At 51.8% G+C, this 227,562-nt stretch overlaps 16 protein-coding genes, 2 long non-coding RNA genes and 2 other non-coding genes across 34 annotated transcripts; 6 read left to right on the top strand and 14 right to left on the bottom strand.

The window, feature by feature from the left end:
- Nucleotides 1–18,509: 18,509 nt before the first annotated feature.
- Nucleotides 18,510–52,227, top strand: LPCAT3 (lysophosphatidylcholine acyltransferase 3). Its single transcript, XM_040235046.1, has 13 exons — nucleotides 18,510–18,755; nucleotides 46,176–46,283; nucleotides 47,047–47,153; nucleotides 47,839–47,932; nucleotides 48,051–48,088; nucleotides 48,464–48,642; nucleotides 49,450–49,558; nucleotides 50,109–50,195; nucleotides 50,359–50,525; nucleotides 50,946–51,093; nucleotides 51,171–51,329; nucleotides 51,461–51,583; nucleotides 51,824–52,227. Exons 1-12 carry the CDS (start codon nucleotides 18,611–18,613, stop codon nucleotides 51,575–51,577), a joined length of 1,458 nt encoding a protein of 485 aa, XP_040090980.1. The 5' UTR covers nucleotides 18,510–18,610; the 3' UTR covers nucleotides 51,578–51,583; nucleotides 51,824–52,227.
- Nucleotides 52,228–52,415: 188 nt separating this feature from the next.
- Nucleotides 52,416–58,205, bottom strand: EMG1 (EMG1 N1-specific pseudouridine methyltransferase). 5 transcript variants are annotated; one of them, XM_040235049.1, is made up of 6 exons: nucleotides 57,890–58,205; nucleotides 53,881–53,982; nucleotides 53,627–53,768; nucleotides 53,235–53,293; nucleotides 53,003–53,152; nucleotides 52,416–52,687 (listed from the first exon to the last, which is right to left on the bottom strand). In XM_040235049.1, exons 1-6 carry the CDS (start codon nucleotides 58,055–58,057, stop codon nucleotides 52,574–52,576), a joined length of 735 nt encoding a protein of 244 aa, XP_040090983.1. In that variant the 5' UTR covers nucleotides 58,058–58,205; the 3' UTR covers nucleotides 52,416–52,573. The 5 variants fall into 5 exon arrangements, with proteins under 5 accessions (XP_040090983.1, XP_040090982.1, XP_040090985.1 ...); XM_040235048.1 differs by having other exon boundaries at nucleotides 52,416–52,683; XM_040235051.1 differs by lacking the exon at nucleotides 53,627–53,768 and having other exon boundaries at nucleotides 53,835–53,982; nucleotides 57,890–58,157.
- On the top strand, nucleotides 58,138–62,927 carry PHB2 (prohibitin 2). Its single transcript, XM_040235047.1, has 10 exons — nucleotides 58,138–58,569; nucleotides 58,747–58,831; nucleotides 59,138–59,217; nucleotides 60,097–60,281; nucleotides 60,701–60,830; nucleotides 60,924–61,027; nucleotides 61,407–61,484; nucleotides 61,798–61,874; nucleotides 62,391–62,396; nucleotides 62,582–62,927. The coding sequence occupies exons 1-10, from the start codon at nucleotides 58,443–58,445 to the stop codon at nucleotides 62,607–62,609; spliced, it is 900 nt and encodes a 299-aa protein (XP_040090981.1). The 5' UTR covers nucleotides 58,138–58,442; the 3' UTR covers nucleotides 62,610–62,927.
- On the top strand, nucleotides 61,074–61,316 carry LOC120858987. The gene has a single exon (XR_005720009.1). It is a non-coding gene; the product is annotated as a small nucleolar RNA U89 (small nucleolar RNA).
- On the bottom strand, nucleotides 62,838–64,944 carry LOC120858753. The gene is made up of 3 exons (XR_005719940.1): nucleotides 64,809–64,944; nucleotides 63,218–63,324; nucleotides 62,838–63,098 (listed from the first exon to the last, which is right to left on the bottom strand). It is a non-coding gene; the product is annotated as an uncharacterized LOC120858753 (long non-coding RNA).
- A 2,718-nt stretch (nucleotides 64,945–67,662) lies between these two features.
- PTPN6 (protein tyrosine phosphatase non-receptor type 6) lies at nucleotides 67,663–83,256 on the bottom strand. Of its 2 annotated transcripts, none has more exons than XM_040235044.1 (16): nucleotides 82,977–83,256; nucleotides 76,824–76,946; nucleotides 76,452–76,646; nucleotides 73,750–73,939; nucleotides 73,484–73,600; nucleotides 73,285–73,398; nucleotides 73,038–73,134; nucleotides 72,596–72,675; nucleotides 72,282–72,431; nucleotides 71,161–71,292; nucleotides 70,887–71,041; nucleotides 68,926–68,993; nucleotides 68,676–68,827; nucleotides 68,482–68,573; nucleotides 68,024–68,163; nucleotides 67,663–67,855 (listed from the first exon to the last, which is right to left on the bottom strand). In XM_040235044.1, the coding sequence occupies exons 1-15, from the start codon at nucleotides 82,988–82,990 to the stop codon at nucleotides 68,049–68,051; spliced, it is 1,794 nt and encodes a 597-aa protein (XP_040090978.1). In that variant the 5' UTR covers nucleotides 82,991–83,256; the 3' UTR covers nucleotides 67,663–67,855; nucleotides 68,024–68,048. The 2 variants fall into 2 exon arrangements, with proteins under 2 accessions (XP_040090978.1, XP_040090979.1); XM_040235045.1 differs by lacking the exon at nucleotides 82,977–83,256 and adding an exon at nucleotides 77,031–77,206.
- A 427-nt stretch (nucleotides 83,257–83,683) lies between these two features.
- Nucleotides 83,684–85,525, bottom strand: CUNH12orf57 (chromosome unknown C12orf57 homolog). The gene is made up of 3 exons (XM_040235043.1): nucleotides 85,147–85,525; nucleotides 84,707–84,883; nucleotides 83,684–83,915 (listed from the first exon to the last, which is right to left on the bottom strand). The coding sequence occupies exons 1-3, from the start codon at nucleotides 85,196–85,198 to the stop codon at nucleotides 83,764–83,766; spliced, it is 381 nt and encodes a 126-aa protein (XP_040090977.1). The 5' UTR covers nucleotides 85,199–85,525; the 3' UTR covers nucleotides 83,684–83,763.
- LOC120858957 lies at nucleotides 85,461–85,522 on the bottom strand. Its single transcript, XR_005719983.1, has one exon. It is a non-coding gene; the product is annotated as a U7 small nuclear RNA (small nuclear RNA).
- An 811-nt stretch (nucleotides 85,526–86,336) lies between the features above and the next one.
- ATN1 (atrophin 1) lies at nucleotides 86,337–98,696 on the bottom strand. Of its 3 annotated transcripts, none has more exons than XM_040235042.1 (10): nucleotides 98,397–98,696; nucleotides 93,377–93,564; nucleotides 92,988–93,125; nucleotides 92,741–92,854; nucleotides 90,047–92,028; nucleotides 89,673–89,895; nucleotides 88,614–89,310; nucleotides 87,580–87,723; nucleotides 87,080–87,260; nucleotides 86,337–86,902 (listed from the first exon to the last, which is right to left on the bottom strand). In XM_040235042.1, exons 2-10 carry the CDS (start codon nucleotides 93,401–93,403, stop codon nucleotides 86,869–86,871), a joined length of 3,540 nt encoding a protein of 1,179 aa, XP_040090976.1. In that variant the 5' UTR covers nucleotides 93,404–93,564; nucleotides 98,397–98,696; the 3' UTR covers nucleotides 86,337–86,868. The 3 variants fall into 3 exon arrangements, with proteins under 3 accessions (XP_040090976.1, XP_040090974.1, XP_040090975.1); XM_040235040.1 differs by having other exon boundaries at nucleotides 90,047–92,031; nucleotides 98,397–98,540; XM_040235041.1 differs by lacking the exon at nucleotides 98,397–98,696 and adding an exon at nucleotides 94,790–94,977 and having other exon boundaries at nucleotides 90,047–92,031.
- On the top strand, nucleotides 89,659–92,399 carry LOC120858746. Its single transcript, XR_005719938.1, has 2 exons — nucleotides 89,659–89,910; nucleotides 91,899–92,399. It is a non-coding gene; the product is annotated as an uncharacterized LOC120858746 (long non-coding RNA).
- Nucleotides 98,697–103,235: 4,539 nt separating the features above from the next.
- ENO2 (enolase 2) lies at nucleotides 103,236–111,366 on the bottom strand. Its single transcript, XM_040235039.1, has 12 exons — nucleotides 111,258–111,366; nucleotides 110,017–110,116; nucleotides 109,391–109,486; nucleotides 109,204–109,262; nucleotides 108,840–108,909; nucleotides 108,244–108,377; nucleotides 107,797–108,019; nucleotides 106,754–106,951; nucleotides 104,966–105,167; nucleotides 104,593–104,701; nucleotides 104,373–104,431; nucleotides 103,236–104,087 (listed from the first exon to the last, which is right to left on the bottom strand). Exons 2-12 carry the CDS (start codon nucleotides 110,099–110,101, stop codon nucleotides 104,018–104,020), a joined length of 1,305 nt encoding a protein of 434 aa, XP_040090973.1. The 5' UTR covers nucleotides 110,102–110,116; nucleotides 111,258–111,366; the 3' UTR covers nucleotides 103,236–104,017.
- A 354-nt stretch (nucleotides 111,367–111,720) lies between these two features.
- LRRC23 (leucine rich repeat containing 23) lies at nucleotides 111,721–131,985 on the bottom strand. 2 transcript variants are annotated; one of them, XM_040235038.1, is made up of 8 exons: nucleotides 131,859–131,985; nucleotides 118,350–118,522; nucleotides 118,156–118,265; nucleotides 117,496–117,749; nucleotides 116,543–116,673; nucleotides 114,830–114,966; nucleotides 112,574–112,871; nucleotides 111,721–112,020 (listed from the first exon to the last, which is right to left on the bottom strand). In XM_040235038.1, exons 2-7 carry the CDS (start codon nucleotides 118,470–118,472, stop codon nucleotides 112,598–112,600), a joined length of 1,029 nt encoding a protein of 342 aa, XP_040090972.1. In that variant the 5' UTR covers nucleotides 118,473–118,522; nucleotides 131,859–131,985; the 3' UTR covers nucleotides 111,721–112,020; nucleotides 112,574–112,597. The 2 variants fall into 2 exon arrangements, with proteins under 2 accessions (XP_040090972.1, XP_040090971.1); XM_040235037.1 differs by lacking the exon at nucleotides 131,859–131,985 and adding an exon at nucleotides 119,015–119,210.
- A 7,154-nt stretch (nucleotides 131,986–139,139) lies between these two features.
- SPSB2 (splA/ryanodine receptor domain and SOCS box containing 2) lies at nucleotides 139,140–141,609 on the top strand. Of its 2 annotated transcripts, XM_040235035.1 has the most exons (3): nucleotides 139,140–139,351; nucleotides 139,517–140,255; nucleotides 141,215–141,609. In XM_040235035.1, the coding sequence occupies exons 2-3, from the start codon at nucleotides 139,601–139,603 to the stop codon at nucleotides 141,340–141,342; spliced, it is 783 nt and encodes a 260-aa protein (XP_040090969.1). In that variant the 5' UTR covers nucleotides 139,140–139,351; nucleotides 139,517–139,600; the 3' UTR covers nucleotides 141,343–141,609. The 2 variants fall into 2 exon arrangements, with proteins under 2 accessions (XP_040090969.1, XP_040090968.1); XM_040235034.1 differs by lacking the exon at nucleotides 141,215–141,609 and having other exon boundaries at nucleotides 139,172–139,351; nucleotides 139,517–141,208.
- A 104-nt stretch (nucleotides 141,610–141,713) lies between these two features.
- Nucleotides 141,714–145,145, bottom strand: TPI1 (triosephosphate isomerase 1). Its single transcript, XM_040235033.1, has 7 exons — nucleotides 144,920–145,145; nucleotides 143,671–143,794; nucleotides 143,471–143,555; nucleotides 143,259–143,391; nucleotides 142,903–142,988; nucleotides 142,431–142,518; nucleotides 141,714–142,300 (listed from the first exon to the last, which is right to left on the bottom strand). The coding sequence occupies exons 1-7, from the start codon at nucleotides 145,143–145,145 to the stop codon at nucleotides 142,182–142,184; spliced, it is 861 nt and encodes a 286-aa protein (XP_040090967.1). The 3' UTR covers nucleotides 141,714–142,181.
- Nucleotides 145,146–146,088: 943 nt separating this feature from the next.
- Nucleotides 146,089–159,788, bottom strand: USP5 (ubiquitin specific peptidase 5). 4 transcript variants are annotated; one of them, XM_040235029.1, is made up of 20 exons: nucleotides 159,519–159,732; nucleotides 156,676–156,801; nucleotides 156,351–156,417; nucleotides 155,989–156,122; nucleotides 155,696–155,841; nucleotides 155,239–155,423; nucleotides 154,678–154,772; nucleotides 153,719–153,912; nucleotides 152,945–153,016; nucleotides 152,592–152,679; nucleotides 152,336–152,461; nucleotides 151,300–151,453; nucleotides 150,823–150,997; nucleotides 150,111–150,199; nucleotides 148,982–149,173; nucleotides 148,332–148,475; nucleotides 148,096–148,241; nucleotides 147,728–147,881; nucleotides 147,390–147,474; nucleotides 146,089–146,767 (listed from the first exon to the last, which is right to left on the bottom strand). In XM_040235029.1, the coding sequence occupies exons 1-20, from the start codon at nucleotides 159,627–159,629 to the stop codon at nucleotides 146,674–146,676; spliced, it is 2,577 nt and encodes an 858-aa protein (XP_040090963.1). In that variant the 5' UTR covers nucleotides 159,630–159,732; the 3' UTR covers nucleotides 146,089–146,673. The 4 variants fall into 4 exon arrangements, with proteins under 4 accessions (XP_040090963.1, XP_040090966.1, XP_040090965.1 ...); XM_040235032.1 differs by having other exon boundaries at nucleotides 149,051–149,173; nucleotides 152,607–152,679; XM_040235031.1 differs by having other exon boundaries at nucleotides 149,051–149,173; nucleotides 159,519–159,716.
- Nucleotides 159,789–159,899: 111 nt separating this feature from the next.
- CDCA3 (cell division cycle associated 3) lies at nucleotides 159,900–163,479 on the top strand. 3 transcript variants are annotated; one of them, XM_040235028.1, is made up of 7 exons: nucleotides 160,488–160,576; nucleotides 160,791–160,964; nucleotides 161,499–161,625; nucleotides 161,830–162,123; nucleotides 162,469–162,572; nucleotides 162,701–162,902; nucleotides 163,339–163,479. In XM_040235028.1, exons 2-6 carry the CDS (start codon nucleotides 160,845–160,847, stop codon nucleotides 162,851–162,853), a joined length of 798 nt encoding a protein of 265 aa, XP_040090962.1. In that variant the 5' UTR covers nucleotides 160,488–160,576; nucleotides 160,791–160,844; the 3' UTR covers nucleotides 162,854–162,902; nucleotides 163,339–163,479. The 3 variants fall into 3 exon arrangements, with proteins under 3 accessions (XP_040090961.1, XP_040090962.1, XP_040090959.1); XM_040235027.1 differs by lacking the exons at nucleotides 160,488–160,576; nucleotides 163,339–163,479 and adding an exon at nucleotides 159,900–160,052 and having other exon boundaries at nucleotides 162,701–163,050; XM_040235025.1 differs by lacking the exon at nucleotides 163,339–163,479 and having other exon boundaries at nucleotides 162,701–163,050.
- A 1,307-nt stretch (nucleotides 163,480–164,786) lies between these two features.
- Nucleotides 164,787–172,019, bottom strand: GNB3 (G protein subunit beta 3). The gene is made up of 11 exons (XM_040235024.1): nucleotides 171,659–172,019; nucleotides 171,095–171,217; nucleotides 170,784–170,873; nucleotides 170,484–170,522; nucleotides 168,584–168,690; nucleotides 168,424–168,487; nucleotides 168,146–168,308; nucleotides 168,002–168,068; nucleotides 167,712–167,913; nucleotides 166,155–166,371; nucleotides 164,787–165,376 (listed from the first exon to the last, which is right to left on the bottom strand). The coding sequence occupies exons 3-11, from the start codon at nucleotides 170,838–170,840 to the stop codon at nucleotides 165,270–165,272; spliced, it is 1,023 nt and encodes a 340-aa protein (XP_040090958.1). The 5' UTR covers nucleotides 170,841–170,873; nucleotides 171,095–171,217; nucleotides 171,659–172,019; the 3' UTR covers nucleotides 164,787–165,269.
- Nucleotides 172,020–172,274: 255 nt separating this feature from the next.
- P3H3 (prolyl 3-hydroxylase 3) lies at nucleotides 172,275–185,694 on the bottom strand. The gene is made up of 15 exons (XM_040235023.1): nucleotides 185,158–185,694; nucleotides 184,177–184,329; nucleotides 183,619–183,820; nucleotides 183,393–183,524; nucleotides 182,790–182,926; nucleotides 180,928–181,017; nucleotides 179,674–179,726; nucleotides 179,477–179,544; nucleotides 179,258–179,382; nucleotides 175,085–175,186; nucleotides 174,661–174,811; nucleotides 174,368–174,485; nucleotides 174,215–174,290; nucleotides 172,947–173,087; nucleotides 172,275–172,820 (listed from the first exon to the last, which is right to left on the bottom strand). Exons 1-15 carry the CDS (start codon nucleotides 185,629–185,631, stop codon nucleotides 172,668–172,670), a joined length of 2,175 nt encoding a protein of 724 aa, XP_040090957.1. The 5' UTR covers nucleotides 185,632–185,694; the 3' UTR covers nucleotides 172,275–172,667.
- Nucleotides 185,695–186,672: 978 nt separating this feature from the next.
- Nucleotides 186,673–192,555, bottom strand: GPR162 (G protein-coupled receptor 162). The gene is made up of 5 exons (XM_040235022.1): nucleotides 192,454–192,555; nucleotides 189,602–190,900; nucleotides 188,456–188,645; nucleotides 187,715–187,872; nucleotides 186,673–187,418 (listed from the first exon to the last, which is right to left on the bottom strand). Exons 2-5 carry the CDS (start codon nucleotides 190,466–190,468, stop codon nucleotides 186,873–186,875), a joined length of 1,761 nt encoding a protein of 586 aa, XP_040090956.1. The 5' UTR covers nucleotides 190,469–190,900; nucleotides 192,454–192,555; the 3' UTR covers nucleotides 186,673–186,872.
- A 2,023-nt stretch (nucleotides 192,556–194,578) lies between these two features.
- CD4 (CD4 molecule) lies at nucleotides 194,579–217,579 on the bottom strand. The gene is made up of 10 exons (XM_040235021.1): nucleotides 217,453–217,579; nucleotides 210,252–210,340; nucleotides 209,964–210,128; nucleotides 200,397–200,555; nucleotides 199,524–199,754; nucleotides 198,214–198,552; nucleotides 196,826–197,026; nucleotides 195,992–196,113; nucleotides 195,586–195,653; nucleotides 194,579–195,295 (listed from the first exon to the last, which is right to left on the bottom strand). The coding sequence occupies exons 2-10, from the start codon at nucleotides 210,298–210,300 to the stop codon at nucleotides 195,265–195,267; spliced, it is 1,365 nt and encodes a 454-aa protein (XP_040090955.1). The 5' UTR covers nucleotides 210,301–210,340; nucleotides 217,453–217,579; the 3' UTR covers nucleotides 194,579–195,264.
- Between the last annotated feature and the right edge of the window lie 9,983 nt (nucleotides 217,580–227,562).

Genomic DNA, 227,562 nt, shown 5'->3' with positions numbered 1-227,562 from the left:
TGTCAGTCAGTTGTGTCCGACTATTTGCACCTCCATGGACTGTAGCCCACCAGGCTCCTCTGTCCATGGGGTTCTCCAGGCAAGAATACTGGAGTGGGTTGTCATTCTCTTCTCCAGGGGATCTTCCTGACCCAGGGACCGAACTTGGGTCTCCAGCATTGCAGGTGGATTTTTTTTTTTCCTGCTGAGCCACCAGCAAAGCCCTCTCTGGAGCTGAGACACATAGTTTTTTCAAGGCAGAACCTCACTGTGTCTCTCTTTGCCCAGCAAAGTAATTTTGTTGTTGAATCACTCAGTCGTGTCTAACTCTTTGCAACCTTGTTAACTGCAGCACACCAGGCTTCCCTACCTCCCAGAGTTTGCTCAAACGCATGTCCGTTAAGTCAGTGATGCCAAGCAATAAGGATATCCTTTTCTACTTCATACAAAACACTGTCTCCAGGATTTGATTCGACACCGGGATACAGAGAGGCCAAGCTTCTAGGAACATCCAGGAACTCACTTCACAGTGAAAGAAGTGGAGGAACGAGTCCCTGTTCATGGAATTCACTGGTTGCATCATGTTCCTGATCACCCTGAAGCAGCTGGCTTGATAGCTTTTGTGGACTTCTGAAGACTCAATTACCATGATGACAGGGTTCAGGACAGGCCACCCCAAGATGTGCCATGCTGGCATGCAGATTACTTTGAGCCGGAAAATAGGCAAGGCCTGAAAGACTCAGAAAGAACCTTTGAACAACATCCCCACTAATTGCCCATCCCAGGAAGGACTTATCAGGATAGATAACTATAGCAAAGAGTAAATTAGGTGTGGTGGGTAGGGAGGAACCTAGCAAGGCCCGCTTGATCAAAGTCCTATTTGTGACCCATTGTCTTTGGATTTATTTACCAAATATTAACTCTTTTTAATCTTCCTGTGAATTACCTTACATTCCTTTGAAGTATCATGCTCCTACCTCCTTCTCCTTACTGTACTGATGTACTCAGTCGTGGCCAACTCTTTGTGACTCCATGGACTGTAGCCTGCCAGGCTTCTCTATCCATGGCATTTTCCAGAAAGGAATACTGGAGTGAGTCACCATTTCCTTCTCCAGGGCTCCTTTTCCTTACCAATACCAATACCAAGAGTCGCTCAGTTGTGTCCGACTCTTTGTGACCCGTGGACTGTAGCCCACCAGGCCCCTCTGTCCATGGGATTCTCCAGGCAAGAATACTGAGAGTGGGTTGCCATTTCCTTCTCCAGGGAATCCTCCCAACCCAGGGATCAAACCCAGTTCTCCCACATTGCAGGCAGACGCTTTAACCTCTGAGCCACCAAGGAAGCCTTCTCCTTAGTCCAAGATAATAAATATTCTCTCTCTCTTTTTTTTTCTGGCTGTGTTGGATTTTCCTCCCTGCTTCCAGGCTTTTTCCAGTTGCAGCAAGGGGGTTATTTTTCTTTGAGGTACTCGGGCTTCTTACTCTGATGGCTTCTCTTGTGCAAGCTTCAGTAGTTACAACTTAGTTATTCCAAGGCACATGGAATCTTCCCGAACCTGGGATTGAATCCGTGTCCCCTGCATTGGCAGGCAGACTCTTAACCATTGGACTGCCAGGAAAGTGTAAGGATAATATATATTCTCTGTCTTGCCTTGCTGTCTTTGGACTTCTTTATGCTTATATGGATTCCTCACAGCATGTAATAAATTTTATTTTCTCCTGTTCATCTGACTTATGCCACTTAAATTTGTCAACCAAAAAGAACTATGAGGAGGAAGAGGAAATTTCCCTCTCCCACAGTGTTTTTGAGGAGGAAGAAATTGTCCTCTACCCTTATAGATTCTTCTGGCTAGTCTAAAAATTAAATTGATGTGAGACAGAATAGCAGGAGAAAATCAAATAAAAGTTAGTAACTTGTCTACGTAAGAGAGACCCAGGAAAACTGAGCAACAAAACGGACAAAATCTTAATCTTTAATAGCATCTTCAGCTAAAGACAAAAGAGAATGGTGGGGAGACTTCCCTGGCAGTCCAGTGGTTAAGAATTTACCTTCCAATGCAGGGAGTTTGGGCTCAATCCCTGGTCAAAGAGCTAAGATTCCACAGGTCTCATGGACAAAATACCCAAACGTAAAACAGAAACAGTATTGTAACAAATTCAATAAAGACTATAAAAATGGTCCACATCAGGAAAAAAAAAAACTAAAAAAAAAAGAGAAAATGATAGGAAAATGAGTTTGGAACCTCAAAAGGGAGGAAGGCAATACATATGGAGGTGAAAAAGTGTTTGGTGGGCTTCCCTGGTGGCTCAGTGGTAAAGAATCTGCCTGTCAATGGGCTTGATCCCTGATCCAGGAAGATCCCACATGCCACACAGCAATGAGGCCGGTGCATCACAACTATTGAGTCTGTGCTCTGGAGCCCAGGGACTGCAACTACTGAAGCCCTCGCACCCTAGAGCCTGAAGAGAAGCCACTGCAATGAGAAGCCTGAGCATCGCAACTAGGGAAAGCCTGCGCAGCAAGGAAGACCCAGCACAGCCAAAAATCATAAAGAAAAACATATTTTTTAAAAAGCAGGTGTTTGGTTAACAAATGTTTGCTGGGATATGGAGATACACTGGACACAAAGCAGACCCTGATCTTAGGTCCTGCCTGGAGCTTCCCCAACCCCTGCCCCACTCAACTCATACCCTTTGCAGATATCTCTGGTGATAGGTCTATCCTAGGAACAAGACCTCTGCCTGACTTCTTTTAGGCAGTTAGGAAGAAGGTCAAAGGTTCTTCCTGAGTTCTTCATGCCTTATTTTCAGCTCAAAATAATCCACATACCAAAGAGACATTTTAGGATATCAATAACCTCAGATATGCAGATGACACCACCCTTACGGCAGAAAGTGAAGAGGGACTAAAAAGCCTCTTGATGAAAGTAAAAGAGGAGAGTGAATAAGTTGGCTTAAAGCTCAACATTCAGAAAACGAAGATCATGGCATCCGGGCCCATCACTTCATGGGAAATAGATGGGGAAACAGTGGAAACAGTGTCAGACTTTATTTTTGGGGCTCCAAAATCACTGCAGATGGTGACTGCAGCCATGAAATTAAAAGACGCTTACTCCTTGGAAGAAAAGTTATGACCAACCTAAATAGTATATTCAAAAGCAGAGACATTACTTTGCCGACTAAGGTCCGTCTAGTCAAGGCTACGGTTTTTCCTGTGGTCATGTATGGATGTGAGAGTTGGACTGTGAAGAAGGCTGAGCACCGAAGAATTGATGCTTTTGAACTGTGGTGTTGGAGAAGACTCTTGAGAGTCCCTTGGACTGCAAGGAGCTCCAACCTGTCCATTCTGAAGGAGATCAGCCCTGGGATTTCTTTGGAAGGAATGATGCTAAAGGTGAAACTCCAGTACTTTGGCCACCTCATGTGAAGAGTTGACTCATTGGAAAAGTCTTTGATGCTGGGAGGGATTGGGGGCAGGAGAAGGGGACAACAGAGGATGAGATGGCTGAATGGCATCACTGACTCGATGGACGCGAGTCTGAGTGAACTCTGGGAGTTGGTGATGGACAGGGAGGCATGGCGTGCTGTGATTCATGGGGTCACAAAGAGTCTGACACGACTGAGCAACTGAACTGAACTGAACTGAACACTGATCATACCTTGCAGGGCTGGGACAAGTTTCTCTAGAAGGCCATGTATACTCTGAATCAGCATCTAACATATGGCGCTATTCCTCCCATAGCCAAGATTCATGGATCCAGGTATCTAGGAGTAGAAATAGGTGATCACTACTAACCCTAGAAACCACAAGTGAAATTTTTGCTTCCTGTCCCCATGTCCTTATGCTCTGCTGGCCTGGAGGTCTTAGTTCAGAGGAAGGAATGCTTCCACCAGGAGACATAACAATGATTCCATTGAACTGCAAGTTAAGACTGCTGCCCAGCCACTTTGCCTGTTGATTTAGACGCGTGAGAGACTCAAAGAAGGGGGTTACTGTGCTGGCTGGATTGAGTGACCCTGACTTCCTAGGGGAAACTGGACTGCTTCTCCACACTGGGCCTAAGGGAGAGTAAGCCCACCACACCAAAGAGCCCTTAGGGCTTCTCTTCCCATTAACATGCCCTGGGATAAAGGTCAGTGAAAACTGGCAGTCCAGTCCAGGCAGGACCATTAATGACTCAGACCTCTCGGGAATGAAGGTTCAAGTCACTCCACCAAGAAAAGAACCACAACCAACTGAGGTGCTTGCAAAGGGATTATATCAATAGAATGAGTAATAAGGACTTCCCTGATGGTCCAGTGGTTAAGAGTCCAACTTCCAAACCAGGAGACATGAGTTCAATCCCTAGTCGGGGAACTAAGATCCCATATGCTGTGGGGCACCTAAGCCCACCCACTACAACTAGAAGCTAATGATAATTACCAGCTACGACCATGTGACCAGTTATATAAACACTGTAATTATCATAAGTATTCCTTCTCATTTTGTTATGTGAAACACACACCCACACATATATGGTTTCAAGTTTTCCCTCCTGGCTCAAATGGTAAAGAATCCACCTGCAATGCAGGAGACCTGGGTTTGATCCCTGAGTGGGGAATATGGCCTGGAGAAGGGAATGGCAACCTACTCCAGTATTTTTGCCTGGAGAATCTCATGGACAGAGGAGCATGGTGGGTTACAGTCCACATGGTCACAAAGAGTTGGACATGACTAAGCTACTAACACTTTCATTTTTACTTTCGTATATATATAAAATCTTTGGGTTTTTTCCCCCTTATTCCTTTTCATGTACCATAATATACATTGATTTTCTTTCATACAAGTTATGTGTTTGGGTTTTTTTGGTGGGGAGAGGTTAGGGTTGTTTGTTTGTTTTTGCCATGCCATGCTGCTTGTGGGATCTTGATTCCCCAATCAGGGATGGAAACTGGGTCATTGTCAAAGTGTGGAGTCATAACCGGGGAATTCCCAGTTATGTTTTTTATTTTACATCATAGTATTTAAGTTAAGGGGCTTCCCTGGTGGCTCAGCTGGTAAAGAATCCACCTGCAATGTGGGAGATCTGGGTTCGATCCCTGGGTTGGGAAGATCCCCTGAAGAAAAGAACAGCCATCCACTCCAGTATTCTGGCCTGGAAAATTCCATGGACTATACAGTCACAGAGTCAGATATGATTGAGTGACTTTCACCTTCACTTTCACTTTCATTTAAGTTAAGAAAGACCAAGGAGAAGAGCAAACATCACTCAAGGACTTTACCTTGTTGTTATTTTTATTTGGAGAATAAGAATGGCTTCAGGAGATGCAAAAGAGTGCAAGTTGACAGGGGGTAGGCCCATGATGCTCAATTTTATGTGTCAATTACCTGGGGCTCGTGTGAGCCCAGATAGTTGGCTAAACATTATTCTGGTTGTGTGTCTGAAGAGTTTATCTGGATGAGATAAATGTTGGAATATTAAGACTAAGAAAAGCAGATCACCCTCCCCAAAGTGAGTGGGCTTCATCCAATCCTTTGAAGGCCTGAACGGAATAAAAGGTTGAGTAAGGGAGAATTTGTTCTCTGCCTGCCTTTGAGCAAGAACCTTGGTCCCCTACCTTTGGACTGGGACTTAGATTATTAATAAAAATCACTCCATTGGCTTGCCTGGTTGTCGGGCCTTCAGAATTAAACTGGAACTCAACTATTTTCTCTCCTGGGCTTCCAGTTTACCAAGTACGAATATTGGGACTTCTCAGCCTCCATATTCACAAGGGCCAGTGCTTTAATATATATAATATATAGTTGACCCTTGGATAACATGGGGGTTAGGGGCATCCAACCTTTTAGGTGGTTGAAAATCTGTGTGTAACTATATAGTCAATGTTCCCTATTGGTGATTCTGCATCTACTAGTTCAACCAACTGTGGATAGTGTGGCACTACAGTATGTATATAGTAAAACAAAATCTTTATAGCCATGAACCCACACAGTTCAAACATCTGTTGTTCCAGGGTTAACTGTTCTATTAGCTCTGTTTCTATTAGCTCTGTTTCTCAGCAGAACCCAGACTAATACAGAAGCTTAAGCATGTTCTTTAAAGACATAAAAGTCTTCCAAAAAATAGATTATGTAAAAGTTTTTTTGTTTGTTTTTGGTCATGCAGCTTATGGGATATGGTATCTTAGTTCTCCAATCAAGGATTGAACCCTGGGCCCTTGGCAGTGAGAGCACAGAGTCCTAACCAGCGGACCAACATGGAATTCCCTAAAAGTAATTTTTCTAAGTAGACCATTAGAAGAATACTTTTAAAACAAAGAGGGGACTTCCCTGGTGGTGCAGTGGATAACAATCTGCCAGCCAATGCAGGTTCAGTCCCTCATCTGGGAAGATTCCACATGCTATGGGGGCAACTAATTCTGAGCACCATAACTACTGAGCCTGTGCTCTAGAGCCCAAGAGTAACAACTCCTGAGCCCGTGACTAGAGCCTGTGCTCCACAGTAAGAGAAGTCACCACAATGAGAAGCCTGCACACATCAAGGAAGAGAAGCCCTCCCTCACTGAAACTAGAGAAAGACCCAGCACAGCCCAAAATTTCAAAACTAATAAATAATTATTTTTAAAAAAGAAAAAAACTTTTTAAGAAAAGAGGAAAATTTCTCATAAAGATGGCAGATTAACTTGCCTTTTGTGCCTAAAATCCCACTAAAACATGGTAACAGTAAAGTGAAGTTGCTCAGTCATATCCAACTCTTTGCAACCCCATGGAGCCTACCAGTCTCCTCCATCCATGGGATTTTCCAGGCAAGAATACTGGAGTGGGTTGCCATTTCCTTCTATGGAAGGTATAAATCTATAGGAACAAAGTGAATAGAAGAAAAGCAGATGAAACATTTAAATGTAGTTTTGGAAAATGGAAAGAAGATGGGGGAGTAGTGATGACACAGCCCAGGGGAGGCAACTGACCAAGAGCCCAACAGGAGGACTGGCCTGAAAGCCTAGACGCCAAAAAGTTGGATCCCTCAGCAGTTAAGACTCCATGCTTCCACCTCAGAGGGCATGGGTTCAAAACCTGGTCAGGGAGCTAAGACCCCATATGCCAGAGGTACAGCCAAAAAAAGAAACAAAAAGTTATACTCTCAAGCCCCCTCCCCACCACCAAGGTCAGGTAAGTACCCAACCCCACCACTACCAGGCAGAGAATTATATTCATCCAGAAAATGGACAGGAAAAACTCCAGACCTAAAAACATTAGGCAGTGCAAGGAACAAAGTATTCTTGCCTGGAAAATCCCATGGAGAGAGGAGCCTGGTGTGTTGCAGTCCATGCGGTCACAAAGAGTCAGACACAACTGAGCAACTAACACTATTGCAAGGAACAAGGGAAAGATGTGGACTCAAAAACTGGACGTACATCCTCCAGGCAGGAGACTAGCAGCTTCCTCTCAGTTCAGTTAAGTTCAGTTCAGTCACTCAGTTGTGTCTGACTCTGCGACCCCATGGACTGTAGCACACCAGTCCTCCCTGTCCATTACCAAATCACAGAGTTTACTCAAACTCATGTCCATGGATTCGATGATGCCATCCAACTATCTCATCCTCTGCCATCCCCTTCTTCTCCCGCCTTCCGTCTTTCCCAGCATCATGGTATTTTCCAATAAGTCAGCTCTTCACATCAGGTGAACAAAGTATTGGAGTTTCAGCTTCAACATCAGTCCTTCCAATGAACACTCAGGACTGATCTCCTTTAGGATGGACTGGTTGGATCTCCTTGCAGTCCAAAGGACTCTCAAGAGTCTTCTCCAACACCACAGTTCAAAAGCATCAATTCTTTGGTGCTCAGCTTTCTTTATAGTCCACCTCTCACATCCACACATGACTACTGGAGAAACCATAGCCTTGACTAGACAGACCTTTGATGGCAAAGTAATGTCTCTGCTTTTCAATATGCTGTCTAGGTTGGTCATAACTTTCCTGCCAAGGAGTAAGCGTCTTTTAATTTCATGGCTGCAGTCACCATCTGCAGTGATTTTGGAGCCCAAAAAACTAAAGTCAGTCACTGTTTCCACTGTTTCTCCATCTATTTGCCATAAGTGATGAGACTGGATGCCATGATCTTAGTTTTCTGAATGTTGAGCTTTAAGCCAACTTCTGCACTCTCCTCTTTCACTTTCATCAAGAGGCTCTTTAGTTCTTCTTCACTTTCTGCCATAAGGGTGGTGTCATCTGCATATCTGAGGTAATTGATATTTCTCCCAACAATCTTGATTCCAACTTGTGCTTCATCCAGCCCAGCGTTTCTCATGATGTACTCTGCATATAAGTTAAATAAGCAGGGTGACAGTATAAAGAATTGATGTACTCCTTTTCCTATTTGGAACCAGTCTGTTGTTCCATGTCCAGTTCTAGCTGTTGCTTCCTGACCTGCATATAGGTTTCTCAAGAGGCAGGTCAGGTGGTCTGATATTCCCATATCTTTCAGAATTTTCCAGTTTCTTGTGATCCACACAGTCAAAGGCTTTGGCATAGTCAATAAAGCAGAAATAGATGTTTTTCTGGAACTTTCTTGCTTTTTAGATGATCCAGCAGATGTTGGTAATTTGATCTCTGGTTCCTCTGCCTTTTCTAAATCCAGCTTGAACATCTGGAAGTTCATGGTTCACGTATTGTTGAAGTCTGGCTTGGAGAATTTTGAGCATTACTTTACTAGTGTGTGAAATGAGTGCAGTTTTGTGGTAGTCTGAGCATTCTTTGGCATTGCCTTTCTTAGGGATTGGAATGAAAACTGAACTTTTCCAGTCCTGTGGCCACTGCTGAGTTTTCCAAATTTGCTGACATATTGAAGGCAGCACTTTCACAGCATCATCTTTCAGGATTTGAAATAGCTCAACTGGAATTCCATCACCTCCACTAGTTTAGTTCATAGTGATGCTTCCTAAGGCCCACTTGACTTCACATTCCGGGATGTCTGGCTCTACATGAGTGATCACACCATTGTGATTATCTGGGTCATGAAGATCTTTTTTGTACAGTTCTGTGTATTCTTGCCACCTCTTCTTAGTATCTTCTGCTTCTGTTAGGTCTATACCATTTCTGTCCTTTATTGAGCCCATCTTTGCATGAAATGTTCCCTTGGTAGCTCTAATTTTCTTGAGGAGATCTCTAGTCTTTCCCATTCTATTGTTTTCCTCTATTTCTTTGCACTGATCACAGACGAAGGCTTTCTTATCTCTCCTTGCTATTCTTTGGAATCCTGCATTCAAATAGGTATATATTTCTTTTCTCCTTTGCTTTTTGCTTCTCTTCTTTTCACAGCTATTTGTAAGGCCTCCTCAGACAGCCATTTTGCTTTTTTGCATTTTTTTTTCTTGGGGATGATCCTGATCCCTGTCTCCTATACAATGTCATGAACCTCTGTCCATAGTTCATCAGGCACTCTATCAGATCTAGTCCCTTAAATCTATTTCTCACTTCCACTGTATAATCATAAGGGATTTGATTTAGGTCATACCTGAATGGTCGAGTGGTTTTCCCTACTTTCTTCAATTTAAGTCTGAATTTGGCAATAAGGAGTTCATGATCTGAGCCAGAGTCAGCTCCCGGTCTTGTTTTCGCAGACTGTATAGAGCTTCTTCATCTTTGGCGGCAAAGATTATCTGATTTCAGTGTTGACCATCTGGTGATGTCCATATGTAGAGTCTTCTCTTGTGTTGTTGGAAGAGAGTGTTTGCTATGACCAGTGTGTTCTCTTGGCAAAACTCTATTAGCCTTTGCCCTACTTCATTCTGTACTCCAAGGCCAAATTTGCCTGTTACCGCAGGTGTTTCTTGACTTCCTACTTTTGCATTCCAGTCCCCTATAATGAAAAGGACATTTTTTGAGGTGTTAGTTCTAAAAAGGTCTTGTAGGTCTTCATAAAGCTGTCCAACTTCAGCTTCTTCAGCATTACTGGTTGGGGCATAGCCTTGGATTACTGTGATATTGAATGGTTTGCCTTGGAAATGAACAGAGATCATTCTGTCATTTTTGAGATTGCATCCTAGTACTGCATTTTGGACTCTTGTTGACTATGATGGCTACTCCATTTCTTCTAAAGGATTCTTGCCCACAGTAGTAGATATAATGGTCATCTCAGTTAAATTCACCCATTCCAGTCCATTTTAGTTCGCTGATTCCTAAAATATCGACATTCACTCTTGCCATCTCCTGTTTGACCACTTCCAATTTGCCTTGATTCATGGACCTAACATTCCAGGTTCCTATGCAATACTGCTCTATACAGCATAAGACCTTGCTTCCATCACCAGTCACATCCACAACTGGGTGTTGTTTTTGTTTCGGTTCCACCTCTTCATTCTTTCTGGAGTTATTTCTCCACTGATCTCCAGTAGCATATTGGGCACCTACAGACCTGGACAGTTCATCTTTCACTGTCCTATCTTTTTGCCTCTTCATACTGTTCATGGGGTTCTCAAGGCAAGAATACTGAAGTGGTTTGCCATTCCCTTCTCCAGCAGACCACCTTTTGTCAGAACTCTTCACTGTGACCCATCCATCTTGGGTGGCCCTACATGGCATGGCTCATAGTTTCACTGAGTTAGACAAGGCTGTGGTCCATGTGACTATATTGCTTAGTTCTCTGTGACTGTGGTTTTCAGTCTATTTGCCCTCTGATGGAGAAGGATAAGAGGCTTATGGGAGCTTCCTGATGGGAGAGACTGACTGAGGGGGAAACTGGGTCTTGTTCTGATGGGCGGGGCCATGCGCAGTAAATCTTTAATCCAATTTTCTATTGATGGGTGGAGCTGTGTTCGCTCCCTGCTATTTCAGTTCAGTTCAGTTCAGTTCAGTCGCTCAGTCGTGTCCGACTCTTTGGGACCCCATGAATTGCAGGCCTCCCTGTTCATCACCATCTCCCGGAGATCACTCAGACTCGTCCATTGAGTCCGTGATGCCATCCAGCCATCTCATCCTCGGTCGTCCCCTTCTCCTCCTGCCCCCAATCCCTCCCAGCATCAGAGTCTTTTCCAATGAGTCAACTCTTCACATGAGGTGGCCAAAGTACTGGAGTTTCAGCTTTAGCATCATTCCTTCCAAAGAAATCCCAAGGTTGATCCCCTTCAGAATGGACTGGTTGGATCTCCTTGCAGTCCAAGGGACTCTCAAGAGTCTTCTCCAACACCACAGTTCAAAAGCATCAATTCTTCGGCGCTCAGCCTTCTTCACAGTCCAACTCTCACATCCATACAGGACCACAGGAAAAACCATAGCCTTGACTAGACGGACCTTAGTCGGCAAAGTAATGTCTCGGCTTTTGAATATACTATCTGGGTTGCTCATAACTTTTCTTCCAAGGAGTAAGCGTCTTTTAATTTCGTGGCTGCAATTACCATCTGCAGTGATTTTGGAGCCCCCAAAAATAAAGTCTGACACTGTTTCCACTGTTTCCCCATCTATTTCCCAAGAAGTGATGGGACCAGATGCCATGATCTTCGTTTTCTGAATGTTGAGCTTTAAACCAACTTTTTCACTCTCCACTTTCACTTTCATCAAGAGGCTTTTTAGCTCTTCTTCACTTTCTGCCATAAGGGTGGTGTCATCTGCATATCTGAGGTGATTGATATTTCTCCTGGCAATCTTGATTCCAGCTTGTGCTTCTTCCAGTCCAGCGTTTCTCATGATGTACTCTGCATATAAGTTAAATAAGCAGGGTGACAATATACAGCCTTGACGTACTCCTTTTCCTATTTGGAACCAGTCTGTTATTCCATGTCCAGTTCTAACTGTTGCTTCCTGGCCTGCATACAGATTTCTCAAGAGGCAGGTCAGGTGGTCTGGTATTCCCATCTCTTTCAGAATTTTCCTCAGTTTATTATAATCCACACAGTCAAAGGCTTTGACATAGTCAATAAAGCAGAAATAGATATTTTTCTGGAACTCTCTTGCCTTTTCGATGATCCAGCGGATGTTGGTAATTTGATCTCTGGTTCCTCTGCCTTTTCCAAATCCAGCTTGAACATCAGGGAGTTCATGGTTTACATATTGCTGAAGCCTAGCTTGGAGAATTTTGAGTATCACTTTACTAGCATGTGAGATGAGTGCATTGTGCAGTAGTTTGAGCATTCTGTTGCATTTCCTTTCTTTGGAATTGGAATGAAAACTGAACTTTTCCAGTCCTGTGGCCACTGCTGAGTTTTCCGAATTTGCTGGCATATTGAGTGCAGCACTTTCACAGCATCATCTTTCAGGATTTGAAATAGCTCAACTGGAATTCCATCACCTCCACTAGCTTTGTTCGTAGTGATGCTTTCTAAGGCCCACTTGACTTCACTTTCCAAGATGTCTGGCTCTAGCTTAGTGATCACATCATCATGATTATCTGGGTCGTGAAGATCTTTTTTGTACAGTTATTCCATGTATTCTTGCCACCTCTTCTTAATATCTTCTGCTTCTGTTAGGTCCATACCATTTCTGTCCCTGCCATTTACCTGGGGCCAAAGGAAATGGCAATCCACTCCAGTACTATTGCCTGGAAAATCCCATGGACAGAGGAGCCTGGTAGGCTACAGTCCATGGGGTCACAAAGAGTCGAACACGACTGAGTGACTTCACTTTCACTTTAAACTATTGTGGAGGTAATGAAGATAAAGGTGACCTCCTTCAAAAGATCCCATCCATGTACTGCTACACTCAGTGCCAACCCTGCAGCAGGCCACCACCCACCCACGCCTCCACTGAAGACTTCTGGACACTCACAGGCCACTCTGGGTCAGTCTCTTGTGGGGTCACTGCTCCTTTCTCTTGAGTCCTGGTGCACAAGGTTCTGTTTGTGCCCTCCAAGAGTCTATGTCCCAGTCCTGTGTAAGTTCTGGCAGCTCTGTGGTGGGGTTAATGACGACCTTCTCCAAGAGGGCTTATGCCATAACCAAGTTCCTCTCAGAAGAGGCTGAATAATCCTAGAAAATAAACCCTCCACCTACTGACATTTGGAAGTTTCTCAGTCAAAAGGGGAACTCCCAGCCCAATCAATTTCAGGGAAATTCACCAGGCAACAAGCCCTATTCATAGCCCATACAGCTTCCCTGGTGGCTCAGAGGTTAAAGCGTCTGCCTGCAATGTGGGAGACCCGGGTTCGATCCCTGGGTCGGGAAGATCCCCTGGAGAAGGAAATGGCAACCCACTCCAGTACTCTTGCCTGGAGAATCCCATGGAGAGAGGAGTCTGGTAGGCTACAGTCCATGGGGTCACAAAGAGTCGGACACGACTGAGCGACAAACTACTACTACATCCAAACAACTTTGTAATGCCTTGTTTGTATATGAAAGGATGACCAGCATCTTAAAACAGATAAAGTGAAAGAAAGTGAAAGTCACTCAGTCCTGTCGGGCTCTTGGACTCGTTTCGATCCCATGGACTATACAGTCCTTGGAATTCTCCAGGCCAGAATATTCGAGTGGGTAGCCTTTCCCTTCTCCAGGGGATCTTCCCAAGCCAGGGATCGAATCCAGGTCTCCCGCATTGCAGGCAGATTCTTTACCAGCTGAGCCACAAGGGAAGCCCTAAAAGAGATAAACAGTAAAAACCCAGAGGGAAAAGGAAAAATACTGAGAATAAAAGAAGAAATATAAACAACAACTTTAAAAATCCCCCCAAATCCCTAATTCATGTTCTCAGAAGGTTAATATAGCAGAGTTCATCCATGAAATCAAGAATGCTGTTGGGGGGTAAAAAGAATATGAGACAGGGAATTCCCAAGCAGTAAAATGGTTAGGACTCAGCTTTCACTGCCAAGGCCATGGGTTCAGTCCCTGGTCAGGATTCTGAGATTACACATGATGTATGGCAAGGTCAAAAAATTAAAAAGTTATTTAAAAAATATGAGACAGAGAAGCTCGGCCTCTCTGTACATTGGTGCCAAATCAATCCTGGAGGCAGAGGTTTGGGTGAAATAGAAAAGGATAGCTTTATTGTTTGTCAGGCAAAGGGAGATACACTGGGGTTCTGCCCTGAAAAACCATGTGTCTCAACTCCAGAGAACCTGAGGAGGCTTTTTATGAAAGTGAGTCAAAGGTGGGGTGTCTGATAAGATTAGAATGTGAGCAGAGCTTTCACTCCCTTAATCTCACCTCAGGTGGTTGATCTCCTAAGCTTGATGAGTTTCTCTGATCCCTTTGATCTGGCCTCAGGTGGTTGCCTTAGTTGCTTCTCCCTCAATCAAGAAACTGTTTGAATCCACCTTCTGGAACTCAGAGAAGGTCATGGAGGCTAGAGTCTTGCCTCCAAGAGACGGGGGACAGAGCTTCTTTGGTGGCTCAGTGGGAAAGAATCTGCCTGCCACTGCGGAAGACCTTGGATTCGATCCCTGATCCAGCAGGATCCCACATACAGCGGAGCAACTAAGCCCACGTGCCACAATTCTTGAGCCTGTGCTCTAGAGCCCGGGAGCCAACAACTATTGAGCCCATATGCCCTATAGCCTGTGCTCCACAGCAAAAGAAGCCACCGCTATGAGAAGCACGCACACTGCAGCTGGAGAGTAGCCTCCGCTTGCCGCAACTAGAGAAAAGTCCTGAAAACAACAAAGACCCTGCACAACTGAAAATAAATAAATAAAATTATGTTTAAAAAAAGAAATGGGGGACAGAAAGGCCGCCACACCATGCCCGGGAGCCCCACAACGTCCAGCTCGGTTTCAGGGGGAATGTGCACGTAAATACTAAGGAAGAGTTGGTCTTTGAGTGAATAGTTTCATAAACGAACACCAAGTTCTAATGAGGATAAAGACTGGTGTATTAGTTCCATGTATTAGTCCAGGCAAGTTAAAGCAATAACTTTAAATCTTCGGGCTTCACAGATATTTATTTTTCATTCAAGCTAAACGTTGGGCAAGAAGCAGGTTGAGTGGCTTCTTCCATCTTGGAACACTTGTCCTCCATATGTGTTACTATCAAAAGAGAGAAATTTCGGAGTCATCCTGATCCTTCACCTCCCTGACCAGGAAATGACACTTCATTTCCGCATACTGTCCGTCAGCCATAACTAGTCACAGGGTCCCAAGCTTACTGCCAAGGTTTGAGAGGTTGTAAATCCATACCTGGATATTGAGTGAACTCCAAAAAGACAGGTTCTCCACAAGTAGATAGGGAGAGAAAGGAAAAGAGGGCAGGCACCTCAGGGAAAAGGAGAGTGTTTTAAGGTGGGAGGGCTTCCCTGGTAGCTAGAGGGTAAAGAATCTGCCTGCAATGTGGGAGACCCCAGTTTGATCCCTGGGTTGAGATGATCCCCTGGAGGAGGAAATGGCAACCCACTCCAGTAATCTTGCCTGGAGAATCCCATGGACAGAGGAGCCTGGTAGGCTACAGTCCACGGGGTTGTAAGAGTGGGACACGACTTAGCGAGTAAACCACCACCAGTATTCTTGCCTGGAGAATCCCATGGACGGAGAAGCCTGGCAGGCTGTATGTATTCCATAGGGTTGCAAAGAGTCAGACACGACGGAGCCTGAGCAGCTAACTTTAAGATGGGAAGCCTTGCAGATAGTAATAGATAATAGAGGTCAAGGAGCCAGAGGAAAGGGAATAGAGAAATATTGAAATTGATAAAGGAAAAAAGGAAGGGGGGCGGCGCAGGGAAAAGCAGTCATAAGCAACGAGGGATTTCACTAACACATTGCTTATTTCTACACAAACACTTCCACTCTGGTTTCTAATTCATCTTTCCATGTCTCGACACGGAACTTCCTGTCTCAGCCATCTTTGCATCGAGGGATCAGCACAGAACCTGACTTAGGAAGACTCCCACGAATGTGCTTAATTATAAAGTAAGAGGTCATAAAATCCCAATCTTCTCCCAATCAGCAGCTCATCAGCCAATGTAACTGGAGGAACAGGTGCTTCCTTGGAACAGTAGGAAGAATGAAGGGAACGCGGCCAATCAAGTACCTGAGGGGGAAGGTAAACAGGCACCTGTTGTGTCAAAGGAGACACCGCCTCCTGCCACCCCGACCCTTGGCTCGGAACACCAGAGGTGTGAGAAGGAGCAGACATATTACTGAGTTGGATATAAGGAAGAAACTGACTCCTGTTTTTACACAGGGTCTAGCTGACTGGATGCTTTAACAAATATCTTTTACTTATTCAGAAAATCAAAGGTTTTAAGGGTCTTAACATTTAGCCAAACACTTCAAATAGGCAAAATCTAGTAAAATTGAAGGTGAGCAAACCTTACCACTCATGGTTCCTCTCCTGGTTATAAACCCTAGAGGGGTGTTTCTAACACTGAGAATCATGAACTACTAGCAAGTAGTGATATCAAGTTAGTGGATCTTGATTATTTTATTAATGAATTAGAACAGAAAGTATCAGAGAACATATGTATAGCATGGCAGTGTGTGATGTGTGCATATAGTGTGAGTATTATACCTATATGTTATGTAGTGTATGAACAGTGTGTATACTGGATAGAAACATTTTTCCTACAGTAGCTGTTGTTTAGTTGCTAAGTTGTGTCCAACTCTTATGTGATCCCATGCACTGTAGCATACCAGGTTCCTCTGTCCATGGGATGTCCCAGGCAAGAATACTGTGAGTATACTCCTTCTCCAGGAGATCTTCCCCAGCCCAGGATCAAACCCACATCTCCTGCATTAGCAGGTGGATTCTTTACCACTGAGCAATAGACCCCAGTTAATTAAAAAAAAAAAAACAAAAACTTTGGAGTTACACTCCGAGAGAAATTTTCACTGTTGCTTAAAGGAGAATGTCCACAGCAGCAATGTTTGTAATAAAAGAATACATCAATAGGAAACAATCCAAGCATTCCTCAACTTGATAAAGAAAAAGTGGCACAATTATACAGGGCAATGTTACATCACAATTAAAATGACTGTATTACAGCTACCTAAAAAACATGAATCTGCCTCAATAAAGATGTTAATCATAAAAACAAGTTGCAAAAGGATACATTCTGCTGTAATTATAAAGTTTAAAAGCATGCAAAACTATATTACAATTGTTTCTGGATATATACATTGTATAAAGTATAAAAATAGGCATGGGATTGGTAAGTACCAAAGGAGACAACCTCTGAAGGACAGGAAGGAATACACCAGGCTCAGCTGTGCACACGTTTCAGATTTTTTTTTACTGCACTCGGTCTTTTTTGCTCGCAGAATCTTTCATTCTCGTTGGGACACATGGGACCTTTTAGTTGTGGCAGCCAGGATCTACCTCCCTGACTGGGGATAGAACCTGGGTCCTCTGCATTGGGAGGGCAGCATCTTAGCCACTGGACCACCAGGGAAGTCCCTCTAAGGGGGAAATTATATTATTCTTGACTCCTCCGATTTTTTTCTTTCATTTTGTCTCCCCCTGAAGAGGAGAGAGGTGAACTTTAACACACCTACGTTTCCATTCTGTCTTTGCCACTTACTGGGGAAGGAACTTAGCAGATTGCTTAATTTCTCCAAGCCTCTGTGTCTGTAAATAACCTGTTTCATAGTCAGTTAGGTGAAACAATATGACTATTTGTGCTGCACAAAGTGCAAAGTGCTATAGAAGTATAAGCTGCACTTGTGCAAGAATGCTCCACGAATTCCAGTGATCACTGAAAACTTGGTGTAACTCCTTTGTTACATATTCTCACGGAACATTCTTCTTTTCCTTCAGAGCACTTGCCTTCCCTTGCAATTAATTACACGGTCATTAACACCTTATATGTCCGTGCACCATCTCCACTCCTGTGGCTCACAGCCCAGCACAGGACCTAGCACATTTTTGTTAGTCTGATACGAACATTGGAAGTAAGAATGCGAAGCAAGGTGGGACGAAAGGACTTTTGTTTCTATCCTCTTTGCACTTTGATCCTGAACCTGTATTACTTAGTGACAAACTAGTTTAATTTTTAATGAAAAGCCTAACGGTTAAATCAGCGTAGCTTAATTTTATCACCTCTCGTAGGAAGGCAACGTTTTAATACAGGAAGTTACAGGAAATCAAAGGAGCAGGTAGAGAGTGCTGGGGGCGCCGGGGTGGTCCTCTAGGTCTGGGAGGGAAGGCGGCGTGTCTAACGGTTCAAGAACAGCCGCGGCGCCGTTAGGGGGCGCTCGCGAGGCCGCCGCAGGAATTCGCGCCCTCCCGTTACATGCCCCAGTAACCCCGGCGCGCCTGCGACCGAGAGTAACCTCGCGGTCGGGTGACAGCCCCCCCCGCCCCGACTCTCGCCTGCTCCGTCTCAGCCAATAGGGAGGCAGCGCACGAGCTGGCAGGACTCTCGCCCGCCCCGACTCCTCCCCCGAGCTGTTAGAACTGAGTTGTACAGTCCTCCGCCGCCGGCTTCTTACTTTTCCAATCGCGGATCTGGTTCCCTGTTCCAAGCCCCGCCCCCGGCCTGCCCCGCGTTCTTTCTCGGGCCGAGTCACCTTTGCCTTACAAATATGAGGCCCCGCCCCCGGCCTACCTTGCCGCGTGAGGCCCCGCCCCCGGCCCGAGCCGACCAATGACCGACTGAGCCCGGAGCCTTTGGGCGGGTCCGCAGCCAATGCGCACGCCGTGGGCGGGCTCCCGGCCGGAATTGGGGGTGAAGCTCCAGCGCGGTGCCCACATTCGGGGCGCGCGGAGCAGAGGGGTCCCTGGGGGACGCCCGGAGCTAAGATGGCGTCCGCAGCCGAGGGGGACATGGAAGCGGAGCTGACGAGGGGGCTGCAGTGGGGTTTCCAAGACCTGAGCCTTAACAAGTTGGCGACGTCCCTGGGCGCGTCAGAACAGGCGCTGCGGCTCATCATCTCCATCTTCTTAGGTAAGGACCCCTCTCGGAGTCCCCGGGAGACGGGGACGTGACCTCGCCCTCTTCCCGGAGCCACCGGGAGGGCTTTTTGGGGTGCGGGTGTCAATCCTTAAATATACCAACCAGCTGTGGAGAGGAAGATGACACTATTCTGGAGTCCGGGGGCACTGTACCTTCTGAACCTCTTCACCTTTCCCTTCGACCCTTCTTGTACCCTTCTGGCCCCTCATTGGGCGCCACCACCCTCATCCTGCCATGCTCTGCCCTGTGTCCCTACGACCTGTCCTTATTTGTCTCTCTCTTGAGTTCTACTCTCTCTCCATGTGTACTGCTGTTATTAATATCAACCCTCAGACACGCGCGCTTCTCATTGGCAGGTATAGGCTCCCTAACTTAGATATTTTAGTCCTATGGACCCGCTCAGCCCCATACTCCATGCTTGCATATTCTGTGTCTCTTGTGTGCGTTGCCAGCTTGTATTACACTCTCATCTTTTTGTCCCGTTTCTAATTTCTTCTTTTAACCATACTGGTTTTTCTTGTCCTTAGCCACCCACCTGTCATTTACCGTGGAATATTATTTTAGTACTGGGCTTGGAAAACAGGGCTGGCAACCCCTTAAAAACTATTCACGCTACCCCAAGCGTGTTTTACACATGTAGTTCAAAGGATGTGGTGTATTTGCATTTATGTCACAACAAACCGCATTGTAACTGGTTTATGGGCTTTTTTAATGCATCCTTCCTCTATGGTTTTTTTTTAATAGATGGAGCAGCATGGCACAGTAAGGAAAAAAAAAGTGTGTGGACTTGGAGGGCAAACAAATCAGTCCTGCTGCTCACAAACTAGGATGCTGGGTGAACCACTTAACTTCTCTGGGCTTTTAGTTTCCTTACTTATGAAATGAGCATAATAATGCCTATCTGATAGAAGTGCTATAAAGTCTGGTAGGAATTCAAAGGTCATAAGCTGATATTAAATATTTGAGTAGTTGGAAGGCTTTATGAAGGTTATGGGACTTCAGCTAGGAGAGTAGGGGTGGTGAAGAATTAAACAAGACTTGTTGGGGAGGGTGGGTGCAGGAGCAGGTCTGAACCACAAGAAATTTGAGATAAAGTTGGGCAGATGTGGAAAGCCTTAAATACTGGTAAGAAATTTGGAATTTATGGAGTAGTCGGTAGAGACACTGACATGTAATATCACCTAAAGGGTGCTAATCTGATCTAGATAATGGGAAAGGCATTAATTCATGTTTAAACAACCTTGGGTAATATTGTCATTTGCCCATCACACATCAAGCCAAGATACTCTCTGTTTCTTCCAGATAAAGATCACCTTTACCCTCCCATGTAGAATTACAAAATTTTAGAGGTGGCAGGAACCTTAGGTTGTGGAACTTACTTGCTGCCACGCAGATCTAACCCAAATTTATCAGTGCTTCAATCTAGGGTTCTTTGCACCACACCAGCTTTGAACTTCCTACTTCTTCGCCCTTTTTTCCAGGCCCAGTTATTTGTTGGGATTATAATTGACAATTAAGAGTGTTTACATTTCATTCATTAGGAAGCCAGCTGTTGATGTCTCAACTATAAATGGAGATTGTAACACAGGGAGCAACAAATTATAAGGGACAACCTGTTAAATGGAGCTGCGGCTAGAATTAGGCTTGGAATCTGTCTTTTTAGTGATGACATAATCAAATACAGCCTATGCACTTGTAGTGGACTACTGTGTACTATCATGAAGCATACACCTGTCTAGACAGTTGTTTTCTCCATAGCTTACTCCTCCAACCTCATCCTCTCATTACCACCAAGCATCAAGGTAATAAAAACGTGGTATAATACATCCATCACATTCCTGAGCCCCCTTGCCCATCCTGCTGTAGCCCACATCCCCTCTTCCTAGCCCACATGTGTCGTTGCCTTCAGTAACTCATAGTATATCTCATTTTTAGGTCATTTTGATTTCACATTGACCCCTAAATTGATAAGGCCTAAGTTTCACATGTGGATATATAGGATTGTATTTTCTAGGTTTAGGTTACATACATACACAGAAACATACATTGATAAGCTTGTTGACAGTGCATGGAAGAAAGGGTGAATTTTTCTGGTTGTAAATATGCTTCTACAAAAGTATCATCACTTCTGTGTATTGTAACCTAGAAACCAGTAGCCTTTCAGCAATGGAGCTCCTGAACCACCTCTCCTGGGGAAGTGGGATACGGGAGGAAATCCTTGCCTGACGTACCAAAAGGCCTGTAGTTGGAAACAATTTCTGACTCGCTTTCTACTAACGAGATTAATTTTGGTTAAAAGCTCTGAAATGCAGGTCCCCTGAAGAGTTGGGTATATCAGACATTCACATTTTAAGGGGATAAAATATGAATGTCTCACTGTTTTAGTTAGATAGTCTCATTACTGGTTCCCTAACATCTTTCCCTGTTTGAGTTGTGTGCTGGTCTTGGTCTACCCAGAAGTAGCCTTCAAACCTTTTGAACTGGGGCCCAAAGTGAGAAATAACATTTTACATCATGACCCAGTAAACACACAGATGTATACTTGTATTGGAAACAGAAGTTTCAGGAAACATTACTCATTCTGAATATAGGTAGTGTGCTTAGCTATTTTCTATTTTATTTTTTAGTATCATTTACAACCTACTAAATTGATTTCAAGACCCACTAATGGGTTACAGCAAGCAGTTTTAAAGCTCCTGAGTTAGAGGCTGTAATTTTTGATATTAGGTGCTGCAAGGAAAGGGTAAGTTCAAGAGCACTTACTGCACTGGAGAATTTCAAACAGGCAGAGGACGCTGTCAAGAGGGGCATGTGTGTGTCTGTCTTGCATCTGATTGCTAGGAGTTCGGTGGAAGATAAAGTTTGCTGTGAGCTCTGGTGCTGGCAGATGCCACTGGAAAACATCTCCGATTCAACGACTCAGGTCTCCTCGTTCCTTAGCATAATTAGCAACACGAATTGTTCCAAATAAATTCAGCAAAATGTACCTGTTGTGGGTGAAGCACTGTGCTTGCCCCTGCAAAGGAAAGGGCAGTGGTACAGGATGAGGAATGGGGCTGGGCACCCGAAGGTATGACCTATGGTCTGTTGGGGGCAGGGAACAGGCAGGCGATAAGTACTCTCGTAACCACAATAACAGGTGGCACTCTAAGTGCTGGCAGAGATTCCCAGAGCTTTATGAGGTTTAATGACTGGACCTTTGATGAACTTTGAACGTTGAATAGGGTTTCAGCAGACTGAGATGGTGAGGAATAGGGACCAAGGCAAGGACATGTGGTCACACATCCAGGAACAGGAAGTGGTCCAGTTGGACTGAAGCAGGACCTAAGTAGAGAAGTAGTAGAAAATAGGACTGGAAGGGACTTCCCTGTTGGCCTAGTGGCTAAGACTCTGCACTTCCAGTGCAAGAGGTGCGGGCTCAATCCCTGGTCAGCAAACTAAGATCCCACATGACCCATGGCACGGCCAAGAAAATTAAAAAAAAAAAAAGACTGGAAATGTAGGTGGTGGATCCTTGAAAGCCAAGGGAAGAAGTGTGCGCTTACTGAAGCAGGTGATCAGGAGCCATCGCAGATACTTGAAAGGAGAGCGATGGGCCAGCACTGTCCTGGGAGCAGATCCAGGAGTACAGAGTAGTTTGGAAGATAGATTCCGTGACTACTTTTCATCTACACAGCTGCATGTGCCAGAAACCCAGGAACCAGCCTTATTACCTCCCCCTCTCACTCTGCCCTCACCCCAGTCACCGAGTTCTATCAGCACCACCTCCATTGTGCCTCAGATACACTCCATCCCTCCATCATCACAGCCACTGACCATCTGTCACCAGAACTGCCCGAATAGCCCCTGGACAGGTCTCTATAGTTTCTTCCTGTCCACTCAGTCCGTTCTCCCTGGCACAGCCAGGGTGACCCTACCCCATCCCTCTCTTGGCTCAGCCCCCACCAGGGGTTCCATACACCCCTGGGAATCTCCCACTCCAGCCTCAACCTGAGCAAGTTCACAGCCTTGTGGCCACGTGGCCTTGCCCGAGCTCCTCAGAAAAGGCATCAGGCCCTTCCCACCTGAGCCATGGTACCTGCTGATCCGGCTACCAAGAGCACTCTGTGCTCATTACCCACCTCACCGAGCCTTTCCCTCTTTCAGGCCTCGGTTCAGATTGTTACTTCCTCGCAGAGTCCTTTCCTGCCTCTTATTTTAAGTTATGTGCCCTGTTGTACTTTCTCCTCTGGACTGAAATCCCCTTCCGAGTGAGTACACATGCTAACGTGTGATTATATATGGGCAGATGAGGGCAACAATCATTTAAGTTCTGTTCAACAGTACCTGGCTTGTGGAAAGGGCCCAATAAATATTTGCTGAATAAGTGAAAGTGTGGGTGAATGACTTGGGAACTGATTGCCTGAGAGAGAGAAAGAAGTATAATAGTTGGGGGGGGGGGGGAAACAAGCTCAGGCCTTCTGCTAGGAGAGCTGAAAAGGTGACGGTGACTTTCACAAATGTGGAGAGGTCAAGTGAGGGTTAGATGTTGTTCAGTGCCAGGGAATGATCTAGTTTGGGGACTGGCTTTAGGTTCCAAGGGCACCTCCAGCTTGTCTTGTGAAGCCTAGTCTTGAGCTTGAAAACAGTTGATAACGATTGATAACAGTTGATAAAGATAATGGTTTTAGAAGTCAATACTGGAGAAGGGAATGGATACCCACTCCAGCATCCTTGCCTGGAGAATCCCATGGACAGAGGAGCCTAGGGGGCTACAGTCCATGGGGTCACAAAGAGTCAGACACAACCCTGCTAACATTTTCACTTTTCAGTGGTATCATAATTGAATCAGGGAGGGACTGAAATGCCACGGAGAGACGCTTACAGAGACGGAAGAGAATCTAGAGTGTGTTGATAATGGCATTGGTAGCTGACATTTATAAAGCACTCAACAATACCCCGCCTGGCCTGCCAATTACCCCTAAGTTATATACAGTCCTCTTATTGGCTTCCTTGTGCAGATAGGAAGCTGAGACCTCCAGTTCATACCCGTTTCTGCCCACCTCTGAAATCCCTGCTCTTTACCACCTTGGGACTGGGAGGAGCTTGTGGGATGGGAAAGACAAAGGCCCTTGGTATCCTCTACTCTTTTCTTTCTACATGATTGAACCAAGATGTAATCAGCATGTTAGGTACCTCTCAGCAGCCAAAAATGGCATCAGCCAAATGGAGCAGATGGTCACCCCACCTAGCACAAGCTCCTCCTTCAGGCTTGGCCATGACTGCAGCTTGGCTGGTAGACTCATCTAAAGTGGCACTTGGGGGTGAGGACTCATTCCTTGGAGCTTCAGAATCAGCACCACTATGGTTAGCAACCTTTAAAATCAAAGGAGGTCCCACAGTTCAGCTCCCTTTGGACCAGAGTCAGGCCTGGCCCTTCACAACTAAATCCATCATTCAGGGCAAAAAGTTTTTTCTTTTTCAAGTAGCAAAATGAAGAGACCTCAGCTAGGCACGGGGGCAACTGAGCAGCATTAATGAGACAAATGAGACTTCTGACCATAATACAAAGCATGGTCCAAAAATGCTATGACTGTGAAGTGAGGAGATTGTCCTAAAGACTTTCAAGGCCTCATCTCATCCCAAAAGGCTAGGTCCATTCTTCATTTTAGACTTTTATCTTTATTCTAATTCATAGCCACAAACTTCATCATAACCTAAAGCTTCCTGTTGGGGATTTCTTTTAAATATATTTTTCCAACTTGTTAATCTACACTCCAATATCTTACGTTGCACAGAACTTCATGTTTGAATGCCAGTCTAACTTTAATATCAAACAGAACCATTTCTTTGCAGTGTGCCTGGGTGCTCAGTCACTCAGTCATGTCCAACTCTTTGTGACCCCACAGACTGTAGCCCCCAGGCTCCTCCGTCCATAGAATTTTCCAGGCAAGAATATTGAAGTCGGTTGCCATTTCCAACTCCAGGGAATCTTTCTGACCCAGGGACTGAACCTGCGTCTCTTGTGTCTCCTGCACTGGCAGGTAGATTCTTTACTCCTCCGCCACCTGGGAAGCCCATTTCTTTTCAGAGACGTGTAAAACAGGGCCCGTGAGATTCTATGCACAGGGTAATTTAACAAAGCAATTACATGCCCACTGATATGAAATCTGTCTGGGCAGCCATGGGAATTCACTGAAGGAGTTCCATCCGGCAGCCTTTTAAAAATGGGGTTCAATCTTGAAAAAGGAAATGGCATCTCAGCTAGACTTTAAAAGGTATGGAAGATTCTAGTCAGGTGGAGATGGAAAGGGGAACTTTTCAACAACAAAGGATAGTGAGCATGTATGTGGAGAGCAGGAAAAGTGAGGAAGACCTGAGGAACAGCAGGCAGTCCAGCTTGGCTGGGACACCAGAGGTTCCATAAAGGAGCTGCAGAGGAAAGCATGATTGAGTCTTCATAGGGGGGGGGAATGGGGGCGGTGTGACAGAGTGAGCTGGCAGGACAAGCATCTGTACAGACCTGCAGGCCTAGGTGCATGTTTCTAAAATTAAGATTAAATTGGGGGATTTCCCTGGCCATCCAGTAATTAAACACATATGCACAAAAGTAATTGCAGCCACAAAATAATTATAATAAGATTAAATATGTGCCAACTCTTTCACCATCAACCAGTTACTAAGCTTCAGCCATCCTTTTCCTCATGTTCCCAAAGGCCAATTTGACTAAAGAATTGAGGTTAAAAGTTAAGTGCTATATCTGATACATATTTTTAAATTATATTTAATTAATAACAAGCAGCAATATTTTGAAACAATGCGAAATTGACCTGCATTTTTAAAAATGATATAGTCATCGAAGAGCTTGCCTATTTCTAGAAAACTGCCTAGGCAGGCCCTTTGCTCTCATTCTGCTCTGGCCAAGTGTGAGAAAGAAGCATTGTTCTGGAGAAGCTCTGAGGACCAGGTGAGATAGACTGTATCGATCCTTGCCCAAGCCTGACCCAGGATAGTTTTAAATAATTGTTCTCTCCCTTCCCTCAATAGATATTCATCTCCTTCCTTTCTAAGGAGACTCCAAGTGTGGTCTTGGGACCAGCACCATCAGACCTGCTAGGAACTTGTTAGGCAATCAGATTCTTAGTGGGGACTAAACGAGAGACTCTCGGGATGAGGCCCAGTGATCCGTGTTTTAACAGCTCTCCATGTTATACGCTTCCTCACATGTCTGAGGGCTACGGGCTTAATGTGTGGCTTCAAGTCCCTTTTTTGTAACAGTTGATGTCAAACTTGTATCCTGTGATCTTTGGGATAAACAGAATGCTCTCAGATTCTTTATAGCTTTCAGTTAAGTTCAGTTCAGTTCAGTTCAGTCGCTCAGTCGTGTCTCTTTGCAACCCCATAAACCCACACCAGGCCTCCCTGTCCACCCAAACCCATGTCCATTGTGTCAGTAATGCCATCCAACCATCTCATCCTCTGTCGTCCCCTTCTCCTCTGGCCCTCAATCTTTCCCAGCACCAGGGTCTTTTCAAATGAGTCAGCTCTCCGCATCAGGTGGCCAAAGTATTGGAGTTTCAGCTTCAACATCAGTCCTTCCAATGAACACCCGGGACTCATCTGCTTTAGGATAGACTGTTTGGATCTCCTTGCAGTCCAAGGGACTCTCAAGAGTCCTCTCCAGCACCACAGTTCAAAAGCATCAATTCTTCAGCACTCAGCTTTCTTTATAGTCTAACTCTCACATCCATACATGACTACTGGAAAAACCATAGCCTTGACTAGATGGACCTTTGTTGGCTTAGGTTTCCCCATTTGCTAAATTTTCAAATATTATATTATTACTGAATCATAGGGTTAATGTACTAATGACATTATTATATCATTATCATCTCTTGTCAGATAAGCTCTGATTTCTTATCAAATAAGAAAGCTCTTTGATGACTATATTATTTTTTAAAATGCAAGTAAATTTTGTATTCTGTTTCAAACTATTGCCGCTTGTTATGAGTTAAATATAATTTTAAAATTTATGAGATACAGTGCTTAACTCGTTACCTCATCTTTAGTAAAATTGGTCTTTGGGAACATGAGATATATGATAATCTGTCTATTATCAGATAGATAATAGAGATGATCTTCTCTCCAGGCCTTCAGTTGTGACCTGTAGCTCTAACAAAAATTAGATGCCCTCATGGAATTCTAGGTGAATTGTCCTTCTCAAGCAGAGAGTTATTAAGGTGGGGGCTGAAGGGTGTTGACATTTTCCCTGCAGTTACTGAAGACAAGGGCAAGGAGATTTAGGGCCCACCTGAAGTTCTCTTGGTGAAGCAATAGCTTCCTAGAGACCTCAAAGCTTAAGATTTGTGTATCCCAAAAGATGCTGTATATATCTTTACTTCTCCGTGTTTTCAAAGCTAGAATGGGGAAGGTGGCAAGTAAGACACTAAAATTAAAGATGAGTGATTTCTGGATAAGGATTTCCTTTTGGCTTAAAATGGATGGCTTTTTATTTTATTTATTTTTTAGCTGTATTATGTGGCATGTGGGGCATGTGGGATCTTAGTTACCCAACCAGGGATTGAATCCACATCCCCTACATTGGGAGCATGGAGTCTTAACCACTGGACCACCAGGGAAGTCCCTGGATTGCTTTTTAAATCTGAGTTCCTCCCTGTTCAAGCAGTGGCTTTGAACATAAGTGAGATTTGTGAAACTCTGGACACCCTGAACAAAGGATTCCATTTGAGAACTTCATATACCATAATTGTTAGCGATAGAGACTTCTGATGGAAATGTCATTGCATTCTAACTGTAGGGACCGTTTGTCAGAAAGCAGAGAGAAGTTCAGCCAAAAGTGGTAAGACTCAGGTTTTGTTCTTGATTCGCATGAAGTCGAGTGGACAGTTTAAATACCCCACACTAACCACAGGCTAAGTTTAAATTAAAAATAAAAAGCTTTTGTCAATTAAAGATGCTTTTCAGTATCAAGTATCTATCATATTGCTATGGCATTTAGATAAGAAAAGCATACATGGTCATACCTGCTACACAAAATTATAAGTGGTGAGAGAGTAATTTTGTAGGCAACTGAAAGCTGACTATAAAAAGAAAGAACTCATGTGAGTATGTTGTGTGCTAATCTGAGGAGGATATGAGATCCCAGAAGGCTGAGCCTGGTCGCTGTGTATTTGTATGTGCTGTAATGAGAAATGGCTTCCATGTGGACGTGCTCAGTGGCTTACAGCCCTTGAGGTTTCCAGTTTCTGCTGTGATAGCGATTCTAAACTCAGATGGGCTTGGACACCGTTCTGGATTACTGTCCACGAATATAATACTTCTATTTGCCAGCCAGCAAGCAGAGGCCAGCTGGAACAGTGCCCTTTAAGGCTCCCATGGTGTATACCTCAGACTCTGGTGGAAAAGACTGATTATAGTTGGAATACAATATACATGGCCCCAATTAAAAATATTGAACCAGAAGGGCTACTAGAAACCCTCATTCTTCAGCTAAAGAATAATTTGACCCCATGTTTTAGTTCTTCTTTAGTTATTCTGAAAGAAAGAAACAAAAGCAAAACCTAGGAATCCCTACATAGCATGTGTGCTAAGTCGCTTCAGTGTCCGACTCCCTGCGACCTTATGGACTGTAGCTCCTCAGGCTCCTCTGCCAGTGGAGCTTCTCCAAGCAAGAATACTGGAGTGAGTATACCGTGCCCTCCTCTGGGAGACCTTTCTGACCCAAGGACCGAAGCTGCATCTCCTGTGTTTCCAGCATTGGAGGCAGATTCTTTACTGCTGAGCCACCTCGGAAGACCCCCTAGATAGCATGCGTTTCTATTATTTATACGAAGAGCCTAATAGTAATTATCAGTAGCCAGGTCATCGTCTCACCAGAAGCTTCAAACTTCTTCAAGTCTTAATCTCGGTTTATATTTTTAAGGTATATGTGCTTTTATTATATTCTAAAATACCTAACTTGGGGACTTTCCCTTGGTGGTCCAGGGTTAAGACTGCATACGTCCAATGCAGGGAGTGTGGGTTTGATCCCTGGTTGGGGAACTAAGATCCTGGCATGCCGCAGAGTGCAGCCAGAATAAATAAATAAAACACAAAATTTTAAATAGTTTTTAAAGTTCTTCCCAAATCTTCAAGTAATATTGAGATGCTGATAAAGAAATTGGATTTTTTTCAGCATGGATGGTCAGGGATAATGTGAACATCAGAATCTTAAACTTTTTTGCATCAAAGGATACTATAAAGCAAGTGAAAAGAAATGAGAAACAAAAAAGAGAGAGAGAGAAAATACTTGTAAATCATTTATCTGGTAAGGGTCTAGTATCCAGAATATATCAAGAATTCTTATAACTAAACAATAAAAAGACAACTCAGTTTAAAAATGGGCAAAGAATATGAATAGACATTTGTCTAAAGATATGCAAATGGCCAATAAGCACATGGAAAGATGTTCAGCATCTTTAGTCTTTGGAAATGCAGATCAAAGTCATAATGACATACCACTTCACACTCACCAGGATGGCTGTAACCAAAAAAAGGAGTAAACAACTGTTGGTGAAGATGTGGGGAAATTGGAATCCTCATGCGTGGTTAGTGGGAACATCAAACAGCGCAGCCCCTGAAGAAAGCAGTTTGGCAGTTTCTCATAGTTAAGCAGTTATTATAGTAGGACCCAGCAGTTCTACCCCTAATTATGTACTGAAAAGAGTTGATGTATATGTTCACACAAAAACCTGTACACACATATTCATCACATTATTATCATTGACAAACAGTGGATGACCCAACTGACAAATGGATAAATAAAATATTAATATTCATAAAGTGAAATATTCAGCCATAAAAAGAAATGACATACTGATACTTCCTACAGCGTGGATGAACTTTGAAAACGTGGTGCTGAGCGAAAGAAGCCAGACACAAATGGCCACGTAATGTCTGCTTCCATTTATGTGAGATGCCCAGAAGAGGCAAATCCATAAAGACAAAAGTAGATTGGTGGTTAGTGGGGATGAGAGGAGGGTTGAATTGGGGGTGACGGCTGAGAGGTGTGGGGTTTCTGGTTAGCATGATGGAGGTATTAGGGCATTAGTAGTGGGCGTGGTTGCACAACATTGCGAGTGTACTAAAATTCACCAAATCCACAGACTTGAATAAAGAGTGAGTAGGTATGCTCACAAAGTTAGAGAAACAGAACCCAATAAATACCCACACCCGCTCGGATTCATAGGTTCAGTTAGAGGGTGTGATGCCATTGTCTTTTCTCTTGTTAGAATCCCAGCTGGTTCAGGAAGAGTTTATTGTTTCACTTGCTGGAATACTTGCTGCGAAAAAGAAGTCTCACCTACTTTGTACTTAAAGCCTAGATTTGGCAACTCTTCACAAGAGGGAGAAAAATTACCAAGACAAGTTATTTGAGAGGGTTGTATAAAGCTAATTTGCCACTTGGCAGCCTTGGGGCAACCCCTGGCCAGATCAAGTCACAACAGGAATGAAGAACTCCAATTTCTTCACTTTGGTTCCTGGCACAACCAGTGCCAGGAATCAAAAGGGGGAAAAAAACTCAGGCTGCCACATACTAGTTCAAAATTTTTGAGAGAGAACCATGAAGTGTAAAAGCTGAGAAGCAGGAAATAGAAGACTTTAGGCGGTTATAACAGGGAAAGAAGAGGAGGAAGCAGTAACACAAGACACAAAAGAAAGGTAAGAAGTAAGAGGAGGGGAAGCCTGGAGAGAGCAGAGATGAGGCTGGGGGCTCTGCAGGCCTGGCCAGCCGTCCGCCTCTCTCCCTGACCTGTGCTGAGCCTGTGCTCCCAGCTGATAGAGCTCTCTGGTAGGTGACTTCCGCACTCCTTCCCTTCCTGGACTTAAACAGGCATCCCAGGTCTGAAATACTGAGTTGGCCCAAATGTTCGTTCAGGATTTTTTGTAAGATCTTATGGCAGAGGATGAGATATCGGACGGCATCACAGACTCAATGGGCATGAATTTGAACAAACTCCAGGAGATGGTGAAGGACAGGGAACCCTGGCGTGCTGCAGCCCATGGGGTTGCAAAGACTCGGACACCACTTAGCAACTGAATGACAATGACAACAAATGCCTAGTTTTGTTGTAGTGCTTGATTTTTTTTTTAATAACCTAGGATTTGTGGGACCTGAAAATTCTTAATCTTGGTGACCTTCTTTAAGAAAAAGAATTCAAAAATATCTTACACGTTTTATAACAACGTATGATCACGTGAGCACGTTGCTAAATGTATGACCATGTGAGCATGTTGCTAGTTCCCACCTCCACCCCTACACACACACACACACACACACCCAGGCCTCAAACAGACCCTTGCAGAGGAAGAGCCTCAGACTAAATGAAGCTGGGTGAACTTCGTGGCAAATCGCCTTCTTCCTGGGAGTACTGGGGGCAACTCAGAGCTTTATTTTTGAAACTTGCTATAGACTTAATTTAGTTAAAATCTGATCAAGATGGGCGAAGGCCAAAATTTCCCACCCCTAGCTCAAGGCTAGAGGCTTGAGCCTGAGAGTGTATGTCTTAAAACTGGTTAAAAGATATTACTCAGATTTTAAGAAGTTAGGTATAGATAGGCTTGTATAAAATATTTGCTCATATGTAAATATTTCTTAAGTGGCCTCAAGGAAGTACATGTTTGATGCTTTTTTAAGGATATTTTCTCTTATAATCTGCGCAACAGCCTGCAAAATGGCTAGTATTTTGCCTCTTGACTGAAAGAAAAACACACAACCTAAAAATGGCAAATGCAGTTTTAATTCAGGGCCTTTACTGAGGAACATAGCCTGGAAGACCGCCTCTTGGGTTGCTCTGAGGAAGGCTCCAAAGAGATCAGGGACATATTAATATGTGAATGTTTCTTGCTTGGAAAAAAGCATGTAGTTGAGCTTCAGAGAGGCTTCCTGGGTGGCTCAGACAGTAAAGAACCTGCCTGCAGTGCAGGAGACCGGATTCAACCCCTAGGTCAGGAAGCTTCCTCTGGAGAATGCCACAGGCAGAGCACCCTGTAGGCTACAGTCCGTAGGGTCGCAAAGAGGTGAACACAACTGAGTAGGTAACACACACTTTGAGCATCAAAAGATTACTGCCAGTCACAAAGAGCAGACGTCTCAAGTGAATGATTTTAGTGCCTTTCTGTGTATGTGAAGACGCAAGAATCTGGACTCGTTGCAACTGTCCCTTATATATACATCTGAACTATCTAGGCCAGTATCCAAAGCACAGAATCCTTGCAGTTTTTCTCCATCCTGAATTCCCCCCTAGGTGCACCGTTGGTGGGCAGCTGCAGTGGCTGCTGGCATGGTCCTTGAAGAACTAGAATGTGGGAGGGGCCACATTCTTTTCTTTACATCCCTACCTTAGACGTAAAGAAATCAAGGTAGGAAGAATCTAAGTGATTTGCCCAAGCGGCAAAGCTGAATTTCTCAACCAGATTACTCTTCATTCCTGAGTCTAGCTCGAATCAGATAATCTGGCTAGAAGTTGCCACCATGTGGTTCGATAATTTACAAAGATTTACAATGTGATTAAAAAAAAAACAAAAACACTCTCTGAATGTAAGCCTCAGGCTGCTATCTTTGCTAGGAAAGGCATTTCTGTGTGTTCAAGTGCCTGAGGGTCGGTCAACATCTGCTGTCCTGTTCCACTGCAAGTCAACAGCCTTAACATTCTTTCAGTCTATAAATTTTGTCATAACAAAAAACTATGTGACCATTTGCACAATCTGTAATAGTACGGAAAAGACTGTAATTGTGCAGACAAACATTCACAAATCGTTCCGAGCATCTGATAAGGCTTGAGGTAGTCCTGAGGGCTGGCCCCTGACCCAGGGTGGTGGGGGTAGGGTGATGGGGTGCTGACTTTTCCTAGGCTCAGAAGCCAGTGAGTACCTCTTCCCGATGGGGTCATACAAGGGAATGTGGCTTCAGGGTCGGTCTATTGTCTCATCATAACATCATAACTTCTCAGCCTCAACACCAGTTTGCACACATGATTGCCAGCTTGTATCGTTGGCGCTAATCTTAACATGGCCTTGCCTGTTAACTGCTAAGAGCCCCTGGCTTGAGTGGAACAATAAAAAACTGACTTTTGATGGAACTTTGGGTGCAGTTCATGTTTAGGTTGCTTGGGTTAAATGACTAAAAAAACTAATATTTCCTTTTTATATTTTTTTGGTCACACCATTCCACTCAGCTTATGAGAGTTTAGTTCCCCAGCCAGGGTTTGAACTTAGGTCTCAGCATTGAGAGCACCAAGTCCTAACCACTGGACCTCCAGGGAATTCCATTAAAAAAAAAAAAAAACAACTTTGTAACCTTCATAAGAGCCTTTTTCCTTTCTCACAGATAACAGCCATTTACTAGTTTACCCTTAACACACCCCCTCTGTTCTTATTCTGAGGACATTTTCATCATTTATCCCTGAATTCTGTTCTACAGTCATCAAAACGTTTAAGATACTGAGCCGGAGGTCCCTTTCAGAAATGAATTGCACCCTAAGAAGATAGGCAGGGGGCGTCCCCAAGAACTGATGAAGAAAGAAAGAACAAGGAGTACCTAAATTTAGCAGAGATGAAGTTTTCAAATGGTTTTGGATAGGATGATAAGCAGATGTGGGCGTGCGTGTGTCTAACAGATAATCAGAGAATAACATAGCCGTAGCTTTAAACGTGCACAGCTAGTGACTGGTGAGCCTTCCCTGGTGGCTCAGTGGTAACAAATCCACCCACAATGCAGGAGATGCAGGTTCAGTCCCTGGGTCGGGCAGATCCCCTGGAGAAGGAAATGGCAACCCACTCCAGTGTTCTTGCCTGGAGAATTCCGTGGACAGAAGGGCCTGGCGGGCTACAGCCCATGGAGTCGAAACAAGTCAAACATGGCTGAGTGACTGAACGACAACAGTGACTAGTGATGTATTTGCTGGCCTCTGCCAGGTGCCAAGGCCTGTGACAGGAGTATCAGCATAGAAATCGAGTGATATGGGTTCTAACTGGGGCTCTGCTCTATTAACCTGAGGCAAGCCAGTTAGCCCCTTTGGGCTTTGCTTTCTTCTCTCTCTAATGAAGGGTTTGGAGTCAGTGATTTATAAGGTTTCATGGGTTCCAAGAATCTGAATCCTATGAATAACCATTCAGCATGTGACTCAGCCTGAACCACAGAGGACTGTTGGAGTGGGGCAGCTGTGTTGTCTCCTTGGCCATACCATCAACAAGGCTTAATCTGCTGAACAGAGACAGGACCATTGTGAACAAATTCCAGAGGTGAGCGTCACCCCACCTCCAGGTCCATAATGTCCCAGTGTTCCCCCGGCTGACAGTGTGGTCAGTAACCAATCAGTCACCTATCACCACAAAGAGCCAGAGTCGCACAGGGCTTTAGTCTCTTTCCTGTCTCCATTCGCCTTCCTTTCCTCTGTGTAGCCCTTCAGTATGAGGAATTTCCACTTTGGTGAAAGAAATGTGAATGGCAGTTCTTCACAGCAGAAATAATCATGATAAAGCTAGCATGGTGGAAATATGTGATAAAAAATAAACTGTCAATGCCAATAAGCCATTAGACGGCCACCTCCCTGGCCATCTAGTGGTTAAGACTCTGCACTTCCAATTAAGGGAGCGTCCCTGGTTGGGGAGGTAAGATCCCACATGCCACGTGGCCAAAGATAAATAAATAATACAAATAAGCCATGTTCAAAAGCAGTCCTGTTTTATATTCTAGTCTGTGATTCTTAGGAAAACTGAACTGAAACTTGATCCTGAAAGTGGCCTTCCATTGTCCAAAGCAAAATACCCATTATCTGTGGGAATGGTTTTCTCATAGTTTAGAAAAATTTCAGCATCCAGATGATATAAGGCTGAAACAGGTTTTTCCGTCCATCTTTTTTAGCTAGAAATTCCAGAGTTGCCATAATTTTGTCAGTGAACTATCCCTAAGAGCAGTGATGGACGGACGTAGCCTTTTGGGGGGGATCCGCTGTCTCCCATCCCTTTACCTCTGACGATAAGTATGAATTTTGAGTTTGAGATCAGTTTCAGTTGTTTTACTGTAAGGAGCCCGTTGACCCTGTGAACCAGATCTTTTCACAAGAGGTGAGGGTGAGTTGGCCTGGGCTGGAGGTATGTTAGCCCATTGCTGAGGGGCCAAGGCAGAAGTGGGTAGACCGGAAGCAGGTGATGAGCTCAGGTTATTTTTGGCTGCACTGGGTCTTCACTGCTGCACGGGCATTTCTCTCGATGCAGGGAGCGGGGACTACTCTCCAGTTGCATTTCTCGGCTTCTCATTGCAGTGGCTTCTTCTGTGCAGAGCATGGGTTCTGGGGCTTTCAGGCTTCAGTGGTTGTGACACATAGGCTCTAGAGCACAGGCTCAGTAGTTGTGGCACCTGGGCTTAGTTGCTCCACAGCATGTGGGATCTTCCTCGTCCAGGAATCAAACCCATATTTCCTGCACTGGCACAGGCAGATTCTTTACCTCTGAGCCACCAGAGAAGTCCAATCCTCTTGATTTTTCCCCCTATTATTTCCCCAAATTCTGACTCTGGTTTTCCAAACCGTCCTGCCCTGTCTTGTAGTCAGCCCGGTCTAGTGACATGACTGCTCCATGCCCTCTCCTGCCTCTGGGTCTTTAGTACATAATTCTCCCTTGGAACTCTCTTCCCTTGTTTCTTCTCTGCTCATCCTGACTGCTCTGTTCATTATTGACCTCTTGTCTTCTCCAACCTCTACAACATTGGCATTTCCATCACTTAGCATTTACACAACATCATTGCTTGGTATTCTTTTCTCTCTAAAATGCTCCTTCAGAGTCTGAAAGCATCTCTTACAACTCTACCGTAGTCTCCTTTCGCCTAATGCATTGCTGACCACATAATGGATGCTCAATACATATTTTATTCACTCCCTAGGATACCGAGTATTTGTTCTTTCATTCTTTTATTCTCTCATCCATTCAACAAATATTTTTGAGAACTTTTGTGTACCAGGAACTCTGCAAGGCACTTGCGGTATAGTGTGGGGGAAAAGAGACAAAAATCTTGCCTTCAAAGACCAGTAAGTAGAATATACAGCATGTTGAAGGGTAGTAAGTGCCAAGAGAAAATAGGAAAGATGAAGCAGGAAAGAAAAACAGGAAGTGTGTGTTGGTGGCATACAGGGTGGGGCAACGTGTGCAATCTCAAGATACCATGGTCAGGGAAGGCCCCACCGATAAGGTGACATTTCAGTAAAAACCTGAAGCCCTGGAGGTACTTGAGCTCATCGGTGAAACAGCATCCCAGGCCAAGAACGTATTAATGTGAAGGCTCTAAGGTTTGCACAAGCCTGCCATTCCAGGAAGGGCGGCCCAGAGTCAGAGATGAGTCAGAGAGCGGTGGGGGAGGGGCGAGCAGCTCAGTCTGGCATTCTGGTTGGACTTCAGCTCCTGCAGAGCAGAGCGTGACTGAAGGCCCTGGGGGAGATGAGTCAGGAGACGACAGTAATAGCACAGGCCAGGGATGGCGCCAACATGGACCAAGGGCAGAAGTGGTCAGATTCTGGGTTCACTTTGCAGGTAGAACAGACAGGGTTTGCTGACAGATGGGGTTGCCTGGGGGAGGGGAGGGGCTCAGGAGCAGGGGAAGGTGGCAGGGCCTCAGCCTTGTGTGAGCAGAAGGGCTGAGCAGAAAGCTTTGCTGAAATGAGGAAGCCAGGGGAGGAGCAGGCTCGCTGAGAGAAGGACATCAGCAGATGAGTTTGGGGCCTGTTAGGTCTGAGGTGTCCCGTTAGGCGGGTGCCCACTCCACATTGCACACGAGTGTGGAGTTCTGGGGAGAGCCTCGACGGGAGGTGGGCATGCAGGCACTCACTGTGTCTGAGGCCGGTCGGTTGAGGTTGCTGGGCAGGCCTCTGTCAAAGGAGAGGTTGATGCCATCTCATGCTCACTGAGCATCTGATATGGACCAGGGTGAAATATGAGCCAGGACCTAGATACTCTACTAGTAAAACTGAGGACCAAAAGCAGTAACTCATTAACCAGCCTAAGGGGACAGCTAGTAAGTAGCAGAACTGGGACTCAGGCTGTCAAATCTCATCTTAACCTCAGAGTTGGTCTTCTAACCATCCAGTGCCTTAATTTAACCGTATGTTGCATTTTAGTGAAAGTGCTCTTGGCAAGCCAGAGTCAGTATCTTTCTAAAATAAATACACAGTGACTCTTCTTTTAAAGTAAAGATGGCAAGAAAATCCCTCAGTCATTTGATTGTCACATGGAAAGAAGATTAGATTTGGAACCCCTGATACCACTTTCATCAGAATTTCTCAGATAAGACCTAGTTTACAGACTCCCTCTATGTGAATCTGCATGTGTGTGTGAGCCTTTGTGACTGCTTACAATATTTTAGGCTGTGCTGACTACTTTATATGCAATATCCCCTTTAGCCCTTACATAATCAATGGAGCAGGTCCTGTCCCCATTTTACAGATGAGGAAACTGACACTCAAACCGCTGTTAAGTGCCAGTTACTGTAGATCAACCCATCAGAAAATGAAGTAAGCAGGATAGCATGCTATGGGAGATCCAAAGACACAGAAGGACTTTGGGAAAAGAGATTGTGAATTTGTGATAGTTTTAATACGGAACACTAGTGTAAGGAATGGCAACTTGTATTACATAATGATTTTGCCAAATGAGACTTTGTCCTAAGCGCCATGCATTTAAGGCATGAGTCCATAATGCGCAGGGTCATGAATTAATTGTGGTCTACAGTAACCCTAAAGAAGGAGACACTTGAACTGAGTGTTTTTCAAGAATGGGTAGGGCTTCACTTGGTTAGGAGGGTAGTTGAAGAAGGTGTCCCACCCAAAGGGACTGGCATGAGTGAAGGTCTAGAGATTAAAGACATAAGACATGTTTGTTTGTTTGTTTGTTTTGGGGGGTGGTGTTGTGGTTTGTGTGTTTGGTGGGTTTTTCTTTTTTTGGCCACACCACATTCCATGTGGGATCTTAATTCCCTGACCAGGGATTGAACCCTGAAGGGCCCTCAGCAGTGAGAGTGCAGTCCTAACCTGTGGACCACCATGGAATTCCCGACACAAGGCATGTTTGAGCAGAAACTAGCATATCAGTTAGCTGGAGGAGGAGGGTGGGGGCTTTGCCCAGAAATGTAGTTTAGAAGGTAGACCTTGAATCTTGGACTTGGGAGCTAATGCTGTGTGGAATGGTCAGGTAGAATCGCTGATGGCTTCTGAGCAGGAGTGGCAGGGAGAGCCCCCTGGTGGAGGATGTCAGAGGAAGCAGCTACAGGCAGAGATGAGGTCGTGGCAAGACTTGAAGGGGGAGCACTTGAGGGCCTTCCCTGCAGATGTAGCATGGGAAAGAAGGGGATGCGATGGTGGCGAGAGACATTGGAAAGGAGGAATCGGCAGGACTTGGGGGAAATCCATGGTGGTCCTTATGGCTGAGAACTCTGGACTTCCACTTCAGGGAGCATGGGTTCAATCCCTGGTTGGGGAACGAAGATCCTGCAAGCCTTGTGGTGCACAAACCAGGATTTGGTGACTAGATATGGGCACTGAGGAGAAAGGGAAGAGGCAGAGATAACTTCAAGCCTCTGAGTGTCACTGTGTGGCCCGGAGAGCAGCAACATCATTAATCAACAAAAGACGCTGCGAGAAGCCTGATTCAGGGAAAAGCCCATGTCTTATTTACACAGAGTTAGAGATGGTGCAAGATATCAAACTGAAAATGCCCCGCCAGGAAGTGGAAACGTGGAACTGAAACCTGAGAGGTCAGGATTAAAGATGTGAGGTTGTCTTTGGCATAAAGATCACGTTAAATTACACGAGAGTAGATGGGGTTTCCAATGAGACAGTGTAGAGAGCATAGCAGAGCATTGGGACTGACTCTGGAGGTCAGCCATGTTTAGGAGTCAGAAGAAAAAGCCTTCAGTGAAAGAGGCAAAGGAGAGGTTGGTGCAATTTGTAGCCACCCTTTGCCAAGTCAAAGCTCAAAGCAAGCGGAGAGTAAGAGTGAACATTTAGGGATTTTCACAGGAGTTCAATAGTGCCACATCATCCAAGCCCATGACTTTGTACTTTACTGAAGTATTGGTCCATAGCAGATGGGAAATTTTAAAAACTGATCTGCACCACCAACTGAGAAGTGCTGCTCAGCGGGTAAATGAGCCAAACAGTGTGCTCCTAGGTACATACCCAAGAGAACAGAAAACATACACCACAGGAATGTTCACAGCAGCCTTCTTAATACCCGCAAAATAGAAACAACCAAGATGTCCATCAACTGCTGGTTGGATAAATGAAGTATGATCTGTCCAAACAAAGGAATATTATTCAGCCATAAAAAAATAATGGAGTGCTGCTACATGGTACAAATGAATCTCAGAAACATGACACTGAGTGAAAGAAGCTAGACACAGAAGTCCACATCTGGTATGGCTCCGTTTTTATGAAATACCCAGAACAGGCAAATCTGTAGAGTCAGAAAGTGACTTTGTCACCAGGGCCTGGAGAGTGACCACTAACATGGATGGGGTTTCTTGGGGTGGGGAGGGGGCAGGGGATGAAAACATGCTGGAATTTAGACATTCCAGTGGGGACATTATACAACCTTATGAATGCACTGAAAACCACCGCATCCTACACTCTGATGAATTTGATGGTATGTGAAATACATCTCAATAGAATAAGAAAAAAAAGAGGAAAACTGATATCTCAAAACCAAGGACAGAGAAACTTTCCCCCACCAAAAAAAAGACAATACAGAAGGAGGGACTTTTCCCTAGTGGTCCAGTGGCTAAGACTCTGCCCTTCTTATCAGGGGGCCTGGGTTCAGTCCCTTGTCAGGGAACTAGATCCCACATGTTGAAACTGAGACTCAGTGCTGCCAGATAAATAAATTAAAAAAAAAAAAAAAACAGAAGGAGCAGTTGAGGAAAGGAGGGAAGAAGAAAAGCCTGTTGATTTAGGGTGCTTTAACCAGGAAGATTAAGCCAAAACACCATTCCGTGTCAGCATTTCTCCAAGTGTAGTTCATGAGCTCCTTAGGGTCCCTGAGAACTTTAAAGTTATTTTCAGAATAAAATTAAAATGTTATTTGCTTTTGTCATTGGCACTTGACAGTGCAGAAGTGATGGTGGGTAAAACTCTGCTGGTCCCTAAGCACGAGTGGATGTGCGGATACCAAACTGAACCAGCATACCCTACATTCTTCACCACCACGCTGTCCGTCAAGAAAGGGCAGATCCAGGACTTCCCTGGCAATGCAGTGGTTAAGAATCCACCTTCCAGTGCAGGGCACATGGGCTTGATCTCTGGTCCGGAAACTGAGATCCCACATGCCTGGGGGCAGTTAAGCCCACGTGCTGCAAGTAGAGAAGAACTCGAGCCCCAACTACTAAGTCCGAGTGCCACAGCAAAGATCCAACGCTGCCAGAAAATAAATGCTAAAAAAAAACAAGGCGGGGGGTGCGCAAATCCATCCACTGTCCACTCATTGGAAAAGACCCTGATGCTGGGAAAGATTGAAGGCAGGAGGAGAAGGGGGGGCAACAGAGGATGAGATGGTTGGATGGCATCACTGGCTCAATGGACGTGAATCTGAACAAACTCCAGGAGATAGTGAAGGACAGGGAAGCCTGGTGTGCTGCAGTCCATGGGGTCACAAAGAGATACGACTGAGCAGCTGAACAACCACCAAAGAGTGTCCTGCATGAAGCATAAAATCTCAACCCTGAGTACATGTCTTTTTAACATTCTGTTTGAAGAAATGAGACACGTGCATGGAACACCCTCTGTCCCAAAGCAGAAGTGTCTCAAGGCAAAGCACCTGTGCACTTGCTCAAACTGCACGTGGAACTGACAGCTTCTCTTTCACAGACACCATTTTCAGGTGAAGGGATGACTGATAGACATACTGGTTGTTTAGACTGGGCATTTGGCAGATAGTTTCTTGGAAATGTGCAAAGTGAGCCTGTCACTTCGAGGAACATAACTGACAGTGTTTGTAATCAATGATAAATTTCAAGTGAAAATTTGAATTTTGCAAAACTTGTATTTGCTACCATGAGCTAGATAATTTCCCATTTTATAAAGACTTTTCTGCTGAAAATCAATGGTAATACTAAGAAATGTGATTTTTGGTGGGGGGGTGGATATTGCATTATAAGGATGTCTCAAGATTGAAAGATCTCCCTAACTCAGTGAACCAATATTTTACCAATGACCAATGCACACTGTTAAAAAACCAGACCTGGCTAAAAGATCTATTTATAGCTCCTGAGAGACCTGTGGTTTTTAATGTAACAGTGTGAAAAGCTCATTGATACGATTTCAAATTCCATGTTACAACTAACCTTTAAGAATCTACTCATTTGCTGAATTTTGATTTTCTGTATGCTATCAAAGACAGAATACCCAAAATTATCTGAAAAGGTTATTAAGATTCTCTTTCCAGCTGTATATCTTTGTGAAGCCAGATTTTTTTTTTTTCATATATTTTGGCCTAAATGACATATTACAACAAACTGAATTCAGAAGCAGTTTTGAGCATCCAGCCGCCTTCTATTTAGCAAAGGCCAGATATCTGTTAAAAAAAAAAAAAAAATTCTTTTCATAAAATGGTTTTGTTTTTGTTTAAATGGTTAACTTAGAAAATATAGCTGTTTTCATTGAGTACATTATTTGTATTAATGTGTAATAGGTTTATTATTTTTTTCATGAATTAATAATTTTAAAACTTTTAATTTTCTTTTCTTTTGCCTGTGCCGCATGGCATATGGGATCTTAGTTCCCCAAAGAGGGATCAAACCTATGGCCCCTGCAGTGGAAGGCTTTCAAGAGTGTAAAGTGATGCTAATTAACAAGGACCTCCTGTATAGCACAGGGAGATATATTTAATATCTTACATTAATAATAACCTATAATGGGAAAGAATCTAAAAAAGAATACATATATACACACACACATATATATATAACTGAATCAGTTTGTGTATACCTGAAGCTAACACAGCATTATAAATTAACTCTATTTCATTTTTTGTTTTTCATGATTCTTAAAACAGCAGTGCTGAGACCAAAACGTTTGACAGCGGCTACTGTATATATGCTGAGGGTGTTCTCGGAACTCTTGGTGTGGTGTTGGAGGTGGCTGTCTTCTTTTTGGTAAAACCAGTGTCAATACCTGGCTAAGACAACACATAGCAGTTCTAGTTCTGTCTTCTTCCTCACACCTGCCAAAACATGCTCTGTTTTCACTTCATCAAGGTCACATGAACCATTGCCTGATCAAACAGGGTCGTATCCTATTCCCAGAGAGCCCAGAAATAGCAATACAGGATGAGAGGCAAAGAAATTCATCAGACTTGAATGAAAGCAGTCCATTTCTGTTTCTTCACATGGAACTTCAGGGCCTTTTAGGATTAATGAGTAATTTCACAACCTTTAGATCCCAGAGAGGGAGGAACTCCACTAGCGATCTCAGTTAATAGATCCGAGTTTCTGACTCAGACGGCAGTGGAGCCTGAGGAGACGTCCAGCCACAAGCTGGGGAGACCAGCTGGGTACCTGCATTCCATGTACCGGGATCCTTGAAGCCAACGGTCCCCAACTTTTTTGACACCAGGGAGCAGTTTTGTGGAAGACAGTTTTCTCCAAAGACCAAGGCAGTGAGGGGTAGAGGGTGGTTTCAGGCTGACTCAAGCACATTACATTTATTGTGTGTTTTATTTCTATTAATATTATTATTACATCAGCTACACCTCAGATCATTGGATCCCGGAGGTTGCGTACCCCCTGCCTGTAGGGGCCAAGTTCAGTGCCTCCCAGCAGTCTGCTGTAGGGTAACAGCATAGTGAGTGCCTTCCAGTCTGCTCTTGGCATACCCATTCTAGTTTGGGAATCCCGAGTTTAGGGTGCAGATTTGATCTTCAACCTTTGTCCGCTAATAAGTTTCTGCAGGGTCCTCCTTTATTATTTTTTTTATATTTATTTCTTTATTTGGCTGTGCCAGGTTTTAGTTGTGGCATGCAATCTCTTAGTTGCTGCTTGTGGAATCTAGTTCCCTAACCAGGGATCAAACCCGGGCCCCCTGAATTGGGAGCACAGAGTCTTAGCCACTGGACCACCAGGGAAGTCCCCAGGGTCCCCCTTCAAAAAAACAATCAAATAGAAGAAACTGTTCCAGTGTGGCGGCCACATAAGCTCTAAAAAGCCTCCATACCGGGTTTAGAGAGCAAACCTCTGCCTGTTGGGTGCCATTCAGGGAAAACAGCAGCCCCCAGTCATCGAGCTCAGGGTTTTCTCCCCAGAACCTGCCCTGCACGAGGGTTTAGGAAGGCACAGCTTCTCAGCCCTGGCTGCCCATTAGGGCCACCCAGACCTACTGCATCAGACTGGCGGATGGGTGGGTGAGAGCTGCTTCTGTTGGTTTCTTTTAGCGATTCTTCAGGTGACTGTAGCCACTGTGTCAATCATCGGCTCTCACACAGCAGCACTGAGACTCAGAAGCAGCTTGTAGGATGACACCCTCCCCCCAAACAGCACATCCCCGATGGAATGAATGGCAGCCAGGCTCTGAAGCTTGCCGAGCTGAGCAGCAGCGGGGAGCAGGGTACCGTGTTGACAACCAGCTCCAGGTTGTCACAGCAACTCGCCCAGCACAGCTCCTTCCTCCCCTTGGCAGCTTCCAGAGCCTGGAGGCTCCACTGTTCTCTCTGATTATCTTCCTGTCCTTGGTAACCTGGCCTGCTGCACTCGTTTTCTTTTTCTCCCAATTAACCCATCTCCTTATCAGTGCATTTCCTGGTGTGCAGTCAGACTTCACCTGCATGGAATTCCTCACCCAACTCAACGCCCCCCCAAATACACCCAAAAATAGGAGACAGCGAAAGGGCCTTGAATGCCAGAACAGCTATTACGAGGGCTGGGCACTGAGTCTGCAAGGAAGACACCAAGGCCTTTGTTCTTGTCTTAGATCTCGTCTGTCTGTTTGTTTTGCACCTTTAAAACAAAAAGACTTCTAAGGCCTGCTGTAAATTAGAAGTAGGAAGAGCGACTATTCTTGGCACTGAAAGATCAAGAAGTGACTATAGATCCCTGAATAGCAAAGAAGGGGGCAGATAAGCATGGAAAATGGATATAAGGACTCAGAATGTAGGACAGTATGGGCACACCCCAGTAGGTCCTAAAGCCATCGTGCCTTTAGAACAGTTATGACCCAGATCACCAAGAAAATGCCCAGTTACATTCAATTTAAGGAGGCAGAGTAATGTGTGTTGTGTTTTTTAACTTCAAGCATCCCAGATGATGAAGGGTTTCAGTGATTTCAATTGGTTAAAGGTTTTTAACCCTTTAAATGCTTTAAAGGGTAAACTCTTAGCTGTCTGGAACTTTTTTATGAATACTCTAGGTAATTAAGATCCACCCTATTTGTTGTTTTTGTTCATTTATGCCCCTATTCCTAAAACATTAAAAATAAAAGACAAAAGATGTAAGGCATTTGGGTGTTTATATATACTTTCTAGTACCTGGGTCTGGTTCTTAGCAAATCTTGCTGGTAGTCCCACAAGATTTCTGCCCACGTGGTACATATGAGGCTTGTCGTATTCCTTTACTCATTCATCTGACTGTGAAAGGGTCACAGTTGCCTCCCTCCCCTCGACTAGCAGCCCTACATCACTTCACCTTAGGTGGCTAGAACATAAACCATTCCATGCCACCCCCTCCCTCGTTCTGTGCTCCATAAACAGAACGCTTGACATGTAGTGGGCACATAATAAACATCTGTCAGATGAATGAATGAGCGAATGAGCCAGTCATCCACAGAATTATCTACAGAATCAACCGTTTGCATGAAGCTATATATTTGATGAAGAGCCTAGCCCATTATGAGAGCAGCATTGCAAGGACACCAGTAGATCCTGCCACCGCGAAGAAGATAAATGTCTAATGCACTGTTGTGTGAAAAAACTAGGATACATAGTATACAGGTTGTGATCAGAAGTTGTTTTTTTTTTTAATTATTTATTTATTTGGCTGTGCTGGATCTTAATTCCAGCACATAGCATCTTTAGTTGCAGCATGTGGGATCTAGTTCCTTGACCAGGGATCGAACCTGGGCCCCCTTCATTTGGAACACAGAGACTTAGCCACAGGACCTCCAGAGAAGTCCCTGTGGTCATAAGTATAAAAAAAAAAAAAAAAGGTTATGGGAAAAATAATTAGGAGAACATCAGCTAACGTATAACATGATTATCCATTTACTCATTCACTTAATTCAGCACTTTATCTATGACGCTCATCTAAGCCTTGCAGTTAAGCAAACTCACAACTATATTACCAGTGATAAACTACCTGCAACTTAACAATTGAAAAGTTAAGAATTGCAGGGACTTCCCTGGCAGTCCAGTGGTTAGGACTCCAAGCTTCCACTGCTTGGTGCCTGGGTTCAGCCTCTCATCTGGGAACTAAGATCCCACAAGCCCCGAGATACAGCCCAAAATGCAAGAATTGCAGCAGCTATAAACCATGACTAACTCAAGAACACTAATTATGCAATGATAGACTGGGTTCCAAACAACAGGAGGGACCCCAACTCTCTACTCATGCACTACAGGAGGAAGGTTGCCAAGCCCATCAGCCAGATTTCATGATGGCTGATGTGAGGAACACTGGCTGTGAGTCTGCAGTAAAACAAGGCAACGTGTTAATTTTAGTTTAGGAACACCCAGTGTTGTTGACCCTGTTCGGTAAGCAGCCCTTGGCTGTGCATCCTCACGACCATCAAGAGATCCCCTGTAGTTCATTCTTAACCCTGGGACCATACCTTGAATCATGGCTTCAGAAGATATTTTTCCAGTATACCTAAATGGATTTATTAGCTTGGGCAGTGCCCAGACCTCAAGTGAGTGAGGAGTACCCACCTACTAACTGCTGTGCAACTGTGTATGCCAACAGCAACCCTGTCTGTAGCCAGGGATCATTTGTATTTATTCTCTTAATAATGTGACTGACAATACTCTGCTAGTGATGGAATTATAATAGATCATCAATGTGTAAAACGGCATTTCTGGGCACAGTTGGGCACTCTCAGTCCCTTATATCATCCAAGAAAAATGCAAGAGAAAGTTCCTAGCAATATTTAATAAGCGGTAAAGGAAACGTGGTCATAGGACCCAGTTTGTATTGCCTCAATATAAAACTAATATCTCCCGTGTTAAATTTGTATTTACAAAGAGGCTTCTTTTGATAATTAGGGGTGCTGTTGCTGTCTCTGTAGACATCCTTAGTATGCATGTTTTCGTTCCTCTCTGGGCTGGGTGTTATGCCAGATCAACTTCCAGAACAAACCCGGGAGGGCACCAGGCACGAGTAACCCTCTATTGCTCTTTCTCCCCATCCAGGTTACCCCTTGGCTTTATTTTATCGGCGTTACCTTTTCTACAAGGACAGCTACCTCATCCACCTTTTCCACACCTTTACGGGCCTCTCAATCGCTTATTATAACTTTGGTGAGTGAACCGAGTTAGCACCACAATTATAGGGAGCCTGAGAAGGAACAGACTTGAACAAAACGTCCTGGAGGGAATCTGATGGAGAGGGAAGTTGTGATGCTCTGGGAGCAAAGAGAGGGTTTTATGGGCAGGAACACAGCCTAGCTTCTCCCTTCATGTACATTTCTCTCCCAGATAAAAGCATTTTGAGAATGGTTACCCTTACCAGAGGGACTTCCCTGGTGGCTTAGCAGTAAAGAACCCACCTGCCAGTGCAGGGGACGAGGGTTCCATCCCTGAGTCGGGAAGATCCCCTGGAGGAGGAAATGGCAACCCACTCCAGTATTCTTGCCTGAGAAGTCCCATGGACAGAGCCTGGCGGGCTACACTCCATAGGGTTGGTCACAAAAGAGTCGGACATGACTTAGTGCCAAAAACAACAAAGCAACCCTTACAGATGCCATTCACAGAGAGGCACCGGTCTGTCTCTGCTGGGGCTGGAACTGGCCGACAGACCCAAGCAGTCCCGCCAGGAGCATCCCTTAGGCCCAACATCCAGAAATACAGGAGCTCCCTGGCAGTCCTGTATTTTTATACAGTTAATTTTCTTCCCTTCCTCCAAATCAGGAGGCTCCTTAAAAAGAAGAAAGATCCAAATACCAAAGTTTTTTTTTTTTTTTTTTCTGTATATATTCTTGTGTTCAGAAGTGTCAGGAAGTGTGGGAATGCAAGGGGGGTGGGGGAGAAACAGGCAACAAGGTGCTGTATGCTCCACACCCAGGAACCCAGCTCCACCACTCCCTGTGCTGCATCGTGCTGCAGTTCCTCATCCTCCGGCTGATGGGCCGAACCATCACCGCCGTGCTCACCACCTTCTTCGTCCAGATGGTAAACATGTCTCTCCCAGGGCAGCTCGGCTCATAGCCAGCCGGGCTCTGTCCATGGGACTTCTCAGGGGGCTCTCAGGGGAGGACGGGGGCTGGGGTGGAGAAGAAGCCATGGACCGGGAGATGCACAGCGACCCTCAGCAGGAGGCTCTGGGTCAGTGTCCAAAGGCCCCCGGGAGCATCCCTTGCAGGCCGCCCACCTTGCCGAGGGGCGGCCGCTGGCCCTCTGCCCTGGACCCCGCCATCGGGACTCTTGAGCCTGCCGGGATTAGCGCAGCCATTTGTGCACGAGGGGAGTCCCTGAAAGTCAAGGCAGGAGACCCACTTGGAGTGAGCTGCAGGATGTGAGCGTCTACGTTGTCAGTTTGGGAAAGTCCCCGGCAGTCCCATGGTTGGGGCTCTGAGTTCTCACTGCCGAGGGCCCAATCCCGGGGCAGGGAGCTGGGATCCCACAGGCCATGCAGTGAAGCAAAAGAAACAAAAATTTAAAAAAAAATTTTTTTAATCCTTTAAATACTCAGTTTAGCTCTCACTTTGCTGAGAAACCTTGAAGACATCCCTTCGCCTTTACAGGTTCAGTTTCTAGAACAAGAGAAAGGAAAAATGAAAGAATACCTTGGATTTCAGAGCAGGGGGTGATGCACTGTAGTGCTGGTGGGATAAATAAATACTTGCCCCTCTCCTAGGGCTACCTTCTGGCCGGATATTACAACACAGCCACCGGCACCTACGACATCAAGTGGACGATGCCACACTGTGTCCTGACCTTGAAGCTGATCGGTGAGTGGTGGGTCCCCTCTGACACCCATGCCCCTCCCATTCTCCTACCCACCCTCAGTCCACTGGCCACATCCTGTGCCCCCTCCCGCCGCTCCACCCACACCTTCTCTCTCTGCAGGTCTGGCTATCGACTACTATGATGGAGGGAAGGATCAGGTAAGCACCCTCCCTCCGCAGAGAGGTGGAGTTGTTTAACCCAAAGGGAGGACGATGGCTGTTATCATCAGGGGCGGGGCCTCCCCTCCCGCCCTCGGGCCAGGTGGTGTGATCATCATTTCTGACTGCCTGGGTCCAGCTCTTGTTCCCAGCCCAGATATCTGGCCAGGGAGGCCCTCAGAAGAGGGCAGCAGTTGGCCGTGGCTGAACTTACCCCACACACACCTACTTCCCCCTGAAGTACCGACTCCTCTCCATATTGTCATCCCCTCGAAGAGGTTCTGTTTGAAGAACCCAGTTCAGTGGGGCCCCAGGGCGGGGAGCCCTCACACTGGCTCTCGGGGTCCTGAACTCTTCGTTCTCTTCTCGGCACAGGACTCCCTGACCTCCGAGCAGCAGATGTATGCCGTACGGGGGGTCCCCTCCCTGCTGGAAGTCGCTGGCTTCTCCTACTTTTATGGAGCCTTCCTGGTTGGGCCCCAGTTCTCCATGAACCACTACATGAAGCTGGTGCGGGGAGAGCTGACCGATGTCCCAGGGAAGATACCAAACAGGTAATCACTCCCTTCATCAAGACCTCCGTCCAGGCCTCTCACCCGACACAAAGCCACTTCTGAGGTGACCTCCCAAAGGCCGGCCGCATTCTCTGCCCTGGGCCAGGCTCTCGCCCTGTGACCGGCGGCGCTCCGTGCCTGCTCACTGCAGGGAGTGGGCACTTTTCAGCTTGGGTCACTTCCCACCATTCCTCCCAACCCTGTGGTACAAACGTCAAAATACACTTTTATGCCACAGGATTTTGCCTGAAGCAGTCATGTCCCTGCCTTTAAAACCCACCTTCCCAGTTTAAAAAATGTTGATAAATACATCAAAATCTATGTATTTCACAGTCCCATGGACTGTAGCTGGCCAGCCTCCTCGGTCCATGGGATTCTCCAGGCAGGAATACGGGAGTGGGTTGCATTTCCTTCTCCAGGGGATCTTCCCCACCTAGAGATCGAACCTGGGTCTCCCACGTTTCAAGCAGATTCTTTACCATCTGAGCTATCAGGAATCAGGAAACTAATCAAGTTACCAGGCAGATCCCTTTGCTGAGAACTTTGGCCAGCCTGTGTCTGAGCATCGATCCAGCCAGGAGAGAAGGGAGCAGATCCAAAGCTGGGCTCTGTATCGGGCTTTCAGTCCCCACGTAGCCTGAGCACACCAGGGAGACCCAGAGGTCCGTTGGACCTGAGGGGAAGCACCCAGACTCAGGGTTTGCATGCTCCATCCTCCTGCCCAGCCGAGGCAGCGCTCGCCCTCGAGAAGGCCAGAGGGAGGGGCCTCTGCCATCACCCACCATGACCCCACTTGTCCCTTTCCAGCACCATACCTGCTCTCCGGCGCCTGGCCCTGGGCCTGGTCTACCTAGTGGGCTACACCCTGCTTAGCCCCCACATCACCGAAGACTATCTCCTCAGCGACGACTACGAAGTGAGTGCTTTGTCAGCAGCAGCGGCACAACAGCACCAGAGATACTCAGTGGCCAGGCCAGGACCCCCATAGATAGCTGAGAGGTGGGAGCACCACCCCCAGTTGCCTGCTGGGTTTGCTCTAGACCTAAGAGTTGGCATCCATCAGCCAGCACTGCACAGCCTCGCGGGCACAGGGCCATGCCGGGTGTGTATCAGCACCTTGACCTCCCCCTGCAGCTCAGCTTGGGCTCATTCTCTTTAACAGCCAGGCGACCCGGCCAAGCCCCTCCGGCCCTGGGCAGACGGGCACTAGGAGCTCAGGACCTGGGGAGAGATGCTGGCTCGTCTCCATCTCCTTCACTGACGATGAACGTGGACGTAAAAGCCCCCAGCGCCTGTGGCCTGAGTGCCCCCGCTCTAGGAAAGGAGGTGAGGCCCCGCTGTCTCGGGGCCTCTCCAAGGGGGTTCCCCTTGGCCTATTGCAGAGTAGTCAGCCACACGTGTGAGGGGGAGCAAGGCAGGGCTCCTGGCCTGGCGTTCCTAACCCACCCACGTTCTCTTCTCTCAAGAATGGCAGCTTCTGGTTCCGCTGCATGTACATGCTGCTCTGGGGCAAGTTCGTGCTGTACAAATATGTCACCTGTTGGCTGGTCACGGTGAGGAGAGAGGGGTGGAGTCACAGGAGACCAGCTTGGGGGGTAGAGAGGGGTGGGATCACAGGGGATGAGCCTGTTGGGGGGTAGAGGGGCGGGACCACAGACCACCTGCCAGGAGAGGGAGCTGGGTGGCGGTGGGACTCTGATGGCCTGGCTCCCTCAGGAAGGCGTGTGCATCCTGACTGGGCTGGGCTTCAATGGCTTCGACGAATATGGGACCGCCAAGTGGGATGCCTGCGCCAACATGAAGGTGTGGCTCTTTGAAACCAACCCCCGCTTCACGGGCACCATTGCTTCTTTCAACATCAACACCAACGCCTGGGTGTCCCGGTAAGTGCCCAGGGCAGGGATGTGTCATCATTTCTTCACCTTTCCCCACTTCAGGCAGACCCCTCCAGGCACTCTCACACCCCCAGCCATGCCCACTCTTGTCCCAACTCAAAGCCCCCCAAAACATTCCTATTATGTTTCAAAAACAGAAACAAGGTAGTTAGCGGCCTGGGTACAGGGCTGGCCCACCCCAATCTCCGCTGCAGCCTCGGCACTAGGCAGGCCATCCGTCATCATCCATTGTACCAAGCGGGGCCCCAGCTGAGCGTTCGTTCAGTCTGTTCTCTGTTTAAACCGTGACTCATCAGCTTGGCTGCCTTTCATTCTAAAGTGACCAGAGCACACTACCTTCCCGCCCCACTGGGGGCGCCAGGAGGCAGGATGGATCTGAGGCTCATCCTCTCTCACCCTTCTCTCCAGCTACTTCTTCAAGCGACTCAAGTTCCTCGGAAATAAAGTTCTATCCCAGGGCCTGTCGTTGCTATTCTTGGCGCTCTGGCATGGCCTCCACTCAGGGTACCTGGTCTGCTTCCAGATGGAGTTCCTCATTGTTATTGTGGAGAGACAGGTGAGCCTTCAGGATGGCGGGCAGAGGGGGCCTGAGCAGAGGAGCAAGTTTGAGTGAGCTTGTTCATTCCTCCCCAGGCTGCCAGCTTGATTCGAGACAGCCCGGTCCTGAGCAGGTTGGCCTCCATCACCGTCCTGCAGCCCCTCTACTATCTGGTGCAGCAGACCATCCACTGGCTCTTCATGGGTTACTCGATGACCGCTTTCTGCCTCTTCACGTGGGACAAGTGGATGAAGGTAGCCAGGGGCCTGCCCGCCGGGAGGGGAAGGGACTACTGAGGTCAAAGGGACTACTGAGGTCAAGCGGGCAACGGGGAGGGGGACAGTTCCAGGCTGTCATCTACCGCGGAGGCTGCGTGTCCCCACAGGTGTACAAGTCCATCTATTTCCTTGGCCACGTCTTCTTCTTGAGTCTACTATTTATATTGCCTTATGTCCGTAAAGTGATGGTGCCGAGGAAAGAGAAGTTAAAGAAAGTGGAGTAATTCCTGGTAAGTACACCTCCCTACAACTGAGCATCAACCATCAGGTCACAGAAGACAGCCATAGACTGGGATGGGGTGGGGGACGGGTAGTCCTGGGAAGATGGGGTGAACCTCACAGGGCCTGGCTTCTAGAAACACAGTATGGGACACGGACTGCTCTGAGGGGTGCCCAGAGGGAGCTGGAAGGGCTGAGGCCCGGGCACCAGGAAGTGATGCCAACTGGCCTCCCGCTTTCTCCCTTCGCAGGTGGCCCACAGCAGGACTGGCACACGAACGGCCCACCTCCCTTTGCAGCACTCCTCCTCCCTGGAGCACAGAGAACCAGAAACCAGGGTTTGGGAAGACGGGGCTCCCCAGCTGTGCCTGTGCCGCCGGCCACGTCTCCATTTGGGGCCAAAGGGGAAACTCTCGTGGGAGGAGCAGAGGGGCCCACGTCCCTCCTCTGGGCTCCCCCATGCACGTTGCCTTATCTCTTCCCCCTCTAGCCAGGAACTTGTGTTTTTCTTCTGCCAATTTACTATGATTGTATCTGTGCTGCTGCCTCCGCCCCCCCCATGGGGGGGAGGGAGGGGCAAGGCGCCGCCTGCTCCACTTTTCTACCTTGGACTGACTGTACCACATAAAATCACTTCAGTTCGTTTGGTTTTTCACGGCTGGCGCCCCGGCTGCTTTCTTTCAAACGCCCTCCACGTGTGCCATGGCTGAAACAATCAGGGCTCCCTCGTTTAGGGCACCAGACTGCAAACACCGTAACCTCATGGGGCTTCCTGAGGTCTGAGGGATTACACCAGGTCACAGCATTGCTGCTGAGTTTAGGAACTCTCAGAGGACAACCAGATTTACAAGAACAACGTTTATAAAACAAACAGATAGCAGGCATACAGCCTGGACTTCCGCAGACCCCAGTTTGGGTGCGGGGGTGGGGGTCTTCCAGCAGTCAACTAAGGACGGGCAGGAAGCAACGTTCGCAGTGTCTGTTGGGACCGGGCTCTGCTATCAGACGACCCCCCACGCTTCTTCAAAGGCAGTGGTGACTTTTGCACAGGTGAGGGCGGCAGAGAGCGGGTAGTTGCTGATGGACACCATCTTCTCTGTGTACTCCACGTCCACCTGAGGAAAGAGCATCCGTCAGCGCCTCAGTCGCTCCATCACAGGTTCAGCCCTGCTTTAGGGCAGAAAAACTGCCATCTCATAGCACTGTTTACCACCAGTGTGGGCAAAGGATGGAGAGGACTACTTCCAACCATGATGCACACCCCAGCGTTCCTCACAGGATGTGCCAGGGGCAGGAGGTGGAGCCCCCTCAGCTTTCTCCTTACTCTCTACCTCCCAACTCTTAAGGATCATCAAAATGCTGAATGCTCTCGGGATTCTGTGCTAAGCTTCAGCTCCGTGAAGGATCTGAGAGTTGAGCCCAGGCCTTACCTTTCCATGGGCAAAGGCCCCCACCACAAAGACAATGGGGTCACTGCTGGGCGCCAGCTCTCGCACATCACTGACGACCGGGACAGAAAAAGAAGTGCCAATTTTCATACACCCAACTGGGAAGTGGTCTGACACTGGATTCTTAATCACCTAAAGAAAAAAAATAAATAAAAATCAGCCCCAGAAACATTCCCAGAACACCACCTCCAACCAGTAGGTAACAACACCTCACCTTCAAGAGCTTCTGGGGGCCATCAGCCGCTCGAACGCTGAGTTTGTGTAAAAGCTGAACTAGGACAGAAAAACAGAGTTCAGAGCTAGGTGGAGACCCAGCTCATGCCCAGTGATTCAACCAGAAAACCCTTAGGTGAGCTGGGTTCCACGTGTTCCATGCATCCACACACCTGAGAAGTTCCCAACAAGTAGCTGCCAAGCACGAGGCTGGCTATGCAGTGACAGGCCCTTCTCCCTTCTCTGCAGCCGGGAACCCACGCACATGGGAAGAAAGCGCAGACCCCTGGTTCTGGAATCAAGTCACCTGACCCCTCCCCCACCTAAAAAACTGCACACTTTATTCCCCTTCCTCTTCCTCCCTCCATCAATTCTGCCAAGTTTCTCTCTCACCCATGAGGCCACAAAAGCGGTCGAAGGTTCTGGGAATTCGAGTCTGGGGGTTCACTTCAATCAGCACATTCTTCCGCGTGTGGATGTAAACCTGGAGCAAGCCCGCCCGGTTCAGGGGACTGTCCATCAGCATCAGTAAACTCTGAGGGAGGTGAGATGGAGACCAGGGCACAGTCAGGACAGAAAAGAAGCCCCACAGCTGCCTTACCTTCTGTCCAGAGGCCCCAGGGCCTGAGCTCCGCCCCTGGAGTTACCTGGTGAGCTATGTCCGGCCTCACTTCCCCAGGGTCCCGGCCATTCTTCAACAAGATGGACTTGTGCTTGTCACAGTTGAGCAGCTCATACGTCTTCCCCACCTGAGAACAGGGAACAAGAGCTACATAAGCTGCTTTTCCCTGGAATGCCGGTTCTCAAAAAGGGGTCCCCAAACCAGCATCATCTGAAAACTTGCTGAACAGTCAGATTCTCAGGCCCACCCCAGATCTATACATCAGATACTTGGGGTGGGGTGCCCAAATCCTGCAGGGGATCCTCTGTGCCCACATCTTCCCCACCCCCACCCCCATCACTGATCTTGGAGGAAAGAGGGAGGAAGAGAGCAGCCTATGATTCCACACACTTTAAACTGGATCTAATTTTAAAACCTATGGTTATCAAGCAAAGCCAGTGAGGGGTTCTGGAACTAGGCAAAAGTTAGGTTAGTGAGCAAGGCTGAATGCTTGTTTACCACAAAAGCATTACATGCACACTGGGCAAAACATACATGGTCACTACCCTCAGTCTGCTTAAAACAAGCATGCACAATGTGAAGAGCTGCAAATCTGAACAGGAAGAAGTGTGAAAACTCTAATGAGGCCAGAGGTAGTGGAACCAAGGAACATTCTCAGAAGTAAAAGAAAAGGGGGTGGTTCCAGGTTTAAGGTGTGTGAGCAACAGCTAAAAGAAACAGTTGCAAACTGGAGCCCTGAGGAGCATTAGGGTGGTTGGTAAAAAGTTTTAAGTACAAATACAGTTTTGAAAGGCTAAGTTTTTATGTATCAATACAACATTTCTATGTCTGGCAACATTTTGAGTTATGACTCCAAAAAGTTGAGGGGAAGAGGCATATAGATTTTGAGATTAACTAAGTGACATAAAAATGTCACAGAGAACAAAAACAAAGGGCCAAGAGCTAAGTCCACGGAACACTCTTGAATGTATCTGCATGCTCAGTTGTGTCCAATCTGTGACCCCATGGACTGCAACCCACCAGGCTCCTCTGTCCATGGGACTTCCTAGGCAAGAATGTTGGTGTGGGTTGCCATTTCCTATTCCAAGGACTTTCTTAATTATAGAAAAAAAAAAAAAAGAACCTCTTGAATAGATGAATCTAGTTTTGACTCATTAGTAAGTTATAACCAAGGTTTCGTTCTTTTAATGGAATAGAACAGAAAACATCAGAGTAATTCAAATGCAGTCATGGTAGATAAAGGACTATGAAACTTTCTCTTTCATATAGCTGAGTGTGCACACTGGCTCACCATGCAATTTTTTTCTTTTTATTGTGGGCTGTGGTTAATAAGCTTGAAAACCACTAATTAGAATAATCAAAGAATGAATACCATGTGTATTCTGTAGTAGGTACTGGAGATATAAGAATTTTTAAAACCTTATTCTCTGTCCTTATTATAGCCTTCTAGTGGAAAAGACAACCAACCACATGAATATTTAATTCAAATTGTGATAAACATGAAGGAAAACTAAATAGTTCACTAAAGGATTATGAGGACCTGATTTATACCAGGAAGGGAATCATTTCTATGAGAGAGTAACATTTAATAATTGAAGAATGAGTAACATAATAGAATCAATAATTGTCCAATGAATAAACATTAAGTAGGAATTAATGAGCCAAAGAGCTGAGTAAAGGGTGCTTGCAGTTACACAACATTATCTGCAATCGCCTTAAGGTATAAGAGAACTTAGTGTTTTCAAAGAGCTTAGAGGAGGCCAGTGAGGCTGGAGTACAAAGAATAAATGGAGAGGGGACTTCCCTGGTGGTCCAGTGACTAAGACTCTACACTCCCAATGCAGGCAGCCCAGATTAGATCCCTGGTGGGGGAACTAGATCCGGCATGCCACAATGAAGATCTCATGTGTCACAACTATGACCAAGCATGGCCAAATAAATTAAAAAAAAAAAAAGAAATAGAGCAGGCTGATGAGGCTGGCAGAAGCAAGAGGTACCAGCACAAGGAAGGCAAAAGCTAACTGTACAGAAGACTTCAACTTCAGCTTCAACGTCAGCAATGGATTTTATCACCGTTGGAGTATCATTAATGACAACTGGCCTAATTTACTCTGGAGTATGTTCTAGAAACTTTTAATTTAGCTACAACCTTTTCAGCTTCTTAATAAGTAACCTGAATCAGTAACAACTAATTCCAAGTGACAAAGATTATTCTAAATCCTTTACACACATTAACTCCTTTAATCCTCCCAACAATCCAGTAAAATAGGTACAAATACTATCATCCCCAAAGAACACACCAGGAAACGAAGTGGTTAAGTGAATCTGAGAACAGGCTGGAGGAATGAATATGTGAACCTATAATTAGGTTAGAAATATCAATTATAGAAGAAAATTAAAGGAAACCTGATTAGCTGGTCATTTAAAAAGTTTTCTAACTGCAAGCTTAATAAAGTGCCATAGTAGCTGAGGAAAGAAAGGTGGAAAAAAATTGCACTAGATTACTATGGAAATGTACTACTTTTAAAGCAATTTCATTACAATACCCCTGCAAAGTATTAACTGAGTTCTACAAACTGACTACAAACTTCTCAAGAATAAGACGCTTAAAGTAAGTGTAAGACCCTGGGTTAAAATTCAGGTCTGACTTCTCAACTTGTGCTGTTTCTTCTGGCTCTACTCAGTGAACAAGTTTAGCTCTAAAGGGCAAGAGAAAAAATGTCAAAAGGAATGAGAACACTGCATAAAGTTTTAAGAGAAGGAACTTCCGGATTTATTTAGGAGAAGAGCCAAATGATAGGTAAAAATAAAGACACGAACGTATTGATAACCTGATCCACGCAGTGTTTTGAAATGTATAGTAGTAATAAAGAATAACAGACACATTTCAACGAATCAAAACACTAAGTCCTTACAAATAAAAGGGTGGGCCGACTGAGCTAAAGGGCCTCTTGATGAAAGTGAAAGAGGAGAGTGAAAAAGTTGGCTTGAAGCTCAACATTCAGAAAATGAAGATCATGGCATCTGGTCCCATCACTTCAAGGCAAATACATGCGGAAACAGTGGAAACAGCAGCTGACTTTATTTTTCTGGGCTCCAAAATCACTGCAGATGGTGACTGCAGCCATGAAATTAAAAGATGCTTGCTCCTTGGAAAGAAAGTTATGACCAACCTAGAAACCTAGACAGCATATTGAAAAGCAGAGACATTACTTTGTCAACAAAGGTCCGTCCAGTCAAGGCTATGGTTTTTCCAGTAGTCATGTATGGATGTGAAAGGTGGACTATAAAGAAAGCTGAGCACCAAAGAATTGATGCTTTTGAACTGTGGTGCTGGAGAAGACTCTTGAGAGTCCCTTGGACTGCAAGGAGATCCAACCAGTCCATCCCGAAGGAGATCAGTCCTGGGTGTTCACTGGAGGGACTGATGTTGAAGCTGAAACTCCAATACTCTGGCCACCTGATGCGAAGAGCTGACTCATTGGAAAAGACCCTGATGTTGGGAAAGATTGAGGGCAGGAGGGGAAGGGGACGACAGAGGATGAGATGGTTGGATGACATCACCGACACAATGGACATGGGTTTGGGTGGACTCCATGAGTTGGTGATGGACAGGGAGGCCTGACTTGCTGCGGCTCATGGGGTCGCAAAGAGTCGGACACGACTGAGCGACTGAACTGACTGAGCTACAGTAATTACCTTTGCCCAGTAAACTTGTCTTGGGATGAACCGAGGAACGACGCGAAGTACGAAACCTCTCCCCTAAGACGACTTTGGGGTTAGGGTTATCACAGAATCCTGGTAAATCAATCGGAAGCAAGGATGTGAGCGGCACAGAGATTCAAGAGCAAAGAAAACGAGTACTACCAACCTAGGATGTTAAACGAAGAGGCAGTCGATTAGGCCACTCCTCCAAAAGCATGTTTCACCCGTCTCTGCTTTCTCCATCCATCACACCCTGAGCCCACCACCCTCACCACACCGGATCCCATCCCATCGATCCACTAGCTCTCCATCTCCTAGTCCAAGTCTACCTTGACTGTCTCCAGACTGGCTCCTTCCAGCACCACAATGAGCCTACGGCCTCCGATCTTGCTTCCCGCCCCAAGTCGGGGCCGCTTGGGCGCCACAGCATCCCAGTCCTCTTCCTGCTCCGCAGCCCGGCGCTCACGAGGTTGGAATGCACCACTGGGCGCAGCCATCTTGCATCCGGATCGGAAATTGTGTAACGTCCTTAAATTGGCCTCGAGCTCGCCCCAATCTCCAGCTTCCTTCCGTCTGCCATTTCGAAAGTGGGCGCTCGGAAATGGCGACAGCTCCGGGTCTAGCGTTCGCGAAGCCTCTCTGGGAGGGCAGGGTTCCAGAAAGGGGCTGGACTTCCGTATGCGTACTTCCTGTGCGCCCAGCTCCGGTCCGCTGTTGGCTGCGGGGAGGGTTTAGAAAGGAGCGCACTTCCGGTGCCCTTTCTCCCGCGAGCACCTGGGGCCCGGACCCTCGTGTGAAGGGTGCCATCAATAAGCGGGAGCGCGGTAGAGACGGGCCGGCTCCCCCTTCTTACCGCTGGTGCCGCCGGCCTCAAGACCGAACATGGCCCAGAACTTGAAGGACTTAGCGGGCCGGCTGCCCTCCGGGCCCCGGGGCATGGGCACGGCGCTGAAGCTACTGCTGGGGGCCGGCGCCGTGGCCTACGGCATCCGCGAATCGGTGTTCACCGGTGAGCAACCTGCGCCCGCTCTCCGGACTCCCGCCAACCTTCCCTGGACCCCTTCCCAGGACCCCTTCCCAGCCCCACCGAGGCCCCGCGCTCATCCAGCCCCTCACCCCGCCCCACCAGAAGCTGGCACGTACTCTTGAGCCCGGCCTGGACTGACCCCCACCCCTCTCCCTGCAGTGGAAGGAGGGCACAGAGCCATTTTCTTTAATCGGATCGGAGGCGTGCAGCAGGACACCATTCTGGCCGAGGGCCTTCACTTCAGGTAATGGCGGGCAGAGCTGACTGACCCTGACCCATCACCCTTGAACGTCGACCCACCAGTACCTGTAGTAAGACTGACAGCGAGATTCAGCGCTGCCTTTTCCCCTTCTCACCCCATCTCCCCGAACAGTGGTGCTGCCCAAATCTCCAGCAGCACATACTGTTATTTTCCGAAGGGAGAAGACAATTTCTCCTTGACCCGTGGTCATTAAGAGGAGTAGGTCAAGAAGAACGTGGTGAAGGAAAACCGGGCAGAACTAGTGAAATCGCAGCTTCCTAACCCCTCTCCCTGTTCCCTTCCCTCCAGGATCCCCTGGTTCCAGTACCCCATCATCTACGACATTCGGGCCAGACCCCGAAAAATTTCCTCCCCCACAGGCTCCAAAGGTAGGTCTGGGCACTGGGACGTCCCTGACAGTAAACACGGGAGCCTGGTCAGAGACTGGGGAAGATGGTAGTGTCAGATCCCTTGGGCTTTGGCTTCCACTTCGGCAAACAAGGTGTAATAAAAGCACCTGCTCCAGGGAGTAAAGCAGTACATTCTGAACATGCTGTGCATTTGCTCGTTTTCAACTGTTCCTCCCCCTAGTGTAAACTCAGTAAGAGCATTGTTTGTCTTTTGTCTTATTCACTACCTAGGTCAAAGCCTCGCTTTAAAACCTTTCTTTAACTGTTTGATTTATAATCTACTGGTACATTCTGTTCTGGGGAAACTTGGTCTCACCTATTCCCCAGGGCACCTATTCCCTCCTAGACCATTCACAGATGTGCCTTTGAGATTCCCCAGATCAACCCTTACACAGACACACACACACACACAATGAGGCAAGTAGCTCACCTATAATGTACTTTTTTGCATTATCTTCAGTGAAGGTTTCTTAAATTCCCAAAACCCTAGGCCTTAAAAATAAAGTATTCACAAAACAGTCTTTGTCCTCAAGTCCTTACTGTCTAGTTCAGGAGACCCGTGGTAATGATACAATGTAACAACTTTCAGTGAAGCGTCAAAAAAAAAAAAGCTTTTCTGGAGGAGAGGCCATGGGTAGAGAAGATTTGACCATGGACAAGTATGCACTTGGCCTGTGCTGAGTCACGTCTCGTCAGCCTCCTCACTCTCCTCCGCCCAAGGCCGTTCTGGGCCACGGGGCATTGCCCTACGTAGCCAGGGAAGCGCGCACAGGAGAAAATGCTTAGGCAGGGCGGCTTTGCCGAGAGGCCAGGTGAGCCCCCGTAGCCTCGCCCAGCCACTGCTGACCTCTTTCTTAGACCTGCAGATGGTGAACATCTCCCTGCGGGTGCTGTCCCGACCCAATGCCATGGAGCTGCCCAGCATGTACCAGCGCCTGGGGCTGGACTACGAGGAGCGAGTGTTGCCGTCCATTGTCAACGAGGTGCTCAAGAGCGTGGTGGCCAAGTTCAACGCCTCCCAGCTGATCACCCAGCGGGCCCAGGTCTGACTCCAGCTCCCCTTCCTTCCCACAGCATCAGCATTTCCTTCCAAAGCCGCGTGGACGGGCTTTTAGGAAAGGCAGCCCATTAGGAAAGGACTGTAACCTGAGGTCCCATACACCCAAAAAGCCGTGCTGATGGCCAGTGTGGGGAACGAGGGCCAGGCCTGGTTAGTGTCAGGCAGGGAGAGAGAACCGTGGTCTAGATCCGCACACACGGTTTTGGAAAGAGTGGAGCTTAGAAGTCCGTGTGACCGAGGCCTCTCCAGCTCTGCGGGCTCATTGAGGAAGTCGGAGAGCCTGTGTGCCCCTGCGGTGTTCCGGAGATCTGGGATTCCCGTGGTCATGGCAGCACGCCTTCCTTTCAGTTCTCCGGCCCCCTCAATGCCCCTCTCCCGTCCGCCCCCGCCCCCGCCCCCCAGGTGTCCTTGCTGATCCGACGGGAGCTGACCGAGAGGGCCAAGGACTTCAGCCTCATCTTAGACGACGTAGCCATCACCGAGCTGAGCTTCAGCCGCGAGTACACGGCCGCTGTGGAAGCCAAACAAGTGGGTGAGTCAGGCGAGGGCGTCCGAGGAAGCAGACAGGTGCGACGGGGTTCCCGCTGCCTCGCATCCCCGTGACCCTGATTCTCTCCCGCCACAGCCCAGCAGGAGGCCCAGCGCGCACAGTTCCTGGTGGAGAAGGCAAAGCAGGAACAGCGGCAGAAGATCGTGCAGGCGGAGGGTGAGGCCGAGGCGGCGCGGATGATATCCTTCAGCAGAAGCGCTCCCAGCGCAGCCCCTCCCCTGTAGGCTGGCTGATGAGACTTAAGGCGAATGCGACCGGTGCCCTTCGACCCCTGGGGGCGGGGGTTCCGAGTGGGATCTGAGCTTGGTGGGGCACCCGAGGGCTGGCTCCCCGCCACGAGGCAGATCAACAGCACGGCTGGCCTGGCCTCCACGTCCGCTGCTGCCTCCAGTTCCTGGCAGCTGCCTGCAGGGAGGCCGACAGGTGGGGCTGGGCACGAGCCACGTGAGCGCAACCTTGGATCTGACAGCCCAGCGGAGGGCCGAGGGGAGGAAGTAGGCAGGACCGGACCCGATTGAGATCTGGCCTCTTAGGGCCCCTTAACTGCATCCTGCTCACTTGGGAGAGGCCCTGAGCAAGAACCCAGGTTATATCAAGCTGCGCAAGATCCGGGCAGCCCAGAACATCTCCAAGACGGTGAGTGTGCACACATTGAAGGGAGGGAAGTAGAATCTTCCTTGTTCAGATTTCTGTTCAAATTGGCTTGTCTGACACACTTCCTCTCATCAAAAATTACTCCCCTGACCTTCTGTTCATGCCTCTTGTGGACCTAACCCGTCACCGTTGCTTGTTGCTTTGGATCCCTGAAAGAGCACAGAAACCAGGGCGCTCATCCCGGCATCCCTGTTCTAAACCCCAGGTGTTCCGTCAGTGGTTATTGAATTGCAGGGGTAGGAATCAAGGTCTTTTTTGCCTGGTGCAAACATTTGTCTCGTTTCCTGCCCTGTAGATCGCCACCTCACAGAACCGTATCTATCTCACTGCTGACAACCTCGTGCTCAATCTACAGGATGAAAGTTTTACCCGGTGAGAGACAGGGCCTTCACCTGGGTCGTCCACACAGATCAGGGGCCGGAGTCTGGCTGCTCGGGTTCTAGAACCTGTTACTAGCCTATTCATATGACCCTGGAAAACACCATTTCTCTGGATCAAAGTTAGAAAAGGGTGGTTGATAATTCCAACCTTGAGTCTCACAGGATTGATTTTATGAGATCAAATAGGATTGTTTGTGTAAAAAGCACTTTAATTGTAAAAAGTTCCCTTTCACCAAAAAGCAGTGAAAGATGGTTTCAGTCCTTGTCCTAGGGTGCTGCTCTAGGGCACCGAAGCATGCTAGGAAGACAGAGATGAGACCTGGCAGTGGCTGAGGGAGCAAGTCTCTTCCTTCCCAGAGCCTGAAACTCCGGCTTCCAGCAGGCTTGCCTTTTTCTCTTGGGAGGGAAGAGGGGTTAGAGCTGGATGGGGCCTGAAACTTGTCAATCACATGTAACTTTCTTTTGTCTTTCTGTGTTTCCTGTTTGTGTGGTGACCTGGTGTCCACAGGGGAAGGTAAGTAGTGGACAAAACCTTGTTGCTGTGGGGTTTATCTCACAGTACCTGCCTTTCCCCCACCAGCTCCTCTTTCTCACCTTCCTACCCACACACCCGTGGCCGGGGAGGTGGGGGTGGCCTGAGATGCTCTGCCTCTCACAGCATGTTCCCTAATCATGTCACCATCTGTCTCATTTCCACAGTGACAGCCTCATCAAGGGTAAGAAATGAGCCTGGTGACCAAGAACTCTGCCTCCAGGGAGGGAGTGGAACTGTTTCTGCCCTGGTGTTTGAGGAGGAACCTTGGGGCCCACCCCACCCCCACCCTGCTATCATGAGATGGTCCCTCTGCATCGCTCCTCCCAACCCTTCTGATGAGCAAAGACTGACCGCTTCTGGGGCAATGACTTTCCTCCCTGTGTTGGCCAGGGGTTTTGGGACAGTGTGATTTCTCAGTGATTTGCTACGGTGTTGATTCTTCCCTCGTGGTCCGGAGGTGATAACCACCACCCCAGGAATTCTCAATAAATTTTTATTACTGAAGCTGAAGTCAAAGCTTCCCGGTGTTTGAATGAGGTCTGAGGTCGGGAAGGCACTCATGGGGTAGCAAACATGCGCACGCGCACACCGCGCACTCCCGGGTCCTTCTCCGTCTCTGCCAGCAGGGGGCGCGAGGACGCCGGCGGGGGCAGGTCGGGAGAGCCAGGCCAGCTGCTCACCCTGTAAGCCCGCAGAGCAGGATCCAAAATAGGACCAGGGTGGGAACCACGGGCCTTGGGGTCCGGGCCCAGCTGCACTCCCCGCCCCGCCCTCCTAAACCGCATCTCCCCTTTGTTTACCAACATCTCCTTTTCTAAGGCCGGAGCAGCTGTGTCTTTGCTGAGCTAGACCAAAAATCTGACGATCCCAACAGGAGCTGCTTCCTTGGTAACAAGGGTCCACGCAACTACGGGGAGACTACTTGAGCTCACCAGAGGGCTTATGTGCTCAAACCCCCGCCCTGCGGATCATGTCACCTGCCCAGGCTGCCCGCACTTCTCAGCCAGGGCTTGCCCTCTGGAGGTGGGCTTCACTCCCACAGCCCTGCCCCCACCCCCACCCTCCAACCCGCAGACCAGGCGCCTCCTTCCTCGATGCTGCCCCCTTCCTCGATGCTGCCCTCACTGAGTGGGAAGAGAAAGGAGCCCACTGACTGTGCCCACGTGCCACCTCACCCATGTCCCATCCCTTGTATTAAGGGAGACAGGGAAGAGAACCAGAGATGGCTGGCACCTGGGCTGGAAGTGTGTGCACAAGTCAGGGAGGTCCCGGGGCTCACCTTCAGCTGCTTCGTGGCTTCTGAAGAAAGTAGATTAACTGCCCCCTGCTCACTGTCATGAAAGGGAGCTGGGAGCTCCAGGGGAGAGGTGAATGAGCCAGAGTCCAGTCCACGCTTTCATTTCCCTCACATCCCCGAGGCAGGAAGGGGATGGAGGTGCCCAGAGAACCAGCGATGTGTCCAGATCCCCTGGGGCTCTGAGGCAGCCATTTTGATTCCTCCTATTGTTTCCCTTTCCTAGTGACTTCCCCCATCTCCCCAAGGGTAAAGGTCAGAGGTTGCTGGTCCAGAGGCCTCCGTAGTCTTCAGGCCTCCCTGAAGGTCATTGCCGAGGGCACCAGCCGGGGGCCATCTTTACCAGACAGTGTTAGGAGCTTCACCATTAGACCATCCAACACTGTGCTGGAAGATGGACCCAGAGCCGGTCACAGACATCCAGGCTAGAGCTGGCCAGTCTCTCCAGGGACCCTGACCGCAGGCCAGCTGAGGTCTCTTGAAGGTCTACGAGCCAATCCTAAACTCCAGGTCAGCTGTGGGTCCTAGATCTTCCAGATGACAAATCTCACTGGGTTGGGGGAGGGGCTGGGGCCACTGTGTCCCTTCTGTGGGCAGCCAGCCAGCCAAGAGCCACCTCTCTCGAGGCACCCTCCGCTCAAGAAGAGGCTGGGGGGGTTTGGGAGTGGGGACGCCAGCAGCTGTGCGCAGGGAGCCCCAGAGGCGGTGGACGTCGCTGGCACTGAGACAGGGGCCTCCATCATTACCCGGCAGTATTAGAGACTCCCATCCAGCACCCAAACACTGCTGGGTAAGACGAGGGCCCCCACCCCGCCACCCATCCAGAGCCAGTCCTAGGCCCAGGCCCCCATCCCCCACCACCCGCGTCCCTGGGGACACTTCCGGGTGAGCCTGCAGCGGCCACCAGCCCCATCCTGGGTTGTTGATCCACTGAGGCCCGAGCGGAACTCCTGAAGCTTCCTGACCATCTCTTCACCCGGAGCCCCTTCCCCACCACCCCCAAAGCCAATCTCTGCCCCAACACATCAGCTCCCTGCCCTCAAACCCCCTCAGCAGTCCCTAGCCTGGCCCCAGGACCCCCTCCCAGTGGGCTTTACCTGTCACCAGGCCGCCTGGCCCCCAGAGAGCATGGGCCACGGAAAGCAAGGGGAATCAAGGCCTAGGATTCAAGGCCTCGGAGCCGCCCTGGCTCCACTCTTCCTTCTTCCTTCTCTCCTGCCGGGCAGCGCAGGCTCCTCACCTGGGCCCCGCCCGCCGCCCCTGCGCACAGGTGTGTCCGCCCGCCATAGGCTGCACCCCACTGCCTTAACCCCTTCCTTCCCAGTGCCAGCCACAGGCACCTCCTCCGAGGCCTAGTCACCCCACCGGAGGCCCCCAGCCTTTGCCACAGTCTCTCCTCTGCTACCTGCCTCCTTGGATCCGGGGCCCAGGCCAGGGAGGCCTTGTTGCCAGAGGAACAAAGGACAGGGCTGCCTTTGAGCCCCTTCTTCCTCCTTGGGCCTCACCCCACAGCCGCTCCTGCCCCCCCCCCCCCCCCAGTCCTTTCCCGTGAGTTCTCTGCCAGAGATCCTGAGGTCAGAGGGGACTCAGCTCTGCAGGGACTAGGTTCAACCCCCACCCAGAACATCCCCGCCTGCGGAGGGAGAGGGGTCTCTGAGGGGCACCTCCCTGTCCTCACCCCTAGTGTTGGGGCCTCTGCTGAGAGTCCCGAGTTCCTGGCCAGAAACCTCTGCACTGACCCAATTGGAGTTCTGTAGCCCTGGCCACAGTCCTCCACTCCACTCTTCAGAAGGACCAGGCACCTCCCCAGGCAGAGCCACCCCTGGACCCACCTCGAAGCCCAGGAGAAGACAAGTCCCAGCCTCCGGCAATTAGCCTAGGGCGGTTCGAGGGGTGGGACCCGCCTTTCTTTTGTGCAGCTCAGCTGGGATGAAAGGGTTGCTGGGAGAGGGGCCCTGAGGCCCACAGGTGATGCTCCACCCTCGCACCCCCTGGAGGGTGATGGCTCCAGGGAGCTGAGCTGCCTGCCGAGTTGCCCAATCCCAGCTCTCGGCCTCCACCCTTGTTTGTGTGCCTGCTAAGGTGCTTCAGTGGTGTCCCACTCTTTTGTTGCCTGCCAGGCCCCTCTTTCCATGAGATTCTCCAGGCAGGAATACTGGAGTGGGTTGCCATGCCCTCCTCCAGGGCATCTTCCTGACCCAAGGATCGAACCCAAGTCTCTTATGTCTCCTGCACTGGCAGCTTGGGTTCTTTACCACCTGGGAATCCCACCTTTGTTTGCTTCCTTCTTAATTCTTGTCTACTTATATTCTGTTTGTGGACTGTTTCTGGGTCTGCCTTTCCCACCAGTCTCCTCAATTCCACAATGACAGGAACAATTGGATCCACCATCTCGCCCCACCACTGCTCCAGTGCTGGGGACGGGGGGACACTCAATACAGAAAGTGTCTACTGAGCAAATGCCCACACAGTCTCAGCCGGCCCAGCAGCAGGGAACCGGGCATTACCGAGTGGGGCTCTCTCAGGCTCAACTCCCCAGGACACCAGCACTTTCAATCAACATAAAGCCTTAACATGAAGCAGGACTCATTGTTGTCTACTGTGGACACACAGAAAGTGATCAAAAATAAAACTAGGGAAGCCTGGTGGCTCAGTGGTGAAGAATCCACCTGCCAATGCAATGGACACAGGTTTGATCCCTGGACCAGGAAAATCCTACATGCCACGGGGCAACTAAGCCCATGTGCCACAACTACTGAGCCTGTGCGCTAGAGCCCAGGAGCTGAAGTTACTGCACTCACATGGTGCAAACGCTTTAGGGCCCATGCCCCACAACAAGACTGTCACAGTGAGAAGCCTGCACACTGCAACTAGAGAGTAACTCCCGCTCGCCACAACTAGAGAAAACCCCTAGCAGCGCTGAAGACCCAGCACAACCAGATATCAAATACATTATTTTAAAAACTAAGACTGTGACCAAGAGCCTAAAGGTAGCAGTGGCCCCAGGAAGGGAGGAGCCAGGCAGTCCTGAGAGCACCAGGCATCCAGAGGGCTGGGACAGCAGGCAGGTTGGCTCTGGGCCTGTGCTAAATGGCCTTGATCCATCTTCTTAGTGCTTGGACCCAGAAGTCCCGCCAGAGAATGTGGTTGTATACCCCTCGGCGTGATCCTGGCTGCGTTTCCAGGAATGCAGGCTCTGGGGCCCAACGGCCTGAGTTAAAATCTTAGTTTCACTGTTCAACAGTCCTGTGGCCTCGAGCAAGTTATTTAATCTCTCTGTGTCTCAGTTTGTCCAACTGTAAAATTGGAATGATACAGGTACCTTGGTTCTATACTTTTAGTCTTGGTTTTGTTCTTTTTTTTGGGGGGGGGGGGTCTTGTTTTTTACATTTTTTTTGGCCACACCACATGAACTTGTAGGATCTTAGTTCCCTGATCAGGGATCTAACCTGTACCTCTTGCACTGGAAGCTCGGAGTCTTAACCATTGGACCACCAGGGAAGTCCACAATGCTTTTAGTCTCTTAAACCATACCCGCCACATGCCAAGAGTGTAATGAATTGGGATTTCCCTGGTGGTTCAGTGGTTAAGACTTCATACTTCCATGGCACGGGGGCCCAGGTTCTATCCCTGGTCGAGGATGTAGACCTCACTTGCTGCAATTAAGAGTTCACCTCTTGCAACTAAAGATTTGTCATGCTCCAACTAAGACCCAGTGCAATCCAATAAATACAATGTGTAAAAAAAAAAGTGTGATGAGTTATTGTTGCCAGTTATATCATCATCCCTGATCTCAGTGATCTTCACACCCACCCTGGCAGGATCACCCTCCGCTTTAAAGAAAGGGAAGAGGCAGCCAGACCTGGCCCGTGCTCACACTCGCCTGTTAAACTGTGAAGTCTCCCTGCCTGCCTCCCCCTCCCACCAGGCACTCAGAGTTAGAGACCCACACACAGTGACCTAGAGGCTTTATTTACAAGAGGAGACCAGCCTGCCCCACCTGGGGCCTTGCTGGGCTATATACAGGATCCCAGGAGAGGGAGGTGGGGACACGACCATTTAAATTACAATAAAATGGGGGGGTTGCTCCAAGGTTCAGGCTGTGGGTCATCCACTGGAGGCCTCTGCAGAGACGGGGCTGAGGCTGCAGAGGGAAGGGAGGAAAGGATAAGGTGGGGCTGGACCTGGAGTGGGGGACAAGACGCAGGTCTGGTGTGGTTGGTAAGACAGGGTGAGGCCACAGCCGCCCCCTCCATCCAGGGCAGAAAGACCAGCTGGGAAGCCCCAGGGACAGGCCAGGGAAGGGCCGTACCATGGCCGCCCCAGGACGGGCTGGCTCACTTCCTCTTCAGGGAGCCCTTGTTCTTCTCTTTGTCCGCTGACCGCTGTTTCTTCACCTTCTCCTCCTTCTTGTTCTTACTGTGCACATTCTCATACACGTCCTCCTTGTGTCTGCAGGGCGGGGCCAGCGGGTCAGGAGATAGGGGCAGGGTTCCCCAGCACCAGCCTGGGGTGACATGGGGTCACCCCATCTCACAGGTGAGCAAACTGAGGCCAGGAAAGCGAGGACGCCAGCCCTGACAGCGTCCTGACACTAGACTAGAAGCTCCTCAGGGCAAAGGCTCCATCTCACACATCAGTATACTCAGCTCAGGCCCCAGGTGGAAGGGCACTCAGGAGATACTTGTGAATACAGGTTGTAAGAACCAAGCTTATACTTGAACCCGAACCTCCCTGGAAAGGAGGTCGGGCTAGGCAGGGGCCACTCACTTAGAGGAGGTGCGGGAGGCCTTGGCGTGGGCATTCTTCATGGCGGGAGGGTAGGTGATGTTCCCGTATTCCGATTCCCGGCCCTTCTGGGACTGTGGGGAGAGGTGTGGTGGGAGGCCAGTGGTCCCAGCAGCACCCCATGCAGCCCGCTGCCCACCCCCCCTAGCCCAGCCAGGCCCCTGCTCTGCCCGCACCTGCATGACCTCCAACTTCTTCTTGGTGGTTTCGATGAACTGGGCGATGGCCACGTAGATGAACTTGTACTGTGCCTCCGTCTGCACCATGCCCGAGCGCTGGGCCCGCACCATCTGGATGGTCTTCTGGATGTCGATATCACAGTCCAGGCCTGGCGGAGAGGGCAGCCGGATGTCAGGTCCCGAGCAGAGGTGGAGGCGGGGGGCTGCTCGCCCACCAGACCCAGCGACCCCCACCGGTCACCCTCACCCTTGGTGGAGATGCTCTCCATGAGCATGTCGATGACAATGATGGTGCCCGTGCGGCCGATGCCGGCGCTGGGGAGAGAAGGGGCGCGTGAGAGGCCCAGCCCGCCTTGGTCGGGAACCAGAGGCTCAAACGGTGCCAGCAGGGGCGGGGCTTAGGGAAAGGGCAGTGATACAAGCTGCAGGAACCTGGCTGGGTCAGTGCGATGGGGGTGGGGCAGGCAGGGCAGGGGTTTGCCCAACTCTGCACCCATACTCATCCCTCCAGCCAAGGGATTTGGGGGGAGAGCCTTGCACACAAGTGCTAAGACACTGCTCCTCGATGCCCATCCCAGTACTTCCCAGCCCCACCGCCTGCTTCCACTTCTCGCTCTCCCCCTCACTACCCCAGGAGACCTGGGACTCCATCCCACCTGTCCTGCCTATTACCCTGGCACCCTGGCCTCCCAGGCCCTCTCCCACAGCTTTGGCCCGAGCCAGGCTGCCCTCCTCGCATGAGGACCATCATTCTGTAAGGCTGCATCTCCCTTTTTCTTCAGATTCTGACAGCAGGGTGAGAACAGTTCTTCTGCCTGCGGGCCACGAGGTAATTGGGCTCAGGAGACTTGGGGGAGCAGCTAACAGGAGGTCTCCCCTCCTCCCCACCCTCTGCCGCCACCCCCTGGGCACACAGACCCCAGCAGCCTCAAGACCCCACAGAGACCTCAGTTTCACCTCCACCACTAGGCCAGTCAGGCCGATGCCCCAAGTCGCACTGTCTAATTTCAAACCCAGATTGTTAAAAATAACACCCTCTCACCCACTTCCTTCCTGTAACGTCTAAATTAAGGCCATGGGGATTTCAAGAAAGTGGGGGGGGGGGGCGGGCACGGGCAGCTGGGTCATTCTTGGCGATGGGCCTGTCCCTGGAGGTAGAGTCCCTGAGACAGCACGTCGGGGGTACATCCAGGCTCAGCCCACACAGCCCTGCCCCAGGACACACAACAGCTGGTGGGCAGAAGGAGGAAGTCCTGGTCCTCAAAGCCTGGGTCACATGGAGGGAGCAGGAAGGGAAGGGAAGGAGACAGACCCTCATCCCCCCACAGGAGATATCAAAACATAAACGACCCCCCTCTGGAGCATTTACTGTACTCCAGACACAGTGAGAGGGTCTCACGTTCACCACAGCCCCATGAAACATTGACTTTACAGATAAGGAACCTGAGGATCAGAGACGTGAAGTCATTTGTCTGAGATCACACGGCCAGGGAGTGGAGGAGCTGGAATTTACAGAAGCTACATCTGTCCAGCAACCCCTGCCTACCCCCTCCCGTCCACCCAGGCCAGGCGACCTGCCGGGACCCCTGCTGCTCACTGCTCCCTCAGCTCCCCAGCTTAGCAGGGTCTCCCAAACATGAACATGGGGAGCTCCAGTGGGCCTAGTGGTGCATGAGCCGAGGGGCTGAGCTGGGGACACTGGCAGGAAGGGAGAAATAGGAGCGGCATGAAGAGGCCTCAGCACCCCTCCCCCTCATGGCTGCAGATGGTAAAGAGAAGAGTTGGGGAGCCACCGTGGGTAGGAGAAACACCGTGGGTAGGCGTGTGTGAAGAAACAGTAGTGACCTAGACCTGGGTCTACCGTGAGCCCTGCTCCAGGTTCCCCCCATGGACCAGCAGTGACCTGACAAGAGGCTTGACCCATTTCCTCATTCTCACATGGCAGGTTGAACTAGACTGGACTGGACGCTACATCTCTATGGAGACTCCCCATGCCAGGCATGGGCTCAAGCCATGGGCTTGGTTCAAGCTAAGTTCCACCCGTAGGTCTGGAAGCTATCAGGGAACCCAGAAGAGGTGGAGGGCCCGGGAGGCTTTAAATGCATTCACGTGTAACTTGCTTACAACAGTGCAGGGCGCTTGGCAGTACTCACTTGCCAGCTACTACTTGGATTATTATCACCGATATCATATCATTGTCACTCTCACCTGCAATGCACGATGATGGGCCCTGCATGAGGCAGACTCTCTTGCCGCTGGTTGATCTGGTCCAGGAAGCTGAGAACACCCCCAGGCTCGCTGGGGACCCCGTGATCAGGCCAGCTCAGGTACTGGTAGTGCCAAATCTCCCGAATCAGGTTCCCCTGGGTGGAGGACATAGGGTCAATGTGCCCTGCTCCCCCATGTGGCTTCATTCTACCCAACCCAGGAGAACGAGCGTGAGCAGGGCCCCCAGCATGGGGCAGGAGCACGGGACACTCACATTTTCCAGCGGGGAGACCTGTAAGTTTCGGAGTTTGTACTCAGCTGTGTCGTGTTCTCCGCAATTGGTTACAGTGTAGGGTCCATAAACACGCTGACTGCCCACTTCTGGCCAGTATGGAACACATTTGTTCTGAAAAGAGAGGGTGGGGAGGGATGTAAGACACAGAGGCAGGGCCTGAGTGCCCAGTGCTGGCCCCGCAGCATCTGATGGATGAATGGGTGAACTGGCCGAGAGTCAGAGGCTTAGGTCTTGGCTCAGCATGCTCCAGGTGGTGAGACCTGACCAGCCGCTCAACAAGTCATTCCGCACATGCTGGCCGGTATAGGCCTCGCCCCTGAAGCTGCGCCAACCAGGCTGGAGTGCCAGACACAAGTAAGACACAGCCCAGTGCGCCAGTGCCTCCAGGAGCTCACAGAGAGAAGGGTGAGCCAGGGAACTGAGCCGCTGAGGAGCCCGGGGTAAGGGGGTGCAGGCAGAGACTAATTCTCCCTCTAGGTAATGGAGGAAATCAGGGATGCATTCACAGAGAAGGGAACATGTGAGCTGGGTCTTTAAAAAAAAGAGGAGTCTGTCGAGCAGAGATAGGGAGGAGAGAGGAAGTCACTTCCTAGGAGAAATGAGCTCCTGCAGAGGCACAGAAACCTGAAGGAGCCTGGCAGATCGGAGGTGAGGGCTGGAGGGCAGCCACCAGGTCTGAGTACCAGGGTCCTTGAGGGGACAGCCTGACGCAGAGGTCACACACCTCTTCACAGGTCACAGCCACTCCAGGGCAGAGGGTGCCATGCAAGGGTGCAGCCTGTCCATGGGGTGAGGGTTTGGGGCCAACTTCAGAGACAATAATGAGGCTGAGTGGAGAGGAGGGGTTACTACCCCAAGGGGGATGGTAGGCCCGGGGCGGGGGGACACTTAAGGGATGGAGGCCTCTGGAAATCTGGGTCTGGTGGTCAGGGGAGTCCCAGATAGGAAGCAGAGACCCAGGAGTCATCATGTACTCAAGTTTCTGCCTCAGGTCCCCAAGGAGGTCAGGCCCTTGCCCTCTGAGGTGGCCCTAAGTGTCTCTCCAGCTTAATGGTGGTGGAGCAGCCCTGGGGGTGGGGGCGGCGCGGGGCTCAGCCTACCCGGCCCTTCTCCACCTCCCGGGTGGTCATAACAATGACGCAGGTGTTCTCCTGCCACACCATCTGCCAGAAGTCGTTGACCGTGGCCTCCAGGCAGCCCTGGCTGGCGATGTAGGTCTTAGCGTTCTCATCAGGGCCTAGCAGCTGGTTCTGGACAGAGTGCAGAGACGAGGAGGGCTGTGAGCCCCTCATCCACCCACCCACTCACCCATGGCAACAGCTCTGGCTTCACCCGATGTCTCTGGACCCAACATCCCCAGGAGCCGGGGTCCATTTCCTGCCCCCACCCCACCATGACCGGCAAGCACACCGACCTTCACGTAGTTGGCATTAATGTAGTCAGACCCAGGGATGTTACTGTCGCGTCCCTGCAGGACCACTCGACTGTGGTCAACTGGGAGTGGGCAGAAAAGAAGCAAGAAGGGCCTGGGTCAGAAACCCTTCTTGAGCTCCCAGGCCATCCTTGCCTAGAAGCCCTGTGGGCAGGCCAGGGTGGGGCACACACATGGGTTGAGGGATCTCAACCTGTGTGGGCTGGAGATTTCAGAGGAAGAACAAACGTGGTGGGGTGGGGTATGAGGGGATCCTCTGGGAGCCTGGAGGGAGGGGGGACGCCCTTGTGGGTGGGGTCCCTCATAGAAGCTGGGGAAGGAGACCGTCTGCAATGGGGGGAGGTCAGCTAGGGGAGAGGCACCTCCTGGGCGGGTGGACGCTGCCTGAGCTGGGGGCGGGCTGGAGGCTGCCCAGGGTGCTCACACGGAAGGATGTTCTTGTAACGGTTCTTGCTCTTGTTTTCTGGCCGCTGCCCTTCCAGCCGCTGGTGCAAGTTTTTCACCTCCTGCTTCTGCAGACTCTGTGGGAGGAGTCAGGGAAATGGAGCCTCAGGCCCAGGAGCGGGGCATCCATGGGTGGAGAGGTCATGGGGAAGATGAGGATGGGGAGTGAGGGGGCGGGGTCTGTCTGGGACCCCAACGCCTTTCACCCTGCTGGTCCCATCACAAACCTCAAACTCCTCCCAGAAGCCGGCCTTGGCTGTCTCCTCTGACTCCTGCTTTTTGTTCAGTTCCAAGACCCGGTTCTCAATGTCAGCCGCGTTCACCCTCGTGGCGTAGTATGGCTGGGATGGGGGAGGCCAGAAGTCAGCTGCTTCTAGAGCTCAGAGGCTCAGGGAATGGGAGGAGGCAGCCAGGCCCACCCCTCACCTGCCGCAGGTAGACGAAAGCGCCGGAGGCCTCCTCGATCCCCGTCCTCTTGAAATGCTCCACCAGGTCAGTGAGGCTGTCGAAGGTCTCCGAACCCCCCACTGTGTAGCGTCCACCCTGAGGGGCGCCAAGTCAGGCCACCTCAGTCTCCCTGCCTGGATCCCCCAGCCTCAGACCAAAGCCCAGGTTGCCCCTCCCCACAGGCAAGGCTGTGGGCACAGAGGGGACCCCCAGCGGGGTGCCTCCCTGGTGCCCAGAGGCCTTACCTCACACATGACTTTGATATGGGTGACTCTGAGCGGGGAGCCAGGGCCAGCCTTGGGCTGGTCGCTGAGCACAGACAGCACAAAATCTCCAGGCTGGCTGAGGCTCTCACGCACAAGGAAGGTCCAAGGCTCCCCCTTGGCCTGCAGCAAAGTCTCTGCCTGCCCTCCAGACATGTGGCCATGGTACCACCTAGGGAAGACAGCATCCAGGGAGGTGAGACTGAAGCCGGGGGCGGGCGCTGGGCAGATGCTCAGGGAGGGGGCAGGGAACTTGGGCCCCTGCCATGTGCTGAACTGAGCTGTGCTACACGCTCTCAAATCCGCCACTATGAGTACGTCCGTCACCCTCACAGAAACCTGAGAGGTAGGTACTACCCATTCTGCAGATGAGGAGACTGAGGCTGGGTGGTGGAACACTGGCCCAAGCCCTGGCCGATAAGTGGCAAGCCTCAGGACTTCTAAGCAAGCCCACCTCCGCAAGTTTAAGACACAGGCAGAAAGGCAGCCACATCCAGAATGTTCAGAGGGGAGAAACTCAGAAAGGGTCTCCATGAAAGACAGGGCTAGGCAAGGGAAGCAGAAATGCAGATGGAGGCCAAACCACAGACAACAATGGGGTTGGGAGACGGAAGTCACAAGGGAGGGGAGATGGGGAGAAGTCCCCCTGGGGGTCGGGAAGGTGGACAAGCCTGCAGGGTGAATAGTGGTTTGGGGGCTTTGGGATGCCCCAGGTGATGTCACTGAAGGGGCTGCTGGGGTTGGGTGTTGGGGGGGAGGCTCAAGGGGCTCAGAGGGGCAGAAAGCAGAACTAGGACCTTTCCCCAAAACACACCCCCTTCCCAGGAGGAAACTGTAGCCCCACAATGCCCAGCCCCACAGGAAACCACGTGATGGAAAAAACACAAAACTCCTTCTGGGGAGAGAGTGAGAAGTGAGGTTGTGAGGTTTCCTCAGCCCAGGGACAGGGGAAGGGGGGCATTTTCCAACCGCAGGAATGGGGGGAAGGAGGGAGGGGGCCAGTCTGTCCCACCCCATCGTACTGCAGCCCGGAGGAGACTGCAGCTCGGAGACTTCCAGAGTCCCCAGCCCAGTGCAGGACCCCCGGGCCACCATATCCCACCACTCAGGGATAGGCCAGGGCCCCCAAGCAGTGGGGAGGGGGCTAACCCTCTTCCCCCAGGCCCCACAGGATGAGGAAGTCTCCATGCAAATGTCAGGCTGACCACAGGCAAAGAGCTAGCCATTGAGGGGACAAATGCAAATTCTCCCCAGAGGAGGAGGGGGAGCTGCCAAGGCCAAGAGCCAGAGCAAACCAGAGCAGAGGTTGGGAGAAAGAGCCTTCCCCACAGGCTCCCAGGGTCAAGGGTGAATCCAGACCTCCTGGCGTGGGGAACCAAAAGCCCCTCTTTAAGTCAGCTGCCCTCATCTTGAGTCCCTCTGTCCCTGACCTCTTCCAGCCACAATTTGAACCCTGACCTCAGGCCCCAGGGGGTCCTCTCAGCTCCATCCCTCTTGCAGCTCCATCCTCAACCACCCCTGCATCCACCCATCCTTTGGCAGCAATCAGTAGGCCGGACCCTGGCTATGGACAAGGAGGAGGCCAGGTCATTAAGAGCCCAAGAGGATCTGGGCAGAAAATCCCCATGAATGTGGCAGGTGGGGTGCAGGAAGAGGGTGAGAGGCAGTGGACACCAGGGAAGGACAGACACGAGCAAGGGCATCCAAGTGCTTCCCTCCTGGGGGAGGTGGCTTCACCAGAAATGGGCCCTGGCTGCATGTTCATGGGAAAAAGGGTCTCCAGGGGTGGGTCTGGGGCCTTTACCCCAGCCTCATCCAGTTCTCAGTCTCAACCAGTGACTTGAACAAAATACGGATGCAAGCTGGGAGGCATGCCTCTCAGAAAGACCGAAAGCTGAGAGAATCCAGGTTCAGAATCATTTCGACAATCGATGCACAAACACAGGACAAGAACAAGTTGGCTTGGCCCTAGGAGTGTGCCCAAAAAAGCCCCCATAACAACCCAGAGTTGTTCAGCTGCCCTTCCCCTAATTATAGGAGCTATCATGGAGACACAGCTGGAAAATGAGACACCCCCCAACCCGTCCATAAAATGCAGAGTCTTTGGGTCTGCCCATACTTTGGGGAGACCAGCTGGGGAATAGCCAGCCCAGTTCTGGGGACCATATCTTTGAAACAAGAAAGATGGGCGGGAAATGCTTAGAGTATTGTCCTGTGCCCAGCTACAAGGCCCTTGCACCCCTATGACAGTTTTCAACGATGTGGGTCTGGTCAAGGGACTAGTCCAGCACTAGCCAGCCCCAGAGGGCAGACCCATTATCAGGGGATGCTGAGATGAGCCTCTGTGTCCTCATACACACTGACCCCTACACTCCTCCTCAACCATAGGAATCAGTGCTGGGGAGGGAACAGTCACAAGAGGTCAGATTCTGTCCCAGCAAGAAGAGCTTTCTAACAACAGAGCCGGCCATTTGGGAGAGACAGCCACGAGGAGAGGTCTCTCTGGCACTGGTAGGGCCTGGGGCGCAGGTGGACAGGGACCCTGGAGAAGGGCCAGGCAACCTTCTCTTGCTTCCTAGGGGTTGATGGAAAGGGGGGCCACAGATCACACGGAGGGAAGAGGCCCAAGGTAGGGAGGACAGCCCACTTCTCGGTGGGGCGGGCCAGGGAGCGAAGACCCTCACCTCTCACTGGTGGGGTCTGAGCAGTTCAGCGGGTACTTGAGGTGGATGATGGTGCCATCTCGGTCCTGCAGAACTCCCTGCTGCTGCGTGTAGTATTCCACGAGCTCCGTCAGCGTCGCGAACTTCTCCCCTCCATACAGATCGTAGAAGTCCCCAGAGTTCTGGATCCGAATATGAGTCACCTGGTCTCCGACCCTGCAGGCCACCCGGTGGTGGTAAGGCCAGTGGAAGGGAGAATGGAGGTCGGGTGAGGGTAGGGGTGGGTGGGGGTCCTGGCCAGGGTTGGGGTGGATACACCCAGGGGCCTGGGGAAGCGAAACGAGCAGCCAAGGGCTGGCACCCCACCCCCGGCTGGAGCCACGGGCCACCTACCTGACGGAGAGGGAGAAGTCACCCTGGTTCTTGCGGCTGGGCCGTGCCAGGAAGCTTCCGTGGACTCCTCGGCCCTTGAGGAGGGTCTCCGCATCCAGCCCACTGAGGTCTCGGTGAAACCACCTGGGGGCCAGGAGGGTGGTGAGGAGAGGCCCCAGGGCCCTGGGGGACCCTGCCTCCTGCCTACCATGGGTGCCCGGCCCTTACCGCACCATCCTGGGGTGCCCGGGGCGGGGAGGCAGGTGAAGGCGTGAGGCAACGGGGTGGTGCCGCTGAGTCTGGGCAAGCGGGGGACGCTGGGGCTAAGCTCTGGCAGCTATCAGCACCCAGGCCACCTCGCCACCCAGCGCGGTCCTGTCCTGCTTCTGGGCTGCCACTCCACTGGCCTGGGGCAGCCGGCAGGGCGGGGACAGGAAGGGGCGCGGCCGACCCCTTGGGGGAACTCACTCACTTCTCGTTTTAGGGCAGAGCAGGGAGAAGCATGGGGTGGCGGTGGGGGTGGGGACAGGACCCACTTCCCACACGCCTGCCATCGAAGGCCTGGGGAAGGTGGACCTCCACACACGACCACCCGAATAAGAACACACGTGAGCCTCCAGCGCCCCAGGCCAGCTCATGCTTGGTCCATGGGAGCCCACACAGTCACGCGCCACCTCTTCCTGCTCCATGCAGCCTTCCCTGGTCCAAACCAATAATAATGCTGAGGTTGGCAACTATCATTAGCAGTGTCTGCCTAGACAACAGGCACAGTGCTGGGCAGTATTTACCTGCCTTATCTGATATGTCCTCACAGTAGCCCTGTGAAGCAGGTACCTTCATTATTCTCATTTTCCAGGCAAAGAACCTGAGGCTCTGGGCGTGAAGGCAGCTTGCCCCAGGGCCACACGGTCAGTAAATGGCAAACAAGAGTGCAAACCGGACGGCCTGTCTCCAAAGCTAGTGATTTTAGCTACTATATGCCAGGCCTCGGGGCTTCAGAGAACAGAATAAAAAATTAAATAAAAAGTTAAGGGACTTCCCTAGTGGTTCAGTGGTTAAGACTCTGCCTTGCAATGCAGGCAGGCCTCACAGGTTCAATTACTGGGCGGAGAGCTAAGATCCTACATGCTGTGGAGCAATTGAGCCGTGTCACAACTAAATCTGTGTACCACAATGGAAGATCCTGTGTACTGCAACTAAAACTGGACACAGCCAAATAAGTAAATTTCAAAAAAGAAGAGAAAAAGTTAAAAAGGTTGGGGAGGGAGGGACTTCCCTAGGGGTCCAGTGGCTAAGACTCTGCTCCCAAAGCAGGGGGCCCAGGTTGGGTCTCTGATCAGGGAACTAGATCCCACATGCTGCAACTAAGACTCGGTGCAGCCAAATAAATAAATAATTTTAAAAAAAAACAAACAGAGGTTGAGAAACTCTTCCAATCAGGCCAAAGTGGGAGGGGGCAGTTTCCTAACTGTTTAGGCTGGGCAGATGCCTCTTAGAGGCATAGAAACCCTCCCTCGACACACACATCTGAATAGGTGCCCTGGGACAGAGGGCTGGACAAAATGACCCTGGAGCAGCCCTGTCCAGCTGGCACCTTCCCTGCTTCTTGTCCTCGGCCTTTGGGCCATCCACCGTGGCCCAACCCTGCAGTCGGGTGAGAAGTGGAATGGGAAGCAGGTGGGGCCAGAGCTGCCAGCCCTATGGATGGATCTACCGGAGTCTGAACTGTAGGTTCTTGCTGAGGGGGTCTGGTCTGAATCCGACGGAGCTCAGGACTCTGACCAGGGGCCTGTCTCCTGGGCCGCAGCGGGGCAACCAGACCTGGCCATGGCCTATTCTCAGGGCCTGTTCACCTGGGGAGGCCCTAAACACTAAAAGCTTGTGATACTCTGTCTAATTCCAAAAAAACATACCGCCAAACCAAAGCAAGAGGAAAGAAGCCCAATGCAAGATACACAAGAGGGGACTTCCCTGGGAGTACAGTGGTTAGGACTACAGAGTGCAAGGGTTCAGTCCCTGCTCAGGGAACTAAGATTCCACAAGCCCTGGGACATAGCCAAAATTAAAAAAAAAAAAAAAAGATACACAAGAAACCCTGTGAGTAGATTCCCTAGGGAAGGGACCAGAGTGGGTAGCTGGAGGAAAGGGCTGGGAGGGACCTTTCCATCTCTCTCCTTCCACCTTTTTTTAAAAAATATTTTTGTATTTATTACTTATTTAATTAGCTGCACCAAGTCTTAGTTGTGACATGCAGGATCTTTTGAGCTTCATTGCAGCCTGCAGGGTCTTTAGTTGCTGCATGTGGGATCTACTTCCCTGAGCAGGCATCTCTCCCAGGCTCCCTGCCTTGGGGGCCTGAAGTCTTAGCCACTGGACCACCAGGGAAGTCCCTCTAGTCCACCTTTTTGAAGACTGTAGCATGAGCATGTAGTCCCTTCATTAAAATAAGTATACTGACTGGGAGATGGCAATTTCTGGGATAGCAGATCTGAGTGGTGTGTACACAGATGAAGTAAATGTGATGTTCAGTATTCAAGCACATTATGTATGCTATGCCTCAAAAAAGAAGGAAAAATAAGAATCAACTCAAGCCCAATGAAAGTCTATTTTCTTATGTTGGCTACTTTATCATTTTTTGAATATCAATTATCCGCCCTCCCCACCCCCAGAAAGGGCTTTTGATCTGTTTATCTCATGGTCTAACACTGACTACCTCTATCTTAGACAGTAGTAGCCTTGAAAGACTATGAATGCTCTCTCACAGCAGGGGGCAGGAAGAGAATGGACACCATCACCTCCACTACAGGGGGCCCTCACCTCCAGCACAGGAGGTCCACAGCTGGTATGGCTCACCTCCAAGTGGTTAAAACTTAGCACCATGTCTCACACAGAGCATGTGTCAAATGACCACATTCATCCAGACCCATGCACGTACATGGTCACGAACCCAGGTCCAGTCCTACCCATGCACACCCTACTTGTCACATACAGATGAGTATACACACGCGCGCACGCGCACGCGCACACATCCACTTACGCACACACAGTCCCACTAAAGGCAACCTCATCACCCAAGTCCATCTACACACGTACATAGTCAGGAGCAAACACCCACACGTGGACACATCATCCCAACCACCCACAAAGTTGCAGGTCCCTACGTAGCACCCAACACTCCCTGTACTGTGGCCACAAGCCACTCTGGAATTTTAAAAAAGAAACTAACTAGGCACTCAGAAACTCCTGACCATCAAAGAGACAGGAATTTCTCTGAAGGGTGCCAAGTCAGAAGGCAGACAGACACTAGGATGGTATGTACAGTCTCTACTGTCCCTTGGCAGGAAAATAAATAAGAAGCACCACCCTTCCCTTGGCTTAAGTGCTCTGGAGTTCACACAGCACTTGCACGTGCACACACACACTCCCATTTGGGCCCCAGACATCCCCCAGGGCTCAGTGGTTGTGGCCCACGGTCTTAGTTGTCCCTCTGCAAATAGGATCTTCCGGGACCAGGGATCAAACCCGTGTCCCCTGCTTTGGCCAGTGGATTCTTAACCGCTTTGATCTAGGAATTATTTTCCCCATTTTTTTTTTAAGGGAGGTAAACAGGCTCAAGGAAGCTGAGAGTTAAAAAAGTAAGGGCCTACTAATTGAGAAGAGAAAATTACTCACTTGGGAAGCAAGGAGATAAAGGCAGAGATGAAGATCAACAGGGATGCAGAAAGGCAGGCAGTCTGGAAGAGCAAACAAAGTAATCTCTAGAAAGCTCTTGAAGTTCCCTGGGCCTCAGTATCCCTACCTGATAAATGGGTTTAACAAAAATGCTGATATAAAAAGCCGATATGAAGTAGGTTTTTAGTATGAACAGCTTTTATGTGACATTATTAATGTATATGCCAACCCTAATTAGTAGGTCCTGTTAGCCAATTTTATTTATTTATTTTTGGCTGTGCTGGGTCTTCCCTGACGCTTGTGGTCTTTCTCTAGTTGAGGTGCATGGGCTTCTCAGTGCTGCGGCTTCTCTTTTTGCAGAGCAAAAGAGGGGCTCAAAGGCTCAGTAGTTGTAGCCCAAGGGCTTAGTTGCCCTTCAACGTGTGGAATCTACCCAGACCAGGGATCAAACCCATGTCCCCTGCCTTGGCAGGTGGATTCTTAACCACTGGACCACCAGGGAAGTCCATGTTAGCCTAACTTTAGAAACAAAAACTAAGGCTCAGAGAAGTAACTTGACCAAGGTCACAAACTAGGAAGGGGAAAGACAACAAACCAAGGCTGTCTGACGTCTAACGAGTCCACTGTCCTTCCCACTGCACCACCCACTGTGGGAGGAGGAGGCAGGGCGTGAGCACAGCCCACGACGAGGCCGGGATGGAGGGGCTGCTCCCTCAGAGGCCCCTGGGGAGCTGGCATGGGACCCACGAGCGTAGTGCCGGCTGTGAGCTGGGCCCTATGGCTGAGCTGAGCTGCTCTGAGAGGCCAGGACCCTTGGCAGAGGGTCTCACAGGGCCAGCCTGAGGAACCAATGAAGGATTCTTTCTCAGGAAAGGACTTGCCAACCATCTGGCAGGAAAATGACAGAGGCAGGAGCATGGAAGGGATCGGGGACCAGAAGACCCAATAAGAACCTTGATAGCAGGGATCTCCTTGGCGGTCCAGTGGTTAAGACTCACTCCCAGTGCAAGGGGCTTGGGTTCAACCTCTCACCAGGGAACTAGATCCCATATGCCACAACTAATAAATAAATGTATTTATATATAAATAAATCTATCAATAAACAAATTATAATAAATAAATCTACCAATAAGTCATTTGTTTACACATAAATCTATTAATAAGTAATTTAGTTATAAGTAAATCTATCAATAAATATTTTCTAAATACATTAATAATTAATAAAATAAATTTTTAATAAATTATTTTTTAAAAAAGAAACGACATTGGGGCTGAAGGAGACAAGGGGTGCACTGAGGGAGGCAGGCACACCCCAAGAGCAGATGTGAATATAAGAAGCAAGAACTTACTGGACTTGGGGCAACCAACCTACCAACTCACCAAGACGCCCAGCAGGTCCTCACTGTAGTATCCAAACACCAAGAAGGCCCCACGTGACCCAGCCCTCCTCTGTCCTCACAGGCCAACTCTGCCCCCAGGCACCATCATTCAGTTTATTCCCACAGAAGGGTCTTTGTACTGGCCATTCCTTCTGCCAGCAGCACTGGAGCTTGATTCTTCCTCCTCATCCAGGTCTCAGCTCCTGCATCACTGACTCAGGAAGGCCCTCCCTGGCCCCTCCAGCCAGTGATGCCACTGGCACCCCAGTCCCTTATTAGGATGTGAAGCTGGTTTATTTTCTGGGTAACACTTCTGAGACCCAGCAATTATCCTATTTCATGGGTTCCTTGGGCAGCCTGTCCCCTTCCACCCGCATGAAGCTCCGTGAAGGCAGGAACTGTGTCTCTCTTGTTTGTTACAGTATTGGCAGCACCTTGAAAAGCACCTGACAGAACTTCCCTGGCAGTCTATTGGTTAGGACCTCACCTTCCAATACCCGGGGTGTAGGTTCGTCCATGACTGGGGCGCTAAGACCCCTCTCACATGACTTGGGGCCAAAAAAGCAAAACATAAAACAGAAGCAATATTGTAACAAATTCAATAAAGACTTTAAAAATAACCCACATTAAAAAAAAAATCTTAAAAAAATTTAAAAACTAAAAAGCACCAGCATACAATAGATACTTAACAGTATCTGAATGAATTGATGCAGAGGAGTGAAGGAAAACTGAGGGAGATTAGAATGAAGGATTTGGGACATTTAGTGGGAACAGGGCATCTTTCTCAGGTCTGCCTTTCAGATGTGTAATGTTTCAGGTGTCATTCAGCTCCCTAGGGGAAGTGTCCTTAGCAGAAGACAGAAGCAGGGGACCAGAGGCGGAGAAAGAAATTTGGTGCGAATAAATATGCATCTGTCAGGGAGAAAGTACTAGAGAAGGGGGGTGGGTCAGAGGGTCATGAACAAGGCTGGAGTTCTGGCATCTTGTGGGGAAAGTGACCTGGGGAGGGGACAGGGGCAGGTCACACTCATGCTCATGCACCTGTCAGGAGTGAGCAGGATCCCCGCCCCTCCCTCCCCAATGAACAAGAGCCCCCGTTACCCAGATGGAGCAGGGGACTTACCCATGGGACAGCATTTCCCCAGAGGGGTGGGGAGTCCCAGGCAGAAGGCACAGGGGGCGGGGTCGAGTCCGTGGCGCAGCTGTGCAGGGGCCCAAGCCAGGTGAGGAAGAATGCTCAGAAACCAGCCACTTTCCTCTCGATGCTGCCTGCCAGGCCACAGGCACGGCGGGGACAAGGGGACAAGCCCCTGGACTAAATAACCCCGGAAAAGGGACAGGTGGGGCGGAGCTGGCCTCAGCAGCCGGTTTCTCCTTCCAGCCCCACTCGGCAGTCTAGCGCCAGCCCAGCACAGCCTGCCTGTCCCCGGCCTCCCTCCCTGGGGAAGGGAGGAGCCACCTGGAACTCCACCTGGCCCGCCAGCCAACCGAGCCGCAGGAAGCTGGGTGCTGCGGGCAAAGCCCAGGAAGTCACCCTGGCCAAGGGAGCACCAGCCAATGGGGAAGTCTCCAGGGGCACAGAAGCCCAGGAGCCTCAGGAAAAGTCCAGAAAGCCCCACTGCTCAAAGAGGGTGAAGGCTGTGCAGGCCACCCCACCCAGGGGGGTTGAGGGGCTGGCCCATCCTCCCACTCTGCTCTCTGCCCTGGAGCTGGTCCAGCCCTGAAGGAACACAGGAAAGATCTGGAAAGGGAAATGGGACAGCCTGAAAGGCAAGAGGGAATCAGGCGGGACGTAGAGATTGTCAGGGTCACAAAAAACAGACGTCAACACTAAGTCACAGGCACATTTATTATCCTGCAGTACAATTAGGTCTTCCCTTCCCCAGCAGTGTTAACGGGAGGGCCAGTCCTCAGGAGGCGGCCACGCTGCCACCCGAAGCAGGCCCATGGGGCGGCAGGGTCATGGGCGGCAGGAACAGAGCCTTCAGCTTCCCCGACAGGCTGGCAATCTCGGGATCCTGGGCTTCGTAAGACTTAACAAGGCGTGCAAACTTAAGAACACCTGCAAAGGGGAACGAAGCTTCAGTCCACATCCACAGGGGACGGATGTGCCCAAGATGGCAGGAGGGAGCAGCCTGAGCTGGAGTGGATGGCTGCTTCCCCTCTGGCCAGGTAGCTGTCTTCAAAACAAGACCCAGGCAATGCCCTGCATGGTCCGGATAAACTATTTCCTGGTCTACACCAGGCACGACCGGATGGGATGCAGTGAATGAAAACATCCCAAAGCAGTGTGCTTCCCAGGATCAGATTAACCATTTTAGTAGTTTAGTCACAAGAGCCCAAAGGATGTGTACCCACCAGAACAAGATCGCCAGTCTATAACCAGGACACAGGAGGATCATGGCCAGCTGGGTGGGATCAATAAACACTCTTGGAGAACTCGGTTATCTCACCCAAGAAACTGAACCCTCAGATTAGCCAGCCCTCAGATTAGCTGAAACACTTTTTTTTGGGGGGGGGTGGTGCTGCAGAAATGTGTGGTCACATAGACATTTCACTAAAAGCCATCAAAATGGGACTCATAGGACGTTCTCCTGTGGCCTCCATCATTGGTTTACTAGCAGAGCCTGATTTCTCATCTTAAAACGGAATAACAGTATAATTAATGGTAACGACAACATGCACTTAAGAACCTCTCGGCTCAAGATCACAGCAGACCCTGGGCTCTGAGCGCCAACACTGTTAGACTGTGGCTGCCGCCGTGTGGCGAGAAAGGGGACGACGGCTCAGGAACCCAACAGATCCATCGTCCTTTCCTCGACCCAGTTCACCGCCAACCCCCGTCCGACCCACCTTCCCCATCGCAGCTGAAGCCGTAGGCTTTAATAACCTCCTGCTGAATCTGCGTGGCTACGGGCAGCACGAATTGCAGCATTTTGCCCATGTCGTTACACGCGTTGTCCCGAGCCTCGTCCATGCGAACGGCATTCTCCGGCGCCGAGAACGCTTGGATCACCTCGGCCAGGACCACTGTGCGCAGTCGCCGCCGCGAGTGGGCATCCGAGTCCGGCCGACCCGAGCGGCCGACAGCGCAAGGAAAAGGGCAGCGGATTAGTGAACTGAAGCCGTAACAACCCGATAAGTTCGGCCCCCGAATTCCTCACTAAGGGCAAGGAGGCCCCTCAAGAGAGGATGGTCCCGCGCGCCCCCACTTCCCAGCGAATGCAGTCACACCTCTCGCCCAGCGCCCTTCTCGAGAAAGGAGCCCACCCGGCAAATGGGAGGCTTCTCACCCTTGGCCTGCTCGGCGCTCAGGGCCGCGGACTGAGCCGAGGCGGACGCCATGGGACAAAAGATGCACGTGTGGCAACAACAAGCTGGCAAGAAATGAACCAGCTCCTAGCGCGGCCTTCCCGGCGCAGACGGGAGGCGAACGGGAAGCTACATCAGACAGAGCCGGAAACTTCCAGACAAGAGTCCCAACCCCCCTGATCTTCTCCGCCAGCAATTGGGGAACACGTAGACCAAAAAAATAAAACCCGCATCAACAGAAAACAACAGTTTCCCACCCAAATATTATTCTATTGTTGAGAACGACGAGTATGGGAGGGGCTTTCCGGTACGAACCGGAAAGCCTGCTAGACAAATTCTAAAAGAGCTGTAACACTGCGGGAGTAGCAACCGGAGAGCGCGCGGCATAGCCACCAACCCCGCTGACAGTGAGGGTGAGCCCCGACGGCCGGTTGCTAGCTCCTACTGCTCTACAGATAACGAGACACACTGCGACTTTCGGAGGGGGAGACAGTGGTCTAAGGAACTCTCTTAAATCCTTCGCGGCTAGGGTTTGTGAACGTTGGATGTGGGCCTATGCAAATAACCCGATGCCGATTGGCTAAGGAGGAAGCCAGTCACGCCCCCTTTAGTTTTTAAGAACGCAGACAGGGCTTCGCCGCAAAAGAGCTCGGCGGCTCCCGCGCTTTCCTAAAATGGTCTTGCGTCGAGGTGTGAGCTGACGCCCTCTAATTTCCCTTCCCTTCTGGGCGTTTGAAATTGTCCCCCCCACTCCCTCTCCCCGCAACCTTAGGGTGGTTAAGACACCTGGGTTCGAAACTTATTGCAGCCACGCCCCCTGCACCTCCTCTGTATCACCATTTCTAGCTACTCAACCGAAATGATTCGGGTCCCCGGAGACTCCTAGCTGTGGGACCAGTGGCAGAAACGCCTCCCGAGTCTGCGTAGTTCCCTAGAGCTGTCCTGGGCCGCCAGCATCCTGACTGCCCAGCCTTGGGCACCCCCTTATGGTGGAGCCAGGGCTCCAGGACCCCGGGTTCTTTGTGAGTCCCCTCTCCAACTCGCCAGGGTCCCTACCCACTTCCGGGCTGGTCTCTGGGAGGTCGCACGGCTTTCTCTCGAGGTGTCACTGCGCAGAGACCCACACCCCCACCCACGCCCCACAGCCCACAAAGAAACAGCCACAGACATCTTCCTGGGGAGTCGTGAGGATGTTTTTGTTTGGTTGGTTTCGTTTGGGATGTTCTTTAAAGAGCGTCATATAGATATTTATATATATAAATTATTAATGTGGGGGGGCAAGGGTCATACATTGCAGTGAGGGTGCGCACACGGGGGTTGGGGGGACGGCTGGGGAGGGGCAGGGGCGGCACACGATGCTACGCAAAACAGCCACAGCTAACAGATGAAATAATCACACCAGGGGTGAGGGGTGGGGGGCGGGCAGCGGCCACGGGGCGGGGAGGGGTGGGTTGGACGTGGGGGAGGAAGAAAGTCGGGGGCCAAGGGAGAGGGACCCGGTCCAAGATACTGTGCGCTTTCTGCCCCCACCCACCCCCTCCCCACCACAAGAGCCTCGGCCTTGCATCTGTCCCTTCCTCCTTCCTGCCCAGAGGCCCGAGGCCCAGGGCCTAAGCCGCACCCCAGAGGCTCTGAGTGGCAGGTGGGGAGGGAGGCCTCCTTGGTCCAGAGGCAGGGGCATGGTGCTCTCTCGATCGCAGGTCCTACAGCGGCTTGTCGCTTTCCTTCTTCAGATGACTGGGGGGAGAGCGGGCAGAATAGGGGGTGGGGGGGAGACAGACTGAGGTCCATCCTGACCCTGCCCGCTCACTGAGGATGGGTGCCCTCCCGCGGGGGCCACACCCACCCCTGGCGGGCTGGGGTGCATCCCCTCCGCCGGGTCCCTTCCGGTGGGTTCCAGGCACCCTGTGGTACCTGTAGTAGTCCTCCTGGGCAGGCAGCGGCACACTGTGCAGTGGGTGATGGGCGTGCAGCCACTGCTGCTGCTCCAGCGCAAGTCGCTGCAACTCAGCCGACTGTGCGTGCATGGCCTGCAGCTGGTGAGCCGCCGACATCGGGGCAGAGAGGGAGGCTGGCAGGTCCCGGTATGGAGCAGCTGTGGGCAGGAAGGGCAGGGGCCACATGAGTGATGGGGTACTCAGGTGGCCAGACACTGTACATACAGAGGAACCGCAACTAATCAACTTAGGTGACAGCTGGTCCTGCAAGCTGCCAAGGTGGTTAGGATCCAGGCCTCTGAGCCTGACCCTAACATCTGTGCCTCTCAGCCAGGGCCTCAGCCGTCCAGCTTCCATTCCCAGTTCCTCCCGCCACCTCCTCATCTCTCCCCAAGCCCAATCAGACTAATTCCAGCACCTAACTTCCTCCATTCTTTCTCTCCAGAGACCGTCCCCACCCCCAACCTCCATCCTTACCAAAGAGCTGGTGACGAAGAACTTCGTTCTCGTGCAGAGGGTGAGGAAGAAGGGGGTTGGGGAGGGTCCCAGCTGGGTAGGGGATCCGGGTAAGGTGAGACCCTGAGGCCAGGGGGTCAATGAGAGGGTGCACCGAGGCAGAGGCTGGAGGGTGGAGAAGAGGAAGGTGTCACCGGAAGGCAGGTTTGGGGAAAACCATGCATTTGGGTGAGGGGCTCCATGCCTGGGAAGAGAGGGGGACGATCAAACACAGGGCGATCCAGTGAATCAAAAAGGCACAATGGAGGGGCTAGGGGTCTGGGAGATGGACAGGGAAAGGCCCTACTGCAGGAGGGACAGACGGACGGATGGCAGAGGACAGGAGATTCCAGTTCTCAGAAGGACCTGAGGAATAGGGAGTGGACTACCAAGAGGAGATGGAAGAGAAAAGGAAGTTTAGGAAATGAGACAGGGAAGAACTTAGAGAGCACAAGGAGCCTGGAATGAATGTGACTGGAAGGCTAGAGGGGGCAGTGTTCTGACAATTAGAAAAATAGTAGAAAGACTCATTGTGAGTAAAGCTCATTGTCACTTGTGATCCCACAACCTGAGCCACAGGGCTTTCTAGAAGGTCACAGATCTATAGATTCAGAGAGGAACATGAAACACCTCTGCCTGGATGGAGAAGATGGCAAGAAACAATAGAGCTGAACCCAGAGGAGCAAGGAAATAGTTATGAGAAGGGCTCAGGGACAGAGGCTGTGAGGGGAAGAAGGTGACACTCCTTTAAAGGTTCCCACCTCCGGCTTCTACCATGGGGTGTGGGGGGAGACGCCAGACCTGAATGGGGCTAGGGTGTGAGGCAGGGTCTCTGCAGTAGGGCTGGGGTAGGAGGAGACAGGCTGGGGAGGCAAAGACCAGGGCAGCAATCTCAGCAGAGCGGCTCAGGCCAGACGTGGAGTGGGAAGTCCAGGCCTGAGCAACAGAAGTGCCCGATGACCTGCCAGGATGCAAGGTGATCTCAAAGGGCCTGGCCAAGGATGAGGGAGTCTCACCTGCGTGGATGGCATCCTGCTGGTGGAGGTGCAGGTGAGAGTGGATGTGAGAGTGCTGGTGGTGATGGGGGGTCACGTTGAGCATCTGCAGCCGCGCCAGCGGGTCATTGCCCAGGGCGGCCACCCTTTCTGCGTGCTGCCTCTCAGCCGCCAGGCGCTCCGCGTAGGACATGTCAGGCCGCAGGGCGGGCCCAGCTGCCAGCGCTAGACGTTCTCTTTCCAGGGGCCCCAGGCTCGGATGGAAGGGGAAAGGGTGCAAGCCCGGGGGGCCAGGCTGCAGAGCCAGGCCCCCGTGTCGCGGAAAGGGATCCAGGCCTGGCCCAGGGACCCCATGTAAGGGCTCCAGCTCGCTGGGCTTCACCTCAAAGCCAGGCTTGAGGCGGTCACGCAGGTCTCGTTCACGGGCTTCCCGCTCCCTCTCCCGAGCTGCTGGGTCACTGCTGTACAAGGCCGGGACATTGTAACCCAGGAGCCCCGGGTCCACTGCCCCCAGGGGCACGTAGAACGGATGGTTGCGATTGCCAGGAGACATCACGTGGGGCCGGGCGTATTCGCTGAGGGTGCGTAGGGCTGGAGTGTCGGGGCCCAGGTAAGGGGGCACTGTAGCCACAGCACTGCCCGGCTCAAACGGAGGGCGATGGGGCACTGGGCCGAGAGATGGGCACTCCACTGGAGCACGGCCCTCCTGAGCCAACTTCTGTGGGACACAGGTAGACACGGGGTCAACAAGGCAGGTCCAGGTCCTCAGCTGCTAATTTGTCTCAGCACCTGAATGCCTAAAGCCTCAGCTTACTGTAACTCGGCCTACCAGGGATTTCCCTGCCCCTTCTCGTCTACAGAGAGATGCTCTTCCTACGATCCACGGGTACTCTGACCTGAGCTTGCCTTTCTTCAGCCCAGGGATGCAATTCCTGCCGCTGGAATCCTCTGGACTCCATTTCCTGGGATGCCATGGCTCCTCCTGTCCGACAGGTGGCGCATGGCCCCACCCCCTCGAACCTCCCTGAGTCGCGTAGAGGGCGGCCCCGAGGCGGGAGGCGCGCACAGTGACGCACTCACCACGCTGCGTTCCAGCTCGCGCTCCTTCTCGCGCTCCCGCTCCTTCTCGCGCTCCCGCTCGCGCTCGCGCTCCTTTTCTTCGCGCGCGCGCTGCTCGGCCTCGCGCCGCACCTTCTCTACCAGGTCTGCCCGTTTCTTGGCCAGCTTGGAGCCCTCCAGCGGCACGAAGTACAGATCGCTGCGCGCGCACGAGTTAAAGCCGCGGTCCAGGTGTTTGTTGAACCTGCCGGGCGCCGAGGTAGCGTGCGCTCAGCCCCTGCGAGCAGTACCCGCACCGGCGGCCGAGAGCAGGGCCTGGAGTACTTTGAAAAGCATTACTCGAACGCGGGGCCCATCCCGCGCCCGCCACCCCCAACCCTCGCCCCGGCACTCACCTGGCCGACTGGCTGGCGTGGCTGGGCACATCTACCACCTTGGGAGGAGGCGAGGGGCTGCGGGCCGGGGGCACCGGGCTCTCGGGGGTCTCATATTCCTCCGCCGGCTCCTGTTTGATCTGCGTGGCGCTCAGGGGCGGCCCAGAGGCGGCGGCCGCAGGCGGTGCGGGCAGGGATGACAGACCGGAGGGCCCCGCAGGCGGCAGCGGCCCGGGCCCCACGGTGGGCGACCCCGGCTTGAAGGTCCCTGGGCCTGCGGGCGGCGAGGCGCCTCGGTAGCCCGGTGGGGTCCCCGTTCGGAAGGAGGGCGGCGACCCCGGCTTGTATCCAGGTGGAGTGGCTGTTTTGTAGGCCCCTGGGGACGGGGCTCGCTTGCCATACGGCGGGGGCCCAGGTGGGGAGGCTGTCTTGTAGCCTGCTGGCGAGGAAGCCACTGTGGCAATGACCGTGGAAAGTGTGGCCGAGGAAGTGGTGACCGGAGGCACCGGTGGAAAGGGGTAGGGCGCCCCTGGGGGGCCCTGGGAAGGAGAGGGGTGTGAACCCGGGTAGGGCCCTTGAGAGGAGGAAGAGGAATTGGAAGAAGAGGAGGCTGGGGGTCCATTGGGACCTGCTTGGCTGTAGGACACCTGGCTGTGAGGTGGGGGCAGGTGTGCTGGCCCTGGAGGATAGGGTCTCAGAGACCCCAGGGAGGGAGACATGGCATAGGGGTGTGCATGGTGGGAACCACTGCTCTCCAGGGGGTGAGGATATGCTCCAGGGGGAGGGGGCCCAGAGCCCCCATGATGTGGTGGTGGTTGCTGCTGCTGTTGCTGTTGCTGGTGGTGGTGGTGATGTGTTGGGGCTGATGGGTGGGCTGTGGACTGGCCTCCAGCTGAAGGAGGGAAGGGACCTGGGTGGGCACTGCTGTTGGCTAAGAGGCGGCCATAGGGAGGAGGTGGGGGGGGACCCTGGCTCCACACAGCCTGGGATGGGAGAGAAGGCTGCGTATACTTGGGGGGCTGATTGGAGACAGAGAGACTGGTCGGGGGAGGGAAGGAGTGGGGATAACTGGGCAGTGCCTGGGAAGCGGGGTACTGGGAGGCAGAGGCAGAAGAACTGGAAGAGGCGGCTGCTGCAGAGCTGCTAGTAGAGGATGAGTAAGGATACCTCATTGGGGGGGCAGGGGCTGAAGAGGACGCAGGGGGCAGAGGATGGGGTGAAGGAGCAAGAGTGGGGCCCTTCTCTGGGCCAGGAGGAAGTCCACCCATGCTCTGCCCCATGGCATGGGGGGAGGGGAGATGCCCAGGTAGTGGCTGGGCCCCCAGGCCAGGAGGAGAGGCCGATGCATTGTTAAGGGGTCGAAGGGCAGGTGGGGGAGGCAGGTTCGGTGTCACGTGGGGGAAGGAAGCTGGTGGTGGTGCAGACGATAGGCTTCCACCACCGACTGGAGTGTTAGGCGGCTTCGTTGAGGGAGCACCACCAGCCCCAGAGCTCGATACTGAAATGGGGGTGGTGGGTGGGGGGTGCTGCTTACCCCCACTAGGGGCCCCCACGGAAGAGGCAGCCCCACCCCCCTTGGGACCCAGTGAGGGTCCAGACAAAACCCCCCCACCAGACCCCCCAGGGTAGAGCTGTGGATGAGGGGGAGGAGCCCCTGGAGGAGCCTGGAACATCCGAGATGTGGGGGGCTCCATGGGAGCATGATATCCAGTGGGTGTCACAGAAGGGTGGGGTTCAAAGCCAGGCTCTGGTTGTCGGGGGGTGCTGTCAGGCGGTGGAGGGGAGGGAGGGAAGAGTGGAGGTGGGTGATAGGGGCGGGCTGGGCCCTGGGACAGGCCAGAAGACGAGTCGGAGTCATTCTCCACGCTTCCAGGGCTGTAGATGCTAGGAGACGTGCTCCGGTTGTCCTGGTCGATGTCCCTGGGGTCGCTGCTGCCATCGTCATTGAGGCTCCGCCCATCCAGACTGTCCAGATCGGAGGGAGACTGGGGCCGGGGCAGCTCCTGCTACACAAGAGGGAGAGCCATGGTGGCCTTTGCTTTTCCTGCCTCCCCTGGATTTGGGGCCTCGCTGGCACAGAATGATCTCCCATCCACAGCACACCACTGCCCCACAACGGGAAGAGTACTCTTGCTCAAGCCCACCACCTGGCCTTCTGGGGATCCTCCACTCTCACAGTCTCTCTGCTGCTCCCTAGCAGGCATTCGAGTTCCCTCAGGGCAAACCCAGTTCCTTCCTCAGGCATCCATCTCTAGCATCTCCTCCCATTCCACAGCTGAACCCAAATCCGTATCTTCCACCAGCCCATCTGCCATCCTCTTATCTCATCCACCCTTCTAATTAAACATCCCAGAAACCACTGGTTCTTAAAAAGACCGCTTCTGCATGCTCTTTATGACTTACTTGTTCCTCCTACTGAGACTTCTCACCCTGGATCTCCTCCCCAAACCCTGCCTGAAAACCAGGCCCTAGAAAGGGAGAGGCTAGAATCCCCCATGCTCTACCCATTCCTCTTTGGCACTGCCTGGTCACCTGACACTCTGGCCAGAGCCCTAAAGATCTGACTGACATCCAGACAGGCCACTTCCATAAGCACTCGGATAAGACACTTCTCTCATATTGCAGACAAAATTAAAGTAAGAATTGTGAGTGAAAGAAAGTTTGGGTGAAAGAATGTCAAGAAAATGGGTCATGATGGTGACAAGGGTCTCCCACCTCAGTTTTGGTCTTTTTTGGTGCGTTGGTCTCCTCACTTTCACTCTCTGAGATCTCTTCACTCCGGCCCTGCTTGCTGACCTTTGGGGTGGAGGCTTCCTCTATTCGGGCTTTCTGTTAGAAAGAAAATTCCTATCTTGTACTTCCACCAGTGCCCTCAGCCAGACAGGAAGCTCCCCCCAGCACACACATACACCGTCAGCCCCAGTGCCCGGGTATCCTGTGGCAGGACGTGGGGACAGAATACCTTGGCCGTCTGCCTAGACTTCTCGGCTTTGCCATCGCTGCTGGACGTGCTGACCCCGCCAGGGGAGGCCCGGCCCCTCGGTCTCAGCTCTTCCCGGGGCCCGGGGGCCTCTTTCTTCCGTCCACTCCTCATTGACATCTGAGGGACAAGGAAGTGAGCAGATGATGCGGTTTTCTACATCACACCTCACCGCATCCTGTGCCTTCTTTCTATTCCCCTCCAGTGGCTGTCGTGGAAGGATGGGGTTGAAAGCCAGGCTCGGCTGTCTGGGGAGGAAGCAAGGAGGGAGGAAAGAGTCGAGGAGGGTGGCCGGGGTGAGCGGGGCACTGGGACAAGCCAGAATCTTCCCTGACCGTGGCCCTCTGTCTTTCATTTTAGCCCCTACTCACTGAGTCTTTATTCTGTCGTGTCTTCATTCTTCAGGCTGTGGAGACCCCATTCTCCTCTGCCCGGGCAGCTGGATACAGAAACTTCTCTGCTTCACCCTAAGTTCCCCCCAGCTACGGCCTGGGAAGCAAGAAGCAGGCTCTCCGAGTTTTCAGCACCTGGAACTTGCAGGTTCTGTCTGCAGTGAAGCCTGTTGGAAAAAGACCATCAGAGTCTCCAAACTGGAGAACAGAGTCTGAAGAGGGTACTGCTGCACTTGTCAAGGGGCTGAGTGGGCAGCCCGGCCATGACACACTGCTCGCTTGCCCATGGGCCGCTCCAGCTGTCTGTAAGTGAGGGCAATGTCATACCCTTCATCTCTCGGGAAGGCAGAAAGCGCAGATGTTTCTATCCGCCCCAATTCAGGAGATCACACTACTTCCCCCTTGGAAATATATGCGCACACGAAATTCCACAGAGCCTTACAAAAGGAGCACAAAGAGATGTACCCGAAATATAAGCTGATTTATTGAGTGCCTTATGTCAAGCCCTTAGTTGCCCAATTTCATTTCATATTTACAACCATCCCTGAAAGTGAAATTCGTTCAGTCATGTCTGATTCTTTGCGACCCCATGGTCTATACAGTCCAGGGAATTCTCCAGGCCAGAATACTGGAGTGGGTAGCCATTCCCTTCTCCAGGGGATCTTCCCAATCCAGGGGTCGAACCCATATTTCCCACATTGCAGGTGGATTCTTTACCAGCTGAGCCACCAGGGAAGCCCAACCCTATAAAGGAGGTAGTCTTAATATTCCCATTATATAGGTGAGGAGACTGAGGATCAAAGATTGTGATTGTGACTTGCCCAACTTCACGTGATGAGTACACAGTGAGGAGCTAGAGACAGTGCCAGAATCAAGCCCCAGCCCCCTGACTTCCAAGCGCATGCTCTTTTTTCAGTGTTAGCTATACTCTCATCAGAAGTTGGTGAGAATTCTCAGAAGGCCTAGATCAGTCTCAGAGATATGAAAAGAATCTTTCTTCACATTAGAGTAGGTGGGAGAACAATGTCCCATTCAACAGTGCAAAGGCGCGCAGCCCTACCAATGCCAAGACCAAACTGAGGTGTCCCCAAAGTGCTGAACTTCAATTCTGAGTCTCATAAGCCCCAACTCCAGTGCTTAGGTCCCCTAAGCCTGGAGGAAAACTCAGAGCTTTCACTTTACCAACCAAATCAGTGGAGATCACTGAGCAAACATTGAGTTTATATATAAGTAAGCCTGCCCTCCCATCTGGTTTAGACAGGGGCTCCCAGCTCCTCATAGCCAATCTATATACATCTATATATTTCCTTATATATCCATATTTACATAGTCAGCAATTTTCATTTCCACTTGTGTTTCCTGCTAAGTGTCACATCTCTCCATGTTACTTACCATAAGATCTGATGAGAGCAAAAATACTATCTTCTTTTTATTTATTTTTGGTTGCCTCAGGAGGGCTGTTGTGCCCCGGCTTCTTGTCACATTGGCTTCTCTTGGAGCAGAGGCTCAATAGCTGTGGTTCACAGGTCTAGTTGCTCCACGGCATGGGGGATCTTCCCGGACCAGGGGTTGAACCTGCGTCCTCTGCATTGGCAGGCAAATTCTTAACCACTGGACCACCAGGAAAGTCCCCAAAATACTGTTTTCTTACTGTCTTCTTCCTTTCTATATCGCTTGCAATGTCCTGTACATACGGGTGTTCTGGTCTCTTTTTACTACTGACCTTTAAACCCACTGACTAGCAAGTCTTCTCGAATGAAGTGCTGCTGGCCTTGGTGGGAATGGAGCAGGCTTAGCCACCTACTCTGAGCTGAAAGCCCTGGCTATGGAAACAGCGTTTCCACATTCTATAGTGTATTTTCCCAAGGAATACAGAGTAATTCCTTCTCACTCACCTCCACTGAATCCTCCTGAGGCATGCAGTGAGGGGTGAGCCTAACTTTTCCAGGAAACTTACTAAAAATCTACTTGAAGTCACAAAATAGCTGGGTCAGAGCCCAGGCCTGAGCTTACAAGTGATGCTCTGCCCAGTCTTCCAGCCATTTCTCTTCCACTACAATTATTACCACATTTTTGAGCTGCTGTGTAAATTGATTTTCTAATATTGTCAACCCACCCCCACCAAAACGCAACATAGCAAAAGGGGGAAATAATCTTAACGAAAGCACAAGAGAGATGATAGTGACTGGTGTGTCTTTTGGCAGCCCCTATAAAGGAGGGTACTTGTCTTCCTATCACAGAACCATCTTCACCGTAGGTGAGTCAGGGAAAGGCAGGAATGGAGGTACCTGAAGAACAGCAAGCCCAGGGTGCCCCTCCCCCACCTCAACTTTTAATCAGTTGAAATCTGATAAAATTAGCAATGGGTAGCTCTGAAGAAGAAAGCAGTCATAAAAGGGTAGGTGACCCTGGGGAGGAGGAGTGGCAGAAAGAGATAGGGTTGGGTTATACATACATTCCTGAACCAGGAGCCTGTTTTAGCACCTACAAGCTGAGCTAACTACCCTCCTTCCTGCTCTAGTAGTCTGTCACTGTAATTCCAATTTATAAAGCACCTACTGTGTGTCTGCAAAAAAAAAAAACTAAGCACCTTCACCTTCAGCACCTTACTGCAAAAGTAAAATTATAAAGGCCAGACTGGGGAGGTGGAAACATGAAAAATAAGGGAAAAAGAGTCTCTAGGTAAGAACAGGAAAAGAAATTAAGGGAGAAATGTTAAGAGGTCAGAAGGAATACACTCGAGGCACAAGGCTTTCTAGGATGGGCTTGCAGGGTAAATTTCAGGAACGTAGGCCCAGCCCCCACCATCGTTCCAGAACTTCCAGACTAACAAACCAGTCCTAGATAACAATGCAGCCCAGACCAGCAGATAACAAGACAGGGCCTAAGCTTGAGGATCTACAGTTGTCACTGGGACCTCAGATACCATCTTATCTGTGACCCTTCGTCAGTGAGGCCAGGGCTCAAAGAAAGAGAAGTGACTTGCCCAAGGTGACAGTTACTCAGAGGTGCAGCCAGGACTAGACCAGGAACCACGTCTCCTGGCTCCGGTCCTGAAGCCCACCACACCAGCTGTTCCACAGCCCTCTCCCCTGGGCCACTCTTCATGGAGGGCCTAGCCATGCTTACAAGGTGGGAGAAATAGAAGGTCGAAGGCTGGCTGAGGGAAAGGGTCACTACGGAGACAGTCTGGGAAAGAGGAAAAGGGATATCTGGGAAAGAAGACTCAAGTTTAAGAAAAGGGAGAAAAACCTGCACAAAGAAGCAAAAGGACTACTGTATACAAGAAGTCCCGGGACTTGCCTGGTGGTCCAGTGGTTAAGAATCTGCCTGCCAATGCAGAGGACACAGGTTTGATCCCTGGTCTGGGAACTAAGATCCCACATGTTGTGGGGCAACTAAGCTTCGTATGCCACAACTACTGAGCCTGAGCACCCTAGAGCCCGTGCTCCACAACAAGAGAAGCCAGCAGCAACAAGAAGCGGGCACACTGCAACTCAAGAAAGCCCATGTACAGGAAAAAGAGCCCGCGCACCACAAAGAAGACCCAGCGCAGCCAAAAATAAAATTAAATAATATATTTTTTTAAGTCTCTAATAACGAACTGCCAAGGGTGGTATAACTAGGATCAGGAGCATTTCTATCCTCCCACCATGCCTAAGAGGAAGGATTTGAAGAAACACACATGACCTGCATGAAATATGTCTGCTTGTTCCCAAAGACAGCTGGATGGAGGCTGGTGGAGGCCCCGAGGAACCTCCTCTCCACCAGCAACACCAGAAACATCCCCCAGAACTCAGCCAAGAGTCCCAAAGACACAGTAAAAGGCTGAGGCCCCCGTCAAGATTCTGAGCCCCCATCTCTTGGACATCCCACTGGATCATTGCCATGGCAACAAAATGGCAGACCCTACCCCTCAAGAGTCCATCCCAGGGGTCCATCTGTCAGCTACTCCCCCTCCAGTTGCCAAAGCAACTCCAGTCCTCCTATGGCACTTAAAGAGTACCTACCCCAGTAGAGAGAAGTGCATGCACAAAGGGAAATCTTTGAGCACAAAACAGTAATGAAGGATCCACCCCCTCTTAAAGAAACCACAGCTAGAGGGGCAGTGGGTGCTCTGGGGATTTGTGGGTGGGGGTCACAACTTGTTTGGAGTGCCCGTAAGATTGCCCAGTTCGCTCCAGTCCACCCTCCCAGAAACCGTTTCCCCCCAAGTCTCCCTCCAGGGGTCCTGTCTTCCTCATCACTTGCAGGAGGAACGACACTCCTGGGCCCCAACATGCCCCTCTCCAAGAAGTACCTACGCCTGGCATTGGAAAAAGGTCACCCGGAGTTGGGGAAAGAAAACTGAGTCACAAAGGCATCACCTTCCCACTTCCACCCGGGAATACGCCGGGTTTTTCTTCTCAAAGGCGGCCCTATCGGAGCGAGTCCAGGTTTCCCCAGGTTCCAATCTCCTCCCTCAATCAGCTACAAACCCTTTCTATCTACCTACCACACCCCTTCCCCATTTCCCACCTTCCTTCTATACCTGGCACCCCGAACCCCGGGCTCTGACACCCGGGTCTGGGCCTTTGGGGGTTCTCCTGGAGTCCTCATGCTCCACCTCGCTGCCATCTCTCCATTCCTTTTTACCTTCGCCCAAAGCCCCCTCCCGGGCACCCCGTTTTTCCTCCACCAAACTCCCACCTCGGGGTTCTTTGGGTCTCGGGGTCCTGCCTACCCTCCTGCCCCATTGGCCCTCCTCCTGAGAACCTCCCACCTCCCCCTACCTTCCAGATCCTCCAAGTGCCCCGACCCCCTTCCCTCCTCGGGGGCCGGCCCCACCCCTTGAGCCCCTAGCCTCAAGCCGGGCACTGCCCGCAGTGGGGGACCAGATCGGAAAAATAACAAATGGAGGCGGCGGCGGCTGCGGGAGGGGGAACTGGGGAGGGTGGGGGTGGGGAGCCGCGGACCAGAACCCCGGCGGGCCCGAGGCCCAGGCGGCAGCAGGGCTTACCTGGTTGTAGCTCGGGACGGCTGGCTGGCTCCAAGCGGATTCGGGGTTCCGGCGCCTCCGGGGGGCGGCGGCGGCCGCTCCCCCGCCCCCCTCTCCTCTTCCCGGCTTCAGTCGCCGCCGCGACGGCGGCGGCGGCGGCCCCGACCCCCCAGGAGGGCGGCCCCCATCCCCCCTCTTACCCCACCTGGCCCCGGTCTCCCGCCGGCCTCCGGAGCAAATCCCGATCCCTGCTCTCGCTCGGCCCCTCCCCAGGCCCGCCGCCTCCTCCCCCGGCCACCCGGAACGCCCGGGCCGCGCCACTCGCCCCCACCGCGCCGCCGTCCGCCCCCGCGGCCCAGCCGGCTCTCCGAGCGGCTGCGACCCGCCGCCTCCCGCCCACCGCCCGCGCCCCCCCGGCGCAGCCCTCACCGCCGCGATCCCCGACCCCCTTAGGCGGCCTCCGCCCGCGGCCTCCGCCCCTGCCCGGCGGTCGTCTCCCTCGCCCCTTCCTGGCCCCTCCCCGAGGCCGCCGGTACCCCCGAAACGGGTCCCGGCCCCAGGCCCCTGCCCGATGCGGGGCTGCGGGCGGGCGGGCTGGGCGGCGCGTCCGGCGATTCGCACAGGAAAGCGAACGGCGAAGGGAGGGAGCTTGGGAGAGGGGGATGGGAGAAGAGAGGAAGAGGGAGAAGGAGGGAGCGCGGAGGAACGGAGGAGAGAGGGGCCGGGAGGGAGCCGCGAGGGAGGGAGCGCGAGGCGAGCGGCGAGGGGGAGGGGATCCGGAGAGGGGGAGGCGCCGCGCGAGCTGGCCGAGACCGAAGCCGAGGGGCCCGGGGCGCGGGGAGGGGTGCGCCGAGGCGGAATGCGGGGAGCCCGCGGTCCTGGCGCGGAAGAGGGCTAGGTAGGGAGGGGGGCGCGGGCCGTTATGGGGGAGGCTGGAGAAGTCTAGGGGGCCTAGGGGTGTGTGGCGGAGGTGAGGGGGGAGGCTGTGGGTGTGTGGCAAAGCCTCGGGGATGGGGTGAGGTTGGAGGGATGGAGCTTCTTGGGGGCAATGAGATGTGACCAGGGGAAAGAAGCTTGGGGTGACAGCGTCTGTGGCAGACACACAGCGGAAGAGGTTTGCTGGGGGGGCAGTTGTGAGAGAATGGGATGAAGTTAGGGGTCCTAAGGAGGGGAAGAAATCGACAAGATGGAGACATATACGAGAGGATGGGTTTCTGAAAGAGTGAAGAGTCTGGGGGTGATGGGCGTTGGGGAAAGAACAGAGAACAGAAGAATTTGGGGGAGTGACAAGTCTAGAGATGTCCTGTGGAGAAAGAAGGGAAACTAGAGCCTTAAGAAAGGATGAAGGAGGTGGGGCTAGATGCAGATTCCAAAGGGGACTGGGTTCTGGGTGGGAGAGGAAGGTGGGAGACTGGGATGGCCGGATTCTGGAGTGGGGAGCGGGTTCTGAAAGAGCTGGGGAGAGTTTCTTGGGCAAGACAAGGGCGATAGAAGGCGGGGAGGAAGAAAAGATGATTAGGAGGAAATTTAAGAGAGCAGTCTAGGCCTTTGGTGGCCCTAAGAAGGAAAGTCCGTGAGGAGGACAAGCTGGTGGACATGGGAAGGGAAAGCAGGAGAAGGCAACGGTAGGAATGAGGAGGACAAGCCGGCAGAGGGAAGACGTTCATTTATGGAAGTGGGACACCCTCCCCAGGCCCTCTGGCTGGCGGTAGCTCCATTTTCCATCTCAAATCTGTCCGAAGTCATCACTCATGGTACTTGCGGCGGGTGGGGGGGGGGGGGGGGGGGGGGGATGGGCCCCCGGGGGGGGGACTAGGCTCCATGTGGAGACAACCTCAAGTGCCCTGATTATTCTAATGTGGAGACCATTCCACCACAGACTCTCCAGGGAGCCTCTGCCCCTGACAGTCCCCAGCCACTCCCAGTCTTCAGCCGGGAGGCTAGCACCCCCAGTCCACTCCCTGCCCCCAGGGTCTCCTGGGCTCTCTCCCTGCCCCAGGCCAAGCAGCAACATCTCTCAGGACAAAGGACACCAAGACGCTGGGTGATTTTTGGCAGCAGAGATTGGGAAGGCCAGAGAATGGGAGGGAGGCAGGCTGGGAAACGGGAAGAGCTGGAGCTGGAGTCGGGATTGGGAGCCCTTGCTAGCACTCCAAATTTGGGGCGGGGATGGGGTAGTTGTGCCAGCCGGCTGGTTTGAGGCTGAGGGTGGGCCCTGAAGGTGGGATCCCCACCACCACCCAGCCTCCAGAGAAGGAAGGAGATTGGTTATGGAGCAACTGGTAGATTTTGCCTCCTATTTCCCCAGGCCCAGCTCAGCCAAGCTCTAGGAATACCCAGAAGTGCTAAATGGATTCCATGCACCGGGAGCCTGAGCAGGAAGCCTTCCTTGGCCTAGGAATGAATTCCCACTCTTCAGACTCTTGAATCAGCTGGCACTCACTCTATTACCCCAGGCCCACCTTATCCCTCAGGGTTTTCCAGACAACTCCACCCCGCCCATCCCCTGCCCACTGCACCCTAGGAGGACCCCAGCTCCTTCTCCCCACCCCCAACTTTGCTCCAAGACTCCTCCTCTCCCCGAGGTCCTCCCTCCCCAATGCATTTCCTCTCTCTCTGCACTGCCCAGCTCAGTCCCCCACTGGGCCCTGGCCCAGGCTCTTCCCAACTCCCTTCCAGGCTAAACCCTTCTGCCTCCTTTTTTAACCACTAAGAGATCGGCTAGGATGGTGACATGTTGTTGCCTCCCTAAGTCGTATCTGACTCTGCTACACCTTGGACTGTAGCCCTCCAGGTTCCTCTGTCTGTGGGATTCTCCAGGCAAGAATACTGGAGTGGGTTGCCATTTCCTTCTCTAGGGGATAGTCCCATCCCAGGGATGGAACCCGTGTCTCCTGCATTGCAGGCAGATTCTTTACCACTGACCTGGATGGTGATATATCTGAGCCTAAAAGAAAAGGAGAGTGAAAAGAAAAGCCAGGGCCTCTCCCCTCCAGATCCTCCCCAACCTGAGGACCGGATTCAGTTCAGCTTCAGGGAGCATCACACACACCCCGCCATCATTGGTCACCCCAGCTCCCCCTCTCTGGCCCCAGCTCCCCACAACCCACCGTTTCCAGGCAACGGCACATAAGGAAAGTGGAGAGAGGGGCCTGGGAGGCCCAGGGAGGGGGAGATGTAACCCAATCCACCCCAGTACCTCAGGGTTTTGGGGGGGGGCGGTGCATGAGAAGGTGACCCATCAAGGAAGGAGGGCAGAGGTTGGGAAACATGGCTCCAGCCAGGAGTCAGCCTAGGAGTTACTGAAGAAAGGTGCATATAATGGGCCCCAGAGTAAAGCGTGGGGTGCCCCAAGGGAAACAAAAAGGGGCGCCAGGGAGCAGGAAAAGCTGAGATGCCCCCGCTGGAACGAAGAGGCACAGAGGTTGGGGCAAGAAACCCTTTGGCTGAAAAGGTTGTCACCGATACGGGAAAGAAAACAGAGAAACGGGTCTTGCCCATACAGAGCTGGAATCCTCTTCCAGTCCCGGAGCTGGGCAGAGTGGCAGAGGGGGCCCAGGACCAGAACTCGAGTAGAAACGGAGTGGGAGGCCCACAGAGGGAGCAGCCTTGCAGTTCCTCCCACCCTCCCTCCGGCGCTGGTGCTGTCGGCCTCCTGCAGAGCCTTGGCTCCCTCTAGTGGCTGCAGCTCCCCACCACTCGGGCCAGGTAGCCGAGCCTTAGACCGTGGCTCAGTGGTAAAAAAAAAAAAAAAAAAAAAAATCCGCCTAATGCAGATGTGGGTTCGATCCCTGGGTTGGGAAGATCCCCTGCAGGAGGGCATAGCAACTCATTCCAGTATTCTTGCCTGCAAAATCCCATGGACAGAGGAGCCTGGCAGGCTAAAGTCCATGGGGTTACTGAATCAGACACCACTTAGGCACTAAATGACAACAAAGATGGGGCTCATCCTCCCCCTGCCCCAGGTAGTTCCTGCGTTCCTGTCTCTGCTGGAGCCAAAGTGTGATAGTGAGTCTCCAGTCACACACTGGCCCCCTGCTTGCAGGACCACCCAGCCAGGGGCCTGTTGATCACCCCAGGTCCTGAATTTCCAGTTTACTGGAAGTTGCCTGTCCTCAGGCCTCTGCAGCTTGCAGGGGGTGCTGCCCAGACAGTGCCGGCCCATCCCAGGAGCTCCAGGACTCAATCTAGGAGAGGCCCTGTACACCAGAGTAGCTCCCATCCCCAGCTCCATCACCTCTCTGGTCAAGGGCCTTGGTGAATCTTCAGACACTTTGGATCCCATTATCCAAAAATGGGCGCACACACAATGTTTGATATTTTTAAGAATTCTTGGATCCCAGGCTAAAAATCCTAATTCCCCCCTGGGGAGGAGGAGAGAGGGAAGGAAGGCAGAGCCCCCCAAATGGCCAGGGAATATCGGCAGTGCCATCCTCCTGACCTTATTTGTTGGATTGCTTCCTCTTTCTGTGCCCTCCCAGCTTTTTTTTTCCGCTGTGCTGAGTCTTCATTGCTGCTCAGGCTTTTGGGGGGGCTACTCTCTACTTGCGGTGTGTGGGCTTCCCTTGTTGCGGAGCACAGGCTCTAGGTAGGCGTGTGAGCTTCAGGAGTTGCGGTTCCCGGGCTCTAGAACACAGGCTCAGTAGTTGTGGTGCACTGGGCTTAGTTGCTCTGTGGCACGTGGCATCTTCCTGGATCAAGGATCGAACCCGTGTCTCCTTCATTGGCAGGTGGATTCTTTACCACTGAGCCACCAGGGAAGCCCACCTCTCAGCTTTGCTATCCAATTTTACCCACTTATAGGAGCTCCATCTTCTCTCCCCGCATGTGGACTAGAGTAAGACTCCTCAGACATAGGAATGCACGGTGACTCAGACTTTAATGGAAGTGTTCATTTCAGCGCCACAGAGGTGCTGGCAGCTGTGAAACATGGCACGGGGGCAGCTGGAGGAAGAATGGGGAAGCTAGGGCTGGGGGGAGAGGGACAGGGGACAAGTCCCCAGGCGCACAGCCCCACCTCTGGCCCAGGAGCCATCACTGAGGCCCTTTTCTGCTACCTTTCCAGTTCCAGCAGGACCCTCACTCCAGGCCGTCTCAGAACCTACAGTCGCATGAAATACAGACACATGGCTCCCCCTCCAGTCAGGTCAGCTTTCTGGCACCGGAGTTATGGTGAAGTGATTCATTAACAAGATGAATGAAAAATAAATAAATGAATAAATAACACAGTGGAGCCTTAGACCAGGCCTGAGCAGGCAGCCAGCCCTCCGCGGCACTCACACTCAGCACTGCCCAGTTCCTGCTTCATAAGCAGCCTGGAAACATGTGGACTCAGCGCAAAGCACACACAACACATGGCCCCTCTACACACCTCGACAACCAACCCAGACACTCCACACAGACCCCAGTGGGTCTTCTGTGAATCCCCTTACGGTCCTCAGTCCATGGCCGGTTTTCAAGGAGAGAGAAGAGGAAGGAGGGAGAGGAGGAGAGCGCGGAACCCAGAGGGTGGGAGCGCAGAGACGGCAAGGCTAGACCAGCCAAGGCGCAGCACAGAGGGTCAGCCGAGCAGGACCGGAAAGAAGAGGATCCAGGAAGAGGACGGAGTGAGGGGGTTCCAGGTCTCCAGGCAGGGAGGGGGCTCACAGCACACTGGGGTTGCGGAAGTTATGGCCCGCGAAGCGAGCTTCGTCCCCTAGTTCTTCTTCGATTCTGAGAGAGGCGAGTCAGAAAGGAAACAGTCAGCGAGGCAGAAGGACCCTGCCTCTCTTCCCAGGAGTTCCCCGCCATATCCTCCAAGGCCCTCACACTACCTGCTCCTGGGGCCTGGCCTGAGCAAGGGCCGTCAGTCAGGCCATCTGTAAACCCATCATTCAAAACCAAATCCTTTCTGGATATCTACTGTCCTCCAGGCCCTGGGCACTGGAGACAAAACGGTGGACAAACATAGCTTGTGACTCTCTGAGCCCCAGGTTTCCATTCCCTGGGCTCCCTTACCTCATGAGCTGGTTGTACTTAGCCAGACGCTCAGAACGGCACGGGGCGCCAGTCTTGATCTGAAATATCCCAAAAGATAAACAGCTCAGCGGCCACCCCTTGACCCCATGAAGGAGAGCTAACGCTCCCTCGAAATTGCCATGATGCCCGCAAACACCTGGAAGGCCAGCGACCTGAGCCTAGAACCCCCCAGTTGCACAAAGGGCTCCCTGGTGCTCACCTGGCCTGTGCACAGCCCCACCACCAGGTCAGCGATGAATGTGTCCTCAGTCTCTCCAGAGCGGTGACTCACCATGACCCCCCAGCCATTCTCCTGGGCCAGCTTGCACCTGCATTTGGTGCAGCAGCAGTGAAGCCCAGCCCACACACTCTCCCCAGCCCTGACACTGGTCAAGAAACATGTGGAGGGAGGCTGTCCGGGGTAGGGGGTGGAGAGAATCAGGGGGCACGGAGGGAGGAGAACTAGGAGAGCCGTGAAGGTGACTTGGGGCTCCCTGCCACCTTCTGCACTTGTGGGCAAGGCTGGGCTGGGGTGCTGGCAGGACGCATCCTGCAGAAATGGATTGAGTGGGGGAGGGCCCAGAGGCACTCACGCTTGGATGGCTTCAGTGACTGAACCGATCTGGTTGACCTTCAGCAGCAGACAGTTGCAGGCCTTCTCCTCCACCGCCCGCTCAATTCGCTTGGGGTTGGTCACTGTCAGGTCATCACCCACAATCTGGATCCCCACATTGGCTGTGAACTTGGACCAGGCCGCCCAATCGTCCTGGTCAAAGGGGTCCTCAATGGAGACCACTGTTGGGAGAACGGTGAGGGGGCTCTGCGTCAGGTAGGAACGCCCCGCTTAGAGTCCATGCATGGACAGATCAGATGCCCTGGCCAACTCAGCCTCCTCTCCTCTGAAATAAGCCTCCCCTGACCCATTCTTTTTATTTAATATTTTTATGATTATATTTATTTATTTTTAATTGAAGGATAGCTCAAACAGTGAAGAATCTGCCTGCAATGCAGGAGACCCAGGCTCCATCCCTGGGTCGGGAAGATCCCCTGGAGAAGGAAATGGCACCCACTCCAGTATTCTTGCCTGGAGAATTCCATGGACAGAGGAGCCTAGTGGGCTGCAGTTCATGGGGTCACAAAGAGTTTGACACGACTGAAGGACTAATACACACTGCTCTACAATACTGTGCTGGTTTCTGCCAAACATCAACATGAATCAGCCATAGGTATACCTATGTCCCTCCCTCTTGAACCTCCCTCCCACCTTCCTCCCCATCCCACCCTTTAGTATTTTATTTATATTTATTTTTTATTTATTTGGCTGCACCAGGTCTTGGTTGGGCCTCCTGCATTGGGAGCACCTCGTCTTAGCCACTGGATCACTAGGGAAGTTCCCCCTGACTCATTCTTATCTTGATTTTTTTCTCAAAACCTTTCAAAAAAAACAAGGGTTCAGAAACTTTCTCACAACCTTTCTTTGCATTTTCCTATTTTCTACCAGGAGCCCCTCCTCATGGCTATTCGAAACCTTTCATTCTGCAGTTTATGCCTATTTTCTCTTGCTGTGTCTCAGGAAATGGAAACCAACTGCTTCCATTCCAGGGATGAGTCACTGGGAGACCTGGGGAGGGTGGGTGCTTCAGCTCCTCCTCACCCATACAACAGTCCAGCCCCGTTCAGCATCATTTTTGTTTTCTTTTCTTTGCTGAGCTGGTGACTTGTGGGATCTTAGTTCCTGAACCAGGGGTTGAACCCGTGCCCTCAGTAGTGAAAGCACAGAGGCCCTAACCACTGGACCACCAGGGAATTCCCCAGCATCCGGTTTTATCAACTGAACATCCTGAACTGCGCTCGTTCCCATCACCCTCTCACCACGCCTGTGCTGTGCTGTGCTTAGTTGCTCAGTAGTATCCGACTCTTTGTGACCCAATGGACTGCAGCCCCCAGGTTCCTCTGTCCCCGGAATTCTCCACGCAAGAATACTAGTGTGGGTTGCCATGTTCTCCTCCAGGGGATCTTCCCAACCCAGGGATCGGACCCAGGTCTCCCACATTGCAGGCAGATTCTTTCCCAACTGAGCCACCAGGGAAGTCTTACTGTGCCCAGGTCCTTCCAACGTGCCCCATGACCCCAGCAGCTTCAGAGATCGTGACTTTAATCAGGATCCAAAGCAGATGGAACAGATTCATCATGGGTTCCTGCCCATTCACAGGACACCCAAAGCCCAGCCCCTTCAGGAGACCCCTTCACCCCATCCTTGGTTCTCAGGCTCTTGGACATCTCTACCAAGCACCTGGGTCAGCCCTCATCAGGTCCAGAATTCCCCCCAACACACCCCTGCCTGCCCCCTGCCCTCCCCTGGTCACAGCCCTTGCTCTCACCAGGATAGTCCCTGACAAAGTCCTGGTAGAGGGCCCCCAGCTGGTCCCCGGTGATGTATCGGGAAGGATCAGCGGGAGACTTGAAATCCAAGTCATATTTGCCATCCCGGTAAAACTCCGAGGCAGCAACATCCATGCCAATGACGATCTTCTCTGTGTAGCCAGCCTTGTCAATGGCTTCCTTCACCAGTTCCAAGGCTGGGGATGGAATACAACAAGGTCATCAGCAGGAAGGGTGGCCAAGGAGGAATGAGAGGAAGAAAGAAATTCAGAGCAGAGGTGGAGGGCTGTTGCTGGGGAGAGTTCTGCTTATGGTTGTTTTGGGGTTATCCCCAGGACTGCAATGAGCAGGCCACCTTCTAGGAAGGCAGGGGAATGGAATTCTGTTAACAGTTTGTTTTCTTTTTTAATAGCTATCATTTATTGAGGGCTAACTTTGTCACCTCAGCGCTTTACACCTATGATCTAATGATGCTAAGAGGCAGATGCTGTTGTTATTTTTGTTTTACAGATAAGAAAGACAGGCACAGAGACTGTTCAGAGAGCAAGATCACCAGGAAGTAACTCTTCAAGTCAAAGTTGACATCCAAGCAATTTGGCCCCCAAAAGTTAACTCTCAGCCACTACCTGCCTGTATAGTTTCTCTTCACTCTAAGGTTTCTGCCAGGGCAGGGAAAAAATTAGGGATCCTAGAGGCCTAAGAGGTTGGGGTGGAGATGGGATAGATTTGGAGTTCGGGGTATCTCATCAAACTAGAATCCATGGTGAGAATGGATCCCACGGGTCACCTGGACCACCTCCCAAAATCCTCTAGGGCTCCCACAGGAACTTGCAGTTACTGACACATCTGGCTGGTCAGGTAAAGGTGGTCCTCTTAGGCCTGCACATGAATTTGTTAGGCCCTCTGGTACCCACTCCGAGGACTGGGAACTTGTAGCTCAAGGACCCTCACGCAGCCTCCTGGGGACCCAGTGAAGCATGTGGCCCTTCCTGATGTCCCGGAATGGAGTGAGATGGAGCTGGGAGTAGGGTCTTGGTCTCACCCTCACTGTTTTCCAGGATGTTGGGGGCAAAGCCACCTTCATCCCCCACGTTGGTGGCGTCCTTGCCATACTTGTCCTTGATGACGCCCTTGAGTGTGTGGTAGACCTCCGCACCAAGTCGCATGGCATCCCGGAAGCTCTCAGCCCCCACCGGGAGGATCATGAACTCCTGCATGGCCAGCTTGTTCCCAGCGTGAGAGCCACCATTGATCACATTGAAGGCCTGGGAGCCACAGGAGGACAGAAAATGTCACAGAGCTCTTCCCTCTCCACCCCCAGGAGTGTCAGCCCAAGAGCCCAAACTTCCCCCAGCTTCCGGACTCAGAACCCTCCATCTCGTGGTCCCTGTCCTCTCCCTACAGCTGCCCCAATCACTCTCCTCCCATCAGTCCTCCCAAGGCTTCATGCTTCCTCCCCACCCACCCCTGGAAGAGGCACGGTGCTCACCGGCACAGGCAGGATGAGGTCTGAGTTCCCGGCCAGCTGGGCAATGTGTCGGTAGAGGGGCAGTTCCCGCTCGGCAGCCCCTGCCTTACACACGGCCAGGGACACACCCAGGATGGCATTGGCCCCAAACTTGGCTGGGAGATTATAGAGGAAGGCACTGATCAAACATGTCTCCTTCCCCTTCCAGCCCTCAATTTTTCTTTTTTAATAGCTAGCATTTATTGAAGGCTATGTCACCTAAGCACTTTACATGTGTGATCTCATATACTCCCCCAAAGGAGCCATAAAGGAGACCCCCCAATCCAGCAACACCTCATCCATCCTATTCTGTAAATAGCAGGGGGCAGAATATGATCAGAAAGGGCAGCGAGCTGCACTTCTTGTAAACATCCCTGAGACCACAGACTCTGCCACCAACCCTCCCCTCCTTATGCTGCAGAGTTCTCCCTTCTGGCTCATGTCACTCCCTCCCACTGGAGGAGGCTACGAGAAGCACTAGTCCTCGGGCTCCCCTTCCTTCCTTCACTTCTCAGTCTGTTCCACGCGCCCCCCCGCCCAGCCCCCCACACACCCACTCTCTCCCAGCCCCTGCTTACACTTGTTCTCAGTCCCATCCAAGTCCAACATCAGGTTGTCCAGTTTCTCTTGTTCTACCACAGACAGACCCTGTGAGCAGAGGCCCCATCACCAGGAGCCAGGATGGAGGCTGGACCCTAAGACACCTAAGACAGGCACCCCTCCCCCATCCACACACAGTCTCACATCCACCAGGGTTCCCCCAGGTTCCTGTGGTAGCGGCCTGTCTGGATTAGGGGACTCAAGCCCCTGTGGGAGTGGGCCCCCTTCCCTCAATAACCATAAGTCCCCAGAGGTGGCCCTTTCTCCCTCTACATCTCCCTCCCCTAATCCAAGGCTCCTTCAAGGATCCATTCCCCACCCCCAGCAAAGAGCGGGCCTCACTGAGCTGATGAGGACCGGGGCAATGGTGGTGTTGATGTGGTCCACGGCCTTCAGGACACCTGGGGAGAGGCGGAGAGTTCAGGCCAGGAGCGACCAGGTAGAGGAAGGCATGCAGGAAGAGGGATGGGGATGGGCATGAGGCCCCCAGCAGAGAGACAGGGAGCCTGGAAAAGACAAAGGGACTTACCTTTGCCCAAGTAACGCTGTTTGTCCCCATCCCTTAGCTCCAGGGCCTCGTAAATACCAGTGGAGGCTCCACTAGGCACCGCAGCCCGGAAAAGACCTGGGAGGGGAAAGCCGCGGAAAGAGGGAAAGAGAATGGAGAGAGAGGACAGCACAGGGACCCGGGATTCCTTCAGCCTTGCAGCTCTGCACGCCTGTGGTACGTCCAGCTTGCTCCCCACACTGCTCCTTAACACACACACACACACACACACACACACACACACACGGAGGCAGATACACAAGCGGTGCCCTCCTCATCCACCCAGTTGAGGTCCCACACACACAATGAGGATACCAGAGAAATGGAGCTTTGCAGGCAGCACACACGGTGTACACACAAAGAGCACACACACACACGGTGCACACAGAGCGCACACACACACAGCACATACACATATGGTGCACACACACACAGCACACACAATAAACTACCACACAGAGACTGGCTTATCTCGGCTCCCTTGGACAAGGAAGGTCTGCTTCCAGACTCTAGGCTCCTGAGCCTGGCCCAGCAGGGCACCCCACTGGGAATCCTCCCATCCCAGGCCGGTACACCCAGCCTCAAGACTGTGGGAAGGTGCCCATTACCTTTGGCAGTGTGGAGATCCACCTCCACCGTGGGATTCCCACGGGAGTCCAGGATTTCCCGGGCCCAAATCTTCTGTATGGACATGATGGCTAGGATCTCCTTGGGTGGCAGGGAAGGAAGGAGAAAGATAAGAGGCTTAGAGGGGTGGAGCTTGAGATCAGTGGGAGGGGCCAGAGGCTGGGAGGCTGGGAGCTACAGGAAAGAGGTTACTGCAGCGGGTGGGGGGTGGGGAGGAGCTGGGTGCAGTCGCCGGCGGTAGAGGGGATCCCCCCCGCCCGTAGGGAGAGGAGAAGGTCAATGCAGTGAGGAAGGGGAGGTCACTGCAGTGGAGGGCGGGGTACGCTCAAACGACGAGACGGGAGGACACCGCAGGGAGGAGGGGAGAGGCGCGGCAGTGGCTCCCTCGCCCCCTCAGCAGTTCGGCCGCTGGCTGGAGGGGTGCCCCCAGCTCTCCTCGGGGCGGTACGGCCGCCAGGCTTGCACTTCTTTAGCGTCAAGAAGGGCACGGGTCGTCTGGGCAGCGGTGTGGTGGGGGCTATCCTCCACAGCGCTCATCCCACCCAAACTAACACCCCAGCCCCCGCTCCGAGGTCCCAATCTCCCTCCAAACGTGTGTCCCGCCTCTTCCCAAGAGATGTAGACGAGTCCGGGGCGAGGGTCCTCCGTCTCCGGGGTTGCCGTGGGCAGGGAGAAGGAGGGGAGACCGTAGGGAGGGGCAAAGCTGGGCTGGTCCTCCCTCGGGCCCTGGACACACTCTCTGCTCCAACCCCCCTTCCCCGTGCGGCGGAGAGCGGCGCTGTAACCGGCGATGAGAGGGCGATGCAGGGGAGGAGGGGCCGTGGGGGTCTCGAGGAAGTCTGGGGATGCTGAGAAAGGGCGAGGGAAGACATCTCCCCGCAAACGTCTAGGGACGTGCCAGGGTAGAAACGCGCAGTCCCGGGAGACCCCGAACGCTTATCTTCCACGGAACCGGAGGGGCAGAGGGACGCAGGGAGGGGGGCTGCAAGGGTGGAGAAAGGCGCAGTCAGACACACGCAGGTGCGGAGAGGCCAGGCGCCCGAGTGGCGAGGGGGCGACGGCCTGAAACCGAGAGGAGCGGCCGGGAGAGGCCGGGAACGGAGGCGCCGGGGAGGCGCGGGTGGCGGAGCAGGTGCGCAGAGCGGCGGGGCGAGGGATGCGCGAGGCCCGGGGAGAGAGGCGGGGGCGCGGCGGCGAGGGGAGGGGGCCGGAGGGGCTTCACCTCGGGGCTGCGGACCCAGCCGGTGGCGATGGCGGCGGGGCTGGCAGTGGTGGTGGCGGCGGCGCAGAGAGAGCGGGAGTGGCGGCGACGGCTGCGGCTCCCGGGCGGCGGGCGGGCGGGCGGGCGGGCGGGGGGAGGCGCCGATAGGGCCGGGCGGGCGCATGTGACCCGGAGCCCCCGATGAGTCAGGAGCCGCCGGCGGAGGCGCACGCAGGAGCGCCGATGGGGGGCCGACGGGGGGCCGATGGGATGGGGCGCCGATGGGATGGGGCGGGGAGGGCTAGAGGAGAGCGACGTGGGAGGGGCTGGGGACCACCCAGGACCTGGGCCCCCACCGCCCACGCGCGCTCAGACCCACACACCCAGACCCCCCTGTAAAGTAACAGTCAGCCTCACGCCAGTAATCAGCCAGGAAAGCCCACGGAGGACTCAAGTGTCTCACAAACCGAATCAGACACCAAAGTATCCCAATGTCTCTTTATTGGAAAAGCGAACTGTTCCTCACACCCAGGCTCCTCCGCAGATTCTTCACGCAGCACCCGGGGCCCATCCAGGCCTGGCTCCCTCCAGACCCGGGGCTGCTTGTCGCCTAGTCACCGCTGCCCAGATGCCTGTGAGGAGCCTGGGCGGCACGCTGTGATAAATTCCCAGGTCTGGGACAAGAGTGGGCATCTTCTGTCTCCGGATGAGGCGGGGGTGTAAGTGTGGGGCGCCCCCTGACTGGGGTCTTCTCAGTTTGGGGGGCCAGCGTTCCCCTGATCACCTGGAGGAAGAAGGTAGAAGCCAAGCCTCTGGCCACCTGCACCCCCCCACTCCCCCCACCACACACCCCGCCTCTGCCCCACTGAAGTGCCAGCTGCCACCCTTCCCTGGGCTCACAGCCTCTGTCTTTCCACCTCCTTCTGCCCTCCTTTCCTCCTTCTGCCCCTGTCCTGTCATTTTTAGCCTCGGCTCTTTAATACAGGATTTTCCTCTCCTGCCTTCTTCCCTTTAGGCCCAGTCCTCAGACGCTGCCTCCAACCCACCCCACCAAAGCCCCTGACCCAGCCTTTCCATCAGGTGTGGTTGCCCAGCCACACCCTCATCTCTGCCTGCCACCCCATTCTCGGGGCTTACTCCTCAGGCTTTCTGATATATCACCTCTGCCTCTCCCAGCTCCTCTCAGGCCCTTCTGGTTCTTTCTCCTCCCCGTGAGACACCCAAGACTCCTAACCCAGGTTTCCCCAAGTCTTCTCCTCGCCTCTGCCTTCCCCAGCCACCTCCTCCCTACAGTAGCTCCTCAGCCGGTCTTCCTGCCTTCCCGCCCCGTTCCTTACTGACTTTGGAGGCCAGGGGAACCACTAGGTGGATGACTGGTCCAGTTCCGACTCAGGTTCGACCTCAGCCTCCTGCTCCTGCTCCTCCTTCATCCTCTGCCGGATCTCCTCGGCCTCAGCCCGCTCCTCCTCCTCATAGAATTCCTTGTCCAGGCGCTCCAGATGAGGAATCTGCACCAGGACCTCCTGGCGGTAGTCGTTCTCATCGGTGCATGGATTGTCCAGCAGCACCAAGGCTCGCAGCCTGGGTAGGTCCCGCAGCTTGGCGAGCTCCCCCATGTCGGCCACCATGTTGCCCCTGCCAGTGCAGGCAGGAGGGGTTCACCAGGGAACCAGAGGCCAGCTGCCAGGCCTGGGGCCTCGTGTGGGGGACTTTCCTACGGGACTCCGGTTTCTCTAGAAACATGGCCTCCATGGACTGGCTGGATTTGCTGCAGAGAGGTGCTGGGCAACCCTGCTCCAGTCTGTTCCGCCCTGGGGAACCCTCGGTGCCACGGTCTATTCTGTAATGTGTCATATGTCTCCTTCTGGAACAGCAAACCTAGGTTCAACCCTGTCTTGTAGCTGGGGACGAGGGAGGAATCTCCCTCGTTAGACGAATCTTCCCTTGTTAGACGGAAGGACAGGCTTCCATCTAACCAGAGAGGGTTAGACGGTGGGACCAGAGCCAGCGGAGAAGAAACTGGGCTCTAAGCTCATGGAGACGGTGCTGTCTGGGTGCTCCCACAGGAAGGAGCCCAAAGAATAAGCTTCCCCCCAAAGCGCCTCATTGTACTGTGCACACATGCATGCTCAGTTGCTTCAGCTATTCACCCCTCAGTGGTCCACCATCCCTGTTTCAGCTACAGACATTTTCACGATCACCCTGAGGGGTAGGTCCTAACCTCAGCTCCATTTTATAGGAAACTCAAGTGTGTGTTAGTCACTCAGTCCTGTCCAACTCTTGGCGACCCCATGAACTGTAGCCCACCAGTCTCCTCTATCCATGGAATTTCCCAGGCAAGAATACTGGAGTGGATTGCCGTGCCCTTCTCCAGGGGATCTTCCTGACCCAGGTATCGAACCTGTGCAGATTCTTTACCACTGAGCCACTGGGGAAGCCCCCATTGTATGGTACTCTGTGTTTATGTTCATGCTCTTGATTCACAGCTTTGTGAAATCAGGCTTAAATGTTTCAGCCCTATCTCAAGGGAGAGGCTGAACCATGCACAGTGTTTCTCGTGGGGAGTGTAACATGCATCGTGTGCTGGACTGTCCTTGTTTGCAGGTCTCTGGCCCCAGAGGCTCCTCCCAGTCACTGAGACAAACCCTCCCTCCTACACTTACTTCCAAACACCCCTGGTTAATAGCCACTGAGGAAGGTCCATTATCCCTATCTATACCATTAACTGCAGAAGGAAATGGCAACCCACTTCAGTATTCCTGCCTGGGAAATCCCATGGACAGAGGAGCCTGGCAAACTATAGTCCATGGGGTCTCAGCTAAAGCAACTTAGCATGCATACCATTGACAGGCAAACAATACGCCCTCCACTGTACCAAGATGGCACAGGTGGCACAGACCAGGGTGGCAGAGCTAATTCTAGGAGTCAGGGCAGAACTCTGGGCTTCAAGGTACAACCACCACTCCTTACCCAGAGACTCTCTTTCCACTGCTGTCCTCAAAGAGGATTTGGCCTTGGTGACTAAGCAGGCAATTTCCTTACATCTTTGCAGGAGCTGCTGCAGTAAAGTCTCACCTGATCCTCAGTGCCTTTCCATCTAGAGATTTTCTTCTAATGACTCCCCTTGCCTCAAATCTGAGCACACCTTGTGTTTGAAGTCAGTATGGGGCCATCCCTTACAGGGGAGACTCAGGAGAAGAGAGGCTGGAAATCGGAAGGGGGATTGGGGCCCAGGAGATGGAGAAGAGCAGTGGAAAGTTATATGGGATGGAGCTAGACTGTGAGTCCCTTGAGAACAGGAACCATCTCTGATTCCTTCAGATGGTTCCCAGCACAGCACAAGGCCTGGCACATAGCACATTCTCAGTATGTGAGTGGAATGAATAGGATTCAGGAGTCTCGGGCTACAAAGGTTCCAGGGCTGCATGCAATTAAGACTGATGCAGAAGACAGTCAGGAAAGGAGGGATGAGGACGGAGGATGAGGGGAGAATCTGTGAGTGGGCTGGAACTGGGGGACTGGGACCAGAGAAGAACACAAGGTCCAAGGTGGCTCCAGGGGTAGGGGCGAGGTGGGCCTGGAGGGATGCATACCTTAGGTTGAGGTACTGCAATGATTTCATTTCCTTGGAGAAACCACTCAGAGTCTCAATCTGGTTGTCTCGAAGATGCAAGGTAGTGAGATTGCTTAGGTTCTCCAAGCCTTCCACCTTCTTCAACATGTTCTGGGCCTAGACCCAGGATACAGTAGATAGATTGGGAAAGGAGGGCAGGGGGGAAAAGGAAGAGAAATCAGAAAGAGATGTGGCAGGGCTTCCCTGGTAGCTCAGTGGTAAAGAATCTGCCTGCCAGTGCAGGAGACATAGATCAGAGAAGACCCCACACGCTGCAGAGCAACTAAGTCCACCTGCCACAGCTACTGAGTCTGTGCTCTAGAGCCTGGGAACCACAACGACTGAGCCCAGGCACCCTAGAGCCTGTGCTCCGCAAGAGAAGCCACCACAGTGAGAAGCCCTTGCACCACAACTAGAGAGTAGCCCCTGCTTGCCGCAACTGGAGTAAAGCAATGAAGACCCAGCACAGCCAATAATGAATTGTGTGTGTGTGTGTGTGTGTGTGTGTGTGTGTGCGCGCGTGCACATGCGCACGCGTGTGTGCCAGTCCTCAGTTGTGTCTAACTCTTTGAGACCCCATGGACTGTAGCCCACCTGGCGCTTCTGTCCATGGGGATTCTCCAGGCAAGAATACTAGAGTGGGTTGCCATGCCCTTCTCCAGGGGATCTTCCCCATCCAGGGATCAAACCCAGGTTTCCCTCCTTGCAGGCAGATTCTTTACTTAGATTTGCAAAACAGCAAATCTAAGAGGTAGAGAGGATGAGAAAGGGGGAGTGGAGGTGAGTAGAGATCCATGTAGATAGCAAAGAATCCAAGAGAAGCTTTCAACCAAGAGAAAGGTTAGCAGTAAACCCTACTATCCAGCCCACCACAGCCACCTCTGATGAAGGAGATGCTTCAACCCATCCCCACTACCCCCCAGCCCAAGAGCCTCACTGCTCCACCCAGGAGACATGGCTTCAGCAGCATTTTGGAATGAAGAAGCTCAAGGGCTTAAAAGACTAGACACAGGACCTTCCCTGGTGGTCCAGTGGTTAAGACTCCCAGCGCAGGAAACACAGGTTTGAACCCAGTTTGGGGAACTAAGAGCCACATGCCACATGTGGCCCAGCCCCCCAAAAAAAAAAAAAAAATTAAAAGACTAGACACCTAAGTGGCCTCCTTAGCCTGATGTCTGTACCTCAGTTATGCACATGGTGTCCCAACCTATATCAAAGCAAACTGTCTCTGTGTCATCCACAAGCTGTGTATTGTTAGCCCTGTTAATTGGTGAACACCTTGTCTATTTGGATTTTGCATCCTCACAGCATTGGGCACCAAGCGAACACTTGGTGTTTGGAAATAATGCCAGTTATCATAAGGATGATGAAGTTAGTAGGTGAGTCCACTAGAAGCCAGGCTTCCCTGGTGACTCAGTGGTAAAGACTCCACCTGCAGTGCAGAAGAGGGTTTGATCCCTGGGTCGGGAAGGAGGATATATCCCCTAGAGGAGGATATGGCAACCCACTCCAGTAACCTTACCTGGAAAATCCCATGGACAGAGGAGCCTGGCCGACTTCTCTGTCCATAGCATTGCAAGAGTCAGACATCACTTGGCAACTAACTAAACCACCTACGAGAAACTGGTATCCTGGCCGCCCCAGGACAGTGCCCCTTTTCCAGAACCCACCACCCTGTGACCAAAGGCGCTACCAGGAAGAGGTTCTTCAGCTTAGGGAGGTTGATTCCCAGGGTGCTATTCAGCTGGTTCCCCCGAAGCTCCAGCGTGTGCAGGCTGATCAGTTTTTGGGGATCCAAACCTGTCACCATGTGGATGCGATTCCCTGAGGAGAAGGAGGGTGTGAAGGGTTCAGAGGGCCACCCCGAGTGCTCAGCAATAGAGCCTCTGCACCATCTTCTCTAATGCCAGGTGGACACGAGGAGGGCCAGCTCCAGATGTAACACCCGCAGGGCCTTGGGGCGATGGTCTGGTGGTCCAAGGGCCCGAGGGATGTGCCCACCTAAGTCTTTGAGGCATGAATGAGGGGTGCCCCACAATCCATACAGCTAACTCCCTCTCCTCCTTCAAGTCTTCGCTTAGGTGTCAACTTCCCAATGATATTTGTCCTAGCCAACCTGTTTGAAATCGCCACCTCCCCCCACCCATTTCCTTTACCCTGATCTATTTTTTCCATTGTACTTTTCTCCTTTTTGTTGTTGTTGTTCTTTTTTAGCGCTTATCTCCTTTTAACATGCTTTATAAAAATTTACTTATTTATTGTGATCGTTGGGACTTCCCTGGTGGTTCAGTGGTTAAGACTCCACACTTCCACTCACGGGCACTGGTTCGACCCCTACTTGGGGAACTATGATCCTGAATGCTGCATGGTGCCGGCCAAAAAATAAATTAAATTAACTATTGTGATCATCGATGATTGCCTGCCTTCCCCGACTAGAACGTAAGCTATGCAAGAATAGGGAATTTGTTTGTTTTGTTCACTCCTCCATCTCCAGCACATAGAACTGTCATCGTGAACCACCATGGGTGTCTGAATGAGGGAGTGAATAATGTAGGTTGCTATGTTGCACAGCCAAGGGCCACGCTGCCCACTGCTATTGGCCCCAGGCGAGGAAGGAATTGTGCGAGGCCCATCCTAAGGCCCCACCTTTGAGATCCAGGCTGGCCAGACGAGGATGAGAGATGCCCTCCGTGTCGGTGATCTGGTTGTAGGCAAAGCTGGCGATCTGCAGGTAGGGCAGTTCGTTCAGCCCGGCACTCCGAAGCTGGTTGCCATCGGCCTTGAGCCAGAGCAGGTGGGTGAGGTAATTGAGTGGGGACAAATCTGTCAAGTGGTTTTCAGAAACATCCACGTATCGCAGATGGATGTAGGAACGCAAGAGGTGGATGTCTGTCAGATCCCTAGGAGGCGGTAGAGGCCAGGTCAGGGCTAAGAATCCAGCAAGGGCTGTCAGAGGTGCTAAAGCAGAGGGCAGCGTGAAGATGGCTTAGAGTGGAGAGAAGAGCAACTGACAGAAGGGCGAGTCAGGGAGGGGAAGCAGAAGGTAGGTGGGTTCTCAATTCTGAAGGACAAATGAGAGAGTCCAGCTGGAATCTCCACCCCACCCTATCCCCTTACGGCCTCCAATGCCGCAGGCCAGCTCTGATGCAGAGGGTCACAGCGTCCTGAGAAGTAGACTCTATCCTTCCCTCTTAGCTGGCCCAGGATTACAGAGATCCAAACTCAGCCAAAACACCCATGATGGAGGGTGAGAAAGGAGACTAGGCCCCACAACGTCGGCCCGCTTCTGGTCCCCCATAAACACACCTGTCTTTAATCTCCAGCTTGACGTAAGCATGAGCCAGTCCATTACCCGTCTTGCAGAGCAGAGAAAGCCCTTCTTTCATCATGTCCTCTGTGAGGGGTGTGGATATCCACTGCAGGAGGAAACGGACTCAGGCTTGCCTTTCCAGCCCAACCCCAGCCCTTAAGCCCAGACCCCTCCGTTTCCAAGTTCTCACATCCTCGGACTCCTCTCCCTCCTTCCTGTAGTCCTCCCACTCCTCCGTCTCCTTCTCATCATCTTCCCTTTCCAGATCATCCTGGTCTGGCTCGAAGTCTTCCAGGTCATCTTCATCTGACATTTGTCTTCCCTGCTGAAGGCTCTGGAGTCAGATCAGGCTGGATCCTCGCCCTGAGAGAGATGATCTCAGTGTTAGCCAATGCTCCCTCCCTCACCTCCATTAATGGGTACCCCTTCCATCACCCTATCACCCCCCCAGATCTCCTGCCAGCCATGCTTCTTTCCTCATCCCTGTGACCATCGCATTTTGACTGCCAACCTCCACTTCATACTTCCCACCAAGGATCCCTTCCCCTTGGATGCTTTCCCAGACCCCCACGACCTTTTCTGCCCCTCTCAGAGGCTCCAACTCCTCCAGCAGCTAGTTGTCCAGCTTCCTGGACTCCCCTTTCGCCAGTTCTTCCCACTTCTGCCTGAAGCCACCTTCTTCTCCAGAATCCCCTACCGACACCTCACCTCCCTTCCCTTTCCATCCCTGACCCCTGCCCCAGGCCTTTCTTCTAACTCTCCCATCCCACGTTTCCCTGTCCCCTCCTGGACACCAGCCAGTCATGCAGGCTCCAACCTTCCCACTCAATCCTCTTTGGTAGAAGGGATACAGACCCTGGTTCTGCTCCACCAGAAGCTGTCGTGGAGAGGTCTGGCCCCGAGAGATAAGGGTTGTCTGGTAGAGGGCAAGCGAGAAGGAGGCGTTGTATACTGCTGTTATAGCAACGGGGGACCGGGCACTAGGCTCCCGCAGCTGGTAGCCGTTGAGAGGAGCTGCGAATAACCAAACTGAAAATCCGCCGCGAAGCCTGTGGACCAGTAGTTGCCCGGTGACGAGCCCTGGTTCCCAGTCCTAGGAACCCGGATGGGGCGCGGTAATTGGCCCAGGGCTAAAAAGCCAGTGGGCGTGACTTACTTAGTACACTGAGGGGAGGGGGCAGAGGGCGGAGCTAGCCAGTAAGTCACCTGAGACTTTAAGGAACTAGACTACCTCAATGCAGGAATACTGTGAATTCAAAAGTAACTCATTCCCTGAAGCAAAAGGTGGACAAATAGCGAGAGCTAGAAATACCAAGGTCTGGTTCCCCCACCTTCTCATAGGTCCCACCCATTGATTATTTTCAAGTAGACTTTTGGCAGGTGGCTTCATGGAATGGAAGGAGCCCAGGCCCAGTGTTATCTTAAGCTCTGTGTTGGAGTCTTGACAGATCTGCAATTTACTAGCAATTTACCAGCAATTTACCTAAGACCCCACTTTCCCATCTGTAAAATAGGTTTATGGGTACCAACTGATAGAGATGGAGTAAGAAGAGTATGACTTATACTGAAGCGCTCTATGGATTGCTGAATCCAGCGTGGGCCCATTCTATCCTCATCATTTGATGCAAACCTTTTGTGTGATATGAAGGGAGAAAATCCAACAGGAGCCTAGGATAATAATCCTCATCCAACACAGTCATATAAATAATCGAGAGATCTCCCTGGTGGTTCAGTGGTTAAGACTCTGCAGTTCCACTGCAAGGGGCACAGGTTTGATCCCTGGTTCAGAAACTAAGATCATTAACCATCATCATCATCGACAAGAGCCAATACAGCCACACCCAGGCACTCAAGTCTGTGTGACTTGTTGAAGGAGATTGCAAAGAGAGGTTGAGATGCAACAAATATTTCTGGAGCGCTTGTGCCAGACAGCACGTGAGATGCCTTTGCAAGTGCTACTGAATCTCCACCCCAGTCCTGTGAGATAGCTACTTAGGAGAAGAGGAAACTAAGGCTCAGGGAGATTAATATTTATGACACAATTGCTACCTAGGGGGGAGGGGGGATGTTATCAATCCTGTAGAATCTGATGTAGATACGGCAAGGTCATAAGGTAAGATACCATGTGATTGGTAACTTACAGACTATATAACAGGAAAAGCAGTCTGATGGAGATTGTGGTGAGTTGAAAATCGGGAAATATCACCTCCTGCCCTGTCCTGTTCACTTAGTATCATGGTACTCCTTGTTGTTGTTGTACAACTCTTTGCAACCCCATGTACTACAGCACACCAGGCTTCCCTGTCCCTCACCATCCCCCAGAGTTTGCCCATGTTCATGTTCATGTTCATGTTCATGGCATCAGTGATGCCATCCAGTCATTTCATCCTCTGATGCTCTCTTCTCCTGCCCTCCATCGTTCCCAGCATCAGGGACTTTTCCAATGAGTCATCTGTGCACATCTTATGACCAAAATACTGGAGCTTCAGCTTCAGCATCTGTCCTCCCAGTGATCATTCAGGGTTGATCTCCCTTAAGATTGACTGGTTTGATCTCCCTGCTGTCCAAGGGACTTTCAAGAGTCTTCTCCAGCACCACAGTTTGAAGGCATCAATTCTTTGGCCTTCTTCCTTCTTTATGGTCCAGCTCTCAAAACTGTACGTAGCCACTGGGAAGACCACAGCCTTGACTATTTGGACCTTTGTTGGCAGAGTAATGTGTCTGCTTTTCAACATACTGTCTAGGTTTGTCATCGCTTTCTTGCCAAAAAGCAATCATCTTCTGATTTCATGGCTGCAGTCACTGACCGCAGTGATTTTGGAGCCCAAGAAGAGGAAATCTGTCACTACTTCCACCTTTTCCCCTTCTATTTGCCATGAAGTAATGGGACCGGATGCCATGATCTTAGTTTTTTTTAATATTTAGTCTTAAGCCGGCTCTTTCACTCTCCTCCTTCGCACTCATCAAGAGGCTCTTTAGTCCCTCTTCGCTTTCTAGCATTAGAGTTGTATCATCTGTATATCTGAGGTTGTTGATGTTTCTCCCACCTATCTTGATTCCAGCTTGTAACTCATCCAGCCTGGCATTTCTCAGCATATAGGTTAAACAAACAGGGTGACAGCAGACAGCCCTGTCGTAATCCTTTCTCGATCGTGAACCAATCAGTTGCTCCATACAGGGTTCTACTTGTTGCTTCTTGACCTGCATACAGGTTTCTCAGGAGACAGGTAAGATGGTCTGGTATTCCCACTTCTCTAAGAGCTTTCCACAGTTTGTCATGATCATGGTACTAGCAAGGTTTTAAAGTCAGAGTCACCAGGTTCCAAACTTACCCTACCACTCAATAGCTGGGTGCCTGAGCACATTGTATGATTTTACTGACATTTCATCTTCACATTTATGAAATAAGGATAAACATGGCCACCCCCAAGGAGTGCTACTGTTTAGTTGCTCAATCATGTCAGACTCTACGATCCCATGGACCGTAGCCCTCCAGGTTACTCTGTCCATGGGATTTCCCAGGGAAGAATACTGGAGTGGGTTGCCATTTTCTTCTTCAGGTGATCTTCCAGACCCAGGGATGAAACCCCTGTCTCCTGCATTGGCAGGTAGATTCTTTACTGCTGAGTCACCAGGGAAGACCCTTTCTGATAATAGCCATTATCAAATAGCCACAAAGTTATTATTTTAATTTGTATTTTTGATTGTCAGTGAGGTTGTTTCTTTTTATTAATATATGTCTATGTATTTTTTTGTATTTATTTTACAAAATTTCTTTTCATGTCCTTTCTCATGCTCCTGAATCATTCACTAATTTTAAAAATTGCTTTGTAGGAGCTCTTTATGATTTGAATTTTAATTGTGGTGGAAACTGCCAGTTGCTTACCTGATATGCATTCTTCTCTTCTTTCTTACTAACAGAACTGTTTTTATGGAGAAGGAAAGGACAACCCACTACCATCCATGGGGTCGCAAAGAGTCAGATACAACTTAGTGACTAAGCACGCACACCTAACTTATAAACAATACTTGGTCATTGAAAAATAGCCTTACCTGTGTCAAAATATGTAATTCTTCAGCTCTGTGATGTCTGCTTTACTTAAAATTGATTGGAAAAATTGTTTTAGTCTTTTTGTATTTAATCATATAAAATGCTTTTTAATGTGTGCAGATATGAAGCATATAACTTAATTATTTAAATATTGTTTCAATCCAGAATATTTAGGTAATATGGTTGTCATTAATGATAAATCTTGCTGAAATAAGTTACAATTTACTGCCACTAATGAAACATCATAGCAATATTTTTTAAAAAAGAACTGTTCTTAAATAATTTATATAAGTGAAATTTTACAACATGCAGGTCTTTGTGTTTGGCTTCTTTCATTCATGTTTTCAAGGTTCATCTGTATTATAGCTCATATCAGTACTTCAGCCCTCTTAATTGCTGAACAGTATTCTATTGTATATCTGGTTTATACCAGATTTTGTTGTATTTCTTCATTCATCAGTTGATAGACATGTTCTTTCAATTTTTTGGCTATTATGAATAATGCTACTATGAACATTCATGTAGAAATTTTTGTGTAGCTGTATATTTTCATTTTTCTTAGTTATATACCTAAATAATATCAATACAAAAATAATACTGAGCATCAAAATATTGAACTCTATGGATGTGAGAATTGGACTATAAAGGAAGCTGAGGGTCAAAGAACTGATGCTTTCGAACTGTGGTGTTGGAGAAGACTCTTGAGAGTCCCTTGGACTGCAAGGAAATGCAACCAGTCTATCCTAAAGGAATCAGTCCTGAATATTCTTTGGAAGGACTGATGCTGAAGCTGAAACTCCAATACTTTGGCCACCTCGTGCGAAGAGCTGACTCATTTGAAAAGACCCTGATGCTAGGAAAGATTGAAGGTGGGAGGAGAAGGGGACGACAGAGGATAAGATGGTTGGATGGCATCACCGACACAATGGACATGAGTTTGAGTAAATTACGGGAGTTGGTGATGGACAGGGAGGCCTGGTGTGCTGCAGTCCATGGAGTCACAAAGAGTCGGACACGACTGAGCAACTGAACTGAACTGATGATGAAATTAATGGAGTCAAAAGGAAGACATGATTTTTTGCCACATTAAATATTCATTCATTAAATATTTACAGTTTTGGACTTCCCTGGTGGTCCACCGGTTAAGAATCTGCCTGCCAATGCAAGGGACATGGGTTCAACCCCTGGTCCAGGAAGATTCCACATGCTGCTGGGCAACTAAGCCCATTCACCACAACTACTGAGCCCGTGCTCTAGAACTGGAAAGCCACGACGAGCAAGCAGCCCCACTTGCCACAACTAGAGAAAGCCTGAGTGCAACAAGAAGGACCTATGAGGCCAATAATAATTTAAAATTTTAAAAAATATTTATAGTTTCAATATATTCATTCATTTATTCAAATATCTATATTGAATGCTTACTATGTATCAGGCATTTTGCTAGGAGCCTGAAATAAAATGTTACATGAAAATCCCCAGGAAGAAACTATTTTCATTTGAAAAATCTATTACTAATAGAACTGGACCTCAGATATTTTAGCTTAGTTTGTTGGCAGCTTTTTCGCTATAAGTGGAATTATAAGTGGATCGTATGTTCACTCTATATTTAACCTTTTGAGGAACTTGCCAAGCTTTTTCCAAAGTAGCTGCCCTACATTACACTTCCACCAGCAGTTTTTGAGGGTTCTAATTTCTCCATATCCTGGCCAACATTTGTTATTATTTGTTTTTGATTATAGCTATCCTAGTGGATGTGAAGTGGTATTTCATTGTGGTTTTGATTTGCATTTCCCTGAAGACTAAAGATATTAAGCATCTTCCGCAAAAGTGGAAAGCAGACTATAATACTGAAAATATTATGAAGCTATCATACCAGCTCTGAACTGTGTATCTCCAGACTTATTTTTTAAATATTTATTTATATTTATTTATTTGGATGAGCCAGGTCTTGGTGGTGGTAGGCAGGATCTTCCATCTTCTTTGTGGGATGCAAGATCTTTGGTTGTGGCATGCAAACTCTTAGTTACAGCATGTGGAATCTGGTTTCCTGGCCAGGAATTGAATTTGGGCCCCCTGCATGGGGAGCACAGAGTTTTAGTAATAAGATCACCATGGAAGTCCCCAGACTTATTTTTTATATGAGAGAAAAATTGGTAAGCCACTGGATTTGGAGGATCTATGTTGCAATTCTTCACCCCCCCCCCCCACTTTGGCTGAGCCAGATGGCTTGCAGGACTTTAGTAGCTTGTGCTTAGACACTCAGTTCTGTCTGACTCTGCAACTCAATGAACTGTGGCCCGTAAAGGCTCCTCTGTCTGGGATTCTCCAGGCAAAAATACTGGAGTGGGCTCCCATTTTCTTCTCCAGGGAATCTTCCCAACCCAGGGATCAAACCCAGGTCTCCTACATTGCAGGTGGATTCTTTACCATCTGAGCTACCAGGGAATTTATTTTCTAAAATCAATTTATTTATTTTAATTGGAGGCTAAATACTTCACAATCAGTTCAGTTCAGTCGCTCAGTCATGTCCGATTCTTTGCAACCCCATGAACCACAGCATGCCAGACCTCCCTGTCCATCACCAACTCCCAGAGTCCACCCAAACTCACGTCCAATGAGTTGGTGATGCTATCCAACCATCTCATCCTCTGCCGTCCCCTTCTCCTCCCACCCTCAATCTTTCCCAGCATCAGGGTCTATTCAAATGAGTCAGTTCTTCACATCAGATGGCCAAAGTATTGGAATTTCAGCTTCAACATCAGTTCTTCCAATGAACACCCAGGACTAATCTCCTTTAGGATGGACTGGTTGGATCTCCTTGCAGTCCAAGGGACTCTCAAGAGTCTTCTCCAACATCACAGTTCAAAAGTATCGATTCTTTGGCCCTCAGCTTTCTTTATAGTTCAACTCTCACATCCATACTTGACTACTGGAAAAACCATGGCCTTGACTAGATGGACCTTTGTGGACAAAGTAATGTCTCTGCTTTTTAATATGCTGTCTAGGTTGGTCATAACTTTCCTTCCAAGGAGTAAGCATCTTTTGATTTCATGGCTGCAATCACAATCTGCAGTGATTTTTGAGCCCCCCAAAATAAAGTCAGCCACTGTTTACACTGTTTCCCAGTCTATTTCCCATGAAGTGATGGGACTAGATGCCATGATCTTCATTTTATGCATGTTGAGCTTTAAGCCAACCTTTTCACTCTCCTCTTTCACTTTCATCAAGAGGCTCTTTAGTTCTTCTTCACTTTCTGCCATAAGGGTGGTGTCATCTGCATATCTGAGGTTATTGATATTTCTCCCAGCAATCTTGATTCCAGCTTGTGCTTCTTCCATCCCAGAGTTTCTCATGATGTACTCTGCATATAAGTTAAATAAGCAGGGTGACAATATACTGCCTTGATGTACTCCTTTTCCGATTTGGAACCAGTCTGTTGTTCCATGTCCAGTTCTAACTGTTGCTTCCTAACCTGCATACAGGTTTCTCAAGAGGCAGGTCAGGTGGTTTGGTATTCCCATCTCTTTCAGAATTTTCCAGAGTTTATTGTGATCCACACAGTCAAAGGCTTTGGCATAGTCGATAAAGCAGAAGTAGATATTTTTCTGGAACTCTCTTGCTTTTTCCATGATCCAGCAGATGTTGGCAATTTGATCTCTGGTTCCTCTGCCTTTTCTAAAACCAGCTTGAACAATCTGGAAGTTCACGGTTCACGTATTGCTGAAGCCTAGCTTGGAGAATTTTGAGCATTACTTTACTAGTGTGTGAGATGAGTGCAATTGTGTGGTAATTTGAGCATTCTTTGGCATTGCCTTTCTTTGGGATTGGAATGACCTTTTCCAGTCCTGTGGCCACTGCTGAATTTTCCAAACTTGCTGACACATTGAATGCAGCACTTTCACAGCATCATCTTTTAGAATTTGAAATAGCTCAACTGGAATTCCATCACCTCTACTAGCTTTGTTCATAGTGATGCTTCCTAAGGCCAACTTGACTTCACATTCCAGGATGTCTGGCTCTAGGTGAGTGATCACACGATCGTGAATATCTGGGTTGTGAAGATCTTTTTAATATAGTTATTCTGTGTATTCTTGCCACCTCTTCTAATATCTTCTGTTTCTATTAAGTCCATACCATTTCTGTCCTTTATTGAGCCCATCTTTACATGAAATATTCCCTTGGTATCTCTAATTTTCTTGAAGAGATCTCTAGTCTTTCCCATTCTGTTGTTTTCCTCTATTTTTTTGAACTGATCACTGAGGAAGGCTTTCTTATCTCTCCTTGCTATTCTTTGGAACTCTGCATTCAGATGCTTATATCTTTCCTTTTCTCCTTTGCTTTTCACCTCTCTTCTTCTCAGAGCTATTTGTAAGGCCTCCTTAGACAGCCATTTTGCTTTTTTGCATTTCTTTTTCTTGAGGATGGTCTTGATCCCTGCCTCCTGTACAATGTCATGAACCTCCATCCATAGTTCATCAGGCACTCTGTCTATCAGATCTAGTCCCTTAAATCTATTTCTCACTTCCACTGTATAATCATAAGGGATTTGATTTAGGTCATACCTGAATGGTCTAGTGGTCTTCCCCACTTTCTTCAATTTAAATATGAATTTGGTAATAAGGAGTTCATGATCTGAGGCACAGTCAGCTCCTGTTTTTTTTTTTTTTTTGCTGACTGTATAGAGCTCCATCTTTGGCTGCAAAGAATATAATCAATCTGATTTCGGTGTTGACCATCTGGTTATGTCCATGTGTAGAGTCTTCTCTTGTGTTGTTGGAAGAAGTTGTTTGCTATGACCAGTGTGTTCTCTTGGCAAAACTCTATTAGCTTTTGCCTTGCTTCATTCTGTACTCCAAGGCCAAATTTGCCTGTTACCCCAGGTGTTTCTTGACTTCCTACTTTTGCATTCCAGTCCCCTATAATGAAAAGGACATCTTTTTTGGGTGTTACTTCTAAAAGGTCTTGTAGGTCTTCATAGAAAACCGTTCAACTTCAGCTTCTTCAGAGTTAGACTTGGATTACCGTGATATTGAATGATTTGCCTTGGAGATGAACAGAGATCATTCTGTCATTTTTGAGATTGCATCCAAGTACTGCATTTTGGACTCTTGTTGACTATAATGGCTACTCCATTTCTTCTAAGGGATTCCTGCCCAAAGTAGTAGTCATCTGAGTTAAATTCACCCATTCCAGTCCATCTTAGTTCGCTGATTCCTAGAATGTGGACGTTCACTCTTGCCATCTCCTGTTTGACCACTTCCAATTTGCCCTGATTCATGGACCTAACATTCCAGGTTCCTATGCAATATTGCTCTTTACAATATTGCTTCTATCACCAGTTCCATCCACAACTGGTTGTTTTTGCTTTGGCTCCATTCCTTCATTCTTTCTGGAGTTATTTCTCCACTGATTTCCAGTAGTATATTGGGCACCTACTGACCTGGGGAGTTCATCTTTCAGTGTCCTATCTTTTTGCCTTTTCATCCTGTTCATGGGGTTCTCAAAGCAAGAATACTGAAGTGGTTTGCCATTCCCTTCTGCAGTGGACCACATTCTGTCAGACCTCTCCACCATTACCCATCCATCTTGGGTGGCCCCACATGGAATGGCTTAGTTTCATTAAGTTAGACAAGCTGTCATCCGTGTGAGCAGATTGGCTAGTTGTCTGTGATTGTGGTTTCAGTCTGTCTGCCCTCTGATGCCCTCTCGCATCACCTACTGTCTTACTTGGGTTTCTCTTACCTTGGGCATGGGGTATCTCTTCACAGCTGCTCCAGCAGTGCAGCCACTGCTCCTTACCTTGGATACTTTACAATATTGTAGTGGTTTTTGCCATACACTGATATGAATCAGCCATGGGTGTACATGTGTTCCCCATCCTGAACACCTCTCCCACCTCCCTCCCTATCCCATCCCTCAGGGTCATCCCGGTGCCCCAGCCCTAAGCACCTTGTTTCATGCATCAAACCTGGACTGGCTATCTGTTTCACATATGATAATAAACATGTTTCAATGCTATTCTCTCAAATCATCCCACCCTCGCCTTCTTCCACAGTGTCCAAAAGACTGTTCTTTACATCTGTGTCTCTTTTGCTTTCTCGCATATAGGGTCATTGTTACCATCTTTCTAAATTCCATATATATGCATTAGTATGCTGTATTGGTATTTTTCTTTCTGACTTACTTCATTCCATATAATAGGCTCCAGTTTTTTTCATCCACCTCATTAGAATTGATTCAAATGCATTTTTAATGGCTAATACTCCATTGTGTATATGTACCACAGCTTTCTTATCCATTCATCTGCCGATGGACATCTAGGTTGCTTCCATGTCCTGGCTATTGTAAACAGTGCTGCGATCAACATTGGGGTACACACTGTCTCTTTCAATTCTGGTTTCCTAGGTGTATATGCCCAGCAGTGGGATTGCTGGGTCATATGGCAGTTCTATTTCCAGTTTTTAAAGGAATCTCCACACTGTTCTCCATAGTGGCTGTACTAGTTTGCATTCCCACCAACAGTGTAAGAGGGTTCCTTTTTCTCCACACCCTCTCTAGCATGTGTTGTTTGTAGACTTTTTGATAGCAACCATTCTGACTCGCGTGAGATGGTACCTCATTGTGGTTTTGATTTGCATTTCTTTGATAATGAGTGATGTTGAGCATCTTTTCATGTGTTTGTTAGCCATCTGTATGTCTTCTTTGTAGAAATGTCTGTTTAGTTCTTTGGCCCCATTTTTTGATTGGGTCATTTATTTTTCATACTAGGGAATTTATTATATTGGTTTCTGTGAATCAGGAATCTAAAACTATCTTAGCTGAGGCTACAGTTATCCAGTGGATGGACTGAGGCTGGAGATGGTTCAGTGACATGGCTGTTGGAGGGACTGTTCCTTACCACATGGACTTCTCCATAGGATGTCCTCACAGTTAGGCAACTGGCTTCCCCCAAGAGAGAAAGAGCCTAAGATGGAAGCTCCTATACCAAAACACACACGTCGTTCCCACTTCATTCTATTTTCAGCATCTCGTCACTAAGTCTAGGCCACGCTCAAGTAGAGAGGAAATAGGCTCCACTCCATGAAGCGAAGAATATCAAAGAATTGGTGGGCATGTATTAAAACCAACACACAGATACATTAACTTTTTGTTCTTTATAAATACTGAAAATGTTTTCCTTTTCACTTTGTTTATACAGCATGTCACCTTAAAGAAATAATTAATCCTACCCTTACCTACTGATTTGAAATGCCATTGTATATACATATAAAATCCTGGATGATTATTTTCCATTGATCCATATGTAATATATTCAATATATAGCTATTTCTGCTCTAGTGCTACACTGCCATAACCATTGATTTTTCTCTATATATAATTGATCTTATCCTATTAGTTCTAATAACTAAAAAGTCTATCTTTTGCATGTGTGTTTTCCCTTTTTCACATTCAAATTATATTCTAAAAACAAGATAATATCTACAGCTGTGATGTTCAGGTAAATTTTTAACAACAGGCTCTCCAGGGAGAACAAAATGCCCTACTTTTTAGCATGTACTGATTTTTCTCCTATACATACTGATTTTAAGCTAGCAACTCGCAATGTGATATTTCCTCCATACAGATATAATCGAGATAAATAATTTCAGAGCATAAATAATAGTAAAACAGTTAAGGGATGAATTGTGTATCACCAAATTCATAGGTTGAAACCTTGCCCCCTGTATCTCAGCATGTGACTCTATTGGGGACTGGGCCTTAAAAGAGATGATTAAGTTGAGACCACTGTGGTGGGCCCAAATCCAATCTGACTCGTATCAGCCTAAGAAGAGGATATTTGAACACGGGAGGCAGGCACACAGAGAAAAGGACAGTGTGAGGACGTAGAGACAGGCAGCCACGTACAAGCTAAGGACAGAGGCCTCCCGGGAAACCAAACCTGTTGACACTTTGCTCTTGCATTGCCCCTGAACTGTGAGAAAATAAATTTCTGTCGCTTAAACTACTTAAGCCTTTTGTTATGGCAGTCCTAGCAAACTACAAAAGGTGGTACAACAATTAGATTGTGATGAGTTTTCAGTAGTTTTTAAATTTTTTCTTTAAATTATGCTTGCACTTTTTTTTTTTTTAATGTGTGACCACACAGCACGGCGTGAGGGTTCTTGCTTCCTGGACTAGGAGTCAAACCCTGGCTCCTTGCAGTGGAATCTCAGAGTCCTAACCACTGGACCACCAGAGAAGTCCACAATTTTATGTTCTTAAGTAACTTTTTTGAAGAAACGTTTATATTTTTATTTGCTATCTTAAGCCAGGCTCGTGCACAGCATACAGGATCCTAATTCCCTGCCCAGGAAATTGAAATGTGCACCCTGCATTGGAACCAGAGTCCCAGCCACTGGAACGCCAGGGATGTCCCCAGAACTAATAGTAAATGTGCTTTTCAAAAGTAATTAAGGACACCCCCCTCTGTTCCTCGCGCCACTTTAAGAATCCCTGACGAGGCATAAAGGAAGGACCAGCCAGCGGGTATCCTCACTTATGAGTCACTGGAAAGCGGAGGCCTTAAAGGACATAAAGGTGAAGAAAAACTAGACAAACTTGAGCCAGCCTTTTAAAAATTACCAATGATAAACAAACGGGCATTGACTTGGCAAGCAGGACTTTTAATGACAGGCTGATGTAGGCTTGCAGAGTTTGAGAGGGTGGTTTTTATAACAGGCGAGCTCCTTTAGGCTGCAGTTTTTAGCATAACCTGGCTGTCTGCGACTTGTGGCCTCGCACCTCCCAGGTGGAGGTCACAGACTCTCCTGTGGTGAGGATCCCTAGATAGAGCGACATTGACCACAGGAAGAAGAGAGAGATGGCGAGGTAAGGATAGTTTCTTGAGGGAGAGAGGAAGGGAGCCCTTTATAGGTAAACGAAAACTCCGGGTGTTAGCCTCGATAAGCGGATCTGCGGAAGCACCAGCTCCTTTTACTCCCCTCCGAAGCCCAAAGGTGCAGCCGCGGCTTAAAGGCCCTCGGTTCCGCCCTGGGGCCTTTGTTCCGGCGTTTAATGTTCCAGAATCAAACGCCTGAGGGATGTGGGCGGGGGCGGGAGCTGCAAAGCAGCACACTGGGGGCGGGCTGAGCGGAGGCCGCGTCACCGCTGCGGCCGCTAGTGGGCGCGCGAGCCCCTGCAGCCGCCAGGCCCCGCGCCTGCGCAGATAGCCACGTACGTGACCACCGCCCCCGGGAGTCCGCGCCCCTGCGTGTTACATAACCCGTTCCCTGGCGGCGGCGGGGGTGGCGCGTCTAGTTCGGAGAGGTGGAAGCGTTACCAGCAATCGCCGTTTGGTCACCACCCTTGGGTTTGGCGCAGTGGCTTTTCATTTTTTGAATCCCGACGCTGCCATTTACCAGCTCTAGTCACAGACAAGTCGGTTGGCCTTTCCGAGCCCCAGTGTATGAACCTGTAAACACTGGGCCATCTTAGTTGTGTGGATTAAATGAGAGGTGATGGGGTTGCATCAGGCACACTTAAAGTGAGCTCAACAATTCTCAGGGCTTCCCTGGGGGCGCAGCGGTGAAGAATCCTCCTGCCAGTGTAGGAGACAGGTTCCATCCTTGGGTGGGGAAGCTTCCCCTGGAGGAGGAAATGGCAACTCACCGCAGTACTCTTGCGTGTCTCCACAGAATTCCATGGACCGAGGAGCCTGGTGGGCATCAGTCCGAGGGGTCGCAAAGACTTGAACACGACTGAGCACGGGAGTCTGCACACAAACACACCAATTCTCAGATTAAATAGGGTGGCAGGTCTCCAGGTACTGCTCCCCACCAACGGTGGGACTGGACTCTGCCCTTGGCCCTGGGCCTGAGCCTGACTGCGGTTCTAGTGTTTTGCTTTTCAAACTAGTGTTTTAAGCTGCCTCTTTTCCGTATAACACGACCCACCTGAAGGCAAGCTAACAGTTTCATCTGGCGCCTACCCAAAGCAGCAGCAGTCCCTTCCCGCGCTAGGAGGAAAATGGGCTTACTTAGCCAGGGCCATCTCCAACGTGGCACAGGAATATGACCTCAAGAAATCACAGATGCAATTGAGATTCAATAGATGTGTGAAGACAGGTCATCAGGTTCTTCTGTAACTGTTACAGGGACAGCAAAGTACGTGTGAATCTTAAATCAGGAATGAGAACACACTAAACTTATTCCTGGAAGAAATGAAGCAGAAATAGGTGCCTCACAATGGCCATACATGGCAGAAAAGGAAAAAGAAAAACTTAGTTTTGTCATAGTTCACACTTCGGCCAGACAAGAGGGTGTTGGGATGGAAGGATTTCACAACTAGCCAAGGATGGCATAACAGGTTTAGAAACCAGATATGTTCCAACCGTTTATGAGGCTGTATCTGTGGTGGAACCTACCCAGGACTACTAAGAAGTATTGGCCAAACCGCTGTCCTCCAGAATATAGCGAGGTTGGTATCTTCTGAGGGGGACTTGCCCAACTGCTTTTATGTTTCCAAACTAGAAGCCCAAGACCCTGGTTTAAAAGTAAGGAAAGACTTTGTGGGGGCTTCCTGGTGCCTCAGCAGAATTCACCTGCAACGCAGGAGAGTCGGGTTCAATCCCTGGCTCAGGAAGATTCCCGGGAGACAGAAATGGCAACCTGCTCCAGTATTCTTGCCTGGGGAATCCCATGGATAAAGAAGGCTATCATCCATGGGGTCTCAAAGAGTCAGACACAACTGAACAACAACAAAATGAGCTCGTGACCACCTCTTCCACCTCCTTTCCTGGAGGCAGTGAAGCCGTGTGTTTAATAAAACCAGAGAGTTCTACAAAGATACAAATCCCAGCGTTCTTAAAAAAATTTTTTTTTTTCTTCTGTACTCCAACATTTCAAATGCAAAGTCCTGGGTAGCTGCAGTATTTTTCTCGATTTGCTTTTACAGTTTACATCCTAGAAGCTAAGTTGGACATCAGAGAGAAAGGCCTTGGCTTTGTCATTGCTGCTCAGAGCCGGCAATACCACTCTGCAGTCCCACACGCTTTATGAATGTGCTCATAAAGGCGTTGAAGTCTTCCTCCCCCTAACATCACCCCTATCCTTCGTTCTGCTGTAAGCGTGAAGTTCTGTTTCAAAGTCACATGCATGAGGCTGAGATTCCTCCTTGAGAGCCAGGGAGAGCTGATCCTGGGCTTAATGTGGTCTTGAGTTGAACGATTTGAAGATGCTCCAATATTTCCAGTTGCATCTTTTATATTCAGCAGGCATGGAAACAAACCTCAAACAGTCCTTGCATGTTGGGAAGAATGTGTTTAGAACTTTAAGGGTTTTCTGTTGACAAGTGAAACTCACTGAGTGGCCTAGCAAGTGGATCGTGGTGGCTCTGTGGGAGAAACTGAAATACACAAAGAACAGAAAACCAGTAATAAAAAGCTGAGGAACTGATAAAGAGAAAGAACCGAACAGCTCAAATTTTCATAAACTTGTTAAAGCGTTCCATGCTGTAAATAACTGAACAATTTCATTTCTGAACAAAATCCCTCTGTGGTGAGAAACCTGAAAATTACATGTGGTTAAATCTATACATTGTAATTCCTTGTAACCCAACAATTCTGCACATAAGTATGCCTCCAACAAAAATGAGGCCTAGGTCCATCAGAAGACTCCTGATAACTGTACACAGTAGCTAAAGACGGAAACGGTTGTGGTATATCCACACAACATGCGTATGCCCTGTGCTCAGTTGTGTCTGACTGTTTGTGACGCCATGGCCTGTAGGCCGCCAGGCTCCTCTGTCCGTGGAATTTTCCAGGCAAGATTACTGGAGTAGGTTGCCGTTTCCTCCTCCAGGGGATCTTCCCGGCCCAAGTCTCCTGTGTCTCCTGCATTTCAGATGGACTCTTTACTTGCTGAGCCATCAGGGAAGCCCACGTTTACAATGGAATATTCAAACAACTATCATTTCATGCAACAACATGGATGACTCTCACAGACATAATGTTGAGGAAAAAACAGGTCAGACTCAAAAGAATACAAAGTATACATACTGTATTGTTTCATTTGCAAGAAGTCGATGAAGTCAGTCAGTCAGGTCTGACTCTGCCACCCCATGGACTGCAGCACACCAGGCCTCCCTGTCCATCACCAACTCCCAGAGCTTACTCAAACTCATGTCCATTGAGTTGGTGATGCCATCCAACCATTTCATCCTCTGTCGTCCTCTTCTCCTCCTGCCTTCAATCTTTTCCAGCATCAGGGTCTTTTCAAATGAGTCAGCTCTTCACATCGGGTGGCCAAAGTATCAAGGAAGAGGTAAAGCTAATCTATAGAGCTCAAGTAGGAAGTACCTTTAGGGGTGTTGTGTCAGGGCAAGAAGGAGCTGTCTGGAATGCTGGACATTTTCTTCATCTTTTTGCTATATATAAATATGTAAAATTCCCTGAGCAGTTTCAGGTTAGTATACTTTGTATATGTTACATTTCAGTTTAAAAAAAAAAGTTAAAATTACTTGTAGCACTGTGGGATATTTGACCTATTACCAGCAAATTGAGCAGTTCAAGAGTCAGCAGGAACAATTGGTGAAGAAGCACTGAAACCACCAACAGCTGAGCAGGTGCAGCTTCTCAAACTGAGCTAGAGTTGGCCTTGGATTAGGCTTGGTATCTGTCCACCAAGACATATCTTTCTTTTTGTTGTCACACTGGCAAGAATATCCAGGTTGGGTGGATGACAAGTGTTCGGGTTCACATCTTTCTTTTTCTTTCTGTTTATAATTTTTTTCTTTTTCTTCTTTTTTTAATATTTATTTGGCAGCATCATCTTAATTGAAGCATATTGGATCTCTATGGCATCATGTGGGATCTTTCTGTTTAATATGTGTTCTTTCTCTTTAATTATAGTACTATAAAGGACTTTCCTGACTGTCCAGTGGGGAAGACTCCATGCTTCCATTGCAGGGGGTGTGGGTTTGATCCCTCATCGGAGAACTAAGAGCCCACATGGGGCATGGCAGAAAGAGAAGAGAAAAGAAAATTATATTCTGTACATCATTGTATATGTACTGCCTTGTATTGTATTTTGCATGAAGCTAACATATGCTGCAAAGAGTCTGACACAACTTAGCGACTGAACAACATCTGCTGTACCTAATAGGTGGGGTAAGTAACGGATTTTCAAGGGTAATTTTAACTATGAGATGTAATTGGCCCTTTCCTTCTCTCCCTCCTAAAAATGTGAAGTGTGTAGCACAGTGTCTGGCATCCAGGAAGGACCTTCAGCCTGGACCCCCACCTCCTACTGCACACACGTGCTCTCTCACTAAAGCTGCCAGTGACCGAAAACATTGTGTATGTAATCAGACTTGAATCGTCTGCTGTGCTGTGTCCTCCTTGTCTTCTTACTCTGCACACTCTCTCCAGGGCCCCTCTTGATGCTCAGAGTTCAACTCCTGGCTGACACACTTCCCAAATTTATATCTCTAGTCCAGGCTTCTCACTACCCCACCCCCCATCCCCAGGCCTGCCATTTTCTTTTTCTTTTCCAGACTTGCCATTGTCAAGCATGTTCTGGATGGTTCCACTGAGTTGTTCAGGCACCTCAAAAACCCGTCCTCAAGTGAACCCACCATCTCTTTCTCCCACCCTCCTGCCCGGTCCCCAGTGGTTCCTGTTTCTGTCATCTCCACCTTCACTTGTGGCTCCACCTTCTAACAAAGGCTTCCCGGCTAGAAACCTCCCTTTTGGATTTTCCTGGTGGTGTAGTGGTTAAGTATCCACCTTGCAGTGAAGGGGAAACAGGTTCCCCTAATCTGGGAACTAAGACCCCACATGCCTCAGGGCAACAATATTCTTGCGCAACAACTACTGAGTGTAAGGAGAGCGTGGAGAGAAAGAGAGCGACTGGGGCATTCAGGCAGAGAAAGATTTATTATAGAAGAGAGAAAATGACTGGCTTTAGAGAAAAACCAGTGCCCTCCCTTTACAGCCAAACCTTCTTAAACCCTGTCGGTGGGAAATTGAGCCCTGAAGGGAGGGGGCTTTAGTTTATCTTTAGCTCACAGCTGGGGTCTTGTGATCATGTAGTCCGAGGGGTCTCACAGCAGGGTGGTCACATAGTCTTGAGAAACTGGCACCAGCAGGGAAAAACAGGATATCGCCTTAAGGGAAAAATAGGATGCCACCAGGGCAATGCAGCCACTGTGACGTCATCCCTTGTTTGTCAGGTCACCACAATGGGCCATTTTAAACTATACCCTCTGAGCCCCTTGTGGACCCTAACGCTGAGCCCACAAGCTCTAGAGCTTATGCTCCACAAGAGACGCCCCACCCGTGAGGTCAAAATGCAAAAAGGAAACCTGCCTTTCTCTCTTTCCTCCTCCTGGCCTTAGCATCTAATCAGTCACCAGATCTTGCCGTTTCATCAGTGTTTCTTGAATTCTTTTCTTCCTTATTTCAACTGCCCTATTCCAGGCTCTCAACACTTTGTCACCTGGGCCACTGGAACCAATCTTCTTGCTCCCATCTATTTCCCTTGAAGCCTGCTTTCCATTGCTGCCAGGGTGATCTTTCTAAAAGGCGTTTTCCACCATGTTCCTCCCCAGTTTCTTATGTGGCTCCGCATTACCCATCTGTCCTACCAGGTAACGTTTTCATGCTTAGGCCTCCTGATCTCACACCCACTTCCCTAGGCTTGTGTCTCAAGCTTCCGTTCTTGCTACAGAAACCCTGAAATCTTCCAAGCGCTACTGCTTCTGTTTGTTTGTTTTTTTGGTTGCACTGGGTCTTCATTACAGTGCTCGGGTTCCTCACTGCAGTGACTGCTCTTGTTGTAGAGCACAGGCTCTAGGCACGTGGGCCTCCGTGGTTGTGACACACGGGCTAAGCTGCTCCATGGCATGTGAAATCTTCCAGGACCTGGGATGGAAGCCATATCCCCTGCACTGGCAGGGAGAGTCTTATGTGCTGTACCACCAGGTAAGTCCTGTATTTTTGTAGTTGTTGTTTTTATGTTGACCACTCAGTCTGAATGTCTGCTTCATGCAGTGACTCTAATCCAATCTCTGTCCTGCAGAACCACTTGTCAGATAAATTCCTTGTCTTTTTTTTCTTTTTTGGCCACACTGTATGGCATGAGGGATCTTAGTTCCCTAACCGGGGATCAAATCTATGCCCCCTGCAGTGGAAGCATGAAGTCTTAACCACTGGACAGCCAGGAAAATCTCCTCCCATCATTCTTAAAGATTCAATCCACTGTCCTCTCCTCCAGGACACTTTCCTTTCTGAACGGCTTGATCCCTGGTTAGCAGTCCTATCCTTTTACTCCCCTAGTACCTTCTAGATACCCAGAATTTTATCTAACACATGATAAACTGTTTTATAAATGTTCTTGTAACTTCCTTGAGGATTCACTGCTTAGTCCTTAGTGCTCAGCATACATGATTAAATTTGAACCAGAAAATGTTCTAAGTACTTTACTGAATAATCTCACTGAATCCTCGCTAGAGCCTATGCAGTAGATTAACCAATAGTATCTCCATTTTACAGAGAGAGAAACAGGCATGAGGAAGTTAGTATTGGCCCAAGGTCCCCTTCCTACCAGCCTTCAGGCATTCACATCCAGGCAGCCTGGCTCCACAGCAGGTATTGCCACTATCTTATATTGTGCTGAGTCGCTCAGCTGTGTCCAACTCTTTTCGATCCCATGGACGGTAGCCTTCCAGGTGCCTCTGTCCATGGGGATTTCCCTGGCAAGAATACTGGAGTGGGTTGTCGTTTCCTCCTGCAGGGAATCTTTCCAATTCAGGGATCAGATCGGAGTTTCCCTCATTGAGAAATTATTTATTGCTGAGCCACGGATATTGGATCTCTATAAAATGGGCACTTGGGACTTCCCTGGTTGCCCAGTGATTAAGAATCCGCCTTGCAATGCAAGGGACGCAGGTCGATCCCTAGTTAGGGAACTAATATCCCACATGTCTCAGAGCAACTAAGCCCATGCGATGCAACTAGAGAATCTGTGCTCTGCAATGAAAGATTTCTCATAATGCATCTAAGGCCTGATGCAGTCAAATAATTATTTTTTAAAAGATAAAATGGGCCCTTAGTAAATGTTATGGAAACAGAAATTAGCTATGCTTAGTTGAGTGCATACTACTAGCAGACTTTGCCTGGATTATCTCAACCCTGTGAAGTAAGCACCATCATTATTCCCATATCACATAAGAGAAAACAGTTCTGGAGAAGTTTGGCAACCTCTCCAAGGTCACAGAGCTAAGTAGTGCGGTAGCTTCACGCACAAGCAAGGTCTTAACCACTGCACTACCAGATGAGGCCACTAGCTCAGCAATGGATTCATGTGAAGTGTGATGCATGCAGACCTCTGACACCTGCCGCTCAGAGCCAGAAACTCAGATTTCAGAACCCCAGGCTTACAGCCGGCTGACTCACACCCCAGGTCAGAAAAAGATCAGCTCAGTAACGTGACAGAATCAGCAGCACTCGGAACTAGATGGCACCACAATGGAGGTCCTTCCTTGACCTCGTGTCCTGTATCCCGAGGGGCTCAGGAGCTGGTTGCCCAGGCGACTCAAAGTTTTTGAAGAACAGACCTCCAGGGACCTCAAAGCGATGATACCACGAAAGGGTTAATTCTGAGCTTGGGCTGCCGGGGGTGGACTCCCTAATGGCCAAGAATGGGTTAAGCGCCGGGCAGATCGCCTCGGGGGCGGCCTGCACGCTACCCAGAGGTTAACTGCCCGTGAGTGGCCTCTACGGGGGCCCGGAAAGCCCCCGCCCCAGCCAAGTGTTAACTACCCTCTAGGGACCCCCCACGCCGCCCCGGGGTCGTGGCCTCGGGGCGCGACTCGACCAGGCGCGGCAGCGAGAGGGTTAACCGCCCTGGAGGGCTTTGTGGGCGGGGCTTGGGGCGGGGCGGGGCAGGGCCTGGGGGCGGGGCCGGAGGCGGAAGCGGCCGGGGTTCTGCCCCCTGCGCGCTTCGGTAACTTTCGGCTCGGCTCCTCCGGAGGGCCGGCGACCTCCCAGCACGCGAAGCCGGGCGAGGTTCGGGGGTGGTGACAGGGGCAAGGAGCGGGTGAAGGAGACGGTCCCTGGCAGGCCCAAAGGCGGCGAACTCACGAGTCTCGAGAGGCCCGGACAGGTGGGTGAAAGCAGGGTAATGATGGGCCTAGGAGCTTTGAGGGGAACGAAGAGAGAGAGAGGAGCGGTGAGCAAACCTGGGGACAAGGATGGGTGCAAACCTGAGTGACGAGTCCCCTCCAGGATTCCTCGGTTCACACCCTCTTCTCTCCCAAATCCTCTCTAGGTCGATCCCGACCCGGAGCTCAACTTTCAGAAGAGAGACGCCGCAGCAAACCTCTCTCGGGGAATCGTCCAGCTCCTCACCTCCATGGGCCAGACGGCCTTGGCAGGGGGCAGCAGCGGCCCCTCCACCCCACAGCCTCTGTACCCTGACCGGTCTCGTCCCGAGGGCTTGGAGGAGCTGCTGTCTGCTCCCCCTCCTGACCTGGGGGCCCAGAGGCGCCACGGCTGGAACCCCAAGGACTGCTCGGAGAACATCGAGGTCAAGGAAGGGGGCTTGTGCTTTGAGCGGCGGCCCGTGGCCCAGAGCACTGATGGGGCCCGGGGGAAGAGGGGCTACTCGAGGGGCCTGCACGCCTGGGAGATCAGCTGGCCCCGGGAACAGAGGGGCACCCACGCCGTGGTGGGCGTGGCCACAGCCCGCGCCCCGCTACAGGCTGACCACTACGCGGCGCTGCTGGGCAGCAACAGCGAGTCGTGGGGCTGGGACATTGGGCGGGGGAAACTGTACCATCAGAGTAAGGGGACTGGGGCCCCCCAGTATCCACCTGGACCTCAGCTGGAGGTGCCAGAGAGGCTGCTGGTGGTACTGGACATGGAGGAGGGAACTCTGGGCTACGCTGTCGGGGGCACCTACCTGGGGCCGGCCTTCCGCGGACTGAAGGGCAGGACCCTCTATCCAGCAGTAAGCGCGGTCTGGGGCCAGTGCCAGGTCCGCATCAACTACCTGGGCGAAAGGAGAGGTGAGGCCTGGGACGGGTGTCGGGCAAGTGTTCGGTCCCTGGTGGCTGTGGTTTGGATTGGATGCTCAGCGCCTTACAACCACAGAGGGAATGGGCCATCATCTGACTGGTTTCCTACTCAGTTCAGTGCCAGGATTGGCTAAGGGACTTCACAGCTGTTACCTAAGTTCATCTTGCTAACAGTCCTAGCTAGAGGTAAAAGTAAGTAAAAGATGGGAAAGCAACTTGCTAGTAGGTGGTGAATCCTCAGAATGGAGGGACACACCCCAGGGATTAGGGCTTCCCAGGAGAGCTCAGCCCCTGGAACAAGAGGTGCAAAGGGTTAAATCTGCCCTGGGCTAGGAGTCCAACTCCAGGAGGAAGAGGACCTGCGGTGCCAGGCACCCAGGGCGTGTACCTGGCTCTGTGGGCTCTGACTCTGTGACATATACCTACTTCCTTCTTCAGCCAAACCCCAGGAAGGAGCCATTGAGGCTGAGGTATCTGAAAGGAGAGCAGTGAAGGAGGCAGGCCTCGAGGTGGGGCTGCGGGCAGGGGCCTCCTTGGGGAACCAGGGAGCCAGGTCTTTCTGCAGTTACAGAGTCTTCAGCGGAGGGTGGCTGCCTTTCCCCACTATAGCCCATGGGAACTATTGTAGAGTGAAGAGGGCCTGCCTTTTTCACAGCCCCAGTGCCAAGGCCTCTCTGGATTCAAAGCCTGGGCCAGCCCTGTCAGAGCCGCCTTGGGCCCTTGCTTGGAGGGCCTTAGGGCTTCACCCCAACTCTGACTGGGGACGCGTGAGATCTGGGATGCCTCCCCCAGAGCAGATGCAGAACTTAAGGGCACCTTAGGCCTCCCGCTCAACCATGGTGGGAGTGGACTTGCAGCCAGAGAACAGGGAACCCGGGCAGGACCCTGTGTTTTGAGGACTTCTGGCTGGAGTCGCATCCCTACTCACCTTCCCTCCTTCTCTTCCCCAGCGGAGCCACACTCTCTTCTGCACCTGAGCCGGCTGAGCGTGCGCCACGCCCTGGGGGACACACGGCTAGGCCACGTTTCCGTCCTGCCCCTGCCCCCTGCCCTGAAGCGCTACCTGCTCTACCAGTGACCCGGGGGAACCACATGTGGCCCTGATGCCTTGACTCGCCCCTCGGGGGCAGGAGGCACTGCTGGCGGAGAATGGCTACCTACCACCAGGGAGGCTGCGGGCAGGCAAGGCTGGGTCCCACCCCCATCCCCCACCTCAGGTCTGAGTGCCACCGCTCCAGAGCTACCACCCAGAGGGTGGAAGGGACGGAGCTGTTAGTCAAGGCTGTGGCAGCCTGGTACGCAAGACATTTTTGCAAGTAAAAATTATAAGAAATGTGCTGCTGTAGAAACTGGTCTGTGGTATTTTTGGGCACAAGGGTCCCCCGGCTGCCTCAAGAAAGGCAAAGAGATGATGGGGGCAAGTTCAGTGAAGAAGAAGACACCACAGGGCTCAGTGCCAGGTGTTTAATCCCCCACACGCGGGACTGCTCAGACACAACACACACAGGCGTTGGCACCGCGGGAGGGAGCAGCGCCCTGGCCTCAGCTGAGGACAGGGCTTTCTCTCAGCCCTTGGCCTCATGGCGGGAGACGGGACAGGAGCGGTTCTCTCCTGTCTTCACTGGGGACTGAGGGGACCCATGAGCAAACCACCCTCCCACCTCTCAGCCAAGAAGAAGCCACCTTGGTGACAGGTTTAGTTCCAACGGGTACAGTAAGTGGAGGCGGGATTGTTCTGGTCCCAACCACGACAAGGTAGGGTGTAAACAGTAAAGGAAGAAGTACATTGGATTCGGCCACAAGAGGGGTCAGGTGACACGAGAAGCGTGTGTGGAGGTCAGGGGGCAGTACAGTTACTGGGCTTCTGAGCTACCTAATCCCTGGCTCGGCAGGAAGGGTAACGGAGATGGACAGGGCTTATTGTTTGGCATTGATGATGTCGACGAACTCAGGCTTGAGGGAAGCACCGCCCACAAGGAAGCCATCCACATCAGGCTGGCTTGCCAGCTCCTTGCAGGTTGCCCCCGTCACAGAACCTGGGAAGGGAGACAAGAGCAGGAGTGGTCAGCGATGAGATGGGGTACTCCACGCCGCCCTCCAGGTTGAAGGAGGGCTCGGTCTGGTTCTCAGCCCACCCCACCTCAGGCTGGAGCCAAACCCACTTACCCCCATAAATGATGCGGGCGCTCTGAGCCACTGCATCAGAGACGTTGGACTTAAGCCATCCCCGGAGCTTTTCGTGTACTTCCTGGGCCTAGAACAAGAAGCCAGACTAAGACCTTCACTCACTGGGGAAGAAACACTGGGCTGCAGTGGAGACAGGCAATGTGGTTTGCAGGCAAGAACCCTGGGGCTTTGATCCCACCCAGGGCCTGGAATGAGTATTCTGGGACAAGTAACTCTCTTTTCTCCTTTTATTATTTATTTAGTCTTGACGTGTAGCATGCAGGATTGACATGTAGCATTCGAGATCTTAGTTCCCTGACTAGGGTCAAACCAGTGCCCCCTGCAGCGGAGGCTTAACCTCCAAGGAAGTCCCTCTCCTGTCTTTTAAATGGGTTGGCCCAGGTGGTCTCTGTGACCATCCAGTTCTATGAAGACAGGGGAGGATGAGGACAGGGCTCCTGGGCTTGGTTACCTGTTGGGGTGTCGCCGTCTTGCCAGTACCAATGGCCCACACAGGCTCATAGGCCAAGACAACCTTGCTCCAATCCTTCACGTTATCTGTGGGACAGAGATCACAGGTGGCAGGGTGAAAACAAGGAAGAACATAACCAGTTGTTTCCCAGAGAATAAGAGTGCTGGTGGCCTACTGCCCCCTGGTGGCTATTATAGGAAAGTGACATTAGAGGCAGGAGTAGAATAGGAAGGATACAGGATTCCCACCCTCCCCTTTCCTGCATCAGCACCAGATAGGCTCAGGCTGCAGGGCATTCGAACCCACCCTCTGCGTCTCATAGCCCTGGGCTCAAAGGCCCCTTTCTCCAGAGATACCTGCGATGACCTTGGTTTGCTCGAAAACGACCTTCTCAGTGATGCCAGCTTCCCTCTCATCTAACTTCTCCCCAATGCAGGCGATCACTCCAAGTCCCTCTGCCAGGGCATGGGCCACTTTCTGCCCAATCAGCTGTTGAGGAACAGACTTGGTGAGCACCCGTCTAGGAACAAGCCAGCCCTCATCTCCTCCCCCCTCCCCCATTACTAACCTCATCTGACTCCCCAAAGACATGCCTTCTCTCGGAGTGCCCCAGGACTACCCATGTGGCTCCAAGATCTTTGATCATGCCAGGGCTAAAGGAAGAGAAAAGCCGTGGTTCAGCAGGGAGCCCACCCTGTCGCTGTCCCCTCCATGAGGACAGTGAGGGCTGGGGGTCCCCCTCCCACCCCTCTGCCACTAGCATCTTACCTGATCTCCCCTGTAAAGGCCCCATTGGCCACTTTGTAACAGTTCTGCGCAGCCACGGCAATCTTGGGATCTAGCTTCTGTCGAGCGAAGTCAATGTAGGCGGTGGGGGGTGCGCAAACTACCTCTGAGGATGAGATGGTGACAGACAGGATGAGATCACAGGGAAATCTTCATTCACCAGACCCCACCCCGTGCTCCAGAGTCCCCTCGCCTTCACCACTTTCTTAGTTCTGCTTTTGCCCTTTTTCACCCCAGCACGATGATCTCTGTCCACTTTGCAGTCCCGGCTGGGCCTGTACCCAAGTCTTTCAGCCTCCCAAGTAGCCCTGAGAGGCCATGGCCCTTGCCCTGCCCTCTGCTCTTTAGCAGCTGTGGCTCTGATTTCCCCAGGCTATTCTGGGCCTGGGCACCTCTTAGACTCAGCATTCTCTGGGGGCCAACCCCGCCTCCCTTCTAAAATAGTCCATCCCCACCTCCCCTAGGCCAGGTCAGGATTTTCAGCAAAAGCAGAAGGAGCCAACTCCTGGGGTTTTTACTAGGGTCTTTGGGAGAATAAACCACAAGGGGATGCCTCTTGATCAGCCCCGAGGTTCTGACTTAGGTGGGTGAGGGGACAAGGACGCAGGCCGTGGGTAGCAGCGAGTCGACCAGCTCCTAGAGGCCTTGCGCTTTCCCGTTTTTAGGCTGGAGAAAACGGTAGGAACGCGCCTCATTCCCAAATGGCTCTACCCCTTTCCGCGGAAGGCCGGAGTCCTACAGGCCGCCGAGCGGACTGGATCGGAGCGATAGATCAGGAGGCTGACGCGGCTCGGTAGGGGAGCTCTGCCGACTCGGCAAGGCGCGGGGAGGAGTCTCCGGCGGGCTACGTGCGGCGGCGCACGGAGCTCGCGCCCAGGGGGCAGCCGGAGCCGTCAGGCAGCCTCCACCCCCACGCACCGGGCGCCGCTGGCCTCTCCCGATCGCCCGCAGGGGCTGGGCTCACCTTTTAGTCCCAGCCGGTACAGGCCCCGTCTGCGCCCCGGGGCCACCCTCCTCCCCAGGACCCACAGCCAGAGAGCACCGTGAGATGCGGCCCCGCCTTTCCCCGCCGAAACACCCCCGGTTCAGCGGCCGCGGAGCTCAGGCCCGGATCCCGACAGTCCTGGACCCCAGCCCTGCATGCAGGGCCACGCGGACCCGGGCTAAGAGAGTTCCGGAGAGGGTGACCACGCCCGACCGCCCACCCCAGTCCTCCCCGGCCAGGGCTCACCGGTGTCGGCCGGCACCTTGGCCGCGTTCAGAGTGTTGATGAGTTCCCCCAGATTGTTCTTCCTCCCGTTCATCTTCCAGTTCCCCCCAACGAAGAACTTCCTGGAGGGCGCCATGGCTGAAGAGCAGGCGCGCTGAAGGTCAGGAGCAGCGCGCCCCCGCTTCCACTGGCCGCTTATATAGAGCGCGGAGATGCAGAAACCCGCCCCTTCTGCGTCCTCGTCCATGGCTGGCCCGGCCCGCGGGAGCCCTGCCCCCGGCCCCGCCCGTCGCCCGCCGCAGCCCTGCCCCGGATCCCGCCCGCCGCCCGCGTTGCGAGGTTCTGACGTTACCCCCTTTCTTGTAGCAACGTTCCACGGCCGTCGCGGGCTCCCTTGGGTCGCTTTCAGCTTGAATTGCCTGACTTTGGGGAGAAGGCGCGAACTGTGCACCCCGCGCTCAGAGGAACTCCCGCTTCACGGCTGCAGCCCTCCGCCCCACAGAGGGCTAGAAGGATCCCCAGGGGCGCTCACTGGCTGGCTGAAGGCCTGGACACGACACTCCACTCCACTCCCAGGCTTGGCCTCAGAGCCGTGAGGGGCATCTTTCCAACTCCGGGAAAAGGAACCCCCCCCCCCCCGCCCCCGTCGGAGCGGCCACATCCCTGGCTGCTGAGCAGGCACCTTTGACCTACCCAGGGCCGGCCCAGCCCCACAGTTAACTGGGCAAGTAACAGGGTTCACAGGCGGAGGGACAACCCACGTGGGCTGGACACCGCGCAGCTACTAAAGAGGCAGTTCAGAGGTCTCCCCTGCCCCTAGGAGTACCTCACTTTTTGCTCCAGCGGCCAGGGCCAGACAAGGGACTGCAAGGCCTGGTGCCCAGGGCTCCCCACTGGGCGCCTGGGGACACTCGAGAAGAACCCACTTGGGCCCCCTCTCACATGGCCCTCCTCCACGTCCCTGCATCTGACAGCCCCCACCCCTCAGCCTCCCCCTCCTGCCCCTGTGAGCACCTCACTCAGCCCCCAATTTCCCAAGAGCAGTAAAAAGTATAGAACTGCCTACCAGGGGGCAGGGAGGGGGCGCAGAGTGGCATGAAGGAGCAGGGGCCGCAGTTCTCAAAACCTGACCCTCCTGCTAACCCAGGAAAGACAGTCTCCCCCGAGATATCAAACAGGACACGCTTGAGCCACTGTACTTTTATTCACATCCTGTATTTTGGCATTTTCCAGAGAAGGACGGGGAGAGACAGGGTGGGGCAAAGACTGAGGCGGGAGGGCGAGGGGGGCTGGCTTCCCATTTCCCTCACATCCCTCCCGGCCCCGCCACACGGGGAGTGCACACAAAGGGGGAGGGGAGGCACAGAAGCCCCCTTGGTGAAGGAGGCGGCACAAAGCTGCACCCACGCCACACACACACACACACACACACACACACGGCCACCCACACCCACGCACACACACAAACAAGCCCGCTCCACACCGGGCAGGCGGGATCACAGAGAAGCAGAGCACTGTGGGGTCAAGGGCAGGGAAGCAACAGTCTCCTCACAGACAGGCGGCCGGCCCCTCCTGCCCCATCCGACTCCATTCCCAAGGTCTCCCCGGAGCCCCCCCCAACCCACGCTTTGCCTGGCCATTCTCTCCTGGCCTCTAGCTTCTTCCCTGCTGCTGGGGACGAAAAGAAAAGGGGTACCGAGCAGGGAGGCGTCCATCCCTCAGCCCCATTCCTCATGCTGGGCAGTCTGTCCCCTGGGCGCCCTCAGGGCAGGCTCTTAGCTGGCCACTCTCTGGTAGAAGTAGATGTAGCCTAGGTCCTTGGGCGGTTTCTCAGAGGCACACACTTTCTGGTCGTTGTAGATCACCCACCTGAGGAAGGGGGTGGGGAAAAGGGTGAACAACCCAGGCAATCCTCTAGTGTGTCTCTCTGATGTGGTCCCTGGACTCAACCCTGGTAGTTCGGGGGCAAAGGCTTGAAACCTTCTCTGCCTGGGCCCCCAAACTCAGCCCAGCTGCCTCCTGTCTGAAGGGAGTGTCCCATCTCACAGGGTTGTTTCTACTCTGTGTCTTCGGACCCCTGTGCTGTCTTTACAGCCCACCCCCACCTATTCCTTTAAGGTAGAGGTCAGCAAGACTTGTCAAGGCCAGACAGGAAATATTTCAGGTTTGCAGGCCACCTGGTCTATGCAACTATGCAGCTACGCAATTTGCCTGCAGCAGCATGAAAATAGCCACAGATGATACATAAATGAATGTGGCCATGGTCGTTAAAACTATTTATAAAAGTGAGTGGCCCAATTCAGCCCTGGAGCCCTAATTTGCCAATCTGTGCCCTCAGGCTTTCCATAAATTTCTGGTGAATTGTGGCCGGCACCAGGCAGTCCCTTATGTTCCCTCCCACAACCCAGGAATATTCTAGGGTCTTCGAGGATGCCCCTACCCATTCCCCCCACTCCCTCCCCCATTCAGAAGGCACGTGCTGGCCCCTCACCTGCCTTCCTTCTTGATGTGGCAGACGTAGTGACCACACATGGTCGAGGTGCCCATGTGACTAATGAAGGCAAAGAGCTGATACTCTAGGGAAGGGGAGAGAGGGCAGAGCAGACAGTGAGGGAGGGGGATGTGTCCAGCAGCTCATGACCAGGGTGGGATTTCAGGGACGGCAGACAGGCCGGGCCCAAGTCTATCTCAGCCTCCCAGGACCCCGGCTTCAGGAATCACATCCATGGAAAGAAACTTCTGACTCTGTACCCTCCTGAGAGAAGCAGAGCCACCTGGCAGTGAAGACCTAGTGGAGCAGATTGGCTAGATTCTCCCCATGACACTCACTTCCAGGACCATCCCGGACTTTAGGTCCCACTGGTATGGACTCGGAGATGGAGTCGGCAGCCGAGCGGCCCTCCGAGATGTCCATGGCAGCTTCTGCGTCCAGGTCATCAATGTGACTGAAGATCCAGTCCACAGCCCGTTCCAAACTATTGTTCTTGGGGAGGAGGGACGTGTTACTTTTTTAAAAAGCAAGGTCAGGGTTGAGAAACCCCAGCGAAGGCTTCTGCTCCTTCATCACAGCCACTCAAGGGTGGAGCCCCAGACTGGCCAAACCACAGGGAGAGTCCTCACTTGCTCCTGAGGGGTGGAACCTCACTCCCGCCCCCATCCTCCCAGCGGACCTGTCCTCAGCTGGGGGGCGCCCGTACCGTGGCCCGCAGGGCTTTCAGGGCCTGGTCCCGGGAGAAGCCCATGGAGACGATGGTGGTCACACAGTCCTCCGGTGGGGGGTCAGCGGCTGCACTCGTGGAGCCGGGCCCGCTGGAGCCAGGCAGGATGAGGGGGTTTGCAAAATCTGGGGATGGAAGGGGTTCAAGTGTTTGGGGGAGATGCTGGCCCTGCCCGCCACCCCCCTCCCCGGCTCCAGCTCCCCAGTCCGGCCTACCCGGGTCGTCCATGTGCGACATGACCCAGTTCATGGCAGCCTCGGCCCCGCTGTTGCCAGTGTAGTAGACAGCTTTGCGGCAGGCATCCATGGGAAAGCCCATCTCCACTAGCTGGATGATGACCGACTCATCCAGCATGGGCGCTGCGGGGGAGAAGCATGGCACAGGGGCCTGACTCCTTGGGCCACTCCCTGCCCCTCCCCCAGAGCATTCCCCCAGCCCTCTCCCAACCACAGGTTCCATGCATTTTTTCCTCCACAGCCGGGCACCTTATTCCAGAACTAAAATGGCAACGCAGCCTCATGTGGGGCCAGCACTATCCTCAAGGTCTATAGAACCGAGGCCAGAAGCACCCCAGGGAGCCCCTTCCCTGTTCATTCTCCCACAACAGGCTGTTTCCAGAGTATGAGCCCCCGCCGCCACCCCTAGGCCACGAGGTTACACCCACAGAGGCAATTAGCCAGTGCTGCTCCACCCATACAGAGAACAGTTGGCTGGGGTGCTCTCTCAGTCCTCACGTCCATCAAGAGGGCAGAGACAATTTGAAAGGGAGGACAGAAGGAGCACGAAGGACAGGGTCAAGGGGTGGCAGGCAGAGAAGACCCCCATCAGCAAGGGAAAGAGACAGGCAGGAAAAAGAGTCACTAACATGTTGGAGAGGAGAAGTGAGGGGAGCAGAAGGAGTCTTCGTCTTCGTTGCCATAGAAACCAAGGCTACCTTTGGGCTCATCCGGAGTGACCAGGGGTGGGGCAATGTCGGGCAGCTCCTCCTCTCCAGGCTGCAGCCCTGTGCCCCTCAGCTGGGAGATGTCTAGCTCCTCGGGCATCTCGATGGACACGTCTAGAAAGTGTACGGCAGGACAAAGTTCACCTCGGCAGATCCCCGAGGCCCTCCTGGGAAGAGCACTCTAGGAATCTCAGGCCCCTGCCCCCATCTTGCTCTGTAATAAGATGATGCACAGAGCAGGACCCATCACTGTGTGATAAAAATAACCACAGGCTGGGTGGGGGGGTGGGGTGGGGGTGGGCAAGTGAACAGGATTCCAGTCTTAGATCTACCACCAATGAGTCACGAGCCAGAGAGGGGTCTCTGACTGTGCCACAAACGATTCTGTACTTCCATGGGGCTCAACTTCTCTAGGAAATGAAGCTAGTTCTGGGGTTGGCAAAGTCGTCAGGGGCCTGTGAGACCCGTGAAAACAAACTGTTTCAAGATTATCAAAATGAAAACATCTTACCAATTGTATAAAACTATGAAAACCACTTTTGCTTGTGTAAGTCATAACTATAAAACCAAAGAAGTCTTAAACAACAATGTCCTACTGTATAGCACAGCACACTGTACTCAATATCCTATGATAAATCATAACAAAAAAATTTAAAAAGGAATATATATGTATTAATATAACTGAATAGCTTTGCTCTACAGCAGTAATTAACACCATGTTGTAAGTCAACGATACTTCAATTAAAAAAGGTAGTTAAAAATTTTTTTTAACCCAGAGAGATGTTGTGGGGAGGGGGGTGGGAGGGGGGTTCATGTTTGGGAATGCATGTACACCCGTGGTGGATTCATGTCAATGTATGGCAAAACCAATACAGAATTATAAAGTAAAATAAAAAATAAATTAAAAAAAAATTTTTTTTTAAATCAAAGAAGTCTTAATAATGTTTCCCCTTTCAGAGGAAAGCTGAAGAAGCACTAGTTTACATGTTAAGGCCCCTTCTTTTTCTAGCATTTTCTGCGTAACCTCCCTTGCTCGTCCCGGCAACCATACCCAGTTTCTTGGGCACCCAGTCCAAACCAAAGGTGAACTTCTTGATCTGGATGACCAGGTAGTCAGGGAATGAGGCAAATCGTGTCGTCCTAGAGAAGAGAGAATGGCCTGGTACCTACAGAAGCTGTCCTGAAAGCCCCACCTGGGTCCAGCCTCTCATAAGTAGAAGAACTAACCACCCTGAAGATAATTTCATATTCCTTTCCTGCCCTGGACAGGCATCAGAGTGTCTGCAGACGAACAGCAGCAGAAGGTAGGAACTAGGGGAATGGGGGGTTCTTAGGGGCAGGAACAGCAAAGGGGAAGGTGGCTGAAATCTCGGAGGCCAAAGCACTTTCTCAGATCTCAAGTTTATGCCAGTGATGGGTGAGCAAAAAGTAAGACTATGTGCTAGAAATCTCAGTTCTGTCCACCACTGTTCCTAAGTGCCCATGCTCTGCCAGCCCTGGGGAAGCGAGCAGACAGAGGCTTCCTGAAAAGTGACCCCATCCACCCCAAGAGAGAAAAAGACTGGCAGGGGCAGGTCAAGGTAACATATAGCAGTTATCCAAGTCCACTCCTGCCAGGCCCTCTAGGTTCCCCTCAGGCCCCAGGTTACCTGCCTCAACTGATGGAAGCCTGAGTTCTGACCACAAAGGGATGAGAGAATGCAAAAGAGGCTGACAGCATCTCGGGGATGACCCTGATGGAGGCCAGGACCCATAGGACTTACTTGACAGCGACTGACTTGGCCTGCAGGGCCGTGCTCCAGAAGTCGTCCACCTGCTCGGGGGCGCCGTAGGCCTCCAGGCAGGAGCTAAAGGGCACCTGGGCCCGAACCAGCTCAGGCAGAGGCAGCTTCTCCTCTTCAGCTTGCCGCTTCTTCTCCTCATACTCCAGAAGCTCCTCTGGTGACAGAAGCAGTGGGTGGACCCTTCGGAGGGGCCGAGCCACATCCCCCCTCATCCCTGGTCTACTGCCTCTGAGGCCACGGCTCCTCTGCCTCCGCAAACCCACCAGACACACGTCTGCCTGTAACCTGGCCTCTTTCTCAGCACAGCTCAGCTGACCAGCTGTGCGCAAGGTCAATCCCACACCCCAGCCTGGTCGGCAAGCAGGGATGCTGCGGGCTCTGCTCCTGAAAGGTGCCCAAGCCCCATCACTGCCAGGCTTCAGACCCCAGGCCCTGGGAGGGTAGCAGAGCACGCACCTTTGTTCATGGCCGCATCCATGGGCACAGGCAGCTGCATGATGTAGTCCACTCGCTGGGTGTACTTCACCTTCTCCGTGGCCAGGCACTTGATCTTCTCCTCCACCAGGAAGCGGAACACTTCGTTAGGATTTTCAGAGCTCCGGCAATTCCTCTATGGGGAAGAGGCAGGGTGGGGAGGTCTGGACAGCCAAGCACTGGGGTGGGGGTCTACAAGGGTCACTGGGGGGTCAGGGAGAGAGGGGAGTGAAAGGGAGAGGGGCACAAAGAGGTGCAGGGATGGGAGAGCAGAGCAGAAACTTCCCTCATCAACCTGCCAGTTCTGGCCCATCCTGGCACTGCAGGGCTGCGTGGGAAAGTGCCTGTACTTTCTGTTTTTAATGTGGACCTCCTTTTTAAAAAAAGTCTTTACTGGGGACTTCCCACTGGTCCAGTGGCTAAGACTCAGCACTCCCAATGCAGGGGGCCCAGGTTTGATCCCTGGTTGGGGAACTGGATACGACTTGTGGAAACGAGTAAGAGTTCACATGCCACAATGAAAGTTCAAAGATCCCTTGTGCTGCAACTAAGACCAGCATGGCCAAGTCAATAAATATTAAAAAAGAAAAAAAGTATTTATTGAATTTGTTACAGTATTGCTTGTTTCTGGTTTCTTGGCCTGGAGGATCCTAGGTTCCCGACCAGGGATTGATACTGCACCCACCAGTGATTGATACTGCACCCGCCTGTGCTGGAAGGCGAAATCTCAACCACTGGACCACCAGGGAAGTCCCCTGTACTTTCTTTCTAAGCACTAAGCACTCGCCTATCATTTTCTTTGGGAGCATCCTTCATCAGGCTGCATGCATAACAAGTGTCATCAGGTGCAAACGCCACTCTCAGGAAAGGCTCAGTGCTCGGGTCACTGGGGTGGGGCTGGGCTGGGGCTGGGCTGGGGCTGACAGAGGAGGAGGAGCAAGTAAGCAGCGGGAAGAAGGGAGTGAGCTGAAGTGCAGGTAGACAGGAGAATGAGTACCCCCATGTTCCCCGGCCTCACCTCCACCATGTTGATAAGGTGCAGGAAGAACTCTTGGGCATCCTGCTGCCGGTTGGTGGAGAACTCAGGGTGACCCTTGCCAATAAGGGCCTTGAACATCCGAGGGGCGATGCCATCTTGGACTTCCTAGGCAGAGTTGGGGCAGCCATTCAGCCGGGGCCCGAGGCCACCAAGTGGCCTTCTTTAGACGCCTCCCAGATGGATCTCAGTTTCCCCACCATTCCAGAGCCTGAGAGGGACGGAGGTCCAGACCCACCTTCTGCTCCGTTACCTGCTCCCCATCACCTGACTCTGGTGCTGGCTTGGAATACTCTCCCGAGAGCAGGCCGTGGCCCAGCTTGGCCCTGTGTCATCACCGAAGAGAACAATTTAGCTTCTGTCTGACACCACCAATCTACCCCTTACCTCCCCAACTTGACCCCTGCTCAAACCCCCTTAGACAACTCTCTTAAATGTGAACCACCTTAGATTCCATGGGAACCCAGCTCAAGGCAGACAGCATGCTTGCAAGACAGCCATTGGAAAGTGTCTAGCTGGCCAGAGGCTACACTGTTGCTCACTTCAGGGGGTCATGGAGGAGAAAGAGGGCACACAGGCCCGGCTACGTACACCTGGGTGCTGAAGTCCTGGGTGGGGTCTGTTGGGGCGTTCTGGAAGATCTTTTCCAGCTTATCCACGTACCTGAGCCAAGGGAAGGATCACTGAAGGGGCTGTGGCCAGGCCCAGAGGAAAAGGGAAGGGAGCAGTCATCTACCAGTTCAGGGAACAGGTCCCTCCAGAGTGGGGAGACATGTGTTTGACACTTGGGGTCCACATCTTTCCAGCAACTCGCCTTCCCTCCCCTTCCCAAACCGGTCAGCATGCAGGGTACACAAGCCTCTGTCAGAGACGGAGCTACGGGATGGGAGAAGACACTCAGAAGTATGTTCTTTGAACAGAACGTGTTGATATGTTCTAAATTTCCATGTGTGTCTCAGGCCTTCCTATTTAGACAGGATGCTCACTTCCCTAACCCTAACTTGCCTTTCTTCTGTCTCCATGTCCCAGCCCTCCCCTCTCCCCGATCAGGTGCTCATATGATGTCACTGGCCCAAAATAAAGAGCACCTGTTGGCCCCTGAGTCCATCAGGAGGCCTGGAAGAGCCCTGGGACTGAGCATCTGGCCCCACCAGTGGGCTCATGTATAAGCAACTTTACAACCTGCTCCTCAGCATGTACCAAGAACCAAGACTGAGCTAGAACAGAGGTCCTGAGGGCACGAGAGGTGGGCGCCCAGGGGCTGGCCACTGGGAGAGAGCTGGGGGTCAGGGCACAGAGCCACGGGCCGGCTGTGGAGAGAAGGCTTGGGGGCGGGGGCTGGCGGGGGGGGGAGGGAGGACTCACTTCCTCTGGAAGTCGGGGATGCTGAAGAGCACCTGGACCACCGAGTTGAGGTAGCAGCTGTTGCCCAGGTTGCGGATGCCGGTGTAGCCGGGCCCAGACAGCGGCTTGAGCGGCACCGCCGACTCCTGGATCAGCTCCCACTCGCCGACACGCTGGTTCATGTCTATCTCCAGCTCTGTCATCGTCTTGTCCGTCTGCACGGGAGGAGGCACTTCAGACCTGCATCTTGTTTTCTTTTTAATTTGGCTGCGCCAGGTCTTAGTTGGGGCATGTAGAATCTACTTTCCTGACCAGGGATTGAACCCAGGCCCTCTGCACTGGAAGCACGGGCTTTTAGCCACTGGACCACCAGGGAAGCCCCAGACCTGTGTCTTTTATGTTCTAAAACAGTCTAGGATGAGAGCCAGCTGGAGAGAGCCTGGAACGTGCTGAATTATGGACCAGGACATGGGAGGCCCATTGGGCATCCTCCAATGCAAGTTCTGGAAGGCCACAGGCAACCGTCCAGGGGCCCATCAGGCAGCAGGCCTCCACCCACAAGAGGGGATGAAACGAACATGATGTCCCCTAGCTGAAGGGTTCCTCCACCCTGAAGCCACCCCTTCTCACTCAGATCCCCACCCCAGCATCGCTTCTTTGGTCCCTGCTAGACACTCTGCGCACGGTCACTCCCTGACCTGCACAACCACACAGCGGACGCCTGCGTCTCATCTGGTAGAAGCCGACAAGCCAAGGACCACCCCTGCCTCATTCAGAGGGACCAGCACACAGTAGGCGCTCAGTAACAGTTGCTGACGATGAAATGATTCTACAAGGCTTTTCACAGGCAGCCCACGAATCCTGGGAACTGGGGTCACCGTGGCATCTCTCTCCACCTTGCTGCCTCAGCCTGCGCCTCAGGCAAGGAGGGAGGGCCTGACGGGCAGGGACGAGAGAACCTGAGCAGAGGGCGGTCTCACCTTCTGCATCTTCAGCATGTCAATACCGAAGTGGGACAGGTGCTCGGCCAGGTTGGGATCCAGGACCATGTCATCCTCGTCATACGAGTACACATCTAGTGTGGGAGGCAGGAGCAGAGTCAGGGGGAGGGCAGTTCAGGCCCCACCCCACCACCGAGCCCACCCCCTGCCCCGAGAGGCTCGGTGGGACAGCTGGACGAGCCCAGAGGGCAACCCTCTTGGCTCCCTCAAGCATCAGTGAGGCCTCGAGCCCTTCTTGGATCGGCTGTCAGAGAAGATGCAGTCAACAGGGTGAGGGCTAGAACTGGTTGTGTCTCCACCCAGCAGAAGGAGGTTCTAGAGTGAAGTGAGTTTGGAAGAAGACTTACTCTCTTACTTACAAGAGAATGACGGTCACCACTAGGAAGGGGACTGGGGTTTTGCGGGGGCTATCTGAAAGTTCTGTTTCATCTGCAATATTTTCATTGTTTATCAGGAGACTGGACTCATGTCTGTTCGTGTCATGTGAAATGAGTAGTGGTTCAGACCCAGTGATGTCCACGTGGAGGGGGCGGGGTGTACCAGCTCCGTCGGGGGTGATGGTGCCCAGCTTGACAGCCAGCGGGTAGCCCGTCTCCCGGAAGTGCTCCACGGCATGGTTGTTGCCCCCGCTGCCATCGAAGTAGCGCCGGCCACACAGGATGGAGCCGTCCGTGAGGTTGAGCCACAGGTTCTCCCGCATGTCGCACTTGGAGCACTTCCAGCCACTGACCCCGGGGAAGAAAATGAGCCAAGTACAGGCCAGCAGTTTATGGGAGCAGAGGGTGGACAGACGGGGCTCTGCAGCTTCCCCGCTGGTCCAGGGCCTCTCCCATCGCCTCTCCTTGGGACATCCCCTCCCCGAGTCCAGCTCCCCATGAGTCTCCCTCCGTATTCTGTTCCTGAGCCTCTCTCCCTCCAGACTCCCAGGAGGGTGACCGCTCGCCCCTGCTCTGTGGGTCACACCCCAAAGTGGAGGGGGGCGCGGGGCAGGCCTCACCAGGGAGGGATCCGAGCAGGGTTGTCCAGCTGCTTGAGGTTGAAGGCATGCTTAGACACCTGCCGCACCTCCCCATCCCAGGCCTGCACCTCCTGCTTGCGGGAGGCCGAGTCAGCCGACAGGAGGGCCTCCACCGCACTGGTCACCTGGGGGAAGCAGAGGGTCAGAGGCAGGACCCAGTTCCCAGCCCCACCCGCCCCTTGGTCTTCAGCTTTCCTGGAACTTGCCCACCACACTGCTGCTCTGACCCCGCCTGCCCCAGAATCTTCAGTAGGGTGGGAAGGTGTTTATACCCGATCTCTGACAATGTCGGGCAGTCCCCCCAGCCCATCCCGAGCTATTTCCAGGTAATCTGGCAGAATGACGATCTTTACATCCTCATCATATTCAAACTTCTCCTCGTTGAGGTCAAACCCGCCTTCGACACCTGGTGAGACAAGAGAGGAGCTGGGGTGGGGGGGTGGGATAATGGGGGAGGGAGTGCGAGTAGGATGACCACTGCAGGTGGGCGCCCTCCTCTGATACAGGGCTTCACCTGGCCCCCGCCAGGGCCCCAGGGCCACTGACCAGGCCCTTCCTTTGGGGGCTTTCCTAGCACCTCTGAGAGCAGGAAAGACCAGCTCAGGGAAGAGAACAGGATGTCAGTGACGCTCACCGATGGCCAGTCGGGTGGGTTTCTTGCGGGGAGGGTCTCCAGTGCCTGCGGTCGCATCTTCCTCTTTCTACAGTGAGGCAGGAAGGGCACAATCAGCCCCAGCACCAGGGAAGGGACAAACGGACAGTGGATGGATGGGGATGGAGTGGGTTAATCTCAGAAGAGAAAGGAGCTAAAAAAAAAAAATCACACGTGCTGAGTTTTAATGGCCCCAGCAAAAGCAGGTGGGGGGCGGAAATGAGGCCCCTGGGAGGTCAGGACAGGACAGACAGATTCAACCTGGTGGCCCAGCAGGATGAGCCTGAGCGCAGCAGGTCTTGCCTACCGGGCGCCGAGTCCGCCGGAGGTGGAGGTAGACGCGCTGACCAGTCTTGTTAAAATGTCTCTCCACATACTGTTTTCCAAAGCCCAGGAATGTATTCATGCAGATGTAGAGGCCACCCTCAGACTCCTGCAGGACAAGAGGCAGGGGCAGAAACACGGGAGGGATGAAGCTTGGCCAGGGGAAGGCAAGACCTGGGGTTAGAAATGGGTGGCTTCCGGAAACAAGGTCTGTCCTCAAGCACTGTGTGGCCTCTGACAAGTCACCTATTAGCCTTTCAGGACCTGGTACATGGCTAAGAGTCTCCCCATCCTCCTGTGACTTTGGCAACGGCCAACAAGGACACCAGGGCTGAGCAATGCCTGTCAGTCACCACTCCTCTTCCTTCTTTGAAGCCCTCCAGTCAACGCAAAGAACTCCCTTATCTCCTTCCTGGAGCCTTGAGATCCAGAGTGAGTCGGGATCAACTACTACAGACCTGGGAAGAACTCCATGTCAGACACTGAACCTAAACCAGGAACACCATGACCAACCCCACCTGACCACCAAGATTCAGCAAACCTTCCTGACTGGAGGAGAAGAGATACTAGCATCTGAACATGACATCTAACCCCTGGGCTTGCCAGCAAGATCAGACCTTTCCTTTACCTCACTCTAACCAGGTGATCAAACCCTGGCCCACATTGGTTTCATCTCCTTTTTCCTGCTAAAGCCTGGCTCCAAGGGACCCATGTGCTGCTTGGGGCTCACAGCTGAACCAGGATCCCATCTGGCAAGGACATGAAGCCCAGCCTTCTCCAGCCACCACCTGGATGCCTCCTCCACCTTGTCTCCCCTCCCGCCCCCAATAACCAAATCTCCAAGAAGTCCCATCAACCTCCAACTTCAAAGCCATTTCCCTTCGGGAACAATCTAGCAACACTTTCTGAGACAGCTAAAATACATAGCCCAAGAAGAAACCAGGAAAAGACAAGTGTCCACTGTAAATCACAGCAGAGGAGGGGACATGGGCTTTCCCCAACCTGAGCGAGTCTACTAGTGCCCTTGTGAAGAGGGTGCTGGAGAAGGGAGAGGAGGAAACTGGTGACAACAGAGTCTTCTCTCAGATCCAAGCAACAACAAGGCATCTTCTTTCTGGAATTAAAGCCTCAGTGGCCTTGAAAAATTCTCTGCTGGGAATTAAAAATAGGGCAGTTCTCCATCCCATAGATCGCTCTGTACCACTCCTGAGAACTGTGCGGGTTACAAAATTTATGAATAGAGCGTTTCTCATCAGGGAAGTCACATAAACTCTTTCTACCATGAACCCAATTTAAAGATAATCAAATATGCCGGAAGTTGGTTAGCAGTCAACCAATGGAGACCTCTTGACAGGGAAGAGAGAAGAAAAGTGTAATGAGATCAAACCCCCTTTTGGATTATTCAAACCATTACTAAGGAGAGAGACAGGAGTATAGAAAGGGAGACTTCTACCATCTGTTGATAATTAAGGGGAAAAAAAAAACCTTTTCTTCCTGAGAAAGACAGCACTTCACCATCCATACACTTGATAAACTGGAAGGCCTCTGGGAGCTCTGCAGTGATTAAACTCCTCTGTTGCCAATAAAAGATGCTGATTCCACCAAGGACTGGGAACCCCAGAGTTCTGCTCTGAGCAGCTGTCCTCTTTACATTCTGCCAAAGCCAGACTTCAGAGAAGCAGCATGGTTGTCTGAGGCCCAGATCAAAGCCCAGCAAACCAAGCAACCCACAAATCACAGTGATGTCCCTGAAATGGGCCTTAGATCACCCTGCTATACTCAGCACTGGCGATGCATTAATGAAGCCTTTCCACTCTGACTTGCAGTTTTCCCAGCCATGAGCTGGTCTGGCTGAACACCCTGGGCAGGGCCCACAGCGGCTTGAGGGAGGGGTGGTGAGGGGGGCGGATCCCAGCCAGGCTGCTGCCCTCAGTTCAGGCTCTGGCCTAGCTGGAGGCTTGTGTCTGCCTGACGGTGTCACAGGAAGGCAGAACTGCAGGAAGGGAGGTACCGGGTGGAGCCTGCCAAACGTGAAGCACGGTGTGGGTGGTGGCTTTGTCTAACTAGTCAGCAGTGGGAGTGGGATGGGAAAGAAGCCTTAGTGTTCCCCACGAAAGAAACCATCTCTCTGGGAATACTTTTCAAAGGTTTCCCTCTGCTCTCTCTGATGGACGGGAGAAAGAAAGGGGGCTGCGGCCATGATTCACCTCAAAGGAGAAACGACTAGAGCTTTCCTCTCCTCTTCCACCCCCCACCCAATGACCCACCTCCCCGCCCCCTGACCATATTAACCATGGGTGGAGGCTCTATAACTCAGTCTTTCTCAGACCCAGCCTTCTTCAAGGCCACTTCCAGGCTACTAGGCGCCTGGGAACTGCAGTCCCCACCCTACTACCCCCAACCCGGGCTCAGAACAGTGGTGGTGGGGGGGGGTCGCCCCATCCCTCCCACACGAGACTACAAAACCCGGAGAGCCATGCGCGACAAGCAAGGCCAACTCCCAGGCTTTCGCAGGGGTCCACGTGGGAGATGTAGTCCGGCAACTAGGTGGAGCCTCTAGTTTAGAACGTCAATGAGGGGAGTGAGCGACTACAATCTCCACAGTACTCCACGAGACGAGGAGCGGGTGGGGCGGGCGGGATGGCTTTCGGGAGTGGTAGTCAGATGACAGCTCGTGCGAATTCAAAGCAATGGCAGGAGTAGCGTGGAAGACTACAAGTCCCATGGTGCACCGCAGGGAGGCGGTGGCCCAAGCCTTGCAGGCCCCGGCAGAATGACCAGGGAGATGGAAGTCGTGCTCGCTGCGGGCGTGGGGAATGGGCTTACCGGTGTGTCGAAGGAGAAGGCGCACTCGTCTTTGTGGACCCGGTCTCCAGCCTTGGGGACCCGGATCGTCGGTAATACTGACAGCAGCGCCTCTTCACTCAGCTCCGCCATGACACCGGCACCAGCTCCTCCACACACAGCGGTTCTCACCGCTTCTAGTCCCCCCTACCCTTCCGTCCAATGAGCACTACTCGTTAGGTGCATGCGCCGAAGGGAAGACGCGCGAGAATGGCAGTTGGACCGAGCCTGCCCGCTAGTGCTCCGCCCTCTGCCCGCCTCTTGACCATCGCCAATGAAAAGCGCTTCTAATGCAATCGATGGTCGAAAGAGCCAATCCCACTCCTCCAGGGAAAAGCGCACGTAGAACAGCGAGGTGGGCCCAGGAGTTTTGCTGCCGAGACTCTGGGACCCTACAGTGCATTCGCTTATCGTCTATAGAAGAGCAGGAACTGATGGTTGTTTAAACCAGTCAACCCCAGAAACTTTCCTGGGAGACCTGTCCAGTGGGAAAATTAAAGGGCAGCTGTAGTCTAGGTATTTGAAAAGGGGCTATCCAATGAGGCGGGGTTCGAGAGGGCTAGTGTTGAGTGATTGCTAACTACGTCGACCAATGAGGATTACTATCTTTCTGGCCTTAGAAAAAAAATGTTCGTAACTCCGTCTCCAGCGGGATATGAAAATAATAACAGCGTACTAACTCATGATTTTATTTTTAAATAAAATCACTTCATTTTGAAACCGAAGGTCTCTTAACGCGAAGATTAGCATCCCGCAAAATCTCACAACCGGCAGCCCGGTACGGAACAAAAGTCCGCTTAGCAAGGAGGCGTCAGCCCGGAGAGTCAAGCCGCTACCTATTGGTCCCACGGACCCATGATAGACGTTCAGGCAGCCCATTGGCTTCCTTTATTGGAGGCGGGACTGACAGAGACGGCCTATAGGAGCCGGCATCGATTCAGCCAATAGGGTTGGGGCAGGGGCGTGGCGGGAAGTTTGAAACTCAGCTGCGGGAGTTAAGGATTGAGCCGCTTTGAACCCAGAGGTGGAATTGGGGCCCGGTAAGGGATTTGAATAAATTAGTGAATAATTTAGAGGGCCCAGCAGGCCCTGAAGGAGTTGCCTTGTCTACTGTATTAGTCATCATCCCCGCAGATACCTCTGGCCCGGCGGCCAGGCCGTTTCTCAGCGGGGAACGGGGGGAGATCGGGTGGTCTGGAATCAAAGGTCGAATGTGGTCGCCGTAAGGGCTGAGACCTGAGTCATTTCTCGCAGGCATCCCTCCTCTCCCGGGCCGGGCCCTGCCCCATCCTATTTCTGCTGGTTACGATGGGCTCAGCTAAGAGCGTCCCAGTCACTCCAGCGCGGCCTCCGCCGCACAACAAGCTTCTGGCTCGAGTGGCGGACCCCCGTTCACCCAGCGCCGGCATCCTGCGCACTCCCATCCAGGTACACAGGGGTGGCAAGGAGGAGGCAGCGAATCTGTCTCAGTTTCGGAGTCGCTAAGAGAGTCCCCCTCCAGTACTCTTGTCTGGAGAATCCCATGGACGAAGGAGCCTGTGGGCTGCAGTCCATGGGGTCGCTGAGAGTCGGTCACGAGTGAGCGACTTCACTTTCACTTTTCACTTTCATGCATTGGAGAAGGAAATGGCAACCCACTCCAGTGTTCTTGCCTAGAGAATCCCAGGGACAGGGGAGCCTGGTGGGCTGCCGTCTATGGAGTCGCACAGAGTCGGACACGACTGAAGCGACGCAGCAGCAGCAGCAGCAGCAGCAGCAGCAAGAGAATCCTAATCTGAGAACTCTCCGTTCCTCCAGTACCCCTCGCCTTTGAGTCCTTATTTTCCATACTCTCAATCCCGGTGAAGTAGGCTGAATATCTGAGGGCCTTTGCAATTCCCGTCTGCAGTATGGATCTAAGGCTACAAACCTGGGAGGGGAGAGTTGAGGGCCCAGACTCATTCTAGCCTTTGGTCCTGACAGGTAGAGAGCTCCCCACAGCCAAGCCTGCCAGCAGGGGAGCAGGTGGAGGGACCTAAGCTGGTCCAGGACTCAGATCCCCGCTCCCCTACCCTTGGCATTGCACGGACACCTATGAAGACAAGCGGAGGTAAGTGTTGGGCCCAATGCTGTCATCCTCCTGCTTTGAACCCACGTCTTTCTTTTTTCAACACTTTGCTGTCTCTCAATGCCTTCTCTTCTCCCAATCCCTCACTGACCAGGGCGCGAATTCTAAGGGCCATGTATCCCTTCCTCCTTGCTGAATGATTTGTGACAGATGGTCACTATCTCATGTCACTTCTCCCCTCCCCAGAGCCCCCAAGTCCACTGGTGAAACAACTGAGTGATGTATTTGAGACCGAAGACCCCAAATTAAGCCTTCCCCCCGAAGCTATTCTGCCCCTAGAGACACCTTCATCTCCTCGACCGGACTTGCCTCTGGGCACCCAGGTTTCCGTTGAAGATCAAGTGCCTCCTGGGAGCCAGACTGAGCTCCCTGCCGAGCAGGTGTTTGCCAAGGAGAAAACAGGACATGCCTCAGAAACTCCTGTGTCCAGCCGGAGCTCAGACAAGCCCTTGCGAGACCCCGAGACTCCTCGATCTTCAGGTACAGAATCTAAGGGCACAGGGTGGGGAAGAACAATTGGGAGAACACTCTGGGATAACGTCTACAGATGGACAGAGGAGGAATAACCTGAAAGCCCCTAACCTTGGCTGCTTGTTTTAATTCCTTACTCACTTGAGGTTCTAAGTGTGTGTGCCTGTGCATGTATGTGTGTGTGTTAATTCACTTATGTCGTGTCTGACTCTTTTCGACCCTGTGGACTATAGCCTGCTAGGCTCCTCTGTCCATGGATTCTCCAGGCAAGATACTGGAGTGGGTTGCCATGACCTCCTCCAAGGGATCGTCCTGACCCAGAGATCAAACCTGTGTCTTGTGTCTCCTGCACAGGTTCTAAGCGCAGCAGGCGGAAAGCAAACAGCAAGGTGCCAGGGAGGTCTCCTCTCACCATCCTGCAGGATGACAACTCCCCCGGGGCTCTGACCCCACGACAGGTAAAGGGCGAGCGGGTGAAAGCTGTTACTAGGAAAGCCAGAGTAATGATGGGGGCCTTTTCCCCACCCGATCTTCTCTCCCCGAACAGCCTCCTGCCCTCCCTCACCTTGCCCAATGCCTTTTGCAGGGTAAGCAGCCTTCCCTGAGTGAAAACTTTAGGGAACTAAAGGAAGGGGCTGTTCTGGGAACTGGACGACTTCTGAAAACTGGAGGACGAGCATGGGAGCAAGGCCAGGGTCATGACAAGGAAAATCAGCACTTCCCTTTGGTGGAGAACTAGACATGCTTGGCTCCAGCACCAGACTCCCCAAGGGCCTGGCCATGTTTGGGTCCTCCCACCCCTTCTTGCCCTGGGAGACTGGAAAGGTTCGTTCTCTTAACTCCCCCTAAACTGCCAACCTTGGGACTCAGAGCTTCGTTGGTTTTCTTTGTGTCTGACATATTTCTGAATATTAAAGCAAGTGATTTTAAGTTATATTTTTAAGTGTTATACCTAAACCATGCACTGGGTCTCCTGTCTGCAGAAAGCCTGGAGGGGGCTTGCATTCCCTGGCCTAACTGTCCCCATGCTGGCACCTCCGAGCCTCATCTACACACCTCCCCTAAATCCCAGTGTTCCCCAGGGTGCTGTCCTTGGCCCTTTCCTCTTGCTGTCCCTGGATGTTTACTTCTGGAGCTTTTTTTTTAAATTGGAGTATAGTTGCTTTACACTGCTGTGTCAGTTTCTGCTGACAAACTGAATCACAGGGCCTGGCCATGTTCTAGGTCCTCCCACCCCTTCTTGCCCTGGGAGACTGGAAAGGTTCGTTCTCTTAACTCCCCCTAAACTGCCAACCCTGGGACTCAGAGCTTCGTTGGTTTTCTTTGTGTCTGACGTATTTCTGTGTATTAAAGCAAGTGATTTAAACAAAGTGAATCAGCCATACATATACATATATCCCCTCTTCCTTGGATTTTCTTACAGTTTAGGTCACCACAGAGCACTGAGTGGAGTTCCCTGTGCTATTCAGTAAGTAGGCTCTCGTTAGTTATCTACTTTATGCATTGCTGTTGTTGCTGCTGTTCAGTTGCTGACTCAAGTCTGACTCTTTGCGATCCCATGGACCGCAGCACTCCAGGCTTCCCTGTCATTTACTGTCTGCTGGAGTTTGCTCAAACTCATGTCCGTTGAGTCGGTGATGCCATTCTACCATCTCATCCTCTGTCGTTCCCTTTTCCTCCTACCTTCAATCTTTCCCAGCATCAGGGAAAGTAAGTCAGCTCTTCACATCAGGTGGCCAAAGTATTGGAGCTTCAACTTCAGCATCAGTCCTTTCAACGAATATTCAGGGTTGATTTCCTTTAGGATTGACTGATTTGATCCTATACACAGTAGTGTATATATGTCAATCCCAATCTCCCAATTCATCCCACCACCACCCCTTCCCCCCACTTCTGGGGCTTCAGCTGTCCTTCACCCGATTGCTGGTAACACCCAGGTCTCTGTACCTAACCCTCACCTTCATCCAGCTGCCCCAGAGGCACTTCAGAGTCAACTTGTCTGAAGTTGAATGTGTCCTCTTCCCCTAAAGTTACTCTGCCTCCCCTCACCCTGTGAATGACAGCACTCTCCACCTGGTTGCCAAACCCTAACCTTGGGCACCATCTCAAATCTTCCCCTCCGAATATCCCACATCCTCGCCCTGGTTCACTTCCTCCTGGTGATTCCATATCTTTAGTCTCTTTCCCGTCCCTTCCCTCCCCACTCTGTCCTGCCACCTGCCTCCTACCTTGTTTACCTCCATTCCCTCCAGGCTCTCCCTTCTTCCATTTCATCCACCTATATTGCTATGAGGGCGATGTTCCCAAGAAGCATCACTGATTATTACCATTCTGCTCAAAACTCTTCAGTTGTTCCCCATTGCCTATAGCTTTCTATAGGCCTTTTGTAATCTGATTCCTTCTCAACATAACCTTTCTGTGCAAACACACTTGTACGCACCAAAGGCAGGCGGTGTTGAGCTGTCGTGCAGATCCCACCCCACCTCAGCCACCTTCTCCTCCTGACCCATCTCAGGCCTTGGTCCTGAGGCTTGAGTTTCTGCCTCCACTCTCCCTTCTGCCTGCAGCTATCTGGTACTCAACCTCTATCACCACACTTGTAATACTTCGTTACTTAAGGGGACCTGTGTCTTTCCAGAAGAGGAGAGGATGGGAGACAAACATCACACGCATACAAGGCGCTACTCTTTATTGCAGGTGCTTGAGGAGAGGCAAGAAGGTAGACAAAAGAGAAAGCACGAAGGGGAAGGGGCCAGGACCCTAGTTGTGTCAGAGCCACAGTCACGGGGCCGAGCACCCTGTGCCAACCAGGTCTAGACAAAGGTGGTAGCTCTGGGGGAGGAATCCTAGGGCCTGCGGCCTCAGACACAGAGCCTGCTAGGCCTGCCAAAGTTAGGGTTAGGGATGGGTGGGGGTCCATTGTCCTTGCTCACGATGGGAGAGGGGAGGCCCGGGAGGAGGTGGGGCAGTTCCCCTGCCCCTAATGAGTCCCTGATGCTGCCTCCCAAAGGCACACTCCCCATATTCCCCACTGCCCTCAAAGGGGGAAAGCTGGGGTGTAGAAGAGAAAAGCTCAAAGAAACCTTAAACTGGGCAGGAGAGGGGCAGCTGAGTGAGTGTCTTCATGGCCTTTTATATCCCCTCGTCCAGCCTCCTCAGTTCCAGATTTTGAGGAAGCTGTCCCAGGATCCGGTGGCCACAGCCATCCCATCAGCTGTGACCCCCAGGCAGCTGACCCTGTTATCGTGGCCAGAGAGGATACCTTAAGAAAAAGGGAGAGGAGTCAGCCTGGCAGGTGTTAGGGAGCTGGGGTTAGAGGTTAGCGGGGCAGGGCATCCGACTAAATGAGGAAAGCGGATTAGTCCCAAGGGGTGGGGTTTCCCTCGAGGCCAATCTCCCCTCCAGGATCTGGGGTGGGTGAGGGATGGGAGGGTTGGACATTGTGTCAGCTGCTGAGAGAAAAGCAAGGGCACCTTGACCCAGAAAACGGGGAAGGAGGGCTTCCAAATGAGGCCCTGAGACAAGTGACTCGGCCAAGGGCACTCGGACAGTAAGCAGTGGAATTAAGGTCTGGATCCTGACTCTGGCCAGTGTTCTCTTCCCTGGGTACCCAGCCTCTCCCAAGAGAGGAAGCCACGATATCTGATTCAACTTCAGACCAGGCCAGTCCCAGAGAAGCACCCGGGTTGGGATCAGGGCCCTCAAGTCACATCCCATCCCCTGGTCTCTTGTCACTGCAAAATCCCCACGGTGGCCCTTCCCTTCTGTGGAGGCCCCTGAAACCCAGCCCTGACTGGACAGTCCAGGTCCACAGGTCTGGGGGTGACCGGAAGGAGCTCCTCTGGCGGGGAGCAGCTGCAGCAGTGGGCTATGGCGAAGGGCCGCTTAGAGCAACTTCGCTTTGAGAGGAGATGGTTCTGGACTGGGAACTGAGGGTACTGGCCCTAGGGGCAGAGCTCAGAGTCAGCCAGTGATGAGGGAGCAGCAGTGAGAGGGTGCCCACAGGGGAGGCCAGGTGGCCGCGGCCGGCAGGCTCTTACCCACGCGCTCGCACTTCATGGAGTCCCACACGTTGCAGTTGAAGTCGTCGTAGCCCGCGAAAAGCAGGCGGCCGCTGAGTGAGAAGGCCACAGATGTGATGCCACAGATGATGCTCTCATGGGCGTAGGTGGTCAGCTCCTGGTCGGCCCGCAAGTCAAACAGGCGGCAGGAGGCATCATCTGAGCCCGTGCAGATGGCCTCTCCATTGGGGAAGAACTGCAGATACAGGTGGCCGGGGTGGGGGTAGGGGGGCGGTGAGGGTCAGGACTCAGACCTGGGCAGCACTCGACCTCTCCTGCCCTCTCCCTGCTCCACGCCAGTTCCCTCAGCTTCTCTGGCTCCCGCTCCATCCCTTCTGTGGCCTGCCAGCTGCAGCCAGGCTCCCTACACCCTCCCTGTCTCCACAGTACTGCCACACGGCAGGGGACAGCATGGGGCTGAGGGTGGGTGGGCAGCATGCCCACGGTCACACGGTCAGAAGGGTGGAGGCTGTCCCAGACGCCAGCATCTCCAGGCCCTGGATCAGTGTGTCAGCACAGGGCCAAGTACACAAGCATATCCTGAATCTCATCCTCAGGAAATGTCTCATAACCCGATGGAGGGAAAGTCTAGAGAAAACTGGCCTGTACTCGTCCAAAGTGTCAATGTCACCAAAGATAGGAAAAGGGCAAAAAAGGTTTCCAGTTTAAAAGAAACTGAAAAGACAAGGCAAGGAAATGCGACGTGTGTTCGAGGACAGAGAAAACATTGCTCTTTTGGAGATAACTGGTGAAATTGGAATACAGACTGCAGACTATAGTATTGCATCAATTTAAACTTCTGATTTTAAGAATTAGACTGCCAGGAATTCCCTAGTGGTCTGGGCATTAGGACTGTGTTCTTCCACTGCAGGGGGCATGGGGGAACTAAGATCCTGCAAGTCACATGGCAATAAAATCAAAATCAAAATCACAGCATAATAATAGAAATTTATAAAAGTTAAAAAATAAACAATTAGACTATGAGTATGGAAGAGATTGGCCTTGATTTTAGGAAGTATATATTGAAGTGTGTATGTGCTAAGTCACTTCAGTAGTGTCCAACACTTTGCAACCCAAGGGACCAAAAACCATCAGGTTCCTCTGTTCATGAGATTCTCCAGGCAAGAATACTGGAGTGGGTTGCCATTTCCTTCTCCAACACAAAGACGTATTCAAGGGCTAGAGGGGCGTGAGGTCCGCAACGTATTGTCAAAGAACCCAGGGAAAAAATTAATAACCAAGAGTATCTATACCTACATCTAGATGGGTGTGTGTCTGTGTGTCTGTTCATCCCTCCCTCCCTCCCTCTACAGAGAGGGAACCAAAAAGCATATGTGGCAGAAAGGTGACAGTGACTACGGGTGAAGGGCAGACGGGAACTGTTTCTGTTATTCTTGCAACTTTTCTGTGGGTGAAATTATTTCAAAGTGAAAAGTCAGAAGGAAAGAGGCGGGGGGCTGTGGGAGGGGATGAAGGTTGAGTTAGGGGTGGGGTGGGGAGGTGGTCCCCGGAGGACACTGAAGCAGGGAGGCTCACGCAGATGGCGTTGATGTCCGACTCGTGGCCCGTGAAGGTCTGCCGGCAGGTCCCCTCCCGCACGTCCCAGAGCTTGGCGCTGGCGTCGCAGGCCCCCGAGATGAAGAGTCTGAAGTCAGGGGACACGGCCAGGCTCATGCAGTCCCCTGTGTGCCCCACAAACACAGTCTTCTGCTGCCCAGTCTCGATGTCCCACAGGGCGCTGCGGGGGGGGGGGCACGCTGTCACCCAGCGAGGCCGGCACAGAGGTGCTGCCCCAGCCATCGCACCCACGGGCGCCCGGGCCTCACCACGTGGTGTCCCCAGAGCTGGTCACAATGTTGTTGTCGTCCAGGAAACGGCAGCAGGAGAGATAACCTGGGTCGGGGGTTGAGGGCGGTTAGGACAGGGCCCTGGCTGCTGGGCACAACCCACAGGTACCCTCGGCCTCTCACCTGTGTGAGCCGACAGCTCCCGGCTGACCTTGACGTTGCCCTCCCGGGATTTGAGGCTGTAGATGGAACACATGTTGTCCAGCCCCCCACAGGCCACGAAGTTCCCTGACGGGGCGTAGGCACAGGTCATGACCCAGGAGGAACGAAGTGGGATGGCGTGGACCTGCAGGGGTGGGGTGGCAGGGGCCTGGGCTGAGCTCCCAGGTGGGGAGCACAGGAAAGGCATGGGATGCCCCCAGGAAGGCGGGTGACAGCGGGGCCGTGGGCTGGGCTGGTACCTTGTTGGTGGTGTATGTGTCCCACACGATCAGCTTCCCATCTTGCGAGGCGCTTACCAACAGCCTGGGCAAAGGAGAGACACACGTGTCTCCCAACCCTCCTTTCCTGCCTGTCTCCCCCAACCCCCCCACCCCCCAGCCCAGGCCTCTTAAGCCTCACTTAGAGTCGGTGGCCCAGTGCATGGCGTAGATCTTTGCCAGGTGTCCCCTTAAGGTCCGCCGTGTCCGCATCTGCACACGTCCCACGACTTCGAGGCCAGACACCAGCTGCAGGAAGTTAGTTAGCTCAGTTGCTCAGTTGTGTCCAACTGTTTGCGACCCCATGGACTGTAGCCCGCCACGCTCCCCTGTCCATGGAATTCTCCAGGCAAGAATACCGGTGTGGGTTGCCATTCCCTTCTCCAGGGGATCTTCCCCACACAGGAACTGAATCCACGTCTCCTGCATTGCAGGTGGATTCTTTACCATCTGAGCCACCAGGGAAGCTCTGAAAGGGGGTGTCAGAAGTCAGGGGGAGTGGACCTCCCTGTGCGTGGTTAGGACTCTGTGCTCCAAATGCAGGCACATGGGTTCAATCCCTGGTTGGAGAACTAGGATCCTACACGCCACACAGCACAGATAAAAATAAATCAGGGTGAGCAGGGTGCATGCCTATGTGTCAGTGTCTGAGCCAGGATTGTGTGTGAGCTTCTGTTCCATGCCCAGCTCGAAGTCGGGCCCCTAGCCTGACTGAGGGCTGAGAAGTCAACCCTGCCCAGGAGTGGCTTAGATGGGTTGTAGAGATAGACATGGGCAAGGCCAGGGTGTGTGGCTAAGGGTTTAACCACCATCTCTCCTGGGTGGAGGTGAGGGGGAAGGGGGGTTCCATCATGTAAACACCCCCACCCTGACCGATTCAAGCTGCCAGTGTGAGTCCACCACACATGGACTTGGGATGATATGCACATGTTTGGTTGAATCCAGCTGCTAGGAGCCTGCCCTCACCCACGGCTGCTGCTCGGCCGGCGCTAAGTGGGTATCCAGAGCAGCACCATGACACTGAACTGCACCCTCCTGACACTTGGGGTCCTATGCCCCTGAGGCTCCTTTGGCCTTCTAGACATTAGACTGGGGCTCCAGAGTCAAAAGACCTGACTTGCCATTTATTTGCTTTGTTATCTCAGGCAAGTTACTTAACCTCTCTGAGCCCCCTTTTCCATCTGTAAAAATGAAGGAAGTTTTTAGCACCAGACTTAAGGAGTTGTCAGGAAATGAAATGAAATTATGTATTTAAGCAACTTAGCCCAGTGCCTGGCTCATGTTCAGTAAATGTTTACTCTTATTATTAACATTTAATTCAACCTAAGATGGCACCAGCTCCAAGAAGCACCATTCTTTTATGGATCACTAAGAAAGAAAAAGTGCTACCGATTATAACTGTAAGGATCACTGTTGGATGCATCTCAATTTCCAGGATGTCAAAATGTGGGGGGAAAAAAATGCATCCAGGACTGAAAAAGTGCACTATCAGTCAGCTCGTAATTAAGAGTCTTGTCTGGGGTCTGGGCTTTCCAGGTGACTCAGTGGTAAAGAATCCACCTGCACACACAGGAGATGCACGTTCAATCCCTGGATTGGGAAGATCCCCTGGAGAAGGAAATGGCAACCCACTCCAGTATTCTTGCCTGGAGAGTTCCATGGACAGAGGAGCCTAGCTGGCTACAGTCCACGGGGTCGCAAAAGAGTCAGACAGGACTGAGCGACTAAACAACAACAGCTAGTCTCCAAGGGCTTCTGGTTTAACAGCCCTAGTCCTCTTCATCTTGGCCAGCCAGCCAGGAGGGGTTGGCGCTCTTGTTTTGTGGATGAGGACAGTGTCTGCCTCCCTAGGCTCCAACTCAGTGCCTGACCCATAGCAGACCTCACAAAATGTTGAATGAATTAATTCATGTCGTTCCTCATTCCAAGGACGCACTGTACTGGAGCCTGGGTGCCAGGCTATGGCTGGTCAGGGGGCTCCCACGCCATCCCCTCCCCTCCACCCCTCCCTTCTGGCCCTGTCGGGGGTGGCGGGGGCTCACCTCTGCCAGGGTAGTGTCGGCACAGGCTTTCCTGGCATCCTGGGGGGAAAGCAGACATGGGCATGGGTAGGGGCAGGGTGTGTGCACGGGTGTCTAGGTGGGTGGGTTTGGGGCTCTCTGGTTTTGAGGGGCGGGGGGCACATCTCAAATCTGAGCTCCAAGTTCAGGAAGTCTCTGGACACTTCCAGGTCAGGGGTCTCTGCGATGTCAATCAGGGTGAAGCCAGCCCTTCCCCCGGGGGCCACACTCGGTTCCTGGTTCCCCCATGTCCCCTGGTGGGATGGAGGGTTCTGGGGTTACTGCGATCTGCTTCTTGAGCTGCTCCGCTTCCTGCCGCAACTGTTCCATCTCCCCCATGGCGGACGGCTTGAGGGGTGGCTCCTCGGTCTCCTGCCAGGGACACGGGGTGTGTGTAGGGGGACCCCCACCAGACCACGTTTGTGTTCCTTGTGTCCCACACCAGACTCCTCATGGAGCCTGGAGCCCCTCCCCACATCGGGCCAGGATTGGGTGGTCTGCACCGCCTCCCCTGCCATTTGGAGTCCTGGGCCTCCCCCGAGCCCCCCGCAGCCCCCAGACCCAGAGGGCAGAGCCAGGCCAGCCCCTCTTACTTGGGCTCTGACTTTAAGCTTCCAGCTCTGGTCCCCAGGCGCCTCCTGGCTCCCTCAGCCGCGACACCCGCCCGTCACCTGCCCCGGCTCTGCTGCCAGAGGAGCTGGCCTGGCCTGGCCCCGCTTGGGGCGGGGTGCGGGGGGGTGCAGACAGGGAAGGGTAGGGCCAATGACGACTGTCAGGCAAATGAAATCAGCTGGAGGGTGGCGGCGGGTGGCGGGGGGTGGGGGACCCAGGGGACGGGGAGGGAGGTGTGCAGCTTGTAGAGGGGCCTAGGCCCAGCCCAGGGAGGGTGGGAGCAGGAGTGTGGGGCTACAGCGGGGCAGGGCGCCACCCCCGCACCCTGCAACAAGCCCTGGAGGGAGGAGGGGTGGGGTGCCTCCCTGGCCAGTCCCTCTCCAGGCAGAGAGCAGAGCATCAGGCCCCACAGGATTAGAGCAAAGCTGTGAGGATTAAGGGTTGGGTCTGGGAGGGTGCAAAGGAGCAGCCCGACCATGTTCCAGGGTCCCCCCACAGGTCTGGCCCCCCATCTTGTGGTGATGATCTTCTCCATCAGGGCCTACCTAGCAACTAGCCCAGGAGCCAGAGAGCAAGCGGGAGAGATGGCCCATTGTCAACACCCCGAGTTGTGCTCCCGAGCTCAGGGTGGTGGGGGAGAGGGCTGTGGTGGCCATGGGGAGGCACAGGCAGGAGCTGAGATTAGAAGGCACTGATCTGGATAATCCTTCTTCAGGACAAACCCCAACCAGCTGCCCCTGGGGGCTGATCCTGGGGGGTTGGGAGGAGGTCCAGGAGACCCAAAGAGGATGGACAGGCCTGGCCCAGCTTTAGGTGCAGAGGATGGCAGTGGAGAGCAAGCCCATCCGCTGCTGGCATCTGGTGTTGGGCCCTCACGACTCGCGGGACTCTGCTGGGGCCGTGAAGCCAAGAAGCAGAGGGATCAGGCTGCCCTAAGTCTCGGCCAAGCTCAGAGAGGGAAGACGCTGGCTTAGAGTAAGAGGCCCAGGGAGCAGCTGTCAGGGGTCAGGGTTCATTTGCATGAGGAAGGCAGGTGGTTGAGATTTCCCTGACAAATCACGGGCTGGAGGGGCCTATCTCCGGGAGGCCCGGGATACCTGTCTCCTCCTGGGTCAGCCACAGCTTCTCCCACCTCCAGCCACCATGGAAACCACGATACACTTGACTGGCCCCAGCAGAGGGATGGTCAGGATCTTTATTGACTGGCGAGGGCAGGCGGGGGGGCGACCCTCTCTCTCATCTTCCTCATTTACAGCACCCGCTCTGGCCCTACCCCCTGCCAGTTCTTTCCACTTCGGCCTTGCCTGTCTTCTGTCTGTCCTAGGCCTGGAGGTCCATCCTGGCTGGGCCCAGGCCAGCCCCCAGGCTAAGTCTGTACAGGGTCCTCTGAGTCCAGGGTTGCACAGCCCTGGTGATCCCCAAGATGGCAGGGTACAGGGATGGAGGGCTCACTGTACCGCGGCGGTCACACGGGGGCTCCCAGGGGTCCCCGGCATCAAGGCAGACCCTCCACAAGTCAAGTGGCCATATCCCCAAGAAGCTGGGCCGGTCCCCTCACAACTCCTCTCGAATGCGAGGCGGCTTCCCAGCCTTGTCCTGGAGCCGCGGAAGCCTGCGGCTGGGGGGTTCTGGGCCGGGGTCCCTGCTGGCCACATCTTCTTCATCCTTCTCCGGCCCCCGCAGCAGCTCTTTGGCTTCCGTCCACTCCTGGGGAGTAAGGAGGAGGAGGGTCTAAGCTGATTTCCCCGGGACTCTCCCTGGGTCATCTCGGCCCCGCCCCTCGCCCGCCAGCATGCCCACCCCTCCCACAGCCAAGCCCCACCGTCTGCTCACCTGCTCCCTGTGCTCAGGGGCCCAGGTGTGCCACAGTGCCAGGGCACAGCGCCGCCCCCGTGTCACGGCCCATACACCGTGGGGATTCTCCACGCCCGAGCTGAAGGCCACAAGGCGGCCGCAGCGAGGACGAACCTGTGCCTGGGGTTGGGGGGGATGGATGGCAGATTCAGCTCCAGGGAGAGGTCTTCAGAGACCTTGACCCTGACTCCCTGGAGCAGGACAGGGTAGGGGCTCAGACAGCAGCAGCTCTCTTGCCCACCGCATCTCCTCCTTAGTTCAGGGACTACCTTGGGGCAAGTGACAACCAGGCCTCCACTTGGGAGCACCGAATGCCAGACTGGAGGCTGGAGGAGTTGGAGCCAAAAGGAGAAGGGACTCTGTCTGCCCCTGTGCCCTGCTTCTTCTGCCCACCCTCTGCCCAACCAGACTCTGGGTTCTGGGCATCAGGGTCTTGCGGACATTTTCCACCCCAGAGAGGGATTGAATGACAGGGAGCTGGTGGTGGTGAGCAAAGAAGGAGCTAAATGGATAAGGCAGAGCAATGCACAATAAAAAATCACAGCTCTGGTCCTTCTGCTGGTCCTAGACCTGAGCTTCTACCTGGAGTAGAGGCTTAGAGTTCTGTGCTTCAGCCCCCCACCTTTATTTATTTATTTTTGAGTTTTTTGTTATTTATTTTTGAGTTTTTTGTTATTTATTTAGTTATTTATTATTTATTTATTTGGCTGTACTGGGTTTTAATTACAACACACATGATTTTTCAGTTGCAGCATTCAGAACCTAGTTCCCCGACCAGGGATCGAACCTGGGCCTTCGAGTCTTTGGGGCACAGAGTCTCAGCCACAGGACCAACCAGGGAAGTCCCTCACCTGCCCTCCTATAGGAAGTGAGGTGCTCACTGAAGGCAGGGCCTGGAGGGGCCCCTTGGAGGTCTCCTGGGAGGAGCTAGGAGAGCCCCTGAACAGACAAGAGTGGGGAGATGCTGCAGAAGCCGGAAAGGAGAGGGTTGACTCAATAAACATAAGTTTAAGCAAACTCTGGGAGATAGTAAAGGACAGGGAAGCCTGGCCTGCTGCAGTCCACGGGGTCACAAAGAGTCGAACACGACTTGGCGACTAAACGACTAAACAACAACAAAGGCAGCCTCAGCCATCTCCCTGCATTTGCCTCTGGGCACCCTCGGCTTTGAATGCCCAGCCTATGGCTGGGCTCCCTGCTCCCCTCCCCCCCCCCCCCCCCCCCCCCCGCCCCAGTCCCCCAGTTACCGTGACCGTGAGTGCGTTGGGCTCTGTGAAGAACAGGTCCCCGCCCTGGAAGTCATCGTTGAGGTAGAGGAGTCCACTGGGGAGAGAGGAAGACAGGAGGCAGGCAGTGAGACCCCGACCAGGCGCCCCGCCCATCCCTGGAGGGCCGCCCACCTGTAGTCTCGGTAGGTGTAGGCTGGGGGCTCCCGCCAGCATTCCCCAGTGTCGGGATCCAGGACACAGTTGTCGGCGTGCACCGGGTGGCTCAGGTCCATGCGCTGCGCCTGCTCCCCTGGGAAGCCAAGGGCCTGGTGGGCGCCCACCCACACCCGCCCTATAGATTCAGGGTCACAGCCAAGCCCCTGCTGGGCAGGGGAGTCAGTCCTCCTGCAGTGAAGATGGAAACCCACACAGCGGGGGTGCTGAGGGAGTGCAGGGCCCTGAGATGGGGGAGCCCTGGAGGTTACCTTCTATGGCGCTCCGGCACACCAGGTGGGTGAAGGAGAGGTGCAGGGGCCGGTCGGGGGAGAAGTAGGCCTGGGTTAGGCTCCGCACCCGTTCGCTCACCTCCAGGAGCAGCTGGGCACCCTGACTGCCCACTGCCCCAGCCCGGGCCAGCTGCGGCAGAGAATAAAGAGTAGGGAAGGGGAGGTGTGGTAAGGCTGGTCTCAGCCTCTACCCCACCTCCACTGCCATCCACCCATGGTTTGGGGCTCGCAGCTGCACATCAACCCAGCCCAGACCGCTCCTTTCATTATCTCTGTGGCAACAACCTGGGTCCCTCAGTGGGGAACCCCCTCCATCAGTCCTGGGCCGAGAACCCCTGAGTCCCAGGAGAGCCCTCCACAAGCAGAGAGACCAGCCCTCTTCTCCAGCTCTGTGTCTCCTCACCTGCGCGGCCTTGAGCACCGTGAGCCCTTCAAAGTGTTCGTGGGGGGTGTGTGGGGAACGGCGACCCCGATAGCCAGACCTGGCTCCAGCCTCAGCTGCATCCTAAGCAGAGAGGGAGTTGGCTGTGGGGTCACCCTGCCCAGATCTGGGCTACCACCCACCTCACAGGGCTACTCGGCCTTCCCTCCAACCAGCCAGTCCCTGGAAGAGGCTGGAAGCTCCTGCAGTTCTCTGAGCTGCTGCCCTTTCCAGAGAATGACTAACTCCACGTCTGTGTGGTCACTCCTGGTAAATATCTGGAACCCCACTGGCCGAGAGGACTGTGCATAGGACTCTGGAGGGCTTCCTACAGTGGGGAAGGAGCTCCGGGAGATCAGGACAGCAGGGAAAGGGGCAGGAAGGGCTCGATCACTCGTTCTGACGGGCTGAGAACAGAGGAGTCTCTCTGGAGCAAGACCCTGGCAGGAGGTTCAACAGTTGGGCCGGGTCCCCGCGGACCTGAGGTGGGGACGTGGCACCAGCCGACACATCTCTCTCCCATCCCTTCTCACCTGACACACTCTTGGAGAATGTGGGAACCCTTGATGCTGACTCCAAATCCCCCAGCTGCCTCCACAACTCTCATCACCCTTTACTGACACTTCTTCAATCTGCTTTTTCTTTCTTTTTTCTATTCAGTCTGCTTTTTGAAGCTCAAAGCACCACTATCTAGTTACCCCGTACATAAGCCTCATCTCTGAGAGGCCACCTAGTCACTCAAGCTCTCACTCATTCATCCATCATTCAGTAGGTATTGAGCACCGTGTGCCAGGCACTGTTCTGGGCACTGGGGACTCAACTGCGAACACGAAAAGTCCCTGCTACTACAGGCTTTATATTCTGAGAAAAACAAACCAGGTCAATTCAGACAGTGATGTATTACATGGAAAATTAAAGCAGAGTTACAACCTTGCAAGCGCCCTGGCAGAGGTTAGGGGATAGCTGATACTGAGGAGTTACCCTTGAGTTCATTCTTCATCACTCATATAGATTTCCTCTGAGGCCCTAGTGGTAAAGAACCTGCCTGCCAATGCAGGAGACGTAAGAGATGTAGGTTCAGTTCCTGGGTCAGGAAGATCCCCTGGAGGAGGAAATGGCAACCCACTCCAGTATTCTTGCCTGGACAACCCCATGGACAAAGGAGCCTGGTGGCTCCATGGGGTACCAAAAGGTTGGATAAGACTGAGCACGCCCCCCATACACACACATAGATTTAGTTCTTAAATTCTCTTTCTTTGAGTTTCTAAATATTTCCCATCTGTCCTCGTCTTCATTGCCTTGAAATGAGACCTATCCTAGGGCTGTCACCCCTAAGCTCCTCTTTACTTCCCTGTCCCGTTGCATTCTCTGTGCTGCCACTAGAGGGCGCTCCCGGTCCTATAGGACGAAGACTCCAGACCCTGCACTTTGGAGTTCTGCAGAAGACAAAAATCCACTCCTCCTTAAATCCTTCTGTAAACTGTCCACCATCTACAAAGAGAGCCCAAACTCCTTGGCAGGGTACAGAGGTCCTCACCCATCTCTCAACCCGCGCCTCCTCCCCATTCCTGTCCCTGGATAATACACAGCTTGATGATAATAGCAACAGCTCATACTGAGTATTCGCACATTCTTCCAAGAGCTTTACCATGTACTGACTCATTTAATCCTCATAAACAGCCCTACAACAAAACCACTGTGTTTAGCCCTGTTTTGTAGAGGAGGAAACAAGGCTCTCAGATGTTGAAATACATAGCCCAAGGCCACACAGGTAATTCCTGCTGGGCGTGCCCATGCTCTGAACTCTGTGCTCCACTCCAGTTCCCAAACCCCGCCCCCTAATTTTTTTTCCCAGCAGCCTGATTTTCCTCCCTTCTCTATCTGGTTGTTGTTGCTGTTGTTCAGTCGCTCAATCCAGTCTGACTCTTTGCTACCCCATGGACTGCAGCACGCCAGGCTTCCCTGTCCTTCACTATCTCCCAGAGTTTGCTCAAACTCATGTCCATTGAATCAATGATGCCATCTGACCATCTTGTCCTCTGTCATCCCCCTGTCCTCCTGCCTTCAATCTTTCCCAGCATCAGGGTCTTTTCCAGTGAGTCAGTTCTTAGAATCAAGTGGCCAAAGTATTGCAGCTTTAGCTTCAGCATCAGTCCTTCCAATGAATATCCACGACTAACTTCTTTTAGGATTTTCTGGTTGGATCAACTCTACACTTTCACTCTACTCTTTCACCTTGCAGTCCAAGGGACTCTCAGGAGTCTTCTCCAGCACCACATTTCAAAAGTATCAATACGTCAGTGCTCAGCCTTTATGGTCCAACTCTCACATTCATATATGACTACTGGAAAAACCATAGTTTTGACTAGACCGACCTTTGCTGGCAAAGTAATGTCTCTGCTTTTTAATATGCCGCCTAGGTTTGTCATAGCTTTTCTTCCAAGGAGCATCTTTTAATTTCATGGCTGCAGTTACCATCTGCAGTGATTTTGGAGCCCAAGAAAATAGTCTGCCACTGTTTCCATTGTTTCCCCATCTATTTGCCATGAAGTGATGGGACCAGATGCCATGATCTTCATTTTCTGAATGCTGAGTTTTAAGCCAGCTTTTTCACTCTACTCTTTCATCTTCATAAGAGGCTCTTTTTTTAAAAAAATATTTTATTTACTTATTTATTTTACTGAGCCGGGTCTTAGTTGTGACACTCAGGATCTTTCATTGCAGCATGTGAACTCTTATTTGCAGCAGGGATAGAACCCAGCCCTCCTGCACTGGGAGCACAGAGTGTTAGCCATTGGACCACCAGGGAAGTCCCCATAAGAGGCTCTTTAGTTACTCTTTGCTTTTTGCCACAAGGGTTGTGTCATAGGCATATCTGAGGTTATTGATATTTCTCCCAACAATCTTGATTCTGGCTTGTGCTTCATCCATCCCGCCATTTCACATGATGTACTCTGCATAGAAGTTAAATAAGCAGGGTGACAATATACACCCTTGATGTACTCCTTCCCCAATTTTGAACCAGTCCATTAGTCCATGTCTGGTTCTAAATTTTGCTTCTTGACCTGCACACAGGTTTCTCAGGAGGCAGGTAAGGTGGTCTGGTATTCCCATCTCTTTATTTTCCACAGGGTGCTGTTGTTTCTCCACAGTCAAAGGCTTTAGCATAGTCAATGAAGCAGAAGTAGATGTTTTTCTGGAATTCTCTTGCTTTTTCTATGATCCAACGGATGTTGGCAACTCATGCTGTCTGGTTAACTCATGCTTAAGATGAAGCTCAAATGCCACCCCTTACAGGAATTCTTCTGTGATTTTCATCTTGGTACTTCTAATTGAATGAGTACGTCTTTTATCAAACTCACCACCTGCTGTGATTATGTCTCCATGCCTGATGCCTTCTCTGTACACTGAGCTCCCAAATGCACAGTCTGTGTTTATCTCCCTGGAACCTGGGTATTTCCAGTACATACCAGGGACTCAGAGAAGAACAAACCCAGAGTGAGACTGAAGTTTCATTTATTGGCAGACTCAACCTGGTGAATACAGATCATTCAGCCCGAGAGACGTGATGATGGAGAAGCAGGCTGTGTGTCTGCAGAGGCAATAACTAAGCTCTCAGCCAACCAAGGCATCTTCACCTGCACACTCACCCTTTTTGATGCATTTACGTTTTTTGTTTTGTTCTTCCCATCAGTTTCTAGCAAACTTCTGTAAAATGTCCAGCCCATGCCAGCTATGCCATGTCAGCTTAGTCGCTCAGTCATGTGCAACTCTTTGCCACCCTTTGGACTGTAATCCACCGGGCTCCTCTGTCCATGGGATTCTGCACGCAAGAATACTGGAGTGGGGTGCCACTTCCTCCTCCAGGGGATTTTTCCAGGGATTGACCCTGTACCTCCTTTGTCTCCTGCATTGCAGATGGATTCTTTACCCGCTGAGCTGTCATTGGGGAAGCCCCATGTCAGTTAAGTTGAGAGGAAAAGGAACTTGTCCACAGGAGGGAGAGAACATCAGCAGTCCCCACTGGAGGGTCTGAGAGGGCAGGGGAGTGGGGAGGGTGGCGAGGGGGGGGGACAGGCCAAGAGCAAGGGGGCAGGCAGCTGTGCTTGAGGGTCCCCCAGTAGCACTGTGCCACCTCCTTACAGGTCCTCTCACCTTGGCCAGCTGCAGCAGCACCCCACACTCGGCCGGGGTGAGCAGCCCGTCCAGCACGGCTCGCTCCGACCCATTCAGCTGCCTCGCGTCTTGGGTCAGGGTTACTCCCTCCATGAGGAGGACATCTGCGGGGGAGGGACAGGGCAGGGGGTTGATGGTCCCCCGAAGGCAGACCCAGCCCCTTCCAGGCTCCTGCCTCCCGCTGTCCCAGGAACTCACCCTTCCAGTGAGTCAGGGGCTTCGGTTGTGGAGGCTCATCGTCCCACGGCCTCTTCTCCTGATCCTCTCTCAGGGGTGAGAAACATGCTCAATGAACACATGCCGGTCCAGACCCATCTCTCAGACCCCGCCTCCCAGGACTCCTCCCCTTACCCTCCACCCAGGCCACGCCCCTCCCACCGCAAGGCACCTCCTACCTGAGCTTTTCTCTAAGGGCCTCAGGGATGAAGGCAGCTGGGGTCCAGGGGTCCTGGGATGGTCAGGAAAAGAACCATCACCTGCCAAGTCCACCTCTGAGTCCTTGACGGTAGACCATGGGCTACCATACTAAAGTCCTCCTGCTTCCAGAGGGGAAGGTGGAAATGGGGAAGCCCCGGACTCATTGTCAGGAGCCCGGGGCACTGGGCCAAACACCGCAATAATAATAACAACAACTTTCAAAGCACCGTTTGCCAGGTGCTTTTTAAAGAGCTTTATATGTGTGTTAGTCGCTCAGTCGTGTCCGACTTTGCGATCCCATGGACTGTAGCCCGCCAGATTCCTCTGTCCATGGGATTCTCCAGGCAAGAATACTGGAGTGGGTTGCCACTCCCTTCTCCAGGGGATCCTCCCCACCCAGAGATGGAACTCGAGTCTCCTGCGTTGCAGGCAAATGCTTTACCATCTGAGCCACCAGGGAAGAGCTTTCTATACAGATGTGGAGTTTATCATTTAAAGTTTACAATAGTCTTATCAAACAGGTCGTATTAATGTGCCCATTTTGCAGTTGAGGGCTCTGAGACACAAAAACGTAAAGTAACATGCCCAAGGTCACACAGCCCATAAAGACAGGGTTGGGATTTAAGCAACGGTGCCCAGACTTGTCCGTTAGGGGACAGGGCAATGTCTGCAAACATCTCTGACGGCCACGACACAGGGATGCTAGCGACACCTACTGGGCAGAGTAGGGACAGCCCCTTTTCTCCCAGTTAGGAAATATTGGCTTCAAACAGCAAGATAGCCAAGAAGGCTGGGGGAGCCTGCCTGACGCTGGAGCACTGACGAGAATAACCTCTGCCTTTTAGTTTCCCCTCAAAACTACCACAGAAAGAAGAGTATGAAAACAAGCAGCAGACTTTCCTGTACTTTGTAGCAAGTGACATGGCTTCAGCAGAGCTATAAGTATGGTGTTTCCATTTTACAGGGAAGCTGAGGCTGAGGCCGAGCCAGCAAAGGTCCAGAGCTTGTCTGCGGCAGAGAGACCAACACCTAGGCCTGCGTGATCCCAAAGCTGCCTGTGACCACAGGCACCTGCCTGTGTCTTGTGACCCTGGGGCACAGAGTCCTCTCCAAGCCTCACGGGGTTGTGGAGGAATGAGACGGGCTGTTGAGGAGGGACGTGGCGCATCCCGTAGGCCACTGCTGCTGTCCCCCTCCTGGGGGCAGCCAGGGGGAGAAGCGGGGTCACTCACGGGATCCTTGAAGCTGGCCCCCAGGTGCTCCACGGCATAGTACAGCTGTCTCTTCTCCCCCAGGGATCGAAGGACGAAGCGCTGGATGTCCTGGGGACAGTAGGAGCGGACAGCGGGAGGGGGAGAGTTAAGGCTGGAAAAGAGGAGGGCTGCCCACAGGCTCCCTAAGTCTGGTCCTGCCCCTCTGTCAACCCTCCTCCCTCAGCAGTCAGGGTCTCCGAGCTCAGCCTGGGGTGTGTGTGTGTGTGTGTGTGTGTGTGTGTGTGTGTACACACACGTGCCCACTTGTGCACAGGTTGGGGCAAGCAGGGGTGAGTTTAAGGGAAGAAGGCTGGCTTGGACTCAGAAGTAGAGCCAGAGGACTTCCCTGGTGGTCCAGTAGTTAAGACTTTGCCTTCCGACACAAGGAGTAAGGATTCAGTTCCTAGTTGGGAAACTAAGATCTCACATGCCTTGCAGCCAAAATGCAAAAAAAAAAAAAAAAAAAAAAAACATAAAATAAAAACAAGACTGTAACAAATTCAATAAAGGCTTAAAAAAAAATGGTCCACATTAAAAAAAAAAAATCTTAACAACAGCAAAAAAAATCCGCCTGCCAATGAGGAGACACAGATTCCATCCAAAGCCCATGCAGCAATCAGCACAGCCAAAACAAATAAATAAACAACCCAGTTCAGTTCAGTTGCTCAGTCATGTCCAACTCTTTGTGATCCCGTGGACTGCAGCACGCTAGGCTTCCTTGTCCGTCACCAACTCCTGGAGCTTGCTCAGACTCATGTCCACTGAGTCAGTGATGCCATCCAACCATCTCATCCTCTATCGTCCCCTTCTCCTCCTGCCTTCAATCTTTCCCAGCATCAGGACCTTTTCCAGTGAGTCAGTTCTTCAAATCAGGTGGCCAAGGTATTGGAACTTCAGCTTCAGCATCAGTCCTTCCAATGAATATCCAGAACTAACTTCTTTTAGGATTGACTGGTTGGATCTCCTTGCAGTCCAAGGGACTCTCAGAAATCTTCTCCAGCACCACAGTTCAAAAGCATCAATTCTTTGGTGTTCAGCCTTGTTCACGGTCCAACTCTCAAAACCATACATGACTACTGGAAAAACCATAGCTTTGACTATACAGGAGGGCTTCCCTGATAGCTCAGTTGGTAAAGAATCTGCCTGCAATGCAGGAGACCTGGTTTCGATCTCTGGGTTGGGAAGATCCCCTGGAGAAGGGAAAGGCTATCACTCCAGTATTCTGGCCTGGAGAATTCCATGGACTGTACAGTCAGTGGGCTCACAGAGTGGGGCACGACTAAGTGACTCACTTTCCCTTCACTTTGACTATGCGAACCATTGTCAGTAATGTTTCTGCTAAAAAAAGAAACCACCTTCCAATGCAGAGGACATGGGTTCAATCCCTCGTCAGGGAACTAAGATCCCTCAAGCCGCAGGGCAACTAAGCCCACACACTGCAACAAGAGAAGGCGTGCACCAACTAGAGAAAACCCATGTGCCAAGGAGATGAGCCTGTGGGCCACATGAAGACCCAGTGCAACCGAAATAAGTTAGAAAAAAACAGAAAGACAGCCTGAAGTGGGGAGCAGGGAGTGGAGACAAGGCCAGATGCTGAACTTGGGGTCGCCTTTGGCCAGAATGGGGGGCAGGTCCAGGTGACTTCTCCACTGTATTTGTCTGATTTAGGACAACCTCACAGGGTGAGCTGGAGAAGGGAATGGCCACCTACTCCAATGTTCTTGCCCTGGAAATCCCATGGACAGAGGAGCCTGGTGGGCCTACGGTCCATGGGGTCCCAAAGAGTCGGACACGACTGAGCAACTTAGCACACATCCACAGGGTAAGTGAGTAGAGGGTACCTCTCTGGGCCCGAGGCCAGGTCTCGGCTCCCCCAGCTGGGCCTGGTACCGGTCCAGAGCCGTCTTGGCAGCCTCATCCTCCGGGTAGAAGAGCAGGAAGCTCAGAACATTCTCCATAGCCTGGGACAGATTCCCCGCTGGGGACAGAGCAACAGCTTGGGGGTGCGGCCCAGAGACCAAGCACCCCAGTCATCCCTGGGAAGGGCCAAGAGCCGGGGGACAGAGGCAGAGCCAGAGAAGGTGGTCTCCCAGTGACCATCCCACCCAGCAGACAGCCTCATCCATTGCTTCCTCCCAAAGCTTCCTGGAACATACCTGGGCTGTGTGGGCAGAGTTCAGAGGGGAGGTAGAGAAGAGAGAAAAAAGGAAAGTGAGAAGCAGCGAGGACAGAAAGAGCCCTGTGACCCAGCTCCCAAGTGTCCCACATTGGAGAGCCAGAGTCCTCTGAGGTGGTGGTCCCCAGGGAGCCCCGACCTACTCAGATGCAGAGAGAGATGGAAAGATGGAGAGACGGAGCTCCGGGTACCATCACAGACAGACCTTCACTCTCCTGGTTCCAGCCCCAGTCCACCCACCCGGGGTTCACCCTTCCCCCTCACGGACCTTGAGCGTGGGCCTCGTGCAGCCGCCTCAGCTGGGTGGGAAGGAAGTCAGGAACAGGGAGGCTGCGACCAGGACGTGTGGCCACGTCCCCCACACAGCGCTGCCGGCATTGCAGGACACGGGTCCAGTGCCCTGTGGGGGACACAAGGGGGACTCACTCAGCTAGTGATGTGCCTCCCCTACCCCACGGCACGTGATCCCCGCCCCCCGCACTCCAGCCCCTTACCTGCGATGGCTTCATACAGACCGCCCTGGCTCCCGGTCCCCTCCTCCTCCTCTGCCTCCCTCTCCTGTTCCTCGGGCCCCTCACAGCCAGCCCGGCAGCTCTCCACCTGGGCCAGGCTCTCCTGCAGGGCCTCCTCCAGCCAGGGCAGTGCCAGGCCTGCCTCCTGGCGCCCAAGATGCTCCAGGCCGGTGTCAAAGGCTGCCTGTTGGGGAGGGGAAAGGTCAGTCACCCGAGATCCTGGGGGCAGGGGTGGAGGGTGCCAAGATAGATCGGGAGACAGAAAGAAGGGGAGGGGCATTGGCCTCACTGGGGGCCTGGACTCCAGGTCTCAGGTCACCTTGGGGAATACAGGGCAAGCCTGAGAATCCGAGTGTTAGCACATGAGACTGCGAATCTCAGGAGGAAAACTAGGTCCCAGAGAGGGACCCTCCCGTCAGGGTCACAGAGGACAAACCTGGATTTCCTGATGCCCAGTAGACAGTGCGCAGCCGGGCGAGGCCTGTGTATCCCATCAGTCAAAGGCTGGGGGTTGGGCTGGGGTCAAGCTGAGGGTCTCACCCAATATGGGGGCGTCTCCAGGTCCCGGAAGCTCTGGGGCCGAAGCCCTGACATCCGTCTGTACTTAGCCATGTCCTCCCGCATCTGCAGGTGTGCTGGGTTTGCCACAAAGAAGGTGTGCGCAGCGGCTGCTGCCAAGTCCAGCTTCTTCAGCTGAGGTGGGGGAGGGACGGGGGAGTCGGCCCCCGGGGCAGGAGTGTCAGAGTCTGCCCCTCCCCAGCATCCCCACCCTAGCCTTCTGGAAGACTGGTAGGGGAAAGCTGCCCACCACCCAACCTCCAGACTCCCAGTAAGTGGGGACTCTCAGGAGTCTGGTAGCCACCGTAAGGGGGTCTCAAAGACTGGAGTGGGTGGGATGTGGGCAGAGGGACCTCACTGGAGAGACAAGGCGGAAGTGATGGCCGCGTGAGGTGGGGATGTAGGGGTGACCCTAGCCGCCACCAAAAGCCGCAGTTCTCCAGGACCCTGAGCTGAGGTGTGTGTGACCGGCGCCCCCCTTCCCCGGCCACGTAGGCGTTAGTAGGCAACAGCTACCGCACCAGTAGCTGGGCAGGGTCCCACGACCGGACACCAGAGCCCTCAGCCCTGCCCACCTCCTCTTTCTTTCCCGAAGCTCCTTCCTGCCCCAAGCGGAGGCTCACGCTCACCCCCTACCCGCCCCCCAGTTCCCTCTCTCCAGCTGCGTCTCCCGCCCCTGTCCCCGCCCCAGTTCACTCCTGGGAAGAGGCGCTGTCACTCCACGTAGGTCTCAGTAAGACTTCCTAGAACTCCAGGCCCCTGCCCTCCATCTTCGATCGGCTTCCACTCCCTTCCAACTTTGCTCCCACCCTCCCGAGGCCGTGCCCCACTCTGTAGGTACTGGTCGCGGCTTGCCAGGACCGACTCCAAAGGCGAGGTCCTGACCACACAGCCCCACCCGAGTCCCGGCGTTTGCTCGCCGCCCCTTCCCGGGAGCTGCAGGAGGACCCCCGGGCCCCGCACCTGGTAGTAGGCCCTCTGCAGGTAGTTGTAGGGCTCCCGCCGGCGGAAGGCGTCCCGGATCGCGCTCCCCACGCGGAGCCGCGCCGCGCCCCCGGGGCCCAGCCTCCGCGCCCCGCACTGGGTCAGGCACTCGGCGCGCCGCAGCGCCGCGCGGAGGAGCAGCGGCTCCCAGGCCCCCGGCCCGGAGTCGGGCCCCGGGTCGGCGGGGAGCGAGACCCCCGGCTCGGCCGCGCAGTGCGCCCCGCAGTCCAGCCGCGCGCGGCCCAGCGCCGCCTGGCTCCGCAACGCTTCCCGCAGCAGCGCCACCGCGGGCGCCCAGGCCCCCGCCGCGTAGGCGCGCAGCCCGTCCGCGTAGAGCAAGTCGGGGGCCTGGGGAGGCGCCCCCGGGGACGGCGGGGCCAGGCCGGGGGGCTCGGGGGACCCCGGGGGAGGCAGGAGCAACAGGAGCAGTAGCCACCGGAGGAGCCGGAGCATCGCGCCAGAGCCGCCGGCCGGCTGCAGGAGGGAACTGCGGGAGCCGAGAGCGAGAGCGAGGAAAAGGGGGAAGGAAGAGGGAGGGGAAAGGAAGGAGGGATGGAGAGGAGGGAGGGGAGGAGGGAGGAGCGCCGCCGGGAGCTGATGCGTCCAAGCCCCAGCCCGGAGAGGCCGGGGTGAGAGAGAGACTGGAGTCTGAGGACGCCCGCGGCGGCGGCAGAACGTGGAGAACGTGGGCTTTAGGACAAGCTGGGTGGCGTCCAGCGAGAAACAGACGGTGGAGAGAACAGGGCAGAAGCCGGCCCTGGAGCAGGCCTGAGGAGCCTCTTAGGACCCCTGACTCCAACCTCGGGGGGCCCATCGTACGGGAATCGCTATGACGGACTGGACTCCCCTCCACTCTGGGCCCAGGAAAAGGAGAGTGGAAGCCTCCTGCACACCCACCCGCACTTGTAGAAGAAAAAGAGCTTTAGAATGCTGCAGGGCGGAGCGTAAACTCCAGGCCTGACACCAAGTCTGCTCAAACGTTTTCCTGCCCAAAAAGTGGGCGCATACACATTTGGGGAAAGGAGGAGAGCTGAGGCCTGCAGTGTGGCCGCCAGGCTCCTCTGTCCATGGGATTCTCCAGGCTAGAATACTGGAGTGGGTTGCCATTCCCTTCTCCAGGGAATCTTCCCAACCCAGGGATCAAACTCGAGTCTCCTGCATTGCAGGCAGGTTCTTTATGTTCTGAGCCACAAGGAAAGCCCATGGAAGAGACAACCTCTAAAACCACCTTCACAGATCTCAACAAAGATCCTTCACACCTCACACCAGCAAACTGAAGTGTATCCCCATGCCCCTCCACCCCAGCCCAAGATGCTCCCAGAAGCCCATCTCTGTGATTGTCTGCATACTTGTCTCTCTCTGGGTGTATTTCTGGGCCTCCATCCACTGCTGCTCCATCCACTACCCCTGCCCTATTTTGTCCTTTATGAGCCACTCCACCCAACGAAGCCTCTGACCATCCCCTCTGCCACCACAGCGCACTGGACACACAGGTTTCCATGGTGACACGTCGACTTTAATAGTTGCTAAGGAGGATGGCAGGTGAGGCAGGTGTCTGGTGACTGGGATGGGAGCCAGCTGGCATTCCTGGGCCCCGGTTCCCGCCCATCTCCCCAGAGTCTGGAGGCTCAGGAATGGAACGACGTGTTCCCCACCCAGGCCCCCTTCTCTGAGTCCAGCAGGCCCGCTTGGGCTCACAGAGTCAGCTGGGGGAAAATGGGGTTCCCTGGGCCCCAGGATCCTCCCCAAGCTTTTGTGCTCCCTTCGCCTCCTGTCAGGGAGCAGCGTCGCCCTGCACTAAGCCCCAAAGGAAGTCCAATGGCCCGGGTATCAGGGGACCCCAGGGAGAGTCGGCGGGGTGAGACCCCCAGAGGCCTGGGCCGGCGAGGAGAGGGCCCCGGTGAGGCGGCTGGAGAAGGCAGAGGTGTCTCGTCAATGAAGGTGGTGATCTCCTCTCGGAAGAAGCCTGGACCCCGTGGGGGTCCCCCACCTGAGCCTAGAACCCCACCCTCCAGGAACTGGCGGAGGGTGGCCAGCCCCCCGCCTCCAGCCTCATCCTCCTCGTCCTCCAGCCTCTGCCTTGGTCCCAAGTGTTCAGGGGGGCCCCCAAGGGCCCGGCTCTGGGCTGGGAAGACCCGAATGTCGTCAGAGGAGGACCACTTGTGCAGGAAGGAGCCTGGTGCCCGAGGAGTAGAGAAGATGTTGGTCTCATCGTGGGACAGACGGCGGGACAGAGGGACCTGGGGAGAGGATCAAATAGACCCTGAGGCGCTGCAGGGACAAAGGGGAGACCAAAGTGGGGACCCTGCAAGGTGGCTCTACGCCCTAAACTTTCGCAAAACATCCTCTGAGGGGCAGCCTGGTTCAGAGTGGTCTGACTGATGGGGAATCGCCCTAACCAGGCCTTCCTTCCACCTCCTCGTGCATGCCCTGCAGGCCAGGGCTAGGGCATGAGGGAGGGGTATGAGGGAGAACAGACTGGAAAAAAGTAGCGAGGGGATGCCCAGAACGGGACGTGTACTGCTGGGTCCCATACCTGTAAGTAGTGGACCCTCTCGAGAGGTGGAAAGAGCATGTGCCGTCCAGGTAGCAACTTTACTTGGGTGGGGTCCCTGCCCCCTGGCCCTGTGGCCCCATTGGCATCAAAGCGAACTTTGCACACTCGGCCATCCGCGTAGTCATCACAGCCCCCATCTAGAAGAGAAAAGGGGCAGAGTGGTTCGAGGCGGGGAATGCCCACCTCCCCACCCCCTTTAAGACCTCCCACTCCCTGAGAAGCTCCCCAGAGAATCCTCCTGTTTCCATTAGCCTGTGAGCTCCAAGAAGAAGCAAGAGTGGCTAGTGTCTGTTGCGTTCAGTGCTGAATCTCTAGTGATTCATACACACAGACACACTTACTTGAAATAGTTACCCACCCACCCCCAGGCGCTCTCCCTGTAGTTGGGAAGTCTCGGGAGGGAGGCTTAGCTTCTTCTTGGTTCCACAGCCTTCCTTTATGGCTGTGTTAGGACTCTGGACTGTTTCTCAGTCTCTTTGCCTGGCGGAGGCAGGGCTGGGTAGTGTGGGCTTCCAGGGGGAGTAGAATGGAGGAATCAGTGGGTGGGCATGGGGAGATGCTTGGGGAGAAGGAATCAGTCCATCCAGGGGAAACCGCAGGTTCTGTCCAGCAGGGGGCACTCCAGAGCAGCCTGTCCCCACCCCCGAGATGAGCTGGTAGAAAAGGGCAGGAAAAGGAGCCGCTGCCTAGGCAAAGCGAAAGCCCAGCCCCTCCTCTGACCGTCCTCGCCGTCCTCCTCGGACATGATAGCCACGCACTGCTCCCACACCGTGCGCACGTCGGCGCGGTAGCGCTCGCAGGACCAGATGAAGGACGGCAGCAGCAGCGTCTGTGCCATGGAGCACCACAGCACAGCGAGCACCATCCACGGGGGAGCCGAGTCCGACTTCAGGGAGAAGAAGCTCACCACCTGGCAGGAGGAGGGGGAAGGGCGCCAGGTCAAAGCCCAGAGCCGAGGTGGCTCCTCCTCGACCCCAGACCCCACATCCTAGTGCAGCTGGGGGAGGGGAGAGGTAGGAAGTCAGGAAGGGATGGCCCAGATCACATAGGATGAGCACAGAGCAAAGTTGGAGTGAAGATGGATGAACTGAGTGGGAGGAAGATCCGGAGAGTATTCTAGAGAGAAAGCCCAGGGGTCTAGACAGGAGGAGCAGACGTGTATAGGAAACTTGAAGACAAGTTGAAATTCAGGAATAAGGACTGGATGGCGGATGCACAGGGCTTCCCAGGTGGTACTAGAGGTAAAGAACCTGCCGGCCAATTCAGGAGACGTAAAAGACATGAGTTCGATCCCTGGGTGGGGAAGATCCCCTGGAGGAGGGCATGGCAACCCACTCCAGTATTCTTGCCTGGAGAATCCCATGGACAGAGAAGCCTGGCGGGCTGCAGTCCATGGGGTCACAAAGAGTCAGACACAACTGAGCAACTGAGCACACACTCCCAGGGGTGCAGAAAGCTGAGGGTTAGGTGGGGTGAGCTCTATGGGGTTGCCACCAGGAGTGCTCAGGACCCTATTGCGTCCAGAGGGAATTCGGGGGTGGAGCAAGGAGCCTAACAGCTGGGTTGATAGTTGTGGAGGGCTGAATAGTGGCACTGCAAGATAGATGATGAAGCCAGAGGACAGGGTGATGGACAGAGCACAGGTGATGGAGTAGAGTACTGGTCACTGGAGAACACGCTGCAGAGCTGGGGATAGGGGGAACTAGGAGATGAGATGGACAATGGAGACGGGGGCTCACAGCGGGGCTGAGGAGATGAGAAGATGGATGATGGAGCTGCTTGTGTGGCTGATGGAATCAGAGGGGGGATGATCATGCTGGGGTCTGGATATCGGAGAGAGTGGGTTTGGGGGAGCCCCAGTCTCACCAAGATGGGCACCCCTGTGAGGGAGTCATAGAGAAAGACGATGGCGCTGACCAAGTTGGTAACCTGCAGAGATGTCTTGGCCGACTCAGAGCCATCCAGCGAGGACCGCCGCTTCCCCCGGGCATCCTCCACCACGATGGCTGGCACCTCGAAGGCTGGACGGGTACCCAAGGCCCCTGGCCCACCCCCCCTGGCCCCACCCCCACCCCCCGCTCTCCGGGCCTGCCGAGCCCTCCGGGGCCGGGCCCACAGCGTCTGGTAGAAGGTGATGGCCACACAGACCAGCCCCATGACAATGCCCCCAAGCAGCAGGAGGCTGAAGCAGACGCCAAAGCCCAGGCCAATCTTGGAGACAATGAACTGGCAGCCGCGGGCGTAGTAGCGCTCGCCATTGTTGTGCCAGCCGATGGAGGGCAGGGTGGAGAGGATGAAGCTGACCATCCAGATGCCCATGACGGCGTGCAGTGCCTGCTTCTTGGCATTGCTGAGGCGGTAGTTGACTGGCCAACGCACCATCCACATGCGGTGGTAGGAGAGGGAGGCCACAGTAAAGCAGGTGGCCAGGGCCAGCGTGTAGTAGGTGGACACGAAGACCTTGCAGATGCTCTCGTTCCAGTCATAGTCGGAGGAGGCCTGGCGCCGCAGCTGCACCACAGCGAAGGTGGTGAGGGGCACGGCCGCCATGAGGATGTGCGTGCCCGCCAGGAAGCAGAGCAGCAGCTCCAGTGGCTTGTGCTTCTGCTGCTTGGCCGAGATGCTAAGGATGATCCAGGCGTTGGCCAGCAGCGCCAGCAGCCCGCAGGCCAGCCAGGACAGCGCGTTCGAGCGGAGGGAGGCCTCCTCTGCCCCCGCCCCGCCCCGAGCCATCCTTCCTCGGTCCCCCCCACCCCCCTTGAACTCCTGGGGGTGGGGGCTGGGTCTCACCCAGGAGCCCCGCTCACACGCACCCCCATGACGCCCACAGTCCTTTCCCCGGAGTGAGGTGGGCCGCCCCTAGGCCACCCCTCTTGCTCAGCATTGCGTGACCGACCCAGCTGAGGTCCCGTGGGGATGGCGGGGGAGGAGACTGAGGGTCAGCAGAGGTGGTCCTCAGCCTCCATGTTGGGTGGGGCCCTTCCAGAAGTATCCTTGTCGTTAACGGGGAGACAAGCTGATAGCTTCCCCACTAGGAAACTGGCTGGGGAGCCCCGGTCCTCATGCCAGTACTTCCAACTCCCTTCTTCCTCTGGTTCTTGACCACTCCGGGTCTTCTGGACGCCCCCAGGGATCCTGGGGGTGGTGCTCAGCCTCCTGGACTCACTGCAAGAGAGAGCTGAGGTGTGGAAGGGGCAGAGCCTGGGCTGGTCTCCAAGTGGCTCTGAATCCCCCCTTCTCTTGAAATTATAGAAATGACTGGTCACTCTGGGTCACAGGTCATTCAGAACATTCTCCTGCCCTACACCCCCACTCAGATAAGAGCTCCAACACCCCACACAGATAAGAGCCCTGCCTTCCAGACCTCCAGGAAAGAAGGTATTCTGACTTCCCATCTCCCATCCATCCTCAGCCATTTGTCCTCCCTCCCAGGTCCCTCTTTCTGTCCTCTGCTCAATACTACTCAACCGCTATCTTCACAGCCCCGAGTCTCTCCCCAGAGCCACGTCGGCCGAGGCACGACTTGTTTCTTCCCGAGGGCTCACGGGAAACTGGGATGGGGTGTACGGCCCCTCCCCCGCTTTCCAGACTCCTGGATCCAGGGGTCCTGATGCTCAGCCCCATCTCCCCAAGCCTGCACGATCACCCTCCCACTCACCAGGGATCTGGGAAGACGGGAGAAAGGAGGCAGGGACTGAGGGGGGGTGGTTAGGGAACCCAAAGGCAGGGAAACCGCTGACATCAGAAGCATCCAGAAATGGAAAGGGGGGAGCCAGGGGGAAGGAGGAGAGTTTAAGCAGAAGAGAGAAAAAGAGGGGGCAAAGTGATAGTATCTGAAAATAGAAGAAAACGAGAGACCCCTGGAGAGGCGGGAGTGGGTGGAGGGAGGGAGCAGGGGGGAGGGAGGCTGAGAAGAAAAGCTGGGTGTTCAATAAGGTTCGGACTCCCCGCAACCCGTGGACCCCCACTCATTCCTCCCCTTCCCCGAGCCGTCTCACTCTAATGGGAAGGAAGGTGTTCTGGATGTGTTGACTCTGAGCTTACTGAGCCCCGGCGAGGAGACTAAGAGGAAACGCTGGAAAGAGTGGAGGCAGGAAAGATGGGCATAGCGGCTTTGGGGTAAACGGAATAAAAATGGGGCGCAGCAGTGGAAGGTCTGTTTCCTGTAGACCCTTAGACTCTTGCCCCCTCCCCCAGAGGTCCTTCGTCCATCCCCCACCTTTGTCTTCCCTGGGAGCCCAGTACACCCTAGTTGCCATGGCAATGGCCAGCCAGAGGAAGATAGAGGGAATTGGTCAGGAGAGCCCCCCCAACCCTCCGCTACAGCCTTGGACCCCTTCCCACCCACCCCCACCCAGGACCAGAGGGTGGGCTCGGGAAGAAACAGCGGGGACTCAGAGAGGGAGCCAGGCAGGAAGGATGTGAAGGACAGAGAGGAGGTGAAGGACGGAGAGAGATCAGAGGAAGGTGGGAGGGCGTGCGGAGGGACTCCGGGGCGGACAGGGGTCCCTCGCCCTTCGGGGTGAAGGGGTAAGGTCAGACGGCTCCTCCCTCCTGCCTGCCACCCACCGCGGTCTCCAGGGCAGAGACAGCAGGTGGCCGGGGAGGAGGGGCCGGCCGGAGGGGAAGGGAGCGGGTGGGCGGCGGGGGGGGGGGGGGTGCCCGGCCGGGAGCGCGGGGGGAGAGGCCCACGGGGGAGCGGGCCGGGGTCGCCTTACCTCGGGCTGCGCCCAGCACTGCCATGGAGACCGCACACCCGAGCGACGCGGCTCGCCCGGGCTCCCGCCGCCTGATGGCTCCAGCTCGCCGCCCTCAGCCCTCCTCCCTCCTCCCCCCGGGGCCTCCCTCCTCCCGCCCGTCCCAGCCTCTCGGCTCGGCCCCCTAGATGCCCGCCGGCCCCTCTGTCTCGGGGTCCCGCCACTGCCCGCAGCCCCGAGTCGGGATGGAGGCCAGCCCGGGGGGACCGGGAGGAGCGCGGGCCGGGGGACCGGACGGTGGGGACCTGGCGGGGGAGGGGCTAGGCAGGTGCCGGGAAGGAACCGGCTTCATTGGTGACCTGGCTCGAGTCCCGCCCCCACCCCACCCGGTTTTCCCCGCGAACTCAGGCTCCAAGAGGCCGCTGGTGTGGCCAGGGGAGGAGGACGCGTGTGTCCCCCAGTGCCTGTAAGGGCTGCTCCCAGGATGAAGGCTCACGCGGGCGTGTGCTGGAGGCTGCAGGAGAGAGGGGCTGTGGCCACGCTGGGGCTGCTTGTGGGATACACGGGGTGGGTGAGACAGGGGGCTAGAAGGATGCACCTCCCCCCAGTCCACTGCTGCCCCCTCCTGGAACACAAACTCACACTTGTGTGGCGCACACACAGTTCTCACGCACACATCACAGTTTCTCACGCGGCGCACGCACACATGGTCCCTGCAGTCTCTCCCCTCAGTAGAGCATATACACATGCACACTCAGGGCCCTTCGGGGTGGGGAGGCGGCTAACCACCTCCAGAGGATTTTTCCCTCCCCAGGGAAACTTGATCTGCTTCTTGGGGGCAAAACTGGCAACCTGTCCTCTGGGTCTGACCCCACAGATCAGAAGATTCCAGATCCCCAGGAAAGAGTCCATCTCTGCCTCCTTGTCCATCCTTGGGTCGGGAAGATCCCCTGGAGGAGGGCATGGCAACCCACTCCAGTATTCTTGCCTGGAGAATCCCATGGACAGAGGAGCCTGGTGGGCTACAGTCCATGGGGTGGCAAAGAGTCTTGGCACACAATGTCTCCCCCACCCTTCTCTCTCTCTCTCTCTCTCTCACACACACACACACACACATACACAAAAGAAGAACATCTTCCTTAAAGTTAAGTCTGTTGTATTTTTCTCTCAGCTCAGGGAGGCAGGGGTGGGGACAGGTCAGGAATACAAGCAAGCCATGGGGACCCCTGGTGACAGCTGGGTGTTCTTCCTGAAAGAGGCAAATTGGAAAGAAAAGAAGAGAAAAGGGTAGGGATTGAGGGAGGTGATGAGAAAGGGAAGGGAGGAGAGTGGGGCAGAGAAGGCTGGGGATCCTGAGAGAAATGGATCAAGAAGAGGAAGAAGAAAACTTGTAACCCTGAGATTTTCTGTATCCTGAGTCATTTGGGAGAAGGAAGAAGGGGGTGCAGGGTGGGGAGACTGAGGCCCGGGGGGTATCACCCTTCACAGGAGTTGCCCTCAGAGGGTTCAGTTTCCAGCTAGCTCCCCACCTCTCCCCCTGGGCAAAACTCACCTTCCAGAAGGTTCTGAGAGGGTGAGTGGCGGTCACTGGACACTCTCTCCCACAGGGCCTGTGCCCTGATTAGGAGGACTGCAGGTTTTGTTCCCTGGTAACAGGATTCTGCAGCCAGCAGGGGACCAAGGAGGGATTCTAGGCAGGGAGGCCCTCCTGCCTGATCCTGAACTCTCTGAGGCAAACTCCCTGCCAGGAAGGGCTCTCATGGAGGGACAAGGGACATACCAGGGATCTGTGACCAGCCAGCTGCAGAGACCTGCATGGTATCTGTCCCTCTATTCAAGAGAGAGCAGTGGAACTAGCAGTCAAGAGACCTGGGCTAGTCCACATACTAGCTGTATGAAGCTAAGCAATCTTGCACCTCTCTGCCTTCTGTTTCTGGTCTATAAACTGGAGATGCTAGTCTCGGTCCTGTCACTACCCAGCCTTGCAGGATTTTTGTGAGGCTGAAATAGACATTATTAGTCAGTTGTGTCCGACTCTTTGCGACCCCATGGACAGTAGCCCGCCAGGCTCCTCTGTCCGTGGGATTCTCCAGGCAACTGGAGTGGGTTGCCATTTTCTTCTCCAGGGGATCTTCCCAACCCAGGGATCAAACCGCGGTCTCCTGCACTGGCAAGCAGATTCTCTAGCGTCTGAGCCACCAGGGAAGCCTATAGACAAAGGAACTGGTTTGTAAACAGAGCCGTGCTGCTGAGGTGATAAGGAATCATGTCTGTGCACAGTGTGCCCAGGGTGCCTGTTTGTGCCCAGGTCAGGATGTGAGTCTGTAGTTCTGCCAAGGCAGAGTGAGATGCAGGCAGAATGAAATGCTGCTGGCTGGCAGTCAGGAGGAACCTTTGGATCTGAATCTGTCCTCGACTAGCTGTGTGATCCTGGGCTAGTCCCTGCCCTTTCTGGTCCCAGGGTCCTCTCCCCGTACAATGACAGTCTTGAGCTTCGTGCTGCAGACACCCAGCCTCACCCTCCAGGCCAGGCTGGGCTGGTCCCTCGTGCTGCCCCGGATCCGAGCCAGTGGTGAGGAGAGAGTCAAGAGAGAAGTCATCAGAGAAGGGTTAGGGTTGAAGTAGAAAGAAAATGGGGAAGAGGAGGAGAGCATCTGGAAGAGCAGACCCAAGGCCCCCTCGACCAGAAGGGCAGGAGGCGGCCACAGGCCCCAGCTACATTCATCTGGTCCCCAGGCCCAGGGGCCCAATAGGCGATGCAGCGGGGGTAGGGTTGGGGGCGGCGGAGCCTGGTGGGGAGGTTGCAGGTGAGAAACTCCTCCTGTCAGGGCCTCAGGTGAGACTATAGGTCTTCTGGAGCCGGCTGGAGGGATGAAGAATAAGAGGAACAAGTCTGTGCCTCCCAGCCCTTTGCTTTCCAGGCCCTCTGTGGTTCTCAGAGCCTGCTTTTCTCTTCCAGCGCAGGGCTGGCTTCCAGCCCCACCCCGGGCCCCCTGCCCCTCACCTGGTCCTCCATCCCCCTGCCTGTTTCCTGCCTCCTGGGCCATCCCCACCCGCTTCTCTCCTCTGCACCGCCTCCCTCTAGCCTGCATCTCCTCCCCTCCTGCTCCTCCACCCTCCCCTCCCTCTCCGCTCCCCCTCCGAGTTCCTTACTGGGAGCACTGGCAGGTCTTCTTCTCACTGAGGAGCCTCTTGATTTGAGACATTCGTTCTGCCTGGCGCTGTTCAGGGAGAAGGAGGTGAGTCGTGAGGGCCCTGGGCCTCTGAAAGGGAGCTGCCCCTTGGAGGGGAGGCACGGGGGGAGGGGAAAGGTGGGAGGGGAGAGGCCAGGGCTGTGGCTGAGGAGGCCATCTGTCCCAGAATTGACTCTGCGCCTTCCCTTCTCTCCCTCCTCATGGGATCTGGGATGGGGCCCAGCCGGCAGTGAGGGAGGGAGCGGTGGGCAGAGGGAGCCAGAGGAGAAGCAGGTCATAGACACAGGACGCCTTCGTGGCCGGACAGGCCTCAGGGTCTTGAGTGCCCCGTGGGGGCGCGAGGACGTCAGGGAGGGCTCACTCACCCTGCGGTGCCTGCATTTAACATAGAAGATGCAGGAGGCAGTGAAAACCACTAGGCCTGCGATTCCCCCCAACACCATGGGCAGGATCTTCGGCCAGGCCTGGATGAGATCTGACGGCAAGACTGCAAGACAGAGAGAGGCGTGCTCAGCTCCCTGCCCACTGTCAGGGCAAGGGTACACAAGGGGGCCCAGGAGAGAGGGCCTCACTGCCCAGCCACACTTAGGTCTGGTCCTTTCGCTGAGAGAGCCAGGCAGGATACATGGGCCCCTTAGGGGCCACCAGGACTGGAAGGGAAAGGCTGGGGAAAGATTTTTTTTTTTTTTAGATTTTATTTTTTAGTGTTTAAAAATAAAATTTTAAAAAGACATTGTTGTGACAGTTTCAGGTGAACAGCAAGGAACTCAGCTATAGATATACATGTATCCATTCTACACCCAAAGCTCCCTTGGGGAAGGGGTTTTAAGGTTAGATACCACTGCTTTCTGGGGAGCTAGACCAACAGTCCCCACCCTAGCTATGCACATGAATGTCTGTATGTTTGGGTGTGCATGTATGTCTGGGTCTGAAGAGGAGCCAGGAAGGGGGGCTCTTGGTCAGGAGAGCCCCACTCCTGGGTGGTAGACCTTAGGGAAGTGGGAACTTGTAGGACTACAAGAGCCCAGGGCCACACCCCACTTCACCTCATCATCCCTGTGTCCTAGGCACCTCACCAACCACCCTGCCCATCTCAGAGCAACTGGGAGGCTGGGTGGTCTCCACCAGCCCTGGGAGGCTCCCCCAGCTGAGGAGACAGGGGCTCGGGGTTAGGCCATGGAACATGGACCGTGACTCACCCTCGATCTTGGATTCCAGCAGGACTTTGCCCTGGTCACTCAGCAGACACTGCCACATCCCAGCCTTGGGCTCCGGCTCTGTCACCAACTTCAGCTGATTTGAGCTCTTCATACTCTGGTTCCCCAGCTTCAAGTTCAGGGTCAGCCTTGGCGGGCTGGGCCCCAGCACCTCACAGGTCAGACTATCTGGGGACTTAGTCACTGCAGAGGGACAAAAGCCTGAGACCGGGACCCTGGACCTCCAGGAATTCAACGATGATGACGATGCTTTACATCAGCACCACTCTGCTAGCCTCTCAGAGCACATTCTCCTACAGTTATAATGGAGGAAGCACAGCTTCTGAGGTCCAGCAGTCTTAGATTTGAAACCTAGCCCTGCTGCTTACGATCTGTGAGTCCCTGAACAAGCTACTTACCAACCTGAAGTGTTAGTCACTCAGTGGTGACTGACTTTGTGTGACCCCATGGACTGTAGCCCACTACGCTCCTCTGTCCATGGGATTCTCCAGGCAAGAATACTGGAGTGGGTTGCCATTCCCTTCTCCAGGGGATCTTCCCCACCCAAGATCGAACCCAGGTCTCCTGCATTGCATGCAGATTCTTTACCACTTGGGCCACCAGGGAGAGCCCCACACAATTGTTAAATGGAAAGATACACGTAGAGCTCTTGAATGGGGCCTGGCATGTATGAAACACCCAATCTAAGCCATTATTATTGGTGATGTTATGGTAATTAAGGAGATAAGGAGGGGAGGAACTCAATATGACACCTGATATTGTCACCATCACTGTCATATTGTTATCCTCCTTAGGACAAAAATGAGCCACAGAGGGGAGGGGCTTAGTCGGGATCTGAGAGGGTCCCAGCAGAGGTAGAACTAGAGCCTGGTTCTTAGTGAGGTCCTAGGGAATTCTAGTGGAGCTCACCCTAGGCCTGCTCTTGGATGTCAGGGAGGGACAGAGGATTCCAACCTCAGTTCAAAACCAACCCCCAGGGACATACCCCCAGGGACTTCCCCCCAGGGACTTCAGAGTCTGCCTCCCAGTGCAGGGGACTCAGGTTGGATCCCTGGTCAGGGAACTAAGATCCCACATGCGGCAGGGCAACTAAACCCTTCAAGCTGCAACGACTGACCTGCAATGCTCTAGAGCCCATGCTCCGCCAGAGAAGTCCTTGTGCCTCAATTAGAAACCCTGCATGCCACAATGAACCCAGCAGAGCCACATTAAAAAAAAAAAATTCCCCAAACCAGAGGGCCCTTGATGGGCTCCATCAGGCATCCAGGGCCTAGGCACTCTCTTGAAGGGTCTGTCATGACTTAGAGGAGCCCTGAGCCAGGTCCCTTGGCCCTTGACCCCACCCTCGCTGTCTCAGCCTAGCTCCTCACCTCTCATCACCACGAGGTTCACTTTCTGATGCAACTTCCCCTTGGTGAGATCCAGGGTCAGGGTTCCAGAACCTGCGTACTGAGGCAAAGTCCGCAGCAGAGTGAGACGCAGCGGTAGCCTCTCCCCTACAAGGAGCTTGAGGTCCTTGTGAGTCTTGTTCACCTTCACCTCTCTGTTCCTCAGGGTGAAGGTGACCCAGGATTGGGAGGAAGAATCCTTGTTCTCCTGCTGCCAAGTCAGCTCCCCACTCAGATTTTCATCCTCGAAGGTGAGTGGGAAGGAAAACTCCGCCTGCTCCCCCTCCTTCACATAGACTGTTTCGGGGGCCTTCTGGAAGGCTGGAGGGGGAGGGAGAGAACCTGGGTCCATACAGGGCGAGGCAGGCGCAGGAAAGGGGGCCAGGTGAGTCCAAACACTTGGGCTGCCACTCAAGCCCTTCAATTCCATTCTTCATCTCCTCTCCTCTCTCTGCTCTGCACCCCAGGGAGGTGCCACAGCAGCGCCCCCTCCCCAGAGAAGCCCTCCTAGAACAGCCCAGCCACAGGGGTCCTCTCCTTCCTCAGGATCCCTGAGCACAGAGGGCATCTGGCCTGTACCACATGGGTACAACATTCATCACCCTTCTCAAGGTAAGCGCAGACACTGGCTGACTACGTGCCAGGCGCTGTTCTAAGGGCACGTCATACGTTACTTGTCCTCATGACACGACAAGGTAGGTTAGATCATTCCCATTTTGCAGATGCAGAAACCAAGGCACAGAGAGTTCCAGTGACCTGCCCAGGGCCACACAGTCAAGTCAGAGCCAGGATTTCAGACAGAGTCCATGAACTTCATCACTATGCTACCCTCCTGTGTGTCACAGGGTCTGGGGGAGCACCTGCCCTCTAGGCTTTTTTTTTCCTTCCCCGTGCCTACTCAGGACCTGAACCTACAACATGGAGTTTCATCAGGGCTGGCTTGTTGCTGTGAGCATCTCTGAGTTAGTGGGCTTGTAACTTGGTGGGAGGGGGAAGCGGAGGCAACCAAGACAGATGCCCTTGACAGCCCTCCTTTGGGGCTTCCTCTCAGGTCTCTGGGGTCCCTGACATCCTTATACCCCCATCCCTTCTTTCTTCTATGTCCACTCCCTCAAGGATGGCTTGTGAAGAAGAGGGCCAGTGTGACCCTTAGGGCAGACTTCTGCTCCAGGGAATCCTGGCTTCATCCTCCCCTTCCCCCTAAACCAGACCCCCCCGGAGCAGAGCAGTGAGGGCAGAGGAAGGTCTGGCAGGCAGGGGGTGCCTATGGGGGAGGAGGGAGCCCCTCTTACCCAGCACCACGATGGGTATTTTGATCTCCAGTGTCTGCTGGCTCTGGGAGATAGTGCACGTCCAGGTACCACTGTCCTGCAGCCCCACCTGGGCCAGTGACAGGCTCTTGAGGTCTCCCTTCCTATTCCCTGGACCCTTCCATTGCACAGAAGGGTTGCTCCCAGAGGGACTCTCCAAAGTCAAGGTCAGGCTCTGTCCCAGCAGCATGCGGGTGTCCGAGCTGGCAGTCACTGTGAGGGGAGCAGACGAACTGTGTCACAAACACACACACACACAGCATCTCCCCAAGAAGAAGAGAAGAAGCCAGGAAGCCTCGGGTATTGCTCTGTGGTCCATTTGTTCTTTCAGTCGCTAAGTTGTGTCTGACTCTTTGGGACCCCATGGGCTGTAGCCCGCCAAGCTTCTCTGTCCATGGGATTTCCTAGGCAAGAACACTGGAGTGGGTTGCCATTTCCTTCTCCAGGGGATCTTCCCGATCCAGAGATCAAACCTGCGTCTCCTGCATTGATAGGCAGATTCTCTACCACTGAGCAATCTGAGAATCTGCAGTTACCCTTGTTCCAACATCTCCCTTCTGTCCACCTCCAGCCCAAGGCAGGGTTTCCTCTCCCCTCCCGCTCTGCTCTCTTCCCTGTCTCTTTTTCTTCTCCCTCTGTCTCCTGCCTTTCCGCCCCTGCACCTCCCGCTCACCCCCAGGTCTCTGTCTCTGCTTGCCTCACCCAAGGCCTGAGGAGGCACTGAGAAGACACAGCAGCCTGTCTGATCTGTCTTCAGACTGTTGAAATGCCAGCAGCTCAGGCCCTGGTTTGGGTGCAGGGATACGAGTCAAGGAGGAAGGGGAATTGGCTGAGGTCCCAGGCTGCCCCACTCACGTCTGAACACCTTCAGTTCCACCTCGAGCTTCTTGCTGTCCACTTCACAGGTATAAGTCCCCGAGTCAGTTACTTGGAGGCTCTTGATGATCAGAGGAAAGGATCCTTGGTCCCACAGGTTTATTTTGGATTCCACTCGATGGCTCAGTTGAGTGTTACCTGGGAGCAGATCCCGTATGGAGGAGGTTGGGGTACCCTGGAGCCAGTGCATCCCTGGCAAGGGTGGTGCCCATGAATCTTCTGATCTGAGTTTCTGATCTCCGATAGAATCTGCCCTGGTCCTATCTGAGAACCCCAGACTGGTGAGGAGGTCCAAACACATTCCTTTACCTGGCCAGGACAGCATCTCACTAACCCCAAATAAAATCGTAACCTCCCTTAGAGAGCACCAGCCTCTACATGTGTGCACACTAAGTCACTTCAGTCATGTTTGACTCTTTGTGACTCCATGGACTGTAGCCCGCCAGGCTCCTCTGTCCATGGGATTCTCCAGGCAAGAATACTGGAGTGGGTTGCCATGCCCTCCTCCAGGAGATCTTTCCTACCCAGGGATCTAACCCATGTCTCCTGAGTCTCCTGCATTGGCAGGTGGATTCTTTACCACTGAGCTACCTGGGAAGCTCCACCAGCTCCTACAGGCCAACACTTCACACACATCATCTCAGGTAATTGCCACAAGTCTGAGAAATAGGTACCGTTTTGCTTATCTTGCAGATAAGGAAACAGAGGTTCAGAGAAATTAAGTAGTTGTCCAAACTCTTACTTACACATTATTGGCAGGAACATAAACCAGTGCAATTTCTTTGGAAAGTAATTTGTTTTGTTCTTGTTTTTTAAGTTTTTATTGAGGTATAGTTGATTTAAAAATGCTATGTTAATTTCTGCTGTACAGCAAAGTGATTCAGCTATACGTATACATATAGCCACTCTTTTTAAAAATTCTTTTTCCATACAGGTCATTACAGGGTATTGAGTAGAGTTCCCTGTGCTATGCAGTAGGTCCTTCTTAGTTATCTGTTTTATATACAGTAGTGTGTATATGTCAATCCCAATCTCCCAATTTATCCATTCCCCTGGAAGGTAATTTATAATAATCCCAGAATTACGAATGCACATACAGAATGAAATGTCCACCATGAAAGAAGAGGTTAAATAAGTTAGACTTCACCCTTTCAGTGGAATGCTATAACAGAAGAATGAGGAGGCTGTTTATATTCTGAGATGGAATAATATCTAAGAAACACTGTTAACTGAATAAAGCAAGATATTTTCAAAGCTACCACTGTTTGAAAAGGAGGGGGAAAGTTATTTATCATCTATCTACCTATATTTCTAACTGTCTATCTATCTATCTTATAAATGAACAAATATTTGTAGAGGTGAACACAAGGAAATGGTCACCTCTGTTGTCCCTAGGGAGAGGAAGTGATCCCCATGAGACAGGTGTGGGAGAGCTTTTCAGTTTATGCCTTTTTCTACCGATTGAATTTTGACTCCAGTAAGTGGTGGAGCCAAGATTAAAATTCAGTCTGTCGAGGAACTTCCTTGGTGGTCCAGTGGCTAAGACTCTGAGGTCCCAACGCAGGAAGTTCAATCCCTGGTCAGGGAACTAGATCCAACATGCCACAGTTAAGACCTGGCACAGACAAATAAATAAAAATGAATATTTAAAAAAAAACTTCCACCGCATCCCCTGTCTGCTCAGCAGATAACTCCCAGCCCCAACCTCTCGCCTTCCTCCTGGGCCCACGTTTCCAATGGCCCAAGGAATGACTTCATCTGGATGTTCTGCCATCACCCCAAAACTCAACTGGTTACAAATGAAATCTAACACCCTTTCACTAAAATAACTTGTCCTCCTTGCTTCCCTGTTAAAAGCTCTTCTGGGTCTAATCAAAACCCCCTTGTCCAGACTGTTCTATACTTTGTAAAAGTGATTCTACTTTGTGAAAGTTCTAAGACTGTGAGAGAGTCTGGGATCAGTTCTTGGAGGAGACCGGTACAGAACAAAGCCTTAAAAGAAGGGTAGGCAGGGGACTTCCCTGGTGATCTGGTGGCTAAGACTCCACACTCCTAGTGCTGGGGGCCTGGGTTAGATCCCTAATCAGGGAACTAGGTCCCACAGGACACAACTAAGAGTTCACATGCCTCAGCTAAAGATCCTGCGTCAACTAAAGTAAGATTCTGCCTGCCTCAACTCAAGATCCCACAGGCCAGACAAAGACTAAAGATCCTGCATACTGCAACTAAGACCTGGTACAGCCAAATAAATAAACATTTTTCTTTTAAAAAAAAAAAAAAGAAGTAAGCTAGAGGAAAGTGTTACAGCAAGAATGTCTAGGAAGGGGGTAAAATTCCAGGAAAGTCATACAGGCAGCCACCTCAAAGCAGTGAGGACAATACCTGGGTGTGGGGTGTCCGGCTGAGGAGCTGCGGGAACCCATACTGAGGGAATGAACGTCTGGCAGAGGCTCTTCCAGGCTTAGCCTAGTGGAGTAGGGCATGACTGGCACTGTATTGGGAATCAGCGCTGCAGTAGGAGGAAGAGAAGCAGAGTAGGAGAGACCAGTAGCAAAGGGAATTGCCAGGAAGCTCCCACTGTAACCCAAGCTAGGTGGCCTTGGCTAATGAGATACAAAGAAGGTGAAACGGAAGAACACTTCCACAGGAAGGAATGGCCCTAGGCAGGGACTGAGGGGAAATCAGGGATTGAAGTAGGGGGGAGAAAGTCAACTCTGGTTCAGAAATTGGGAGCAGTCAGGAGAGGGATTCTGCTGTTGTCAGAGATCAGGAAGTTGGGAAGGGAAGCCATTCTGGAAGAAGTTCAGATCTGAAGAACAGAACAAAAACATGGACACAAAAGAAGTGAGAATTTTTAGAAAGGAGCACAGTGTTTCAAGCTCACAGGCACTCACAGAAATGCAAATTAAAACGATGATATGTTTTTCAACTCTCAAAATTAGCAAAAAATAAAAGAGAGAAGGTTTTAAATATTAGTATTCAGTGCCAGCAAGGGCTCCAGTGAGAGACACACACACTGGCATTATTATCTAGACTTACTGTAAATGGATAGAACCTTTCTGGAAGCAATCTGGCTGTATACACCAACTTTTTTTTTTTTTAAGCTCATATCCTTAATTTCATTTCTAGAACTTTATCCTTAATAAGTTTAAAATTCAAGCCAAAATGTAGGTACAAAAATAATAATTACAGTGTTCTTAATAAGGTGCAAGATTAGATGAAAAGATAATGGCTGCATATTAGAGCATACTAACTTGATGATTATTATAGGTAAGCACTACAAATGACATTTATAAATAATTTTCAATGAAATGGAAAACATTCATAATATACTTTTTTAAAGTTGTGTTAAGATCATCTTTACTTTTTCAGTTAGTTATTTGAACTACAAAAATTATACAGACTCACAGACTCAACATTTCTCTCCTTCCTTGCCCAGCCTCAATACTACTGCAAACAACTTAGTGTGGATTTCTTCATGCTTTTTTTTTCTGTTTGTGTGGATACATATTTACACACATTGAATTTTCCTTTTTTTTTTGTATCTATTTTTATTTAATATTAATTTGGCTACACTGGGTCTTAGTTGCCACATGGGGGATCTAGTTCCCTGACCAGAGATCAAACCCAGGCCCCTTGCATTGGGAACACTGAGTCTTAGCCACTGGACCATCAGGGAAGCCCCCACATTGAATTTTTAAATTAAAATGGGACTCTATTATTGATACATACATTGCTTACTTTCCACTTAACAAAATGTGCTTGACATCCTTCTAAGTGTGTGTGTGTGTGTGTGTGTGTGTATGGAGCTTCTTCATTCTGTTTGTTTTGTTTTGACATTATGAAAGCTAATCATTTTACTCTGATGATTCTTTAAACGTTTTCTTCTGAGAAAATCATGCAACCATAAGAAATAGCGCAGAAATATCTGGAATACCCTTGACCCAGCTCACCCCCAAAGGTAACAGCTTGCAAAACTATATAGCACAGCATCGCTGCCAAAATATTGGCATTGACACAATTCAAGATGCAGAGCATTTCTAGCACTATAAAGATGTTATCCTTTTCTAGCCAAATCCTCTTCCCTCCCAGACCCCTTCGCCCTGACTCCTGGCAATCACTAATATGTTCTCCATTTCTATAATTTGTCATTCTGAGAATGTTATGTAAATGAAATTATATAGTATGTTACTTTGTGGGATTGGCTTTTTTTTTTCCCCATACAGCCTAATCCTCTGGAGAGTCATCTAGGTTGTGGTCCAAAACTATAGTTCTTTCTTTTTAGTGCTGAAAAATAATCCATAGCATGCATACAACCATTCACCCATTAAAGGACATCTAGGTTATTTCTAGTTGTTGGCTACTACTAACAAAGCTGCTGTCAACAATTTTACACAGATTTCTGTGTGATCGTCTTTCTTTCTCTAAGGGGTAAATGTCTAGGAGTACAATTGCTAGGTTGTTGCAAGTTTAGCTTTCTAAAGAAATTTCCAGGGCTTCCCTGGTAGCTCAGTGGTAAAGAATCTGCCTGCCAATGCAAGAGACACAGGTCTGATCCTTGGTCCAGGAAGATCCCACATTCCATGGAGCAACGAAGTTCGTGTGCCACCACTACTGAGCCTGTCTCTAGAGCCCAGGAACCGCAACTACTGAAGTCCCCAGGTCCTAGAGCCCTTGCTACCCAACAGGAGAGGCCACCACCGTGAGAAGCTTAGGCACTGCAGCTAGAGAGTAGCCCTCACTCCCTGAAACTAAAGAAAAGCCTGAGCAAGAATGAAGACCCAGCACAGTCAAAAATAAGTAAATAAATTTTTTAAAAATTGCTGAACTGTTCTCTAGAGCAGCTGTACCATTTTATACTCCCACCAGCAGTGTAAGAGTAACCGGTGTCTGCATCCTCACCAGCACTGGAGGTTACTTTTTTTTTTTTTTAATTTTGGCCATTCTGATACGTGTGTGGTGATATCTCATTGTGATTTTAATTGGCCTTTCCCTGATGATTAATGATGATGAACACATTTTCATGTGTTTGTTTGCCATCTCTATGTCCTCTTTGGTGAAATATCTCTTCATGTCTTTTGCTTATTTTCTAATTGGATTGTTTGGGGGTTTTTTGGTATTGAATTTTGAGAGTTGTGTTCATATTCTAGATACTAGTCTCTGTTGGATATGTAGTTTGAATATATTTTCTCATATTTTATAAATTAAGACAATTTTCCTCTTCTCAATAGAGTGTTTTGCAGAGCAAAGTTTTTTTAACTTGGTCAAGACCAACGTGTCAGGAATTCCCTGCAAGTCCAGTGGTTAGGACTTGGCACTTCCACCTCAGGGGGCACTGGTTCGATCCCTGGTTGGAGAACTAAGACCCAGCAAGACTAGTGGAGTACGCCAAAACATAAAAATAACAAAAGATCGATATATCCATTTTTCCTTTTATGGATTGTGCATTGGTATCTAGTCTAAGAACTCTGCTTAGTCTAAATCCTAGTTCATCTCCTGAAGGAAACATAGAAACTGATTAAAACAGTTGCCTCTGGGGAAGGGAACCAAGTAACAGGGGATCGGGAGTAAGAGGGAGATTTATCGTCACTGTGTGTCATCCAGCTCAGCTCAGTTCAGTTCATTCGCTCAGTTGTGTCTGAATCTTTGCTACCCCATAGACTGCAGCACAACAGGCTTCCCTGTCCATCACCGACTCCCAGAGGTTGCTCAAACTCACGTCCATCAAGTCAGTGATGCCATCCAACCATCCCATCCTCTGTCATCCCCATCTCCTCCTGCCTTCAATCTTCCCAGAATCAGGATCTTTACCAATGAGTCAGCTCTTCGCATCAGGTGGCCAAAGTATTGGAGTTTCAGTTTCAACATCAGTCCTTCCAATGAGTATTCAGGACTGATTTCTCTTCAGATTGACTGATTTGATCTCCTTGCAGTCCAAGGGACTCTCAGGAGTGTTCTCCAAAACCACAGTTCAAAACCATCAATTCTTTGGTGTTCAGTTTTCTTTATAGTCCAACTCTCACATCCATACATGCTGGAAAAACCATAACTCTGATTAGACAGACCTTTGTCAGCAAAGTAACGTCTCTGCTTTTTATTATGCTGTGTAGGTTGGTCAAAGCTTTTCTTCCAAGGAGCGTCTTTTAACTTCATGGCTGCAGTCACCATCTGCAATGATTTTGGAGCCCAAGAAAATAAAGTTTGTCACTGTTTCCATTTTTTCTCTTCTATTTGCCATGAAGTATTGGGACCAGATGCCATGATCTTAGTTTTTTGAATGTTGAGTTTAAGCCAACTTTTTCACTCTCCTCTTCCACTTTCCTCAAGAGGTTCTTTAGTTCTTCTTCACTTTCTGCCTTAAGGTGGTGTCATCTGCATATCTGAGGTTATTAATATTTCCCCTGGCAGTCTTGATTCCAGCTTGTGCTTCATCCAGCCCGGCATTTCACATGATGTACTCTGAATATAAGTTAAGTAAACAGAGTGACAATATACAGCCTTGGTCTATTCCTTTCCCAATTTTGAGCCAGTCCATGTCCAGTTCTAATTGTTGCTTCTTGACCTGCATGCAGATTTCTCAGGAGGCAGGTAAAGTGGTCTGATATTCCTATCTCTTTAAGAATTTTCCAGTTTGTTGATCCACACAGTCAAAGGCTTTAGTGTAGTCAATAAAGTTGATTTTATTGCCTACACTATAGTAGATGTTTTTCTGGAACTTTCTTGATTTTCGATGATCCAACAGATGTTGGCAATTTGATCTCTGGTTCCTCTGCCTTTTCTAAATCCAGCTTGAACATCTGGAAGTTCATGGTTCACGTACTGTTGAAGCCTGACTTGCAGAATTGTGAGAATTACTTTGCTGGCGTGTGAGATGAATGCAATTATGCTGTAGTTTGAACATTCTTTGGCATTGCCTTTCTTTGGGATTGGAATGAAAACTGACCTTTTCCAATCCTGTGGCCACTGCTGAGTTTTCCAAATTTGCTGGCATATTGAGTGCAGCACTTTCACAGCATCATCTTTTAGGATTTGAAATAGCTCAGCTGGAATTCCAACACCTTCACTAGCTTTGTTCATAGTGATGCTTCCTAAGGCCCACTTAACTTCACACTCCAGGATGTCTGGCTCTAGGTGAGTGGTTACACTACCGTGGTTACCTGGGTCATTAAGATCTTTTTTGTATAGTTCTTCTGTGTATTCTTGCCAACTCTTCTTAATATTTCTATTTATTAATATCTGTTAATGACTTAGTTGCTCAGTTGTGTCCAATCCTTTGTAACCCCATAGACTGTAATCCACCAGGCTCCTCTGTTCATGGGATTCTCTAGGCAATAATACTGGAGTGGGTTGGCATTTTTTACTTCAGGGGGTCTTCCCAACCCAAGAATTGAACCCAAGTCTCCTGCAAGTCTCCTGCATTAGCAGGTGGATTCTTTACCACTAGCGCCACCTAGGAAGCACAAATAAATAAACTAAACTTGAGCCACTGATTGTTTTGTATTAATAGTATAAAAGAAGCAATAAATATTGCATGCCTCCTAATGTGATGGAATTGGTAATATAAAACACCATCCATAAAACGATCTTGTCAAAAGATTAAACGTGTGCACCTCAGTGTCCACAGCAGCACTATTTGCAATGGCCAACACATGGAAGCAACCTAAATGTCCATCAACAGAGGAATGGATAAAGAAGGTATATATAATGGAATATTATTCAACCATAAAAAAGAATGAAATAATGCTATTTGCAGCAACATGGATGGACTTAGAGATTGTCATACTAAGTAAAGTAAGTCAGAAAGAGAGAGACAACTATCATATATCACACATATGTGAAATCTAAAATACAATACAAATAAACCTATTTACAAAACAGAAACAGATCCACAAAGAAAACAAACTTATGGTTGCCAAAGGGGGAGGAATAGTGTATAGATATAACTGAATCGCTTTGCTATACACCAGCAACTAACACAACACCGCAATTGAGGCTATAGTTCAATTTTAAAAAAAGATGGGGCTATAATGCCTTGTAATATGGAGTACAGTTATTAAATAAGTCACTGAGAGAAAAAATGAACATAAACTTGATCATGTCTCTAGATCTAATCACCATTTCTAGGAGATTTAAGGGACAGAGGAACATGTTAAATGCTACCACAATGTAAAACTTATAGGGCAATTGCCTGGTTTCTTCAAATATCAGTTGCAATAGGGGGCAGAAAAAGGAGAGTAAATGTATAAATTCAAAGAGATTCAAAGGTCATATCAAGAAAATACCATCCATGAATTTTTATTTGATTTCTGATTCAAATAGACCAGATGTAAAAATAATATTATGAGGCATTTGGGAAAATTTGAACACTGGATATTTTTTGTCATAAAGGAATTAATTTTAAAGCATTGATGATGATATTATAGATGTGTTTTTAAATCAAAATATAGTTGATTTACAATGTTTCAGGTGTACAACAAAGTGATTCAGTTATATGAACCAACATTGGTCATGAATTGATCATTGTTAAACCTGAGAGGGATACACAAGGGTTCATTATATACTTATTCAACTTCTGTTTACATTTGAATTAAGATAAAATGTTAAAAAAATAAACAGTGAAATGCAAACAATAATAAATCAAATAAACTTATAAAGAATAAATACATTTCACACCGGTGGCATTTTTCTACTTTTGACTCTATGACTTTCTCCCATTCAATAATATATTGAATATTAGAAGCCATACCCAGAAGAAAGAAGAGTTACTTAAACAGGAGCATGAGGGTAAAATTTACGTGAAAAAATAAGGTTGCAAAATAATGTTCCTAAGAAGTTTTGAAATCTTAATTCTTTCCACTTTGAAAGCTAGAAAAAGACTTCCCTGATGGCGCAGTGGATAAGAACCTGCCTGCCAGTGCAAGGGACATGGGCTCAATTCCTGGTGGGGAAAGATCCCACATGCCGAGAAGCAGCTAAGCCCGTGTGCCACAACTGCTGAGCCTGAGCTCAGGAGCCCACATGCCACACACGAAGCCCTTGCCTAGAGACTGCACTCCGCAGCAAGAGAAGCCTCTGAGATGAGAAGCCCACACACATGAACTAGAGAGTAGCCCCCCACTCGCCACAACTAGAGAAAAGCCCAAGCGGCAGTGAAGGCCCAGGACAGCCAAAAATAAATAAATTATTTTTTTAAAAAGCTAGGGGGAAACATTCTGTTGCTCTTAATGGAAGTAAACAAAGTATCATCATTGGTCTGTAACAACAATATTCATGAAATCGTGGGTTTCATATGATAGCTATTTTTCTACTATCCATTAAAATAAGGTCATCCATATTAAAATAATGAAATTATAATAGACTACCAGAAGCCATTCCCCAGCCCACCAGTAGCTGGCAGAGGGTGGTTCCGGACTTGGGGAGTCCCTGAGACTCTGGCTGATGGCAGAACCCTCCAGAACCCCAGAGTTTACTAGGAGCTGGGCCCTGCCACCGGGGTGTTCATTCCCCAGGACTCTCTTCTCTAAACAGGGAGCAGGGCCCACCTACCTTTGTGCAAGAAGGAGTTATGACTCCCCAGAATCTTGGACTGGGAAGAATCTTTCCAGCTGAAGACCATGTTCTTCTTCTGGGAAGCCTGGCAGGGCAGCTCTGCCTGGTCTCCTGCCTTACCCAGCACCACTGTTTTTCCCTGAGTGCCAGCTGGGAGCATCACTAGGTGGAAAAACAGGGTAGTCAGGCCTTGAGGCTGTGGTTGCCCCATCCCCTACCTGGCATTCCCCAACCAGCCCCTCCTCCCAAGCCACCTGCACCCAGACCCCAAGTCTGAGCACTCACCCAGTTGCAGCACCAAGAACAGGTGCCTAAGAGAGGTCCCCGGGCCCATTGTGGCTTTGCTGAGGCAGGCAAGGACCTGAGCCTTCGGCCTGGGGGAGACACCAGTCAGCAGTTAGCAGACGTTCATCTGGCTGGGTCCCCTTCATGACCCAGACAGCCAGGCGGGAACCTAGACGTGCAGGCCTCTGAAGAAGACACCCATGGGTTACATGCCACGCATGCTGTGCCTGGGCCAGGGGTGGGTTCTTTGCCAGGGGGAATCAGAAAAGGATTCTCAAAAGACTTCCCTCATGGTCCAAGGTTAAAAATCCGCCTCCCAAGGCAAGGGACATGGGTTCAATCCTTGGTCCAGGAAGATTCCACATGCCATAGAGCAACTAAGCCCTTGCGCCACAATTATTGAGCCTGGGAGCTGCAACCACTGAGCCCATATGCTATGGCTACTGAAGCCCACGTGTCCTACAGCCTGTGCTCCACAACAAGAGAAGCCACCAGAATGAGAAGCCCTCACACTGCAGCTAGAGAGTAGCCCCCACTTGTTGCAACTAGAGAAAGTCTGTGCCCAGCAACGAAGACCCAGCACAGCCAAAAATTAATTAATCAATCAATGAATTACAAAATAAAATGAGTGAACAGCTTTTGGTATGAAGTAAAGTTTTTAAAAAAGAAGAAAAGAATTCTCAGAGAAGGTGGCAAATTGGTAGGAACTGGGACTAGGGAGTCAGGCCAGGTCATGAAGGTCCCGGAATGCCGTGACCCTGGGCGCTCGAGGGAGCTTTACTTAGAGAAGGACAGAAGTAGACTTACAGGATGGATCCCTCCATCTGCTGAGCAGAAGAGGACCTGGAGGAGGTCAAGCATGGGAGGCAGGATTGCAAGAATCCTAGTGGGAAAAGATGAGGCCTGAACTCAGAGAGACAGACTTAAGGGAGGAGTTCTGAAAGAAAACCCCCAGGACCTGGGGTCTGATTCAGCAGGAGGGATGCAGTCAGGGAAAGGGCAGAGGGTGATTCCCTAGAAGGCCTCTGAGTGGGACAAGCAAAAAGGCAATACTCCGGAGTTTCTGTGGGCTTGGAAGACAGACAGGGCCATGGGGGAGGGGGTCGCAGAAGGGCTCTGCATGGACCTGGAGGAATGGGCGGCACTGGGTTGGAGCAGTAATTCCCCATGTGTGATCACCCGAGAACTTGTGAGACAGGCAACCTCTGGGGCCCACCCTAGACCTCCAGGATCAGGAGCTGGGGTTGGGTGCGGCTGTCTGTGTTCACAGCCCTCTGGGGGACTGCTGCACACTCGAGTCTGACAACCCCGAGACAGATGGAAAGGAAAGGGGAGGGCACCCCACCACAGTCTGCAGAGTCGGGGGAAATGGGTGGGACATGTGGCTGTGGAGCGAAGTCTTGGGGAGTGGAGCCTGATCTCGAAACTTGCTGGGCAGGCCAAAGAGTTAGGGCTTGGCTCTGCAGGGCGCTGGGAGCAGCTGCTCATTTTGGAGCAGATGTGACAAGGTCTTTGAGAGCGTTAGGAAGCTCAATCAGATGGTAAGGGGACCAGATGACACGGAGGAAGTAGAGCCAAAAGGAAGGCCACCAGACAGTGCCTCACAGGCAGGCGGCACCAGGCTCAAGTGTCTTTGAGGGGGTGGTGGAGGGTTGGACTAGAAATCTGGGAGACTAGCAGAGGCAAACTATTACATACACGATGGATAAACAACAAGGTCCTACTGTATAGCACAGGGAACTATATTCAATATCCTGTAATAAATCATAATGTTAAAGAATATGAAAAAGTATAGTATATATAACTGAATCACTTTGCTGTACACCAGGAACTAACACAACACTGTAAATCAACTATACTTCAATTTTTTTTAAAGTATCTTTGAATTTGGCCCCAGATTGAGGGCAGGCCTCAGAGCAGTGACAGCCTTGGGGGCTGTCAGCACACACCTGGCACGCAGCTTGTATATCCAGACCTACTTTTCTCCCCCCAGCCCCACCCCAGCCTGGTCTTTCTCTCTGCTGGGGACCACCTTTCAGTGAGCTGTCCGCTCTGAACTCCCACTCTGACCCCCTTACGGGCACATCCCACCTTCTACTATAGTTTCAGTTCCTGCCTTTCCTCCAGCAACAGTCACTCTTAAGGGAGATCAACCCTGAATATTCATTGGAAGGACTGATGTTGAAGCTGAAGCTCCAATACTTTGGCCACCTGATGCGAACAGCCAACTCATTGAAAAAGACCCTGATGCTGGGAAAGATTGAGGGCAGGAGGAGAAGAGGACATCAGAGGATGAGATGGCTGGATGGTATCACCAATCCAATGGACACAAACTTGGGCAAACTCCAGGAGATGGTGAGGGACAGGGAAACCTGGCATGCTGCAGTCCAAGGGGTTGCAAAGAGCTGGACACAACTGGGCAACTGAATAACAACTCTCTCCACCAACTTGATCTCTAGGCTAGAGATGATGGTCCAGCCAGCAAGGCCACTGCTGGCCCCATCTGGAGCACAGAGAAGGGACTTGGGATGTGTTTGGTTAACTTAAACCAAATTTAATTGAACAGAGAGAGGAAATCACTGATTACTTTTTTCTGGACTCAACATGGTAATTCTGTTACTAATGTGTCTGTACACACCCAAACCTGGCCTGGATGAAGCCAAGTCATCCCCATCCACACAGCCTACTCTTGTGCAGGTCCTCTCAAGCATTCTCTTTTCTTTTAAAATTAATTTATTTTTAATTGGAGGATAATAGCTTTACAATGTTGTGTTGGTTTCTGCCATACATCAACATGAATCAGCCATAGGTATGCATATGTCCCCTCCCTCTTGAACCTCCCTCCCACTTCCTCCACCTTCTTTCATTTTTTAAATTTTTTGACCACACGACGAAGCATGTAGGAACTTAGTTCCCGATCAGGGATCAAACCTGCGCCCCCTGCATTGGAAGCACAGAGTGTTAATCACTTGACCAGCAGGGAAGCGCACACCCCCGGCCCCGGGCGTTCTCCATGCTCTCTGCCCTGCTCTCCACAAGGAGGCTGCCCGTTGCACGCCTTATACACTATGTCACCCAGGCTCCCTCACCCTTCAGCTCCTGGTTGGGGTTGGCCAATGAGAAGCACCCACAAGAGATGAGAGGGCCGGGGAGAGAGGTGGGGGTGTTTTATCCTTGTTCTCTCCTGGCTCAGGGCATATTTTCTGGCATCAGCTGTATTCCCTCCCTTGCCCTTTCCTTCCCATGGTGATCATAGCTCCTTCCAGGTGGCCCCCTAAGAGCAACTCAAGCCCTCACTGGGTTCCAGAAACACCAGGGTGGCCCTTTCCCCTTCAGGACTCTGCCTGCTGCTTTGGCATCTGGTGCCTCAACACTTCTTTCTGCAGGTGGTCTTGAACCATCTGAGATAGATTCCATCTCCTGTTGTCCACTGACCCATGATGAGGAGGCAGCACTTGAATGCGTGCTAAGGGCTTGACCCTCCTAGTGAGGTTCGGGCAGGGGAAGCCTCCTCTTCAAGAAGTGTTGAGGCACTATGCCAAAGCAGCGGGCAGAGTCCTGAAGGGGAAAGGGCCAACCTGATGTTGCTTCATCTGCCTGAAAGAGGAACTACTCAGGGGCTAATGCCTGGTAGGAACTTGCTCAATTTTTTTTTTTTAAAACAAGGGAAATAGGAAGATAAGTGGTCAAGAAGGAGGTTTTGGGGGCTTCCCTGGTGGTCCAGTGGTTAAAAATCTGCCTTGCAATGCAAAGGACACGGTTTGGTCCCTGGTCCGGAAAGAGTCCATGTGTCGCGGAGCAACTAAGCCTGTGTGCAACAACTTCTGAGCCTACGTCTAGAGCCCAAGCTCTGCAACAAGAGAAGCCACCGCAGTAAGAAACCCACGCACCGCACCTAGAGAGTAGTCCCCGCTCATCGAAGCTAGAAAAATTCTGCATGTGGCAACAAAGACCCACCACAGCCAAAAAATAAATAAATAAATCTTAAAAAAAAAGATGAAGGAGGAGGAGGTTTCCAGGAAAGGAAGAGGGAGGCTAGGTCACGGGTGAAGTTGTTTACTAGTTGGCCTGGGACCACATATCAGGAGGCTGGGGTGAGAGAGTAGAGCGGGGCACTCTGACATCTGAAAGTAGGTCCCACTGTCCGCCCATCCTAGACTCACCGTGTCCTGGGTGAGCAGAGAGTGAGGGAATCTCCATTTGAGATGCCCTTCCCTGAGGTTCAGAGTCAGCTGAGACGCCTGAGCAAGACTAGGGACATTCTTGTCCCTCCCAAGGTGTGGTCAACTTTTCCTCCTCACTCCGTGATCCTGGCCTCAGTGCAAGGCCCACTTCCCACTCCTAGTTTCCTGTGTTGCCCCAACCCACCACCCCAGGGCTCAACTTGGTTGGTGGAGGAGGTTCTGGGTTTCCAGCGGCTGTTTGCTTTGATGCCTGGGGCTTCCGCTGCCGCCCCAGAGAGCTGGCCTTTGATCCCCACATCCTCAGCCTCCCCAGAAGCACTCTGCCCGGGTACAGTAGCATCCTGTACAGTGTACACCGCAGGCTCCTGGGGCCGGCGGGAGGGCCCACCGGTCCCCGAGGCCTTGGCTCCTCTCTCTCTCCGTTTCTCTGCTCACATCTGTGCTTCCCCTCACCTCTACCTTCAGCTCCCTGTGTCTGTCTCTCCTCCTCTGCTAGGAGGCAGTTCTAGCTCTCCTGGCTTGCCTGCGGGGCCCCTTGCTTCTTCTCCCTCAGAATCCCTTCTTTCTCCAGCAGCCACTAAGCTCCAATCCCTCCTGGCCTGGAAACCAGCATCCTGGCCTCTGGGTGGAGGGTCGCAGTCTCCACAAGCTTCTGTGTGAGGGGAGCCTGCAGACTACAGCCTGGGGCCCAGGATAGATGCCAGGGAGATGGCTGTGGGGTGGACAAAGAAAAAGGACAGATTCCTCAGAAGAACACACAGAAGTCCCAAGGGAGGATGATGGGAGGATGGGAGGGAAAGAGAAAGGCAGGGAGGGACCCAGATTAGCTCATTAAAGCAGCAGCTACATTCACACAATCCACAATCACAAACAATGCCTCACACACAAGGCCCGGTGTAGCACAAACGAGGTAGGGCAGAGGGAAAGAAGGAGACTCTGAGACACAAGACACAGGCCTGAAGCAGAACACCGACAGAGAGGCAAGGAAAGCCAAGAAGGCAACGCGCTGGTTGCCCTCGGGGCCCAGCCGCCCCCTACCCCGGGCAGGACTGAGAAGCGAGGCTCGGGGCTGGGGGGAAGAGGGCACAGCCCCACCGCAGTGACAGTCTGTGGTCCTGCAGGCACTTTTATCTCCTCCGCACGGCCCCCATCAGCCCCCTCCAGCCCACCGCGGATGTGCCCCCTACTGCACGCGCCCCGTCTTCTGAGCTCCAGCTTTGTGCGAACGTAACTTCCTAGAGACATGGTCCCTCGAAGGGACCCTTGTGGTTCGGTGGCTGCAAACCTCCACCATCCTCTCCTTTGCCTCCGCCACCCACATAGGGGGGGAAACAGAGCGCCCCCTCTCCTTCCACGATCCCCGGAGAGGTGCAGAGCCGACCTCAGCCAAGGAGCCCACAAACCCCAGTCCCTTGCCTGGTGCCTCCACACACCCACCCTCATCAAAGGCATTTCACTCAACTAAGACTCACTGAAGCTCTAAAGCGGCCAGGCCCTTGTCTACCCAACTCCTTGATGCCATGCCAGGGCTAGGATCAGGGTTCAAGGGCTATGGGGCTTCTGCCCAGCACCGGTTGATGGGAGGGAGTCTTATCTCAGGTGGGCTTCTGCCTGAGGGCCCCCACACTGAAGGAGGGAGACATCCCACGGTCCTCTGGGAACCCCTTCTTCTGAGGTGAGGAGGGCGGCCATTTTGTTCCAGCCCAGACTCTACACAGCGCAAGAAATTGTCAAATACGCAGTGCGTGGACCTCCCTGGCATCAGGCTCTACCCTCAGCCCTGCACCCCGAAAAGCCCACCCCGAAAGGGCAGGACATTCAGGAAGAGCTGTCCCACCTAGAGCGCAATGTTTTTGAGTGAGTGACAAGGGGGCCTTTCTATTCTGAGGGATCTGACTAAAGAGAGGAGGCCCCCATCCACCCACACACAGAATCCGGCCAGGATGAGAGGACAGTGGACACCCTAGGGAACAGGGCTGGAGGCCAAGGAGGCCTCAGGAGAGAGGAGAGGACCGAGGACATGGAGGTGGGAGGCTGGGGTCCTTCCAGGTGTTCTGCTTGAGAGGTATCACCTCCTGTGTGTCCCCCACACACACGCCACCAAGCCCAGGGAGGGTCTGCAAGTCCTTCTCTAACACCCCACCAGCCTCCTTTTCTAGAGCAGCTGAGACACCCAACACTGATTTCTTAGAACCAATTTTTCTAATGACATAGTGGCCTAAAAATACGTCTCTCTCCCTTTTACCACATGTCATACCCAGGAGCTCGGTTTCACCCCTTTCTCAGAATTTTAGCTTTCAATCATCTCATTAATCATTTTAAAGCTAAAGTGGTAAGGGCTCCCTCACCTTTAGACATACTGTTCAAAAATACTAAAAAGGCACGAAAAGCAAACAAAAGTCAGAAACATAAACTGGGAGTCGCAGGAGGCTACATCAGTCATACGGCTTATGAAATGCTGCAAATATGATTTCTGGTGTGAGTTTTTGGTGAGCGAGTCATTGGGAAAATTAATTTGAGGAGAGAAATGTCTCTAGACCAGGTTCTACTTCTTTTTCTCTTGCTTTTATATTGTTTTCTCTTTTCCTTTCTTTTTCCTGGGCCTCCTCCCTCTGTAATATTTGTGGGTTCTTTCTATGTCTCTCCCATGTCTTCTTTCCTCTTTTTTGCCCCTCTTTTCCCCTCTCCTTGTCTTTATCTCCTCTACTCCCCATGACCAGTGGCCTTTTTCAGCCCAGGGCCCTCAAATGCCCATTTCTTCTCTGATCTCCAAGTCCGAGTCAACACCCTTCCGCCCCGGGAACTGAACTGTGTGCAGCAGGGCTGTGAAGAGAAGCATGGCAGAGTCTCTTGGCTTCTGTAAGTTCACATTTCCAGAGGGAGAGTGTGGCTCGGGAAATGCCAGAGAAGGTGGCCGGAGCTCTGGGCAAGACCTGTGACGCCAACACATCTCCTGCCTCGCTCCCCTCCCATCCCCGACCCTCAGAAAGGAACGAAGCCTGGTCTGTGCCTCTTACCTCCCAACCTGGGTCTCTCTTCCTTTCTGCTTCTAGCGCAGGTGTGTCTCTGTGAGGGTTGGGAGCAGAAGCCCACTGGGGAGGGTGCCTGTTACTTCTGCAGACAGAGATACGGTTAGAGGGAGAGACAGGAAGCCTGGTAGCGAGTCTCCTCCACTCCCCAGGCCTGGGCCAGCCCCCAACGTCACCACCTAGGGCTGGGGTCCCCACCCCCTGCCTTTTGGGGAAGAAGTCAGAATGAAAATGGCAAAGTCAAGGGAAAAAAATTCAGCAGAACCCGGCCAGAGCCCAGAATGTGGTCCCACTTCTCGGTGGATGGCAAGAAAAAGCGTCATGTGCTTTGGGTGGCTAGCAAGAAGAACACTGATGCCAGTGATATTACAGTCTGGCCAGGGCTTCGGGGAAACAATTTAAGTGGGAGGCAGATAGAAGATCCGAAATAACTGCTGTGGTCAGCCACACACAGCATCGAACTCCAGGGCCAGAGGATATCTGTTCAGCAGGTGCTTCCAGGGCTCCCTCACCAAAGGCATCATAGTTGGGCCCCCGTGGCAGAAAGGGCCGGGGCTAAGAAGGGGCAGCTGAGACAATCAGAAAGACCATAGACTGGGCTTCTTTCTGTGAGTCTTCATTTCCGGCCAGTCCGCAAATATTTCTCTCTGCTTCACATCTCTCATGAGCACCAGATGGGGGTCTCTCCGTTTGGATGTTCAGCAGATATAGCAAACTCAAACCCAACAAATAGCTTCCCAAACCAAACCCATCACCTCCATGTTACTACCCTCCAAACCTACTCCTTGTTCAACTTTCCCACTCAGTGTGGGGCCCACCATCCACTCAGCTGCTCAAACCCAAGGAATTGGGTGTAATCTCTTTTTAAATATTTATTTATTTGGCTGTGTCAGGTCTTAGTTGGGGTATGCAGGATCTTTCATTATGGTCCTCGGGCTCAGTAGTTGTAGCATGAGGGCCTAGTTTCTTCATGGCCTGTAGGATCCTAGTTCCCCAACCAGGGATTAAACCCGCTGCCCCTGCATGGTAAGGTGGATTCTTAACCACTGGACTACCAGGAAAGCCCCCCGCCACTCTCTTTTTTTTTTTAATTTGATTTTTTTGTTTGGTTGGTTGAGTTTTTGTGTTATTGTTCTTGTTTTTTTTTTTTTTTTACCATACACAACACTGGTGTTCAGTCGCTAAGTCACGTCGAACTCTGTGACCCCATGGATTAAGTACGCTAGGCTCCCTGGTCCTTAACTATCTCCGGAGTTTGCTCAGACTTGTGTCCATTGAGTTAGTGATCCATCCAACCAGCTCATCCTCTGCTGCCCTCTTCTCCTTTTGTGTTCAATCTTTCCCAGCATCAGGGTCTCTTTCAGTGAGTCAGTTCTTTGCATCAGGTGGCCAAAGGATTGGATCTTCAGCTTCAACATCAGTACTTCCAATGACTATTCAGGGTGGATTTCCTTTAGATTGACTGGTTTGATCTCCTTGCCGTCCAAGGGACTCTCAAGGGTCTTCTCCAGGCAACATGTGGAATCTAAATTCCCGAACTAGGGATTGAACCCATGTCCCCTGCATTGCAAGGCAGATTCTTCACCCCTGGGCCCCCAGGGAAGTCCCTGTGTGTAATCTCTGACTTGTTCCTCAGCCAGCACCTCCCGAGTATTTGTTTCCCAATCCCCTGGGACATTGCCTTCTAAGTAGCTCTGAAGTCTGTCAGAGTCATTCTGCCCCACTGCCACCATTTGAGTCCAAGGTGCCATCTTCATCCTTCACTTGGTCAATAGCTCCTGCCTCCCCCTGGTCTCCTGGTGTCTCTCTCCTGCCTTCCTGCAGACCATCATCTGCTCAACAGCCTGAGTGATCATTCCAGTACGCGCCTGTCATCATGGTATTCCTCTACTGACAACAAAAGTGGCTAGTTCAGTTTTCAAATCCAACAACGAATACAAGTGTTTCTGTTGAGACAACCATTGTGGTTTGTTGCAGCTGAAGCGCTTTCTGCTACTTCTCCTTTCATGATACAGTATACCCAAAAATTGAGAGTTAATAACATTAGTATATATACTGCTTCATTGAGAGCATTCTAAATCGAAACTGGCATTAGTTGTTTTTTTTTTTTTTTTTGCTACAAGTGCCTGACAGTGGAAAGTACAATGACCTTAGCATGGTTTGGCATCACCACCTTGGTTTGTGCTAAGGCAGCAGTCTAACCTAGATTGTTTTTGCAACATCTCTGCAATGTTAACGTAGTGACAAGGACAAATAATGTCCTATTATTTTTATGAAAATGGCTTGATCTGGCAGACTCCCTGAAAGGGTCTCAGGGTCCCCCATGGATCACACAGTGAGAATCCCACTAATCTGGAAATTTTGTTTCTACTCTTCAGGTCTTAGTTATCTCTCTGCACAGACCTTTAGTTGTCCCCTAAACTTATTTTCTCCTTCTTCCTGATAATAGAAGCCTCAATTTTTAGCTGAGCTCATGGTTGCCCAGATTTACATTACATTTAAGTTATATTTCCCAGCCTCCTTTGCAGCTGGGTATGGCTAAATGACTCAAGGCTTTTTTTTTTTTTTTTGCCTGGGCTGGTCTTTGTTGCAACATTCAGGGTCTTCAGTTGAGGCCTGCGAACTCTTAGTTGCTTCATGTGGGATCTAGTTCCCTGACCAAGGATTGAATCTGGGTCCCCTACATTGAGAGCGAGGAGTCCTAGCCACTGGACCACCAGGGAAATCCCTGAATGACTCCATTTTGGTTAATGGATATAAGTTTGTAAGTGCAGGTGTTAGGTGCAAGCTCTAGGGCGCGTCCCTCAAGGGAGCGTGGGTGTCCTCCTTTGGGCAAGAATGCAAACATTCCATCTTACACACCACCTGCCTGTTTTTCTCATTTATGTGGCCTCGCAGGCTCCAGTAAGCATTCAAGATTGTGACCCCTGACCCGGCCCAATTCTCTCCATTCATTTGTGTATTCAACAAGCATGCCATGTTTACCAGCCCAAGGCATCTGCTGGAACCCAGGGTATGCTGTTGTGCTTAGTCGCTTCAGTCCTGTCAAGCTCTTTGTGACCCCTTGGACTGCAGCCCACCAGGTCCTCTGTCCATGGGATTCTCCAGGCAAGAATGCTGGAGTGGGGTGCTGTGCCCTCCTCCAGGGGATCTTCTCCACCCAGGGATCACACTCGGTCTTCTATGTCTCCTCCCTCTCCTGCATTGCAGGCAGATTCTTCACCACTGAGCCACAGGGGAAGCCCAAGGAACCTGGGGACGTGATGATACATAAACCAAACACGATTACTCTCAAGCCTGTGGCATGGACCCTACGTAGTTAACAATTCCATCACAACTGGAGAAGGGCTACAAAGGGAGACACACAGGGTGCTAGGGCAGCTTATCATAGGGAACCTTTCTTTCTTTTTTAAAAAAATATTTATGTGACTGTGTCGGGTCTTAGATGCAGTGTGTGAGCTCTTTCGGCACGGGGGCTCCAGAGCCTGCAGGCTCAGGAGTTGCCCTACAGTATGTGGGGTCCTAGTTCCCCAGAACTCCTGCATTGGAAGGCAGATTCCTAACCACTGGACCGCCAGAGAAGTCCCAGGGAGCTTTATTTCAACTAGGGGATTGAGAAAAGCTTCCAGAAAGCATATCCCAATAACCATTTGGGCCCTGGTAAAAGTGAAAGAAAATTCAATACAACAGAGGCTGAAATGAGACTGAAATTAATTACTCCTCTGAAAGAAACCTGGAGGTGGGTGATCCAGAGGTGAGGGGTAGGGGTGGGGAGCAGCAAATATACCCCAGCAGCAGAATCAGCTGTTTGTATCTTGCTCCACACCCTCATCCTCCACGTGACCCGTCCTCATAGTCTGAGAAGGATGCCAAGGCGCCCCAGTTGAATGAAGGTTCCCTTATGGTAAGATCTCCTAGAACACTGTATATATAGCTTTTCCCATGGAAGCAACTGTCCAAGTGAAATAATTATGAAATTCTTGTTTAGTATCTGTTGCACTGGCTTCCTCCCTGGTGGCTCAGACGGTAAATATGCCTGCAATGCAGGAGACCCAGGTTTGATCCCTGCGTGGGGAAGATCCCCTGGAGAAGGACATGGCAACCCACTCCAGTATTCTTGCCTGGAGAATCCCATGGACAGAGGAGCCTGGTGGGCTACAGTCCATGGGGCTGCAAAGAGCCAGACACACGACTGAGCGATTTTCACTTCACCTCATTTCAGTTCATTTCAAGGGCTGCAGGAAGACCTTGTCTGTCTTAGCACCCAGCAGAGTGTCTTGGGCCTGGTAGACCGTTAATTCTTGTCGAATATATATATATATATAATTTTTTTTGCCACTCCACACATCATGTGGAATCTTAGTTCCCCGACCAGAAATCAAACCCATATCCCCTGCATGGAGTCCTAACCACTGGGCGACCCTTTGAATACTTTCTTAGGTATTAAATTTTATTGATATTGATCAATATTAAATTTATGAGGGTGAATACACATCCCATTAAATTTACCATTTTAAACATTTTTATGTGTTCACTTCTGTGGGTATTAAGTGCCTTCATGCTGTTATACAACCAGCACTGGCATCCATCTCCAAAACTTTTTATCTCCCCCAACTGAAACTCTGTCCCCCTTAAATCTAACTCTCTGCTTCCCCCTCCCCCAGCCATGGGCTGTTGAATACTTTCTAAATGAATGCGGAGGGGCTGAAATAAGGGTCACAGACTTAAAGGTCTGTAGGAGCCTGCTGGTATTATAGCTGAGAAAAGCAGGCTGGCAGTAACAGCAGAGAGGGGTGAGGACCGAGGTAAACGGAGGCCCTGCCTCAGCTAATGAGGGCAGCCACTAACCGCACAGCTCCAGCTGAGCTGACAGTGGAGGTTGTGCCGGAATGTGATCCCAGAGTCTCCAGCGTCTGCCAAAATTTCAAGGGAAGGTGGAAAACCAGACATTTATGTAATATCTCCTCATTTTGATGTTGGCAACTAATTTTATGTTTTGTTCTAACACTGAATAAATCACCCAAAGCCTTCTAAGGGCTGGATGGAGCTCAAGGCCCACCAGTTTGCAACCGATGGACCGGACAGATTGTGTGATGCCACCCAGGTCTTGGTCTGTGGCCTGGGACTGCCTATGAAGATGCATTCCCAGGAAGCGATGCCCAAAGAACCTGGCTCTTGAGGCACTGGTCCTTGGGGTTTTCAAACAGGAAAAGAAAAGGGGAAGAGACAGCAAGTTTTTTCTAAATGTATTGAACGTGTAGAACATTTCCATAGTTGTGTATTTTATTTAACTATTATATCAGTGATAGGGCATAAGTATTATTTTCCAGACCACACAGATAAGGAAACTGAGGCTTGGAAATTTTAAGAGACTTGCTCATGCCCAGTCGCTCAGTCATGTCCAACTCTTTGCGACCCCATGGACTGTAGCTTGCCAGGCTCTTCTGTCCTTGGGATTTTCCTGGCAAGAATATTGGAATGGGTTGCCAGTTCCTCCTCCAAGGGATCTTCCTGATTCAAGTATCAAACCCAGGTCTCCAGTGTCTCCTGCACTGCAGGTAGAGTCTTTACTGCTGAGCTACCAGGGAACTAGCAGTCACAAAGCTAGTAATCACAGCTGATGGATTTGAACTCACCTCCCTGGATGGTCCCCCTTCACCCTACTAGCTCTCCTCTGCAGTAAGAAAGTGCAGAACGGGGGAGGCCTCCAAGACGTGGATGTGGAGTTAAAAGACACAAACTACTATGTATAAAATAAATAAGGAACCAGAACATATCATATAGCACAAGAAATATAGCCAACATTGTGTAATAACTATTTTTAAATTATTTTTTATTGGAATATAGCTGCTTTACAATGTTGTTGTTTCTACTGTAGAGCAAAGTGAATCAGCTATACCGATACATGCGTGCACGCATGCTAAGTCACTTCAGTTGTGTCCGACTCTGTGTGACTCTATGCGACCCCATGGATTGTAGCCCACCAGGCTCCTCTGGCCATGGGATTCTCCAGGAAAGAATGCTGGAGTGGATTGCTATGCTCTCCTCCAGAGGATCTTCCTGATTAGGGATCAAACCCATACATATACATATATTCCCTCTTTTTTTGAATTTCCTTCCTATTTAGGTCATCACAGGGTACTGAGTGGGGTGCCCTGAGCTATACAGTAGGTTGTAATAACTTTAAATGAAGTATAATCTATAAAAATATTGCATCACAATGTTGTTGAGATGAATGTAATATTATAAATCAACAATACTTCACATGAAAAAAGAAAGGTGGTCCAGTGGCTAAGACTCCTTGCTCCCAGTACAAGGGCGCTCAGGTTCGATCCCTGGTCAGGGAACTAGACCCCGTATGCTAAACTAAAGATTCTGGATGCCACCTTGATGATTGAAGATCCCAAGTGTCACAACTAAAGACCCAGTACAGCCAAATAAATAAACAAATATATATTAAAAAAGAAAGAAAGAAAAAAGGCCAGGACGAGGCCAAGGGAGTGGAGGGGGTGTGAGGCCATCAGGTCATCTGGGGCTTCTGAGGCAGCCTCACCAGGATCCCTCACACCTAGAGAGAGATCTTCTGTTTTCACAGCTCTTTCACATTTGTTAGCACACACCGGACCTTTTCAGCAAATGTGACTATCCTCACTCTACAGAAGAAGCAGCCACAGTTAAGCTCTCTGCCCCCTCACATGACTGTAGGAATGGAGCGTGGGGATTTCCAGAAATCTCCAGATAGAGTTCCTGATACGAAGCTATTTTTACTGCGTGTTTTGTCTCCCTCCAGGTGTTAGGGAAGGCCAAGTCAGGGTGGGGGAACAAGACATGGAGGCCAGGCTGCTGACATAGTGCTGGGATAGGGCGGCTCTCAGAGCCCAGAGGTCGGAAGTCCCAGGTGCGGTCCTGCGGTGACCTCCTCACCAGTTACTCTGCAGCTGCACTCACAACCTCTGCAAGGCGGTGGGGCAGGGCTGGGGGCTGGGAGCTGGAGGGAGGTGGGGAGGGGTCACCACGGAAGCTGTTCCTAGCGAGGCAGAGTCTGGCAAGGCTGAGCCAACTCTGCCCTGGCCACATTCCTCCTGACTTTATGCAACTCTGGGAGGGTGGCTCCCAGGCCTCCCGCCCCACAGGCAGTGTGAGCAGGCACATTTCTGAGCCCAGCTCGGGCCCAGCCAGCTGGCAGCTGCAGGCCCTGAAGAAACTGTCAGCCGCAGAGTGGAGCAGGCAGAGCCCAGCCCCCACCCCAACCTCCCTCCCTTCAAAGGCCGAGCCCTGTCATGGGGTGGGGCCTCCCAGGGAAACCTAAATCACCTCCTTTGTGTGCACCTGAACCCCAATACCTCTGGTTGGTGAGACAGATGGGGCAGAGAACTTTCTGGGACTGTCCTGTCTGGAGGAGATGAGCAGACCAGGTCAGGGTGGGGGACACTCTGGCAGACCTGAAGGAGCACCAGGTGGCCTCTCGGCTGACACACTTGACTTGGCCAAGCCCTGGACCTCGTTTGGCCTCTGGATGGCAGACCTGGAGGGGGCCGGCAGGTCCCTGCAGGACTGGGGATGGGGAACTCATAGAGGCCTCTTCCCCGTCTTGGCCTATTTCTCCTTCAGGCACTGTTCCCCACCAGGATGGCAGGGTGCAAGAAAGCCCCTACAATTCCTGCCTCCTTTTTGTTTTTAAGATTTTTTTTTTATGTAGACCATTAAAAAAAATTTCTTTTTTAATTTATTTATGGCTATGCTGGGTCTTCATTGCTGCATGGCTTTTCTCTAGTTTCGGAGAGCCAGGGCTACTCTCTAGTCACAGCGCACAGGCTTCTCACGGCGGTAGCTTCTCTTATTGCAGAGCACTGACTCTAGGGTGTGCATGCTAAGCTGCTTCAGTGGTGTCCGACTCTTTGCAATGCTATGGACTGTATCCCGCTGGGCTCCTCTGTCCATGGGATTCTCCAGGCAAGAATACTGGAGTGGGTTGCCATTTCCTCCTCCAGGGGCTCTTCCCGACCGAGGAATGCAAACTGCATCTCCTACAACTCCTGCGTTGGAGGCGGATTCGTTACCTCTGAAACCCTTGTGACACGGCAGTAGACAACTAATACACTCCCTTCCTTCTTTTTTTTGGCTGTGTCACGCAGCTTGTGGGATCTCAGTTCCCAGACTAGGGCTTGAACCCCGGCCCCGGCAGTGAAACCCTGGAATCCTAACCACTAGGTCACCAGGGAATTCCTCTCCCTTCCTTTTAAACAAGGACCTAAGCTGATTCCCCTCACAGCCCCCATGGGCTCCCTGCCTCCTGGTCGCCCCTTTCCCTCCTTCCAGCCTGGAACATCGGTTTGAAGATAAACTTGCTAATACAGGGTGGATTTGCCTGGCTCCCTGGAAGGCCCTAAGAGGACACAAAAAGGGTCCAAGCTTATCTTGCTGGTTGGGGAGTGGGGCTGGGGGCCAGAGGGGCAGGAGGAGGAATGTGAGACCCCCTAGGAGAGACCCCACAGAGACAGTGGGAGGGGAGAATTAATCAAAGGAGAGCTGCTGTTCCCTGCCCCCCCCCCCCCGCCTGCTCTTCCTTCCTCCCTCTGCTCTTCTCTTCCTCAGTGGGTGGAGGAGCAGGTGGCTTCTGTCCCCTCCCTGTCCCCTTTGTGCAGGAACTCGGGGAAGTCCCTGCACAGAGCCCATGAATCCTCAGTGACTCCTCTCAGAAGCCCAAAGGGCAAGAGGGTGTCACCCCATAGAGAGGAAAATGCCACCCACAGAACTTTCCAGGAAACCCCTGCCCCTTTAAAACCTGCCCAGAGAGTGGGTCTTGGGTCTCCTGGCAGCCCCCCAGCAAGGGGTGGGGATGGTGTTTGACAGGATGCTCAAAGAGACTTCAGGCCTCTCCTTACAGTGACACCATCCCTGGCCAGCCCAGAGCCTCTTTTGTGCACTTCTGCCTGTGACAAGACAAGGGTCACCACCATCCTAAGGTTGGGGACCTCAGGTGCCCTCAAACCGATGCCCCTCCCCACCAGGGCTCTGCAGCCATGAAGAGGCCCCTCTCCCGGTTCTGTCCCCAAGTCTCTGACCATTGTGCCTCCACAGGGCAGGTCTTCAGCTGCGTGGTTTGTGTCTGGGTCGCTGAGCAGGGCACACCAGGTCGGGAAGTGGCAGGAGGTGGGGGTAGGGGACAGCAGCAGGCTGTCCCTTTGCAACAACCCACGTCCGTGCGCTGCTGCACAACCACTCCTGCCCACTTGACCTGTGTTTCTTCTTCAGCCAGAGTGACAGACCCTTCAGCCCGAGTCCAGCCTGGGTGCCCACACACTGTAGGCGGAGGGCTGGGTCCCTCTGGGTATGGTTGGGCTGAGTCCTACTGTGTGTGTGTGCGTGCGTGTATGTGTATGCTCTGCTAAAGCACTGTCTCTCAAGCCGCAGAGGAACATTCCCCTCTTAGACAGACAAACAGAAAGACAGAGGGAGGGGGACAGGCAGGCTTGCTGGTCTCCTCCTTCACAAATGGATGCTTGGCCCTTTTATCATCTGATGTTTGCAACAATACCTTTGGGTGCATCATCATCCCATTTAACAGGTGAAGAAACTGAGACTTAGAGACTAGCTCTGGTCACATCAGCTCATCCAGGATCAGCAACCAGGTCTCCTGACCTCTGAAGATTTAGCGGCAGCCAGTGTCTGCTTTTCTTCCCCACTTGGGGACTTGTTCCCAGGACTCCCCTGGGGCCCCAGTGATGTGTCCTGAGAGTGCCCAAGGCAGGGGACCGCTACCGGGTCACGTTCATGTGCAGACCATGGACAGGGCAGCCACAGAGACAGAGCCAGCCCACCAGCTGCTGAGCCCTCTGGTCCCGGGTCCCTGCACCGCTAATCTGCCCCGACTCTGTGACCTCCGGTGGTGTGTGACACACAGTGACCGCTGGGTGGCAGTGTGTTCTCATGCCTGGGAACAGACAGGTCGCCCATGGCTTCGGAACATGGGGGTGGGGTGGAGGCTGCCACTCAGAAAGATTGAGAGACCCCCTCTCAGGTCTCGAGGACTGGCAGGGCTGCTCCAAGAGTGTGTGTGTGTGTGTGTGTGTGTGTGTGTGTGTGTGTGTGTGTGTG

The sequence above is a fragment of the Oryx dammah genome, unplaced genomic scaffold (genome assembly GCF_014754425.2).
Source record: "Oryx dammah isolate SB20612 unplaced genomic scaffold, SCBI_Odam_1.1 HiC_scaffold_29, whole genome shotgun sequence".
Lineage (NCBI taxonomy): Eukaryota > Metazoa > Chordata > Mammalia > Artiodactyla > Bovidae > Oryx > Oryx dammah.
The sequence above is the reverse complement of the archived record's forward strand: the minus strand, read 5'-3'. Positions and strand labels throughout refer to the sequence as shown.

Excerpts from the sequence above, each read along its gene's own strand:
- SPSB2 (XM_040235034.1), top strand. The coding sequence starts at position 139,601 with ATGGGCCAGACGGCCTTGGCAGGGGGCAGCAGCGGCCCCTCCACCCCA.
- P3H3 (XM_040235023.1), bottom strand. The coding sequence starts at position 185,631 with ATGCTCCGGCTCCTCCGGTGGCTACTGCTCCTGTTGCTCCTGCCTCCC. Across the intron at positions 173,088-174,214 it reads CCAACGCACTCACGGTCACG|GCACAGGTTCGTCCTCGCTG; the intron begins GTAACTGGGGGA and ends CCCCAACCCCAG. Across the intron at positions 172,821-172,946 it reads CCCCTGAGCACAGGGAGCAG|GAGTGGACGGAAGCCAAAGA; the intron begins GTGAGCAGACGG and ends CTTACTCCCCAG.
- PHB2 (XM_040235047.1), top strand. The coding sequence starts at position 58,443 with ATGGCCCAGAACTTGAAGGACTTAGCGGGCCGGCTGCCCTCCGGGCCC. Across the intron at positions 58,832-59,137 it reads GCCGAGGGCCTTCACTTCAG|GATCCCCTGGTTCCAGTACC; the intron begins GTAATGGCGGGC and ends CCTTCCCTCCAG. Across the intron at positions 61,028-61,406 it reads AGGCCGAGGCGGCGCGGATG|TTGGGAGAGGCCCTGAGCAA; the intron begins ATATCCTTCAGC and ends CATCCTGCTCAC.
- ATN1 (XM_040235040.1), bottom strand. The coding sequence starts at position 93,403 with ATGAAGACACGACAGAATAAAGACTCA. Across the intron at positions 93,126-93,376 it reads CACGACAGAATAAAGACTCA|ATGTCAATGAGGAGTGGACG; the intron begins GTGAGTAGGGGC and ends CTTGTCCCTCAG. Across the intron at positions 92,855-92,987 it reads AGTCTAGGCAGACGGCCAAG|AAAGCCCGAATAGAGGAAGC; the intron begins GTATTCTGTCCC and ends TCTTTCTAACAG.
- EMG1 (XM_040235048.1), bottom strand. The coding sequence starts at position 58,057 with ATGGCTGCGCCCAGTGGTGCATTCCAACCTCGTGAGCGCCGGGCTGCG. Across the intron at positions 53,983-57,889 it reads CCAGTCTGGAGACAGTCAAG|GTGGGGAAGACGTATGAGCT; the intron begins GTAGACTTGGAC and ends CCCTGTTCTCAG. Across the intron at positions 53,294-53,626 it reads CCGCTTTTGTGGCCTCATGG|TTCAGCTTTTACACAAACTC; the intron begins GTGAGAGAGAAA and ends TTTCTGTCCTAG.
- LPCAT3 (XM_040235046.1), top strand. The coding sequence starts at position 18,611 with ATGGCGTCCGCAGCCGAGGGGGACATGGAAGCGGAGCTGACGAGGGGG. Across the intron at positions 47,154-47,838 it reads CCACCTTCTTCGTCCAGATG|GGCTACCTTCTGGCCGGATA; the intron begins GTAAACATGTCT and ends CCCCTCTCCTAG. Across the intron at positions 47,933-48,050 it reads CCTGACCTTGAAGCTGATCG|GTCTGGCTATCGACTACTAT; the intron begins GTGAGTGGTGGG and ends CTCTCTCTGCAG.
- ENO2 (XM_040235039.1), bottom strand. The coding sequence starts at position 110,101 with ATGTCCATACAGAAGATTTGGGCCCGGGAAATCCTGGACTCCCGTGGG. Across the intron at positions 109,487-110,016 it reads GGATCTCCACACTGCCAAAG|GTCTTTTCCGGGCTGCGGTG; the intron begins GTAATGGGCACC and ends TTCCCCTCCCAG. Across the intron at positions 104,702-104,965 it reads GTCACTGAAGCCATCCAAGC|GTGCAAGCTGGCCCAGGAGA; the intron begins GTGAGTGCCTCT and ends CACCAAATGCAG.
- PTPN6 (XM_040235044.1), bottom strand. Across the intron at positions 76,647-76,823 it reads GACTTCTCCCTCTCCGTCAG|GGTCGGAGACCAGGTGACTC; the intron begins GTAGGTGGCCCG and ends GGTGGCCTGCAG. Across the intron at positions 68,164-68,481 it reads GCCTCCCGCACCTCCTCTAA|ACACAAGGAGGACGTGTATG; the intron begins GTGAGTGGCCCC and ends CCCGCCCTGCAG.
- USP5 (XM_040235029.1), bottom strand. The coding sequence starts at position 159,629 with ATGGCGGAGCTGAGTGAAGAGGCGCTGCTGTCAGTATTACCGACGATC. Across the intron at positions 153,017-153,718 it reads ATCCCCGACTTCCAGAGGAA|GTACGTGGATAAGCTGGAAA; the intron begins GTGAGTCCTCCC and ends CCCTTGGCTCAG. Across the intron at positions 147,475-147,727 it reads AGTCCGGGATGGTCCTGGAA|AGTATCAGCTCTTTGCCTTC; the intron begins GTGAGTGTCATG and ends CCCCTTCCCTAG.
- CUNH12orf57 (XM_040235043.1), bottom strand. The coding sequence starts at position 85,198 with ATGGCGTCCGCCTCGGCTCAGTCCGCGGCCCTGAGCGCCGAGCAGGCC. Across the intron at positions 84,884-85,146 it reads GAGCGCCGAGCAGGCCAAGG|TGGTCCTGGCCGAGGTGATC; the intron begins GTGAGAAGCCTC and ends GACTGCGCACAG. Across the intron at positions 83,916-84,706 it reads CTTCAGCTGCGATGGGGAAG|GTGTTCTTAAGTTTGCACGC; the intron begins GTGGGTCGGACG and ends TCCCCTTTGCAG.
- GPR162 (XM_040235022.1), bottom strand. The coding sequence starts at position 190,468 with ATGGCTCGGGGCGGGGCGGGGGCAGAGGAGGCCTCCCTCCGCTCGAAC. Across the intron at positions 188,646-189,601 it reads TCACAGGGGTGCCCATCTTG|GTGGTGAGCTTCTTCTCCCT; the intron begins GTGAGACTGGGG and ends TCCTCCTGCCAG. Across the intron at positions 187,873-188,455 it reads CGAGGAGGACGGCGAGGACG|ATGGGGGCTGTGATGACTAC; the intron begins GTCAGAGGAGGG and ends TTTCTCTTCTAG.
- GNB3 (XM_040235024.1), bottom strand. The coding sequence starts at position 170,840 with ATGGGGGAGATGGAACAGTTGCGGCAGGAAGCGGAGCAGCTCAAGAAG. Across the intron at positions 168,488-168,583 it reads CACTGGGCCACCGACTCTAA|GCTGTTGGTAAGCGCCTCGC; the intron begins GTGAGGCTTAAG and ends TCCTTTGCCCAG. Across the intron at positions 168,069-168,145 it reads GGAGCTGTCGGCTCACACAG|GTTATCTCTCCTGCTGCCGT; the intron begins GTGAGAGGCCGA and ends CCCCCGACCCAG.
- CD4 (XM_040235021.1), bottom strand. The coding sequence starts at position 210,300 with ATGGGCCCGGGGACCTCTCTTAGGCACCTGTTCTTGGTGCTGCAACTG. Across the intron at positions 199,755-200,396 it reads GGAACTGAAGGTGTTCAGAC|TGACTGCCAGCTCGGACACC; the intron begins GTGAGTGGGGCA and ends CTCCCCTCACAG. Across the intron at positions 196,114-196,825 it reads GCTGGAATCCAAGATCGAGG|TCTTGCCGTCAGATCTCATC; the intron begins GTGAGTCACGGT and ends TCTGTCTTGCAG.
- LRRC23 (XM_040235038.1), bottom strand. The coding sequence starts at position 118,472 with ATGTCAGATGAAGATGACCTGGAAGACTTCGAGCCAGACCAGGATGAT. Across the intron at positions 116,674-117,495 it reads GGCCAGCCTGGATCTCAAAG|GGAATCGCATCCACATGGTG; the intron begins GTGGGGCCTTAG and ends CCTTCTCCTCAG. Across the intron at positions 112,872-114,829 it reads TTGCAGTACCTCAACCTAAG|GGGCAACATGGTGGCCGACA; the intron begins GTATGCATCCCT and ends CTGCACTGGCAG.
- CDCA3 (XM_040235028.1), top strand. The coding sequence starts at position 160,845 with ATGGGCTCAGCTAAGAGCGTCCCAGTCACTCCAGCGCGGCCTCCGCCG. Across the intron at positions 162,124-162,468 it reads CGAGACTCCTCGATCTTCAG|GTTCTAAGCGCAGCAGGCGG; the intron begins GTACAGAATCTA and ends TCTCCTGCACAG. Across the intron at positions 162,573-162,700 it reads GGGCTCTGACCCCACGACAG|GGTAAGCAGCCTTCCCTGAG; the intron begins GTAAAGGGCGAG and ends TGCCTTTTGCAG.
- TPI1 (XM_040235033.1), bottom strand. The coding sequence starts at position 145,145 with ATGGACGAGGACGCAGAAGGGGCGGGTTTCTGCATCTCCGCGCTCTAT. Across the intron at positions 143,392-143,470 it reads TCTTTGGGGAGTCAGATGAG|CTGATTGGGCAGAAAGTGGC; the intron begins GTTAGTAATGGG and ends GTTCCTCAACAG. Across the intron at positions 142,989-143,258 it reads GCAAACCAAGGTCATCGCAG|ATAACGTGAAGGATTGGAGC; the intron begins GTATCTCTGGAG and ends TCTGTCCCACAG.